The following is a 275,776-nucleotide window of genomic DNA, read 5'->3' as shown; positions in this document are numbered from 1 at the left end:
TCAGTATTAGTGCATGTCTGCTGCAACACAGGAGACAAGATCTGTAAGTCTGTTTTTATTTCCTAATGCAAAATGCATTCTGTTTTGGACACAGGAACAAAATACTTTAACAGCAGAACCCAAAAGCAACTTGGATAAAAGGCATAAAAGGGAATTTTATTACAAGTCACATTGTGGAGGAAAGCAATTGGCACATCCTTTAAGTGCACAGTCTGTAATTGCATGAACTATGCACTTGAAATACAATCAAGCTGGGGAAAAAAGGACTAAAGATGTACACATGCTGTGTTAAGTACACTACCTCCAAAGTTACTATTTAACTGGTCTTAACATCTGACTCTGTGAAGCTCCTATTGACTCAAAAGCAAAACCACCTAGAAGCATGAACTATTATTCTAGCATTATTTCAAATCATCAATTAAAACTTAATAGGAACAAACTGGTGGGCTTCCAGAGAAGCTTGTTAGCTCCCAGCTTAAAAGAAAGTATCACATACATGCCTACTTAAAAATCACTTCCCAAGCAGCAGAGAATGCACCTCCAACAGAGACAGCCCATACACACACAGACCTAAGATACTACAGTACAAATCACTGAAACTGCTAAGATATTCCCACAGAACACAGGGTATTTAGTTATTCTAAGGGTTTGAACAGGCATAGCCACTGCAAGCTGACAGCAGAGAAACAGGCTCTGGGCTCTGTTTAATGCACAAGCCCTAATTTGCCAGAACAGGTCCTCTGCAGCAGGTCCCTCTGGTAGAAGCAAAATGCTGCTGTGGAAGGTGCTCTGGGAGCATAAGGGTTTTACACTGTGAAGTTCTGCCTGACAACTGAGCCTCTCCACCAGCACGGGACACTAGGTTTTCCCCTCATCAGAAAAATAACCACAAAAAAGAAAAAAAATCTTTCCACTGTTAACTCTTCATCAGAACATCTCAGACACAATGCCAAGCTTCTCCATGCTGTCAACCACTCCACCTGAAAGAGTAGCAAGAATCTCTTGCAGCCCAAGTTTCAGAGAAGGTCTCACAGGATACAAACCATAAAAGGTTAAATTTAAAAATGTTACCCTCAAAACTGCACAAACACCTTCAGCTGCCTGAGGCAGACACCTTTACCCCCAAAATATGTATTTTGTCCATAAATACTGAATATTGGAAACCACAGGCAGACACAAAATAAGCCCCACGGATGCTGATTACACAGCAGCTTTGAGAAAATACAGAGCAAAATAATATAAATGCAGACCACTAGCTAAAAATCCCCTACAACCCTTTGCACTAGTTAAAGGGTCAGGAGAAAATCCCCACAGTAGTAACTAAAACAGAGTCAACACAGATATTCACAGTAGGCAGATGTAACAGTTAAGTAAGAAAATAGATGCTAGATGGTACTAAAGCCTTTTTTCTTTAAAAACTGTAATATTTTACCCATATCCAATAATTCAGAAAAGCCTATACCTAAAGATACTTATAGCTAGAAAATATCTTAAATAAGTAACAAGAAAAGAAATCATAAATGAAAATAGCAAGGAAATTACACTTAAACTAAATAAATAAAGTTTAATAAACTATTCTAGACTCAAAGTCTTATTGTTATAAATAAAAACTACTTCTCTTCTGGCAACACTACATATGGACTTCACTACAACACAGCTCCACCACCAGCCACCAAAGGACATACAAACCCCACAACTCCACCACATTACTAACCACTCCCTAGCCAGGGCCCTTTATATAAACCCACCCTGAGCACAGCTCTGGAGGCTGCTACTATAAATTTGGCAATGGCAAACAGCTGTTGATTCTATATAGTGGAGTACGTGAAGCAAGGAGTTGCTTCTGCCTGGTAAGTGGGGCAGTTTTGGGCCTTTTCTTGGTCTGGGGGGGCTTCTTTTTTGTGGTCATTGTTGGGTTTTTTTTCAGTTTTAGTATTTGATTTAGTAGTTTATGGTTACTGTAAAGCACAGAATGTAGATACATGCGTGGGAAAGTGGCTTTCATAGAAGCATCTAATATAATTAATTGTTTCTCTAAAGGGTACAGGACAGACTCTAATAGTTCTGTAAAGCTGCCTAATAACAACAGCTTGGAGGTATTAAGAGAAAAAACACAGTATTGCTGCAAGTACAGTGGGAGTATTAATGACTGCAGCAGATTGTGACTCACAGAACTGTTACTTATCCTCAAATGAGCTCACTGAGAACAAGAAAGTGATAGTAAAATAGGTGTGCAAGAGAACCTTGTTCTATCTGCCAGGATTTATAGAGAGGGTAGAATCCCATCAGTGGTAAGACTTATAGTGGATCAGAAGGGACACTCCTTGAGCAAGGACTGACCTCAGCCAAGGTTTGTGTCAATACTTGAATATAAAGCAAGCCACGAGCAAGATGCTTTGCAGCTTAGGCTATATCCTAACAGGTCCTCACTATGAGAATTGAGGTTCTCTTTGTCAAGCAGTTAAACTCCTTTTTGACATGTATGCTGATGCAGGGCATTATTCTATCCAGACAGCTGCTGGCTCCTCAGTAATGCTGTAACAAAGTTTGTGGCTCAACAGTAACATCAGTGAGTGGTAATGACTCCATGGGAGGCTTCTGAAACCATGAGGAGAGAAAGGCAGCTCAAGCAACAAATCAATTTTGTGTTCCACAGCATGACCTAACACAGCAATCTTGCAGCTGCTTTTACATGCTGAAAGGAGGGAAAATGCTGTTCTGTAGTAACTATAACTTTGAATAGAAATTAGACATGTGGTAGGAGCAAGCACTCCACAGTAAAGGTTTATCCCAGTGCAAAAATAATGGTATGTCTTAAAAGATAGTAAATAACCATTTTAAAAGCTAAATACTAATGGGTTTGTAGCAGGGCAATGGTAGTAAGTGGAACATAAGCTGTTTTATTGACAATGTAAATATGATTTTTTTTTTCTGGAAAAAACCCTACAAATATTGATCAGAAAATAACACAGAACACTGGTCAAGGGCTTTTCAATGCAGAGCAAGTGAAACCAGATCTACAGAATATCAGTGTTGCCCCATTCAGTAATTTATACCTACAATTTAACTTCCAGTAAAGTTAATTATCCCTATAAAGGAAATGGACTTACTAGAAAAACAGTTGTGCTACAATTAAAGTAGTTTAGTTCCTTTGTATAGATGTCCCAAAACACAAAGATATGCAGTTAAGATGCAAAATTGCATGAGAATACAGCCCGTGAGCATACCTTCTGCTGCATCTTCAATTTAATACTTAAGATTTGCCTTCAGTTTGTTGTTATGTGACTTCAGTTAAGTATGCAATGAGGCAATTAGGAAATGACAAATGATAAACATCTTCAAATGCTAAACTAGTTCAAGTTCCAAAAAGAAAGAGCTATATCCGAACAAAACCAAATATTTTGGTCCTTGAAATCATGAATGAAGCATAGCAGGCATGTCTTACAAGACAGATCTCCGACATAAATATCAGAATCTGATAACTATTTTTTTTTTAATGAAAGCAGGACTTGCCTGTTTGAATTATTTTTATTTTGGTTTTAGCTTCCAATATGACAGGGCACTGTGCCAAAAAAATTATTTCCTAACTGCATCTTGTAGCATAAAACTTACTGAGCATGTTAACTGTTGCTTATCCTGGCAAGAAAGACTTGGGGATGCTGGTGGATGAGAGGCTGGACATGACCCAGCCATGTGCACTCACAGCCCAGAAAGCCAAGTGTGTCCTGGGCTGCAGCAAAAGCCCTGTGGGCAGCAGGTGAGGGGGGATTCTGCCCCTCTGCTCCACTCTGGTGAGACCCCACCTGCAGTGCTGCCTCCAGCTCTGGGGTCCCAGCACAGGGAGGACATGGAACAAGTCCAGAGGAGGCCGCCAAGGTGACCATAGGAATGGAACATCTCTCCTATGATTAAAGGCTGAAAGAGTTGGGATTGTCCAGCCTGAAGAAAAGAAGGCTTCAAGGTGAGCTAACTGTGGCTCTCCAGTACCTGAAGGGAGCCCACAAGAAAGGTGGGAAAGGGACTTTTTGCAAGATCCTGGAGTGACAGGACAAGGGTGAACAGCTTCAGACTGAAAAACAGCAGATTTCAATTAGATGTCAGGAAGAAATTCTTCACTGTGAGGGTGGTGAGGCACTGGCAGATTGCCGAGAGAAGCTGTGGCTGCCCCATCCCTGGAAGAATTTGTCAGGTTGGGTGGGGCTCTGAGCAACCTGGTCGAGTGAAAGATGTCCCTGCCTGTGGCAGGGGAGTGAGAACTGGATGGGACTTTAAGGTACCTTCCAACTCAGGCCATTCTATGATCCTGTAATCTACTATAGTCTCGAAAAAGTCTGTGTTGTCTGCACCTTACTAAATGTATCTCCGTAAACCCCTGAGAGGTGTTTGATTTCTATGAAAACACTGGGGCTAAACACAGCACTGGTACAGTGGCCGACCTGAGATTTGCTGTTATTGTGCAGCTTGAACTCTTAACACTCTTTAGCATTTGATCCTCGGGGCTCCTATCACTGATCTCAATTACCACAGTTAATGATTAGCACTCCTGAAAATCTGCCCCATGCTATCTTCAAGTACTCAGGAAATTAAACCTTTAAGGACCACCCGTGAAAAGTTTGGGTCAAGTGATTTGCCTTGTATCATACAAACTCCATGATAAGAGCTGAAATAAGTACAGTCATCCACAGAGGTTTTTCTCAAGATGAATAGTACTCTCACAATCTGCATTCCTGATCTCCTTAACTAGTCCACTTCTGGAGGAAAAAAAAAAAATCTGATTCAAAGCTTGCTCACCACAGACTGTAACTCCTTATAAGCTTCTGGCCTTTAGGAACAAAATCATTGAGACTAATGCCATGATCATATACCCTCCCCTTAAGCAAGCAGTTTATCTTCTGATTAGTTCTTTCACACAATTTGTTAATGTGCCTAGGCAGAACAGTTTCAAAATGTAGTAAAATCTATATTACAGCAGATTAACAGCAAGCAGTGACTTTTAGACTCATGATAGAGAGATTTTTGCCTTGTTCCATCAGTTTATGTAGGTTGCTCCTAGCTGGGGTGGAAGCAGAGTTCGTGCCACTGGCTTTTAAAGTGTTGACAACAACACAGAAATGGTGATACTGAATTTTTGTTGTCTATTACAAGCTGAAAGAGTGTGAAAATTATTACAGAAACCTGTATTGCCTCCTCTTTTTCTTCGTGGTCTTGGGTCCTATCAGAGATTACATGAAGGGAAAACACTCCCTGAAACAGTCCAACTTAAAAGCAGTATTTCTTGTATATTGCATGCAGTATGGTGAAAAACAGAAACAATGGCTTGCTTTTTTTTTTCTGAACAGACTAGTCTGTTACCAGTTCAGTGGACAAACAGGAACCTAACAAGAAGCCATTAAGTCACATATGTTGAATACACCTTTTCTACTCCCCAAGTTAAAATTCTAGGGAGATAACTTCAACTGAACTGTAATATACCAACATTCCTGCTTACTTAGACCCTTCCTCTCCGTGTTTGTTTTTATTGCTTTGCCATAATCTAAATGAACACTCACAGATGCACCTTCACAAGTGAAGGCAGGACACAAACCCTACTTACAGCAATGCAGCACGGGATGTTGTGTGTGAGCTCATTCAACTGTGTTGACAGGAACACTATTTTCTGTCTTTTTCCCAACTAATTCTGGTGCTTCTGACTTTGTGGTGAGACAGGTAGAGCAAAACCAGCAGGATTATGCACTCTGGTTGTCAGCTTTAACTGTTCACCTGCGACTTGGCTCCTGGAGATCAGTGTGGGCTGGCAGGGCAGTGCATGTCGAGGACGCCCATTTATGTCAGTCTGATGGCCCCTGTGTCACACCCCTGGGCTCAGCCCTGTCCTATGTGTCACACCCCCGGGCTCAGGCCTGTCCTTTGGGTCACACCCCTGTGCAGTCAGCCCTGTTCTTTGGGTCACACCCCCAGGCTCAGCCCTGTCCTCAGGGTCACACCCCTGGGCTGGGGCCTGTCCTTTGGGTCACTCTCCTGGGCTCAGCCCTGTCCTTTGGGTCACTCCCGTGGGCTCAGGCCTGTCCTTAGGGTCACCCCGTGCTCCCAGCTCTGTCCTTTCGCAGTGACTCCGAGCCTCGGGCGCTCGCGAGGCGGCGGCAGCGCGGTGCGAGGGCGCCGTCTAGTGGCCACGCGGCGGCAGTGCAGCCCCGTGCCCGTAGATAGCACGGCCCCCGCCGCCCCACACGGCCCCCGCCGCCCCACACGGCCCCCGCCGCCCCACACGGCCCCCGCCGCCCCTCACGGCCCCCGCCGCCCCTCACGGCCCCCGCCCCTCACGGCCCGCTCAGCTGCCCTCGCTCAACAGGGCTGCCGCCCGCCGTCACGTGGCGGGGATTAGACAATGGCTTAGCGGCCCCACCGCCGCTGCCCGTCTCTAAGCACCGTGCCCGGCCGGGAGGGGCTGCGGGACAGCGCGCCCGTCTTTCCGGGTGGTCCCTGGGGATGGGGCTCCCTCCGCGGTGCCGGGCTGTAACAGCTTGGCCTCTCACACGGCCCCACCAAGAAATGGGCTCCTGCCCGGCACGGGCAGAGGGGGGCCAGTCCCCGGGAAGCTGCCTGTCCCACTGCTCTCTCTGGCCGGGGTGCCTCTTCCATCAGCTTCGCCCCACACCACTGAAATCCACACCTTTTGGATCTCCCAGAGCGCTGGTGCAACCTCCCCCCATCCAGTATCGCTTTGATCTCTTTATTCGTGCTCGGTTTTCCCCTAAACACTGCCTAAGATTTGTGGCTTAAGTGATCCTTCATCCCTCCTCAGTGTTCATTTCTGCATCTCCTTAAAACCTGCAATTCAATCCCTGACAGTGAATCTCCAACCCTATAAAATGGACCTTCTGCATCCCAGGGGCTTTCGTGGGGCACAGGTCCGCTGGGAAGGTTCATACCCACAGCTTTGCTCTCCTCTGTAGCAGCAGAGGTGCTCTGAGTCGGCAGAACATGTGGATGCAGGAGGTGAACCTCACTGTCAAAGTGCTCACAGCTGACAAAATCTGGGGTGCAGGGCTGCTTGCTTGTCTGAGAGGTGTTCCTGACCACTGCAATCCTTTCAGCTCACTCCTTTGGGTGCAGAGCAATGAGTGTTCCTGCACAAACCTTCCTGCAGGGCTCCAGACCCTTCACTGATAAGACCTTAATCAGCATATTTCATGGAGCTGTTCAATGAGTTGTGCCAAAGCTGTTAACAGTAGTGTGGAACAGGATCAGCTGAGGGCTGAGACTTCTGCCTAAATTGGCAGTTGCTATGTCACTGCAGAATGCCATCACCTCCCTATAAATCAGCTTTCTCAGGTCCTTTGCAAGTGGCAAAAGATCAGAGGGGTCCCCTGAGAGCACAGGCAATGATGGATCAATTCACTGACACAGAAAGGTCTGAGTGCATCCTGGCTCACCAGGAGCTGAGACCTGGAGCAGAGGGTGGGGGAATGCAGCTGTGCTGGGCCACAGGGAGGGAGGGGGGAGATGGAAGGCATCAGCCCATCCATCTTCAGGTGGGCATTGGGCCTGACTGGAGCCTCCTTTCATCTGCTACTTTAGAAAAGTTCAGATCCCTTGGTTTGGAAGCATTTGTCTTGGCTCAAGGCAAGAAACCACTTTTACTTCTGCTCTTCTGCCTTCAAAGCATGCCCCGGTGTGTCAGCTGGGCCAGCTGTGGTGACCTGGGATGTATCTGTCCGGGCTTCCTCTGCAAGGAAGGGAAAAGTCCCCTTTTGTCCGAGGGGCTCCCACAGCCTCTCGCTCAAAGGCGCGGCGATGTACGACGCTCTGCCTCCATCTCCCGGGAGCTCTCCCCGGAGTCTCCGTCTGCCTGGACGTGGGCTGCCTGCAAACTCCTTTGCGCTGCGACGCGTGACGGCCCGGGGCCCCTTCCCCCTCTCCCGCGGCTGCATCGGGGCCGGCGGGGCCCGCCCTGACCCCAGCCCGGCCCCCCGCTCCGCTCCTCTCCGCTCCGCTCCGCTCGCAGTGTGCCCGCCTCTGCCGGCCTGTGCGGACCTGCCGCGGCCGCCCCGCCGGGCCAGGGGCACACCCAGCAGGGTGTGAGCGCAGCGGGAGCCGAGTGCTGGCACGCATGGGCCCGGCGAGAGCCCAGCCCCGCGCTCACCTGGCCCAGCTGCGGGAGCCCGACATCCGCTGGAGCAGGTACTTTGTCTCGGGTCCCGGCCGTGGGGATGCTGTCCCGCGCCGCTGCGGGAGAGCTGGCAGGGAGGCACGGGGGGGTGATCGTCCTGGCTCTCCGGGGAGCTGGGAGGGGGAAGGAAGGGGGTTGCCCCTGCTGTTCTCACGCTCTGGAGAGCAGGAACGGGGAGCCCGGGGCTGGCTGCCCGGGCGTGAGAGCGAGAGTGGGAGATCTGGGCCAGGCTGTGCTGCTTTTGCTGTTTTGGGGTGACCCTGTGCCCCACGCTGAGCCCATGCTCTGGCCTCCCTCCTAGGAGGAAATGGAACAGCGGAGTTAGGCACCAGCTCCTGCTGATCTGCCCGGTGGCACACAGCCTGGGCTGGCTTGGCTACACCAGGGCAAGGGAATGCTGACCTGCACATGGCCTCCTGGTTGTTCAATGTGAGCACCCCTGGGGCACAGAGGTCCTTCGGGGCTACAGGCACACGCTGCCGTATCAGGGACTGTAGCAATGGGTTTGTCACCCTTCAGATTCCCTGTGTCTCCCACACTAGAGCTGTGGGGGTTATTTGGTGGGAGCTAAAGGAGGGGTCCTTCCAGCCCTAATGGACCCCTAGCTCCTGCTCTGCTACTCTCCCGTTGAAGCTGGAGCAGAAGCTGGGCAGGGTCTGGTGCAGGGCTAGCCCAGCTCTGTCTGGGACCTGTGCCCTGCACAGGGGTGCTGCACCACTGATGCTAATGCTGCAGTCTCACTCTGAGCTGGAGAACAGGGTGGCATTTTCCCTCCAAACCCTCCAGACAGCACCATTGGGGCCGATTTGTGACCAGTCCTGTGCCACTCTCTGCCAAGCTCCAGTCCTGGCAGCAACAGTCCCTTGGAGCAGCTGAGTGCTCAATTACAGCTGGTGCCCACAGCCACTCCTACTGTACTGTGTACCCTGCGTGGGAGCCAGCAGCAGCTGCTGACACCAGTGCTCTGCCCGTGTGAGCAGTGACAGGGGACAGGGTGACTCCAAGTGGAGGCTGGTTGAGCCCACTGGTCCCTGGTAGAAGTGGTGGCTTTGCTTCTGGTGACAGCAGGGGTATGAGCCTGCAGCCAGAGCCCCTAGGCATCAGGAAGGAGAAAATCTGGTCCCACATCTTCTTGTGTTAAAGCTGACTCCTTTAGTGCCATCATTGAGCAGGTCACTGCTGCTGGTCTGGTCCCTAGAAGGCAGAGGGGGCAGCAGATGTGGGACACTGCTTTGCTGCTCATCATCCTGTGTGCCTTGGCTTGCTGGACCTGCTGCTGGCAGCCCCCAGACATACCCCAGCCTGCAGAAGCTGCTTGGCGAGGGATGTGGTCCTGCTCTGGGGTTGGTACCTGCCTGTGCATGCCCCTGTGCTCTGTGTGGGTGCTGGGAAGACTCTGCCCCAGTCCTGGAGACCCCCATGCTGGTATTTGGGAGCAAGGTGACATGCTGGAGTGCTGCCCTGTTACAGGGGGAGACCAGGCTGACCGTGGCCACAACTAGAGCATGGCAGAGCCACTCTGGTCTGGCTGGCTGGGCCTCGGAGGACCTGGGCTAGCTCTGCTCCCTCTCTCCACGGCCCAGATTGGAATAGGATACAGCTTTAAAAGGCACACCGTTGCTTCCAACACTGGAGAGGATGTGGCTGGGAGGATGTGGTCAGCTGGCTCTCATGCCTGGCTCAGTAGTCACAGTGAAATGAGAGCCAGGCTTCATCTGCAGGGTGATAGTGTTGCACAGTGTGCCTGGCCTGTTGGGGAGGTTGGGGTGAGGAGGAGGAGCAGCTCCACAGCAGGACAAGCAATAGTAAACATGGGATTTCTCTGGGTAGATCAAGGGAGACCTCGTTTTGGGCTCCCTGCTTCTTTCAGCCAAACACCAGAAAGTGGGCATCTCATCATCCTGGTCTTCTCCCCCTCCTAGTGCTTGGGGAACTCAGTGGTAGCCCTGCACCCAGCCTGGGTCTCTGTGACTGTAGAAATGCATTCCCCCCATAACTGCCTCTCACCCAGATCCCCCCACTTGGACCAAAAAGCACTTGGACCAAAACCACCCATTGCCTGCTCAGCTGCCGCTCCTCCAGCCACATTTGGGATTCCTTGGGGTGCAGGTTGAGCTAGAGGGCTGCCAGGGTGGTGCTGTATCAGCGAGGACCTGGTTTTAAGGAGCAGAACGGGAACTTCCCAGGCTTTGCATGTACCCCCAGCTGCAAGCAGGAGCCCCGAGCTGTGGCATGGGGCTGGACAGGTGGGAAGCCTGGGTGCAAAGTTGCTGTCAAGCTGACGGGCAAGGCTGCCTTCCCCTGGAGCCTGCACAGTGGTCCTGGATCCCAGGCAGAGTGCTGAAGCCTGGGCTGGGGCGCAGGCCCTGCTCCCTGCCAGCTCCAGGCTTGCTCCAGCTTGTTGGGTGAAGGGTCCCAGCACAGCCTGCTGAACAGGTTGGGCTGCACCCTCTGCTGCTTCTCTCCCTGGCACCATGCCTTGCCTGGCGACACAGCAAGCAGTCCCACCGTGTCCCAGGACTCTGGGCCACTCGCCAGGGTACCTGGACACAAAATGCTTCAGTGCTCCATCCTCACAGGGTAGGGGCAGTGTGTGTCAGGGGGTCTGTGCCAACACACTGTGTGTATGCCCCACAGGACACCTGACCTTCGCTCTAGGACACTCTGCTGCTATGGCAGACTCCCCTGGCTGCTGCTCTACCTGTGCCACCTGCCTGCTCTGCCCCTACAGCTGCCAGTGGATCACTGCCAAGAAGGAGAAGAGGAAGGGCCTGAGAACCACCAAGGTGATACCATGGGTGATGCTGAGCTGGGGCTTGCCGGCCCCTGTGTGGGAGTCTCAGAGTGGTGGCTGGGCTGGGGAAGGGCTCTGTCTGGGATGCTCAGCCCAGACACTGAGCTGCTGACCCCTTGCCGCTACTCCTGCTTCCCAGGGCCGAGCTCCAGGAGAGCTGGGGTGCTGCCTGGCACCCTCGCTGTCCAGGGACTGCCCTAGCCTGGAGCAGTGAGAAGGTGAGAGGGTGAGCTGTGTTGCTGCTGGGTGACAAGAAGGGTAGAGCAGCATTAGTGTGCATCTGCAGCCCTCGCACGTGCCTGGAGCGGAGCAGAGCCCTAGGGCTGAGCGTGGCAGCAGGTCCCGGGGCACCTGGCCAGGCACGTGGGAGACACAGTTCCTGGGCTGGGTGTGGCCCCACAGAGAGGGTGTCCCCAGCAATTTGTAACCTGGGAGTGGTGAGGCCCTGGGATTCTCTGAGGTCTCTGACTCCCATGGGAGTGGCTCTGCTGCTGCTTGTCCTGTCTTGCCTGGAATGTACAAAAAAAGTCTGGGTTGCTAGGTGTCCCTCTGGCACCTGTGGCACCCCTCACCTCCCCCACACATGTGGCACTAGTGCCTGGGGACCATGTAGCTGAACCCAGTCTGCAGACTCTCAACTGCAGTGCCTGTTCTGAGGCACTGCACCCCTCTCTGCCCAGCCCATGGATCACCCAGCTAGGAGGGAATGGGACCTGACTCCCTGCCCCTTTTTATGTCCAAAGTCCCAGCCTGTTCCCAGGGAGTGCTGCATGGGAAAGGAGGCAGTCTTGCCACAGCGGCTATCCTCCCCAGCCTGGCATAGGCAGATTTTTAGTTTGTTGCAGGACATGCTGATCCATCTTTCTTTAGTGTGGGTCCAGCCAAAAGAACCAGCCAGGAGAGCTCTGGTCCCTCTCTGGGGGCAGCTCAGTGCCTGGACCCCTGGGCCAATGCCTGCTGTGACCCCCTGTGCTCCCCAGTACTGGCTGAGTGATACCCAGGGGTCTCAAGCCTGGCTAACTGCCCTGAAGATGTGTGTATAACTCTCATTTCTGGCTTTCAGTGTGACTGCTGCTGGTTCTTTTCCCTCTTCGGCGTCTTCCTCTTCACACTGGTGTGGCTCTACTTCGCTATCATCATCCTCAATGATTTCCACAACTTCAACGAGTGAGTAGGATCCCATATTCAGCCTTGTTCCCCATGTCATCCCTGCCTCTCTGACCATCCCCTTTGCTGGCAGATTCATCTTCAAGCAGAAGAAGCTGTGGCTAGACTGGTCCCTGGTCCTGCTCATAGCTACATCTGTGCTGATCAGCTACTCATCTGTGCTGCTGGTGAGCCCTGCTGACCCCACGGGGATGGGAGGAATGGATCTGTGCTGAGCACAGGCTGCTGTGCCCTGGGCAGAGCTGGGTCAGCCTGAGCACGGCCAGAGACCCTGCCTGTGCCTGGGGGCTTGAGCTTCTGGGGCTGAGTCCTGTGCCCTGTGAGGGCTGAGGTGTGGGCACAGCCCAGCTCTGACAGCTCCTTGTTCTTGCAGGTCCTTGCTTTGTGCTTGCAGCTCTGTGGCCAGCCCTTGAAGCTACACTGGGTGCACAAGGTGAGAGACTGGGGCTGCAGGGATGTGGTGCCTGCCCTGGCTGCCCTTGCACCTTCAGAAGCTGGGACCAGCCTACTGAGGCTGTGTAGGGCTGCTGTGACCCCACTAAGTGGCTGTGTGTCCCTGCTGAGCTGCGCTGCAGCTGTTAGTTCCTCAGCCATATGTCTCTGGGATGGGAATATTCCCAGTGCTCAAAGAGTGGAGTACAGAGCTCAGCTGCAAATCCAAATGGGGAAAGTGGGGTGTCAGGGGCTCATGATGAAGGGATGAGGAGGACTCTACCCTGGCCTGCAAGATGCTGTGTGCTCCCCTAACTGCCCTGTGCCATGCCCCACAGATCCTGCTGATCCTAACTGCCCTGGTGGTGGCTGCAGCCTTCATAGGGCTGGGAATAAAGTGGGCGGAGGAGTGGAAAAGTGCATGGATCTCCCTGCAGGTGAGTCACCTCAATATCAGGGACTCCCCCGCTGTACCCAGTGCCCAGCCTGTGGGGTTGAGCTGAAGGGTGCTGGCTGAAGCTCCCAGCATGGCTGTGTTCACTGGGGGTTAATTAATTCCCTGCCCTTGACTTCTGCTGCCTGACCAGGCAAGGTGCTCCGTCTGCTCTTGCAGTCCTGCCTAGAGCAGCCACCAGCAGGATGATGAATGGTGGCTGGAGCAGAGCAGGGTGTCTGTTCAGTTCCCCAGGAGCATTTCCTTCTCTTTCAGTCACTGTGGATCTTCCAGCACTATTGGCTGCAGTGGCAGATCCCTGACATTGGATTGTGTGTATTTTGGGGACAGGGGCTGGTGCTGGCTGACACTCTGTTGTTTTGCCTCCCCAGGCAACAGCTCCCTTTCTGCACATTGGAGCTGTGGGGGGAATGACACTCCTTGCCTGGCCCCTGGCCAGCTTCATCTACCGCACCCGCAGTACAGGTAAATCCCCCTCCAAGGGCTCCACTTTCCCTCTTGGCTGGTGCCCTGCTTCCTACCACCCAGCTGAGCAGCACCGTTGGCAGAGGGGTCGTCAGTGAGCATTGATGCAGTGGAAACAGGTCCTTAGTATGGGAGTAATGCCTGCTCTTGGTTGCTTCTCATAACCAGCCCTTGTTGCAGCTTCAGCCCTCAGTGCTTTGCAGCTGAAGGAGGGCTACAGATGGCAGAGTGCTGCAGAAGTGCTGAGTTGGGATTCAAGGAGATGTTGTGGGCCAAGAATAAATCTGCAGTGTTCCTGAGGCTGGGGATGCAATGTTTGACCTAGGGCAACCACAGGTTAATGCCAGGTGAAGCAGCCTTGGCTTATTCCTAGTGACCTGCAAAATACTTCCTCTGTACCTCATCCCCTCTAACTTCTGCGTCTGCCTGCAGGTATCAAGGTGTTTCTGCTGCTTGTGTACTGTGCAGTGATGATTGCACTGTACCTGGCTCCCTTGGCAATCACCTCCCCTTGCATCATGGAGGAGAATCAGCTGCCCCCCAAGCCAGCCCTGGTTGGCCATCGAGGAGCACCCATGGTGAGTGACCAGCTCCCTGGCAGTGGTCAGGGTGGATGGGGCAGGCTGCCCCACCAGGAAAAGCCAAGCTGTGCTTGGCTGTGGTGCACAGATCCTTGCTGCCACGTGAGCTCTGGGCCAGCCCAGCAGAGTGGGGTCCCCACAGCAGCCAGGGCAGCTCAGGCTTGGAGGATGGGTGAGCACAGGCTGAGGAGGGGGATACAGCAGCTTCAGGACAGAGCTGCTTCCCAAGACCTACTGGACCAGGACCATGCAGCTCTCAGCAGAAAGCTTGGCTGTGTAGTGTGAGCTGGGAAGCAGCGATGAGGCAGGCTCTGGCTGTCTATCCCCAGTCCTTTTCCATCCCCACCATGCCCAGGTCACCCCAGTTTCATTGTGGTTGCCTCAGAGCCCAGCCAAGCTGCTGGGTGCATGCAGGCAGGATGAGTGCCTGCCTCCTGCCCCATCCTGCCCATGCTCTCTGCACTAACACCATTCCTTCTTCCAGCTGGCCCCTGAGAACACCCTCATGTCACTGCAAAAGGCGGTGGAGTGTGAAGTGCAAGTCTTTGAGACAGACGTCAGAGTGAGGTAAAGGGGCTCAGAGGGAGGAAGAGGCCTGTGTATCCTGGGATGTCACATCCCACAGGGGGCATTCTGGAAGACACCTGGAGGCCTGATACAGCCTGCAATTGGAGGCAGCCCTGTTCAAAGGGCTCTGCCACTCCCACCTTCTCAGTATGGGCCTGGCTCCAGCTTGGTGTCCCAATGATCTGGGAGAGGTACTGAGTTGCTGTCCTCCCCATACAGATTGCCTTCCAGGGAGGGAGGCTCCATCAGGGGAGGGGTACTGCTTGGAAAACAGACCCTGGCTCCAGTTGATCTCGTGTAATCCAGCTGTGGAAACAGCTGTTTCAGAGAGCAAGGAGCTACTTGGTTCCTGGCTTGGTCTCTTGGTGCACATTTTTGTGTAAAGAGCCACAAGCAGAATAAGGGTGGGGGTACTCTAGCAGGTGGCTGGGAGGGGGTAAAAGTGCCAGGGCAAGGACAGGAAAGGAACAGCTTACAACATATGGCTTTCCTTTCTGCTCCTTTGCCAGTGCTGACGGGGTCCCATTCCTCATGCATGACGAGGATCTCACCAGGACCACCAATGTACAGGCTGTGTTCGCCAACAGGACTGCCGAGAACAGCACTGCCTTCAGCTGGACAGAGCTCCAGCAGCTGGATGCTGGCAGCTGGTTTCTGGAGGTCAGGAATGCCTTTAGGGCAGCTGGTCGGGAGTGGGTGCATTTTTGGGTGAAGCATTAGCCCTGCCCTGGGGCTCCAGAACCTTCCCTCCGGAGCACTGGTCCTGGCAGACACCTGGACACGGTGCAGAAGCCTGCACAAATCCCTTGGGTGCAGTTATGCCCCAAGCTGGGGTTTGTTCTGACTCCTCAGCTGAGTCATGGAGGAGGCTTTGAGGGGAGATGTCTCGTGTTTGCTCTGAGCTGCACAGCCTGCCTGGGCTTGAAGGCAGCTGTGGCAAGGCTCTTCCCAAAAGGTGACTAACTACTGCTGAGCAGCTTTGAATGCCCACAAGGTGTTGGGGCTTCTTGAACTCTCCTTTGAGTGGGGAGAAAGGTGAGGTGCCCTGTGCATGTGCATAGGGAGGATCCCTGTGCCTGTCTGCTCTGGAGATCATGTGGGGAGGCCAGTGCAGGAAACAGAGACAGGCACCAGTTTGGGATGTGGAAGCATCCAGGTGGTCTGCCTTTGGTGACTACGCCTCTTACCCTTGCAGAGGAAGCCATTCCCCACTGTGGAGCGTCTTTCTGCTGCTGATCGCAACGAGACAACTCAACAGAGGATCCCGTCCTTGGGACAGGCTCTAGAGGCAGTCAAGCAGAGCAACATCTCCATCATGTTTGACCTCCGGCCTGAGAACCACAGTGACTACGAGAACTTTGTCAATGTCACCCTGGGAGTGATTCTACAGTCAGGCATCCCGCTGCAGCAGGTGAGCTGGTCACCACCCCACCCCTGCCAGGCCCTGCTGTCACACCCCTGCCGTGGTGGGAGGTGCCCTGTCAGCCAAACTGAGCATCTCTGACGCCCCATACGCCACATCCCTTTGCGTGATCCCTGCTGGACAGCCCCACCCAGGTGTGGGGTTCTCTAGCTGGGAGAAGTTGCCAATAATTAGGGTTTAATGCCTACAGCTTCAGACCCCTCCAAATTCTTTGGTTTCCCAGCACTGGCCACCCTGGTGTGTAAACAATGACTCAGTCTAGGGAGGGAACCATCACTGCCAGCATGAGCAGGAATACAATGCTGAGGCTTCCACCTCCCCACACTCTACCACACCTCTCCCTGCAGCTCTTGAACTCCTGCACCCTCCTGTGTTTCCTTTATGCTTCAACCAAACCCTGCAGCACAGGATATGTGCTGCCCTTAGGGGATGAATCAGCACTCAAGTCACCTTTCTTGGCCTATTGGGAATGCAGAGCAGGAGGGGGCATAAAAAAGACTTTTACTATAGTGCTGATCCAAGGTGCATCCTTGCTGTAGAATGGGGGCTAAAACGGATTCACTTCTTCATCCATTCAAGGACCCAGAAAGGACATAACTGTTGCAGATTTCCTAGGCTGGAACTGCTTTCTCCCTTCAGTGGGACCTGTTGTGCTTACTTCTTGGCTGGGGCCAGCTCTCAGGAGACTGTCCTGGCTGAGATCCTCATGGAGGAGCTGAACATGGAGATGGGGGGCAGGAAGCAGCTGTCTAAGCAGGCCAAGTGTGCCTGGACCTGCAAGGAAATACGGGAAGAGAACAAACTCTCTGGAGCACCTCTCCTCTGCACGTGCTCTCTGGCTCTCGCGTAGGTCCTCTGGCTTCCAGATGGGTTCAGGGAGCAGGTCAAACAGCAGGCCCCAGGTGTCCAGCAGGTCTATGGCCGGAAGAGACTCGAGAATGAGAAGGAGCCACTACTGCGCGTCAATCTGCCTTACCAGGACATGAGCTCTGAGGAGATCAGGTGAGAACCCTTTGCCCAAGCACCTGTGTGATAGTGTCCCTGTCAGGCAGAGGATGGAGCTGGCTGCAGTCCTCTGCCTTGCCCAGCAAATGTGCCCTGGGTCTGGGTCTCTAGAAAGTTACTCCACATGGCTGCAAATGCTGGATTATATTCCAGATATACAGCCCTCTCTGGCTGTGCAGAGTGTGGTGGCAGCCTGCTGGCTGCTACTCTGATCACAGCTGTCCCCATGCAGGCAGTACCGCCAGGACAACATCTCTGTCAACTTGTATGTGGTGAACCAGCCCTGGCTCTTCTCTGTGCTGTGGTGCTCAGGGGTGAGCTCTGTCACCACCAACGCCTGCCAGGTGCTGAAGGAGATGAAACGCCCCATCTGGCTGCTTGTAAGTGACCCATTCATCCTGCCCCACAGCCCTGTGCCCCAGGCACTTGTGGGTCCCTTTCTGCAGCAGCCCTGTGCAGCTGTCTGGAAGGGTGAGTTCTGCTCACTGCTCTACTGGCATGGGAACATGTGACCCTGTAGAAGGGACTGGTGGCACATCAGGCAGGGCTGTGCTGCAGCACACCACCCCTAGCTGGTGTTCAACAGCCTCTCTCATTGCCTTGCAGCCCAGCAGCACATACCTCATGATCTGGATCGTTGTAGACTGCGTTTCCTTCCTTGTCATCCTCTGGGCTTTCTTCTTGCTGAAGTAGGTTTGATCCCTTTCCCCCTCCCAGGGCAGGTCTGTCAGGGGAGAGAGGTTGTAGTGTGCCCTGCGTGGCTGCTACAGACCCATACCTGGTTGTATCTGCTGCCACCCCTCTCTAGACTCACATCCTGGGGGGATCCTCTCTTGTCTGGCTAAGTAAGACAGGAGTGTGTGGAGGCAGCTTGATCACCAGGCTGCAGCTAAAAATGTGCCCTGCCCCTGCCTCAAGCTGCTGGATGCCTTAGTTCACCCTTCCTGACCCACTCTGCACCCCAGGGCTTGCTGGGCTGATGCTGGGGGACTCTGTTCCTGCTCCTTTATTACCCGTGCTGCAGGCACTGAGAGCAGTTCCCTCTGGGACTCTGGGGCCCCACAGCCTCCAGCTGGCAGCTCAGGGGAGGGAATGGTGAGACCAGACTTGCATGCTAACATCGATCCTATTCCATCTCCTAGGAAATGTTCCCACAGAAGACAGCCAGCGGGTGAGTGCGCATGGAGCGAGAGCTTCCCTCCCTTGGAGCCAGGCTCTGCCTGTGGGACTCTCCCTGACAGGCAGGCAGCTTTCTCTAGCCAAACGTGACAGAGTGGTTTGGGATGGCTGGGGGAGGGAAGGGAATCCCAGCCCAGGGAGTTCCTCCTGTCTTGCCCTGAACAAACAGCCCTGTGGGATAGCACTAGGGAATCCCACATTCCCCAAGCATCCTCAAACCTGCTTTTCAGGCTACTCCGCCTGTCGCTGCGGGATGGTGGCTGCCCGCAATGACTGCTTTTTCTCTGTCTCCTCAGAGTCTGAGACGGATGTGCTGCTCACAAAGATCAACAGCTTGATGCAAGAGTGACCCCTCTTGCCTGCGTCAGCCACGGGGAGGGGCAGCCAGAGCCCTGCACAGCTCAAGCAGGGAGCACTCCTCAGGCCAGCTTCGAGGCTCCTTTCCTTTTCAGACTCCTTCCTGAGCCTTCCTTCTCCCGTGGCCTTCCTGGCTCCTTTCGTGGTGCACAGCTGCCCTCAGCTGAAAAGACTTGGAACTGGGTTCTCATTTCCCACTGGCAGCAAGGAGCTAGAGCTTTGCAGGGGTTGCCTAGGGGCAGAATATTTATCCAGCAGTGCTGGAGCTGAGACTTCTCCCTTGGGGTTTGGACAGGAGCAGGGATTTGGGTTGCTGTTTGGTGCAGGGGAAGGGCTGTCTCTGCCTCTTGTCAGCAGCTCTGCAGCCAGTGACGGGACACCTGGTTTAAGGGCTGCTCGCCTGGCGGCTGCCTTGTCCCGTGACTTGAGGAATAGGAAGAGAGGTGAGGAGTGGCTTTTCACAAGACAAAGGGAAACCCGAGCTCTTCAACCTCCCATCCTGGACAGAAATCCTGTCCTACTGCTGCGGGCTTCATGTTTATGGGACGGGGTCCTGGGACTCCACGCAGCAGTTAATGCGTGTTGCACGGGGGAGATAAGGAGCAGGGCTGGGGGTGGTGGGTGTCAGGGGCTGGCAGGACCGTGCTCACGTTCCGGCTGCTGCTCCGAGGCTGCAGAGGGAGCGGTGGGACTCGGCATCGGTCACATTGCAGCAGGGCCTCGAACAGGGAGAGGGGTATCGTGTCAGTTTGACTTGTTGCTGTCTATTTATGTCAATAAAGCACAGGAGCGGCAGACAGACCCCGCAGGGGTGCGGCGGGCACGCCTGCGTCCTCCCTTCCGCACCTTTCCCTGCCGGCGGCGCTGCCGGCCCGGAGAAGCAGCCGGCGCAGCCCGGACGGTACCGGCCCGGGGCGGGCTCGTTCCGCGGCGCCTCCGTGCCACCTACTGCCGGCGCGGGGAAGCGGGGCGGGCGCCGGGCCCTCCGCAGCGGGCAGGGAGGGGAGGCCGGGCCGGGCGGGGCTCCCGGGGCGCGGGCCGAGCCTGCCCGCAGCCCGGCGGGCTCGCAGCGGCAGCGCCGCGGGGCAGAGCGGCGGTGGCGGGGCGCTCCCGGAGGCGGTGCCGGCGGGCGGGGGGCGGCTCCCGGCCGGGCCGGGCGGGGTGGGGCGGGCGGTGGCTCGGCCGCTCGCGGGCTGGCACGGAGCGGAGCGGCCGTCGGCCACGGCGGAGCGATGATCCGCCGGGAAGGTAAGGAGCGCACCGCCCGGCCCTGCCCGCCGCGCCGGGCACCGCGGCCCCGCGCTCAACAAGTGTGTGCCCCGCCGGGACCGCGCCCGGTGCTCCGCGCTCCTGCCGGGCAGCGCCCGCCTTCGCTCCCCGCCCGGCACGGCGGCCGTGCGACCCCGGGGGTTCAGAGCCGAGGACTGGGTGCCCTCGCTGCACGCCCCCCTCGGGCTGTGGACACGTCGTGCCGCCGTGGCTCAGAGTGGGTGGCCGTGGGATGCTGTGCTTGCAGCTCCCTTGCGTGCTGCGGGGAGGAGAGCGGGCATGGGGGTTTGGGCTGTGCGAGGAGGGGTTTCCTGTGAGTGGGACTTGCATGCACCTTAAAGCACGTGGAGATGGGCCTGGACACCGTGTGCTCTTTCTTGGGTGCTGTAGGAAGGGTCCTCGGGTCTCCCTGCCACGCGGAGTGCACAGCACTTCCCCAGGTCTGGAGCCAGCACTCCTCTGCTCCAGCTGGCTGTCACCCGGTGCGGGTGGCCAGCAGCACAGAGGTCAGCACAGGGTTCATGACACTCTTGCTGCGCAGTCTGGACTGTGGTGTGAAGTTTACACCAGGTTCGCAGTCTGTGTCCTGGTGTGGTGATCCCAGCTCTCCATCTGCTTCTTTAGCTTCTGCTGATAAGGTCAGGAATGAGCAGGCAAAGACATCTCAGCCCTGCTCATGGTATGCTCGGCAGTGTCTGAAGCCACTGTTTTTTCTTGCAGAGAAGGAGACTCTTAGTAATAGCACAAGGCTAGTACTGCCATAAAGCTCGGGGAAGTCCCTGCTTTTCCTGGAGCAAGTGTGGAGCCCAGCTCCGAGTCAGAGCCGTTCACACTTCCCCAGCCTCCTTTCCCCGTTCTGCTCCCACGATGAGTCAGTGTGGGCTGGTGACACAGGCGGGAGGACCCCCTTTCCCTTTCGGCTGAGAAGCTGGGAGGCTGGGCAAGCTGGGGCACCAGGTGGCACGTACCAAGCAGACACAGGCCCCCTTGTTTGATGACCTGAATTCTCAAGAGCCCTGTGATGAGCAGGGTCATCCTTTCTGCATGAGTTGCTGGCTTAAAAGATGAGTCTCCAGCAGTGGCGGGACAGCTTCCCTGCCTCTTCACACAGATGCTTTTTGTCTGCAGTCTGCCTGGGTGACAAAGGGAAATATCCACTGGTAGGCAGGGATGGTCTCAAGGTCCACAGGAGCTCACCACCTGCCTGAGATATGGGTCACGTCTGAGGTCGGGGCTGTGCTGGCAGCTCTGGCTGTCTGCCCAGAGAAGTATGGAGGTGTCCAAGCAGAGAGATCACAGCTTCACTATTCTAGGTCCGGGGTTTTCTCATATCTATGGTGAGCCCAGTCATTAACCAAAACATTGCTCCATGGCAGCCTCCAGCTCCCCTGCTCACCAGCATCTCCTCTGACCCCAAGGCATTGTGTTCCTTTCCCACTTGTCTCCTGATGACCCACAGCCGCTTGCTGCATTGAGCAATTCTTATGCTTCACCCTGTAGAAACCCAAGTTTTGCCACTCCTGTAGCTGAGCTGTTTGCACTACGTGAATGGGCCTACGCTCAGCTTTGCTGCAGCCATCTGGCCCTGTGTGGGAGACTGCAGCTCCTGCAGTAGTATTCATAGCCCTGTGCAACCAGAATGCGTCCAGCTCCTGAACGGATTCTCTGCCTGGGAGGTGGCAGAGGTGTTCAGGCTGCCCAGTGCCACGGGGTTCAGAGGTGAGTCAATCTGATTTTAGTTCCTGATTTTCAGGGTTGGTGGCAGAGCCACCTCCCCTCCAGTCCCTGCCCAGGTCTCCGCCGTGGGCCCTCAGTGCCTCTCAGCAGGGTTAGCTTTCCCAGGTGTGTGTAAGGAGGCTGCTTTTGTGGCTGTCTGACTTTTAAAAATCCAAACTGGAAGGCAGCTTGAGGCATTATCCAAGGCTGCACTCGAGCCTTCCCTTAACATCCTTCAATGTTAATGCCTTGTTACTCCTGTGTCGTCTCTGCAGACACTGAACGGGCAGTGGAAATTCTGACCAGATACCAAAGCACCCTGCGGTCCCCGGAGGAGCAGGAGTTAAAAGCTTCCATTGGAAAAGTCTCGCACATCTTCCAAAGTGAACTCTTCCAGGCTCTGCTGGGTAAGCCCCTGCTTTGCAGTCCCTTACAACACCTGCAGGCTTGTGTTCAGTGGGGTTTCCCGGGAGCCTGATCCTGCACTGGTGCCTGGCACTGACCAGTGCATTCTGTGGAAATTTCACATGGCATGTAATTCCTGGCAGCTGGGCTGGCTTTCGCCTCCAGGGCTTGGGCAGGAGATACCAGGGCTGCAATCACTGGGTGTTTGTAATGTGAACAGGATTCCTGAGTCTGATTGAGGACAAGGGGTAACGCCTTCTTCATCAGGCCATGCCAGATCTATCCAGCACCTGCTTAGGGATCCTGCCATGCTGTGAGCACTCTGTGCAGTGCAGGCCTCCTGTGTCCAGGAAGGAAAACTAAATTTTTCTGTCTTTAAGAGAAAACCCACATGTACCCAAGCTCATTTGGGGTATTCTGGCCTTTCTTGTGCTTAGACCCTCCGGCACTTGTAACACACAGTTCCAGCAGCTCCATTTTACACAAGAAACAGACATAACAACAAGGCTTATACTGAGGCGGGACACCAGAAAATGGCATTTTGAGCACTGTATGAAGTTCTCCATGTGGATTTAGACAAGTGCAGCTGGAGCCTTGCTGGACTATGCAGCTTCTCCATGCAAGACATACAGCTACCTTACTATTCTCCTTAAGTTCTGTTCACTGTGGGCCTGGGAAACGCCTGCAGCCCTGGTGGTTTCTGTTCCTGGGTCTCCTGGGAGAGAAGCTGAGTTTCTCTGGTGGAAAGGAAAGCACCCCAGAGGCTCTGCACTCTCAGAGGAAGATCCAGGCCCCAGGGTGCAGGGCTCCACATGTTGTCTGTGGCTCACTCTCAGTGGATTTTGACCCATGGCTGTCTCAGCACTGGTGCTTCCCCTCACTGTTTCTATTCTCTTGGCAGCTCTCACCTTCACACCTCTGCAGTCAGAGTTCCGCTTCTGTGCCTGCAGAGATGAGTTGCCAGCAGCTCCTCTGTGCTTCAGGTTTTCCATTGAAAATGAGGTTGAGTGCTGTGTCTTGAGCAATTTTATGCTTTTCTTTTTTCTTTTTTGCTGTTGGAGCATCACCTGGAGGTTTCAGTCCCAGCAAGTCCTTTGAAAGGCCTTATGCTGGAATGTCTTTGCCAGCAGCAGCAGAGCCAGGTGACAAGGGTGGACTCCCCAGGGCAGGTGGGCCTCCACACTGAAGGGGCCAGTGTACATCTCCTTTCTTGTCTCTTGATTTGTACAACCCTCTCTCTAAATGATCCTCAGCCTGGAGGCACTGATCCCAAGCAGGGCTGTGACCTTGACCAACCTGACATTAGCCCAACACCCCTGGCTGCTTTTGTGTGCTGGCCAGTCCTCCCTGGGGCTGTGTGAAGGTGATGAAGCAGCTTTCCCAAGACACAGGGCTGTTGCTATCAGGGCAGGAGTGCTGTGGAGAGTGTGGCTGCGGAGAACACGTCTGCACACACTGAGCTGGCTGCAGCTGCATGCTGGCAGGCAGATGCTGTACAGTCCCCAGCTCCCTGCTCTCAGCCGTTTGTCTTGGTGTCCTATCAGCCTTGGCACGAGGGAGTGTTGGGAGTGTCGCTTGTTTACTGGTGACCTTTTCAACTGGTTTAACAGGATATTAATTCCCCGTGCCAGAGCGAGCCTTTCTCTAGATGTGTTTACCTAAACTAGGAATTTGCATTAATTACTTCCGCCCCCCCCCCCCGCCCCCCCTTCTCTCTGCTTCCCCTTGGAGTGTAGGTTTGTGAATTCCTCTGTGCCAGCATGGACACTGTGTCTGGCTGTGTGCTCACTGTGACCACACACAGCTGGCACGCACTGGGTTGCCTTGTGTCCACGGTCCAGACCCACTGGAGCACAGTGGCAACTCTGCAAGGGTGATAGAACATTACCATTTTACTTATTTTCACCCTTCCTTTCCCCAGTGGGACACTGTGCCTCTGTCTGAAGTCTGCTCCGAGTCCCAGAGCCAGCTCAGTGTGGGAGGAGGATTTGTGGGAGAGCACAGACACACTGCTCAGTGCAGAACTCCTGTCTCACTGCCCCACGCCATGCCAGATGCTTTTGGCTCTGGAGAGGCCTTAGCCTGCACAGCTGCCTCCTCTTGCAGCCTTTCAGCAACACAGCCCTGCTGTTTTTCAGCCCCTGGGGAAGATGAATGCATGAGCATGGTCCATCCCTGTCCTCATGTCACCTGCTCCTGCAGGTAATGCTCTCCTAGGGCATGCATTGGCTGATTGGAGTTTGAACATCAAAATGCATCAGGCAATAGTAGAGCTACCAGAAGTGACAAACATCATGGAGTTTGCCAAGTTGGTCCACGTGAAAAATGCCAGGGGTATGACTTTCCATATGCTTTTTTTTTTTTTTTAAAGAATAAGCTGTTTTGGTGTCTCCGGAAGCCCCAACCTATGTTGTGTCCAGGATGCGTCAGTGTTGTGCTGGATGTGTCAGTCACTGTGACCGTGCCCAGCACTGCTCTGCACATGCACCGTGTTCTGCCAGACTCCTCGGAGCTCGGCACAGCCCTTTAAATCCTTGTGACCACCTCCCTGTCCCTGGAGCTGCCTGTGCCGGGGGCACGCTGCTCTGCCAGGACAGCTCCTGTCCCGGCGGGTGCCGCGGCTGGCTCGGCACGGCACAGCGGTGCGGGAGCTGCTCTGCACTGGAATGTGCCAAACCCTGCTCCGCACAAAAGAAATTCCTTGGCTGTGCAGAGGGAAAACAGGCTGTGCTGGCTCCCTTCTCCTGGCCCCTCTCTCCCTGTGTCTGAGGCTGTGCAGCCAAGTGCGTGACTTGCAAGGAAACAGCCCAGCAAAAGGGTGCTCCAGGAGCCTGGGGTTTGAGGTGGTGCTGGCCCCGCTTTCCCTTTGCTCCGTGGAGCCCCTCAGGGAGATGCTTGGTCTGTTGTGCTGCCGGGGAGGATGGGGCTTGCACACAAAAGCAGCTCCCTGACCTTTCCTTCCCAGAGCCAGGGCTGAAAGGAGCTGTTGTGCCCTTTGCAGCGGGAGAAGCTGGTGGACAGGCAGGGTTTGTGCTTGTCCAGCTCTCCCAGCTGCCAGCAGCCCAAGGGGCTGAGCTCATCCCAAAAATCCTCTGGGACACAGCTCCCTTCCTGCTGGTGCCGACCTCTGTAGGTCCTGTCAGCTGCTTGGGCCCCCAGTCCTCCCCTGCAGCTCCTCTTACCCCACAAAAGATTTCTCCCAGAGCACCCTGATGGGTGAAGGCAGAAGGAGAGGCAGGTAGTGCTTCCCTGGGTGCAAAACTGCAGCAAGACCAGCTGGCCAGCAACACAGCTGGGGATGGTGGTAGTGACTTCACCCGGTGGCTGCAGGAGCCAGGGTGGAAAATTAGAGGAATCTGGAGGATTCCCAGCCCTTAGGACTCCTCCTCTTGCAGATTTGCCCATAGCAAGGATGGAAACTTGCAGCTTGCTTGAAAAAGATCTGCTGCGGCAGCCATGGGTGTGAATGGCAGTGGGGCCATGGCTGGGGGTCTGGTGCAAGGCTGGGGTTTCTGCTTGGGGTAAATCTTTACTGCAGCTTGGGGTAAATCTGTACTGCAGCTGGTGAAAGTGCATGCATTGGGGAAGAAATGTCATTTTCTGGCAGTGCATGAGCTGGCTGGCACAAGGGCACTGCATTAGTGCTCGGATGCTGGTTGTGTGGAAATATTTAATGACATTTATTTGATGTGTTAACCCCAGGAAAAAATTGTTAGAAAAATTTTAATCTCTGTAAATCTTGAGTTACTTTTCCTCATTAGATCCAAAACGGATTTACATGTCATCACACAGAAATGGGGCTGTAAGGCAGAATATGCAGCTTCATCTTTTGCTACCACAACGTCCTCTTATGGAGGCTTCTCAGATAGAGCTGCTCTTAAAGTGCACAGGTGAGGCAGACTTGTGTGCAGTTTGTGGCACTTCTAAGATATGAGGGAAACCAGCATATATTTAAATTATCTTTAATGCCACGTGCATTTGTCCTAAAATGTACCTCAGTCACGGCCATGTCCTTTGCTGCCTGAACCGTGTCCACCAATCCTGAAACTCCTCTAATCCCTGGTGCCAGCAACAATTCTCTCTTCTGGCAAGCACCTAAACTGGGCTGAGGGTTTTGGAGGTGGAGAGCAGCTGCTTCAGGGGACAAGTTTCCTGCCCTTCAGGTGCCTTGCCAGCTTGGCTGCCCAGGGCTGTGTTCCTGCAGCAGATGGGTGACAAACGGGGATGCCGGCAGCAGTGCACCCCCACAATGGGGCTGTTCAAATCCTGTTTTCATTCTTGCAAAGTTTTGTGTGTTCCAAACATAATCCATGCAGCCAGAAGCCGCTGCTATCCTGTTACGCAATTATTATTTTTATAACCAGAGGGAGAGATGTTTTAGCACGAAAACAACGTCCAGTTTCTCTGGCTGTGAAGTGAGTGCTTGCTGTGACCTCGTGTCTGATTTGGGAGGGTTTCAGGGGCTGCCAGCAGTGTGTTTGGCAGCCTGGGGAGTGTAGAGGGGGTGCCCCAGGTGTGGTGGGTACATCTGGGGACTCCCACTCCTCCCATCATTGCCAGCTGCCAAGTGTCTCCCAGGGCACAGGACAGAGCCTGGCAGCACAAAACAGCAGCTCCAAAAGTGGCACTGATGCCAGGCAGTGGCACAGTGCTCCCTGCTCTTGGGCAGCTACAGAGCCTGGCTGGGCTGCCCTTGAGCACCCAGCTGGTCTGCCAGCAACTGAGATTTATAGCAGCTTTCCCTCTACAGCTGGGAGGTCACCAGAGGCAGCCCCTGGGAGCTGGAATATGGGGGTTGATGCTGCTCTCGTCCCATCTGCAACGTGGATGTGCTGCTGCAGTGCCTGGGCACGTGGTTAAACACAGGAAGAGACGATGGGGAATTGTGTCTGGGCGTGCAGCCCTGCTTTGTGAAAGCATCCCTGGTGTCACGGGCAGAGTGGGAGCTTCAGACAAAGTTTATTATAGAAGCTCTCCTGTTGAGTCATGAGGTGAAGGAAGGACGCCCTTCCTTTTGAAACTCATGCTCAGAGAGGAGCCTGGGTGCAGCTGGGTCCAGTCTTAGCCTGGACTCTGTCAATGGTGTATGTCTAAAGGTGTAATTGAGCCTTTATACAACTTTGTCCTACAGGATTAAAGATAATTAACCTAATGTATTTGTATAAATATTTTAAATTATTTGTTTAAATTGAATACAATAATGACAAGGATTAGGGGAAAAAAAAGAGCTTAATCAGAATTATTTACTAAACTATATGGATAGCTATAACTACTAGTGTACAGCACTGTTTCTGAAGCAATATTAAAGCAATTATCTTAAAGCTAGTTAAGCAGTTATTAAGTAAATATTGATGTTACTCACCCCTACCAATCAGAATGGGCAATTCTCTTTCACTCAGCCCTGAAAAGTGACTTTGAGGGGCATCCCCCCTCAAGGGAAGGATCTTCACACACCTTAGGGAGCTTTGATAGAAGTCCTCACTGTGCAAAAGTGTGACTGGCCTTTTATAGTATAAAGTGATTGCCTGTCAGTCATATGCATTTTTTAGATTATGTGTTATCAGACTTAATCAGCAAAATCTGCTTTGTGCTGAAAAAGGTGTGAGCAGTTCTTTAGTTTCTTCTTCTGACCTTCACTTCCATATCAGACTGTGCACATTCTTGCTGCACCCAGCTTCAGTCAGGGAGCATTTCTTGTGGTGGTGCCTGAGAGTTGGGTCAAGCAGGACTCAGCATTCTTCAGCACTAAGAACAGCAGACCCTCCTCACTTCATCTTACCACTGATCAGCAGACCCTCAGGCCTTCATGAACTTGCAAGACAAGTTTCCAGCTGCTGTATTCCTGCTTAGGCAGAGCATCCTGCTACACCTGGGAAACAGCCTTAGGCAGTGGTCAGCATGTCCCTGCTTACACTGCCAAACATTTACCAGATTTCCTGTTGAAATCTCTATGGCATGGGCATTTAACACCTCGTGGTACCTTGGTGTGGCATAGTTTCAGGTGAAAAATCACAGACGGGAGGGCAAGTGCAGATGCTTGAGCCATGAGCTCCCAGGGAGTGCCATGGGAATGGCCACATTCCCCTCAAGCTCAGACACATGGCTTGCCCCTCAAGGCACTCACAGAAGAGGAGCTCTCCAGCTTACTCCACAGCAGATGCATGTACAGAAAATGAACTCAGGTTCCTGCTGTGTCTTTTCCTGCTTCAAGTGCTCATTTATGCTGCCGTGACTTTTTGGCCCTGCCGACTCCACCAGGCTTCCTGTTTCCCAGGTGCTTGAAGGGATTTATTACTTTTTTTATAGCTTTTGGAAGGCGTTTACCAAACTCTTTTGGCCGACCTCTTGGAGCTTTACCTTTAACCTGTCAGCATTTACCATCCATTCTGGTTTTCTCATTTAGATGCAGCTTCAGCAGTTTAGATGAATGTCTTCTCATTTTCAATAGCCTCTTTTCCTCTGCAGTCAAGCCTTGCTTTCCTCCCTTTTGCCTTTACAGTATCCTCCAGCCAAACACTGCATGTCTGCTCTGATGTCCCAGTGGGTCTCTCTAAATAGGCTCAGAGCCTCCCACAAGCTTTTGTTACCCCTTTAAGTTTATTCATAAAAACAGGTTCTCACATTTGATGTAGTTTCCCTTTTTGAAATTAAACACTTCTGCAATGGTTGTATTGACCACTCTGTAGGTGCTGGCTCTGGAAATGAACTGGGGGCTGCCAGGGGCCAGCAGCTGCCTGAGTGTATGCAGCAGTGGGGGTTTCCTTAGGGAGGACTGAAGCCCCTGCAGTCCTTCTGCTCCCTGGAATCCTCTGACCAGGAGAGGGTAAAATCCTCCTGGCAGGGCTAGGAGAGGGTCTGGGCTCCCAGAGCCTCTCTGGAGTTATACCTGGGCAGCTGCTCTCAGGTCCCACTCTCACCCCGTAGCTGTCTCTGGAGCAGCAAGGGCTAGGACACTACATTTCCGTGCCTTTCTCTGGAGCCACTATGGTTTACAGCAGCAAACTCAGGTCCTTGGAGCCCAGAATGAGGGTGTTTGATATCTGTTTGTGGCAGTGTGCAGTTAGCATCATGCTAGGTGGGAAGAGGAGATATATCAGGGAGGGAGCTGGGGACAACAGAGCTGTATTCGTCAGCTTTAGAGCTTCTATGCTGAGTGCCCTGTGCCCTCTCTGCCTGTCCGCCTGGAAAGGGAGCCCCTCCACAGGCCAGGGATGCTGGGGAGCAGTGCTGGGGAGGGAAAAGCCCCTCAGCATCAGGGCAGGCATGCGGGGACTGCCTGGTGCAGGAGGCTTTTCAGAACAGAAGGGACATGGGACCATGCCTGAGGCTGGCACAGCCTGGGGGAGAGCAGGATGGGGTGGAGTTTGGATTGACCTTGCTGAGCACAGTTTGCTCTTAGTCCCTGTGGACCGTGTGGTCACTGCTCTGTGGACATTCCCATGCCTTCCAGAGCCATGGGCACTGCACGGTGAGCCAGGCACCCCACTACACCTCTTGTGGTGGGCAACACAGCAAGCACAGGGAGCCAGCAGAGCCCTCTCCCAGGGTGCCAGCCTCTCACAGGGGGCTCAGACCCTGGGGTCAGAGTGGGAGGTCACAGGTGCTGCACCCCACAGAAGCTGCAATCAGGCATCAGGCTGCCTCCCAATGCTGAGCATGTTTCTCCTGCTGTTTTGCAGATATCCATGAATTCTATGATTTCACGCTGCGCTCTGCGCCCCTGCAGTCTCCAAGCCTGGATGCACGTCATGGCACAGCCAGGCAGCAGCTTGGGGCCAGTGAGCCCAGCTCCACAGTCACACCCAGAGAGCCCCAGAACCTCCCTGAGGTAAGAGCCACTCTCACGGTGCTGCAGAGCCAGACCCTGCACACCGCTGTGCTGAGAGGGATCCACGGGGCACAGCAGGCTGCTGGCCACCACAGCCTGCCCAGCTCTCATCCAGGCTGCTCCCACACAATCTCTGTGATAGCTTGTCTCATTAATGAGGCAACTTCTCTGGTTCACAAGTGTTAATTGAACTACTCGTAATGCGAACAGCTCCAGCTCCAGCTCTGGCTGCTGCTCTGCAGTTGCAGCTGGATTAGTTGCTCCCGTCTGACGCTGTCTCCCATGGAGGCGTTTCAGCTCTCTGATCCAGCCACTTTTGATAAGTGAAGTAGGTTGAGTCTTTCAAGTTTCCCTTTTCAGGATTTCTTCCCAGCTCTCAGATAACTTGTGTCTCTCTTATTTGCATTCCCTTCAATTTTCAACAGCCTTCTGAAAGATACAGCACCAGGTGGAGAGACAGAAATTGAGCAGTAGGGTCTCAGTTATGTCAAAGGCACCAAGGTAAATAAAATTGCCTCGTGTCTTCACAGGTCTTCTTTCCATCCCCCACTCACTGCCTCATGCCCTGCCATGGGATGCTGTGGGACCCCACTAATCTAAGTATACACTTGTGCAAAAATGCAAAAATTCAGGGATTCCTCCTTTTGGTGAAATAACCCTATCAGATAAACAGCATTTTCTGCCTCACAGACTGAACTGACTTCCCATCATATACCTGGGGGGACGCCAAATTTGAGTGTCACACAGGGAAGATAGAGCTGAATGATGCCATCTAAGGAAAAACAGGAATTTAAAGGAGTTTAGGGGTCAAAAACAGGGGGGACAAAACTGCCCACACTCAGCGCAGGAGACATTTGTGTCTCTCTGACTCAGGAATCACTTTAGTCCCATCTTTTCTTGAGCCTCTTCACATTGCCAGTCCCTCTAGTTAAAGTCAAACCTGCAAATCTAGTATGTGTTTATGAACAAATTTTAGTGATGCTATACAATAGGCAGTGGGATCCTGATTTGGTTTTTTTGGGTGTTCTGTAATCGTAATCCACCTAGCAGTGAATTCTTCTGGCAATAAATAAAAAAAACCTCACCCATCTGTGGCCAGGCCAGTCCATGAGTCCCCAAGGAGATGTGACATTCAATAAGGACATTTAAAAATCAATGTGGAAACAAGCAGGGAAGCAGCGGTGGGCCTTGCACAGGTATGAGGGATGCCCTGCTCTCTCTACCATGCCCTGTTTGTAGAGGGGATGAAAAAAGCACCCAGTCTCAGAGCTTCCTTGCACTGAGCACAGCCCAAGCACTGACATCGTCAAATCCCTCCTTTTTTCTCAAAAATAATGTGTTTGAGGTGCCTTGTGTTGCTGAAACATGAAATGCAACCCAGCAGGGGCACAGCCCGAGTCCCTGGCCAGCAAACCTCCACCATGGCCTGCAGTCACCCTGCTGGCCCTGGGGCCAGTGCCCGGCAGGCTGACATGAGATGTGGGATGGTCATCAAAGGCACTATTCGCCTTGCATGGTGAAAAGCTCATTTTGGCCATTCCAGAAGCAGTGCAGAGCCTGGAGGCAGCTGGCCTGCCCTACCCACATGTCCCCCCGTGTCTCATTTCAGGATTCCTCCTGGGACCGTGAGCAGAGGCTCCCCACGGGAGCTGGGGACAGCGCTCCAGGGACACCGCCACGGCTGGTGAGGGTGACGGCGCGGCGGACGGAGGCACCGGCCAGCGTCTGCAGCCTGGTGCTCAGCTCCCACAGCAGCCTGCCCCAGGTGAGCCTCCGTGCACCCCACGCCACATCCCACCCCGCCAGTGGCTGGCACTGAGGGGACAGCCGGGGCCGAGTGCTCTCAGCACTGCGGGGACAGCATTTCCCTCCCCTGGGGCTGGCAGCGTGTCCTCCTGGCTGTCCTGCTGCTGCTCACACCAGAAAATCGAGCGGTCACCTGCACCAGGGGCTGGACAGCACCGAAATCATCCCCTTGCATTAGCACTTGCCATGGCCCCGTGTCAGCCTCAGGGCTCGGAGGGCAGGTGGATGTGGCGCAGGAATAAAGAGGCTGCGTGGAGCTGGAAATCCTCCCAGGCCCGTCCCTCTCGCCCCCAGCGCTGGCACTCTCCCACGTTGCAGATTTCTGTATTTTTTTCTCTGAGCTCTTAAATGGCAGGTCCGTTCCTCAGCTTCCCGGGAGCTTTTCTCTGCTGTCTTATTTACTTGGAAACACCATTTATTTGGATGTGGATCGTAAAGCTCAGCTTCCACCTGGTGCAAGAGCATCGTTTGGGCTACGCATTTGAGGGGAGTTTTATAGGGATGAGCAAAGGGCAAAATGCACTTTTGGGAAGGATGAAGTGGCCAGGAAGAATGGAGCTCACCACAGATTTAAAATTATATGAAAATGTCATTTTTCTTGGCAAAGTTTGAAATAATGCTTGTTTGCTAAGTCTTCTTCCAAAGTATTTTAAATACAAAAATTGCACTGCCTCTTTTCTGTCCTTTTTTCAAATGTTTCCCTTCTTTTTCTCGACTGCAATAAAATGGGTAACACCCCATTTTTTTCTCTCACTGTTTAATTTCTCCTTTTCCTCTTGTTTCTCTCTCTGTTTTCAATCATTCACCGTATCTTTAGCAGTTTTTGAAGGGCGAGACAGTGGTTTTCTGAATATAAGAAGATGAGTTCGGCTGCTGATTTCCATTTGCCAGTGGGTGGGAACCGCCACCACAGGGGAGTCACAGGGCAAAACCCATGAGGGGGTGAGAGCCTGAGCAACTGGGAACAGTCAGATTTTAAGGGATTTTCTTCCCAACTGTCCCAGGCCGTGGAGTAGAGCAGCTCTTGCATCCAGCCCTAAATGTCTGGCTGAGTTGCAATGTCTCCTTTAGCAGCAGACACCCAGCTTTGATTTTAAGGCTTTATGCAATGGGGAATCTGCTCTGTCCCTGGCCTGGCTGGCTTGATGGTTATTTATCCTTCACATTAAAAATCTGTATTTTACTGTTAGCCTGGATTTCTCTTGCTATAGCTCCCAGCACCAGAAAATTTTGCTGCCTTTGTTTGCTAGGATAAAGGACCTTGGCAATCAGAAATGTTCCCAACATGTAGGTATTTATAGATGTGTTTAAGTTCCCTCTTAACTTTCCCTTAGATAAACTAAACAGATTGGCTTCTTCACTCGCTCGCTGTTGAGGCAGGTTGTTCCAGACCTGAAATAATTCCTGTCATTCTTTCCAGCCTCCTTCTTTCCTAGCCCGTGTCAGCATGGGGCTGGTCCCTGGTGCCAGGTGCTGGTGCTTTTGTGGTCACCTCTTTGCAGGGCCTGCAGCTACCAGCCCCGAGCAGGGGTCACTGCCCTGAGAAGGAGGAACACTTGGGGGTCTGGGTGGGCACACTGGGACTCTGGGAGGACTGTGCCTTGGCAGGGCTCTCATCTGCAACCTAATTCATCCCAGAGGATGATCATTTCACAGTGTGGCTGCAGGCAGAGCAGGGAGCTGAAGGTGAAAAGCTGTGAGGATGGTAGTTTTCAGTGCCAGGCTTAGCCATGCCTATAGTCCTGCCTGAAACTTGGCTTTCTGTGGAAACCCAGCAGCTTTCCTGAAAACTGGAGCCAAGCAGTGTTGGAGAGCTGCAAACTCAAGCATTGCTCCTCTGCAGCAGCCCCTGTGCTGGGATGCAGAGTCCTTTGTCACAGTGCTGAGCGTTTCCCCAAGAGGTCACCTTCACTGCTGAGCACAGGCCTTGCCCTGACAGAGGGGGAGCATTTCCAGCCATCCCCATGTCAGTGATTTGGATCATGAGCCAGGATCAGATGCCTGGGACAGGCTGTGCTGATGGACCACAGCACAGGCCCTGTTTCTCATCCTTCACTCCTGCATGAAGGCACTGAGGACACCTCAGCTCCTGCCAGCATCACATCCCATGTCAGTTCTCAACACTCCCAGCATGCAGGACAGCACCAGGGCTGGACAACAGGACAACACCTACACACCCAGCTCCTGCTCCACTCCATGGGGACTTCTTGCTTTCCAGCCTTCAGTGCATGCAGCTTTTGCTACAGGCATTTCCAAAGTGGGTTTCAGGAAAATACTTGAGATGGCAAATTGTATTTGGAAAAACCAGGAAAGCTTTTACAACAGGTGATATTTAGTTTAAGGGCAGAGGAGCACCAGCTGCAGGACAAAGCAGCTGCCACCCTGGTGCCACCAGCCCAGGAACAGGGGCTCCAGTGGACACCCTGCCCCTGATAAAAGGCAAGATGATGGACTGGTTTTTCCTACCTGAAGTAAGTGCAATTCTCTTACTGCATCCATCAATGTAAATGAGTTTTCTGTTGTCCTGGCTTTGTCCTCTCCCCTGCCCACAGCTCTCCACGGCATTGTGAACAGAGCAAAAGCTACCATGACCTGCTTTAGTCAGGAAGATACATGACAAATATATTGCCTCTCCACACAAATGCTTCCAGGAACGGGAAATTTCTGCCTGCTGGTGAGGATATGGGTGTGCTCTGAATAGCCCTGCAGCGTGCAAATGGCTGCTACAAAGGAAGAGGTGCTGGTAAATACAGCAACAACATGTGCTGGTGAGGCTTAGTGGGCAGAAACCACCCCTCCACGAGAAAGTGGATGTTCAGCCCTCAGCAAGGCAAGAGTAAAGTGACTTTGCCAGATAAAATGCCCTGTTGAGGCCAACAGAGGCGGAATCCTGCCTGCTTTCTGAGGCTTGTGGGGTTTTATTTGCTGAATCCTTCATTCCAACCTCTTCCCGAGCCCTGTGGTTGCCTTAGCAGGGCTGCTCAGGGCTTATGTGTGTCCGCAGCGGGAAGAGCCACGAGGATGCTCCTGTGGCCACTGTCACTCGCCTGCACTCCCGGCTGCCAAGGAGGCTGCTGCTCTCAGTAAACGCCGTTTTCATCCTCTGTGCAGGGAGCAGCCAGCTGTAAAGATAAATGAAAGAGGAACAATGCCGCTGATGAGCAGAGCTGCGCGCCTGCGAGGAAGCGCTGCTCTTCTGCTTCGCTCTGACTTCATCCCTGTCACCGCGCCGCTGCGGGGCCACCCCTCGCCCCCGCCTGCCCCTGCATCCCTCCCGTCTGCCTCGGCGTTCCTCGCTGCGCTGCCCGACGCCAGCGCCACGGCCCTGTCCTTGCTCAGCCTGACAGCTGACACGGAGCAGCAGCAGGTCCTGATATGATGGAGAGCGCGGGCAAGGCTGCTGCGGAGGACAGGCATTCCATGCGTGCTCTGACAGCACCGGTGAATAAGAAAGCTCGCTGGCAGGGGTCACTGCTGCTCCTGCAGGCTCTGCGGGTGCGGGATGCCTCTGAGCATCGTGAGAGGTGCAGTCTGTGCTTTAGCCCGGCGGGGCTGGGGCCAGAAATGTCACAATGTCCCACTTGTTTTTTGGGGGTTTTTTTTGAGTCCCAGGGAGGACACAGCTCTGGCAGAAATGCCCTGTCAGGGTGTTAGGAACCCTGTGTGCTGCACCTGCTGCTGAAGAAGATGCATACGTCTGCTCCATAACCCACGGCTCAAGTGCCAAACAGGTCCACGGAGCTCCCTGAGGAATTCGGCAGAGAAAGGCAAGCTGTGCCGCCAGCGTGGCGACCGGCTGTCTGCTTCTCCCGTCCTTCTCTCAAGTGTTTTTTCCTCTTTCCCAGTATGCCTTTGGCCAAGGAGAAGGGCGTGCCCGTGCTGAGCACCTTAGCCGGGCAGGAGCAGCGGGTCAGGATAAGATGGGCGTGCGGCAGATGCTGCAGAGATGCCGGCTGTGAACTCCCTGCCTTGGCTGCAGCCCCACCGCTCTCCATTTCCTCTGTCAGATACATGAGAGGGGAAGCACCAAGGAGCTGTTTGCTGTTGCATGGAGCATCGGGGAAATGAAGCAGATCTCTGATGCAGGCGAATGTCTGACAATGAATGCAGCACCAGCAAGAAGCCCCTGTAAGGCTGCATGCCCTGCTGTCCCCACCACCCTGTGCCCTCTCTGTGGGCAGGCTGGGCAGGCAGCTGAAGCCATTGCTGCAGGCCAGACTGCACCAAGCCACTGCTTTATCTCAACCTGACTCCATCAGCATCAGCCCTGCAACGCCAAAACCCTGGGAAGTGGCTAAAGTGCGAGCAGTGGGAGCACAGAAGCAACCAGCTGCTGAGGGAACTCCCCCCTCCCCACCGCATCCCCATGCAAGATTGAGAGCATGTTTATTTTAGGAGAAGCAGAGAAGAAAAGCAGCAACCCACAGCCCAGAGGCCCAGAGGCTGCTGCCCAGTGTTACTTGAGCCACTTTGTGCCTAGAGGTCACTTCGGGGCATTCAGAGGCTCTCCAGCAATTTTGTGTTTTGACATTGCAGACACAGGCTCAAAAGCCAAAGTGCTGGACTCAAGAGGGTGTCTGTGTGTAGTAACACACACAGATTGAACCACACATCAGCCCTGCACAGCAGGGACACCCAGCTGGGCAGCTGGCTGCCTGTGTCCCAGGGATGCTGCTGCTCAAAGGAGGGGTCAGCAAGGGCTGTGTCAGTAAGAGCTGTCACATCAGTGGACATTTTGGGGTTGAATGGTCTCAGCTTTACTAAAGGCTCTTGCTATTCCTGCTGCAGAGATGAACATGCTTAGACTTCAGTTCTCCCAGCTCAATATCCAGCATCATCAAAGGATGAAGACGTCATTAGAGCCACCAGGCTGTCAAACCAAAATTTCATGCATGGTCACCTATTCCTACTGTACTTGGGGACTTTTTGTCTAAAACCAGCAGCAAAAGGAAGACCCTTGCAGACACAAAGGTATTTCTGGCTGTACAGCAAAGAAAAATCATGATGGATATGGAGCTGTTGGTGTCTCCATCCACCCAAGTCATTGTCACTGTTTTGAAATTATGTTGATGGTGAGTGTATGCAGCACTCCCCATGCAGTGGTGGAAAGGGGACAGTGAGGGGGAGGCTCTGCAGAGTGTCTAACAGAGAGCCATGCTCCAGAACCACCTAGACAGGCTTGGAGTCCATTCATCCTTCCTCCAGATTAATGTTTCAGCTTTGTTTGCCTCCATGTGGTGTCTGTGTCTGCCTGTCCCCAAGGCAGCACAGCTACTGGAACAACTTGGACATGGAGATTCACCCTGATGGGTTTCATGCCTAGCTTGGAAATCAAGAACCAAGGCCATTCACAAGCATCTCCAGCAGGATGGGCACTGATCAGAGGCTAAGCCCATCAACGCCTGGGCCAGGAGCTCAGTGAGCTGCTGCAGTGTCCCTGCTGGATCTCTGTCTGCTCTGCTCATCAAGTTTCCCAAATGTGCTGGTGCAGGGTCCACACAGCAGCACCCAGGTTCCTCCTTTCCTGCCTTGCCTTGTCAGGCAATTGACCATATTCCTGCTGCAGCCAAAGTGAAGCACTGGAGCCTGTCTCTTGTAGCTCAGACCTACCAGGGGCTCTCAAAGTGTGAGCCTCCATGCCCAGAGCATGAGATGTGCCATGTGCCACTCTCTCCTCCACCCATCCATGTTCCACTCCCCCTCACAGCCACCCCAGCATCTCTGGAGGGTGAGGACAAATCCCCCGGGTGCATTTCTGCAAACAAACCGGCTCTCCTTGCCATTTTTAAAGAAACAAACCAAGCTTGAAGGCAGAGCCTGGCAGGCCAGCTGCTTTCTATCTGGAGTGCTGGAGCTGGGGGAACGTCACTGCATCTTAATGGCATCAGGCTGGACAGAGATCAGGATTCTGATGGCAGAGGCAGTACTGGCACTGTTATAAATAGAGCAGCCACGATAACTGTTCATGAAGGTTTATAGTCTTTAGGATTTGGAGGATCAGTATCAAGCTACGCTGAGAGATGTATTATCCTCGGCATTGGGAGGGAAGTGCAGGGGGAGGACAGTAAATGATCGTGGGTTTGGAAATCATCCCTCTTGTGAATCCGAGCATGAGCCCTTGGAAAGGTGCTCTCTGCTGTGTGCTGGCTCCTCTTGCCTTGCTCTGCCTGCTCTGGGAGGGTCAAACTATGCATGGCTGCAGCAGTGGCAGCATTTCAAGCCAATCTCTGCCCTGTTGCAGGAAGCAAGGATTTACCCCAGGGCAGCACCTGCCAGAGCCCTGCAGCCTGCAGGTACAAAGCACCTTGTAGGAGTCTCACTGACTTCGCACCTAAAAATTATTCCAAGTATTGAGACTCAGGAAAAGGCTCCTGCTGTCTGTGGCCTGGATAGCTGTAGGGGCTGGCACTGCTCAGGTACACCAGTGCCTGTGCCCAAAGCACTGGCATGGAAACCATTCTGCCTGGCCAACATCACTTCCTCAGTCTCACAATCAGCTTCCCACCTGCACGTGTCCAGGAAACATGGCAATGTCCTGCTAGGCTGTCCCCCCCTTTTTGGGGTATTTTTAGACCAGATCATTTCACAGCCTGGGCAACAGCAGACTGAGGGAGGAGCTGAGGCTGAGCAGGGAAGGGGGCACTGCACTGCAGTGCAGGGGGAGATCAGGCTGGACCTGGAGCTGGGTTTATTGCTGAAGCCAGGGGCAAGCTCTGCCCACTGCTTCATGTGTGTATTGCAATCCCATTGTGACACTGTTCATTCCCTCTCCCTTGGCATGTACTGCACAGCTATTTCCCCTCGGTGCAGTGGTAGATTTTGCACAGCTGAGTCTCATGGGGTGTTTCTGCAGGAAGATTTCATAAGCTTTAGGGCTCCACTGCTGTGGGTACACTCCTGTGTTCCTGATCTGCCCTAGATCAAGAGTAGGGTGATGAAACAGCTCTCCCAGCTGCCTGCTCTCCCTCATACCATGGCTTGGCAGCTCCTGGCCTTTGGGGGAAACAGCCCAGCTGTGTGCTCTGGCCAGTGTGGATGTCCAGTCCCTGCGACCTAACCATCCCGTGTCCAAGCCCTGAAGTCAGGGTGAGGGAAACTGGTGCATCATCCCTCAACATCATCCATCCTCCGTGGCTCGTGTGGCTAGCGTGTCACTCTTGAGGAAGGCACGGGTGTGCCTGTGCCTCGGGAACGGCTCCTCACCCCGCGGCTGGGACCCGCCTTGAAGGTCACCTCGGGCCTTCCGGAGGGGCCGCACGGCAGCGGGGCAGGGCGGGCTGCGGCACTGCGCCTTTAAGAGAGTCCCGTGCGCCGGCTGCGGCCCCGCGGCACGCTCGCTGATTGGCTGGGCCGGCGGCGCGCGCGGCGGGGGCGGGGCCAGCCATTCAGAAATTTGCGAGCAGCTCTGGCTCCCTTAAACGGGCAGGGCCGGCCCAGCCAGGCGCCCGTCTCCATTCACCGCGGGTGCCCGCGGCCCCAAGGGACACCAGCTTTCGTTTTTCTGCCCGCGGCTGGGCAGGTTTCCCTGCCAGAAAGTGTGTTCTGGGGCAGCACTGCCCGGATGAGGCACCAGCATCCCCTGTGAGTCACTGGCTGTGGGCGGTGGGAGTTGCAGAATGGGCTTTGCTCCGTCTGGAAAGGGCAGATTGGAGCAGGGCTGGCCAGGGGAAAGAGAGGATATGTGTGCACCACAGAATTTCCCTTCTTGTTCCACATGCAGGGTGGGAATAATTGAGGAAGGGACGTCCCTGGGCCCTATATGTGGGTAAGGTTCCTCAAGGCAGGTGTGTGCTGCCCCAGGTGTGGGCAGGGTGGTGCTGTGCCCTCTCCTCACTTTCAGAGCCACGTTGACCCACTCTGAGGAGGGTGGCTGTCCCTGCAGGGTGGGTCCTGGGGAGGAGCCCGTGAGGGTCAGCCTGGGGGGCTTTGTTGCCCCAAGGTCACTTCGGCTTAGGCAGAGCCAGGAGATCTCCAACAGCCTTGTGCAGCCCAAGCAGGGTGTGTTTGGCTCCCACTGAGTCTTAAGTATGTAAGCACACCCAGGGGCAGCTTGGCTGGTGAAGGATGCCGGGAAACATGATTTCTGGTGGCATCACACTAGGCACAAGCCACACATCAAGGTACAGGACCAAAAATATAGCAACTGATTCTCATAAAAACAATGAGATTTCCAAATACCTTGCTGTGACTCCGGTTTGGAGTGGTGAAGCTGTGCCCTGGTCACGCTGTCAAACCTTCCCTCTGCTCCATCATTTTCTAAAGGCAATGAGGCACACACGAGGAGTGGGCACCCACAGACCACGGGACACGTCAGTGCTGTAATTGCCATGCCCATGCGGCAGCAAAGCTCCCCCATACTGGGGAGGCAGCCCACAGCCAGCCCTGCTCCAGCACAACGCAGGAGCATCCCTGCCAGGGGATGGGGAGAGCAGCTGTGGGCATTTTGAGGCTGTCAAGAATTCTATAAAGCCTGCTGCATTTGATTGCTATTAAATAACGCCTCCAGGCTCTGCTTTACAGGCAGGGAGCCTGAGCCCTGCTGTAAGGACCTGCTTCAGGTCTCCATCACTCCTCTCTCCCTCAGCACAGCCATGAAAGACATTTAGTTGTCCATGATGTGAGTTGCAGAAACCAGACAGTGGTGGTTTTTGAAGACTCTCGTGCCATTTCTGCCACAAGCAAGGATACAGCAACTGGGCAATGTATCAGGGATCATTAACAGAATAAAAATGGTTTTGCCCTGGAGGAAAATAATTTGTTGGGCATCTGCCCTGAGAGTGCTGAGAGCTATTGGTCCCTTGGTATGTCTGGTTATTATTATCCCAGCTGCACATGAATGGCTGCTGGTGTCAGGAAGAAACAGCCATGGAGTGAGGTGTTTCTTATCCTGCCCCATCCCACTCACCTGTGACTGTGCAAACCCTCCAGGAACCTCCAGCCCCATTTGCCCAGTAGCTGTGCAGCCAGGTCTGTAAAGCACCTCTTCAAGTTCCAGTTGGCAATCCCCAGACACAGCAAATTGCAAATCCCTGCTGGATGGGGTCTGTGGTAGTGCTAAGGAACTGCCAGACTGAGCCTAATTGGTTCCTCTCTTTGCTGCTCATCTCCCCACAGCCCCACCCGATCAGTTACATTTCCCTGCTGCCTCCTTGGGCTGCCTGTGTTGGGTGTCTTTTTGCAGGTGATTGTGATGGAAAAAGGTACCTCCCCCATGCAAAACTGTGCTCCACTTCCCCCTGAGTGTTATAAGTATTCCCTGTCTGGACCCAGGCTCAGAGCTAACTCGTGGCTTCGGTTCCCCTGGCAGGATCCAGATCCTCTTGGGTGAAAGTCAAGCACTCGTGTAACTGCTGTTCCTGTAGGGAACTGGCTGCCTTCAGCCTGCCCCATCTTCTCATCCCCTGTTCCTGGAAGGGCTGTAGGTACAACAAACCCGCAGTGCCTGGTCCCTCACACTTGCCTTCCTCTTCCCGCAGGACTTGATGCGAGAGGAAGGAAGCGGCAGCAGGGGCTGAAATGCCGGTGACACCAGATAAAACCTAGCTCTGTGCCATCTTCGTGCCTTGTAAATAGCATCATCTCCGGGGATTTCTCGATACTTTGCTGAAATTAGCACCTGTAAAAAGAGCAGCTGCCAAAGCTGAATTTAAATAAGGTGGGGAGAGTACCGGTAGGAAGAGGGTAGAGAATGAGGGAACTCTTGAATCACTTCCCTCCATGAAGGCACCTGCCTGGAAATCAGCTCCCATTTCCTTTAGCTCTGCTCAATGCTCACATTACTGCAGCAAGATGCCCACAGATGCCTGAAAGTGCTGGGCACTGTGCCTGCCCTGTCAGACCCAGGTATGGGCACCCCAGTGCAGGTGCCCACATTGCTTGCTCTCCCAGCAAAGCCACCCCCAGCTGCCAAAATGACACTACTTACTAAAACAAGCTGGAGAATTACAGAATGTGGATGCCCCTGGCCAGCCAGCCCTGGCCTCCTCTTAGGCTTGGTAAGGTATCTCAAGTCCCGTGCAGCATTAGGCAATGTCGCAAGCAGGCAGCAGCAACCACAGCTTACTTTTTTTGCCTTTTAATTGGGGCTAGCAGGTGGCATATGCAGTTCATTAGAAATGAGTAGGAATTAAGCAACTCTCATGGCAGCTAAAATGGGAAATGTGGGGGTTCTGGAGGGGAGATGCAACCAGGTGGGGAAGGGCTCTAAAAAGCTGCAGGAGCTGAGGCTCAAGGCCTCTCTGTTTGCAGGTGGCAATGAGGCAATAGCAGATAAGGGAGCTGGGGGAAGCAGCAGAAGGGTGGAGCCATCCCTGAGTTTTCAAGCTGATGAGTGGGGTGGAGGCCCACTGGCACTGCAGGGCTGGCAGTGAGGCTGTTTCTCATGTGGGGATGCTGATTGCATGAATGGCTGCCCCATCTATGCAGGCTGCCAGAGACTGAGCATAGAGAGGATCAGACACCTTCCTTGTGGAGGATGCACAAAGAAAAAAAATGGGAGGGGAAAAAAAAATCAAATGCTTCTCTTTATTGTTCACTCAGCTCCTTATTAAAGCATTTTTCCCTAACAGCTCTTGTCCTTTGCTTCTGCACTTCCTCCCTGAGTGAATGCCTATGTCCTTGCCTGCCCCCACCCCAGGACAGAGCAAAAGGAGATGTGTCCAGAGCAGGGCAGGTGTGAGCAGTCAAGGTTACAGACTCAGCTTGTGCAGTTCTCTGGTGCTTTCCTACCACCCAAGTCAGCCTCTTCCAGACATGGGTCTCCTGACTGACCTGGGCCCCGAAGTGGCTTTGGAGAAGGCCCATGGCAGTGGAGAGGGCCTCACTGGGTGGCCACTGCATGATCCCTGCAACCTGACCATGCCATTGCAGGGTGGGAACTGCAATGGAAAGGGGATTTGCAGCTGGGATGGAGCAGTAATTAATTATTCCCAGGTACAGGGCACATCTCATTGATGAAGCGATCTCAGAGATGCTGCAGGGTGGGTAGCCAAGACAGAATTCGTGTCCTTTTGTGGGACACACTGGCCACCTGCCCTTTTTTACAAGGCTTTTTGCTCCACTTTGGTTCAACAGTACCCTATCTCAGCTTCAGTCTTGCCCCACTCCCTCCTCTCATTCCCCTCTGATGGCACAAGGAGCAGTAGAAGATGTGGAGATGATCCTAATTTCTTAAAACCTGAAGTGCAAAGTCCTCTCTTAAAGCCAACACTGCATGCTTTCCTGTCATGCACACAAACACAGTTTTTCATTGATTAATTCTGAATGAGCTAACTTTGCATGTACCCATCCTGCCCTGCCCTAATGGGTTCCTGGGGTCTGCAATGTCCTGTGGCACTGAGCTCTGCAGGGTGGAAACACTTTCTTGTGTGCAGCCATTGGCTTCATCTCGCTGTATCCCTGGGTCTTTGGGTCAGTGCCACAGTGCCCCTGGGTCCCATAACTGACCATCCATCAGTGAGAGCCCAAGGGAGCAGCAGGGTGAGCCTCACCTGTGGAGCTGTTTCTGAGGGCTCAGCAGCAGTGAGTGCTCAAGGCCACTATAGTGAGGACAGGTGCTCTAGACGTGCTTGTCCAGGAACATTGTGACTGTCCTAAGCTTGCAGCTGGGAAATTTCGATGTCTGAGCCACTCTACCACTCCATGGCATTAAGCCACCTTGTGATGGAGGTAACCTGAGCAGGCTAGAAACAGTGAAGTGCAGACAGTGCTGGAGAGGACAGGTTCTGCACTGTCCAGGGGGGAACATGGTGCTTGGGGGCAACGCCGATCCTGATTATGGGGTGTTTTCTGCCCCCTCCCCTTCACCCAGAAGCAACCATTTCACTTGACTGCCTGGGAGAAAACACTGCAGGAAAACTTCTCTCTGTGGAGGTGAAGTGCAGAGGAAATTTTGTACAGCAATTTAAAGAGCTAAAGGAGCAAGGAGTGGGCAGGGGCATTTATCTGACCAGCCATCATGCACTTCCTCCTCCCACAGCCCTGCTTGTGCCCAGGGCCAAATTACACCAGCTGTAGGAGGCCAGCAGAAGCCTTGCAGACTGTGCAACCTGAATTGGGGTGTTGCACCACCACGTCTTGTGGCTCAGCTTGTGGCCACCCCCTGCTTCTGTCTTTTAGCCATATCCTGTGGGAGCCCCCGTGCACATTTCTTTGCTCTTCTACATATTTATGTACCATTTCTTGAAATAGTTTTTCGCCCACCCCAGTGTTTTTTACACATTTTAAGCATTAGGAAGCCGGATTCAGGTTCTAAACAGTCAGATGTGGATTTTTATAATGGGTTTTCTTGCTCTCCTTATCAATTTGTCTGGATGACTCTTCTGAACTTCTTCCAGTCCTGCACTTCTATACAAGAGGTGAAGGACTGCCTGAGCTGCACTGGGAGCAGCACCCTTGCCCTGCTGCACCAGCAGGCATTTCTGCTCTGCTTTTACCATCCCCTGATGGCAGTAGGTGGAAGGCCCAGCAAAGGCTCCTGGGCTTTCTACACCCCTAAGGCACCTGTGGCTCATGGGGCAGTGGCAGCATCCCCAGGGTGTTGTTCTGGATGGAGCACGTGTGGTAACATTTCCAAAAAAGCAGGATGAGAGCCGATACAGAGATGCAACAGAGGCGCTGCTGCCAGCCTAGCAACCAGTTCAGATCTGGAAAAATTATTTCATGCTCCAGCGCGGACCACAGCTGAAGCACAGTGAACCCCTCTTGGCGTCGGTCACAAAGCTGTCAGGGCTGCCGCCGCCGCGCTGGGGCTGGAGGAGCTGCGCTGCACAAGGGCTGCCCGGCGCGCCGGGAAACGGGCTGAGTGCAGCCGCAAGGTGATGCGTGAGGCAGCGCAGCGCAGGATTTCTGCTCCTTCTGGATGCCGCCTGCGCGGGGGGCAGCGGGGGCGGCGCGGCGGGGACTGCCCGGTGCGGCGGGGATGAGCCGGGGAGCTGCACCCCCGCCGCCGGGGCGGGGCGCGGAGGTTCCGCCGGCGCGGATTGGCCGCTGCGGGGGAGGGGGGGCGAGGGATGCTCCGCGCCGCCTCAGGTGCCACGATCCCGCACCGAGCCGAGCCGGACCGGGCTGAGCCGCACCGGGCTGAGCCGCCCCATGCAGCGGAGCGGGTCGGAGCTGCTGCCCCGCGCCCCGCGCCGGGAGCGGCCCCGGGACTGAGTGGCGTTGCGGACGATGCCGCGGCGCGCCCCCGCGGAGATCACCGCGCTGTAACACCATCCCCCTCCCTTCCTCTTCCTCCTCCTCCTCCTCCCACGGGGCCGGGGGCGCCGAGCGGGCGAAGAGGCGGCAGGCGCGCCTTGCGCGGGGCGGGGGCCGCTGCCGCCCCCTGAGCATCCCTCCCTCCCTCCCTCCATACCTCCCTCCGCCCCTCCGCGCCGCCTCCCTCCCTCCCTCCCTGCCGGCTCTATGGTGTGAGGGCAGCGATGCACAAGCACCACCACTGCTGCAAGTGCCCCGAGTGCTACGAGGTAACGCGGATGGCGGCCCTGCGGCGCATGGACCCCCCCTCGTACGGCGAGTGGCAGCACGAGCAGTACGGCTACGGCGGCTACGGCTCGCAGACCCTGCCCGCACCCGGGGGGGCCGCGCCCGCCGCCCGCGGCAAGGCCAAGCTGGGGCCCCCCGCCCGCGACCCCGCCGCGCTGAAGCCGCCGCCGCCGGCGCCGGGGAAGAGCGCGGCCAAGGTGAACGGGAGCGGCCCGGGCTGGTGGCCCGAGTGCACGTGTTCGAGCCGCGACTGGTACGAGCAGGTACGGGCCAGCCCCGGGCAGCGGCTCCCCGGTGCGGGACGCGACGGGGCGGGCGGCTGTCGGGGGAGCCCTGGGGTCGTGGCGGGTTTCTGGCACGGTGCAGCATCGCTCCGGGGGCGTCGCGGGCAGCCGGGGTGGATGCCGGTGCTGCCGCGGCTGGATGCCGGCGTTGTTGCGGTTGGCCGTCGTCGTCGCTCGGGCTGGCCGTCGGAGTCGGTGGGTTGGCGTTGCCGTTGCTCGGGCTGGCTGCTGCGGTCCTGCCCGGCGTAGGAGCTCGGCATCGGAGCAGCCTCGCCAGGGCCGAACGGGGCCAAATGGATCTTGCTTGGCACAAGGTGGTCGTCGGGCGTGATGTATTTTGGACACCCCACCTTAGGTGCTCGCTGCTTACGGTGCCGTTGCCTGAAGCCCTGGCAGTATCAAGGGCATCCCATCATCCTGTGTTTAGCAGGCATGGTGCGTGCTGCCCGCTGGGCAGCCTCGTGGGTTCGCCGTGTTGCTTGCCAGCGCTCCCAAACTGTCACCCACTCTCCATTGAGTTGTGGTTTCCTCGCTCTGCTGCTACGTCCCTGCTCCCCGAGATTATTACGTAACCCTGCTCTGGTCGCTGGCGTGCTGTGTGCATTCTGCCCCATTTCACTGCCTCCATTTCTTCCCACACACATTAATTTTATTAGTGTTCTCCAGGACCCATTCTCCGGCTATGTCTCTCTTTCTCCCCTAAATGGAGAGACCAGTCTTGTTTTGAACCCACAAGCCAGCTTAGAAAATGGTTGGATCTGTTTGCAAAGCATTAAAATGGAGGCTAGACCCTGCCTGAAAAACAATTTACCCTGCTTGAGAGAAAGGCATTTCAGTTTGCTTCTTCTGCTTCTTTCATTCATTATCTTCAAACCTCACATGATTTCTTATTGATCCTTCTAATTATTATTTCAAGATGCTGTAGCAGGCAGACACACGGGAATCAATGGGAATTCTCTCCTCCTCTGCTCTCGGCAAACACAACCCTCTTCTTCCCTTCCTCTATTTTTTCTTCATTACTGTCTCAGTCTGTAGCTCTGGTTGAAATAATTAGATTCATAGCTGATAGCTCAGATGATATTTACAGAAGGCACCAAAAACCCCAGCCACCTTCCTATGAGGCTGGTCCTGCTTTCTGTCTCTTTCTCTGCCACTCTTTGCATCAAAATCAGCCTCAGCCCTCCCTCGCCTGCTGATTCCTGGCAAGCATTCTTCCATCTTCCCTTCACTATCTCTTTCCTTCCCTCCATCCAAAGCAGCAAGCTCGGGGAGCAGAAAATCAAAGCACGTTTTCTCCCTCCTTCCTACTCCTGCTTGCATGAAAGGTCCGGCCCAGTATTCCTGGTAAGACGATTGCAAGCAGTGTGAGAAGGAAGTGATGCCAGCTGCATTGCTGCCGTGGCAGGCTGGGCAGGGGAGCCTTTCATGTTTTTGCAATGGTGGAAGAGAAATCATTGTCTCTTTGTGGTGCTGCCATGGAGCTTGGGCTGCTCGGAAAGTCCGCGTTGGGAATCTCTGCTCTGCCTTTGCCTTTCTGAACATGAGGAAAAAAAAAAAAGGAAAATCAAAAGCTCCTCGCAGCATCCCAAGCAACAGAGGATGCCAGTGTTTGAGGCTGTGTGAGCATAGTGGGATCTGCATGTAGAATATGACATGTGTGGTATGTGCACTGCCTGTATCAGAGCAGGCAGCATTGCTCCCTGGTGTGGAGCAAATGTATGCCATGAGTAAAGCTTTGCAGCAATACCTCGGCAACACTCTCCTCCTGATCCAAGGGTGCAAAGTGCCTGAGCCCTGAGGAATCCATGTCCTTCCCAGTCCAGCAGTGGGCAGAGGGACAAAAGGTGGCGACATGGAAACATCTAGGCATGGCCTGTGCCCAGGCAAGCAGGTCCAGTTGGCTCTACGAGGCTGGGAGATGTTGGGCTCTGGGTAGATTTGGCTGGATGTTGCGGATGCGAAGCGATCTCCTTCACAGGCTGCCTCCGTGTCCAGGAGAGCCTTGGCTGGAGGCAGGGCTGCCATTTTTCAGGGCTGTCCCTTTAAATGAGCTCGCTGTCCCTGAAAGCACTCCCAGCAGCTGAGGTGGGAAGGGGTGCACAGGCCAGCAGGCTTTCCCGTGTCAGCAGGGATCTGTTCACCTCCTAGGGAGCTTCACCACCTCCCATTTAAGCCTTTTTTCTCCCCTTGCTTCTTCACGCAAGCAGAGAAGTGTGTGCTAGTGCTCCGACACCAGAAACGTGCTCACGGTTGCATATGGTGGTGCATGTTCTCTGACATCATGGCATACTCACATACCCTGTGTGCAGCTCCACGGCATGTCAGACGTGCCCACACGTGCTGCCCAGCACACAGCACGGTCCCAACGCCAACCTGCACCTCCTCCCACTTCCAACCCCCGTCTGTTCTCTCCTCTTGCCTCTCCCCTTCTCTAGGACACATATTAGCTTGCTCAGGCAATGCCAGTAACTGAGAACCCCTAATCCTCACCGGAGGGAGGGAGGAAATATCTGAGCTCTAGGTATCTCATATCTTTCTTGCTTTGTTTTTTTTCTCCCCTCTGAGATCTCTTCCATTTCTTTCCACTTATCTATCCATGTTCCCTGTTCATTTGTTCCCGGTCCCTGCACTTGATGTCGTCGCTGTCCTCCATTGTTTCCATCACCATCCCTCCTGTTGGCCCTGTGCCCTCCTTGTCCCCCTTTGCTTGCTGGTGGGGGACTCAATTCCTCCTCTGCCAGACTGGGGTGACAGGAGGACTCCTGGCTTTGCAGAAGGAATGACAGTGTGATCCAGGGAAGCATCCCTCATGTGCAGCACTAGAGGAGCAGACTGCTCAAACCCCTCCTCTCCCCTGCACAGTGACGCCCACGGCCTCTCAGGAGCGGGGTGCTCAGCTGCCTGGCCATGCCCAAGCCCCTTCTCCAGCACCACTCCAAGCGCTGAGGGTCTGGAAGTCACACCTTTCCCTTCCACAGGGAACGCCCAGCCCTGAGTCTCAGTTCACTCTAAGGACCCCAGTGCCGGGCTCAGTGACGAGAGCGAGACCCCCCCAGGAGGGTCCCAAGGGTGTCACCAGCATTTCCGTGTGCATTTGGGGTGTCTGGTGCATGGACTGGGGAAGTGGCCCAGGGCAATGCAGTTCTCTGTGGTGAGGAAGTGCCCTCCACCCCCGGGGCTGCCCCAGGTATGCTGGCCCTGCTTGGCCAGGAATGCCAAGTCCTACTGGCCCCTCTTTCTGTGCTCTTTTTCTTCCTCTTGGGGTGGTCACCAGGATGCAGAAGGGAGTTGGAGCAGAATTGCAACAAGTACTTGACCACTTGCAAATGCCTGGAGCACGCTGGGCTTATGTGGCCTCCACCCAGCAGAAGTGTTTCATAGCCAGGCAGGTGGAGGAGTGGGAGAGGTCTTCCCTGCCCGCCTTCAGCAGTGAGTGTTTCACTGATGTTCAGGCGTGGTTTTTGATGCACAAACGTTGCTTGCTGAGTTCCTCCCATGCCTGGGCAGTTAACTGCAGTGGGTAGGCACAGGACAGCACATCTTGGCAGAAGTAGCAGCCTTTGCTGAGCCTTCAAATGATGTTGGACTGGGGACTCCTGTCTCTCAGGGCATGGGTGGCAGGGGGAGGAAAGAGCCTTGGAGAAACCATGGGGGTTCAGACTGGGTTTCTGGGCGATGAGCAGGTATGGCTGGAAGGAAGCAAGGAGAGCACCAAGGGGGCAGGCAGGAAGCCAAATACAGGTTGCTTTGTGGGCAATGGCTGAAGCCCCAGATGTTCCCTGGGGAGGTGCGAGGGAGGGTGAGAGGAACAGGGTGCCGGGGACACGGAGGCAGTGGAGGTGGTGAGGTTGGCAGGGTGATGTTGCTATGGCTACTCCCGTGCTATTCATAGAAGAAATTAGCTAAATCTTTGCACTGAAACGTGGAGGAGGAGAGAGGAGGAAGGCATTCTCCGTGTTTGGAGGGAAGGAGAGAAGCCAAAACAGGAAGGGGGTGAAGTTTTCCTTCTTTGCTCTGTGCCTGCACTGTGGAGGGGCATTTCAGGGAAGCACCGCTGCCTGAGCTGCCCAGCGCTGGCAGGATGTGGAAGGATGCAGGCAAAGAGGAGCTGTCCCATGGGAAAGCTCCCCCCGCAGAGCTTCCACACAGAGCCCCGCATGGCAGGATGAGTTCTGTATTGTGCCAGGAGCGCAGGAGACATCCTTTTAATTAAAGACAGCCAATCTGTGAAAGGTATTTTTGGCAACCTAAATGTAGATGCAACTGTAGTGAAACTTGTCCGCTGCGTCTGGCTTCATTGCTGAGCACAGGGCTTGTCTGTTCCTGGCCCCATCTATCTGCTCAGCCCCTGCTCTGTGGTCACTAGTGGTCCCCCTGTCCTCCCTCCACCTCCAGCATCTCTTCCAGCATCTCCTCCTGCCAGCCGGAGTCCCAGAGAGTCTTCCCTCTCCCTCACTCCTCATCACACTCCACTCCCTCGTGAGAGTTTGATTCCCCTTCCACAGACCTGTTTGTCACCTCCTCACTCACGATGTGTAAATCTGCGTGTCTGTTCCTAATATATCCCCCTCCATCTGATCTCACCTCTCAGCTTGTTTCTTGGGCATCTCCATCTGGTGATCCTGCCGTCATCACCCAGTTGAGTTGCTATAACCAGGTATTGAGCTGCTCTCCTTCCTCCAAGCCTAGCCTCACACCCAGCCTCGCACCCACCCTCAGCCCCTTGCCCCATGGGCCCGGGAAGAAGCTGATTTTTCTGATGCTCCTTTCCTGCCCTTCAGATGAAATCAAGGCCCAGATAATGCTCTTTAAAGTTATCCCCCTTCCCTGTGCCTCTCCTGGGAAAACCTTAACACACAGATGCTGAGTGAGCTGGTTCTCCTCACCTGCCCTGGGGCATCCCATGTCCTGCTGTCACCCATCCCCTGGATTGAGGGGGGTCAGATGTTCTCAGTGCTCCTTCACAAAACATGTTGAGTTCCTTTAGGAGTGGACAGCTGAGGACATTTGTCTCCTCAGTTTATTTATTCACCTGTGAGTCTTTCCCCCCTTTCTTTGAGCACGTGAATCCCTTGGACAAGGGCTGTACACTTGTGCTTGTTGGCTTTTCTGACTCATCCCTTTAATACAGTAAGGGATAACGCTGGAATTAGAGAAGTGAGTTGAAGGACTGAGCTTAGCTCCTCTCCAGCTGGATTACCAACTGCTGCCTGCCAGCCAGCCCAGATGCGCAGACCACAGCCCTAGAGCTGTGCCTAGCTGCTGGCTTTGAGGTCTTGAGCTGCTGGAGGGCCTCCTGGAGCAGCACAGGGAGAGCTGTTGGAGCTGGTGTCCGAACTGCTGTAAAGGCAGTGTCTGAAGCCACACGGGTGAGAGAGACGCCATCAATGACAAGTGGAAGAGGTGCAAAGTACCTGCCAAAAACGGGAGGGTGTGGCCCTGCCACACTGGAGGAGAAGAAGGAGGAGGAGGAGGAGGAGGAGGAGGAGGAGAATGCTTTGGTGAGGCATGCAGGGCGGAGCACGGGCATGTTTCAGCAGGGGTGTGGGCAATGTGGAGGAAGTTACTCCTCGTGAAGAACCTGGGGGCAGCAGGAAGCCCATCAGCCTCCACTGTGACAGCACCTGCTGTCATCCCTGTTGGAGGGATGCCCTGTGACCCCATGACTGCGTTTTTTACCAACTCTTCCACCACGACTGGGACCTGCCCGAGACCAGTGCTGACCAGTGCCAGGCATTCAGCAGGGATCTGCTGGCCGTCCTCAGGGTGTACGGTCCCACTGGGAGCTGCATGAGAGGGAAACCCAGGGGACAGCTGTACCAGAGGCCCAATCCGGGTACCTTGGGTGCAGAGGAGGGTGGGAGGAGGAAGCGAAGCAGAAGCTGTCACTGTTCCTGGAGAGTTGCCTTGTTCGGGTAAGCCCCTCGGCACGTCGTGTGCTATTATGGGAGGAGAGAAGCTTCCGTTCCTTCCAGAGCTGTGAATGCTCATTTAGAGAGGGGAAGTCATTAAGACTAATCAGGACGTAATCAGGGCTGTGGTTATGTGCCGGGCGCCCGCTGCGCACAGCGCGGTGCAGGATGCTCCCCAAGGGGACCGTGGTCTCGGGGTGCCAGGGGAGAGCAGGTCCGTGCTGGGGCACGAGGAGCTCAGTGTGGGGTGTGCCTGCCGCCCCAAACCCCTCGTGCTGGAGGGAGGGACAGTGAGCCTGGGGCTCAGCCTGGCAGCTGCGATGGAGGGATGGGTGTAACCCTTGCTGTGAGGTTGTGCCAGCACTGTGGGTGCAGTGGGCTGTGTTAATGCTCACAGCTGGTTTTAACACATGCAAAGATGGGATGGTGTAGGGAGTCCTCAAGGGCCCTCGTTGCAAATCCAGCAATATGCTGTGAGCGTGTATCAGGGACTTAGAGATGAAAACTTTTAATACAGCGTTTAACAAGTTCAGAATACCTGAATTTGGAATGAACTTCACCGTTTAGCTTGCAGAGCTCGCTTGATGGGGCTTGCGGAAGAGCTTCTCCAAGGGTGTAATTATTTTTGGGAACATGTAGTGCTTCAGAGCACCCTGGACCAGGCCCTAGACACCTTCTTGTCACCTTTGTATTAACCAGAATTTAGCTTGAAGCTCTGTTGATGGATCTTGGTTTGCTTTTTTTCCCACAGAAACAGGTTTCTTAACACTTGTTAACTGGGTGTGCACTAGAACTAACTGAAAAGAAGAACTTAGGATATTTGAATCCCAGGAATCAAAGAAATCTTTATTTTGACACTGTTCCTTATTAACTTCTTTTCCCCCATACATATGTATTTGTCTGAGAGGAAGATAAAAGCGTGTGACTCTTTCAGATAATAACAACTCTTCCTGTGAAAAAAGGAATCAAGTCAATTTTATTTGGTACCACCAGGTCAAAAAGAAGCTACTGAAGCCCAGCACCTCTGCAAATTGGGTCACTTATTTTAGTGGGCTGAGCCTGGAACAGGATGTCTAACTTTCAAGTTTGAACACCCTGGCCTTAATGGTTTCTAAATGGAAACTTAGATTCCACAGAGCTTCTGTTTGGGAAGCTTTCTTCCTTCCCTACTGAGTGAAGGCTTTTTCCAGTCCCTATTTAAGCGACTCTTTAAAAAAAAAAAAAAAAAAAAGGCACCAAAACAAAGATTAAACCTTCAGTAGCTGCTTGTGTTCACATTACACTTTGGGCACTTCAGTGGCTTTGCCAAAGATCCTTGTGACCAGGGACCTTTCAAGTCCCGTGTTCCCTGTTTCCGGATGGCCGCGGTGCTTTGAGCCAGTGCCGAGGTGCAGCCATGGGGCAGGGGCTCTGCTCATGCCACCAAAACAGCCCAGCTCGGATGATTCCCAGAGGCAGCCTGGAGACAAGGGCTGCTCTTGCTTGCTGGTCACCAGGCTGGCTAGGAGCCGAGCACAGGGACACAGGCAGCAGCTGGCACCTGGCTAGATGGCACTGACACAGTGGGTCTGGGCACCTGCAAGCTCCATCGTCAGCCCCAGCATCATTTCCTACATCATTGATGCCACATTTTGAGCCATGCAGGAGTGCAGGGACCAGACTCAGCCTATCATCCTCCCTTAATGCAGGCATGCTGTGGGGTCATGCCCTTTCTCTGCCCAAACCGTGTCAGCCAACAGGTTGCTCTTGCAGGAGGTGAGAAAAAGTGCAGAGAGAATTACTTTATCCAGCCTAGTTAAAGGGACGGGCGATTCATCTCTAGCTAAGAACTTGTTCAGCCTCCACAAGTTTCCACCCTCTGTTTCCTTTTGCTCCCTTTCCCTGTCCCAACCTGTGGGAAACTTGAGGGATCTGTGGCTCTGCAGCCCTTGTCATGTTCCCAAGCACCTTCGGCTCTGGCCACCACATAAAGCCCATGAGAGCAAAGAGGGATGAACACAGGAATCTGTGAGAATGGGACCAGCCCTGGCAGCAATACATCTCTCGCCTTGAGAAGGGAGGGGATAGAAAGGTCAAAGCATGGATTTGGTCTTGAGATGTCAGAACAGCCCTACATCTCACAGGCCAGGTGGGAGACAGGCTTCAGTCTGGGAAAGGATATGCCATGAATTGCTTCCTAACAGGAGGTCTGTGAGGTGGCTTCCCTGGGCACAGCCAGGTGAAAGCCAAGAGGGTCTCTGGGGGGCCAGGAGCAACCTGGAGGGAAGATGCCAGTACCTCTCTGCTCCACACACCTGCTCTCCAGCAGGGGCAGAGCCACGGCTCATCCCCTCCTTGCCTCAGGGAACCTCAGGAGTGGGTTTTTGTCTGGCCTCAGCCTCAGAAGTACCCACAGGTTGTTCTGGAGGAGCTGTGCCATCTCAGGTGCATTGGGAGCTATGTGTTGGGCTCTGGCTTGGTGCAAGAGGTGGCCCTAGCATTGGCAGAAGCAGCATCTGGGCGAAGGGCAGGCGAGTCTGGCACAAAGCAGATGAGTGTGTCAGTGCTCATCAGGGTGAGTGGCGCTGAGCACGGGCTCCTCGTGCGTGCTGTGCAGCCAGGACCTGAGCTTGTTCCTGTGAAATTAATTCATCAACTTGGTGCAAACCCGCTCCCCACAGCAGCAGGAGCCTGGTGCTGCCTGGGTGTCCTGCAGCTGACCCCAGCACTGCAGCACCCTTGGTGTCCCCGAGTCCATACCTGCATGTTCACAGCCAGCACCCGGCACGGTGGGGTCCTGCGACAGGGCAGCTACTTTCAGAGCTGTAAATGCACAGCTTTCTCCATGGTTTAACACCCTTTTAAAAAAAGAATCAAAGCAGATGGAGCTGGACTACAAGCAGCTCAGTGTCGGCCCTGATTAGATAATTCTGTTGGGCATTTCCCCACTTGTGGCCTCTGCCCCTGAGAGCTTTTAAAAGGATGTAAAGGCTGAATTTCACTTATCTCCAGAGCCATTTCCTTCTGAGAGCTACTATTATACCTCAGATGGTATGAAACAAAGGATATTAAAAGACAGATCGAGTTTTCACTCTGATCCAGTCTGGGGAGTTTGCAGAAATAAAGGAATTAAGTGAGTACTTTGCTTCTCATGCACTAGCCCAGTGTCACAAGTAGTCACTCTGTCCTGCACGTTCCTTCCTGTATGGCACATGGGGCACACCAGCTCCCTGCAGAGACCAGCTCTGTGTCATGAAGAGGCCTGGTATTTGCCAGCTCTGGAAGCTCCTGTTAGCCCTGTTGCTAGTTAAGATGGAAATGACTGTATATGTGGGCACAATCCAGTTGCCCTTGTCCTGGGACATCCTCAGTGTATGTATTTTGCGCGGAGGATGTACGTAACTCCTGACCTCTGTGAGCTGCCCCCATGCCAGTTCTGTGGAGAATGTAAAGCTATGGCAAAGCTTTTGAGATCTCAGTTCTGGAGACATTATCTCGAACTTCGGTTCAAATTCTCCCTGATCAGCTCCTGTGTGCCAGCCCTGAGAGCAGTCCTCAGGGAAATGGCACAGGGCAGGACTCAATCCTCACCATCAGTCTGGTGAACCTCCTCCATTTGCATGTAATTGCAGCTTTTCCTTTGCTTGGAAGTTTTGGAAAATCACCATGTTTTGCAATTCCTACCTTTGTGCCGGCAGACAATAACCGTAGAAACCGAGGGGAAGGATGATACCTATAGATGTTTGGGGTTTGGGTGCTTCCAGGTGACTGTGTTAGTGTCTCCGGGCTGCCTGGGGCAGGTTGCTGCTCCCTCCATCCCACCTGGGCTGTGGCTGCTACTAGGACTGTTGTGCAGAGAATGCACAACTCTGCTTCTCTCAGCCCCTGTGAGACCAGAGAGCTCTTGAATCCTGACCTTCAAACTTCATCCCCCTTCACCACAGTTCCCTTTGACTCCTGTTGCTGCCCAGATTTTCCCAACAGCTGTCCTCTGCCTCACTGGCTTTGTGCCCAGATCAATCTCTCTGCATCTGTGCAGTGCCCTCCTCACTCCCCAGGGTCCTCCTTGAGTCCCCACAGTCCCCATCCCCTGAGACCAGCTGCAGTCCCTTGAGCCTCTGCCTGATGGAGGAAGCTCAGGGCAGGTCCAGCTCCACTGGACTTTGGTGGTCCTTCTGCCATAGAGTGAGCACTGTAGGACTTGGACCTCTTCTGTTTCCATTTGTAAACCCACCCAAGTACAAACAGGGCTTGGTGAATAATAGAGTGATGAAGGCATTTAGATGGAAGAGATCTGACAGCCCCCATTGAATGTGATCGGAATGCACAGTCCTGTTCCCTCTCCTCCCTGCATGCAGCAACCCCCTGCTCCTTAGGGCATAAATTACTTTCCGTTCCCTATGGAATTGAGGGCATGGTTAATTCACCAGCACCAGCACGTTCCTGCTGCCCAGCAAAAAATTATGACATTCTCTCTCCTCCCCTGGCTAGCAGAGCTGCTCGGTACCTCTGCCTGACTGATGAAGGGAGGCAAAAGCTTTTTATTTTCGTGTCCTGTGCTTATTTCTGAGTCTTAGGTGTTGTCTGACTCTTCAGTAGGACAGGCAAAGTGCAAACATTGAAATATTTGCAAGTGGAAGTCAGAACTAATGCCCAAACACCTTTCTTGCAGTAATGGGAATAGCTGCCCACAGGAGGCAAGTGGGGATTTCCTGGTCTGAGTTCCTCCTGACCATGTGTGACTTTGTTTTAGAGCAGCCACTCACATTCAGTATCTCCTGGGTCCCATCTGGAGCCTGAGTGGGAAATTGTGCTCCTAGCAGTATTTTGAGATGTAAAAACCACTAGTGTGGAATGGCTGCGAAGGATGCTCAGTGCACAGGGAGCAGGCTAAACAAAATATGTCCTTAGGGCTCACCACTGTGTGAGCAAGGCAATGTGATGTGTGATTTTTGGGCTATTATTAATTCAACAAAGAGTGCAGTGGGGCTCAGTGGAGGACTCAGGCTGGACCTGCAAAAGCCTCTATAACATTATTATATGGAGCACTTCTCCCTGGGAGGGATCCAAAGCATCGTTTGTGGAGTTGAATTCTTTTTATAAATCATGGAGCACGTGATGGGCTACATTCACTTAGGCTGCCTCTTCTGCATCCTTCCTGGAAACTCATCTAATAAGAGCTGGCCTCTGGATGTTCAAAGCTTGATGTGCTACCGGTTGTTAATTGCTGGCAGTAGAAGTGCTTCTTTTTTGCCTTGAAATGTGGAATCCCTTCCTAGAATTGCACTGGGGACTAATAAAAGCCACTGCCAGGTTTAATATATTCTATCTCTCAAATTATCTGGATTAAATACAAGGACTCTGTACTGCCAGGGAGGGGGTATTCCCAGTTTAACATTGCTTCTGGGCCTTGGAGATCCCAAGACACCGGACCTGAAATTGTGATTCCCTTTTGTGTGGGTGAGGGGGTTGGCAGGCATACATGGAAGTGGTCATATTTGCCTGAGTTAGAGAATTAATTGCCATAAAAACTATGGGTTTGTAACCAATAGTTACAGCTGCAGGAAAGATCAGAAAGCATCTGAATAAATCAAATTAACTACCTCCTGTTCCATCCATATGAGAGCAGAACCTTCCAGGGCAGGATTTAAACCACAGTCCAGTTGACCCTTAACTCTCTTATCCACTAATTGAGGAGTGTGACTAGTCTAGAAATAGGGTCAACTAGAACAGGGCATAGTGGGGTTGCCGTGCTGGGTTATGGGAGGAAGCTGGAGGAGGCTGGTTTACTCAGAGATGGGTAAGCCCAGACAAGGGAAGGAAGGAGGTAGCTAGCTCCTGTGAAAATATCAGAGATTCACAGAGGCTGCTGGGCTGTGTGGTCCAACACCCCTGTTAATGGACAGACAGTGGTCCCTGGTAATGGCTTCACTAGCCCACACCTCGATTCTCTGGCTCCTGACTCTGATGTTCGTGATGGCCTGAGGCAGACGGTTCACTTCACCTCCCCCGGTAGCTCATGTCTCTTCTTTCTGGCTGCTGTTCTCCTCACGAGCCTCGGGATGATGAAGCGAATCCCAACTCACCGCTGACCTTCCACGCTTGGCACTACTCTCCGTGGTGTGCCGGCGAGGAACGTCAGCCTCGGGATTTTGCTCGTCGTTTTTAGCCGCTCGTCCCCGCCGCCCCCTCCCAGAGCCCCGGGCGGCTCCGCCGAGCCCCGCGCCTTCAGCAGCCGGCGGCGCTGGACAGCTCCGGCGGGCGGGACCCGCGGGCGGCGAGCGGAGCCCGGCCGCCCCTCCAGCCGCCCCCGGCCCCTGACCCACCGGCCTGGCCCTCCTCCTCCGGCCTCCCGCTCCATCCCGTCCCTCCAGACACCCTTGGTTGTCCTCCGACAGCCCTCGTCCCTGATCGCCGGCCGTCCCATCCCGGTTCCTCCGGCCGCTCCGACCGTCCCGTCCCGTCCCGTGCCCTCTCTCCTCCGGCCGCCCCATCCCTCCGGCCGTTCCGGCCATCCTGTCCCGTCCTGCCTTCGGCTGCCCCTGATCTCCAGCCGTCCCGTCCCGTCTTGTCCCGTCCCAACCCTCCTCTGAACTCACCCACCCCTCCAGCCACTGGCGCTGCATCTTCCCCCGTCCTCTTCTCCTGGGAGACCCGCTCCCCCTTCCTCTGTCCCTGCTCCCTGCCCTTGTGCCCGAGCTGCCCTCTGCACGTGTGTCTGCTCTGCCGTGAACCACGAGCCGAGGGGCAGAGGGCAGCCCAGGAGGAAGGACCCGCAGAGAGGTTCCTGGGGAGCCCTTCGGGACAGGAGGATGCATGTGGTGCTGTGGAGGATGAGCCGGGGCCACCAAGCAGGGGATTTACCCTAGGGTTAATGAGGATAAGGGACCAAATGCTGTCACCTCTGCCAGGGCATGGTGGCTCTATGCCTAGAAGGTACACCAGCTGTTGGAAGGTGCTTGAAGGCCTGGTCCACTGGCAGTATATTCCTCCCTCAGAATTACTTCTTTCCCTACTTCTCCTATTTTCTAACCCCTCACTAGTGTAAATTTCACGTAAATTTTTGTGCTGGTGGGAGTCTGACAGAAGGCTGGGGGAGTTTCCAGTCTTCCCTATCTCCTTCCCAGCAGCCAAGGCCATGGGATGTTTGGGACACACCAGGTCTGAGGAGGGAACTGATGCCCAGAGCTGTGGCCCTGCTCCTGTCCCAGTGCTGTTGGACACCTGGAGGAGGGACAAGCAGAGCCCTTCCTGAATTGTTCTCTGCAACCTGGCCTGGAGAGCCTGTGATGGCATGGCCAGGGGAGAGGCAGTGCACCACGAAGGGCTGGCTTCATCGCTCAGCTTGGTGACATCCCACTTTTGTCTCCTCACAGGCCAACCCCGCTCCCATTATCGTGAATACAGACTCGCTGGAACAAGGGCTCTCTGTAAGTCTCCCAGTTTCGTTTTGCTTCCTTTGATCAAGTGGTGCATTTTCCCTGCTCAGCAATGCAGGAAAGACTTTTTCAACTCAAGGAGGCCCTGGTAAGGCAGCAGAGGAGCCTGATACCCACACCATGTCCCCGCAGCTCATCCCACCCCCTAACCTCGCTGGGGCTGAGGGACACTGCACAGAACCAAGGCCAGCAGCAAGTGATGCTGGGGACTCCAGCACAGGGTGGTACAAGGCAAAAGGGCTCAGCGGATGAGCTGGGTTCAGGGCTGGCTGTGTTCAGCGTTGATCACACAACCATTTCCTCTGCTTCCCATTCAGGGGGGCTGGGAGGCTCTGCTGGGGCATACCTTGCCTTCCTGCACTGCCTCAGCCTCCTTAGGGAGCGCTGGCCTGTCAGGGGGGAGACAGGGCTCTCTGGGTGTTTGCTGGCATTGCACTCACCGTTCCTCAGGGCAGCAGGACCCATCAGATGCTGCTCCTCTCCCATTGAAGGCTGCCAGAAGCTGAGCAGTACTTGGTGAGCGTGTTTGCAGCCACAGTGCATTTGGCACTCCTGGTATAGTATAATCGTCCTCGGTTTGTTGCAGACAGGGTTTGCAGGGTGCTTCATCCATCCCCAGAACATTTGTAAATCACTCCTGCTGGGGGGATTAAGGGAGGAGGGTGGCCAGCATGGGCTTCTGGCCAGCAGCACTGGCTCTATGCTTGTGGGGTGCTTCCCTTTTTTGCCCAAAGGAGCCCAGTTAACAGCTTGCCAGGGCTGGGTGCTTTGCATCTGGTTTACTTCTGATGCATCAAACTTCACTGCCTTCCACAGGAGTCAAGTAGCACCAGGACTCAGAGCTGGGGTGGGTTTGTCTTTGGAATCATGATAGAGGGCTGCAGGTGACTTTTGGGGGGGTGAATCTCCCTTGTAAAAAACTGCAGATCTCAGCCTGTGGTGTGCACACATCAGAGCTGGGCTGGGCTGGTTGAGCAGGGCTACAGAAAGGAAGGGAAGCCTGGCTGAAACCTCTCCAACCCTGCCTGTATGGTTTAATTAATTAATGCCAGTCCCTTCTCCCTACCTGTTGCCCAGAGGCAGTGAGAGGTGAGCCCAAGGGCCAAGGACAGGCTCTGTCACCCCAGGCAGGTTCCTGAGTGCTGCAGAAGACAGCAGCAGGGAGCCCTCATGTGGGGCCAGCAACCACCTCATTCCACTGCAGTGCTTTCCACTTTTCTGCCCTCCTGGCTGCCTCCCTTTGCTCCAGCTATTAACTTCATATCCTTCCCTCTCCCTCCACCTCCATATCCCTGTCCACCCCTTCTCCCTGCGCTTTGGCTGCAGGTCCTTCTTGCTGTTCTGGATGGGAGCTTCCTCCTTGCAGCCCCTGGGGTGGGTTTGGCTGGGTTTCAGGTTTCAGGCTGGGTTTCAGCTCTGCACCCCAGATAGGCTTCAGCATCACCCTGGCAGTGGCAGTCACTGATCCCATCCATCCAACCTCAGCAGCACATGCTGACAGCGACTGTCCTGCAGGGGTCAAAAGGAGCACCAGGTTGTGGCTGTGATCTGCTGGCTGTGGTCTGATGTGTGCCACCACTGGATGCCTGGAAGAGCTTGTGCTCAGAGCAGGGCAGACACCTCGCTTTGATTCCTCTCAGCATCCAGCCTGGAAACCCTCTTGCCTTCTACTTCATGTTATACTGGGAGAGAAACAGGCCTTGCTCCATCTTTTCCTTCTCGGGGGTGCTGGATTCCTCAGGCTTCAGAGAAAACACCCCCCAAAACCTCAGCACTTTACCAGGTCAGCAGAGGAGCCACACCAGGAGCTTGCTGCAAACACCAAAATCTAAAGTCTAGAAGCATGGTTTTTTAACAAACCCAAAAGCTGAAGGCTGTTGGTACAGTATGTATTTGGAGGGGTTAAAGTCACATCTTCCAGTCTTTAATTACTTAACTATTCAGTGCTTTCCTTAATGATAAACAGATGGATGTAGTCTAGTTCCTTCCTGTTCTAGTTCCATTGATTGCATTGGACTAGCTGCTGGGCTGGATCTGGCCCTGACTGTTTATCAAGAAGTCTGTTCTGCATTTCAATGTCCCTGTCCACCCACTTCCATCCGCAGGAGCATGTAGCACCAGCAGCACCCTAAGGTAGGAACTGCAGCACTGGGTGGCTGGGGGTCAGCTTGTGGCTTGAGCAGAGCCCAGAATCCCCAGGGTGTAAAAACCCAAATAACTCATTATAAAATGCTTGCAGAAGTAAAAGTATCTCTTGAAGGATAAGGAGGGTGCTGGAGGGCATCACCATGCCAGCTCCAGGTCATTGCTCACAGTTTCACATCTTGGTGTATTTTGCCCAGCACATCCATAGCAGGTACACAGAGAATCAGAAATGGAGTTCCCATGGCAGATGGGGTCTCTGCATTTCAGAGCTGCCTCCCTGAAGGTAAAACAACTTCTTGGTGCCAGGCAGTCCCAAAATAAGCAGGGAAAGTCACTCCAAAGCCCTTGAGAAGTTCAAGGTTTCAGAGTCTGGGTCCTTGGAGACTGATTTGGTGCCTCATTGCCCAGCAGCGAGGTGCAATCAACCTCTTCAGTCACTTAAAAGCCAGGTGTGATGAAGACAAGTGCTTTCCAGGCCTGATCTCAGCCAGTGAGTCCCTCACACTTTGGTCCCAAGTGCTGGCTGGGACACATCCCACTGCCAGTTCCTGCAGGCAGAATGGCTGTGATGTCTTCCCAGCTGTCGCTAGGGCTGTCAGGCTGCAAACCCCTTCACTCTGCCCGAGCTCAGCAGGTTGGTGCCCGTGGCCCTCTGACCAGAAATAGGGCATTTATGCATTCTGTGCACAAGGCCAGCACCGTGGGCAATGCACACAAGGGGGTTGAGGCCAGGAGATAGCTGGAAGCGAGTCAGTCGGTCTCAGTGCTGCGGCAGGACGCGTGGACACAGGGAGGTGAGGGGAGGCAGCTCTTGACCTATTTTCCTTGGGCCCCCTGCCTTGTGCAGGCGGGGAGAGCTCTCCCTTGCCAGCACTGACAGTGCCTGTGCCAGCGGGGAGGTACCCACTGCACCCGCTGCCCTGGCACGGGACTGATCCCCTTTCCCTTTGCTGGGGGATGCGTGGGACATCGCTAGGTGGCCTCCACCCCCAGGGCTGGCTGGCAGCACCAAGGACTGGCTGTCCAGCCTTCAGGTCTCAGTGTTTGTCCTCATCGCATCCTAAGCACAGGATACAGGCAGGATCTTGCTCCAGAAGGGGCTGCTGTGAGCAGTATTAGCCTTCCTGCAGGTTATTTCCTCTGGCAGCCTGGTTGGCTGTTTGGGTTGCATTTGAGGAACCTCATCTTTGTCTCTAAATTTGGCCTTCTTTTTTATTTAAAAAACCAAGCAAATAAGCAAAAGCACAAAACAAAAAGCCAACACCTTCCTCCTCCAAAATCCCACCTCAAATCCTTACCCTCTAGCAAATTGCAAGGGATGTTCCACGTGCGTTGTTGCAGTGTTGGCCGGCAGAGCCTGCAGACAGCTTGCAGTAGCTCTAGAAGGTGTGTGCTTTTCTGTTTATCAAATGAGTGTTAACTCTGCAACCTTCTGTTGATGATGTAAATGCTGTCATGGGTAACTATTTCCCTGCTGCTCAAAACAGGAGAGAGTCAGTAAAGGTGCCTCTTCCTGAGCCTTCAGGTGAATTTGTTGCATAGGAAGGGCCTGGGAAAAAATACACTTACTCTTTTCCATGAGAAACCAGATGATGGTTAGGATCAGGATATGCTGAGAACAGCTAATTAGCCCCTGACACTCCTGTCATCTCTGCAGGTGCTACACAAGGAGAGGAGAGCACGGTGGGGTGTGCTCTTGCTGCCTGGAGGTGATGGAGCCAGGCATCTTTCCACCAGAGATGGCCCCAAACAGGGGCTGGGGAGGAGCACAGGGCACTGGCAAAAGACAGGGGGAGCAGCCTGTGGCAGAGCTGTTCTGGTGGGTATCGTGGGGAGGTTTTTGCCATCCATGAGTGACTGGTATTTGATTTTCCGATGCTGGAACGCTTGCTTTGTTGGCTTGTTCCCTTGGTTACGTGGTATATATTAAGTTCTTCGTTTGGCTTCCTTATACAATTAACTGGCATTCCATTGCATGAATTTTGGAAACACAATCAGAGCTAAAACTTCGTGGTCCGGCCTAGCTGACCCCAGCATGCCTGACCAGCACAGGCCGCTCCCAGCAGACACTGCATCGAGCAAGCACTAACACCGCCGGTTTTCCGGGAGCAGTGCAAAACATTGTTGAGCATTAGCAGCCAGGAGATTTGGGGAGCAGGCATATCCCAGCCTCACGTGCCTGGCAGCAGCAGGGTGTCTGACGGGGTCTGTGCTGGGCTGTGGGTGCACCCCGGGTGCCGCTGGCAGCGGCTGCTCCCTCAGCGAAGCCCGCACGCTGGCTCTCACCACGGCTCACAGATTGTCACAGTTTTCTGCAGATCCCCATCCTGGAGGGATGTGTACGCTGTTCCTCTGCGGCCGTGGGTGTGCATATGGCTGGCTGTGTGGCAACTGTGTTGAATGCCAAAGCAGAGAGGACAATGTGCGTAGTAGCAAAGGGTGCCAGGAACGCGAGTTGCTGGAAAGGCGGGGAGAGGCGACGCCGCCCCACGCACCGGGATACCAACTGCGGAGAGGAGATGGGCCTAGAGGCTGAGGGGAGGGGGCTGTCAGGGGGCACGGCCAGCGAGCTGGCTGCACTTAGGTTTAGTCAGTACACCAGGATGAGAGGAGGGAAAGGTAACCCATGCCACAGGGGAAACCTGTGGCAAGGGAAGCGATGCCCCTCTGCCCACAGGAGCACAGCCCAGGGGGGCACGGTGGCAGAAGGTGGCACTGACCACGTGTCCATGTCCCTCTGAGGCTTTCAGGCATCCTGCTGTGGGTTAATCCCGCTACTTCCGGTGATTTTCTGCCAGGAGATCCTTCTGTAAGAGCTGGCCAAAACCTTTCGCAGTGTGTTGTGAGAATCCAAGCATCCTACTGTTGGAGTATCTGGATGTCCCAACCCCAAACTGTCCCCTGAAATCTTCCTGTGGCTGAGAGGTGCCAGGCACAGAGCACATCCAAGGAGGGACAACATTCTCAGGCTGTGTTCCCTGAAGCCTCCTTCCCATTTCTTTGCTCTGGACTGTCCCCAACCTCATCCTTGAAGTGTAGTATCCACAACAGGGTGTGGGCTTGCTTTGGCCTCCCAGGGCAGGGGATGAGGGTGTGTGTCACAGGTGGCACAGCTCTGTCCCAGATCCTGTCCTGCAGAACTGCTCCTCTACCTGGGCCCCTGATTATTGCCACCTAGAAAAACTCCTGTTTCCTCTTCCCGCCTATCAATAGAGCCTCACTGTTGCCTCGCTGTTTTCTTCTCTGGTGTTAGATCATGGCTTTAGCATAAGCAATGGTTGCTGTCCCTCCATGGAATGACCCAGCACTGTGGGGGTGTGCAGGACGGCAGGGCTGTGCCTCTGCAGGGGCAGAGAGCAAGGAGCTAGGAAATCAGGACACAGCCAGCGTGCCGGTGCCGCATGAGGAAAACTGTGTCCAAACAAAGGCATGTCAGCTCCAGTTTGGGATACAGAGCATAGGCAGAAAGTGGCTCCATATGATCTGTGAGCTTTCAGTTAATGGTGGATGTAAAATCCAGACGAGGAACCGTGCACATTGTCCAGAGGCCACAGGCAGAGGCAGGACTGCACAATAGGAGAGGTGTTTGCCTGCTGAGTGCAGGGTTCCACTGCCTTTGGCCTGCCATAGAGAACTACCCTTGTCCCATCCCTTGTTGCCCCGAGTGACTCAAATGATGAGGTTGGGTTCAATCCCCTCCAAAAAAAAGTGAGTCAACAGTGTGCCCTGGTAACCAAAAAGGCCAGCCTTGTCCTGGGGTGCATCAGGCACAGAATCACCTGTTGGCCAAGGGAGGGGATTGTCCTGCTCTGCTCTCACTGGGACAGCCTCACTTCGAGTCCTGGGGCCACAATATAAAGATATAAAGCTATTAGAGAGTGTCCAAAGGAGGCTACAAAGGTAGCGAAGGATCTAGAGGACACCATATGAGGAAAGGGTGAGGTCACTTGTCTTATTCAGCCTGGAGAAGAGGAGACTGAAGACAGACCTCACCACAATCTGCAGCTTCCTCGTGTGAGGAATCAGACAAGCAGACACTGATCTCTTCTCTGTGGTGCCCAGTGACAGGACCTGAGGGAAGGGCGTAAAGCTGTGTCAGGGGAGGTTTAGGTTGGACATTAGGAGAAGGTTTTTCACACAGAGGGTGGTTGGGCACTGACCAGGCTCCCCAGGGAATGGTCTTGGCCCCAAGGCTGCCAGAATTCAAGGAGTATGTGGACAACACTCTCAGACACATGGTGGGATTGTTGTGGGGGACTGTACAGTGCCAGGAGTTGAATCTGATGCTCTTTGGGCTCCCTTACAACTCAGTTTTCTGCAAAAACTGTTGCTGTTAAGTGTTGGGTGTTTCAGTAGCCAATTGCATTGCAAATCTTGCTAAATTTTAGACCCTGGCAACTGTTTCTGGCCTGATCCTGAAGACCTGGAGTGAAACTGCTGCCTTGTTTTCCTGTGCATTGTTGATTATGAGGAAAATTTGCTTTTTTCTTTTCTTTCTTTTTTTATTTTTTTGACTCTACATTTACCATTTCACAGCCCACAGTTGCATCCCTCATGTTTCTGTTCATTATGTTTCCAAGAGCTCTGCTTTGGTACTTTGGGTATGGGAGACCTTTAAGCGTGGGGATCAGTGTGGTGCACAGCACTGAGACAGGCTACACCATTTTTGTACATAAGGGCATCAAAATGTTTTCACCTCTTACTGTGCCCCACTCTCTCACACTTTGTTTCCTTTGCACCCAACTAATTCTGGAGAATAAATTATTCTGAATTTTCTGTTAATACAGTCATGCTACGAAAAGATTTAAAAAATATAAGCTGCTAAAGGTGTTTATTATGTTATTATGTACAGACTTTTTTTTCCTTTAAATGGATCGACCCCCTCTCTTCCCTTCCTCAAGCAGTGAATTCCTGAGGTTAATTATATGCTGCGTAACAAAGGTGTTATTTCTTTTTGTGCCTTTGGTTGTGTTCCTTTTCATGGCTGGAGAAATGAGCTGGGAGAATAAAGGCTTTGCACAGAAGTGCATTAAAGTCAGTGGGCTTTGGCTCATGCCCAGAAAGAAAAGCAGCACAAGGTTTAATTCCAGGGCAGGCTCAAGTGGCTGCATTTAAGGTTTTTTCAGCGGTGATGGTGCAGCTTTTGGTCGGATTCTTCATGTTCAGCTATCGGAGGGGAAAAACAAATTCCCCCAGGACCAGCACAGAGTCGTAACACGCTGTCTCCCTCTCTCCAGATGAATGGCAGTGATGGGATGTTCAAATACGAGGAGATCGTCTTGGAAAGGGTAAGTAGTCTCTACTCACCCACCAGCAGCCTCTTCCCACTCACCCACCCCCCGGCACAGCCGTTCCCCCACGCATCCCTGCTGATGGGAAGGGGTTGGTCTCTTCTCCTCGCTCTCTCTGGAGGCTTTCGCGGGTGTCGCACCTGCTTTCCCGGCCTGGCTCCCACCAGGGTGGGCTTGCTGCTTCCCTCTCCCCCTGCAGATCCCTCCAGAAGGGAGGGAGGAGGGCTTCTCCCCTGCCTCCCTCTTTCACACCCTCACCCCCACAAACCCATCAGTGCAGAGCATGGAGGGAGGCTCTTTGTCATTGCCTTTTTGAAAAAAACAGGTGTGGGGAGCTCTGTTTGTGCAGGCACAGGTGGGTGCATCCCACAACTGGGCACAGAGGCTGAAGCCACCCTGCCACCAGGCTCCTCATCCCTCTAGGATACACAGTCTTGAGATGCTAAGCTGCAAGAATGGGTTATTTAGTAAAACAAACCACAATGGGGGAAGTTCCTGCTCAAGCCCTTTCTTTGTTGGCAACACAGAGGTGATGGCATGCACCACACTGGCCGTGGCTAAAATTATCTCCCCCCGTGTATGGTGTTTATCCAGAGGCAATCCAGCACCACACAGGCAAGAAGGGCTGTCTTGTTGCCCAGAAAGCAGCAGGGCTGGAGGCATGGAGAGGGAGCGGGAAAAGCCTGCCCAGGGTTGATCCAAGAAACAGGCACAGCCCTGCTGGCTGGGAATGGCTGTGGTGGGAGGCTGCCCGTGGCTCTCCACAGCACACCTTGCCTCCCCCTCACTGCCGTGCCAGGCGGCTCAGCCTCGCCGCGTGGCCGGCATTGCAGGGGAAGACGCATCGCTCATTATTCTGTTCCTCTCTGCCTTTAGTCATCTCCCTCCTTCCCTTGGCTCTGCATCACGGAGGTGGGTGGACGGAAGGTTATCTGGGGCTGCCGCCTCACCCACCGCTTCCCCGGCGTGCCTGACGAAACCAGCCCAGGGGATCCTTCCTTTTTGGGCTAAGTGCTTTTTGCTCCGGGCCTAAGTCACAGGCAAAAGCCTTGTTTTCAGGGATTCTTCAGAGCTTCTTCTGTCTTCAGCCTATAATGGGAACAGGGGAAGAGCTGGCAGGACCACACAGAGAGCAACACTCACTGATGCCCCCATTTCAAGCCCCAGGCAGCAATTCCTCCTCCAAGAACAAGAAACCATGAGGGAGTCTCAGTGCTTAGCAGCCTGGGCTAGCATGGACCATACCCAGGTCCTTCCCCCTCACCTGGTCCCCAGTGGTATCCAATGATCCTCTCTTAATGTAGGAGAAGTACCCTGGTGCCTGCATGTGAGGCTGTCCCCTTGCTGGGGTGTTTGGCTTCCAGAACTGACCTCAGTGTACCCCAAAATTGCTTGTCATTATTATTAATCCTTGTCTTTGTTGTAGACAAGGGTAAATACAGCAGCATTTTGGAGACAATAGTAGTGGAAACACAATCTGCAGAGGGGCATGGCTTTGTGCTTACCCACCATACATGTATCCACAGCAGGAGCTGCCCTGGCATCAACCCTGGTGTCAGCTAAGAAATCCCTTTAAATCCTTTTTGAGGTTTATCAAAATAAAAATTAACACCTCCCAGATCATTTCCAGGTTTTTTAGCTAACAAAGGACCTTCCATAGACAGGCACAATGAATGGCTGGAGATCATTTTGCAATCTCACCTGTCTTGCTGTGGCCAGGCTGGGTCTCTGTGACAGTAAGGAGCTTTTTTGAGCTGGGCACAGTGTAATCAGAATCCAGCTTAGAGGAAAGAGAGCAGGCTCAGAGCCTTTACTGTTGAATGCCTCCGTGTCACATGCCAGCCAAATCCCAGCTGGCCAGAGAGCATCCGGGAGCGTTGCTTAGTGAGAGGCATTGGTGGCTCCTGGTGCTGTGTCATGAGCGTCATAAAGTCAGCTCTGCATCGCTGCAGGAGCTGATGGTGGGGCAAATTGCTGGCGAGAAGTGCAAATCCCAGCTGGCTGTTGGTGCTAAATTATCCCAGGGAGCACGAGTTCCAGTGTGGCCCTGCTGGCCACAGGTCCCCTGAAAAGCAGAGCACCCCATCATCTCCCCCTGAGCACTGGGGCCATGGGCAGCCAGGAGAATGCTTGGCCCCAGCCCACTTGTGTACGAGAGAGGCAGCCACAATAGTATGTGACTAAGTGTCAGCTCTTCCACATGAAGAAGCAAGGCGAGGAGCCATCTGATTTTCAAGGCAGAGCAAAAAAGGCAGGAATTGTCCACTTGCATCAAGCATGGATCTGGAAGCAGCGCCTGTGAGTGTGTCACTAATGAGGATCCTGCAAGTGGGAGAGGCGGCACAGGGTCACAGCCACTCAATCCTGAGATGCTGTGGGAATGGCCTGGAGACAGCTGTGGTCCCTGCATTTCCCCCAGGCATAATTCAGCTGGAGAAGCTCAAGTGATGCTCCAAGCATGTCTGTGAGGAAAAGGAGGGAGAACTGGAGAGCCCACTCCATCCTGCCTCATGGCCACCTCCACCCGATCCTACAAATTCTGGTATCAGCGTTGCTAGTCCCAGCTTGGCTCTGTGCCAGGGCAACATCCCAGGGTGCAGAGGGGCAGGAGTGGGATGCTGGTGACTGGCACAATCCCCGCTGGTCTGTGCAGGCTGCAGCATCGGTGTCTCCTCCTGGGGAGCAGCCAGCAAGGGGAGGTTTTCTCCGCCAAGGACCACCTCCTCTTCCCCCAGCTCCCTGCCTGCCTTAGAGTCTCTCCGTGGAGACGCGGTGGTGAGGGAGGTCCTCGGCAGCTCCCACTCTCCCACTCCATCTGTTCCATGCTCCACGCTGCTGCGCCGAGCACTCCGCTGAGGAGCCCTGGCCTCTCCTCTGGCCAGCATCCCTCTGCCCCTGAGCCGGGCACCCCGGGATGTGACAGATGCTGTAAGGGCTCCTGCTCCCCAGGCAGTCCCGTGGCTGGGGGGAACCATTTAAGGAGGGCTGGCAGCAAGCAGTTGCCCATGGGGGAAAGACGCAGTGTTTGATTTCCCACAGGGTAACTCCGGCCTCGGCTTCAGCATAGCGGGAGGCATCGACAACCCCCATGTTCCAGATGACCCGGGTATCTTCATCACCAAGATCATCCCCGGGGGAGCAGCAGCCATGGATGGTCGTCTAGGGTGAGTACAGGGCTGGGGGAGCACCCAGGGTGTCACCCAGGATTTCTGCATGGACCCTTTAGGCCTACCCACCTTTCTTTCCATGGGCTCTGACCCCCTAACATTTCTTCCCCACAGCTAGATCCCCTCAGGACAGGGAAGCCCACCATCCCTGGCCACCAGCCCCCTGTCCACAGCCACCCCTTCTCCCCTTCCTGTATTGGGCTTCTGCTCCCATCCATCCCACTGCAGCCCAGGGCAGGGATCCAGCCTCTGTTCTCATCTCCCATCTCCACTAAGGTTGCACTGTGGGGCACAGCTCTGCTTCCTCCCACTTTGGGAGGGACCCCTCTCTCACCCCAGCAGGGCAGGGTATGGCCACCTTGAGCAATTCTCCTTTGTGTGGCTGGACGAGGGTGGCAGAGGTAACCAGAGGAGGGTGGCATGGGCTGGTGGTTCCCCAGGGATGCTCAGGACCATCCTGTGCCCACAGGGTGAACGACTGCGTGCTGCGGGTGAACGACGTGGATGTCTCTGAGGTTGTGCACAGCAAAGCTGTGGAGGCCCTGAAGGAAGCAGGCCCCGTAGTGCGGCTCGTGGTGCGGCGCCGGCAGCCCCCACCAGAGACCATCATGGAGGTTAACCTGATGAAGGGCCCCAAAGGTGAGCCACTCACTCTGCTCGCTTGGCCAGGGTGCCCCACTGCCCCACAGTGTGGGGTGACCCCTCGGTGTGAAGTGTCATGAGCTGCAGGGCAGCCTCACAGGGGATGTGGGATGCAAGGTGGCACTGCCACAGTGCAGGGTGCTGCAGGGTGGCCCAGTAGCGTGGAATGCTGTGGGGCACAGGTTATGAGACAGACCCCCAGTGCAGCGCATGGTGACCAGGCTGGCCCCAGGCAGCAGCAGGGTAGCCCATTGCCTGCTGGGTTTGGGCAGGATGGGAAGCCCAGTGAGGCACAGGGGCTGGTGCCAGCCCAGAACTCTGTCTGTCTGACCCTCACCTGCGCTCTCACTCTCCCTCAGGCCTGGGGTTCAGCATTGCAGGGGGCATCGGGAACCAGCACATCCCTGGGGACAACAGCATCTACATCACCAAGATCATCGAGGGAGGTGCTGCCCAAAAGGATGGGCGCCTGCAGATCGGGGACCGGCTGCTTGCGGTAAGCCCTGTGGCCACAGCCAGCTGTGAGGTGAAGCTGAACAGGTTCCACTGTGACACAGTGTTGATGCTGAGCCCCAACACCCCTTCTGTCAGCAGCCTCACACCCCTTCCCTGGGGCTCCTGCTGGGATGTTGCTATGTGAGGGCAGGCACAGTAATGGCTGCAGGCAGGGGGTCCAAACCCAAGGCGATGAGACCCTGTCTCTGGAGCTACTGTGGCACTTCCCCTATGGAAAACCCCTCCCACAGGGTCCCTTCACTGGTCCCTGCCCTCCTGCTCAGCTGTGTCACCCAGCCCTTTCCCTCCGGCAGGTGAATAACACAAACCTGCAGGACGTGCGGCATGAGGAGGCAGTGGCCGCCCTGAAGAACACCTCTGACATGGTGTACCTGAAAGTGGCCAAGCCCGGCAACATCCACCTCAACGACATGTACGCGCCCCCCGACTACGCCAGCAGTACGTACGCCGCTGGCCGCTGGCCTCTGGCCGGGCATGCGGGGCTGTGGGGCACTGAGTGTGTTGGGGTGGGGAGCAGGGCTGGGCTGGTCTCCATGTCCTCATTGCGGGTGGATTTCTGCTCCTGATGACCTTCTCCTCCCCTGCAGCCTTCTCAGCCTTGGCTGACAACCACTTAAGCCATAACTCCAGTCTGGGCTACCTGGGCAGCGTTGAGAGCAAGCCTGCCTATCCCATCCCTCCCCAGGTGACCCCGTCCCGGTACTCGCCTATCCCTCGGCATATGATTGGAGACGATGACTTCACTAGGTGAGTACCAGGCATGAGCATCCCTAACCCCTACTCCTTCTCATTCCCTCACTTTCCCTCTGTGGTGACGTGACCTCATCCCCACTGCCAGTGCAGAGCCTCAAAAGACCATTTGTAGGTGCATGGTGCAGTGCTTGAAGTGCTCATAATGAGCTCTGTCCTCACCCACCCTGATTTCAGCTGTGCTGTGTCAATCCCTGCCTCGCTGTATCCACTTCTTTGCCATCCCCTCTCCTATTTTTTCACAAGCTTTACACAGCTGCATTTCAGCTTCGTTCTCTTTCTTGTTTTACAATACCTGGAATACAAGTTCCAGGGGGAGCACAGCCTTGCAAATAAGTGGGGCTGCTCCCACACTCCCCAGGACCAGCATCCCAAACCACCTGCACTCAGGTGCCATTTCAATGACTGCCAGCCCATGGCCTGACAGCCTGCTGCCCAGCTCTGGCACAGCCCCCTTTGCCCCAGCAGAATAATTTAAGCTGCATGAACAGGTTTGTTTCCTGAACCCAGGAAATAAAGAGGAGCACAAAGAAAACATTGCTCTGAGCCTAAATGCATTATAAAACTTCTCCAAAGCCTCAAGCCGAGGCTGGGACAGTGAGACCTGGCAGCTCCTGCTCTGCTTGCCAACTCTTACAGCTTTCCCTCTTCTTGTCACAGCCTTGAGCCAGTGCTGAACCTGCTCTGAATGTGGCATCCCCAGGGCCAGGACTATGGGGCTTAGGTTGTATTCTGAGGACCGACAATTGAGTTAGGCTTTGGGCTGGCTCTGCTGTTTGGAACAAGGTTGCAGGCTGGGTTTGGGGATGTGTTTACAGTGGATGATGCAGTAGCTTGGTCTGGGATTCTCCCATTCTGTAGGTCAGTGGTATTTGCTGGAGTGGGAGACCCTGACTTGCCATCTGCTGTCAGGTCTGCCATCCTCCTGGAGAGTGTCTGCATTCATCTTTGTCACGTGGATTTCTTGCTTCTTGGTGCTTGGCCACATCTGGGTGCCTCTGCGTGCTGTGACCTGTGCAGCTTTACCTTCCACCTGCACCCCACCTCTCCCACTGGTCTCAGCACCAATGATGCCAGTTCTAGAGCCTGTTTATGGCCCTGCATCTTCACCAGGGGTAGCAACTTCTGTGCTCTCAGGGCACTGGGGGATGATGCCACAGGCAGGAGCAGTGCTGTCTGCCATTACAGTGCACCACATAAGGGACTGAGTCCCAGTCCTTGGAAAACACACCAGGGACACCAGTCCCACCAGGGTGCCTCTTCTCACTTGTGCCAACATTCCCATTTGTGGGCTAGAGAGCAGAAAGAGCAACCCAGCCTAGGCTGGACACAGTCAGTGGCAATGGCACAGGTGAGGGCTCACCAGTGGCTTGGCAGTGGCTTGGCAGTTGCAGTGGCAGTGGCATGGTGATGGCTCTGCAGTGGCTCAGTGGTGGCTCTGCAGTGGCAGTGGTGCGGTCAGGGCTTGCCAGTGGCTCAGTAGTGGCTTGCCAGTGACAATGGCACAGTGATGCCTTGGCAGTAGCTCAACAGTGGCTTGGCAGTGGCAATGGCACAGCAATGGCTCGGCAGGGGCCCTGGTGCAGCACGTGCTGGTGGCCACTAGAGGATGGTGCTGCCTTGTGGAGGGCCCTGCTGCATACAGGCTGGCACCACTGGCCCACTGTGCCCAGACGCAGCCCCCTGTGGGCTCAGCACCTCCCTCATCCTACCCAGGACAGTGCTGAAAGCCTCATGTGCATCACTGAACCCCCAGGACAGCTTCATTGCTGCAGGTCTGTTGGCGCCAAGATTGTGTGCTGTGACCAGTGTCCAAGTACAGCTTACTGGTGTGGAGAAAGGCAGCAGTTGCCCTAAAAAAGCAGCTGTCTCCCATGAGGCTCCTGCCAGCCATTCCCAAGAAAAGCCAGAAGTCCAGCATCCAGCCTCTCCCCATCCCATGGGCACAAGTGCTGCTTAGATGTGGATGTGGCTCCAGTGACCCTCACGTCCTGCAGTACCTAGGCCTGGGAACCAAAGAATCTGTTTTCCAGTGGGCTCCACCACTGCAACCCAAACCCAGCACAGCCCCACAGGATCCCCTCAGCCACTCTGTGATGAGGTCCCAGTGTTAATACTGTGATGTTCAGCCTGGGACCTGCCTGGATGATCCCTGTCCTGACTCCTGGGAGGAGGATGGAAGCCAAGAGTGCATGTCATGACTGAGACCTGTGATGTACCTGTCTGGGTCTTCATTTCCTCTCCTCATTCCTGTAGTGTCTTTCTACCTTCCACCAAACTGTCCAGTCCTTGTGGGTGCTGGGGATGCTTCCCCCCACACTGAGTTGGGGTAGTGCTTCCTGCACACTGCTTGAACAGAGCAAGTTCATCTCCTGGTTGGAGGCAGGGTTTGCAGACCCAGAAACCTGACCTATTTCTTCCCCTGGGAGAATTCTAGCCCTAGGCACAGCTTTGCTGCAGAGGGACTGATGGCTGCAGCCCTCCCTGCCCACTCACTGCTGCCCCTTAGCCAAGCACTGGTGACATCTTGAGGACTTGGTGTTGAGCATCTTTTGACTGAGCATTTCCATGGTTTTCCTGATCTCCTCCTGGCCCTGGTGTATTCCAGCCCCCCACCCCAGTGCCCCAGGGTCCTCTTAGCACAAGTCTGCCAGTATTTTAGGGTCTACCGTGGCTGCCCTCACTCACTGCCATGCCTGGGCTTCAGCATCTCTCCTAACACATCCCAGAGATTTCCCTCTGACACCTGGCAGGTTTATCAGGCTGCTGAGATCAATGTCAGGCCCTTGGTCCTCATGGTACCCGAGGAAGTGTGCAGGATCCAGCCACAGTGGATGCACTGATGATCCCCAGTATCATGCTGACTGACAATCACCATTAGCCTGTGCTAATTGTCTGCCATCATTTATTCCTTCTTATTTCAATCCCCAGCTTGAGCTGGGAGCTGCCATTGTTCCTATCACATTGGGTTTTTCTCCCAGATGAAAATTGATGCAGGAGTTTTGCAATGCCAGGCAGACTTCCTGCTTTTGCCTGCCTATTGTTAGAGCTGTGAAAGAATTAAGTAATCATTGAAAAATTTAGGATTTGAGCTGTGCAGGGTCTGTGGCATGGGAGGGTGGTGGGGAGTGCATGGGGTTGTAGGCACACTTGTCACACTGTGGAGGGGCTTGATCCCACTCTCCTGGCTCATGGCATCTGATGCCACCATGCAGTTCTGTGTTTCTGTGTGTGATTTCACGGTGAATGCTCTGTTTCTGTCCGTGCTGTGCCTCATGTCACACTGCCTGCACCTCTTCTGGCTTATCAGTCTCCACAGTGCTGAGGGCTGAGTCACACCAGGCTGCACTTGGGTGACTCCAGCTCCACCAATGTGCCACAAAGCCTTGGCACAGAAAAACCTGTCACCAGCTTTGCTGCTCCTCACCCTGATGTCTCCTTGTCCCTTATGTGTCCTTCCAGGGAGCCCCGGAAAATCATCCTGCACAAAGGCTCCACCGGCCTGGGCTTCAACATTGTTGGAGGGGAAGATGGCGAGGGGATCTTTGTGTCCTTCATCCTGGCTGGAGGCCCTGCTGACCTCAGTGGGGAGCTGCGGAGGGGAGACCGTATCCTTTCGGTGAGTTGGTGGGGCACCCACTGCCCCTTCATGGCCTCCCACGGCACACCTATCCCCTGCCACCCAAAGCACAGTCCTGTGGGACGCATCCCGAGTGCTGGTGTGCTGACACGGCCCCGGGGTGCCTGCGGTGGGGGCAGCCCTGATGCCTGGGCCAGCCGGGGGCAGGTACTGGGGATGCCAGGACAAGAAGTGCCGGTACCAGGCATGCTACTGGGGGCACAGCGGCAGAGTGATGAGGCTCTGAGAGTGTGGGTACCGTGGGTACCGTGGGTACCCTGCGTACCGGTACAGAGGCGGGGCAGCGGGGCCGAGGCGCAGGGCAGACCCCCTCGATTCGTGCCCGAGTGGGTCCGGTCCAGCGGAGCCGTTCTGTCCTGGCAGGTGAACGGCGTGAACCTTCGCAACGCCACCCACGAGCAGGCGGCGGCGGCGCTGAAGCGGGCGGGGCAGACGGTGACCATCATCGCGCAGTACCGGCCCGAAGGTACCGCCACGGGTGGCCGGGACCGCATTGGGACCGGGACGGGGTCGGAGGCGGGCGGGGCATGCAGATGAGAGGTGCGACATGCAAATGAGGTGGGCGGGGATATGCAGACGAGGGGTGCCGGCATGCAGATCGCGTGTATGCAGATGAGGTGGGCGGGGATATGCAGATGCCGTGGCTGGCGCGCGGGGCTGGGGCCGGGGCGGGGGGCGGCGGGCGAGGCGCCGCCGGGCTGGGGGCGTGGTCCGGGGGCGGGGCGGGCGCCGATTGGCAGGCGCGGCATAGGGGCGGGGCCGCAGCGTCCCGCCGGCCGTGCCTGCGCGGCTTTGTGTGCGGGCCGGGCGGGTGCGGGGCAGGGGCGGCCCCGCCTGCAGGTGAGCGCCCACCGCCGCACGCGGGCCGGGCAGCCCGGCCGGGACCGCACCAGGACCGGGGCCGCGGGGGGACTCGACGGGACGCGGTCGTCCTCGGGGGAGGGGGAAGAACTCTGCTTGCTGGAGGGCGTCGCCGCGAGGCCCAGCTCCGTGGGGTCCCGCGGGCCTTGCTGGAGGACCCTGGGGTCGGGAGGGCTCATGAGCCCTGGAGGGTGACCACGGCGCGGGCGGGGCTGGAACCTGGGCGTCGGTGCTGGGCTGGGGCTCGTCTCCACCTCTGAGCATCCCACCTGCGGCGCCAGCCCGAGCCTTTCGTTGTCGCTGGGCTCTGATTCCCTCGGCAGCGGTGGGGGCTGGTGGTCCCGGGGTGGGCAGGCAGGGCTAGCGGGAAGGGACCTGGCAGCTGCCTGCACAAAGCTCCCCTGGGCGGCAGCGCTGGAGCGTCGCCCGTGGGCTGGGAGGGCGAGCGCGGGGAGGCTGTCCCGCCAGCCCGCGAGGGGCCGGGGCTGCTCCCGGGGCTGCGGCCGTGTCCGGAGCGGCACCGTGCACGTGCTGGGATGCTGCCATTCCCATTCCCATTCCCTGGAAGAGGTGTCTCTGCTGGGCCGCACTGGCTTTCTCCACCAGCAGTTCTGGTCCTCTCCGAGGAGGCTAATGTCCCGCCGCACGCGTGCCCTTCGTGTTGTGCCTCTTCTGTGGCATCGCTGGGCAACGTCCTGCTGGTCCCTGTCTCCACTGTTCCTCCTCCATCCCCATGGCACAAGAGGCCATCGGGGCACCGAGTCATTGCTGCTGCTCAGGGCTGTGCTGTGGGTGTGGGGTTTGTTTGTTTTGGCTTTTTTTTTTCTTTCTTTCCAGGAAGCACTTAATGTTCTCGTATTTCTGGCTCCCTTTGCCACTTGAGATTTGGCAAAGACACCAACCAAGAGTGGTTCTTAAATGTCAGACTGGACAAGATGTTTTGAGTCCCCCTTAGACCGAGGCGGAAATGTCAATGTCTTGTAGCTGGTGGCTTTCCATGTCTGTGATGGCTCTTGGCACGGGTGGGCTGCAGCACCCAGCACAAGGGCTGCAGCCATCCTGGGAAGCAGCATTGTGGCTTTGAAATACAGACTGTTGTATCTTGGAAGTTGCCCTCAGTGCTCCAGAGGCTTGGAGGGCTGGGAGTCATGGAGAAAGATCTTCCTGGTGTGAGCCCTGGGTATGGGTGAGGCTGGGCCCCCTCAATGGGGTCCTCAAATGTTTGCTATGGAAAGAGGAGGAGAGCTAGGTTGTAGGATGCCCAGAGGAGGAGATGCTGGTGGAAAGGGGATTTGAGAAGTTCCTTCCCGCTAGCAGAGGCGGAGGATGGCACCTGTCTCTCGTACCTGAGCGTGGGCAGGGCTTGCCTTGGGGTGCTGGAAGAGTGCAGTGTGCTCTGTGTCTGACCTCGCTGGGGCTTCACAGGGGCAGAGAGGCTGCTTGTGCAGCTCTCAGGGGATCAGGGGCCCTCCCTGTGATGTCCTGTCAGGCATTAGGAGGGAAGAAAAGCAAAGACCAAACTAAGGAAGGCTAGAATGAGGAGTACTGTTCTGCCTTTCTTCTGAGCACTAGCGTAACACCTTTGACCACTGCTGCACACTGTAGAGGAGGAGGAGTGATGGTTCCTCAGAGTTTTTGGGAGGTCCCTTTCCTCTGAGCACTTCTCTCCCTGACCTTTACCTGCTGCTATCACCAGCGCTTGGATTTGGCAATTCCCCTTCCTCACACCCCATACAACAAAGCTGTGATAGTCCTCACCTGAAAATACAAAAACTTGTGTTATGGCATTTCTCTGAGCCAGTCTGTTCAAAAGGAAATGCCGGGGCTGTGCCATGAGTTCTAAAAGCTTCTGAAACTTCCATGTGGCTGTGCTCCCTTCTGCTCTCCTGGGCCTGCGGAGGGAGGTGTCTGTGCAGAGGGAAGGTGTCTGGGGTCAGGATGCTAAAATGCCGGGCTGAAGCTGTGGGTAGTTTTTGCAAGTGGCGGGCTGAAGCCTGTGGCTGAGCATTTCTGGGCTCTGCTGAGGGCCCCATCTGGGTCTGGGCAGAAGGGTTTGGATGCAGGGCTTTATGTGTACTCAGGAGCTGCTTTCCAATACAGCTCCCCTCCCTGCCAACTGCCAACACCTTCTCCTTTGTGCTGTCTCCTGGTGCCCAGATGCAGACCCACCGCTTTGTTGGCTCTGCTGGGCACGTTTGCAGGTGTGTCACACCCATGTGCTGTTCTGGGGATCCTTGGGGCAGGTAGGGCATCCCTGCCTGTTGATCATGGTCTGCAGTCTGTGCACGCTCAGGGCTGTATTCTGCTCCCAGCACAGACCTCAGCCCATGGGACAGAATCAGGCCCAGCTCTGGGAACACCCACACCCTGGAAAGGCAAAAGCAGTGGGAGGGTACAGTGGTGTTTTTATCGAGTTGCTGAGTGAGGAGAGCAAACATCCTGGCACATGGTGCAGCGCCGCGATGGCACTCACAGCAAGAGGTGCCGGCTCACCTGTTACATACTTTTCAGTCTTGATAAGCATGTCCTGAACGTGTTGAACACTGTGTAGAATCAGCCCTGGCTCACCTCCCCGCTGCACCCTGGGCAAGCTTCCTGGGAGAGTTTCAGCTGCACGGGAGATCTCCTTACAGAGAGTCAAGGTGGAAAGTCGAGGGAGCCCTAAGTTAGGGAGCAAAGACAGGAGCACTGCTTGCAGGGCTGACACCCTGGCTGGGTGCTTTCTGGAGGAAATAGTTTTTCTGTGCCAAAGAGGGTTTATGAAGAAGCTGTACCCACTTCTGACAGATGCTCCTCTGGGATACCTTATGGGTATTCCAGGGCAGAATGAGCTGTATGGAATAAGAGATGTGGAGCAGGATGAAGCTCACTTCCCTCTGCTGAGAGCTCCATAAAACCCTGGTGCTGCTTTGGTGTCAGAATTCAGTTTTTGTATAGAATAAGCATTGTCCATGCCTCACTGCATCTGTGTTTTCCTCTGCCAGCAGGAAGGCACGTGAAGCCAAGGGTGCCCCTTGGCACGGGACTGCCAGGGGTTCTCATGATCTCCACATTAAGCAACTGACCCTGCCCAGTGTTGCAGCAACTCTGGATGCTGCATGGCAGGAGAAGGGGCTTTGTGTGGAGTTTCTGTGTGCCACTTGGCAGTTTTTGTGTGTATTGCCTTTTTTGTTTTCTCATCCTTAAAAATGTATCTTTGGCAAGTGGTTGTAGCAGAGTGATGCCCAGGCTGCAGAGTGAAGGGCTGGAGAGTCAGGAAGTGCCGAGCTGCAGCTGCATCATCCCATAACCCCAACCCTGCATTTGTCTGCACTGAGAGTCCATGGGCGAGGGCCTGGCTTCCAAACACAGCCCACAGAGCATTTCTGAGCAGTGTTGCTGCTCCCCCCATGCAATGTGGCTCCGCAGGCCCAGCAGCAGCCGACACAGTCCCAGCACAGCTGTGGCTCTGCTCTGCAGTGAGCGCTTGTCTTCCACAGCTGAGCTGCTGTGCTCCCCTCCCCAGAATTAAAAGCCAAGCTGCGTCTAAACCACTAGGTTGTGAACAAGGCTTTCTAGGCAAGTCTTACAGCACAGATGAGGCTGTTCCTCTCTCACCTGGAACTGCAGGATGTGCCCAAGGGACAAAATCAAGGGTGTGAGGTGAGATCTGGCGGTGTGGGCTGTGGCAGTGCTGACGGCTTTCCTGGAGCCGCAGTTGCACTTTTCTCATTCGGCCCTGGGTAGGGAGGCCTGGTGCCTCCACCCTCTGTGTGTCAGCCCGACCTTTACACCCGGCTGAAGGTCGGGCTGGTGCAGCGGCGGGTGCTGGGGTGGTGGCTGCTCCTGCCCTGCTGCCTGGCAGGAAGGTGCTGGTGTCTTCTGGAGGGTTCCCCAGCTATTCCTGCATGTCTCTGCTGCTGGGATGTAGAAGCAAAAGGTGAATTCCTCCTCCCTGCTCCTCTTCTAAGGGCAGGGACTTTGTGGTTTGTCTTCCCCCTTCCTGCTGGTGAGAAGGTGTTTGCTGCCAGCAGGGTGGTAGCTGGGGACTCTGCTAGTGGCTGCGGTTGTGTCTTGCTGCTCCAGCTGGTGGGCAATGGTCTCCTGGAGAGGCTCTCATTCTCTCTGCATGTTTTGAACTGCTCTGTAGGTCAGCAGTTTGCCAAGTCCTGCCCAGCCATTCCCTCGTGGAGCTGCAGCTCAGTAGCAGTGGAGGTCACAGCAGCCCTTGCCGGAGCTGCTGTGTGGGAAGTTGTGGTGGGGTTGGGAGCAGCTGGAATCCTGCCTGCTCCAGATGCCCTGCCTGGACTCCTGCAGAGCTCTGTAACCTCTTTAGCTTTGCGCTCCCTCGTGTGCGGGGACAGACAGGCTGGTGGGCGAGACGCCTTGTGGACAGACTCGGCTGGACACTCACCAGCTGTGCCCTGCTGGGTGTGGGATCGGCCCAGGGGCAGCTGTGCCTGCACTGACCACCCCTGTCCCCACAGAGTACAGCCGCTTCGAGTCCAAGATCCACGACCTGCGGGAGCAGATGATGAACAGCAGCATGAGCTCTGGCTCCGGCTCGCTCCGGACGAGTGAGAAGAGATCGCTCTATGTCCGGTAAGGCTCCGCAGCCCCGCCCGCTCCCGTGCTCCCGGCAGGGCATGGCATGGGCATTTCCCCACAGTATGGGGTGCAGGGAGGGATGGTTCAGAGCCTGGGCTGTGCAGCACCTCTGAGGACAGTGTTTTGGGGGCCAGGGAGTGAGTGCCAGGGATGCATCACAAAGCCCAGAGGGTGCAGCAGGGAGAGCGGGGCTTTTGCACTGGCCTGCCAAGGCTGGGTGCTCTGCACTCAAATGCCTCTTTCAAGGACTGCTCTAGCTTGAAAAGCACTGGTCTCTACAGAGCCCTGGTGGCTTCTGGCCAGGCCAACACACTGAGGACCTCTGGAAAACAGGGAAATGGTGGGCATTCAGGCCTGCTTCTGCCCGAGGCAGCTCATGGCAGCTTTCAGGGCATTCTCCTCAAACCAGCTAACAGGCTTCTCCTTGTGTCCTCCTGCCATTCCTGTGGCAGGATCTGGCTGGACGGGAGATGAGCTCTTAGGAGGATTACTGCTCTGAGCCCTCGATGCACTTTTGGTCTGGAGCCAGGTGCAGCACAGGCAGGCAGGGGTTAAACAGCCATGCAGCTCTAACTGCTGCAAGTCCTGTGTGGACAGGACAGCCCCTGCCTGCCTCCTGCCACCTTCTGCCTGCCACAGCGCCAGTGGGATGAGAGCTAATGAGTAATTTTAACTTGGTAATTAAAATAATCCTGTAAATCCTCACCCTGCACAGCCTGTTGCAGGTGAGGCTGGCAGGAGCAAGGGATGCTGCTTCTCCTTCCCTGTGAGGAGGATGGCAAGGGCTGAGGCTGCATGAGCCTCAGCCTGCATCTCCCACTGCATGGCTGCTCCATGCAGAGGGACTTCAGGCTTGGTGGATATGTTGCAAGCTTGGCATGGCAGGAAGGGAGAGCTGCAGCTCAGGGTTCCTCCAATTCACACCTTTCCACAAGTCTCTGCAGGCATCTTGCTTGATTTAGCATCTCAGGGCTTCCTGGAGGTGTGCGACAAGCTGGGCACAGTGCTGAATAAACATCATCTTGTTAGTCCTGCCGTCACTCTTGTGCTGTCCTGCGGACACCCTCATGTGTGGAGGAGGGTTTAGGCTGGGTCCAGCTTGAGTTGAGCCTGTTCCCTGCCTGGAAAGGTGCTGCATTTATTGAAGTATTCCTGTGAACCAGAGAGTTCTCTGTTGCCTCCACATTACTTGTAGCATTTCTTATCTCTTGGTGCATCCCCCCATAGGGCTTTGGAGGACTCCACAGTACTGTGTGCCCTCACACATACCCAGGTGGAGCTGGGCTGTGCCTGGCTGAGAGGGTGATCCCAGGGGAGATGGGATCCCCAGCACGGCCCTTCACAGCACTCTGCTCCACACACACCCTGTAAACATGCTTGCAAGAGCTGCTGGGTGCCCGGGCTGCCCCAGCCCTTCTGGGCGGGGTAGTTTCAAGCACAGTTTACCCGAAACCAGCTGTGCTACTGCATGTGGACAGGACATCAATTACAGGACTTGCTACCCAACTGCTTGAGTCAGCCCTGTGTGGCTGCATTGCATCCTGTGTGTTGTTGAAGGGCTGGAGCTGGGCACCCAAGTACCTGCTGGAGCTGATTTGGGGGTGCTGGAGTTGCAGCTGTGCAGCACAGGCAAGGGGGGGCAAGGCAGGTTCATGTCCTGCCTGTCACCTTGCTGCTCTGCCGCAGGGCAAAGTCTGCCAGCACTGGGGCTCTGCCGGGTGGGGATGGAGGTCAGGCGGGCCTTGTGCCTGGGCACCAGGAGGAAGCCATGGGAGTCCTTGGCACTGCTTCCCTGCCCTCCAGCCAGACCATCTGCTCTCCTGGCTGTTAGTGCTGTGAGCTGGCCTGGGGGCAGAGCGGAGCTGCCGTCTGGCCCCTGGACCTGCAGGAGCATCCAGCCCCGGTGGGTCCTGCATGTCAGCACAGCCAGGGGCTGCTCTCCAGGAGCATCATGCCCTGGGGAAGCGAATGCCTCAGGTGCTGGCTTTGCAGGTGTCCAGCCCTTGCACAGATCTTGCTGTGCCTGTCCTGGGATGCCAGTGGCCGCTGCGAGAGGAGCCTTGAGCTCAGCGCTGCTCTGCAGGGCAGGGTGCATGTAGTGGGCAGGGCTCCTCACAGCCTGCTTGGGTTTGGGAACCGGCCTGACCAGTTCCCCAGGGCCTTGGCCAGCGGCACTGGCCTCACAGCGGCCTGTCAGCCACATGCTGTCTTATCTTTTGGCCAGGAGCTGCCTGCAAGGCTTGATTACCTCCAGCCAAAGCACCCATTGGTGCTCTGCTGCCGGCTCCAGTCATGCTGCTGTGCAGAGGGAACAAGAACAAGAGCTGCCCCAGCCCTGAGCAGGCTGAGGAAGGAGAATGGATCTGATGGCTGAATGTATCTGGATGCATAGGGCAGATTGGGTCTTCTCCAAAAAGCCCTCCCCAAACCATGGAGCAGCCCTTCTTCTCCCCATTCAAGACCCAGTCCCAAGTGTCCTGAAAGGTTTCACTGCCCAGCACTCCCCTGGCAGAAATGCCCTCCCAGCTCTGCTGCTCCACAGGGACCTGCCATTTGATCCGTCAGCTCTTCCACTTACAGTGTGCTTTTAGATCTACTTCAGAGTCGCCACAGAGGAAGGGGGCAATGAGCAGCGCATCTAGTGCTGCTCATTTAGTGCATCTATGGCTCATGTGTGTCCTGCAGCTGAGGTCAACAGTGGGTTCTTTCGGTCCAGCACTGTTGTTCCTGCACTGCACTCTTCAGGGCTTGTGCTGAGCCTGCCAGACCAGGGTTGTGCTGGTGGCTGGCAGCACTGCTTACCTTGGCAGGGTTTGGGTTTAAATCCTTTAACATATGAAGATGATAGTGCCCCAGTAGGTTGGCAGTGCTGCTGCCCTCACTGCCTGGCTGTGCTCAGAGAAGGCATCACTCATCTCTGCTCCTCCCCAGAGCCCTGTTTGACTATGACCGGACCCGGGACAGCTGCTTGCCCAGCCAGGGACTCAGCTTCTCCTACGGGGATATCCTGCACGTCATCAATGCCTCTGATGATGAGTGGTGGCAAGCCAGGCTCGTCACACCCCACGGCGAGAGCGAGCAGATCGGAGTCATCCCCAGCAAGAAGAGGTGAGTGTCCATCAGCAGGTGTCACACATGGTGACCTCTGGATTCCCCCAGCCTCCAAAAGCTCTGCAGCCGTCGGGGCTCTGCTCAGGCTGGGATATCCTTGTGGTCCCAGTCCACCTGCCCCTGTGCAGCATGCAGGGCACCTCAGTTGCAAGCTGGTGCTGTGTGCATGTGTCCCTAGGAAGGTGTTCTCCAAAGCTGGGTGAGACTCCAGGAGACAAGGGGAGTGGTCAGCCCTCTGACCACTGATACAGAGTTGGTGTTAGCAAGGCTGTGTCTCCACATGAGACCAGAGTCACAGCAGTGACTGTGGGCTGTCCCCTGTGTCCTCTGTCAATCTGCCCAGCTCTGCAGCCAGGTCCCACTGCGAGGTGGGAAGTCACAGGAAGCAGAGGAGCTGGCTGCTGCTGCCTTCAGGTCTGCAAAGCCAGCCTCTAGTCTGTCCTCTATCCATGTTGGGAAGACTGGTTTGCCTCCTCTCCTGCTCCTGCAGACACCGGCCTGGGCCAGACCCTGGGTAGGCAGCTCCACATCTGTCTCTTTCTGGGAAGGAGCTGCCTTTTGCCAATAGGGCCACCACCAAAGGGTGCCTGGAGCTGCCTGAGGAGACATGTGGGTAGCATGGAGGGCATGTGCATGAGACTAGCAACTCTTTCTCTCCTTCTGACCAGGGTGGAAAAGAAAGAGAGAGCACGGTTGAAAACAGTGAAGTTCCATGCCAGGACTGGCATGATTGAGTCCAACAGGGTAAGTGCTGATCTGGAGCTCAGTGGGGCACCTGGAGCTGGTAACTGGTGAGGGCAGGATGAGTCCCAGCAGCAAAAGCTTCTCATGGGGCAGCTCAGACAATCCCAAGGCAAAGAGCTGTGTGACTGGACCTGCGTCAGGCTGACATCTGCTTGGCACAAGCCCTCCATGAATATGCAGTGATTGAGCTGAGGAGCCCAGGATGGTGTGCAATTGCTGGGGAAGAACCCCTGGTTGGAGTGGTGGGGTAGCAGAGCCCATGGCTAGGAGCTGGGAGCTGCCTGCAGGTGAAGGTAGCTGCCCTCACACCACATGAGCAGTGCTTAACATGCCAACAAGGAAGGAAGAACGGCCTGGCTACCCCTGCAGAGCTGCTGACTGCCCCATCAGCTTCCCAGCGTCCCTACCACGTTTTTCTCCATGCTTAATTTTTTTCCTACATTACAGTTCTCATGTAATCTCCATGATTTCATTTGAGGGTGACTGCCCTGACACAGCTCCTCATTGTCTCTTCATTTTAATTTCCCCCACGTGTGTTAAACACCATTGTTTTTTCTGTCCTCCCTTCCATCTCCATGTTCTTCAGTCGATCAAAACGAAACGTAAAAAGAGTTTCCGCCTCTCTCGAAAGTTTCCATTTTACAAGAGCAAAGAGAACCTGGCCCAGGAGAGCAGCGGACAGGAACGTAAGTAGCAGCTGGCCAGAGAGGGCAAGCCTGTGACCCTCAGGTCCCCTGCCATGAGGGGAGAGATTCAGCACATTTCCATAGCCAGGGGTCCTGGCACCTGCCTGTATTCAGGTCTGTGCTCCACAGTCGTGCCAGCAGCTAGGGAGAAACTGGAGCTTGAACTGGAAGCAACAGCTGCAGGCTGGCACTCTTCCTTTCTCTCATGTTCAGTGTCTTCATCTTTTCATCCAACTTTACACCCACCTGACTCCCTGCTCTGCCTCCCCCCGCTCTCCCCCTTTGCTGCTCTGCTCCCTCCCTTTGCCTGCTTCCCTCCAAGTGAGGGGCTGGCTGCCTCCTGCAGAGCTTCTCCTGTCCCTCTCAGGGCTGAGAGCCTGGGGAGGTCCCAGCTCCATCTTCCCTGGAAGTGACTTACAGCTGCATAGTCCCTCTGGAGAGTCCTTCCAGCAGATTAAACCCTGTGGACACAGGGAACCATGACCCTGCTGCCCACCCATGACTGAGGCACATCTTTGGTAGTTGGCTGCAGATTGTAGGGGTCCACAGCTCTCACCACCCTGAGACTCCCAGCAAAGGCAGGGCATTCAGCTTGTTGCCCCAAATCCTGATGAGTGGAGCACTGGAGCTGCTTGCCAAACCCAGCCCTTCCTCTGAGGGGTGAACTGCATCCAGTCCTTTGGCAAACATCCAGTCTGGCTGTGCTCACACCTCTGGAAAGGGGCAGTGGACAAGGCAGAGCTGTGTCTGTGCCCCAGTGCCAGCACAGCAAACACATCCCCTCCCCTCTGGGGCTGTCTTGGGTGTCATACAGAGGCAGGAGGTTGCTGCTGGGCTGCTCCAATGGCTGCCTGTATCCCTCTGCTGCCTGTGCCAGGCTGGTGCCAGCTTCCAGTGATTTTAGCAGACAGCACAAGCCTCTGGCCCATGCTGAAGGTTGTCTGTGTGTCTGCCTGTCTCTGTTAGTGCCTGGACATGGCTCGGCTACTGTCAGCTCCATGCTGAAGCTGGGGCCTCACTTTTGGCGAGTCCTGCAGTGAGGTGACCCAGCATGAGGATGGGGCAGGCTCCACTCTTTACCAGCCTGTGTTACAGCCAGCTCCCTCCCTGTGCTCTGCCAGCTTGCAGTGGGGAGGTCTCTGCCTCAGTTCCACAGCCTGTGCAAGCATTGGGGTGTGGGGCAGCTGACACAGAGTGGGAAAAACACATCCTCCTGCCACATTATAGAACTGTCTGTGCTGTGCCTGGCTCCAGAGTGGCCAGGCTGTGCAGGGGAAGCAGAGCCACTGTGCCCTGCCAGTGCACTCCACAGTGCACTCCACTTCAGCCCCTGTGCCAGCAGCTCAGGGCTGCAACTGCTTGGTGCCAGCTGATGCTGCTGTGGCTGCCCTGCCCTCCCCAGACCCAGGGTGGCTCTTGGGGGCTCTGCGGCAGAGGGTGTGCTCGGGAGGCGGAGGGGGTCCAGCTGCACAAGGCAAGACGTTTTCAGCTCTGAGAACATTTAACCTCACTTGCAGTTGCAGCTCTGGGCCATTCTGCACTCCTGTCACTAATGCTGGTCTGGCTCTGTCTCCCCCATCCCTCTGACTCCCCTTTCCTGCGCTGTCTTCTCTCCCCCTCTCCCCCTTCTTGCTGTCTATGAAATCAGGACTTCCCTGGGTTAAGTGACGATTATTATGGAGCAAAGAACCTGAGTAAGTTAAATTCCAATGCACATTGTTCCCTTTCTGTGGCTGGTGGTGCCTGGGGAATGGCTGGGCTCTGGCCGGGGCAGCTGTGCTTCCCTGGGTGTGGGGCAGGAGGAGCCCCCAGTGCTGCTCCACTGCTGGGGGCCCCACGTGTGCCAGCGGAGGCTGCGGGGCTTGAGGTGCCACTGCTGCACGTGGGACGGGATGGGGGAGCTTGTGTGGGGGTGTCGGCCATGCACAAAGTGCCTGCTGCACCCAGGGTGAGCTGTACCTCCTCATCTTCTTCCTGCTCCTGTCTGGGTTGGTTGTTGCTTTAGCACTTGGAGCCACTGCCAGTGTGGGTGGGAAGTGGCTATGATGGGCCTGCTCTGAATGGGTTGGGTGACAACATTTTGAGGTGTTGCCACCTTTCTCTGGGTTGCCACGTACTCAGAACTGCAGAATAATGCCAGGGGCCCCATGGTCTTCTCAGCTGGGGCAGGAGTTCCCTGCCAATCTCCACGCCCCCTACCAGTGCAGAGGCTGACTGGGGCAGGCAGCAGCCAGCAAGCCTCTGTGGGGTGGTCGCAGCACTAGGATCAGCCTGAGCAAGCAAAGCCCCAAACTTTGTCCCATCCTGTCACTGTCTTGTCTCTGTGCATCCCAGCCCAGAGGTAGGCTCCCCCATCGCTGTGCCGGCACAGCCGTGCCCTGCCCTGCCTGCTGTGTGCATGCTGCACCTGCTCCCCTGCCAGCACTCTCCTCCCTGTGCGCTCCACCTTCCCTCGGCCTGGGAAGCCTGGTGCCTTCACGTCTGCCGGGCAGGCCCTCCTGGCATCCCTGTCTTCTCCTGGAAGCATCCCCCTGCATGTCCCCGGGTTCCCAGCAAAGGGTGAAAGGTGCCGCCCTTGCCCACGTGGCACAGACTCATCCCGGTGGGTGCTGGGCTGCAGGTTTTTCGGGAGGCCAGTGCTGTCATACCCTTGGTCAGTAGTGCTGGGTGACTGCCCTGGTGCCCCCTTGCCTCCTGCCCATGCTCCTTCTGAAGGGGATCTCTCTGGTTGCTTTGCAGAGGGCGTGACATCAAACACCAGTGACAGCGAGAGCAGTTCCAGTAAGTGTGTGTCCACCTGCTCTCCCACCCCGTGTACGTGTGCGTGTCCCTGTGTGAGTGTGCATGTTTTGGCACTTCCATCTTGTCTTGTCCCAGTGGTGGTTCTGTTCGGGGGCTGGTCCTTCCTGCTGGTGACACTGAGATGCTGCAGCCAGCTCCCACCTCGGAGCCAGGGAGAGCAGGGGCTGGGGAGCAGGAATGAACCTGCCTGCTTCACTGCTCTCTCCTGGCTGCAGGGCTCTGCTCCAAGGTGGGGTGGTGGGTTCCCAGTCCATGGTGATCCCCCATCCTCAGTGCCTGCTACAGGAGGGGATGGCCAGAGGCCAGGTCTGTAGCATAGGAGGCTCTGGGAGCCCAGGCCTGTACAAGAGCATGGGATCCAGCTGCAACAGATGCTCCCTTTGTGCCCAGAAAGTCCTCTAAATACCTGCAGGGAGGACATTACATCCCAACGGGCTGGGAGCCTGCAGCGGTGGGGGAGGGAAAGAGGAGGCTTGACCCAGAGCTGGGACATGAATAATTAAAATGGCTCAAGGGCTCGTAACTGCATGCCCATCATGCTTCATATCCGTGGGTGGAGTGATGAGGACAGCTTGGAGTGTCCCCAGAGCTGTGGGAGGCTGGACAGGCAGGAGCCAGCTCCTCACAGCTGCAGAGGGGCTGGAGAGCTGCTGCAAGTGCTCACCTACATCCCTCTGGCTCTGTTGCAGAAGGACAAGAGGACACCATCCTGTCATACGAGCCGGTGACGCGGCAAGAAAGTAAGTCCTGAACTGAGGTGCCCCATGCCAGCTCCAGTGTGGCCACCTGTGTCCCCAGCACAGCCAGGGTGTCCAGTGCACCCTCCCCTCCTGCCCTACCAGCACGGCGCTGGGTGGATGCAAGTGGAGCCTCATGTGTTGTGTGCAGCAGGGGAGCCAGGTGTGCATGGCTTTCCCTGGCCTCGACTGCCCTGTTTTAATGAACAGAAAAGATTTGTGTCGTGGTCTGCAAGACCAGGGTGAGATCCAGAGCTAAAACTGAGCTGGGCTTTAGTCCTCAGCTGAGGACAAGATTATCTCTTCCTGCCTGAGACTAGGTCCCTGCTGCAGAGCAACCTCCCCCTGCCCCTCAGCCTTTAACCCTGCTTGATATGCAATCCCCACAGACCCTTTTGCAGGCTGAATAGTCCCAGCTTCGGTGGTCTGTCCTTGCCAGAAGCTGGATCTGACTCTTAGGCTCCCGTCACTCCCCCAGGTCCATGGCATCCTAGCCCAGCTGTCCTGGTTGCCTGGCTCCTGCCCCAAGCAAGGGAGCAGCTTTGCTGATCCGCGACCCTGGAGACCTGCAGAACCTTCCCCGGGGCCATGCAGATGGTTTGGGTCAGATGGGAAGGACATGTTGACCGTGACCAGAAGGAGATAAACTCACATGGAGGAGGCACCTTTGGGTGCCCATATGAGCAAGAGCACCCACTGCCAGCAGGGAGAGGGCAGGTCGATGCCAAAAGTGGCAGTAGGGTCAGCTGCCTGCAGCACAAGTGGGGCCTCAGGTTGTGGCTCTTGTTCGCAGTTCACTATGCGAGGCCAGTGATCATCCTGGGGCCGACAAAGGACCGAGTTAATGATGACCTCATCTCCGAATTCCCGCACAAGTTTGGTTCCTGCGTGCCCCGTAAGTCCCAGCCTGCTCCCAGTGCCCTTGCTGGAGGGAGGGGAGAGTGGTGGCCCTGCTCCTTGCGGGGTCTGGCACATGGCATGGGGAGGGGGCCGGGAGCACAGGTGGGTTTTCTCCGTCCCAGTTTGTTGTGCATCACTCTGGGCTCACTTGATTTCCACTCTCCTCCAGACACTACCAGGCCTCGGCGCGATAATGAGGTGGACGGACAGGACTACCACTTTGTTGTATCCCGGGAACAGATGGAGAAAGACATCCAGGACAACAAGTTCATAGAGGCTGGGCAGTTCAATGACAATCTCTATGGGACCAGCATTCAGTCAGTGCGAGCGGTGGCAGAGAGGGTGAGTGTCAGGTGGCATTCCTGGGACCAGGATGCATCCAGCCTGAACCCACACGCATTCAGCAGTTCCTCTTTCCTGTGTTGTTAATGAAGGGCTGTAACCACATTAAGCAAGCACGACACGAGCCTCTCTTCCCTCCACAGTCCTGCCAAGCCATGTGGCTGCTTTTCTCAGCTGTGTTACTCTACCTCAGCCAGGTACCTCTGTCATCCAAGCTCCACCCAAAAGCCCAGCACTGGTGGCCCTGCCTTGTGCTCGGGAGCTCATAAGACAAAGGTACCCAAGTGCCCTCAAAGCAGCAGCATTGCTCTGGAGGAGTCCTGGAGTTATCCAGGGCATGTAAATAGTTTCACATGTCCAGACAATGGTTCAGTCCCTTTGCATTGCTGCTGTCCTGCCCTAAGCAAGCAGGATTGTGAGGCCACTGGGAGCTGGCTTTTGTCTGAGGACTGGGATTTTGCGTCTGTGGCTCCTCCCTTTTTAAGCACATCTGTGTGAGCAAGCTGTTTCCCACACGGAGTAGACTGTGTGGGTTGGTCTGATCCTGATTGTGTCCTTTCCAGGGGAAGCACTGCATCCTGGATGTGTCTGGCAATGCTATCAAGAGGTTGCGACAAGCACAACTTTATCCCATTGCCATTTTCATCAAACCAAAATCCATTGAAGCCCTCATGTAAGTGCAGCACTGTGTTCTGTGCCTCTCCAGCTGCTTGTTCTGCTGCTCCTGGCCCTGGGTAGTGCAGGCTGGAAAGGATGTGAGAGCTGAGCTTGCAACTCTTCTGAGCAGCAGCAGCAGAGAATATTATCTGTGAGGAGATTCAACAGCTTGAGACTGACCCTGAGATCACAAGAAATTCTGCTGGCACCAAGGGGCCTTGGAAAACCTCTTGTTGAGCCAGAAGGGGTCAAATTTCTTATTTCTGTTTTATGAAGATGAGAAAAGCTAGGCAAGGAGGGTGGTGACAGGCTTTGGAAAAGCTTGGGAGACTTCTGCAGTGGTCTTGCAAATTTAGGGAGTTGTCTGAATTTGAATTAATTTCTGTGCTATTGTGAAGTGGGGTGGAGTAAATGGCAATGGGAAGAACTGCTGGAAGTTGAGATGAAGTGTCAAGGCAGCCTGGAGCCTGTGGGGAAGGGCCCTGCTATTGAGAGCTGGGTCCTGCACAGCTTCCACTCCTGCGAGCAGAGGATTCCCAGGCACCCTGGCTCTGTGGGCTATTTTTGCTTCTGTTCACTGCTAAGAAAAAGAGCTAAAAAGTTTCTGGTTTTCGTGTGTGGCAGGGAGATGAACCGGAGACAGACGTATGAACAGGCCAACAAGGTCTTTGACAAAGCCATGAAACTTGAGCAAGAGTTTGGAGAATATTTTACAGGTGAGTGTCCTGAGCAGGCTTGTATCTGATTTACTTCATTTTTCCATCCCACAGCTGTGACCTCTCTACCAGCACTGTCTTACTGCAGGGTCATGGGAAAACGTCCAGCTTCATCAAAGGAAAAAAGAAATGGCCCTTTGCCAGGAGGGCTCTGCAAGGGGACTGCTCCAAGATCAGGGGATAGGAGTAAACCAGCTGGAGAGGAGGAGACAAGTTGTCAGGCAGGATTTTCTGAGTTTGTAAAAATTTATTGCCAACTTGAGCAATAATAAAAAATCTAAAAATCCCCAGACAGGGGAAGCACAGGGTTTCAGGGTGCTACAAGTCTACAGGAAGGAAACTCCCTGCATGGGAGAAAAGGGTAGCATTTTCAAAATGAGAAGTTTCTAAAGAGGGAAGATAAAAAATTAGTGACCTAAGTGGTGGAGACAGTCCTGAGTTATTACAAAACATTACCGAAAAAGACTGGAAGTTTGGCTGGCTTCCTAAGTAGTCTTTGCTGAAGAGCCAGTCAGGGGTTGCTGACACTTTGTGCCTGCTGAGATGAGCTGCTCATGGCACAGGCATCCTTGTGCATTAAGGAACTGATGTTTGTAACATGATTAATTCTGGAAAACCACAGGCAGGTGAAGAGGCAGAGGAACTGGTCTTCCATCTTTTCTCCAGTGCAGTAGCTGTTTCTTCTTAAGTTGAGGAGTGATAATGTTGCCAAACTATTACCCACCTAACAGCCACTGGGAAAAACCCCAAGCAGGATGTTTTCCAAAAATTGATTTCAGCTAGGCAAATATTTGGGTACAACCAGGGTGAGCTTTCCCCAGACCTCCTGTCCTGGGCAGCAGCTCCAGAGCTGCTGGCTGTTCTGGTGTTCTTCCAGGAAGACAGTTTTGCAGGCACTGTGCACTTTCAACATGGCACTGTGCACTTGGAGGGTGAGTTTGATGTTGAACTGGGAAAGGAATGCTGTTGGCTGAAATGTGTTGAAACAACTGGGTAAGGGGCAGAGAGACGATCACTGTTGCAGGTTTTGTGCAGCAGCTTGGAATGAGGGAACAGAGATGCTGGAGGATGGTCCTGGCTGGGTTACAGAGGCAGGCTGGATTACCAGAAAGCTTTGGCCCTTCATGTGCGTCTTCCTGTTACGTAGGAAGCACAGTGAAGTGCCTGGTCTGTGTCTGTGCTTAGGAGCAGAGCTGGGCAGGAGTTGCTGCTGGGAGCAGCAGCCGTGCACAGGCCTTTCCCAGCCTGACAGCGTTCCCACCCCGCAGCTGAGGCAGCAGCAAACATGAGGAGCCCTCAGCAGCTGGCCAGCAGGAAAACCAGAGGGAAGGGGCAAAGCTGGCACCCTGGGGCAGGTGCTCGGTGTACCCCAGCTGAGCTGCCCCGGCCCTGCCTTCCCTCAGTCGGGCGCAGCACAGCCGTGGCGGTGCCAGGCCCGGCCGCAGCCCCAGCGCGGTGCCTGACACAGTTTGCAAAGCTGATTAGCAGCCTGGTGTGGAGAGCCCAGCCGGCCCTGCACACACCCAGGAGCTCTGCCAGCTGGGATCAGCACTGGCTAATCCCTGCCGAGGTGCTGCTTTAACCCTGTGTGGCACCGGGCCTGCTGCAGCTCCTCTGGCACTGCGTGGTTCAGTCTCTGCTGGCTGTGCCCTCCGCCCTTTGGGGCAGCAGGAAGGCTCTCCCATGACTCGTGGCAGTGCTGCCTGGTGCTCAAGTTCTTGCTTGTTTTCTCCTCTTCCAGCCATTGTACAAGGAGACTCTCTTGAAGAAATTTACAGCAAAATCAAACAGATCATTGAGGACCAGTCTGGGCACTACATCTGGGTCCCATCCCCAGAGAAACTCTGAAGATGTCCCCCACCTGCTTCCCTGTGAGCAGAAGATCTCCGAAGTCCCACCCATCCAAGCCCTCTGCCCCGAGGGGGAGGGATATGAAAACTATTCCTGCTCCCTTTTTTAGATCGTCGCAAAATTGAGTTTTCTAGTCCTGTTTCTTTTGTTGGGATGAACTCATATCATTCATCACGTGACTGTTCCCACCATTCCTGCATGGACCTTCCCACTGCTCCATTAGAGACAGATGAGAACCCATTCAAGGTCGTTTTTTTATTATTATTATTATTATTATATTATTATTATTAACTAAACAAAGAATCAAGATGGGAGGAGGCGGCTAAGGACTAATGTAAGAAAACAAGTGAAACAGCAGACTCTGAACACATGAGCTGGTATCAGAGCTCCAGGGGCATTTTCCCAAGTGTGACTGTCTAGCAGCTCTGAACAGTGCGACAGACGGGCAGCAGAAAGCATTTTATTTATCTGTATATGTAATTTATATATAATATAGAGAGAGATATTATATATATATTATATATATATATGTATGTGGACTAGGAAATCTGAGGGACCTCTCTGAAAAGGTGTTGTATTATTGCAAGGTTCTTTCAGTTCCTCTGTCCCAACCACTCAGCTTAGGGAGTCCACTTGGGCAGGAAGAGCTCAAAACGGTACCAGGTGCTTTGGAAACGTCTCCCGTCCAGGCCAGTTCCCTGCAGACACCCTGGGTCTGAGACAGGGCAGAGACTGGTACTGCCTGTGCAGGAGGGACCAGAGCAAGGAGCAGCTGGCCTGAGAGAGGCTGGGAGACAGAGACTGAGCAGGAGGCTGCGGAGCAAGAGAATGGATGATACTACATATTAAATTGCACATTGTTTTACACACCACCTTATGTGTTTGCATGAGAGGTTTCCTTTTGGTTCTATTTTTTTAAGCTGATTTTAAACCAAAACCATATTGTGTTGTTGTGTTGGCTTTTTTAATTATTATTATTATTATTACTATTATTATTACTATTACTATTATTATTATTTCATTTTTCTCTTGTTAATGATGAACTGAATGGGTATAAAATCCAGTTTTTTAACTTATTTTTTAAGCTGGCTCTATTGTAAATAGAATCTAGATCTGTGGTGTTTAGTTAAGAAATACTTTACTGGCCACATGGAACAAATGTACTCACTGTCCTGTGTTGCTGTGAAAAACCTGGGATGTTGGACTGGCTCTGTACCTGTGGGTGCAGGTGGAATGACCCATTCTGGCTTGTGGCAGCACACTGGCATTCCTTTCTGCATTAGCCACTGGCAGGAAAAGCCCCCAGCTGTGCCTTGGATGGACACTCACATTTTCCAGATCAGTAACAGAATTGAAAAACTTCTTCTCTTCCCTGCTCCATGCCCAATTCCCAGCTCTGCTGTGCGCAGGTGCCACGGGTGGCTCTCCCAGTGGAAGAGCCGTCCTTCCAGCACAGCAGGACCTCGCCTGTCGTGCCAGGAGCTGAGGCTTGGCAGGTGACTGCGTGGCTGCCTCTGTGTGAATCCTGTTGCTGAAGCTCTGCTCCCTCCCTCAGTGCCGCCCCAGAGCCCCAAAGTGGTGCCACAGCTCGCAGGCTCAGGGGCAGGAGCTGCAGAGCTGCTCCATCCACTGGGCGCTGGTGTTTTTCAAGAGAGGAGACTGTTGGCACCAAGACACTTGGCCCTAAGCTGAGACTTGTCTGTCTTTGAGGACACTTTGGCTTCCATGCTTGAGTGGGGCTCCAGCGTGGGAGTAGACCCTTGTGTGAAGCTGGGGGGACACTCGTGTGGCCTTTGAGGAGTGTGTGCTGGGTACTCATAGTTGAGGTGCAAGTGCTCCTACCCTACAAAGAGCTGGTGAATGCTGTTCCTCAGACAGTGCCACGCAGCACAACACAGGAGGTCACTACCCAAGCACAGGCAGGTAAGTCTTCTCCTCCCCCGTCTGGCAGGGACAAGCTGTGGTCCCCTCTCCCCAAGGCGGTGGTTCTCAGTGTGTCAGTCAGTGCCCAGCGCCAAGGCACGGCTGGCAGTGTGAGCAAGAACTGCTGTAAGACTGTCCCTGTGCTGCCTGGGGAGAAGCTTGCTTTGCTCGTGCTGCATCCCAAGGAGCCCTGCAGGGACCGAGCAGCTCCTGGGGACAGGACACAGTGCTGCAGGAGAGACACAGCCGTGAGCATGGTGGAGGGCAGAAGGATTCTGCCGTCGGTGGGACCGACCCTAAAGGAGCACACAGAACTTTGGCAATGGATTCCTGTCGGGCATCCAGCCCCCTGCCCTGCTGGTCCTGCTCCAGCTGCTATAAATGTCGGTCCCTGAAGAAGTGGAGTAAGTGAAACAAAAGTCCTTAAGGTGCTAGTCACACATTCCTATCTTTTTTGTCTTTTTTTTTTTCTTTTTTTTTTTTTCCTAATAGCCTGTCTCCCTCTATCGAGTCACGTGGAGAAAAAGCTGATGTACTCCATGGCATAGCTGACAGTATCAAATCAATCATGACAACAGTAGTTGGTTAACAGTGTTTCTTCCAAGGAGACATATATTTTTAATAAACAGAGAGTTGCAAAGAACTCTTGTCTTTGAGACCTTCTTGTAGAGTCTTTCATTGTGTACCAGATCTGGTTTTTTTGGTGCTGATCTTACCAACTCTTGATATGTTCTCTCCATGGCAAACTGAAGTGCAGTGGTTTAGGGGGGGAAAAAAATTGCCTTTTTTAGTATAAAAGGTGGTGCCTGAGAGCTTGCCTAGTGCAAAAAGGAAACACAAAAAAGAAAATAAAAGAGAAAATAAAAGAAAGGAAGTGGGCTTATTTAGAGCTGTAACCCAGCCACTAAAAAGTGCTTCTGGTTGGGTTGTTTTCATACAAGTTAAGTCTGGCCTGATGACACAACACTGTAAATGTATTTTGGGTCATGGCTCGAATTGTGGGGAGACTGCTTTACAATTAATAGGTTTTATGTGCTTCTACATAATTGTTCCTGTATTGGATATAAAGACAGCAAAGTAAATACATAGTTCAGCTAATATAGAGCTTCTTTTTACAGTTTTGACATGCTGTTTAAATGTCAGAAGTTGTAAAGATAACTAGTATAATTTTTAGTACCTTCAAGTGCAGAGAAAAGGAGTGTTCACTGGAAGACAAATGTGGTTAAAGGAGTGCCACAGGACTTTTGTGCCTGAATCTGCTTTGTCATTTAGCTGAGCTGACAGAAAGGTGAAGGGGTTTGTTTTTTAAATACTAAATTTCTTTTTTACTTTCAAACTGCACAGAAGAGAAGCCAATTGAGATTTCAGGGGACCAAGGATGTACCAACTGAGCCTGGGCACACAGTTTGCTGACTGTTGAGTTTGTGAAGCTCACTGGACAAATTAACTACCATTTAGAAACTCCTTTAACTGATCAGATCAACAGCCTCGTGGTGGTTGTCCACAAAACACCAGAAGATTAATCATTTGCTAAGCAGATCTGATGCTAGAATTACCACTCTCAAAAATCAAACTGTTTGCTTGCATAATGATGGATTTGGAGTGATGAAGAAGCACAGAAACCTTGTCTGTTGCTGGCTGCCCCAGCAGCTGCCAGGCTGTCCTGCCCAGTCTGTGGTTAGTTCCAGGAACACGGAGCTGCAGCGTGTGGGGCTGCAGACACTCCTCCCATGGCAAACCAGGATGTGTCCTGAGCTCATGTGTCACCTTGATCTGCTGTGACAGGGAAACATTCAGGTTCCAGTGGGGAGAGGAACACGGGTTATGTTCTCAAATAAACCCTGCCACTCCTGTAAGGCAGAACAACCCCTGGAAGAGAAGCCAGCATGGGAAGAGAAAGAGGGTGGCATGAAGAAGGAACTTGCTCTGTTAAAGCTGTAACAGCCTATTTTTCTGGCTAAGGACAAATTGCTCTGCCTGCATTAACAAAGTCCTGGCCCAGACAACAGCAGAACATTGCCCTGATAATGGTCCTGTCTACTTGTGAAATGTAGGAGCTGGTTCTTTTCTCTCCCAAGATGTCCTCCTACAGCTGCCTGCAACAGGCATGCAACTAATCTGCCCTAAGACACTTCTAGAAAATTAGAATGTAAGCTGCTTGTGCTATAGAGAAACATGTCTGTGCTTCTGTGTGCAGCTCTGGATAATTAACTGTCTCAGTTAAGCAGAGTAGCACAGGATCTGTGAGGCTACGGGAAGCAGGGCTTTAAAGGAATTTAATTATAATTTTCTCAAAAATTTTCTCTCCATTGGAGCTGTCTTAGATATGCCCCTTGTTGCTAATGATGCTTGGCAGCACAGTCTTCAAAAACTGCTGTTCTCTGCTTTCCTCAGGCTGTCACAGCAGGATTCATGGCACTGAAGCATCTCCTGTGAAGCAGGTAAAGTTATCATCATGTCAAAGGTGTCTCTTAGGTGTCTCTCTCCTTCAAGAATCCTTAGGTACACCCTGACCTTCAGTGTTTATTTATATACCTTGCCTCCAAAATGAGGGTCACTTGTTTACCTTTAGGGTTTTTAACCCTAAGGAAAAACATTACACATTGTTTGGGTCAGTCAGTGCAGCATCTCTTAATGGTACAAGCACATGGGAGCACTTATGGGACTTGCAATACCTGGTTGGGGCCACACTTGACTCAGCATGGGGTGACTGTGGTATTTCCTCCCCTAGCTCCAGTGCACTACTTGACAAAAGCTTCTGCCCAATCCTCTAATGAGCTTCAGCCCTCTTCCAATTACCTTGATTTCTGATTACTGTGACCACTTCAATCCTAAGTGTTAGCAGCCAGGCCAGCCCCTCTTTCTTCCCTGCCTCTCCCAAATGCTCAATGCAGCCACAACAGCGGGAGCAAAGCTCTTCCCACACTGTCTGGTGGAGGTGCACCCTCAATGGAAAGCTGCTGGAGAGGCACTGCAGGTGCCTCTGGGTGAGAGATGGTAGAAGGAGCTCTGGGGCTCAGCAGCTGAGCTGGTATGTTCCCTACCCTGCCCCATTCCCAGATTCTTCACAGCAAGGACTTTTATTCCTGGGCAGACTCCCTGCAGGCACAATCCCATCATGGTCCGTTTAGAAACGCCCACTCCCTGGACCCATTCTTCAATTCACACTGCAATTGCCTCTGCACTGTTGCTCCTCCCCAAACAGTTAAATTATGAGAAGCATCATGGTGCTAGGATTTCTGAGTTTCCCCAGGTTGTGCCCCACGTTGGGCGCCAAAATATGTATTGGTTTGAAAACAAACCAGTGGTAGATCACAAGTCAAGATTGAAATTAAAAATAAGTGAAATAATACAAGGAAAAGCACTGACAAAGTCAGATACAACCTAACACCCTGTTAGGGTGGTAGTAGCAGTCCAACTGAAGTAGTCCAGTTGAAGTGGTGATCCTGTGACGGTCTAGTCTCCAGCTGAAGATCCAGTGGTAGCTCTGGTCCTCTGGGAACCCAGTAGACAGGGCTAGCTCAGGCAGTTCCAAGGCCAGGTTATATCCAGGTGGGAACACCTGGTTCCTCCCTCCTGGGCAGAGCATCTCACAATGGGATGAGATAAGTCCATGAGTCACACGGTGGGTCCCTGATGGCCCATTGCCTGTCATGCGGGGTGGGTCGTTAGCAAGTGATAATAGCTAACGGATGGCCCATTGCTGGTGGTAATAGAATACTTAACTACATCAATATTGCAACCTAGGACAGGGGGAGAAAAGACAGGCTGGGGGAAAGGGGGGAAATTTATCACCTGCCCTAGAGGGTCCATTTGTGTTCTCAGAAGCAGAGAGGACTCTGCAGTTAGAGAACCAGGGTCCAGCACACCGTGTCGCTTCCACAATGTGTAAATAGGAAACTACTGCTGCAATGCCACCCTCTGGAGCCATCCAAGGATGAGCACACAGGCTCTCTCAGCTGAAAGGAAATAAGGATCGGTGAAAACATAAAGACTGAGGGAGGAATAAACAGCACTATTTTTTCTTTACAGGTCAGCTGTTGCTAGTTTAAAAATATTTATAACCCAAGTCACCCTGGATGGGCTACTGAACTTTAAAGCAGTATTTAGCCTAGTAAAATCACCCAGACCAGCAAACACCTGCAAAGGTGTGATTGCACACAACTACCTACCGGGAACAGCCCCTGGAAATGCAACTAATTACAGTCTGATTCAACTAGGATAGGAATTCTTGCCCTACTTAAACCCTTTGGTAAATACTAAGCCTGAAATAAAATGCACTGCGTAAAATGTGCAGGAAAAGATGAGTATTATCAGCAGAGTCTGTAACTTATCTGATCTGGGCTCTTCAGTGCTGTCTGTAGCATAAAAGAAATCAAACTGAGTATCTCTGAGGAAAAAATTCAAACCATTCTGGCTGTAGGCAAACCCACATTTAACGCTTGCTGCCTTCTATGGCTGTATGTAATTACCTCCTTACACTTGTTGGGCAAACGTGACCTTTCTCATCAGGTACAGTGTGACACCTTTACCTGTTTATGTGTGTGTGCAAGTCAGAAATGAGAGCAGTAATTAAAGCCAGCCTGGCAGGCTCCAAGGAGACACTGCAGCCAGGAGGATACCTTTGAGTTTGTGGCATCATTTACAGTCCCCCACTGGTGTGATGCAGCATGGATCTCCAAAACTGCAACTCCAGAAGAATTTTCTGTGGTACTTGAGACGTGGATTTTATGGATTCAAAGGTATTTCTTAGTTAAACAGGCAGCACATTGTGCATTAGAGATCTGAAAGCAGTGTCTCATAGAGACCCAAACTACATCTGGTGACCTGATTAAGTTCACCATTAAATGGAGAATTTACACTAAACAGATCCATCTTCCTGTTAAAGAACTCTATGTGACCCTTCAGGTGCCCCTCCTGGGGTCACACCTCACCCCACTGTCCCTGCTGGGACCAAAGCCTGTTTGCAGTGGCAGCTCCAGTGACCCAGCAGGTCCCTGCTTGTCTCCCTGCACACCCCACACTCTCACACACACAGGATTCTTCCCTGGCTCAATCCCAGGTTTCCCACAGCCAAGTTCCAGATGCATGGTCAGGCTGACTTGCTGAGCACCTGCCTGGCTCAGCAAGCAGGAAGGGAGGAGTGCAACCTCCACAGCAATGCTAGTGAGAGCTTCAGCTTTTTCCCTGAGCTCAGTAGTGCTGTTTTTTTCTATTCCAACTGACTGTGAAAGGGACAAACGGTTCTGAATTCTTGTCCATGCTGAAATGGACTGGAAACTAAACAATCTGATAAATATTTATGCAGCAAGGCAGCTATGACAACTAGAGGAGATGGAATACTTTTTAAAGACTTTTATCATGCTCATTGCCATTTACTAGTGAAGTCAGATATTTAAACCAACCAGTTACACAACAGCAGAGGCATCTCATGAAGAAGTTAAATATTTAACTCGAACTGTTAAATAGCTCCAGAGAATGAAAATTATTCCCTAGAGGAAAACAATTACATTTATTGAATAACACTTCCTAAAAAGTACATAACTTCTTTGCCAACAAGAAGGAAATCCTGGTTTCTTTGCCACTGCTCCCATGACCCTGTGCCTCCACAGAGCTAATGGTCTCTTCCATTCAGCAGAATGTTTCTAAGAGAGACTGCTTTCCTTTTCTTGTGGTTGTGGCTGTCACTATTCTTCATTTGGAATAAACCCTTTTGCTCTGTCCAGTTTGTCCAGAACCTCGCTATAAAGGCCAGTCATCTGGAGAATACAAGCAGCACAGTTTCAGTTGTCAACAAGGATGGATAAAAATGTATCATTCAACTAAGTGACAGGGAACAGAACCAAGGGAATGGGTGGGAGACTACCACCAACTTCTAAACCTCAAATTTCAGATTGATGTAAAGATTTTTGGCACAGGTTTAAATACAATGGTTTAGAAAAATATAGATTGGTGCAACCTAACAAAAGTGATTTTATTTACACATTCATCAAGCTTGGTTTATATCTGAGTCTTACATCAGTGCATAAACCTATTCCCCAAATCACAGAAGTTGGGAGTTGATGTTGAGGTTGGAAAGGACTTGCTATTGTCACCTCTTATTGTCTTAACTGATGCATTTTAAATGGTGTAAGAGTTCCAGCCAACCCCTTGATTGCTCAGTTTGTGCACAAGAGAATGAATGATGACACCAGCCAGGCTGCAGTGTGCTGCAATCCAGACAGAGCACCAGCCAAAAGCTGTAGAAAGCAGCTTACTTGTGACACAGTAAGAAAAAGTGTCATTGCAGTGTCATCTACAAAGGTGCTAACCTGGAAATTTCTCCCTCACAGGAAGGCGCTAAGCTACACCTGAGTAGATGAGCTTTAGTGATTTTCTTCACACCAACTTAAACCCTACTTATAAGACATTAGATTATACTAGAAACCAAGCTTGAAAGTATTCATATAATAGCTGATTTAAGTAAACTGGTGCAGCACCTTGACTTTAGTTAAAGCAGGCAAAGGTACAAGGTTCTCCCATGGCCACAAACAGACAGAAGTTTATTTCCAGACACCCATTTACATCATCCTTCCAGTAAAACAATGCTACATTATTCTTTCTATTGCCTATGAAAACTTTTCTGGCCTCACTTTGAAAAAATCTTTTAGCATCAGGCTCCCCCAAAATATTTAGGTACTGTGATTTTCCTGAAACTCTAAAGATCATCATCAGTGGTTTCTTCACCCAGATCCACATCCCAAACTCAGGCCAGACATCTGATCCCTTATCCTCAAATTCCCCTGTGCACACTTACATGGCCTTCATAGCTTTTCTTCAGAGATCCTAAGTGATTGAGGAAACGCATTCCCAATCCACACCACTGCTCAGCCTCCTTGTATTTACCAACAGTATACTGAAATATTCCTGTATTCCAGGCTCTTGTCATCAACCAAAGGATCTCCATCTCTGGGTAACCATCCTGAGGTAGCAAACAAGCAGCAGCAGCTCATCAGAAAATAGAATCTTCACTTTGAAACTGACAAGTCGAGAGTGTGTGAGAGTTTAATTTTAGAGTAAGAAAACAGTTGGGTTTTTTTCCTCCTAAGCCAAGGGAGAAAAAGCCCTTACAAAATCCAAGGCAATTTCTAATGCCGTCCTAAATATCCAAGAGACATTTCTTTTGAGGTAATTTCAGTCTATCTTTTACTGAAGAAGTCTTAGCAGCTGCACATATAACACTATATAATGCTCCTTTTACTAATGATTCTCAGTCTAATGAGATTTTTTTTTAAATGTGCTCAGGATCATCTCCCAACCTCTTGGCTTCCTGTTCAACTTACTGTGCTGCTGACTACACTCAGAGCATCTTCAAAGTAATCCCACACCTCCTGCAGTATACAGGGATCCAAGTCTGTTAATCCAGTCGGCAAAGAAATGTTAATCAAACTATGTAAGCATTTGCTGAGAATTGAAAGAGAGCAAAAGAGGAAATATTAAATATTATGTGCACAAACAGTTTCTGTTTAGTATCAGTAACACACTGAGTTATGTCTCTATGATTGCCAGACAGACATGTCTACCTTGGTGCTTAGTACACTCACATTCTTGTAGCAGAAACATACATTTTCCTAGTATCAGATCTTTTTCATATTAACTATGAAACAAACAGAGCCAAGAGCAATTAGTACTTAATTATTTTTGTTGCTGGTCTCTACAGTAACACAGAAGGAAAACCTCAGTATTTCCTAGGGTGCTACACATGACAGCAAGAAAAAAGTATCTTTTCTAACTTCACCAACAAGAGCTATGTAGGCAGCATCCTCAGAAAATCAGTAACAAATACAGAGTTCTGAAAACAGCTCTGTCTTTCTCAGTGTGAAGTGAGAAAGGCAATATTAACAGTTGCCTTTGCCAAGTGCTTACTTCAAGGAACTTGGAAAGAATAAGTAACACATAAATATGCTAAATAAATCACATATGTACTATGGCATCAGATCTTACAGATGTCACAACTCACAGCTTTATCCTCAACCGTTAATTTCTCTTCACTGTCTTTGAAACACCTAGCTCACCACTGCAGAGTAACATTTGAAATGAATACCTTTCTCACAAGAAACAACCAGAGACCTCTTCTGGATCCAATTTTCATTTCCCTTCCTCAATAGATTAATTTATTAGAAGTAAGACTGTGCCAGAAAATATGCCAAATAAACAAACTGCAGTTAAAACATCTATTCGACAGTCATCCTTCAAAGGTACATTGGTTGGCCAGCAAGAAGTGGAACCTTGCATATAAACTAAAACCCACTTTTTTCTTTTTCAAATTGCAGGCTTTATTTTCTGTCAGCATTTCCAGTCACAGGCTCATGGCAAAGCTATATGGTAACACTAACCTAAATTTCACAGCATCAATGACAGCCTGCTTTCTGTGAAGGTTTAGTGCACTCTTGAGAGCTTTCTTACACAGTACAGGATACCGAGCTGGAGATTCCATTGCTAATGCTTCAAAGTAAAAAGAAATAGAGAATAAGAAAAGATAAATTACTGAAGTCAGACTTTCAATCTCACAGGTCACTAAAATAAACTACAGCCTGTTGCCAAACCCCTTGTGAAAAACAACTGAAAAGAGATTTGCTTAATGCCTGGGCTGGTCACAAGCTCATGCTTCTCTCCCTCTTTCTCACTAAGCACATTATCAATGAGGACAAGGTAGAAGCACAGAAAGTTTCATAATTCACTGTTGTTTCCTTCCAATGCAGTAATCCAAGAATATTGTGGCAGAGGGCACTGTCGAAAGACTTTTGTTTGCCTTCTTGAACATGAAAATCCAGACGGGAAACTTAGGCAGGAGCAGGATGTCAGCTTGGTGTCTCCAGGCCCAGGAGTGTACTGCCTCAGGACAAGGAGATCAGAAGGAGTTTATGCAATCCTACAGCACACCCTCCAAAGTTTTGCCATGGTAGTTCTAAATGCTCCTCATCTCTCTTGGATCCTGCTCTAGATTCTCAAGGAGGTTTTCACGACTAGGACTTTGTGATGAAAGTATGGCATAGTGTAGAGAAGTGCTGTTTACAAATTGACTATAAAAACTTTAAGTTGAAACTTGATGTTACCTTAGTGGCTTAAGTAAGTGGCAAAATCCAAACACACCAAAACTTCTGTATTGTGGCATGAATCAGCAAGGCTCATTCTCTGGTCTTTGCCAGTTTGGAGCTTGTAAGAATTTATGTGAAAAATCCTTTCCAGACTCACAACCTATAAGTGTCTCAGAGTCTAGAAATGGAAGGATATGGCAACTTTCTGGTTCATCAGCCACATCATATGAACCACATTTATGGTTCAAAACACAGCTTTCCTAATGTTGTTGAGATCCTCAGCACCTTTGCTTCAGGACAAAATAACATATGGTTAGATCCATTTTCTGCATGTTGTGCAATACATGATAATCTTTGTCACCTCAAAAGAACAGGAAAGAGAAATGAAAGTTTTTGTTCCTTTTTTTTTGTGACTTGAAGATCTATAAAAGTCCTTACATGCAATGATTTCAAGTGTCTTGATCTCTATTTGTGGCTGCTCCCAAACTGACTCCATAAGATTGTGAAGTGTTGGATCATTCAGTTTGGATCTTGCTTCAAATTCGTAAAGCAGCAACAATGTGTCTGTTGGGTCTTTAGCAAAATCTCCTACAAAAGAGACAGGATCACCTGTATGTAATGATGAATTCTCTCAAAGCCACAGGGTGTACTATAAGGTATTTTGCTTCCAACAGGCAGGAAACCCATTAAGCTACTCAGATTTAACAGTAGAGGAAGTGGAACTTGCCATTCAAGGAATACCTAATGGAATTTTTCTACCAATAACCTACCAAATAAAGCGAACTATGCATCTGCTAGGCTAACAGTCACTTAACATACCAGCTTTTATCATATTGCCATCTATCTGCTCCAATAATATCCATCTGAGACAGCAATTCAACATGCTATGTATTTTTCATTAATATTGTGACTAAGTCTCAGAGTTACATATGTTGAACAGACAAAGGTAGCTCACCTGTTAATTTCAGCACCTTCCATATTTCCTTGCATGTCTGAAGGTGTTGAAGGGCCTGACTAAAAAGCTCCGTCTATTTCACAAAATTTAAGAGGTTATTTTCATCATAGTTTTAAAAGCAAAAGGAATAATTATGTCAGAACTAACTATAAAATAAATTAACAATCAGCCTAGTTAGTAAATCCCCTACACCAGTTACTGGGTTTTTTGTTGTTTTTTTCTCTTTTTCAAAGACCTCCACATGTCAGACAAAGCCACTTCACACTGAACATTTCACTGGCCCAGAAAGAGCCATATATGTTCCTATAGGACATAACTGTTTTAGCTCCCAAGCATAAAATAGTGCTATTGAGACTGACAAAACACTAAATGCCACAACACAAGCTGCTGTGCATTGCCCTCCACAGAAATAAGTTTCTGCAATCACTCCATACCAGACTTCCGTACCTCCTTCACAACCACTGTACTTTTTTCTTAATCTTCTTACCACAGTAAGCACTCTGCCCTCTTCCTCCCCGCCCCCCACCCAAAAAAGAATGATGTATGCATAAAAACAAAACAAAAAAATTGTGACCTTTATCACAACCACAGTGGTAACTACTTTCAACAACAGCAGTAATTGTCTTTCCGACTAACCCACATTTAGCAGCAGACTCCTTACAATATATATATATTGTAGACTGAAATTCCTCTAAGAGAAGATACTGCCATGACCCTTTACTGATACAAACCCATTCAAATACACTGAACTAATTTACAGAAATCCAACCTTTACAATTGTTGGGAAAGGTACATCAATTCTAATTAACTACTAAATATTCCCTTGCTTACATTCTCAATAACCCGTTCTAAATGCAAAAACTAAGACTTTGAAATCAAAAGGAAACAAATGCTACACTAGTCCATAGAGAAACAGTTAACAGGTTTTGCCCTACCTGTTCTGAAGGTGTTTCTCGTTGTCTCCCCATCTCCAGATCAATTGCAGCTGCCATCAATAGGCATGTCTTCTGAGCAATTAGAACAGCTTTGTCAGAGGGACAAAACTGGGACAACTGACACCAAAAATAGGAAAAGGTAATGAGAATTTTACCCATATAGAGCAATTTGCTTGTGAACAGATGATTGCTGACCCTCCTCTATGACATTTGCAGGAATCAGTCATGAGTAGTATATATTCATGTTGCAATTTCACTTGTACAATTATACAAAAAGATTTTTAAAATATAAAGTGTAAAGCAGATTTGGAGTCCCCTCTCTACAAATACATACAAAACTGAGTGTTGGTAGAAGTTCTGCATAAAGATTAGAACTCAAGTACTTCACATGTTTGTATTAACAATACAGTTTACAAACATCAAAATCCATTTATTTTAGAAACTTCTCATTGAAGTTTTAAATTTATTACATTCTTAAGAAACAGAATGTTAACTATGACAATAATGCACACATTTTGTATTACAAGTCAATCTCCTTGTGACAAAAATGCTCCATCTTCAGAGCAAACAAGCATGTCTCCATGGAGATACTCAAATCATGGATGTGACTTCTAAAAGAACTAGACAAATGAAAATATGCCTCAACTAGAAACACTATGAGCAAAAGTAAGTACCTTGAACGACAGTACAAAAAAATCCCGCATCTTTTCAGGGCTGTCCTTGAACTGTACAGCTAAATTCCAAGCTAACAAAGACATAAAAAGTAGAGACTAGAATAAAAATCTGCACTGCTACATGTGTGCCCATCTAATCTCTAGCCACAAGCAGTTCACGTTTTACAATTCTATTTCTGAACCAATATGTCATCAACAGCTCATTTAACAACAGCAAGAAATACTGGTGATTTGGTAAAACAGCTTATTCCTGCTTTCAAATTTTGCCTTGATAATTTCATCACAACCAAGCGTCCATTTTATGACACGCCCTATTCACAAAAGCATGCTGGGACAAGCATTTTCTTATATTATTTAACAAAGATAGCATGAGTGAAAGTATTGAACAATACTCCCAAGACAAATAACAAAGAAAAAGGAAAAAAACCACAACATCTTGAACCATTCTTCATTTTAACCCAGCAAGGTCAAGTACGGGGCAATTAAGCACACAGTTCGGAGTAGTACATGGAGCATCTAAAGGCAATCAAATTATTTATGTATGAGAACTTGACCCAATTAAATATTTAGATTCTACAGCAACTTCCACATTAATTTATTCCATAGGACGTGTTTTGTAGTCTCTGAATTGTTTATCCTGTGAATGAGAATGCTGCCTTAGAAAGGTCATGGTCACTATAGATTCCATTCATGTCACTCATGTCACTGCATTTGACCTCTGCTGCTTCTCCCTGTCCCATGCTACTCTTTATTGGAGCACAGTTACATTGTGAGGAGGTGTGCAAAAGCAGATGTCTTCTGATATTGATTGCAACTGGTTTCTCTCCTGTATGCTCGGACAGAAGCAAGGATCTGAAAAATTGGTTCAACCTGTTACCGTACACTCCTATTTTTATTTATAGACAGCAAATGCACTAATCCTTTACCAAAACACTGTAACAAAGACTACAAAATGAGGACCCAGAGACAACACTATGCACAATGCTTAGGGCAGCTCCATGGCAGCTGCATGTGCCACTAGAAACCACTTTATCTGTGATAATATTTGCTGTTAAGATTTCACAGTCTGCAGTTCAAAGCAAACTGCAGGGCTGCTGATTTAAAGGACCAATAAAGAGAGGAGATTGAATTTAGGTTTTGAGAGTGCAACCTACCAACTTTTCTAAACCAGTGAGCTTCAAGGATCCTCATGTCCCCTGTAAATTTCTCTTCTGTGAAAGACTCAGCAAGTTTCTTGTGAGCTGCAGAAAACATATAATTCAATATAAAAGTGCCACTTTCTAAGCAGAATAAAAACATTTCAGGTCTAACCCCTACACTACAAAACAAAGGTTTCCAAAACTCCCATGTAATTCCTAATGCAGGCTTACTCTCACAACTTAAATCTAATATTCTTCACCAGAAAGCCCTATTAAAAAAAAAACCAAAAGGTGTCTCTAACAGCATTTTAGAGAAGATGCCAACAAGTACTGCCTCTTCTAAGTTTACTGACACTGAAGTCTAATGCAGAGGTGTTTTACTTAATTTCATAAGAAGTTAAGGGGGTTTAAATTTAATTACAGATTTGAGGCCTTTCTTCTAGGAACCTTTTATTAATTGAATTCTAGTCTTCAATCTCTTCTACTTGCAGTGGTACTGCAAGCTTTTGATAGCAAAAACCTGTAGCACTGAGATCTAACTTCACAACACTATTGAATCACTAGCTTTAATTTTCATTGATTTCACTGGGAAGCTGGGAGCCTGGACTGAAATAAGGAGTCTAAATATTTCATTGGTATGGACCTAATCATATCATAAAATGTTCACATATGGAAAAACTTCAGAAAATGCAACTAAAACAAAAACATACCCAAGTTCAAGTAGGTCATTATTGAGTTGATATCTTCATCTCTAAAATGGAGGAAAAATTTAGGTATAGAAAATTAATTAATTTTTTTTTCAACAGAACACACTATTTTTGTTGGAATATATTTCCCCAGCTATGGATGTATCCATTCTTGTCACTTGGAACTACTGAAAGATATCCCACTAGTGTCAAAGTTACAGAGATTGCTTAGTTCACATCCTTCATTAAAAATACCTGACAGGCATATGTGTTAACCAAAGAGGAAGGCAAAGAGCAAATACTTTAAAAAAAGTTTATACAAGTAGAAAATATGTTCCTGTGTGATGTCATTAGGTCAAGGTGGAAACACATCTGGGTGGACTTCTACTAGCACAAAAAATAATCTCTTCATTACTCTGCAGGAAAAAAGCCCAGAAAGAAAACATGACACAATTTTAGCAACATAACCATCATAAGAAAATGGTTTTTCAAACACACCCACCTTTTCTCTTCATTTTCTGCCGTGACTTTTGATAACATCAGACGAACCAAACATCTAAATATGAAAAAAACAAGCAATGAAGAAACAAGATTTTTTTTTCAACAGTGTACTTTGCCCTAGTTTTCCAGAAAGGATCCCACTTTTCTTCCTTATGCTTATCCTTGTAACTATATTGAATTCTTACTTTAAGGCTGCAAATAATTGTCGGCAGTCTTGTAAATGTTCAGACAAATACTCCAAAGCTTTGATAGCCACAATTTGCTGGTCATTCTGAAAAGAATTAGAACATGTTTTGTATATACTGCACTACCTCAGTTACCACAAAAAAACCCAAACCAAAACAACAACAAAAACCCAAACAAAAACAAACCCCAAAGCAACAACATATTCCAAGTCTGTGCAGTCTACTAGCAGGAAAAAGAACAAAGGACTATGCACAGAATTGCCTGAGAGTGCAGAGAAAACTATAAGGAGAGATCATATGATTCCCTGCACAAACAGCCTGTGGCAAGAGCAGGACTAGTAGAGGTTGGTAAGGCTTTCATGCCTCACAGGGCTATGAACAAAGCCCTAATAGCCTGAAATGCAATCAGCCAGTTCAGACATCACTCAGGCCACCAACCAAGAGGCAAACAGGAGGGACAAAGGACTTTCATTATTGATTTATGTGTATTTTATACACAGGTTCCTCCTCTCACATCAAAGATCAAATCCCAGAGGCAGAAGAAGACGCAACTTTTTGCTAAGGAGAATTTTACAGAAATACATCGTGTAATATCCAAATGACAACATTTATAACTCAGAATTCTTAATTTTCCTGTCAAAATTTTAAAAGATACCACTTCTTTCTACATTAAATTCATTTCTGCTTTGGATTACACAACACATTTGAGCAAGACCTTTGTTGTGGAAGCATGAAATACTAAGAAATCCAAGAAAAACAGAGGAATATTAAAACTAGGCCAGGTTAAAGAGGTTACAGCTGTCCTACTTATATCAATAAAGCAAAGTAAAGACAACATTATCTGCTCTACCTCTAAAGCAATTTGGGCAGCTAAACTCAAGAGGTTACTGCCTGTATTTTTATCCACTCTCAGCTTGTCTTCATGTGCTGATGGCTTTTCTGCTAGCTTCCCCATTTCAATAACTGCTTCCACAGCTGAAAGATACAGAGGGAAAAAGCACCATTTTTATAAAAGCAATTGGAAGGTGTAAAGTTCTACTGTTTTAATCATTTATGAAAGGCTATTTTTTTTTTTTAATGAAAAGCCAAGACAAGAAAACCTGACCATACCAGCATTTCTCCACAAATATGCATTTCTTCCTAGGGAGGTGCCAAAAAGCTTTCCAAGCTACTAATCTAAGGAAACAAAGATGCCATACAAATGATACTCATCTCACATACTTAATTTTGTTCTGCTAAGTAACTGTTTGTTACCAAAGACAGAAGACTTTCTCTAATACATTTTCTGGGCATCATTCCAAGCTCCCACATCTTGGCTTATGCTAAGGGTGCCACTGCTTTTATGCTCATACTGTGCTGTGTTTCCCACTCTATATTATGTGAACAAATTATACTGTCAATAAAAGACGTATGGAGAATAATTAAATGGCAAAGAACTCATTGGAAAATAAGCTCTGCACATTATTCTGTATTCTAAGTAACTATAGACTGTATTTCTCAATTTTCATTACTTGAGCAAAGATCCTCATTAAAATATGAAAGAGCAGAACTCATTATAAAGGAGAAAGAGGCTACAGAGATACAACATTCTGTAAGTCATCTCAATAATTCATGTATTTTTTGGTAACTTTAGGCTCCATTTGTCCAGAGAAATTAAAAGCATCAATAATGGTTCCCTTAAGGTTCATACTGTATATGCATACAAAAAGTACACAGTGATTCTCACCCTGGGATGCCACTATTGCTTCTGCCCATGGGAAGATTATACTCCCTAGGCAGAGGCTCCATCCAAACAATATCAAATATAGGAATGGACTCTGCATCTTACATACTGTGTGCACAAAAAAATCCCGCTTTTACAACTTAAATCTACAGCCTGACATTTTCAATAACTTTAGACACCCTTCTTCTAGCTACCCTCCACTGTGTTTTGCTCAAGATGAACAGTCCAAAGCTGACTAGTATTTTTTAATATATTTGGCACTTCTGCTCCTTGTAGTGGAGCCTTTGACTTTCACATTCTACCTGTATCAGTATCGTTCTCCATCACTGCAATCTTATAGACACTGAACTTAGTAAAGATGCTGTTTGGATCACACCTCTCTGCTTGTTTAACTGCCTCTTTAGCCTATTCACAGGAGAGATTAAAGGCAATCAGTACAACATCACCTTAAATTAGTGTATCATTTGCAATAAAAGAGATAAAAAAGATAGAAAAATGGTCACATGGCTGATATTTATAGAATTACTCAAGGTGTTTCATTGGGCAATATCTGCCCTTGAAAAAAAAGTGATGAGAGCAGATCGCACCAAAGGCTGGCCAGAAAGGAAAGAGCCAATTCCTCAAAAATAAAAGCAATGCAAACAAATACAATAACTATTCTACATATGTATGTAATATACCTTGTCAAGTTGTTTCAGATGAAGATAGCAAGAAGCCATGTTCCTCTGCAGCTTAGCCAAGTTCTGATCTATCTGCCCAGGTGTATAGAAGCTGACAGAATAATTGTACCAGTGAAGGGCTTCAGAATAGTTTTTCTCCTAGAAAATATAAAAACAAAATAAAACCCAAACAAACATGACTATATTTGCATGATTAAACTACCTATATCTTCCCTTTTTTTTTTTTTTTTAAAGGTCATAGCAATTGAGAGATTTAGATAGTCAAGGATATTCTAGTGTGACCTGTTTCAGGTGTTCAGGCTGTTTCAGGTACAGAATCCAGCACATGCCTATGCTAGATTTTGTACAGTTGGTGAGTGCCCAGCCCTCTAATTTGTCTAGACACTGTGAGAGACAGTATCCAAAGCTTTACTGAAATCCAAAGAGATGACATCAGCTGGCTTCAGCTGATCAACAAGGTGGATGACCTTGTCCTAAAAGGAAATCAAGTTTGACAAGCAGGACTTCCCCCTCATGGACTAGTGCTGGCTGTGACCAATGACTGCATTGTCCTTGAGGTGTTTTTCAACAACTCCCAGAATAATCTCCATAATTTCACCAGGCACTGAAGTGAGACTGACAGGTCTGTAGTTTCCAGGGTTGTCCTTCTTGCCCTTCTTGAAAATTGGGATAACTTTTGCCAGATTGCAGCCAACTGGGACCTCTCCAGATTCCCAAGACCATTCAAAAATCACTGAGAGGCCTCACAATGATACCAGCCAGTTCTTTGAGTACTCCTGGATGAATCCCTTCAGGCCCCATAGCCATATAGGAACCAGCTGGAGCAGGAATTCTGGCCATAACTGTTCCCGTGCAGAAACCTTAAGATGAGGCTACCTGAAACTTGATTTTGTAATTGAAAACAGCACCCAGATGGATGAAAATAAAACTAGTGCCAGCTGGAACAAGGCTCTTAGTAACAGTTTGCACTCTAACCAAAAATAGACATATCAAAGAGGTCAGAAAAAGATTTTCATTTTCACAGATATAAATAAGAACACTACTGTTTCGTCCCAAACCTCATAATATTTGGCAGCTCTGTCCCACAAGATGATGTGCAGCTGATTCAAGACTTCAGGCAACAGCTGTTTCCCAGTATAATGACCTGAAAAGATACTGCAAATCATCACTTTACAAGAACTTTACAAAGCCCACTGAGAAGCATCTAAGAACTATCCCACAGCCTGCAACAAAAAACAGGGACACAGCAATCGTTTCACCTAGCAGCCAGTTCTTTGTATCCTTTTTATGACAAAAAAAACCCCAACAACAACAAAAAACCCAAACCAACCAAAACTCAAAAAAAACCCAATGGGTAAGAGAAAAATATTTTCATGCTTGAACAATGTAAATGTACCTCTTGCTCCTATCTAGATGCAACATAAAATAGGATTTGTTTTATAGCCAATCTGACAGTCAAAAAGTACTACAGTGCTACAGGTGCAACAGACCTGAAAAATAAACTCTTATCCAGCTGCTCAAACAAGGATAAGCAACCTGTCTTATACTGACAAACAAAAATAAATTGGGCTGGATGCACAAAGTATTAACATTACACAGAACTCCTGGTTACTGTTTCTAATCCCACATGTATCAGTCACACACAGTCTACAATAAGAAGGAGGAATTGCTCTAGCAAATGAATTTAACCCTGAGCTTGATCATGACTGTCATTCAATATGGAAGTTGAGAGTTGCCAAGTAAAAAAAACATAATGGAAAACAGACACAAAGAAAGAAAGATGAAAATAAGCAAAAAAAGTGAAAATCAGAATGCAAGACCTTAGCCAACTACATCCAGCTTTCAGCAAACAGCAGTAAAAGATGGATACAGACCTATAATAATTTCTTCAATCTTTTGCTTAGCAAGCAGCTCCCTCTTATTCTGCAACAGGAACTTGATGTGGAGCAGGGTAATTTTTCCAAGGTCAGGTGAAGATTCAAATCGTTCAGGAACAGATTTCAGAAAATCAAAACCAACTGATTCCCTATTCACAGAGATGCATTTTTAAGAGGCTGCACCAGAAGAGCTGTTAATTTTCCATTCTAGAGATTAACATATTCACACCATACAGCATGTTTGTCATTCAATCACACCGACAGAATGAATCAAGGTATGAATTTGTTAGTTCATCTATTCAATGGCAGCTTCCTCTTACCACATGCTTGTTCCACTGTATTCACAAGAGTTTATTCCTCACATTTGCTTCAAGATAGAACCATATACATGTGTAATCATCATGGAGCATTCAAAAGGGTAAAATTTTACGTCCCAGTTCATTTTGCAAGAACTTGTTATCCTTTTACTGTTTTTCCCAAGAATGGTTCTAGGACGTCAAACTCATTCTGAGGGTTAGTTAGAAGAAAGATGTCAGTCTGATGATTCCAGACATACATTAAATCTACATAAGGGTTATGTTTAATTAATCATTCCAAAGTAAGGCTACAGCACTGGCAATTGCCACTACATTTATTTCACACTCTGTTCCATTGCTGCCATAATCAGTATCACCTTGCTATAGAAGAGACAGGCTCCCTCTCAAAACTGTTTAGCTTACCTCTGTGAGCTTTTAATCAAAACAAAGCATCATTGTATAATAGATGTTCTTTGCTTATAAAGAAACACCTAAAAACTCCAAACATTGTGTTTACCCGACTTAGTGATGCTTTCATACCTTCCATGCTCCAGCAGCAGTTTAGCAGTATTCAAACAGGAGTCAAAAGACATCTCAAGGTGTGTGAATTCTGCAAGAGCTAGACAGAACACAAAGCACTTGAGATTATATAATCAACTTAGACACTTAATTGCTCAATTTACCACTTACCCCTTACAGCTTCTTTGAAAGACAGAAACAAAACAGAAAAAAACCCAGCAACCATGTAATAGATCTACAACACAAAGAAGAATAATGTCTATTGTGTTTTGACTTTCCTTTCACTGCAGAGTTAATGCAGTACTACAGAAAGGTGACAGACTGATAGCACTGGAATTCTAGTCCTCTGTCTCTTTAAACAGGAACAGCATAGGCATTAGTAGAACAACCTTTTCCCTCAAACTGCCTTCCATCAAAATGTCTCATCCTTATCCAGCACCAACAACCTAACACCGAGGTTAGTGCTCAGGCTGTGTGGTATCATATTGCAATGGGAACTACTTCAGCATAATGCCCTTAGCATCAGCTGTTGGATTGACTGCTGCTGATAAGCAGGTATCAGTTTTACACCACTCAGATGAAGTTTTAAAATTGTTAGTCTGGCTGAATGGTTAGTTACAAGATGGATACATTTGTAGCTTGGATTGAGATCAGAGAAGAAATACACAGGGACATGACTGTAACAATTGTTAAAAGAAGCATTTCTAAGGCAGCTGATACAAGAGCACAGTACAACATTTTAGTCAAATGCCTAAACCTTAGTAGCAATCTTCACTCAAAAGACAGAGAAGTTGCAGTGCTTGGACATCACACTTTTCTGACAGCTACACAAGAAAAGAGACATCCACTTATTAATAAACTTGCTTGAAAAACCGACTAGAGGCTTAGTGTTACTAAACAATAGCTGAGTGTGTTTTGATAGACAACTATGGTTTCACAATTCAAACTGCAGAACACAAGTCAGCTACTGTATGTTTATTTGAAACTATTTGAAAAACTAAGTTTCAAATAACTGGCTGCTTGAAATTTGGCTGAAACTCCCCAGGAGCAATCTGAAGTGAAGCAGAGTAACCATTTCTGCTAGTCTGGCAGCATTCAAACCACTCAGCTCTCTGCAAGAAATTCCTCATCACATCCTACATTTCTCAGATTATTCATTACACATCTGATGCTTTCCAACCATGAAGAGTACAAAGCCTCTCTTCCATAAGATTTCATTATTTATGAAAATAAATTTCTCTGACACATTCATTATCCTTTCCATATTAAAGTCTCGGCAAAAACTTTCTCATCCTCTCATTTCATAGCAAAATCAGTTCTGTTCAAGTGGTAAAATTGAAAAATAAGGAGAAGAGGGTTTATTTGACTTAAATAAACTAAATAAACTCTTGTAATACAGGTTTATAACAACACACTGATCAGCACTTGATGTCTCTTGGCCAGAATCTGCAAAATCCCACACAGAGAACAGTGATGTTTCACAAGCCCTTCTTCTATGCTGACTGTGTAAGAGTCAATGCACCTTCACCCTTCTGAGTAACCACAGCCATATGTCTAAAATAAAGTGCAGCTTTACAGGGCTATATTTTCACTGTCTTCATTCTAACAGCCTTCAGAGTCTTCCCCCTTTTCAATTTTCAGCAAGGCTATTTAAATCCGCATCTGGATAACTCCTCTATGAACACTGACTACTATGTCTCACACTCCAAAACCAGAATGACATTTAACTAATGAAGATTCTGCCGAAAACACAAGAAAAGGATTTTTTTTCTATGTACAACACAGGCAGTCTCCTTGGATATGGAGTAATATGACCTTACTGTGGAACCCAGAGAGAGCTGTGATACCTGAGTTGATATCTTCATCTGATGCTCCACTTTTAAGAAGAAATTTAAGTTTCAAAAAAACCCCTGCTGGATGCAAATTCTCCTGCACAATGAAAAACAATACATTACTTGGACAGCTCTTTGTAGAACACAGATCCTGTGAGAGTACAGCACATTCATAATACAAATATTTAGAAATCACATACTCCCCACTGTGATCTTCAGTTCCATTTTAATGACTGAAGCAAGTGGTAGGCAACTAATGTAATAATTTCTTCCTAAATGCAACATGCATCTTTATTATTTATTCTTATACTGTGAAAATACCACAGGGATAACGAAAGCAAAAGACGTAAAATTCTCGTTTTGCTGTGGCTCATTTTTGATATTTTTAAAATAGAAGATGAACAATACTGAATGATAGAAATATTTCCTGCTTTTCCATGTGTGAATTGGCTGGATTATTCTAGGATTAATATGAGCAGAATTCAAAGTAGTTTATAAAAAGAAGAAACGTAAGGGGCAACAAGAATGGGAGCAATCGGAAATAATGAAGACTGTATATTAAAGCTCTCACTAAAACAATGCACATTTCAGGCTCTAGAATAAACATTTTCTTCTGGATTTCCATACCCTCACAAAATATCAAAATGTACATTATCAAAAATTATGATAAAAACACTTTCTGCCTCAAAAAGCTTTGCAAAAGTAAACAATAAAGAGGACAAAAGGCTTAGATACTGTATTAGCACATTATTTGCATGACAAAAATGCATTGCCTTTTATCCTGATCTCATGAGCATATGCATCATGATCTGTCTGAAAATTCAAGCAGCATGCAGAAAACTGAAATTCAGCTTTCACTTGAAACAAAATTTTATACTTAAAACTTGTTTTGTACAAAACAGATCATGAAAGTTTTTAAATTATCAACCGAAGACAAATAGGAATTTCTCAGATTTCATCTACTCCACACCAACCTGAAAAGATTGAAGCACAAAATTAATTCAAGTCTTTGTATGGGAAACAGAATTTGTACAGGATCAAGAGACCTCACTGTAATGACTGCTTAGAGACATATGAACTTCCTTCAGGGTAGCTGGTATGTTTATACACCTCATTTTTCAGGTCTGCTGGTGTGCCTCTGCCTGGGTGTTGCTCTGGGGATCCCCCAGATAATGAGGTAAAGGAAATAAATTTTACTCTCTGTGTTTTAGCTGTGGGTTTGTGGTTGTCCCGCCTGCCTGCCTGTATCAACTCACACGTCAGAGAAATTTTTGTCATGCCATCATCAAAGGACCTCACTATCAACAGACAGGACCTAGTAAGAGAGCTCTACTTCTACAAGTAAAGTATTTCTCTACACAAGAAAAAAAAAGCTGGGAACACCAAAACATACTTAGGAGTATGAAAAAGTAAACACACCTCCATCTGTTGTCAAGGATAACACACCAGTGATTAATGTTGTACATATTATCATGTATAAATGCCTGAGTTTCTGCAGTCTATAAGTAGAGTAAAGCATTGCTACCTGATTTGCCAAGCTTATGGCTTTCAATGCCTTGTCCAGGTGCAGACTGCAATTCCACTCGAAATAGGTCGTGGCTAACAATCGCAGCACTTTAGCCTGGAAACAAAAAACTAGCCACATATGAACATGCATATGAACACAAAAGACTTAAGTTCTAAGGGCATGAAGAATAAAAGCTCTTTGAGTCAAAAAAATGCCTGGCTGGTATCAGAAATATCAAGTGATTGCTCATTTCTGAAACATATCCAGTCTTGAAGCACTGCAGTACACACAGGACACGAATCAACTAGAATTCAGAGAAAAATAGAAGGCTAGCAAGGAAAATTAGATAACTGGAAAAAACAGAATGAAAGAAGAAATTGAAATAACAGGAGATACACACTTCACAGAGGAAAATAAACAAACAAAAAAACAGGACAAAGACCTACATGATGATGGACTCTAAATATACAAATTATTTACATAAAGAGGAAGAGATTAAAATCTTCATATCCGCAGTCGGAAGTAAAAGAATAAATAGACTTCTGAAGGAGACAGAGAGTCTTCTACCAAAAATGACACAGCTATAACTGATGATGTATTGAAAGAGAAGGGGAATGGAAGAAGAGATGGCCTTTCAGGATCTACTTCAGCCTTACTTTCTACACTTTGATTTCTGTGAAATAGTAGAATCAAATGTGATTTAAAGGCACTCATCAGTGACTGTTGCTCATAAGAACTGAACTTGAAACTCAGCCAAATTCATAGCAGACTACTAAAAAGGACTTTACAAGACATTACTGGGCAGGTTTGGCACTGAAGAGGCAGACAATACACTGGAGTCAGTTTAACAAAATCCTCCTATTTATAAAGAAGAAATTTCTCTATTTCTTACCCGCATTTCTTTGCCAACAGAATATTTCATGTCCATCTTCCCAATGTCATAACTCTGGCTATCAATAGTAAGTGAAAGTTAGAATTAAACAAGATGACAGAAATCAATTTAGCCCTCTGGTATGTGCAAAATTCCTATCCTTTCCCACTTCCTAAAGTTAGAAACCACATATATCACACAAACTAATCTCAGTAGTCACTTTTACTAGAGAACAGAAAATTTTGGTTTCTTTCTACCCTTAAAAAATTGTATCAAACCACTGTCTTCAATCTGTTGCAACACATTCTGTAACGTTTTTATTCCAACATTTCAGTAGGTTTTATCAATTTTAACCACGGAGATTTGGAAGAAGCAAGTGTTTTCACTCTCACCTAACATATAATATAGTAATACACAAAATCTATACATGATTGGTCTCTGCTCTTGATGTACTGATCCCAGTACATCAATAGCAGAGACAGAACCTGGAACTCAAGATTCCCCATTCTTCTTCTAAAAGTTAAATTGCAGCACAAAGGAGCACTCAAGAGAAAAAACAGTGATAATTCCACAAACCCATTGATTACAAATGCTGTGAATGAAGAACTGTTAGAAAGGAAAAAAAAAAACCTGGGTTTTTGTTTTCTAATATAATACATTCTCAGACCAGGGAAATTTTAACCCACTAGATGGAGCCACACTCTTTCTCCAGATTATTATTTGCACTTTGCAACGCTTTGTTTCCTCTTCAAATTTTGTCATCAGGATTCAGTATTTAATTTTCCACAAGAATAAAATATAAAATAATCTCCAAAGTACCAGCTGTAACTAATTCTAAGCATTTCTACAAATCCTCTTTGACAACATATATGACCACAATGATTTTGAATTTGATATGCTGCCCTTCATTTTCTTCTACGTATTTAAAAGAAAAAGAACTAGAAGACATAAACCCAAATTTTCTGCACTGAGGCTGAGGCGATGGCATGAGGATACTCTTTCTGGCAGCCTGCATTTTCTCAGCCTTAAAACTACCACAATAATTATTTGGATCCTACCCAAACCATCTCTAACCATTCCTTTTTCACCTTGATGTTTGTGCCTTTCATCAGTCAAGGACTCTTCAGAAAACTAATCTCTTTGGAGGAAGTGTTAGGAAGAGAATTGGCAAGAACCATTGGAAGATTACTTTCATTCTAAAGGCATGAAAATACATGTGGAAAACAGACATAGATTTTAGGCAATAGAGGACAACCATCACAAAATATCTGCTCAGATAATTTGGTTCAGCTAAAATCTTGTATTCTCACATTTTAAATTAGGCCTCTACTTTCCCTTGCCCTCCCTCCCCTCCTTCACACACATTTTGACATCTCAAAAGCTGAGTTTTGTTTTGTTTTATTTTATTTTTTTGCACATTACCTGAGCCAGAAGGAGCTCTGTTCATACCTCTTGCATTCATAGGTTTCCACTCCAAAATTGTAACAGAGAACTGACAGGTAACAGGTCTGTAATAAAAGACTCCTGCTTCTATAATGTTCTTCTAAAACATCATTAGATCTATAACACTCCAGTATCAGATTCTTTAAAATGAATTTTTCTTTAAAGATACATCCACTGTTACCACTTCTAGCCTTTTACAAGGGGATATTGTACATGACTAAAATGGAATCATCAATTGTGTGGGAAAGTGAAGTATCATTAAGCAGTCCAGGACATACAAAACAGCAGGATTCTTGAAACACACGAGGAACCCAGAGTGTCTTAAGAAATCACACTGAAAATGCTAGAACGGTGAAAAATAAACAATAAAAATTAAAACTTGAGAGGAAAAACTGGAATACTATAACCTCATCTTTTTTAAATGTTTTACATAATTAAGTGAAGAGGGGTCTACCTCTTCCATGTTAGGCTTCTTCCCAGCATGTCTCTTTGGGGTTAAAAAAGGATTACAAGTTTTAGGAGAAAGCTGCTTTTGAATGCTTGGTTATTCAGAGCTCTATCAGTCAGCCCTGACAACATCTGTTCGTAACAACTTGCTTTTCCTTTGAAATGATTTGCAGCTGTCATATGTCATCCAAAGAAGAGACAAAAAAGGCATTTTATATGCTAGCAGGCTGCCAATATTTACATCCATTTTGCCTCTGCAGTATCTTTTGTTCCCAAATATAAATGATGCTTTTTGCAAGTGACTGCAGATTTCAAATTCTCAGACAAAAATGAAAAAGGTAGCACGACATCTTGCTCCAAATTTACTATTTCTTTGCAATCCAAAGGCAAAAGCACAGACTAGGTATAAGCATGAACACAAAAAAGATCACTCTCAGATGTGAAACCTTATTTTTCACAGGTTCACTTGTGAATGTTTTCTTTCCAGAAGAGAAAGTTTACTGTATTGAGCACTGGTTCATAGACTATTGACGACCCACAATGCTCTCCAGCTAATCTCTGGCATCCCACAACACAACAATATCCTAGTGATATTCTCCAGGGACTCTCTGGTACAATGGGAGCCTGGAAGAATTCAGGATTGAGAGCTATCCAGCAGTCCAAAAGTTTTGAATTCACCCAGCCAACACTAGCTCTTTCCTTTTTTCTCGTTTTTTAAATATCATTCTTTAAAACAGAAGTAAATTTCCTCTCTCTCTCATGATCAGGAAGCTTCTCCTTGTCTGCATCAGTGCTCCTGGTTTGTGAAGAGCTTTCATCACGAGAAATTTAATATTATTTAATGAAGGAGTTCAAGTGGAAAGAATGAAATTAAATTAGAATTAAATGAGGAACAGGAATGCACAGATCCTGGCAAGCATTTTCAACAGTAAGAAGCTCTGCTCTTATAATTCCAATCAAAGCTAGACCTCTGCAACTGACTTAGTCACTCAGACCCACTTGAATAAGGCCCAAAGATCACAAAAAGCAAGGCAAAATCAGTTGGAGTTTAATTGGTTAAAAACCCAAATAAACTCCAACTGTATTTCCCATATTTTCCTTTCAGAATTTGCATCTGCCCCTTTGAATTTTATTACCTGTACCAGAGAGACAGGAACAAAATGTTTCCTAAATATTGGGAAAATATGTAAGCAAATGAAAATAAATGTTGGGAAGTTTATTCTAATATAAACATAATAGACTTTTATCTTTGCAAACAAAAAGCTAGTTTGCATATGATAGTTTGTTTTCTCTGTGACACAAGAGCTACAAAAACACAGTTTAGTGCAATGGGAGGCCTCACTTCATAGCTCTACAGCTTCATGAAGATTAGTACTGATGGTAGTGATAGCCTTGCACATCAAAAACTTTGTAACTCAGCTCTTCTCTTGTCCCATCTGTCCCCACACAAATGTTCACATGGGTACAAGATGCAATACACAAGATCAAGATGTAAAATGGAGTCGGCTCTGTAGAGAGTAGGTGGTACATGCAATTTAGAAATCTTTTTGCCTTGCTTGCTGATTTGTCTTCTCATTGTTTTGGAAGGGTTTATCATTCTATTTCAAATTCTAATCTAAGAGAAGTAAAAGAAAATGCACTTTGAAAAAAACTCTGCTGTTTCCATGCAAAAATTTTAGTAAGAAAATCTCAAAGAGACAAGTAACCACAGAAGAGATCTTCAATTCAGAGTACTTTTCAAAAATTTATATGGCACATGTCATCCTTCAACATATAGACAGGAAAGTAGGTTCTCAAAGTTTGGAATGATAGAGAAGAGATGATTTCACTTACTTCTTTTGGCAATTTCATCAACATATCTTTGCAGCGCTGCATGCACATCACTGCTTTCTGAAAATCCCCTTGAGCAACTGCCTAAGAAAGAAGCAGAGCATGCCAACAAACTGTTAGCGTGCAACTGGTCTTTAAAATTCACTAAAAAATTTGATTCTTTAAAATAGAACTTGGGTTTTTCATATGCAATAAAGCTAGGTTTGGGAATAGAGATCTGTCCTTTCAGTGCTGCAATAATTCTGTATATTTCTACATGCTACCAGATGGTAAAGACATCCAGAAAATCACTGCAGTCCTTAAGTAGTGTGGAAAGGCCAGAGACATGGGACAAGATCATTCAGATGTTAAGATGATACAAAACAGTTCAGCAAAATTTATACCATCTCTACTTTTGTCTCCATGATCACATTAAAATTTTGGCCATTGTTCTGTCCTGTTTAGGGTAACTCCTGAGAGTTTTGGAGATAGCACTTCCCTTCTCGATACTGAGGTCAGTGGTATGATCAACAAATGCAGGAAACTCATTCTTTGTATTTGCACTCCTATGCTTATAATACTCTGTAATATTGATGGAGTTCTCAGACACTTCAGTCAGGCAAAACAACTCCTCTCAAAACTTAGAATTTCCAAATTGTATACTTTAAATTACATTTATTTGTCTTGTTCTCCAGTCAAGCACAGGACACTGTTGGAACTGACCCATTTCTGATTCATAGAGGCAGCTGTTTATTTTATAAACAGCCATGCTAGCCAAATCATAAAGCAACAAATCTGAACTAGAAGATATGAACACCACAGCAAAAATTATTGAGATAAAGAAGGAAATTAAAAATCATTAAATGATTGCAACACTGAATGCAAACACAAGATCTGCTATCTCTCATCTAAGTGAAGGAAATATATCCCTCAGCAAGTCCTCAATGCCAAGCATTCAGGTATCCATTCAGGTATCTAATAACTGGGTTAGAGTTTCCCTCTATACCTCTAGTGACTTATATGGAAAGCTGAGAAGAACACATACTGATTCAGCTTGGTAAGACAGTACTTTGAAAAGGCTCTTCTCCACGTCAGCTCTGTGCACTTGAATATCTGCTTCACCCTCACTCCCCTTCCGCAGCTTCACATACAGCTTTTCTATACTCTGCAAAACAAAAGGCAGGCATCACCCATGGAACTTACAAATAGGTGTGTATGTAAGAAATTAGAACTGGAAAAGAACTTACACTCACGGCATTCTCTAGAAACCCATCTGCAAGACCAGCTTTTCCAATATCTATCCATCCTTTCCCAGTTTTCATAGACATCTGAAGGGGAAAACAGTAAGTCTTTTGTGAAAATGAGGCAATGTAAGATCTCATCTTGCTAGTGCACAGGACAGAGGTATTTCAGTTCTGCAATTTCTGACCAGAAACTCTCACTTCTGAATGAAGTCCTGAACACTTAGATGCAGCATAAGACTTATGGTGGCCTACTATACTCTAAGATACAGAAATGTACTGCTCAAAACACATTTTACCCTAGAAAGTTTGTGAGTGATGCTAACCACGCTGTCCAGACATTCCTAACTCCAGTGGTTCAGTAAGGTATCCCTGTAAAATACAGGTCCCATTTCAGCATGTACTTTATTTTCTTAAAAGAGAAAAAAATGGGATCATCAATCTTATCTTTCCTTAAGTGATGAGAAGAGAGAGTCAGCAATACTCCTGCCAAAACACCAGTTATCCTTCCAGAACTAGATATATATTTCACTCCCATTCCAAAGCAAATGTAATAAGATTTGAAGACATCCCTGGGGGTTCAACTGTATTTCATTACTCACCCACAATTAGCCTTACCAAAATTTGTCTTCGAATAGTTCCCTCCAGAGGATCGCTGCCTTCACAAAGGCAAATCAGTCTGCAAGCAACAGACCGTACTGGAAGAAAACAGTGCAGGCATTCAAAACTTTCCTTTTCTCTACTTCATTTTTTTTACAGAAAGTCAGGCCCTGCCATATCTGAGAGACTATTTGGCATTTTAAACCACAAGAGAGAAAAGTCTGAAAGCTTCAGGAGTCAAAGCAATCTGAATTTTAGCCAAGATGCTTAAAATTGCTTTTCAGGCAGTAAGGAAAAAAATATATTCTCATTAAAATATCTATTAAACAATTTAGAGCACGTTTAAGTTAAATACATGGTATTCAAAGACTTAATTACATTGCATGTGCTTACAGTAACATGTCTTGAAAGCCCCAAAATAGCCTTGAGCAAAATAAGAAAATGAAATTTAATAATCTTTACAGTTTCAAAGTAAAACGCAAAAATATTTTGAGGCCTTACTTAGACATCAGGGTGGAAAAGACACTACTTAATGTATTTAAAACAGCCTCTCCCTGGCCCTTCAGCTGTGATCTGAGAACATCACGCTCTATTTTGTGTACATTTACCCTTTTCCCTTTACCTGATATAATTTATGTGACGCAGATTATACATAATTTTGACTATAATTCCTCAAGACAAGAATGTAGGCCTGACACTGCAATTCCACAGAACCACAGAAAGAACACATTGAGGGAAAAGACCAAATGCTCAGTTCTGCTTTCCCCCAGCCCTGCTCCTGGCCTAAGAGAAACCACCAGCTGTGCACCTGGTTAAAGCAGGTCAGTAAAATGAGGACTTAGAATTTTTCTGTACGTAAACACGGATTAGATGATCACATTAAAAAAACAATCTCACTTGACATAAATTAAGCAACCAACAGTCTAAAATTCACATCTATGTTATTTCTATACATTTTTAGATTAGAGCCACAGTATCAAAAGGTAAATTACAGCTTCCTTTGGTCATATCACCTCTTTACTGATGCTCTGGCATGGACAGGGGGAGTGATAAGAATGCCTACACTGATTCTGTGTCACAAGAAGGTAGCTATTACACCAGGATGCTTCCTCTTGAATTGTTTATACAAGCCCAACTATACATTTTTTTCTTTCTACACTTTATCTGCAAAGACCCAAACAAATTTGCAGCACTATTTATGTGCCTATCAGCAGAGAGTGTTTAATTTCCATGCTACAGTACATGGAACACATTTAGGAGGGTTCAGAACATACATACATTTGGCTCTTTGCTCATCACTGATGACAGCACCCGTGTGTTTGGTCACAGTCCAGTTCCACAAGCTGATTGCACTCTCTTCAACCTAAATAGGAGAATTTCATTCAATTTAATTTTATTCTGGATGTGGATCCCATTGAAATTTACTGCTGGAAAAGGAAGCATCTTTCACGTGTTTCACAGGAATGGCCTTTCCACACATTTATGCAACTCCCTTTTACACTGGAGTTTAGATGTGAGTTTTCCATAAAACTGTCACAAGATCCCACAGGGACATCTTGGACAGTGCCCTGAAAACAGGCATGCTGAATGGACCACGTAGCATTTCTTCACCTAAAATGTGGGGAGATTGGAAATTAACTCTTAGAATCTTATCATGTTTGAGAATGTAGCTGTAGCAAAGCTTCATGTCTTTTGCACATCAAAAAGAAAACTAAGTAGTTTAATTACTTTAAATGCTACATTGGGAAACTTTTGGTATTAGCAAACAAAGAACAAAGGCTACTGACTATACACTCTTGTTAAAAAGATACAGTACTACACAAAGGCAATAAGCTGCTTTAGCAACCCACCCTGAGGGGCTGCATTTTCCATCACTTTATCCTAATTTCCATGATAGATCTTGCCTACAAATACACTCTTGCCTATCTAGGAGACAGTTCATAGGCCCTCTTATTGAAGTGGCCAGATTACAAACTAATGATTTCTCCTTTCCTCAAAAATAATTTAGCCCAACTGAATCGGGAAGAACTGAAGGATACCAGTTTTATGTTCTTGTATTTCTTTACACAGTGCACTAATCACACTTTCTGTTATGACACTTGCTAACTTATCTTGCTCCTTGTATATTTACGACTTTCAAAATCAGTCTTCCTGAGCTGATAATTGCTATGAATTAAATCTCTCTTTAAAACATAATTTTGGAGGGAAAAGTTAGACAATATCTCAGCTGGTCTTTTTTTTAATTTCAGGTTCATATATTACTCACCAGATTTCTCTTTGAAAAGGACTTTTAAAGTAGATGTTTACTACTTTCTAAGTACTCTTCTAAGATAAATACAGAGAGGGGAAAAAACAAGAAGATTATAAACAACCACTTGATAAACTTTCATAAGCACTCAAAATGAGCACTTCTCACTCTTAACGCATCGGTGCTCTCTGCTTGCATTTTTAAATGAAATTACAACTAGAGACTACTAGTAATTTGAAATCATAAAAACCTTAACATCACCAGTAACTTTTCCCGATATCATTGCAGAATGGTTTGGGTTGGAAGTGACCTTAAAGACCATCCAGTTCCAAACCCCTGCCATGGGCAGGGACACCTTCCACTGTCCCAGGTTGCTTCAAGCCCTGTCCAACCTGACCTTGAACACTCCCAGGGATGGGGCAGCCACAGCTTCTCTGGGCAATCCGTGCCAAGGCCTCACCACCTTCACTGTATCTCACTAATACCTAATCTAAATGAACCTTCTTTCAGCATGAAGCCATCCCCCCTTTTCCTGTCACTTCATGCTCTTGTCCTAAGTCCCTCTCCAGCTCTCCTGGAACCACTTTAAGCACTGGAAGGTGCTGTAAGGTCTCCCCAGAGCCTTCTCTTCTGGCTGAACTGAGGCGAGCTGCTCCAGCCCTTCAATCAATTCCACAGCTTCCTGCAGCAGATCCCTATCTTTGACACGTCTGTGACCCCAGACCTGGACACAGGTGGGGATCTCCCGAGAGCAGAGACAATGACACACACGCTTTTACATTTAGGGCAATTATTTCACTGACTTAAAAAAATAACATTTCCCACTTTATTTTGGACTTTCACGCTATTAGGGTAAACGACGAGGAAATGAACTCTTCTGTTGACATTTCAGTAGCGCTACACGTGCAGCTTCACCGCAGAGGATGGGAAGCAGCAGGTATTCAGGTATTTACAGAGCTGCAGCACCAACCTGGGCCAGGGCTGTGGGGTGTGAAGCACAAGCACCCCCCGTTTCATCAGGCGGGCAGGGAGCGGGGAGCTCTCCCTCCGCCGCCTTTACATCCTCCTCAGAGATGCTCTCCGCCGCCTGAAACAACTCCTCGGTGAGGGCGGCAATGCGGGACGGTGCCTCGTCCCTCAGCAGCTCCTGCACCAGCGCTGTAAGACAGAAGGACAGGGGGGCGTGATATACAGCCCAACAACAGCCGGTGGCGGCGCTTATCAGGAAGGGAGAGCCCGCGACCCGCAGCACCTTCCAGGGCCGGCAGCGGCAGCGGCAGCCCCGCCATGGCCCTCAGCGGCAGCTCCGCCAGGGGCGCCCAGCCGCGGAGCCCGCGTCCCCGCACTGCGCGTGCGCGCCGCGCATCACTCACCGCAGAGCCTGCGCGCGCCCCGACACAGAGCTCCCGACGGGCTCCCGCACCTTCGATTGGCTGACCGGGGCTTCCACCCCGCCCCTCCGCCCCGAGTGACAGCCGCGGCAGCCAATCGCGCGGCGCGGCGGAGCGGCTTCCCCCGCTTGCCGCTCGGCGCGTCCGGTGCGCGGCGCTTCTGGAAGGATCCCGGCAGCGGGGCCCGGCGAGCGGGACCCGGCAAGCGGGCGCGATGTCGGGGCTGCTGCACACCACGCTGAGCGGGCTCAACAGCGACTCGTACTGCGAGATCAGCCAGTACCGCGACCAGCACTTCCGGGTGCGCCCGGCGCGGCGGGAGGCGCGGCTCCGCCGGGGCGGGGAGGGCTGCGGCCGGGGCAAGGCCGTGCGAGGAGCCGGGCGGCGGGAGGGCGCGGGGCGGCGGGAGCGGGACGGCGAGCGCGCTGACCCCGCGGCGTGCGCCTCTGTGCCCGCAGGGTAGCAGGCAGCTGCAGGAGAAATCCCTGAAGATTTCCTCCACGCTGTATGTCGGCAACCTGTCCTTCTACACCACCGAGGAGCAGATCCAGGAGCTGTTCTCCAAGTGTGGAGATGTCAAGAGGATTGTCATGGGTCTGGACAAGATCAAGAAAACCCCCTGTGGCTTCTGCTTTGTAGAGTATCCTTTCTGTTTCCCTTCTGTCAGCCGGTGTGTGTGGTTGGCAGCTGTAGTTCCTCTGCACAGCAAGTGCATCTGTGCTGCTGCTGGAAGGAGTGACAGCCACATCCTACCAGCCACATCCCGTCCGTCCTTACACCTTCCTTTCCACACCCTGAAGCACTGATTGCACAGTGGTGCCATATGTGACAAGTGCCACCAGAACTGTACTTTCTGGAGGTGGCAAAGAACCCCTTTAATTAGCTAATTTCTTTAATAATTTTATGGCCAAAATGAAACTGTTGCAGTCATCAATCTGACGTCTTCAGCGTCCAGAGCACATTTACTTTCTCACCTCAACTGCACACCTGAAGGAAGTAGCAGGATAAGCCAGGGGGGCATTTTCAAGCAGAGGGTACATGCTCATACAGGTTGTGCCAGGAGCTGTCTGTGCAAAGCTCTTCTGTGACGCCTGCTCCTTTTGTTCTGTTTCAGTCAAGTTTTACATAGTGCAAAAAGGCATATTACTGATTTCTTGCCTTTAGCAAGACTTTAATGTCTTTGTTCTATCGTCTTGCCTGTGCAGGTACTAACATTAAAGTACAGAATCCTTTCTGAGCATTAGCTGCTTTTAGCTTGGATTTACCTGAGCAGAGTTTTTGATCCCATAGAGAAGAGCAGGAAGAGTAAAAAAGGCTGGAAGGCAGGGGAGGGAGTTCTGCTTCTCAAATACAAAATTTCCCTTCTTTTTATTTTCCCTGTACCCAACAAAACAGCACACTTAGTTGTCCTTACAGAGTGCCTCAGGTACTACACGAGGGCAGATGCTGAGCACGCCATGCGGTTTATCAACGGCACGCGGCTGGATGACCGCATCATCCGCACAGACTGGGATGCAGGGTTCAAGGAGGGGAGACAGTATGGAAGAGGAAAGACTGGAGGACAGGTAAAGGCAATGCCAGTTCATCCCCCAGATTTGATTCCCGTAAGACTCTACTTCTGGGCTGGTTTTGTCTCATGGAGAACAATGTGCAGACTGGAAAGACCTGGTAATGAAGTTCAGTCATTCCCAGGTTATTTTGGTAATTGATACCTGATGTTAAAAGCTGGAAATAGAACTTAAGGCCATTTCCCTCTAGGGCTCCAAACTTCTTGCAATGCAAGCAGAATGTTCCCTTATCCAAGCTAATACCCTTGAAATGATCCAGAATTTGAGTAGAGGGAACAGTGTGGCTGCCAGGCCAATCTCATAACACAGCAGTTTCCCCAAGGGCAAAGATGAGTTTTAGATGGGATAAAATGTTCTGGAGGCCAAGCCTGGCAATTCAGAAAGATGGACTGAAAACCTGAATGAAAATATTTTGGGGTCTTATCTGAAAAGATCTCAACCATCTGATACATTGTTATTTGTCATTTTCATCACTGTTACCGCCTTTTTGGTGGATTATTTGAAGAGATCTCAGATGAGTTGAAGTGCTTCTAATCTGAACTTCAGTTTCCCACCGACTGAAGAAGGAGGGGATAATGATTCTGAAGTCTAGTAAGAGACAGGCAGTGCAGGCTACTAATATGTGTGTTGTTGCTGTGCCCCAGGTGCGAGATGAATACCGGACAGACTACGATGTGGGAAGAGGTGGCTTTGGCAAGATCATTCAGATGCAGAAGGCAAATCATCAGCCTGCAATCTATTAACTCTGCCTCATGGGTCCCAGCTCGTAGAGAGCTCTGTCCTTCCAGAGCTAGCCCTGTTCTTGCATTTGGGATCAGGGTTTGGAGTGAGATCCAAGTTCCAGCAAAAGGTGACCCTCCTTAGACTGTGGATATACATGTGTTCATTCTCCCTTCTTTCTGAGCTAGAGAGGATGTTCTGTGCTGATACAGGGCAACAAGGGAAAAAGATGGACAGCTCTGTAGGATTCTGGGCAAGAAGAAATGCAGCATGTCACACACACCTTATGCTATGGCACACTCTTCATGTTGCACTTAAGCAGGTGGCTTCCTCCAAGCTGCAACTGCAGCCATGGCTGCTTTCAAACAGAACTTTTTTTAAAAGCTTACCACCACTGGAGCCCTCCAAGTGCCTGAGCACCTTGTGGGGATGCACAAGAGATTCAGGTTTCTAATTTACAACCTCACCTGTTCAATAAACAGTATCACTGTTTGAATGAGAGAAGTGGACAAGATCTTATCATCCACTTGGAGGTGCTTGTCTGCACATCTAGCCCTTGGGTTGGTCAGGGCCTGCAGAGCATTTCTTTATGATGCCCCCAGTGCTGCCTGGCTTTTCAGATCCTCGCTGTTCGGTGTGATATTGTTAAAAGTTTCTGTCAATTTTTTTAAATAAACAGTTGTATTTGGTCTGACTGAGATGAAGGTCATTTTACCCCTAGCAGCCCTCATAGAGCTGTGTTTTGTATTGGTAGCTAGGAGGGTGTTGATAACACACCAGTGTTTTGGCTGTTGCTGAACAATGTTCCCACAGCATCAGGGCTGTCTCCAACATTCCCACCTCACCAGCAGACTGGGGTGGGGACAAGATCCTGGGATATTCCAGACCAAATGACATCTACTCAGCAACAACAGCTAAGAGGAAGGAGGGGGACATTCCTTATTCCAACATCTGTCTTCTGGAGCAGCTGCAGTGTGTACTGAAGCCCTGCTTCCCAGGAAGAGTCTGGCCATCTCCTGCTGGTCAGAAATATAGAATAAATATTTAGTTTTCTTTTGCTTCCGCATGCAGCCTTCCTTTTGCTTTATTAAACTTGCCTTTATCTTGGCCCACAAATTCCATTCCCATCTTCCTTGCTCCCTGCCCCCTCCTGCTGAGGAGGAGAGTGAGAGAGCAGCTTGGTGGGTACCTGGTGTCCAGGCAGGGTCAGCCCACCACAGTTCTGTTTGGGGCCTGAGACAATGGCAGTTCCATGCTAAGTAGTTTGTAAGTAGGCAGCTCCTGTTGGGTCACAGTGTTTGTTGGCTGCACTGCTTATCTCTTTACTTTGCTGGGCTTTGGGAACATGTTAGTACAAACCATGGCTCTGTGCTTTGCCCAGGCACTGATGGCCTTGCTCTGCTGAGGAAGCTGCCTTGTGGAGAGGATCACATTTCCCACTCCCACCTGATGTGGGTGGCTTTATTGTTCCTGCTCACGAGGTCCCTGCTCACCCTTATGTGAGCTGTTTAATACTACTAATTAACACTGTTGGCATACCCTGGGGTTTGTGTAATCTGGTGTCATCCTGGTGTAAGAGAATACAATTTTTGGGCGAGTCAATACTAAAATGTGCCCTGAGGCAGCTGGTCCGTGGGTGGCAGAGTGTGTGGAAGGATTTGGGCAAGTATTTGGGCTGGTTATCACCTCATATATCCTGGGACTACACCTGAACAGGCAAGCAACCCTGGCAAACTGATGTGCCAACTGACAGGAGGTGCCTACCCCAGTGAAAACCAGCAGCTTCTGGCACGGCACTGCACTGCAGCTTGGCATGTGCCTGCTGAGCCACAGTTCAGGCCTGTCAGAGGGCTGTGGTTAACTCAGTAACCAAGCCACCTCTGAGAAGAAGTTGACTGAGATTGGGGCACTAACTCCATTTGAGGTGATAGTAGAGATGGGGACCCATACAACAACAACTATAATTGCCACAGTTGTGAAAAACCCTAGTGGACATGGAAGTCAATGGCTCTGTGTCATCAATTATCGAGGGAGGAAGGAGAAGGGTTCAATCAAGAAGCTGGTCTTTAAGAAAATGTAGGAAGGAGTAAGAGAATTCAGGCAGGAAGCAGAAACCACCCAGTCTGACCTCATCAGAACTTTGAGACATGGAAAGATTACAGCCACCAGGTATTTAGAATCCTGACTGGCTGCTGCACCAGTGTTGGGATAATGAGACCCAAAGTCAGCAGGAAGATAGGGAAGCCCAACAGGTATTTAGTTCTTGGGAACGAAATAAGATGAATGTCAACGTGTGCCTATGGATGTGATCAAGATACCAACTATGTCTGCATTCTTACTAAAGGAGGAGACAGTAGCTTTCCTAGGCTTTGTAGAAAGTGCATATTCCAAGCTATTGCTAGCTTGTGAGCTCTCCCCATCAGGTAACCTGAATGAACCACAGAATCACAGAATGGTTTGGGTTGGAAGGGGCCTTAAAGATGAGATAGTTCCAAGCACCCTGCCATGGACAGGGACACTCCTGAGGAAGAGAGTGACATGAGTGGCTTGGTGGGCACCTGGTATCCAGCCAAGGTCCACCCACTCCAACAGGGAGTCCCATACCTGTTGCAGTTTGTGTGCCAGAGCCACTTTCCCTATGATACAAATGGGGACACATATCCTGTTGGTGTCTTAAAGCTGCTGCCACTTGCAAACACGAAGATGGACACTAGAAGGCTGCACAAGTCTCACCATGCTTCTCTGCACTTCTTAGTGCTGGCTTTTCCTCTTCTGCTGTGCTGTAGCTCATGGCTGATGTCAGAAGTAAGTTGCTTATGCTCTCAGTAAGACCAGTCCTTATGTCTCACATCAGCAGTTCTAGGAGAACTTTCCTTGTCCTGTCACCTGTCCCACAATTGGAGTAGCCTATAAAACAGAAATGATCAGTGGCTACTTCAGAGCAGAAGGAACCAAGAACTCCCTTCTATGTGTTTTTCCTGTTTTAGGAAGACACTGGCATGCACTCTCTAGCCTGTTCTTAGGTCCAAACAAGAGACCAGAAGAGATGTAAACCCTTTTTGATCTGTCCCCAGGAATCTCTCAGCTAGGGCAGATCATTCCATTGAACAAGTTAAATTCTGTCTGTAAATTTGGGTTGTATTATGTATACAATAGCAGCTGCTGCCTGCCCAGTAATGTGTCATGATTTTTCATGCATTATCTCATCTGAGATGATAGAAACTGTTGCACACCCATCTGCAGGCCAGGCAGTTAAATTAGTTTAACACATTATAACCAAGTCTTGATAACTGAGCTAGGAGGGGTGTTACATTTAGTTTGTCAAAATGTCTCCTACCTGTTTGTTTTGCAAATCAGGTTGCTGTGCCCGTGCAACTGTCACAGGTCCTGAGGAACTGCATGTTTATTCTTCAGCAGGTTTTAGCAATGACAGCATTGACCAGCCTGTGATGGAGGCTGCCCCTGAGATGCAGTGAAATGGAACAGGACATTGACTTAAGAATGAAAAATACAAGCAGTCATCTGTCCAGCCTTGCAAAGCACCATCAGTGTGAGATCCAATGTGGAGAATATGAATTACAGATGGAATAATTGCCTGGGTAAACACAGATAGAAAATGGGAAATCTTAAGGAAGAGGGGGAGAGGTAACAGGCATAAAACTCTAGGACTAGCAAAGAAATCTCTTGTGCATGAGGCAGGGAAACCAGCACATGTGGAAATCCTAATGGCAGAGAAGGGGTTTGTCAGGAAGTGGCTACACTGAAAGCAAACTACCCGTCTGCACCATAAATGTTCCACTTGCACTGCTTGTGCTGCCTCTGCCATCTCCTCTCCGCACCACTCGCTCAAGGGCTCACTTCAACAGTAGTGAGGGTGTGGGTGCCCTTGGGATACAACAGTCTCATTAAAGAGGTACTCCTGGAAACCCTGAGGCACCAGGGTGATGTCCTAGTGGGTGCAGGCATCATCACAGCACGTTGTCAGCTCCAGGACAGACTGTGACAGGAGCCACCCTTTGGCTAGTTGCTGTGTGGACTGGGGAACAAAAGCAGGAACCAGCTGCAGCACTGGGAAGAAAGAAGAGCAAGAGAAGAGCAACCACCTGGCAGCAAGTCATCATGCCAGACCTGCAAAGGCAAAGCGAGGCAAGCATTAAGCCTGTGTGATTAGAGAGCTGGCCAGCTGCCACAGCTCAGGGCCAAGAGGATTACTGGATTCACATAGCCTCCTCACAGCTACTGGGTCATGTGTGCTTCAGCTTACCACAGAGAACAGAAGGGTTGGGACCTGCCTGGAGCCAGGTGAGTAAGGAGTGATAAGAATCGCACCCATCACTGGCTTTGATCTCCTGGAGCTCTTCTGGACTGTGAGGGCTTACGGCACAACCCAGTGCTGCTGCAGAAATATCAGGAACTGATATTAGATTGCTCTGTTACACCATGGACCCCATCTGCCCAGAGTCATTTCCCTAGACTCCAGGACGTGAGCCCTGCTGATGGATTTGTCCCACTCAGCAGCTCTACTCCACCAGCAGGGAAGGGGATCTGACAGTACCTGCTTGCTTGTTTTACAGGGAAGAAGGTGGCACATTAACTCCTCACACTGAAGTATTTGGTGTCACAGAGCAGAGCAGACTTATCAGCCTATTTTAATTCCCAAGCAGATCAAAATTTAATCTGCTGCTACATCTCTGCCTGCCAGGGCCTGTTCTGGCCAGGGAGCAGTACAGGGGCAGGCACTGCAGCTGCAGCTCTCCCTCCAGAGGCTCAGCAGCACAGCCCCCCATCTCCAACCTGTCCCCCGCCTGTATGGCCACACTCCTTGCCTCTCGGCAGCCTCCCTGGAAGTGGCAAGCAGCTGGTGTCCAGAGAGCTGCTCAGAAGCCTCCATCAGGAAAGCCCCATGTCCCCCAAAGGCAGCTGGCTATGAATTCCATGGGATATGGTGGAGCCAGATGGGGAGGGAGGCTCAGAGTCACCCCCTCTCTGCACCCCCAAGACCCCAACCCACCAGCACTGCATCCCTGGCATGACTCCAGAGCACATTGTCACTAGCCAGTGGCCACAGCCAGGCCTCCACTGCAATGCCACCCCAACCACCTGCCTGCTCAGCATGGCTTGGGCCAAACTCAGCAGGAGTCAACAGCTCTCCAAATCCCCTTTCAATCCAGGGGGAATGGCAACAAGGAAATCACAAATCAAGCCTTGGTAGGAAATGCCCCAGCTGTCAAGGCCAACCGCATGCAGCTGTGCTGGGCCTGGGTGCTTCCTTCCCCACAAGGGAGGCCTATCACAGGCCTCAATGGCTAAGCCAGGCTCTGCTTTTGCCTGATTTTCTCAAACCACAAAATGGCCCCTTCCAGACTGGTACAGGAGGGGAAGCCCACCCTGCAGCCCCCAGCACTGACAACCTTAACCAGGAGCATGCTTCTCTCCCAGCCCCTCTGCAGGATGGAGCCCTGGGCTGCTATCAGGGCAGGCTGCTGGGGCACCAGGCACAGCAGTGGGAGCAGGTGGTTTGTGTAGACAACACACACACTGCGGCTCTGGCTGGGTCTTGTTCACCCACCAACAGATGCACCAAGATATGCAGTAACACCAGCACAGCCTGGGGAAGGCAGAGGTACTGCCCAGCAAATAGTGTGGTGCCATCCCTGGCAGCTCTCCTAGCCTGCATGGAGAGAGAGGCAGGGTGGGTGTGCAGAGCTGGGGCAGCCTCCCCAGGCTGGTAGCCAAGGGCTGGCCCAGGCCCTGGGGGTGAACAGGGCTGCTGCACCCATGGCAGAGTGGCACTGACCCACCAGCCCACCATACCACCATGGACTGGTGGCTGCCACACAGCTGCTTGCCCTGCTGAGCTGCCATGGCAGGAACTGTCTGGAGCTTCCAGAGCCCTGTTTCCTGTCCAGAGCTCTGCCAGTCCCAATGGATGCCCGAGATGAGACGGCAGAGCTCAGTGGGATGGCATGTAACCAGGCATGGACACACGCCCATGGACACAAACAGACCCACAAACAGCCACGGGCATGGCTGTGCACACACGTATGGGGGACACAGGCACAAACAAAGGCACAGGAGGCTGCAGCAGTGCCAAGCCAGGGGGTGCTGGCTGCAGCAGTATCACAAACCCATTGCCCTCTAACCTTGGGTAACAGCACCCGAAACTGGGTGCACAGGGAGACTGCAGGCTCAGGGCTCAGCAGGGACCCACGTGCTGCCCCTGGCCAGAAGATACCCACGAGGTGGGGTGGTGAAACCAACGTGGCACACTGAGGCACCACCTTGACTAGGAGGGCTGGGAGCACCTGAGGAGTCATCTGCAGTTGAGGGCTGGAGCCTGAGGCTCTGGCAGGGCACTCCAGCCCAGGGCACTGGGGCAGTGAGTGCCTGGCCTGGATCCAGAGCAGGAGGAGCAGGAGCCACAGTCCCTTTTACTGCAGGCACAGCCCTGGGGCAGGGCTCAAAGCTCCAGCCCAGGGGCCAAGCAGAGCTGATGGTGCAGGTCCCTCGCTGCTGACCATGCAGTGACCCTGCACAACTGCCAATAAACAGCAAGAGATGCCAAAACCAAGCACAGACCATCTGCCTTGAATTAGTTTATTTTGGATAATAATGTCAGGTCTGATTTAGACCAGAACAAAATCTGAAAAATCACCTTCTCTCATGGATGCAGCCCAGCTCTTGGTCAGGCTTCCTCTGCAGGCCATTGCTGGTGCCTCCAGGAGGAATCATTTCCAAGGCCTTTACTGCATCCACTGCTCTGGGACCTGGTGACACAACCCCTTGCAGCACAGGGCTGCAAGGCAGGGCCATGACAGGCTGCTGTCCTGCCCTCCCAGGTACCAGCAGCACTGGTTAGAGCTGGTCTGATGCACTGCTCCACAGCTCCTGGCTCACAGACTCACTATCCCAGAGGACTGCATGAGGGCTGGTGACCAGCTGGCAGATTTTGGGCAAGGACCTCACCCAGCACAGCTGGCTGGGACCAAGCACCCTTCTGCACTGGCACCCAGCCCAGTGGTATGGAGAGTCCGGCCCAGGGGCCTGTGACCAGAGGGTATTAACATGAGATGCAGAAAGACCAACAGAGAAAAGCACTTAAAAAAAACATTTAATTTAACAGATTTAAAAAATGGCTTTAAAATAGTAGAAATGGAGATGAGGTTGGACACAAGTACTGCTACACTGACTTCTCACAGACACTTGAGCAAGATATTTACACCAAACAGCATGGTCGGGGCAGCACTGCCATGAGTACCAGAACTAGTCACACTGAGGCTTTCTGCAGAGCTCCAGCCATGGCTGCCATGTACATTTCTGGCACTTGGAAAGCAGAGAGAAGGTGGTGAACACAGCCACAGGACAGATGGAATGAGTACAGCTGCACCATCATGTGGGGCCTCCTGTGTATGGGGAAAGCAACTTTCAGGGCAGGAGGGCTGTGTAGTATCACTGCTCCTCTGTGGAGGAGGGGCAGAGACCAGCCCTGGGCCACCAGAGGTCCCATCCAGCCAGGGAACTTCCCTGTGAGGGGAAGGAACAGCACATGACCCAGCTCTGCAGAACTGACTCTGTGTTTTGCCAGTGGGCAGGGTCAGAGACACAGACACCAACTTAAGGAACACTGTAACACATACCCTATAATTTCCATAGTGTTATAAATCCTGTTAAGATGCTAATATAACTCCTCCATTTCCTCTAATTGTACCCCCAGTTACCTGTCCACAGGGTTCCCAGTCATTTTCCCACATAATCTATCCTGTGACTATAGTCACTCAAGCTTCACAAGATCCAAATAGATCGAGAACATTTTATGCTTTGGTACCGCATGGATTGTCTGCTATCAGTGGAGGTAGCTGGTAAGCTAATTGTTTCATAATCATCCAAACCTTAACATACAATGCAATTATCAGAACAAAAAGCAAAAGGATTAGCATCAATGAAATAACAGGGTGAAGTTGAGAATTCTGGTAGCTGTAAGCACCCATTCAAAAGGAGTGTCCCACCATCAGTGTTCTCCACCTTTCTCTTCACCTGCTCCACCACATGATGTATTTCTGCCACACCATGATGGGCAGCAATCAAAGTCTTTGATTCATTGGTCCATTTCATTTGGTCCATTCTCTTGGGCTTGTTTCAGCAAGCACCTCCTGTCTGCGCGTTGTAACAGTTCCTATAGCGGTGTGAGGTTCATACCAATGGCAGTAAGCTGCAAGTCTTGAATGAAGGTATAGATAGATTCCAAGAATTGGTAGGACATAACAGGAGCTAAAAAACTAAAAAATATAAACTAAAAATATCCTTAAAATGTAGTTAAAAAATAAAAACTAAAAATAAATAACTAAAGTCCCATACCCGTGATACAGTTACAAGCACAAATATTGGAGTGGCTTCTTGTACCTACAGTAATGTTATCTACAAATACAAAATCACAACAGGTTCTCATGCAAACACATCCTTTGCCAATATACACAAGTACTGTTTGCAGGTTTTTGTTTGGATAAATCTCAAAATGACAAACATTTTGCTCACTGTCAAGACAAATATTTTAGGCTCTGATGGTATTATTTTCACAAATGAATCCTTGTTGCTCCTGCACAATGTGTGCATTGATACAGACAGTTTGCCATTTATTTCCATCTTGTTAGGCCCATACTCTATGCTCCAGAGGATACAGCCCCACTGGGATTTAAACATAATGCAATGATTGGGTATCTTTCATATACCCAGCCACTGCATATTGGTAACACAAAAGCTGTGGCTGTGCTGCTGATGGGATTGATTAGGTAACACCAGGACTGGATTTTTTTTTTTTTTAATTCAATCATATTATTCCAAATTTCACTTTTGGCTTTTAATGGGTAAGGTATTTTCACCTTCCCTTACGACTGCAGTTGTATCAATTGATAGTCTTTTCAATTAATTACCACTCACTGAGATATAACATATTTCTTAAAAGCCATTGATTAGTTAAACAAGGGTTGTGTAAAAGTGAAATTGTACCAACAATATGATTCTGATGTCTGGTAAACTAATTTAAGTTTCCAGATAATTATGTATAGCAGAAATAGCATTAGAGCCAAAACTACTAACAGTATTTCTTACATACATTCAAGTTTGGTGTAGCCTAATCCATCCATCCATATACAGTTCATTCAGGGTTCCTGTGAAGCAGAAAAGAAATATGCTTGTTTGCAAATGCTAATTTAATGTGAATTAAAAAGGTTCAGATGGAGTCTCAACTTCTCCTTCACCAAGTGCTTGCCTCATGACTGTTGCAGCTTCCCCTATGGTTTCGGGGTGGGGAGGTGTCTCTGTATCTGGAGGGAGTGAGACTGTTGCCTGAGCTGTTCCTGGATTGTTTGCCTCAGAATTTTGCACTTTCCTACTATGTTTATCCAACCCTCTCTGTTTATCAATATGCCACAGTTCATGGGTTGAAATTCCATCAAATTTTTTCCAAAAATAAAGCTGCCAACATTTTTTAATAAAGCTACCAACATTTCTTTAACAAGGAATTCTGTTTTCACTCCCCTCAGAGCTGTCTCGAGTATGTTGGTTCCCTGCACTACTGTGCAGGCCCCATTCACCAGCATCACCCAGCTGCTGTATTTTCTCAATTACTTCATCTGGAAGATTGATTCCCTGTCTCGTTAATCAAGAGAGTCATGATTACCTTTTTATCTGCTGGTGGAGTAGTCCTAATTAGCTGTCACAGAAACATACAAAGCATTTTGCATCAAAGAGTCAGGGCCTCTGGTAAAGGTCGTCACTCTCATACCTTCCTGCTTTATTCCTTAATCTTGCAAAGTATACCTCTGACTTTCAGATTCTGGCCAATCATTTTCTGTAGGGTATTTAGTGATACATTTAAGGCACCCAAAGCTAACAAATTAGTATCGTGAATGTTATTCCGAAACTCACCCTCTATAGAAGAATCCTAGCTCAAAACTAAAAACTTCTTAAGACTCCCCTGAGTCTAGGGTTATCCCTGATGCTCCCTGGTCATGCAAACACAAACACACCATCCAAGAGAAGATGGGCTTCCCCAGTCTTCGCTTAAACTGTTTGATTATTTCATTTACTTCATGCTGAGTATAATCCTCTCTGCGTATCCCTCCTGACTGACCATTAGCAACTAATTCCAAATTAATTTGGGAGACCTTTCATCTCCCAAACCAGTCTCACATCTACAAATTCATCTGGGAAACCAACCTTATGAGAATCCAAAAACCCCCAAATATCTCCATCCCATTTTTTGGGATCCCACTGCACACCTGACTCTGCAGTCACTGCATGATCTTTCCTGTGATTCACTTCTCCCCCTCCTTTTCTTATACTGAGCTGCTCTAACTGCAGCCTTCTGGCTACAGTCTGGTAAGTGTGCAACTTATCAGCAAGCAGCTTATTTTGGCACTGTAGCATTACAATTTGATTCTGCAACTCACACATCCATCACTCCATGTTAGAGAATTTCAACAACTGTTCCTTTTGTTGGTGTTTTGTTTGATACACAGCTAACAAAATCCATCCTTGCCTTCCCAAACCCACGAGTTCTTTTCCTTTTTTAGTATATGATTTTTGGATGCATTTCAATATATCCAGCAGTTCAGCTTCTTTTAACTGACCTCCCCATTGCTCACACATTCCTCCAACCATAGCCCACTCGAGAGCCAGTGAACTATAGGGAAGGTTTTCCCATCCAGGAATTTCAGACAGGACTGATTCCTTACATTTAGATTTAAAAAGTAACAGCTCGTTCTGACCTGGCCAACTACACCAGTTTTGTTTTGCTGGTGGGTAGTGTCAGAGACACAGACACCAACTTAAGGAACAGTGGCATTTACTACAATGTAAAACTGCAGAGAATCACAAAAGGATAAGCTAAGCAATGCACCTAATTGTTAGCAAAGAATTACAAAGGCGTAAGTTAAGCAATGTTAATCATTACTACAAAAGAAAGCCTATAGTGATTAAGAAAGATACATCACCAGTTACCCCAACAAAGATACATCATCCAAGTCCCAGAGACATCAGCTGTGGGGGGAAGCTGTCATGGCCAAGGACTGGAGAACCATGCCTGGGAACTGGGAACTCCTGCAGTGCCTCCACCTTTGCAGGTCACGATGCTCCCCCACTTTGCTGTGACAGTAGCCCAGCTTTTGTACTGTTAAACAAGCAAGATGACATAATTTATAATTTCATTTTCCTGCTGGCCTTCTCCCAAAGTCTGGCCAGGGCTCAAGCCAGACATGGCCTTATCCAGTGTCTAGATATGGAAAGGTGAACACATTTTGCCAATAAATAAACACTTATAACAATACTTTGTTAAGGAGTGGATGCATGTAACATTTGGTTGAAATGTTCATTGTAGGTCAACTTTGGCTCAGGGCCTGTTGTTCAGACCTTAGTACTTCACTCTGGGACTCACTCTCTGCAGGAGAGGGGATGGATGTACTGTGTGGATCATGATCTTGTCCCATGTGAGAATACTGGCAGAAGTCCATGGAGCACTGGTGCCCAGCCTCTCCGACTGCAGCAGCGCCAGGGCTGAGGTCCAGTCCAGGATGTTGCAGAGGTTTTTCTACTGTGGCACAGGCTTTTTCTGCATTTTTGCCTTCCACACTGTTCCGAATCCCATAGCCGAAGTAAATCACAAAACCTGCAGGACAGTTTCCATAATGAAATGTGCAATAGTAGGCTGTCAGTGCTAACAGACCCCCAGGAGAGACCTGTGGGCACTACACTCCCTACTGCAGGACACTTACCCAAAACCATCCAGACAGCAAACTGCAGCCAGGTGTTGGCACTCAGCTGTACCATCAGCAGGATGTTAACGAAGACGCTGAAGACTGGCAGGAATGGGAGGAAAGGTACCTGCAAAGGACAAGAAGTGCTGTGTCAGCTGTGCCTTGAGAGGCCAGGCTAGGTTCGAGGATGATACTGGCCAACAGAGGGACCTCATCCCTGCCAGCCCAGAGAGCACCCAGGCACTTCCATGCTGGGCATTGCACCTCAGAAAGATGTCCCGGGCTTTCCTGGTGACTTCCTGGCAGCAAGCCCTGGCAAACCCTGCAATGCCCAGATCCTGTTGGAGTCCCTGGGGCTGCAGATACCAAGCTGCAGGGGGGTGCACTCACTTTGAAGTTTAACCGTGTGTTGCTCTGTGGCTGCCTCCAAATGATGACGGTGAGAATGAGCAGAGCCACGAGGAGCAGCACCAGAACCACGACATAGCCCACGTTAGCATCCTTCAGAGCGGCCACATTGAGGGTCAGGACCACGCAGATGACTGTGATCAGTGTGGCTGCAAAAGAGGGGGTAGTCAGGAGGCTGCATGGCACTCAGCCTCCCTGGAACCCTGAGCCTCACCAACAGATGGGCTGGGCTGAGGCACCCACTCCCCTTGGTCACGCAAGGGTCTAGCACACACTGTCTCTAACACCCACCCCAAAGCCTGAGGAAAGTGCTTTGCTGCAGGCACTTCCCAGACCAGAAAGCTGCAGGGAGCCTGCACTCAGCTGGGCTTGGACTCAGCTCTGACGCTTACCCAGACCTGGCTGAGCCACCCCATTCTGGCTGTACAATGGAAACATTGATAGATCAAACCTCGCTGGCCAAGCCCAAGCACTCTCAAGGGGCTGGGGACTGCCCTTGCCACTGGGCCACATGGGCCAGGCTCACCACAGGGATATCTCCCATGACCACCTGTACATCCTTGGCTTAGCACCCGTGTCCCCCACAACCTCCATGCACCCCAAACCACAGCAGTACCCTGCACCTGGCACCCTGCTCAGGGTTCAGCGCCTGCTGGCACTGCCAACAGCAGCTGGCAACCTGTGCTGCCTGGCTGCTCTCCTCTGCCTGGCATGCCTTCCATCCCCTCCCAGCTCTGTAGAGACAAGCCAAAACACTCCAGCTCCTGGCAGGAGGGAGTACCAGCCGCCCATTTCCACTTACTCACCAATGACCGCAACACAGACATAGACAATGCGCCCCGAGAGTGCAGTGGGGGTGTCCCCAGGCGGGTTGAAGAGCATCACCAGGGACAACGTCTCTTTGTGCTGGGCACTGGCAGCAGTGATGGTGGGGTTCATTATCACTCTCTCCTCGTCGTTCCCATTCAGCTCCAGCATTTCCATGGCCTGCGGGGAGTTCAGCTGTCTGGGCTGGTACCTGAGCACGTAAGACAAGCTTGCAACAAAGCCCAAGGAACTTCCTAGCCCAAAGGAACAGTGGGCAGCACCCTCATATCCCTGCTGCTCCGGCAGCAGCCCCACGACAGCCACTCCATGGATATGCCCAGAGACACACACAGGCTCTGGTCAGCAGCCTCCATCTTGGGGCTTGACACTTCCCCAGGCTGCCTGCCCCTGGAGAAAAGCTGTGGCTGCAAGCCCTCAGGATGAGGTAAGGAACATCCACCCTTGGCACTGCCAACCACGAGGAGTCACCCACCGGAGGATGAGCACGCACACCGCCACCAGGGAGTAGGCCAGCAGAGTGCCGATCGACATGAGGTCCACCAGGTCCTTCAGGTCAAGCAGGAAGGCCAACACCGCTGCAATGATGACACACAATGTGAGCATGGCTCCAGACCAATGTGGGGCTGAGCATGAGGAAGTGGCTGGGAGCCTTACCTGCGAAGAACCCCGAGACGATGGTGGCTGTCACAGGCGTCTTTGTGCGACTGTGGATCCTGGAGAGGACCTTGAAGAGCAGTCCATCCTCTGCCATGGCATGGACCACTCGGGGCATGGGAAACATGGAGCCCAGCAAGCTGCCATGGAGAGAGATTAGAGAAAGTGTCCACACCTACCACCCAGAAGGGGAAGGGATCGGCTCTGTGCCAGGAGCAGGATAGCAGCTGGACAGAACAAATCCCCAGGCCAGCTGGGATGAATGCTGCCAGTCCCTGTGCTGTGCCAGGCACTGCCAGAAATAGAGCCAGTCCTACCTGGTGGAGAGGGCACAGAGTGAGCCAACAGCAACGGCGTAGCGAGCAGGCTCCCAGCCGACCGCTTTGAAAGCCTCAGGCAGAGGGCTGTTCTTGTTCAGGCAGAAGTATGGTACCATGAGAGTCAGGGACGCGGAGACCCCGAAATAAGCCACAAAGCAGATGAAGAGGGACGCAATGATGCCAATGGGGATCGAGCGCTGTGGGTTCCTGGCTTCCTCGCCTGTGCAGACAAAAGGGGCCACATGTGCCTCACTCCACCACACAGCATGGGGCAAGTACCCTCAGGGGATGAGCCAGAGGAGCTACTTTCCATAGCAGCACAGGACTGGGGAGCAGCAAGCAGGGACTGCTGGAGATGAAGGGTCCCTCACCATGCTGCTGCACTAACAGAAGGGATGCAGCTGCCTGGCAGCCTGGACTTGCAGCCCCCCTGGCCATGCCAGCCCTCCTCCCCCACCAGCAGCTCCCTCTCCCTACAGAGCCTGTTGAATGGAAGTCCTCCATGCACCTCAGCTTTGCAAAGGTGTGCTGCACCATGCTCACAGCAAGGGGCTCGGCAGGAGGAAAGGAGGAGGCTGCTGGGCAGCCCCTGGGGGGAGCGTGGCACAGGCAGGGAGGTCAGGCAGAACAGCCTGTACCAGCCACCCACTAAGTAGATTTCTGGGGTAATGAGAGGAAATTAAGAGAGCTGCCTGTGTGCCAGGAAGCAGCAGTTTTGCATGAACCCAGTCATTTAGAAAAAGGCTGCTTAAGGCTGGGAAATAACTAGGAGGCACCAGCAATTCCCAGCACTGTCACAGCCTCAGCTCAGCAGTCAAAAGGCTCCCCACTGCTCTGGGAGCTCCCTGCGCAGGCAGGGTGCAGCCCTGCTCCCACCATGTGGTGTAATGAGCCACTTTTCCTGCAGCAGGGCAGGCACTGAGCTCTCTTGTCTGGCCCAGCTGAAGACACAGACTCCACAGGGAAACCTCCCACGAGCAGTGAGACCAGCTGTTTTCCCACACCACGGAGCATCCTCCCCATCAGCTCCCAGCCAGCTGCTGGCTGTGCAGGGGAAATACCCACACCACCCTCACTCACCTGTGGTGGCAATGCAGTCAAAGCCCACGAAGGCGTAGAAACAGGTGGCAGCGCCAGTCAGGATCCCTTCCAGTCCAAAAGGGACAAACCCACCAGAGCCAAAAGCTTTTTTCCTAGAAAAAAGGGAGGAAAGTAGCTGCCATGGGGTGCTAGGACAGCAGGGCCTATGCCTGCCCTGTGCCAGACCCTGGCCCGGCATGATTGGTCTCCTTACATGTCATCTGGTGAGTCTGACTGTGAGCAGTTGACATGGTCCTTCTCTGAAAGCTGCCAGTTCTTGATATCTCCCTTGATGAAGCCAGCGATGATGATGAAGCTCAGCACCAACAAGTTCACCGCCGTGAAGATTTTGTTCACAAGGGCAGATTCACTGGCACCAAAGGCCAGCAGTACTGTGGGGACAGAAGAGGTGAGTGAGGACCCATCAGGCTCCCATGCCATCACCCATGGTACCATGGAGGCGCTCCTACACACTCACCAGTAAGCAAGATAATCAGGATTAAAGCAAAAAAGTCTGGACGCTCAGCCAGCACTCCCGGCAGGTGCATTGTGGTCTTGTTGGCGAAGAAGGTGGAGATGTGGCTGCCAATGATGTTGTCAAATGTTGCACTCCAGGCTCGAGCCACACTGGCCGTACCTGGTCAATGGCAAATCTGTGCATTAGTCCAAGCCCAGGGCAGACTGGCACCAACCACCCACACCTGGGCACCCACCTCCCTGCTCATCCCACCCTACACCCTGCCCCCACAGCACCACACACTTCCCTCACAAGCCCCCCAAGCTGTCAGCATGGTGCTGGAAGGAGCCCAGGCACACATGCCAGCATTTTGCCTGGCCTCATACCTATCACATAGGAGAGAATGAGGTTCCATCCGGTTATAAAAGCCCAGATCTCACCAACAGTGACGTAGCTGTAGAGGTAGGCAGAGCCGGCCTTGGGGACACGGGCCCCAAACTCTGCATAGCAGAGACCAGCCAGTACCGACGAGAAAGCAGCCACCAAGAAGCAGATGACAATTGAAGGGCCAGCCATCTCCTTAGCTACCTCTCCAGCCAGCACATACACACCAGCCCCTAGGGTGCTGCCCACTCCAAGGGATACAAGGTCCAGTGTTGAGAGGCAGCGAGCAAAATGTGTGTTTTCGGAGCCCAGATCCACAAGGCGCCGGCGAATCAGCTTCTTCCCTACACTGGCTATTTTTTCCCCCAACATCTTGTCCCCTCCTTGGTGATGCTCAGCTGCTCAAAAGCCCTGCAAGAGAAGGAAAGTGTGAAGCTCAGTGTACTTAAGGCAGCATGACTGACACTGCAAAGGGCAAGGCAGGCAATGATGCCCACAGGAGCCTGCTCCCAGCACACCCATTGGCACCATGCCCCTGCCACACTGGTTGGCCAGAGACCATGGTGGTGGCACCCTCCAAGGCACTGTGAGGCTGCACACACTCCTGAACCCAGTGAGTCCATGTTGGGAAACAACCTCATTGCTCAAGTCCTATGCGGTCTCAACCACTGAGCCCCTAGGCATGTCCCAGAGTTTGACTACTCTTTCCCAGGCTTGGCAGTCTGGAGATCCTTCAGCCCAAACTTGAGTGCTAGCACATCCCTCCAGCCTGGCACATGGGTGTGCACAGCAGTAATGGTGTGGAGACAAAGATCTCCTCCAGCAGAGGGCTGGCAGGCTGGGCTGATTCATTGGATGCAGCCATTCGTCTTTCGCTTTCGGCATCTGCAGCACATTCTCTACATGGATGCATATCCAGACAGACACATGGCACAGGCCCCGGCTGCAACCCCCTTGCCTGCTAGCAGTACTTGCTGAGCAGTCTGCAGGCTATGCAGGCCGTAATCACCCTGAACCCGTGACATCCCCTCTCCTCTTGCTCACAGCAGCCACCCATCCCCAAAAAGTTCTGAAAATAAGCAATCTGTGAAGGAGGCATCAAGCATAGGGGAGCTGCAATTAAAGCGGCTCCCAGCACCTATGGCCACAGCTGGCACCTCTGCCCAGCACTGAACAACCCACTCACCAGTGCCTTCTCCCTGCTGGCTTCTCCCTTCATTGGGAAAGGGAACACGCTCCATCCAGGTGCTCAAGACAGCACACCACACTGCATGGATCAGTGTAAGTTCACAAGGATAACTTTGTGACCCTTTTCCATAGAGAAGGATTATCAGGATTACAGTGGCAGCCACCAACTCGGCTGCTTCTCCTTAACCAGCAAACCATCCTGCTTCTTGATAAACCTCCTCCCAAGCTGGCGAGTGTCACATTCAGCCTTGGCCCCCAGGAGCTGTCCCAGCCCAAGTAGCCTCTGGTCCAGGTTTCAATGGGAAAAATGCCCCAGCACTGGGACCCTCCTCAGTCACTACCTGGACAATTCTAGCTGCCTTCCCCAGTGCTGCTCAGTTGTTCCACGGATTTCCAATACCCGACTCGAGCTCCGCAAGGGTAGAGGAGAGGAGAAGCAAGGTGTCGGGCGGTAGCAGGAGCCTCCCGCTGCATGCCGGTGCTGAGTGCAATCCTGCCGCGACTTGGGGTAGGTGACGGGGGCCGTTAGCTCGGAACCACCACCACCACAGCCCCCGCGGGTCAGCCTTCGTCCCGCCGGGGAGTCCGGTACGGCCGAACCCGAACAGGAGGCGGCGGGATCGCCCACGTGCGCCAGGCGGCAGCTGATGCAACAGAGGCACCGGTTGCGCCAAGCCTCTCCCGGTCCCACTCACCCGCGGCGCGGCTCGGTACAGCCTCGTGTCGGTAGGGCTCGGCTCGCTCCGGTGCAATCCCCTTCAGGTGAACTCAGTTCAGTTCGCCGCCGCCGCCGCCGAGAGCTTAAGGGCCGATCGCTTCCGCCCGCGTGGAGCAGCACCTATAGAGCAAGCAGCCTCCACGGAGGTGGGGCAAGAAGCGGGAGAGCGCGAACTGACGAGCGCCCGCCCCCTCCAAGGCCACACCCGCAGCTTCCCGAATTCAAGTTAACAACGGCTCGGCGGCAGCGGGGGTGCGGCTGCTGCGGCCGGCAGCTCCGGGAACAGGGCAAAGCAGTGTGCTCCCTTGGGAAAGGCCATGGAGGGGGCGGCTGGGGGTCCCCCGAGTCCAGATGTGCAATGAGAACAGAGCCTGCCCCGGCCTTCCCCCGCCGGGGCTGGGGGCGAGGCGATGAAGCCAGCCCTGCTATAGGGGCTGGAAGCAGAGCTCAGCCCGAGGCCTGTAGGGCGACTCTACCCCGACCTCTGTACGCTCTGCTACAGCCTCTTCAGTTCTGGGAGCAACAGGCAGCCCTAAGTGATGGGAAACGTCAGTCTTGGGAGAACTGTTGGGCAACCAGGAGAGAGGCAGGAAGCCAGCGCCATCCTCCAGCACGCAGTCGTGAGCACCCATTCAAAGTGGCAGCTCACTGGGAGGTGAGCCAGCCTCTCGCCGGAATCATGGGCAATGCTCTGCTCAATACAATGCCGCTCTCGAGGCAAAAGGCTTTCCAGTCACTTGCAGAGCAGAGCAGGCAGGAGCGCTAGGCAGCTGCCTTCCCCGCCTCCTCCGGAGGCACATAGGCCTGGAAAACACAGCGAAGGAAACACACAGCACGCCGCGGTGACCTCACGGTGATGGAAACACCAGTTCATGCTTTTTACAGGCAGTGATGCAGGCTCTGCCCCCGCTTCCCAGCATCGACGAACTGCAACGCCCCTTCCACCCCCTGGTCCCCAGCAGGAAGTAAGATCAAGCTCAAGAGGCATGGCTGATAGGACTCAGCTGGGCAGCACCATCGCCGTGGGTGTTCTCAGTCAGGGCACAGCAGGACTCCAAGCAAGGTCCCAGACAAGCAGACACTGGGTGCCCAGAACAGTGAGGGGGCAGATGACATCATGATCTGCCTATTCCCAAAAACCTTCTTGCAACATCAGGTGTTGGAAACCAAATGCTGCAGAAGCCTAATGTGCTATGAGCCAGCATTGGCTTTTCCCACGTCCTGTGTGAAGGTGGTCTAAGGAAGAAGCCTGCCTATACAGCTGCCCACCACCACCATACATTCAAGCATCCCACCTGGAAGCATCAGGTTTGTCCAGGAACACTTCCCCAGAGCTACACTATACCTCCATCCACCAGCACCCAACTCCCTGCAACAGACCTCAAGTCTCTGGTTGAGCAAAACCAGCCACAGCCCAGCACAGACCTGCCCTGCTTGCCCAGTACTTTTGGGATCAGTGGGCAGCACTGCGCATTGCCTCTACCCAAGCAGACAGCAAGCACGACTGCAAAAGACACCTTTATTTTAAATACAAGGAGTTAGAAAATTAATTAATTCAAGAGCTCTACATGTATCACTGGCCCAGAGGCTCATGCAGCTGGACAATGGCTGTTGTCTGTTCCCATGTCCAAGCTGTCAGTCTCTCCCCAGGTCATCACTATCAAACACTGCTGCATCTTTCAGACAGATTCCTGGGAAGCAACAGCAACATCAAAGCAGTAGTGCTTCTGGCACTCAGCATCCGACCCCTGGAAAAAGCCACAAGCTGTGTCCCTTCCACCTGGCAGCCTTCAGTTATACCAAGGGATCACTGGAGCATCCCTGCAGCCTGCCCAGAGGCGAGGGCTCACCACAGTGAGGGAACATACCTGCTGCTCTGAGCTGAGCCTGCAAGGAGGAGATTGTCTGCTGATAGGCTTCACACTGGGCAGTCTTGTCAGCTGCAGACAGGAGGCAAGAAGGTGTGTGCTCAGCCCATCCTAAACACCTCACCCCTACTCTCTAGAGCAGCAGCTGAGATCCTGTTCTACCCCCTGCTCATTCCCACAGAACTGCAGGCCCTGGGCTCCAGGTACAAGCACAGGGGATGTCACCTGGATTGCAAGTGTCCTGCAGTGCTCAGAACAGCCAGCTCCACATACCAAGCTCGCCCTTCACTCGCTCCAGCTCTTTCTTGACACGATCCAGTTCCTGGGACAGCTGATCACCTGCAGACTGGCAAGATCAGGGTGTAAGTGTGATGCAGGGAGTTGTCACCCCCACTGCAGCACAGCCACAGCACAGCTCATCCTCTGGAGGAGTACTGCAGCCCATCCAACACTCCTAGCTCAGCACCCTAGGGACCACTGCCAGGGCACCTCCATCACAGGAGCAGCGCCTGGCAAAGGAGACACTGTAGTGAGCATCTGCCAGCACCCACAGGTAACAAGAATGCCTTTGGCCGGCTGCAGCCAGAGAGTGAAGAGTCCTAAAACTGATGGAAAATGCACAAACCCTGTGCAGTAAGGTTTGCAGGTAGGAGATTTCCTAACTTGGAGCTTCATCTTGCTGCAGACTCTACTCACCCCATCCTGGGGCCATGTCCTGCATGTCAGCACATATAAAAGTGACAACACAAGCCACAGGAGGTTTGCATGTTTCAAAAGGAGCTTAGAAAATATGGCTGGACAGAAGCTTGCAGTCCCCTGAGCACTGGAGAGGTGGTAAAGCCACGCAAAAAATGCACATGATCTTGTGTAAACCACAGGGAAAGGCTAAAACAGCTCAGGTGCCAGCCAGGAAATTATGAGACCTGGGGCTGCCAATCTCCCACCTCTTGCATACCTGGCCTGAGCCAGAGGTAGAACAGTGCTCCATGGTGCCAGGACACAGCTGACTCTTACCTGCTGAGCAGGAACTGCATCTTCACACCTTGAAGTCAGGCCAGGGGCCAACTCACTGGACAAAGAGGACTCCTCACACACCCATGTCTGGTTAGCCTTGCCTGTGAAGAGAGGTGTCACACTAGAAACCTGTCATCCTTGGCCCCTCTTCAACCTGGCCACAGAGCTGCTCCAGACCAGGGAAAGGCAGAACCTTTCCAAGAGAGTCAGAGGTCTCCCAGCACCTCCAGCACAACAGCTGCTGCTGGCTTAGCTTGTATGGGTGCTGCTGGGAGAAAGTGCTCCTGCATGGCCTTGCTCCTGGCAGCTCTGGGCTCCTGGTAGGAGTCTGCTCTCACAGGGAGGGCAGGCAGCTGCCCCAGGCAGGCTAGGACAGGGCTGTCCCAGCAGAGTGGGGACAGCCTCCTCACTTCCCCTCCCTCTGCAGGGCTCAAGACTGCAGGCTGCCCAGCTGCAGTTCCTTCGAAGGCAGCACCCCCTGCCTGCAGCACAGGCTGGAGCACCCTCAGCACACCTGGTCAGCCAGGACCCAGCTAGGGAGCAGCACTGCCCAGGAAGCAGCTGCCCATGTTACTCCACACTCTCCCCAACATAAGGCAAGAATCTACACCTCCATACTGCTCACCTGCTCCCAAGGCAATTCCTGCTGCAATCAACCTTTCTTTCCTCTCACCATTTTCCTTCAGCTCTTGGGTCCTATTGCACACCAGCTCCTGTGTAGTTGATCCTAAAGTGAGGCCCAGGAAATGAAAACAAAGAGCATCAATCCCTGTAAGAGAGTGCCCTGACTGACCATGGCCACTCCCTCTCCTATGAATGAGCTCAAGCATCAGATTTGTTCAGGCTCTTTGCTGGGTGCCTCTCCAGCAGAAGAGGGAAGGCACTTCACCCAGCCTTGCTTACTCTGCTCTTCACCTCCCCTCGTGTGAGCATCAGCTCTAGTCCTTTCCCCAGGATCAGCTTTGACCCTGCAGCCAAGACCTGAGTGTTCTTCCCAAGGCAGCAGCTCCCCTCTCCCACAACTCTACAGCCTCTGAGGCTGCTGCCAAGACTCACCCTTACTGAGGCAAAAACGCTTCGATAAAGCCGCTTTTCCCGGAGGCCGCAGTGAAGAGCGGGAAGTGAGAGTAGGAATTGCTGTAGAGAGCCTTGAGGAGGGCTGTTTACGACTCCCAGCCTTGACAGCAGCTGTGGTGGACAATAAGCACACAGGCTGCTATTCCAAAGCAGCTCCATCGCACCCTCTTCAGGCAGCCCGGGGCCCAGCCAGACTGCCTGTTTTAGGCCCACGGGCACCAACACCCCGTGACCCCACACCATCACGGGGGGATGGCTCCAAAACCAACAGGCTGCCAGCCCACATTGGCAGGAGGCCAGACAGTGGTACCGCATCCCTTGGGGTAGGAGGATATTTCCTAGGCTCCTACCTGTGCCACTCCCATGGACTCCCCACTCTCCATGCTCTGACCCCGGCCAGCCTGCAGCCCAAGCCCTCCCACTTCTCCCTTCAAGATGCAGCATCGTAACTCACATGCTTCCCTGCTACGCGTGAGGCAGCTGGCAGGTGCAGAATTACTTTTCACCTCTCTGTCCCGGGGGGCGGGTTTGGGACGGGTGGAAGCCTGTGCCTGCTGCGAAGCCCCGCTGACATGCTGAAGCCTGGACCTGGCAGGCGACGGCCGCTTCAGTCTGGTACCTGCGGGAAAGACGGTTCTGCAGCGCCGGGCAGGCGATGGCTGTGCCAGGGCTCCCCACAGGGGCCCCGCTTACCTGGGGGCTGGAGGAGCCGCGTTTCCCAGGCGCCTCGCCCCGTGCCGACGGCGGGGAGCTGCAGCCCCAGCGAGGCCCGTGTGCGGGCGAGAGAGAGCCTGGTGCGGCCGCGGCCCGAGGAGCAGGCAGGGCTGCTGGGGCGGCCGCCGGAGGGCTGTCCGGCACCGGGCCGCACCCGCCGGGACGGGGCGGACGGACGAGCGAGGCGGGCGCCGGAGCCACCGCCGGCCGCGGGCTGTGGGAGGCATCCGGGCTCCCTTCGGGCCTCGCCCGGGCCCGGGGCACCCGGGGCCTCGCAACCGCCCACGCTCAGCTCCGGGGCCGAGCCCGGGGCAGCAGGGACCTCGCAATCGCCCACGCTCAGCTCCGGGGCCGAGCCCGGGGCAGCAGTGGCCTCGCAATCGCCAACGCCCGACTCCGAGAGCCGCCCGTGGCTCGGGACAAGCAGCGGCGTGGAGGTGACGGGCCTGGCCGCCTCAGGGTACAGCGCGCTGAGCTCCCCCGGGCCCGGCGAGGACTCCGCGCCGAGGCGCAGGCGGGCGGCGATGGCGCGGCACTCTTCCTCGAAGAAGCTGAGGTAAAGCGGGGAAGGCGGCGAACGCAGCGTTTGAACGTGCAGCAGCAGATCAGGGCAGCCCGGCGAGCCGGAGCCGGCCCGCGGCTCCGGCCGCCACATCGCACCTCGGCACCGCCGAGAACCAGGGAGAACCGGGGAGCCCCGCCCGCCTCCGCGCTGGGCCCGCCCCGCAGGTACCCGCTCTGTTCCGGCCGTTCTCCCGCCCCGCCCGTGTCCGCCCTCTCCAGGCGCTTCCCCTGCCCCGCCCCGCCGGTGCCCGCTGTGTCCCGGCACCGTTCCCGCTCCCCTCGCCGGTGCCCCCTCTCTCCCGGCGGTTCCCCCAGGACCAGGCAGACAAGTGGCTTCACAGTGGTTTAATGCGAACGGCACCGGGACGTTACACTGGACAGGGTGCAGACAGCTGGATGGATGGCAGCCCCGCGCAGAGCAGAGGAAGGGGCCGCCCCGAGCGCTACCGGCGGCGGCGGCAGGAGGCGGGAACCGAACCCTTCCGTGGCCACGGCCGCCTCCACCAGCACCAGGCTCCGCGCTGCCCCATGGCCTTTTCCGGGCCGAGCCAGCCCCCGGAGCGGTTCCCTGGCACTTTCAGCGACTTCTCCCCAAGAGCCACCTCTCGCCCAGCAATGCCAGTTCCTCACCAGAAAACAGAGACGTTGGGAAGGACTCAGGGAACGTGCCTGGCAGGAACAGGAGGGCATCCACTGCAGGCCTATGATCCAAGAAAGACTCAACCGTGCCACAACAGTGACCAAGGGCTTACAAACCAGGCAGCCTTGACCTGAGGAGCCCCCAAGCTGAGGCTCAACCTCACTCATCACAGCTGTGGCAGCTGGGGGGAGCCTCCAAAGAGCATTTCTGCTTGCAGCAAGTCACAGCCTCATTGTCCCCTCAAGCCCTGAACACTTCCCTGATGTGTTCTTACTTCCACACAAGTGACTGCCTAACTCACTGCAGAACAGGGGAGAACACACAAAGAGCCACTGCTACTTCTCCTGGTTTTTAAGCAAATGTCTAACCTAGGACCGATTGACTGTTTTCTGCTGTCCTTTTCTGGAGAGGTGGCCTCACTCCGGGCCCCACTGCTGGGCTCCTCCTGTGGCAGCCATCACAAATGCATCCTACAACTGCTCCCACCAGCCTTCTCTTGCTCCTCCTCAGCCAGACTGTCTGCTCCTCCCTGTAGCTGGGGCGCAAGATAAGGTCACCACACTCAGCCAAGCAGGGTGCTGCAGGGAAGAGCAGCACAGCAGCCCCATGGCACAGCACACTGTGGTGTTTCTTAAACTCTGGGCCAACGCGTCACAGCACACATGGCTACAGCCCAGACTTTCCCATCTTCCACGTGCCAAATGGCCCACACAGAGCATCATGAGAGCACACGGGATGGAAACCCCTCAAGCTGCCAGCAGCACCTTAGAAAGGAGGGGGCACAAATACACCAAACAGGTCTGTAATGCAGGAGGCTGATAGCGGGGTTTGAGTAGGTGTTGGGTCTCAGCACTTCCAGACAGTGAAGAATGGGGGTTTCATGCAGGGTGAATGGGGTGGATGACAGACCGACACACCCAGGCACCTACTCACTGGTTTGGATAAACCTTACTAAAACTCTAATACCTGATATAATCACTGACCAACATGACAACTGCTATTCTTCAAAGTCTCCTGCAGAGATGCTTGGGGCTGCACAGACAAGGGAGTGAAGGTCATCTCATACCTTCCTGTACAGGGAGAGGCAGCTCCTACATCAGAACGCCATTAGCAAGTTCCTGCTCCACACCTATCCACATCTGCCCCTGAATGCGGGACAACATGCTCACTTGCATAAATCTTCATACCTTTAGGCCACGACCACAGCCCAGTAGAACAAACTGCTGCCAGTTACAAAAGAGGAAAATACTGAACAAACTGGGAGGTTCAAGAGAGGAAAAGCTGGTTCAGAGAAGACAGATTTAGTGTAAAAATAAATGTCATTTTTGCAGGAGGGAGGGTGGAATGGAGGAAGACAGTGCCAGGTGCTCCTACTGGCGCACTTTCCCTGGGACGTAATTCCTATCAATAGTCTCCTCTTGCAGGAACATATGTAAGCAGCGCTCGTTCTGTGCCAGTGGGTGTCCAGCAATTCTGGAAGAAAATCAGATGTGGAGGTTAGCACAGCTGCCTCCAAGACCCCCACGCCTCTGTTGTCTGTAGGGGGGAGTCAGGCAGCCAGCTCAGCACACCTGGACCATGCTCAGCCCAAGGTCATGCGTCAGTCTGCAACAAGACCAGTAAGAGGTGCTTGGGCACAGGCTGTTCCCTTCCATGCCGTGCCCTCAACCAACAGTGCTGTTCTGCTAATACTACACTCTCAGGAGAGAGCACAAAACACAACCCCCACTCGGGGCAAGACTTGCTCCAGTTCCAGTTTCACTACGTGGCTACTGGCACCACCCTTCAGCACTGGCATCTGCCAGCAGCAGGTCAAGACTCAAGACTCTCTCACAGTCAGCCCACAGCAAACAGCAAACCCAGGACATCAAGCTTACTTGTTAATAAACTGTTCTAGGCCCTGTCTCCGCTCCTCAATGAAAGACTCCTCAAAGATGCCTTCATCTCCTCGGAAGGGAAGCTGTCGTTTCAAAGCTTTTCCAGGCAGCGGTGGCACTACAATCTGAAAGCACAGAATCATGCTGTGAGCAGAACAGCCACCTGCAAGCAGGTATTCTTTACTGTTTGATGCTCATCTCCAGTGCCATCACATGGACAGAACCCCAGAAGGTGCCCAATGTCAAGAGACTGGGTAAGTTTCATGTCTTGAAACATTTTGGGATGCTTGGCAAATGCCTGTGCTTGGTGGGAGGAGCAGATCAGGTCTTGGGAAGGCAAGACAGTGAAATGCCCCAGCCTCAGCCCAGAGCCAGCATCCCAGCCCTGGCAGAGCTGTCCATCAATCACACACCGTGGGAAGTGCTAACCCAGCCCCTGAGTGCCCAAGCAACCAGAAGCCTCACCTTGAGGGGGTGGGGGCCATGGAGTCTTAAAAGCCCCCATGAGGGACCTACTTGTTGTCTGGACTTTGCCTTCTCCTGGAGTTTTCATCTCACCCATGCTGGAATCCTAGGATTTGGGAGCTATAGGTGTGTTTTTGTGTACCTTTTCTGTCTTTCTCTCTCTTTCTTCTAATCCTATTTTCATGGAACTTTATGGGCAACATAGCATCTTAAGGTTCTAAAGGTTTCTAGGTAAATGGGTTAAGTTTTTGCTAAGTTAACACTAAATTAATGCTAAGTAATGTTATAACAAGTGTTTTATAAGTTTATTTAATCCTTTGCCAAAGTTCCTTATTTTTCTATATTTTTACCAGTGAACTTTTGTGTATTTGTAACCTCTTGAGAGTATCTGGTTGGGACTTCTCCTTGTTTCACCCTAGATTTAAGTATCTGGTGTGCAACACCCACCACTATGGCCTCACTTCTGGGCAGCTCAAGATTATTGCTGCAACTGTTCCCGTGTCCTGGCTTAAGGAATACAGAGGTCTGCATCAGGCCTGACCTTACTGTCTCGTTCCAGCTCATTCTTCAGCCACTCAAAGTCGCTGTATCGTCTCCTCACACATGACTCTTTCAATTTGAAGATGGGGAGGTTTGTCTGTAAGGAAGCAAAGCAGTTAATTTCCAGGTTGCTCTGGAAGCCACACAGTATTTCAACATGTAACTGAAACCTGAAGCTGCAGAGAGAAAATCAACCCCCCTGAGAAGGAAGCATGATGGGAACACTCAGCTTTTATTCAGGACAGCACAGACACCAAAACCCTTCACATCCAAGCAAGCCAGTCTACTCAGTGCCAGCCATTCCCTCTCCCTCGAATGACTATTTCAGGAACACACCCCCTTCCCAGGGACACATACTGGAACCAGTGCTGACAATATCATTGTTAGGAGAATGATTTTTTTTTTCCTGCCTAAGTTTACTCCATTTTGAAGTGATCTACAAGAGAGCTTCAGAGCAACCTGCAGAGCAGAAGAACATCTGCCTTGACATTGGCATCTCCATGGAAGAACTAACAGAGAAAATCTTGCCCCAGCAACTGTTCAAGGCCAGACCTTATCTACAGTGTTCTCCCAGAACAGACCACCTATCCCAGCAGGCTTTTCATGTCCCTCTAGTGTCACTGGAGAAATGTACAACAATTCCTCACCTTTCTCCCCTGCCACTGGAGTCCAACAACTGACAGCTACATTAACTTCACCTTTACACCATCAACACAGCCTGAATCATTCCAGGAACTGAGATAGCAAAACCTTCTGATGGGCAGCACTCAGACATTACTGCCAACAGGATTAACTGTTCTAATGAGGTCTGTGAAATAAACCCAGATGCTTTCAGAGCATCTCCGCTGGTTTCAGTGGGACTAAGCGGTTCCCATTGCCACCTGCAGGTTGATGGGAGTTAAGCACTGGAGCAGAAAAAAGCAAACACCAATTTTTCTGAAAGGCAGGGGAGACTCAGCAGTTAAATCACACTATAAGCAGAAGTCAAACTAGGACCACAACACATGGTAAATGGAGCTTGCTTTAGAGGAAGCTCAATTTTACTTTGTCCAGCTATCAGATGCAGACATGAAGGGGTCCCCAGTTCAGCGCAGTTAAGGCCCATTGACAAGAACCCTGCTCAACCTGCTATGCACACTGCTGGCTCATGGGCTCTTGGTAAAGCAGCTAGCCCAAGATAATGCTACCCAGCTCTCCTCCCCTGCTTGAGATAACCAGCTACGTGCAGCCCTGCCCTGCTCAGCAACCACCCAGCGGGGCTCTACAGAGGGGACGGGCGCAGGAGCCTGCTGAGGCAGCACCTCCCTGTCCCTGTGCGCACCAGCCCCCGCTGGACGCTGAACGGCCCCGGCGAACCCATCAGCTCTGACCTTGAGCCCCGGAACACCGCAGCCGCGCTGCTCGCCCCAGCCCGGCGCTGCCCGGGGTTTCGCCTCCTCTGCCCCCCGCTGCTGACCGGCGGCACCACCCCGGCCCTACCCGGCCGCCTTCCCTCGGCCACCGCGTCCCGAGCGCTGCCGCCCCTCCCCGGGCCGCACACCCGCACACCGGGCAGCCCAGCCCCGCAGGCCCAACGGGGGCCGCACCCGCATGCGGAGCTCGTAGCTGGTGTATCTGGCGCGGCCCATGCCCACAGTCTGCGGGTTGAAGATGTCGATCTCGAGGAAGTTGCTGGGCGGCCCGTACGCGTCCGTGAGGTCCTGCGGCTTCGCGTTGAGGCGCCGGGTGTCCGCCACCGCCGCCTCCGACATGGTGGTACCGCCACCGCCCCGCCCGGCCTGCCCCGCCCGCTGCCGCAGCCCGCCCCGCCCGCGCATAGCCGCATGGCGCTCGCCCGCAGCCTACATAAAACGACAGCTATCCAGGGTTTGGGGCCCCAAGGACACCACCCCTCCCGCGCATCGCAGCATGGTGCGGGCCCAGTGCCTGCATAAAGCGACAGTTATTCAGGGTTCGGGGCGGCTCAGCCACGGCTCTGACAGCGCCGCCGTGCGGCCATCCCCCTGCATAAGCACAGCGGGTATTCAGCCCACGGGGCCTGATCGGCCCACCCTGGAACCTGCATGGCAGGTTCGGGCCCGGTGTTGCTCCGCGTCGCCAGAGCTGCCCCGGCTGAGGCGGCCGCACTGAGTGCCCAGATGGGAACTGGGCACTGGGGCCAAGAAACCTGCACAGGGACTGCGCCATACAGTGTCTGGGATGTAGGCATTCCCGGGTGCTGTACAGCACGGGGAGCGCGGGGCCCCGGACCCTGGTTGCCGCGGCTCTGACGGGCAGACCGGGACGCGAACCCATCACGTCTTACGCCAGGGCGTGTCCCGGAAACGGGCTCCCATCCATGACGGTATGGCGGAGGGAGCGGTGCCCCCGGCTCACCCCGGCGCGCTCTGAGGTGGACGGAGGAGCTGTGACCACCTCAGGGCTGCCGACATCACCCTGCCATTACCGCTCCGCCATCGCGGGGGCCCTAGGCCCGCACTGGGCCCAGCGGGTTATGTAAGCGCAGCCGCCGCGATGCCCACTGGGAGCTGTAGTCACATTGATGCACCACCTGCCACGCTCGCCCGTCGTGGGGCACGCCCCGCCTTCCGCCGCGGGGGACGCTGGGTATTGTAGTCCGCTGGCCGTACTGGGCTGCCCGCTACCGCCCCGGCGGGACTACCGCTCCCGGCGCGGCCCGCGCGCGCAGGCGCGGAGAGCGGCGCTGCTCCCTGGTAAACAGAGCGGCGCGGCAGCGGCGGGCCCGGGGTGCACAAAGGGGTGGCGGGCCCGGCACTCCCGGCGGGGTTAAGGCGGCGCCCATGGCGGAGCCGGGTGGGGCCGCGGCGTCGCCGGACATCGACCCTGACTTTGAGCCGCAGAGCCGCCCGCGCTCCTGTACTTGGCCGCTGCCGCGGCCCGAGGCGGAGACGGGCGGCGCGGCTGGCGCGGCGGAGGAGGGCGCAGGCGGCGTGGCGGCGGGACCCGGCCGGGCCGAGGGGGCGCGGGCGGGCGGCGCGGCGGCGCGGAAGGGCGGCTCCCGGCGCAATGCCTGGGGCAACCAGTCCTACGCCGAGCTCATCAGCCAGGCTATCGAGAGCGCCCCCGAGAAGCGGCTCACGCTGGCGCAGATCTACGAGTGGATGGTGCGCTCCGTCCCCTACTTCAAGGACAAGGGTGACAGCAACAGCTCCGCTGGCTGGAAGGTGCGTGACGGGCCGGAGCGGGAGGGACAGGCCTCGTGTGGCGGGGCCGGGCCGGGCGAGGAGCGGAGCGGAGCGCCTCCCCGGTGCCCCGGCCCGCCCCGCTGCGTGCTCACCTGTTGCTGCTGCTCGCTGCAGGCGCGGCTAGCGCGTGGTGCGGAGCCTGGGTTTCAGCTCCGCCGAAAGCTCCCGGATCGTCTCAGAGCCAGCCCAAGCTTCGGCTCTGTGCAGCCGGAGCAGCTGCGGTGGGTGGCTATGGCATGGCTCTGTGAGGCTACTCCTTGCGGTCTTTGCGTTTAGAAACTTTTCCAGGCGAGGAGGGAGAGTCACTTGACAGGCTGTATCTAAGTTTCCGTGCAGGGCAAAGCCTCGGTTGAAGAGTTTTTAATCACCAGGCCGCAGATCTCTGTCACGTGACTGTGTAAAGCTCAGTATAAATAACTGTGTCATAGCAGGCAGGCTTGGCTTTCAAGGGACTCCCTTAAAAAAGGGTCCTGAGTCCCGACACCGTCCTGGGGGCCTCTGCTGGAGTTTTGTAAAGGGAAAGCAATATTTTGCTCTAAAGGCTCAGCTATGTCTTCTCCTCTCACTCTGGAAATAGGCGTGTACAGAGCCCTGTTAAAAGAGCTCAAGACTGTTTCAGTCCTCTGCATGTGGTGGCCTGGTGTTCTCTTATCTTTAAAGAGCTCTGACAAAGAGAAAGGGAAATGTGAGAGCTCGCTTGTGAAATAGCCCCTCGGCCTGTCCTGATGTATTGGGGTGGATGCCATGGAGACTGGACTCTAAAGAGTGTGATCTATTGCTCTCACTACAGACTGGAATTACACTCTTGTTTGCAGTATTTATTAGCAGTTCATCCGTGCTGCAGTTCTCTAGGAGGTTCAGCCAGCACGGTTTGGGGCTTCCATGACTCCTGTTCCTTTGCTTGTGTGATTGAGCAGTAAGTGAGGATAGAGAGTTAATCTCAGACAATAAATAAATAAATAAATAAACGTCTGTTTCTGGTAGGTTGGCTTTCAGCTGGCTCAGCTCTCTGAAGTGGCACACCACGTGGTGATGTGAGTGCAAACGTTTGCTCCAGAGGGCAGAAACATGGTGAGAGGAATGCAGCTGTCACAGCTTAAGCTGGCACATGTCAATACAAAACTTTTCACCTTTACCATTTATTAGCCTCGCTGACAGTTCCTAGAGAGTAAAATCTAGTTTAACTAATAGGGATTATTTTCTTTTGCTCCTATGTGTAGGTTGAATCCTGCCTACTAAGTTCTGATTTGGGACTTGGTGTTCTTACTGGAAGAAAATTCTTGTTTCCTCAGGCTAGGGCTACTCTCTTGGTCCTGCTGCTCCTGCTTGTAGTCATGTTAATTTGACAGAACTGCTGCATTTTCTTGTCAGGAGTATGTCTCTATCTGTTTGGCAGTAGTGCCTGAGATTAAAGTTCAGTGTGGCTTCTGAAAAGCTCCCCAGATACCATGGTGAAGGTGGAATAGAGTGAAATGTCCTGCTGGACTGGATTCTGGAATAAGGACACTTCTGGCTTGATTCAGTATGGCTGATATTTTTTATATCCATTCACGTGTAGTGGGACCATCTGTCCTTGGTTTTACTCCGTGTTTTAATCATGTGTCATTTTTGAGACAGGTACAGGTAGATTTAAGTTCCCGAAGTTGGCTATGAGAATTTGTGCACATACGAGAGTGAGGTTCCTGCTCAGATGCTGTTATAGCTGCTCTGTGATTGACTTTTCAGTGTGAAGTTTGTTTCCGTATTTTCAGCCTGGGAACAGACTAGTTCTGGCTTTAGGAGAAGAAGAGAAAGAAACTTCTTGCCAGGAAAGATGAGGGCAGGCAGAACAACAACAACTGTGGTGGGAATCAGCCTGTCTTATGATTAGGGCAGTTTAAAGCTCTTGACTCTAACAGCAAACAGAAAACCATGATAGAAATACAATACATTTTCTTTCCTGTTCACTCTCAAAATCCTGTTGGCAGAGTTTGGCAGGATGTGTGACCATGGAACTTACTTCTAGTCTTTCTTTCTGTTAACACACAGTTACATAGGTTTGCAAGAGGTTTTGTTTGTTTTACTGACCTTGGTCTGTTTGCATTAAAGTGCCTTAGGTGAAGGGAGGTCGGACATTTACAGTTTAACAGTTGTGGACTCAGTCAAGTCAGTTCAATTTTACTTTTGTGACTTAGAGTAAAATTAATAGGTGCATATTTAAGACAAACTGGATAAGCAGAAGACATGTCTTCACTTGAGAAATGGACCTGCCAGATTTTTTTATTTTTTATTTTTCCTTGTTATTCTTAGAACTGTGAAGCTCTGTTTGGTGAAGCTCTGTTTGCGTTTTTGGGGTGGGTTTTTTTGGGGTTTTTTTTTTTGCTTGGTTGGTTTTTTGGTTTTGTGGTTGTTTTTTGTTGTTGTGTGTTAGTTTGTCGTTTTGGGTTTTTTGTTGTTTTTTTTTTAATCTTTAAAATAAAATAAATGCTACCTAAGATGTCTTAGCTTTTTAGTAATTTCTCGGGTTTTGGGTGAGTGATTCTGGAAAAAGGAAATTAATGTGAAGCTCCTGCTAAAAGTAGTTGTAGCATTTTGATGTGTGTTAAGATGGTGGTGCAGCTCTACAGTTGTGGCATTTTTGTCTCGCTTGGACAGAGCCAAATTGATAATACATTCTGTTTGTATGTAGTGCAGTTTAATACAGAATTTGAATAAGTAATTAAAAGCAACATTTAAAAACTCTTAATCTACTCTAGTAGATCTACAATGTAGATCTACAATGCCCATAAACGCATTGTTGTTTCATAATTAATTTAGGGCTCTCCTACTCCACTATACAATTGGGGGAAGTGCAGCTGTTACAGACTGCCAGGGTGTAACCTCCATGAATTCCGGAAGAATCTGTGTTTTCGAGGAAGATGGTGTTTGCTGTTCTTGAAGTGCTTCAGGCACCTTGTAAAGGACAGATTTGCTGTGTGTGCATTCTGTAACTTCCCTGCAGGAATTCAGCTGAAGTTAAGAATTAACCAGCCTGCAAGGCAGAAGTGTCCTTGCAGGGGTGTGTTGTGGGGCTTCTTTGTAATCCTCCCCTTGGTGCTGTGCAGGATAGTCTGTGGGTATCTATGGATAAGAGGATAATTCCTTTTGGTTTTGAGATTATTAGCGAGAGGAAGGTGTTGAGAGTTTTGAATAAAGAGGTGCATGAACCCTGCAGAAGCCGTTTGCACTGGTTCTTACATCCATGAGTATGAGCCAATTTGCCACAGTGAGGAACAGTATTAAGGACTCGTCTTTCTTGGTGAAACAAGCTGTGTATTCTCCCAAAGCTCCTTTCCTGTGTAGGAACAGAATAGAATAAAGCCATCCTTTTCCCCCTCCAGAAGTATGTCACTGAAACAAAAATCAGATGTCTCCTATGGGTGCAACATAAAGCACAAATGATTCTGCATTACTGCATTAATTAGGAGAAGCTGATGTCACACCTCTGCATCCTGGTACTCCCCATTCACTTCAAATGTCTGCATGAATATACACATACCCAACGTATGTACCCTCATACATAAGTATATGTATGTCTGTATATATGTGCAACAGCTCAAGGAGCTGTATTGCAAATTAAAAATTACCAAGTGTTCTGTTTGTCTGAAATAGAAGGTGTCACCCATCTGGAAACTTGTCTAGCTCTTAATCTTTGTTAGAGTGGGCAGCGTTTTCTTGAAAAGCCTTCCATTCCAGCCTTGTGTTATGTGCATGTTACGTGTAGCTGATACTAACTGTTGACCAGATGGATCAGGAGACCTGGCTGAGGGCTCAGTTATAGTCACTTCACTGGCTTTCAGTGCCTAAGTGCTGGCTCTGAAGGTCTCCAGCTCTCCCAGAGCTGTGGATATCTGATCTCCTGACAGAGCATGTGCCTTCAGGTTGGAGCAGCTGCTCATTCTGTGGCACTCTGAAGCTCCTCCATGAAAGAGAATAGGCCAGCAGACAAAAGCAAGCCTGTCCATCTTCTGGACTATTTTTGCTGTGCTGCAGCTGGTAGATTCTGCCAGGCTATCTTTATGCCTTGCAAATAAATTCCAGTTCAATGGATACGAAATTATGTGAACACTTGTTTTGGTGAAGTTGAGAAGTTTATTGTTTATTGGTGTGCTGACTACCAGACAGACGACTTTTTGGGGTTTTTTTTGTAGTCAGCTCTGCAAATAAGCACCGATAAGTTCCTAAAATAGGCACATTAGCTGTTTCTTTACAGCTACTGCAGTGTCCCTGTATCCTTTAAGATTTTTATTTGGCTCAGATTTGTCAAAACCTTAGCTTTTTAACTTGAACAGGTAAGGGCTCAAATCACTATCAGGAGAACTTTCTTTAATTTCACTAAGAAACCCTTTACTTGGACAGGAGCATCTGGTGGCAGTGCTGGGTTTACTTTGACTTTTGGTAATTTGATAATTTTGAGATAGAGAATTGCAGAATGGTTTGGGCTGGAAGAGACCATAAAAATCATCTCATTCTAGCTCCCTGCTATGGGCAGTGACGCCTTGCAATAGATCAGGTTTGCTCCAAGCCACATCCAGCCTGGCCTTGGACACTTCCAGGGATGGGACAGCCACAGCTTCTCTGGGCAGCCTGTGCCAGTGCCTCACCACCCTCACAGCCAAGAATTTCTTAATATCCCGTCCAAACATATTCTCAATTTGATGCCATTCCCCTTTGTCCAATCACCCTATGCCCTTGTAAACAGTTCCTCTCCTGATTTCTTGTAGTTCCCCTTTGGGTTCCGTTCCCAACTGAACGGCTGCAGTTGTTTGAGAAGACTTTCAGAGGGAGGGTCTGCCTGTTTGAATCCAGTGTAGCTGAGGGTGGGTAGAAACTGCTGGACTCTTGCCATTACCTCATATGGCCTCAAATGCATTCATGTGGTATTAGTGATGTGCTTAGTCCTGGCTGCAGGGAGATATTCTGTGTCTCAGCTGCTGACAGTCTAACTGGTTTTCCTAGGGAGGAAATAATGAACAGAAGCTGAGTGAGGGCTGTTCAGATGCTGTATTGAGGAGTCTAGCACGGAAACCTGGCAAACACATGTGGATGTTGGCCATCATCTTTCTCTTTACAGAGTATTTTACCTTTTAATCCCATTAATCCTTCAATGGTCTGGCCACAGTATGTAGTCTGGCCTAGGTGAAGAGGGAGGAAGGCAGCTGGGCATGGCAGGGTGTTGTGGATGGGAGAATGGCAGAGTGCTGGGTATGGAAAATGGGGCTGGTGGCAGTGCAGAGAAGTAGGACAGTGGTGCAAGTGTGGAGTCACCAGGTGTCCTATATTTTAGGTGGAAGAAAACGGATTGATGAGTATGCAGCTGTGGAGATGGCCCACCATCACAATGTAGCAACATACACTTAGCCCTCCTTAAAATGAAGCTAACAGGCCCTTTTTCTTGTAATGCCCTGGAAAAGTATGAAGTAGAAGTTTTTTGTGGGTTTTTTTTTCTTTTTTCATTTGAAGCCTTGTTGGGTGTGGTTGTTCCCCTTAAAAGTGGGGGAAAGCTCGTCTTTTGGTGAAAATTCATCAGCTTCATGCCAGTCAAATTACTTGAAGATTTTGCTGCTACTCTTTCCTGCTCCCTGCTAGTTTTTTTTCTGGAAAGCTGCTTTGCTGAATGATTATTCTTTGCAGCACAGCTCAATTTTCCAGGCACTCTTCAGAGAAGGCTGTTCCGGGGCTGCTGGTATTACTTGTTCCAACAAGTTTCTTCTGCTCTATCTAATGCTGAACAGCTTTTGTTGGGTATGCCTGCCTGTCTTGTAAATCGCCTCAATCTTTGCTTTTTAGAGAGCTATGATCTTCTTCTTCTGGCCTCCCACTGAAAGATTACAGAAAGGAAAATGCTCTTCCTAAGATAGAGATCCCCGTCTGCTGAGCTTGAAGTCTGTGCTCGTGTGTGCCTTCTGGAAGGGGATTGCTGGGGAAGTGTTTCAACTCCCTGGCTCTGGAGCAGTTGTTTACTTGCTGGTGCAAAATCTCTAACGAAGACTTTTTCCTGAAGCCTGTGGAGCCAAGTGGCTGGGTGAGTGCCTGAGACAGGCACTGACAAATACAGCAGGCGGAGCATTCTCCCCTTGCAGCCTCCCAAGAATGCCATGGCAAATGATAATTCGGCACAATTATAGGCCTGGCAGTGAAACACGTGGAACATGGCCCTGCACTGGGATGAGACCAAGTTCTTTGTATGCCTCCAAGGCAGTGAGAGTGTATTACAGGCAGCTGCAGTGATTGCATATATTTTCTTCTTTCTTTTTTTTTTTTGTGTCACTCATTCTTGAGAGAGACTTTTTGTTAAGAAATCTGGTGCCTCTGTGGTTTTTAGTTTAAACTCAATGTTCCTGGGAGAATGGCCAGGAAAGGAAGGAAGCCACTGTGTCTCCTGGAAGGAAAGCTGCTGTGTCTTGTCTTTCTGAGCATAGCTTGTGCTTGGCCCTGAGTGCTCTTCTGGCACAGGCCATGCACCACTGCTGCATGGATGGGCTCTGCTGGGCAGGGCACAAGAGCCTCCTTCTGCTCATGAAAATTTCACTTTCATGGTAGTAACCTCAGCTATACCTACAAAGCTGTATAGTCCCCTGGAAAGGTTGTCACTGTCCTTCAGTCTTCTGTATTCCCTTCACCTGAGCATTTTCCATGGTATCTGTGGCAGTTGTCCAGAAGGCTGACTGGGCAGCAGAATGGCTTGGTTGTGCTACCAGCTCCATTAGCTAATTCTGTCATGAGACCAAAGCACTATTTGGTGTTGGGCAGGATCCACAGCAACACAGATGTCAGTGTAGGGGCCGGCCTGATGGTGAGAAGTGTTGCTGTCCTTTAAATGTGGCTGGGTGATTTTATCAAAGAAGAAGACTTAATGTTCTGATAACAAAGATTTAGAGAATAGTTTGCATAAGTTGCTGGCCACACTTCTGTGGCTAGTTCATGTGTCCTGGTTTGTGCACAGAGTGGCTGGGACCTAGTGTATGGTCCACCCTTCAATGTACAATAAATGTCTCTAGCCAAACTAGAATTTTTTGCATACTATGTGTCCTTAATTTCATACTGATTTTGTCTGAATGTGGTTTGCAGGACTCGTCTTTGATCTGTGATGGATTTAGAGGCACAGGCTGGCAGTTTTTTATGGCAATGCTTAACATACAGCCATAAGTACCACCATAAGATACCTAAATGAATAGCAGCCCTAACCTAACAACCTCCCCTAACAAGTGGTTGAAGATATTCCTAAGGATTTGAAGGATTCCAGCCTGCACCTCTTAATTCAGGTCATGCTTCTTTATGATCTAAGAGTTGCAGAGTCAAGACCTTGTGTGTTTTGCAGATGCTTAGACCAACTGGGAGCCTCCCACACTGCTGAAGTTGAGCATCTAAGAAGTTGATGTCATCTGTATGTTTCTGGTGTGGGTTGCTTAACATTGAGAAAGGAAATATGTCAGGGTTGCCTGGGTGACTGAACTCTGTAATTTCCTCTTCTGTCAGGTCTGACTTGCAGTTCTGTGATTATTTTAGCATAATTGGTCTGTCCCTGACTTTCTCAGTGAGATTTGAGTGTGCCCTCCGTGTGTTAGGTATACTGAATCACTCTAGCAGGTGCATTTTGGTGCTGTCCCACAGCACCCAGGCTGGTGGGTGTGTGGATTCAGTTGGAGTTTGGGACACTCCGGGCTCAGGCCTGCAGCTTGCAGGCAAGCTCAGTGCTGCAGGTGAGTTAGGGCTTGGGGCACTGCGGTGCAGTGGTGAGCTGCCTCCCACAGTCTGCAGGAGAGGTGCAAAAGTGATAACATTGCACTATAGATAACAGTTTAACCCTGCTGAACGAAATATTTAGGTTTTTTTCCTCTGCCTCCAACTACACATTCTGTTCTCTTTAGTTTTCAGTGCTTGATCCCCACTGTGATTAAAAAACAGAGATAAAAGAGACAGGAAAAGTAGTTTTCAAGGAATGATAAGGCTGCTTTTCAGTGTGGTCTGCTCTCTGAACTGGCTTACAGAGTCACAGATGCTTGTGTTACGGAAGGATGAGAGTTTGAAGATGAGGAAGGAGGGAGTGCTGCATCAATTATCTGTTCCTACAGCTTAGCCATTATGTCAGTTCAGCAGTAACATGTAAAATCACTTTAAGACTGTTCATAAAAGGTACCAGGCTTCACTGTGCTCATATGAATCCTAGTCTTATTCCAAGATGTCTTATTTCAAGCTGCTTTTCAGCCAAAAATTACTTACTGAAATTGTCTCTTACGATACCCAAGATGCCATCATGAGTTCACGGGTTACTTTCAGGACAATAAATGAAGAATTAGTGACAGCCTAGTGGTTCTTGTTGCTGCAGCAGTGTGCATTCAAAGTTATGCACATTTACCTGGGAAAAGGGGTGGAATTCTTTGGAAATGAAAGCATCAGCCTTGCAGGAGACAGTGCACCAGTCTAAATTTCTTTTTTCAACACTTGAAGGAAAGCTTTGTTTAAAGAAGATGCCAGGCAGGAATATTGTACAGCTATTACTGTGAATGGCTCAAATGATAAAACTGTGTAAGAGCATTGACTGACACATGTTCCATCAGGCTCTGGCTTTGCAGTTACTCTCCAGTTAAGAACATGTATTCTTTGATACCAGTTGCAACAAGCAGCCAGTCTTCTCCAAATCCTCAAGAGCCAAAGGTTAAAATGAAAGCTAAGCCAGGATGATTCTCACATCTCTTTCCCCCTCCATGAAAACTTTCCACTTTGCCTGTATTGTTTATCTATGACTGCTTTTTTTCTAGGATAGTACTTTTCATGAGGTGGCCAAAATTAGCATGGTGAGGACTTTTCCGAGAGGAAAAGGGTGGGGAGAGGGAAAGCAGCAGACAGGAAAGAACTGTGTTGAGAATTGGTGGAAAAAGATGATAAACGCATGGTTAATTTGTTCAGAATTAAGAGAGTATGCATGAAAGCTGAAGGTTGTTATATAGCTTTTAGTTTATATGAAAAAGATGTTGCTCTTGGACCACCGTTGTGCTTTCAGTGCAGCACCTTTTAATGATCTGTAATTTGGCCATCTGAACAAATTAAGTTCAGGTATCAAATAAATGTACAGGCCTCAAGGGGAGTTTATGGAGGAGCTGTTCAAACAGTGAAGATTGTTGCTTCCTGATTCTCAAATACTGGGGAGTTTATCAGTTATAGAATGAAAACTCAGTTTGATGATGGTGTACAGGCATGCTAGTTTACACTTTACAGCAAATCTAAACCAAAAGGAGGGAGCAGGGAGAGGCAAGGAGCGTGTGTCTTACCAAGCAGAAAGATGAGAGAGGCTAAAACTGGCATGTACTGTGTGGGTGTGCAGTATCCACTGAACATCTTACCCTGTCAGAAACAGGCACCGAGGAAAGCACACAGCCCCCTTGCACAGGGAGCCTGGCAGTCTGAAGGATTCTAGGACTGTTGTTCCTCAGAGTTTCTCTCTTGTTTCTCTGTTTTTGGGGTGGAGATGTTAACGGGTGCACTGAAGAGGCATTTTGCCATTTCTCTTCACCCAGTCTGTTGGATTCACTGTTACACTCTGCTTAAATCCAACTGAAAACTGGCCATATTAGCATTAAAAAATTTAGCCAGGCTTATGCTGGTTAAAGGGGGTGACAAAAGGGTGGGAATAGCAATAGCTCAAATTCAGGTAGGCTCATGTTGAACTTGGTTACTTGCTCTGTGATATGCCTAATTTTTTGCAGATTCTGTATGGTCTTTAAAGTTCTTTTGTGATAGTATTTTGCTACCTCAAAGCTGCTAGTTGTCATGGTAGTTTCACCCTTGATATTGCAGTGAGACATGGCACTGCTTGCTAGTGCTGCTAAGCATGTTCAGACAGAAATAGCAGGTTTTTATGGGTAGGTTTTTGTTATAACTTCTTCTGTGGATACTGTCTGAATGCATTTAAGCCTCTGAGGTTTCTAGGTGGGAGGTGTGTCAACTGTCAGGTCCTCACATTTTGTGGTTTTTCTTTCTTTTTTTTTCAGAACTCTATTCGACATAACCTGTCTCTGCACAGCAAGTTTATTAAAGTCCATAATGAAGCCACAGGGAAGAGCTCTTGGTGGATGCTCAATCCTGAGGGTGGCAAAAGTGGAAAAGCACCAAGAAGAAGAGCTGCCTCCATGGACAACAGCAGCAAGCTTGCAAAAGTCAGAGGTAAAGCATCCAGGAAGAAGCCTCCTCTCCAGTCTGCACAAGAATCCTCTGCTGACAGTCCTGGCTCCCAATTCCCTAAATGGCCTGGGAGCCCATCTTCAAGAAGCAATGAGGACTCTGACGTGTGGAACACCTTCCGGCCTCGAACCAGTTCCAATGCAAGCACCATTAGTGCCAGGCTTTCTCCTATCCTGACAGAGCAGGATGACCTCCATGATGAAGAGCTGCTTCCTTCTCTCGTGTACTCCAGTGCATCCAGCAATGTTCCACCAACTGTGACTGAGGAGCTTGAGCTCATCGATGGGTTAAATTTGATGTCTCCCAGCTCATCTGTGCTATCCACCCAGCAATCTGCCTCGAGTGGTCAGATCCAGAGAGATTCCAGCTTTTCCTTGCAGAGCCCAAATGCAGCTGGTCAGACTTTTGGCAACTCCCTGTTTAATCCTGTTGATATTTCACTGCAAAGTTCTGTCAGCCATTTCTCTGCCCCTCAGACCTTGGAAGCTCTTCTGACACCCAGCTCTCCGCCTCCAAGGGATGTTATGATGACTCAGGTGGATCCAGTTCTCCCACAGACTGGTAACAGGATGAGCAGCCGAACTCTTCTGCTTCTGGGTGGACAAACTGCCCAGAGTAAGATGAGCTCAGGCAATCCACGAGGAAAGCCTGCAGAGCAGCAGGCAGAACCAGTCGGTGCCAGTGTTTTGCCATCAACACTTCCCATAGTGACATCTCCTCAAAACACTGCCAGCATCACCAGTTTGAAGGCTCCAGTTTCTGCAACAACTGCCCAGTCAGTCCAGCTGGGCAGTCCAGTGCTCCTTTCATCTGCTAGCCCTGCTCCCTTGGGATTGAACCAGGACAGGCTGCCCACTGACCTGGACATTGACATGTACATGGAGAACCTCGAATGTGATATGGATTACATAATCAACAGTGAACTCATGGATGGAGGACTGGACTTTAATTTTGAACCCATTCTGCCTACTCCCAGCTATCCCAGCACCTCACAGGCCTCCAACCATACCTGGGTACCAAGTTAACTTCAGGAGCACAAAAAGGTAGGTGTAGTAATGTAAAATGTTGCAGCTCAGTAGTGGAAACAGCCCTGTCTGGGATGGGTCCTGTGCCCAGCTATGCAGCAGTTAAAAGAACCTCTTTGAAAATGTAGTCAAAAGGTTTTGGAAGAGTTGTGTTCCCTTTTAGAAGGAAAAAAAGCTGTGTAAAGGTAGGTGGATTTAACTTACCAGGTAGTCAGGTCCTTTATGAAGTAGAACGGCAACCTGAATGGAACTCCTGTTGTCTCCTGTCACCCAAGATGACTCCATCACAGGACATCAGGCAGTGCCTACAGCTCTACAGTTGACATGAGAGCATGTGCTGATTCCATAAATAAAGACATCCACCAATATGTATAGAATGGTTGAACTGAGCTAAGCACATGCTGTGTTTCTATCCAGGTTATTATTATCCTTGCAGTATTCTCTAGTATGTGTAGTAGCAAAGCATGTCCGTGTCATGGCTGTCTGCTTTGGTCTGTGTGTAGCAGGACACAGTCACTCTTTTCACACCTTCTGCGCTGCCCTTATCTGGGTCAGTGTCTGTAAAGTCAGGTAAGCTGGTTCACCAGCATTAACTACTGAATAGCTTCCCATTACTAGAGCGGGAAACACGAGTTTGCAGTGTGGATGGAGGTGGAAGGAAGGACAGTGTTAGTGCTGTGCCATGCACAGCCCAGCTGCCTCATCACCAATTTGTCTGTCATATTTGCACAAATAAAGTCAGTTTGGCAAATAGTGTATATGACAACAGGAGTTAAAAATCTTTTATGAGGGTGTGACACTGATTCAAAACCCTTAAACCAGAAGCGGTATAAGAGTTAGGGAACTGGAACTGAAGGCCTGCTTCACACTTGGAGCTTAGTTGGATGATGGAAAATGGACAAACAGGAGCATAGGCTGGTGGAAAGTGGAAGCCTTGCCAAGAATATTTCCTTTTTAGGAGGCAGATACGGTATTTGTTAGTGTTGCAAATTCACTGCTAATATTGTCCAGCTGAGCAGGCAGAAGTAAGGGTAAATTGCAGATACTGCTTCAGTTGTGGGAAGCCCTTGAGCTTCAAAATCATGGAGACTGAAATTATCATCTACCTGACCTTAATACTCTTTCCTAGGCACTTGAGTAACTTGGAGGTGGTTTGGACTCAGTGACCTGTGTCAGTACAGCCATTCTAGACAAGTGTACCCAACAGATCTCTTCATAGTAGAGAGAGGAGGATCAGTCAAGCTTTTCTGTTTCCTTATGGGGCTTTTTATAGTTATGTGTATTTGTTAACTGCATTTGCTGAGTTACTGAGTGTCTTATATTGAATATCTTCAGGTGAAATACAGAAACTCAGTTTCAATTTCAAAGACAAATTTGGTTGACAAAACAATGGTATCCTTCATCTGTGTTAGGACTGTTTGCAAGTTAGTGACAGAGGCTGTGGCTTTTTGAGCAGTATTTCCACTGGATAATATTCTGAGCTTTTGTGTTGTGGGGTTTGTTTGTTAGGGTTTGGTTTTTTTTGTTTTATGCCATGCTAGGGCAGGCCATTATATTTGTGGACTTTCCAGGGATGAAATGTTTTTCACTGAAGTGTTCTCAAAACATGCAAGCTGTCCTGCACGCTTGGGCCAGGTAGACAAGACCTCTCTTCACAGAATACCAGTTATAGTTTATTTTTTTAAGAATGTAAAGCAGAGAAGCTGAGGGACTATTTATCAAAGGATAGCATCTAGTACTGTTGATGTGGATATAATCAAATGCTTAAGAGGGAGAATGTCAGCTCTTAAGATCATGGTTATTGTTCTTGTTCTATATATTCTATGTGAGTTGCTTGATCAAAACAGAGATGCTACTGATGTTAAAACCCCTGGGTTTGCTTTGTTCCACACGTGAAGTTGAGGTGATACTTTCTGGGAATCGTGCTGGACACGAAGGAGTGAGATCTGGAACAAATTCTGAGCAACTATTGTATTTGAGCAGAAAGCGTAGCTCTCACATGCTTCTCTGTGCTCTGGTCACAGCAATGCTGCCCGGGGAGGAGAGGCCACACCCTGTCAGTGTGCTTAGATTATGTTTGCCTTTTCTGAGTTTTGCAAAGCTTTTCTGGTTTGCCTGTATGCTGGAATCCATGGAGTTGGATGAGGGGGAACTTTTTTCCCAAAGGAGAGCAAGTATTGTGCAAAAGGCTGCCAAGACAGAGAGGTGGATCAGGTTTCTAGCAAAGGGGGAGCAGGGCACATGTGGTGAGAAATATGAGTGTTCCTGGGAAAAGAAGACAGAACGTTTTCTCAAATTAACGGGTTCCAAACCCAAGTGAGCTGCAGACATCAGTGTCTGTGAGGAGGTCAGGACCGTGTCAATTCTTCCTTGCTACAGGGAGTTCCTAGGGTCCCTGTTTGGAAGTCACTGTTCAGGGAAAGCTATGTATTGCTCTGGTGTGGCAGGCCTTTTTCCTTTCATAACCTTTCTATTACTATGTTTTTCTCCATGTTAAATTGACATTAGCAAAAGCTACTCTTAAGTGATCACTAACATAAAGTTGCCCTGAGTAGTTCCTCTGGACTTAACTTGTAGCCTTCTGGGTCAGTTGTGGGTATAATGTTGGGCAAAAGCTGTTTATCAGTTAATCACAGTGGTCACATTCTGATTTAAGTAGCCAGAACGAAATTGAACTGGGGAAATATTTCTCTTTGTAGACAAGAGAAGATCTTTAGGAAAGAGTACTTAGTCTTATCTGCAGCACTTAGGAAGATCTGAGCTAATTGGTGTTACCCATGGTGCTCAAAGCTCCCATGATTTTATCCTCTTCTTGCAAGTTAAATGCCAAAGAGCTTGTCCACAGCTTCACGAGGAGTCTGTTTGAACCCTGCTTGTGCTTCTTTGCATGGAGATTAGAGATCAAACATTGAAACTTTGTCTCTGCCCAGCAGCGATGCAGCACCCACAAACTGAGCTATTAGCCACACAGGAAGAGTCAGCATAGAAATAGAATTGCCTTTTTTTGTAAAGCGCTACAATTTGTGTCTCATTGGTGAGTGTGAAACCCATTCACTCTTTTGGTGGATATTAGTTAATTATTGTTAGTTGTTCAGTTAGATTCCCTATAGCTTCGGAGTCTGGAGAACTCTTTATCCTTTGCCCAGTTTGCTCTGGATTCATGCTTTTCTTGTTCTAATTCCCTTTGCTCCAAACATTGGATTTTTGTCTGCCAGAACATAAATAAATAAAACCCTCATAAACTTGTAATTTCCCAAAGCAGCTTGTTGCTCTGGCTTCTGTTTTAACTTACTGTCTTTTCTTGTTTGGGGCTGATTCCCTCTTGTGTTTTTTTTTTCCTTTTCACAAGTTTATTTCATGCTTTCTGTTACTGAATGTAGCTGATGGGATGCGCTACATTTATCTATTTTGCCTTTCAAAGTGGATCTTAGACCTACAGTGGTGGTTTTATGTCAATGTCTTAAGTCTGCTTAGACTTATTCCAGGGCTTGTTGGAACGAGTTGTGACAGCTTTATTGAGGTGAGGCAGAAGACCTGAGATCTTTAGACTTTTGGAAGATTGAGATATCTAAAAATGTTTAATTAGTTGGAAAGTAGAGACAGGATTTCTTTAAGTGGGTGAGCATAAACAATTTGTATGTGATCTCTAAAAATCTCTTTTTCAGTCTTTCCCCTACCAATTGATACTTGGGGTTGTTTAAGGTGAAGAGTAATTTTCCTCTTCCTTGCTGCTTTCCTGCAATGCCTCTGGTGTTAGCCAAGTCCTTTAAACTTCCTTATCTTGTTGTCAGAGCCTTGTTGGTGCTGTCAGCTTATAGGAAGAATGCTTACTTTTGATCTTCGTGATTTTGTTCTGTCTTTCTGTCTCATTCATACTCTGAAGCTTGGAGCTGAGCAATTGCATCCTCTGCTTGACTCTCTGTTGATCAAGGTCTCTTACTGTCTGTGTTTGTTCTGTAGGGGCAGATGGTAGTAACTCCTTCTCTATGTATCCAGGATTCCCACTGAAGCTGAGCTCTAACCAGTCACTCTATTTTTCTTCTTCCTAGTGTCCTTCAGGTTTTGAACATTGGGTTCTGACTTCACTTCCCACCCCAGCAGAGAAGAGAATGGAGCATGTTGGATTCAGTTTCCCTGCACATCATGCCTTGGGCAGAAGGGGCTGCCCATCTGGGAAGAAGGGGCAACCTGCATCTGGCTGCAACAGGAAGAGTTTAAAAATAATAATCCTGTTATGTGCCATGGCTCTTCCTACAAACCTGACCCTGCCTTGGACCATCTGGAGAAACCCATGTCCAAAGAGGAGCCCTGGTAAAAACCTCGGCCAGAAGACTCTGTGCCAGGCAGTAGTGTTTTCCTGTGTGATGAGTTGGATTTGCTGGAGGAATCTCTCACTGGCTGTCCTCTCTCTGCTATGGCAGAAAGTCTCCCAGTGCCTCGGACTGGTGGAAGGCTGGCTGTGCTCTCGCTTGGCTTGCCTCATGGGGCAAAGTAGTTGGACTTTCTGATTAAGCCACCAGATGTGCACTTGGTATCCCACAGACTCACAGAGGAATTGGAGGGAGCTGGTTGGTGGAAGCCCTGTGGGAGGAGAGTGTGCTGTTTCAGGGGTTGGTTTCAGTGTGCCCATCACTGGACATCCATCATCTTTCTGCAGGGAAGGGTGGTTGTTGTGGTATAGGAAGCTTCCTGTTGTCCCCCTGGGTGGAACAGGAGGACACTGAGTTTTTCACTGTGCCAACTGAGCCCCATTGAATCAGAAGCATGTTTTGAGAAGTCCCTATGCTGTTCTCAGCACTTTCCTGATACACCAGGCTGCTGTAAAATAAGCACAGGTGCTAGTAGCTGCTTTCTGGGACATGAAAACATTGTTTTGGGTTTGTTTTTGATCTGTCTTGCTACAGCAGCAAAATGGAAAGCCTGGGTGTGGCCTTAACAGAGCCCTGGTTGCTTTTCAGAAGGGCATTTTCTATAGATGAAATATTTTTTTACTAATCTGGGAACTTTCTACAGTGAATATGAAGCCAATATAATGTGTGTCCCTATTACGCATCTCTCTGTCTGAGAAGGCAACAGTGACAGACTCTTTTTCAGAGCTGTATTAGGAATAAACACATTTGATGTTTGATAATGTATATGATTGAGGGGAAAGAATTGGCAGGTCCCCGTGGTTTCAAACCACTGTGGGGAAGAGTTGTACATTATTGTAATCTATATGTAAAAGTAGGTGCAAATTACATAGAAGCTTTTCTAAACCTTTTAAAATATATATTATATATTTTAATTGAAAAACGAGATTATTGGATAAAAAGAAACAAAACACACTTGCTGCATTTGTCCCCTTGATGCCAGATAACACTACAGTATGGGAGGGGGCAGGCCTAAGGCATTTTGGGCCAAGAAGCTGAAAATGTTGTTGGAAAAGTGGGGAGGACACTGCAGTGTACATGGGGAGTGGCTGCTTTCCCCAGAAGAGGCAGAGGGAAAGTGCCTGGCAGGGCATTTAGCCACAGCTGCTCAGGCTGGGGACTCCTGCCAAGCCAAAAGCACAATGGAGGGAATGCTAATCATTAACAGCACTCGTTCTCAGCTAATCCAGTAAGTAGCTGGCCTGCAGCTGATCCACAGGACAGATTCCCTAGTCTGCTAAAGAGGTGGTGTGGACTGAATCATGCTAGATCTGCTGACACTCTACATAGCCCATATGGAAGGCATGATCCAGTTGTATTTGGTAGCTCAGTTTTTGGTTTCTGAGGGTTTTTGTTTTCGTGCTGAAGTTTCTGCTACTGCTGGGGAACTTGAAGCCTGTAGGCTCACCCTCGGGGGCCCGCCTGGGATCCTGCTCTGTCTCTATGTTCTTGCAGGACAGAAGTTAAGGGTCAGAAGATAAGTTCAGAGCATTAGTGGCATGTTCCTGTCGCTGTTTTGGTGTTTGCAGTGGCAGGATCTGTGGGCGACATGGTGCTTTCATGGTGTTCTGGTAGGCTTGGTCTGGCAGACACTCCAGTAGTTTCTGAAGGTGGCTTCAGTTCAGAAAGTTTGTATCATGCAGTGCAATGAGCCATACTGTTCTACCAGCTTGTCTGCTCTGTTTTCATTTTCATTGGAGTGGAGATTGAAACAGGAGTGATTGCCTGGTTACCTCCAACAAGGACTCTTCAAAAGTCTTATCTACAGCATGCTGTGCCATCAAAGCCTTTGAATAGTTTGATAACCTTTGCTTTGAAGGCTGACTTCATGGCAGACCTCCAGGTGATGTTTCAAATTTACCCACAATCTACATGTCTGGCCACACCTCACTGTAACAAATAAACAAAAAGGCAGCTCCTAAGCTGGGATCCCAGGGTTTGCAGACTTGAGGCATGGATGAGCATTCTCACTGGAGTTAGTTCATTACACAAGTGGATAAGATACCCTTTCCACAAACACCTTATGGCGCTGCAGAGAACACACTTGGAAGGATTTATGTTATTTGCATATAATATGCTACCTTGTCAGCTTGGGTCCTGAAGGGGGCTTGATCCAATGATGTACAGAGCACAACATCATCTTACATGGCCCATGATTCACAGCAGTGTATCAAAGGATGAGACACTAGTACATGTGGTCATGTTAAATCAGAGTCTCTGGCTCATTTCCCATGAAAAGGGAACCCAAAGCAATAGAAAGCAACCAGTGCTTCAGACCAGAAATCCATGTGGAACTATTTCTGGCTGGGTTGGTCTGTGGGAAAGAAGTGCTGTCTTCAGGCAGTTACATAGTGTCCCTTAACTGTGACAGTGCAGGGGAGCTGGCCGTGACCACTGAGGTAGCACCCCAGGGAGATCTGACCTAATTTCAGCTGGTATATGTCCTTGACCTGTTCAGCTGAAGGAGGTGCAGCACCAGGGCTCACCCAGAGTGTGAGTTCAGAAAAGACCCTGTCATTTGAGTAAGGAATAGAGTGCATACCTATTTTTTTTTCCATATTCCCAGGCCATACTTCTGGAGACAGCACAGGAGATAGGAGCACCTCTGGCTGGAGTCCTGCTGTACTAGGTTCCTGGCAGTGACATTTCTGCCTTGCAGCAGTCTGTACAGGTGCTTTCTGTCTCCTCAACACAGCAGGAGCTGTCAGTGGTTGAGGAAGCTTGAGAGTGCACTAGTGCTAAGAATGGTGTTCAGAAGACTTGTGGAGCACTCAATAAATCATGAATGTAATGTTGCAGGCTCAAGCAAGCAACTTCTCTTTTGTATGTTTAGCAGGATAGCTTGTATTGTGGGCAGAGAGGGCAGGGATGCAGAGAATTTGGGAGTTCTACAGACACTTCATTTTCATAAACCTTGAGCTTTTTTAGCCTGGGATATTTCCTCATAGGACACAGGAGACTCTAAAATTCCTAAACTGCTGCTTGCTGAAAGGCTGTACTTGGCAGGAGGTTGCTCAATATTTGCCTGGTTTTTTGTATTCTTGCCCAAAGCATTTGCTACTTGCTGCTACTGGAGTCTGGATAATGTCTTGGTGGCTCTTCATGTTGCATTGGCACCACAGACCACATACTTTGGGCTAGTTTTTGCTCTAATGAAGGATTGGGCTGGGATTTTGAGAGCAACTACCAGTGGGCTGAGGAAGGAAGGGGCCAGTGACATGGAGTGATGCCCCTGGATACGTGTCTGAGGGGAGTGGGCAGGGGACTTTGGGCATAAAGCATTACTTTATGCTGTGTGCCTTGTCCTCAGTGAGCTCAGGCAACAAGTTTCTCCATCTTCAGAGGATCAAATGCCATTTTACACAGCATTGAAGCCACCATGCAGCTCAGGGCCACAAAGGATTCAGGTAATTAGGTCCATGGAGCTTAGCAGGAGGCAGATGTGTTGCTTTTATTTACACTTGGGTTTAGCAAATTGCTTGAACTTTCTTTATAATTTAAGCATATTTTACTATACTTCCAGCTTCATGTGAGAGCTTGGAAAACTGAAAGCTTATTGGAGCCCTGAATTTTCCTTGCTGGTATGTCTAAAAACATGTCATCCCTATCCTGTGCTGCTTTAAAAACAGCAGTCAAATCATCCTGATCAGAGGAATGAAGCATTCCAGAGCCTGGGTGTATTCATAAACAAGAGTCATAATAGAAGCAAGTAGCACTAATCAGCTTTTCCAAAGGAAATGCCTAGAAAGCTTTTATGTAGATCATAATTTGTTAATTTTCTTACTTAGTTGCTTATTTTTAGTCACACTCAAATGCTTCAGGGCTAGCCTTGCTCCAGGATTGAGAAACATGTGTCTGGTGCCATGGGTGGTAGGAGTGCCATGCCTTGGGAGTGGTGTCCTGGACTGTCACCAAAATGTGAAAGTTTGAATCCATTATTAAAAAAAAAAAAAAAAACCAACAAAAACCCCAGAGCAAATCAATCAACTTTGGGACATGAGCATGAGCTGGGAATAGCTCAGGGCTTGCCTCAGTTGCATGTCTCATGGAAAACTTGTTTTAATTAAAGTGGGGGAAAGCAAGCAAGAGGTGACTTCTGAAGCCTGAAAGATCTGTCCATGTGAAAGCTCAGAGCATATGCTAACCCATCACCACACTTGCTCGACCTTCAGGAAAGGGATCCCCTCTTTTCACTAGCCTTCTTTCCCTGCACCCTGATGTGTCTGTAGCTGATGGAAAGCAGTACCTGATGGAATCAAAATCACTCCTAATGCTGTGGTGTAGAGCAGGGAGAAGAGGCAGCAGAATCTGAAGATGAAAAAGCTGACAGTGTAGCATTTATGGTTCTCTGGCTGAGGCAGTGTTATGGGGTGTGGTAGGAGGGGATGTTCTGGGACACAAAAACAGAGCCCTGGTTGCTTTTCAGAAGGGCAGTGGTGTGGGGCTCCCCAGGGTGTCTTGAGAGGTTTGGCTACATAGAAGATAGGTTACTTCTCCTGAAAGGAGCTGCCTTCATACACCAGTGGGGGTGGTTCTGGGAAATGGTGCTTCCAGCACAGTGAAGTCTTCACCTGGTGCAATCCCAGGAAAGGTTTCTGCATTGCTAGCACAGATGTCTGCTGCACACAGGGCAGGCACCACTACCTGACATAGTTTCCACCACATCCCTTGTGCACTCTTTCACCCATTTCTCACAATAATTTTTTTTTTTTTTAGAAAGTAATCCTCTGCTTTTGTTTGCTCTCTGTAGCAGTGTAACTTCTGAACCGTTACAGGCTTTGTTACCATCTGTGCTAGCAAGACTGTAGAATGTGCTAGACTAGGGGGGAATGTTTGAAAAATAAAAACCTGTAATCCTCTGCTCTGTGTCTCATCCAGTTTGTTCTGTTCTCATGGCAAGGGCCAGCTATTTTTCCTTGCCCTTGTCTTCTTTCCTCTGCCATCCTCACTTTTTTGGGCACCCCCTCAGTGGAATGTCCCTTAGTTGGCCAGAACTGGAAAGGTTGCAGTGTGACCACCCACAAAGGCTCTGCTATGCTCTGCAGTGTGTAGAGTCCCTTGTTGTAACTTGCTGGCAGTACGTCGGGATCTATGGGGTGCCAAGCCCTAAAACTGACCCTGGGGAGTTTTAAATCCTGCAGGACTAGTCCAGAGTTGTTTTAGCCCCTTTGTTCCTTGTCTTTCTAGACCTGAGTGCTGAAGGTGACTCTGTTTTGTATAGCTACATTCTAATATCTTTGTGTGTCAGCAGCAGTGGTGGCAGGTAAAGAGATGAGAGAGAAAGGAGAGAAGGAGTATAGAGCATGGATTCTACTGGCCTGGTTAGACACACAGAGGGCAGGTTGGGGATGTTCTAACACTGCTGAGGATAAAGACTCATTTTTGAAATTGCACAATATGTGTGCAGCCAGAAAACTTGCATTCAAACCCTTGGATACTCAGTATATTATTTTTGAATTCTATTCTTCACTACAGCTAATGCAAATAACTCTCAGGGTGTGTTAAGGGTCCTGCTTCAAGATTTAACCCAATTTTCAAAAGTTGGGAATGGGGAGGAGATCCTTAAGGGAACTCATCTGTTCCTTGGGTACTTAGGGCTTCCTGCAGGCACGTAATGAGGGTGCTGTTGGAAATACAAAATGCTGAAGATTTTGTAGGTGATTGGATCAAAGTGGATGTGTTCAAAACTTGCCACACAGCAGGGGACCAAGCATTTGCCCAGCACTTCTTACATCTATTTGAGCTTTGGCCGGTACCATTTAAGCATTGCCAAGAACAAAATGGGACCTGAATGCCTCGGCTCAGCGTTGCTTTTGATTTGTGTGACACTGTCTTCAGTAGTCACCAAGAGTCCTGCTGTGTCTGTGGGTTCAGTGCACGTTTGCACCTTTCTTGCAGTCTTGGAGAACTTGTAGCGCTCCCAAGTTGTCACCATAAGTATTTTGGCCTGTGGAGTAGTTACCTGCAGAGCAGCAGTACATGAAGCCAGTGCAAAAACAGCTTTTCTGCTCAGCTTGTCTTCTGGCCAGAGTCCTGCTTTGCCTCCAACCCCTGCTGGTTGATGAACACCTTTGTGCCACCAGTGATGGGCCCTCATGTGAAAGGACAGCTGGGAAGGCTGATGTGTCCTTTGTGGTGGAGCTGGTGTGTAAGGAAGGAGGGCTGGGGCACAGGGAGATAGTGGGTGCACACTGCCTGCTCCCAAACTGTCCTGTGTGCTATTATTTCACATTCATGACTGTGGCAAGAGCAGCAGCCATGAGCCTGGCTTTGAATGGGTGGGTTGTAGGAGCTGTGGCAGTACCATTGCCACACTGTGACTTGGTGTTCTTTGTGGGCTAGGACACACCATTCCTCCCACCATGCAGCTTGGGGATGGCTCAGCTGTTAAAAATGCAGTCCTGTCTGCCCCTGTGTGCACTTCTTTCTGCTAAAGGCTGTGCAAGAAACTCAGTTACTGCTTTGGGCATGTGCCTGCATCCTACTCTCGGTAATCCCAGGTACAGTCAGTGTCCCAGAACCCACGTGAGTGTGCAGGATGTCCTGGAGGGTTCCTGCAGAGGTGATGTACCCTTTACTCTGGTGGTTCTCCTTCCAGCCACAGACGAAATAGAAATATCCTGGCCCAAGCACCTGAAAGATGCAGGGGGCACCAGGATAGGGACCCAAGCACTGAAGTTGCCAGACTCGTGGCGTGCTGCATGTAACTGCCAGGGACTGGCAGTCTCTCCCGGCCTTGCCAGCTTGTTTCTGGTCAGGGATGACAGAGCATGGAGCCCTTCTTACTGGTGTGACTGGTGTTTGTGAGCCAGAGTGTGTGGCAGCTGCCCCAGCCCCTGCAAGGCCAGCCCTTAGTGCAGGTGTAGAGATGAGGTAAAAGGGACACAGCCTCACACCACCTGGGACAGGCAGCCCTTCACCCACAGCCAGAGCCATGCTGTCACTGCCTTGTCCCTTCCGTGGCCAGCACAGGGTGGCGGTGGGAGGTGATGGTGCTGCTGCTGGCAGCAGGCTGGGAGCCAGCCCTGGGCTGCCCAGTGCTGCCAGTGCACTGCAGGCTTCAGGAGCAGTGAGCCCTCTGGGGAACTGGCTGCTGTGGCTCATCCCAGTGCTGCAGGGGACAGAGCTGCTATTGCAGGGACAGTGGGGAGGCTGGCTGGCGGGCAGCTAGGCTGCTGTGGTTAACCAGTGTTACCCCTGACAGCGAACAGTACATCCAGGCCCAATCTCTGCCCAGTCCTAGCTGGGGTTAAATGATAGTATAGCAGTGCCAGTCCCAGCACTGTCTAGCCAAGCCTGGTGGCAGCTGTCCCAGCACCAGTCATCCTTGCACTGGTGCCACTGTTTCAGCACCAGTATTGACTCAGCTGGTACTGCCCAGCACCAGTTGTCCTGGCATTTTACTGCCCAGGCACCAGCTTGGCCCAGTACAAGCTGGCCAAGCCCCAGCAGAGGGAAAGCACCAGCAGCATGGATCAGGAAAGAGTTGGTCCTGGTTCCTGGCCTTGCTCATCAAGCATCTGCTTGGGACTGTGAGCAAAATGCTTCTTCCTCAGCTGCAGAAGCAGCACCCACATCTTGGCCACGTCTCACAAGGTACCAGCCAGCTCTTTCTTTTGGTACATTCCATTCCTCCTTGCTGGAGTGTCACAGCCCCTTGAAAAACTTCCCTCTTTGCCTATCAAACACAATGCTGCAGCAGCTGCTCATCTGAGCATGGCAAGGGGACATAGCTGAGCTGAACAGGACAGGTGTAGCCTCAATGACCAGCTGCTGGTCATGGACCAGAGCTGTCAGTGCATGACCCCAGCATGGCTGAGAATGTTGGGCTTCCTGGCAACTGGGCCATGTCAAGGCTGTGGTCAGCCAGGCTGTGCTGTCCTACCTTCAGAGGAGCCATGCAAGTGGATTCCCTTCCCACCATCTGGCAGAAATAAAGCACACATCCATGTCAAACATAATATATTTATAGCAAAAATAGGCTTTTTCTTTAGCTTCCATACACAAGGTTTTCTCCCCATACATTTACGCAGTAAACAGGTCGACTGAAGCAGCGTGCACTGCCTGACTCGACAGCTGCCCTTGCTTCAGGCTCCCACTTAAAACGGGTGGCTTCATTCCCCTTTTGTGGCCGCTCTCTGGAGCCCGCACTGGTGCCCTTGTACCTCTCCAGCCAGGGGTTGTGGCACAGGCAGGGAGCAGCCCAGGGAGATGGGGGAAATGGTGGTGCAGCTTCTGCCCCCCAGGCAGAAGGCAAGGCTGGTGGACAGGCTGCCTCTGTTCGAATGGGACAGTCTCCAGAGTGCCCCCAACCCAGGTTCAAGGAGAAGCTTCCTGTAGCTTACCTGTGCTGACCCCAGGCTCCTCCACCATGCTGTTAAGCAAGTGACTGGGCACAGGACCTCAGCCCTCTCATGGTGTTTAGAAGATAAAACCACATTAACTCAAACACATAAACAAGCTTCCCTTGTTCCTCCTGCCTCTCTGCTGATGGGAAGCAGAGAAGGGGCTTAAGACTGTTAAAGTCCCCTGCAGAAACCTCCAGTGCCTGAACATTCTCAAAGACCTTCTCACCCCACTGTTGGAGAAGGCAAAGCACAAGGATGCTCTGCCAGCAAGAGCTTCACAGTTTGGAATGCGCTGGGTCATCTCTTGTCCATCCCAGAGGGGTTTGGCACATAGACAGCAAGTGCATCCCCCTGCTGTCCTGGGCTGGGGAAGGGCCCTTGCTAGGAGCCAGTGCTTCTTTCTGCCTAACCCTGCAACTCAGAACATTGCAACTCACCCACGCACTGCCCACACTGTTCCCAAGTGAGAGACACCATCCCAATGAGGACAGGTGCCCAAGGGTGGCTTTGCAAGCCGAGCAGCCACTGCAGCACAGGGAAGGAAGCCAGCTCTCCCCTCTGCCCTCCCTGTGCCACTGGGGCTCCCACAGCACCCAGGCAAGGAGCATCCCTCTGATCTGGCCCCAGTACCCTCCCACTTCCCTCTCCCCCCATATTTTTGGCAGTCCTCCTTGGACATGTTCAAGTCTCCAGCATCTCAGCAGCATGGACTTGCCTCACAGTTTGGTAATTGCACGTAACAGGGCCACTCAGTGACCCCCACAAGGCGGGGGGGGGAACCAACAGAAAGGAACAAGACAGTCAAGTAAACTAAATCAAGAAATCCCTCGCCATCGGTCCCAGCATGACGGGTCCCACACGAGTTCAGGGAGAGAGGAGGCTGCCCGGCCCTGCCGCAGTGCAGCTTTCCCCCATCTAGGAGACCATGTACTGGGTGATGGCCTGCAACGCATACAGCAGCTCTGCCTGCATCCGGGCTTCCAGGATGAGCAGGTTCACGTGGACCTGAGGGAACAGCAAGAGAGGCTCAGGCAGCTGAAGTGTGCTGTGCTCAGCAGAGCAAGCAACTGCCCACCTGGGTAAGTGAGTCTTTTGTCATCAAAATGCCACCAATTTTTTCCAGCTCAGGCAGCTCCCTTCTCCCCCTCCTCCCAGTCCTGTAGGCTGTGGCTGCTTCCCAGAGCAGTGTGCCAGGGAGTCCCCTGCAAACTTGGCACCAGCATTGCAGGCTGGCAGCAGCACAGTTGCTGACACCCACAGCAGCCACTCCTGTGAGTTACAGCTCGACAGAGGGCTCATCAGGAAGCACTCACCACTGGGGTAATGACCTTGGAGATGCATATGCTGCTGGTGCCCCAGGTTCATCACAGTGGGCAGCCACATGCCACACTAAGCCCAACTCCTTACAAACAGCCAGTTTCCATTCCCCCCAACCTGCTTCAGACTGGTTTGGTGGTTCAAAGATCTCCCACACACCCCCCAAAGCATCCCAGCCTGCAGCCCCTGCCCACTCCCAGCCCCACTGCAGCCAGTCAGAGCCAGGGGCCAGCTATCCCACCTTTTCACTGTGCTTGAACTGCTTCCAGAACCTGTCAAACATTTCTGAGTTTGTCTTCTCTGGGTAGCAGGTTACAGTTTTAATGTAAACTTTGAGCATTCGCTCCAGGAGCTGATTCACTTCTGCATAGTCATAATCATCGTACCTGTGGGGAGCACAGGGGCAAGTTACAGCCAGCACCTTGCCTGTGGTCTGCCAGGGGCAGGGCACAGCCACAGGCCAGGGGGACACATGGCAACAGCCACCAGGCACTGAAGCCCTGTCCCCAAAGCTACCTCCCCTGGCCAGAGAAGCTGAGCAGCTCTTTCCTGCCTGTCCCAACATCCAGGCAAGTGATTCACCTCTGTCCCTTTTCCATGCTCATCTGCATGACAGACCAAGTGCCCTACCCTCCTCCCGCCTGGGTCAGCTCAGTTTTCTCCTCTGGACCATGAGGTTGGTTTCCCTACCTAATGCCAAACATGCAGTGTATGTAGTTCCAGATGCCCCGCTTGAAAACAGAGGGTTCACAGCCCTGCCGCTTGGCCATGGCACTGCTTTGCAGACCATCCACCATCCTAAACTTCTCATCCAGGAGATGCCCAATGTCAGAGTAGAGCCGGTTGACCAGTGAGAAGCCATGGTCTTCCCAGGAGTAATCCTGTTGAGCACAGCAAGAGGCTTTTACAACTGCAAAAAGGAGCTTGGAGTATATTTCCAGGAAGAAGGGGTGGAGACCTTGGGAAGCAGTAGAATTCAGGGAGTATGCTCTGGGGGTGGCTCTGCCCAAACCACAACATCCCTTATCAGGCAGCTTTTGAATGATTTTGACCTTTGCCTCCATGAGGGCCATGGGAAAAAATCATCAGCCTTTGGAGACAGAAGTCACCTCCCTCTTCCCAACCTTAGTGGGGCACATCCAGTCTGCATGGGCAACTCTGCCACTATTTACTGCCCATGAGGAACAGAAAGGAGAGAAGTAGAGAGGCAGCAGTTTGGGCTGCTGCCCATCAAGAAAGCAGGAGTCTTACCTGGACTCTGAATACCTGTGTCTGATCCTCATCACGCCGGGCAAAATCCTGGTATCCAAAGTCAGGGTCCTGCATGTAGCATGCAAGGTTGGTGGCACCAGTGACCTCCCCGTCAGTATCTGCAAGAGGGGAGAGCCCTGCAGACAGGTCAGAGCAGTGCTCCGCTGCCCTGTTCCAGCCACAGCAGGCATCAAAATCCAGCCCTTGCTGTGCCCCACATGCATCCCATGAGCCACTCTGAACCATACATCATGGAAAATGTAAGGCATGGAGGAGCAACAAACACCCAGGTGTGCCACATGAACTCCCACCCTGCACACCCACCTCTGCTCCCTGCCCCTCACCTTCCTCTCGGTCCTGCAGCCTCATCTCGTCCCTGCCCTCAGTCTCCACGTGGATCCGCTGCATGCGTTCCCGGAGGGAATCCAGCTCCATGCAGGAATCCAGGGACTGCACAGACACAGGCTTGGGGGTGAGGGCAATGGTCCCAGTGGCACCCCACATCCCCTGCAAACCCACCCTCAGGTGCTTACCCGCTTGCGGTTGATGCGCAGCAGCTCCTGGCTGCAGTTGTTGCTGGCGGTGGGCTCGCAGAAGCACTGGTTCCCGAGTGACAATGGCTTCAGTGAGCCTCGGCCCCCCAACCCCTCATCCTGCTCACAGCCACAGCCAAAGACAAAGCTGGCGAGTGCGTGGCAGTGTGCCAGGAGGACAACAGCGTGCACCAGCTCCGCCAGCGACCAGCTCCACTCGCTGATCTTCAGCAGCTTCTGTGGAACACAAACAGACCAGCAATGTGACATAGGCAGGTGGGCAGGGTGCTGGCAGCCCCTGGGGACATTGCTGTCCCCACCACCCCTTGCTGACAGCCCCTCCCAGTACCTCAATGTGCTCCTTGGTGATGAGCCACGGCCGGTGTGCCAGGATCTTGTTGATCTCGTTGAGGTTGCGGAGTTTGGGAGGGATGAATTCGAGGCCACGCAGCCACTGGGGGTCACCCCCTGCTCGCAGGAACTGCAGCACATGCAGGTTCACCAGGTACCGGCACTGGTGCCGGGCAGCTGCCTGCAAGAGCAGCACATCAGCATCCAAGCACTGCCCCAGCAGGACAGCTATCTCATGTTCATCTCTTGCTCAGCCTCCAGGACATCATGATTTTGGCCCTGATGAGAAGCCCACTGCATAGGCTGTCTCCTGGAGGTTGAGGAGAGCCTCGCAGGGCTGAGCAGAGCCCCCCATCCCCTCTGGCAGCTCCCAGCAGGGCTCACCATGATGGCAATGTAGTGCCGGCAGTCAAAGGGCAGTGGGCCATCCATGTGCATCAGGTAGTGCTGTGTCTTGAGGAAGCTGTCAAGGTACTGTGGGTGGTAGCCCATCTGCTGGGTCACCGCCTCCAGCCGCCCCCGGCTTGCCAGCACCTTCACAAAGAGGAACTGGGGGCACTCAGGATCGCTGCTGGACATCTTCACTACCTGCAGGAAACATGTTCTGCTTAGGTCTCCTCAGAGCAGCCCCCACCTCAGCAGCACGTCCCAGCCAAGCCCAGGCTCTGCAGGGCTTGGTGCTCCCGGAGGGACACTCATGGCTATTAGGCAGAGCACTGCTCACTGCCACAGGTAGCAGGAGGACAGATAGCAAGACACACAGTCTTTGTCTGTGTCTGGGAGAAGGCATCGTGTGGTGAGTGGAAGCAAAGGGCAAACTAGGAATGATGTTTCCTGTAGTGGTGCAAGGCTGGATCAGGAGAAACATGACACAAAATACATTCCAGAATGGAGCAGCCCATCTGCCTTACCACCAGCATGGAGCCCTCCTGCCCAGTACCAAGATGGGAGAGAGCTGTGGAGACAGCAGAGGGGCTCCCAGGCTCCTGCCCTGGCAAGCCAAGAGGCAAACGATGTCCTGGCATCTTCCACGTGGTCAGGAGCACACAGAAGAGCTCCCCACTTGTTGCCCAGACAGCATGGGACTGGGTCCTCCCACTGTGACAGCTGTTACTTGGTGTGCCCACCAGTGAAAATACAGATGGGCAACTCGGCAAGGGGGGCCCAGACACCCCCAGCAATGCCCACCTCAGCCTTGCACCAGGGCCCCAGTTGAGCACAGCTCCAGCCCCTCCTGAGACGGTGGTGGGAACAGAGGGCAGGGATGTTGGAAAGGTGCCCAGGCAGCTGCTGTTGCTCCAACGACTGTGTTGCCACAATTCGCACCCGACAGCAGGGTATGCACCTGCAGTCTGCTCACCCCAAGGTACAGGTACAGCAGGTGCTAACCCTTGTCACACAGAAAGTCACAGCCCCTGCTTGCATGTGGGAGCCCAGGCAGCATCCTTGGATGCAAAGGATGCATCTCTTCTCCCAGGCTTGAACTGAAATCTCTCCTGGGGAAGTCTGGCCCTGCTGACACCACTGTCATGTTCCTTCCACCTGTCTTTCCAGTGCAGTCACCCAAAGGCTGGTGACTGGAGCATGGCAACAATGCTGGCATAGCAGAAAAGCAGGAGCTCTTCTGCAAAGTGCACAGGGTGTGTGTTAGAGCACCCTGGGGTGAGGGGGAGACAGAGCAGGGATGAGCTGTGTGGCAGCAGAGAGCAGTTGCACCCACACAGGCAGTGCAGGAAGCAGCTCTAGCTATTTTCCACCATCCTGCACTTCTGGTGAAAACACCATTGCTTGGGTGTCAGATTTACTTGATGACATTTGGAGTGTCCTCTTCACTTCCTCTGGTCTAAGGGGTCCACAAAAACCCAAAACTCAAAATGAAATGGAAAAATGAAGAGCAACAGCTTCTCTGTCCCACAGGAGAAGATTAAAGCCAGAAGTGACTTGTGAAAGCCCCCTACAAAGTCACCCTGTCCAGGGAAATGAGATGCCATGAGGACACCCAAGGGGTTACAGCCACTGGTATTCTCTTCCTGGTGGGCTGAGGTAGAGGAGTCAGGTGCTGTTCCATTTCCCCTGGGGAAAGGTGGTCCCCAGTAAGGAGCTGTGCAACTAGCCCATGGCTCAGCCTTTGGTGCTGCCAGCTCTCCTCACTCTGCTTGTCTGAGTGATGATGGAGCAAGCAACCAGCAGGTATGTCTTGGAAGGAGAGGATGAAGGAAGGAGGGGATGAAGGCAGGTGCAGAACAGCCACCACCTTGGCTCTCAGCCCCCTGGCCAGGCTATCCTGCCCACTCCCATAGGCACCAGCTCAGCCCAGGGTGTCTCCTACCAGCACCACCTGCCACATTCCCCCAGTTCTGCATCCCCAGCTTCTCGCATTGCCCCCAGTGCCACCTTCCTCACCCTCCTCGGCCACATCCCTCCTCCTCCCCTGCATCCACTTGCCCTCTCGGGCTGTGGGAGCATCGCCTCCTTCCCCAGGGGAATTTTCGTGTCCGAGCCCCCTGAACTCTAACAGGCACCTCGACTGCGTACCCACCACCAACCTCGCCCCCTCCCCACCCGGCAGAGCTGCCGGGGGAACGGTGCCCCGGCGCTCCCGGCCGGCAGCCGTGAGCACATAAAGAAGACAGGAGGCTGAATGAGCCCGGACAGCGCCGGGATGCGCGGGAGAGGGACCGGCGGACCCCGCCGTGCTCCCCGCCCGGCCGGGACTCCGTCCCTTCGTCCGGCGAGACCGCAGCTCCATCGGCACCGGTGGCTCCTCCGGTAACGTTCGCTGGAGACGGTGCCACGGCGGCACCTCTCACCCGACCCCTTCGCCCCGGTATTCGAGAGGACGGGGGAAGTACGAGTGCCCGCGACAGGGATCCCTACGGCGGTGCCGGCGGCCGGTACCCGGGGCCGGTACCCGGGGCCCCATTGTGCGGGCGGCGGCGGCGGCAGCGCCCCCGGTGAGCGGCGCGGGCAGTGCAGGCGGAGAGAGAAAAACAAGTTTGATTGGCAGTGATGGAGCCACGGCACCTCCCGCATCCCGCACAAAGGGGACGGGGACGGTGCCGCTGCACCGGGACCGGCACTGGCACCGGCAGCGGGACCAAGACCAAGACCAAGCCGCCGGGCGCGGCATCGTGAGAGCGCAGCCTTGCCGGCCCCGCGCACCGCCAGCGGGAATGCCCTGGCCTGCTGGTGCCGCAGCCGTGCCGGCCCGCCGGCGGCGAGCAGGGCGAAGCCCGGTGCTCCGGTACGGGCTCCGGTGGTGGCGGCGGGGCGGGTCCTACCTGCCCCGGCAGCCGCTGGCATCGGCTTCCTCGGGGGTGCTCCACGCTCTGGGGACACACGATCATGGTGAGCCCGTGCCGTGCCGTGCCGTGCCGTGCCGTGCCGTGCCGTGCCGTGCCGTGCCGTGCCGTGCCGAGCGCAGTCCCGGTGCCCAGCGCCGGTGCCCCCGCCCGGTGCGGCCGCCGGCAGCGCAGAGCCGGCACCGCGGCAGGCACGGGGGGCGGGCCCGCCTGCGCCAATCGCCGCCGCCAGGGGGCGGCCGCAGCCGCACCACGTGGGCAGGGCTGGAAAGTTACCGGTGTCAGCCGAGGAGGCCCCGCCCCTGCCCGGGGTGGGCGGGGCCAGGTGCCCTCCGCCGCTGGGGGGCGCTGCCGCCTCTCCTGCGCACCGCGGGACGCTGGGGGGCAGCACGGTAAGGGACCCTCAGCCCGGGCCCGGCTGTGCCAGAGCCCGGCTGTGCCTGATCCCGGCTGTCCCAGGGCCCGGCTGTGCCAGAGCCCGGCTGTGCCAGAGCCCGGCTGTCCCAGAGCCCGGCTGTGCCAGAGCCCGGCTGTGCCTGATCCCGGCTGTGCCAGGGCCCGGCTGTGCCTGATCCCGGCTGTCCCAGAGCCCGGCTGTGCCAGGGCCCGGCTGTGCCTGATCCCGGCTGTGCCAGGGCCCGGCTGTGCCTGATCCCGGCTGTGCCAGAGCCCGGCTGTGCCAGAGCCCGGCTGTCCCAGGGCCCGGCTGTGCCAGGGCCCGGCTGTCCCAGGGCCCGGCTGTGCCAGGGCCCGGCTGTCCCAGGGCCCGGCTGTGCCAGAGCCCGGCTGTGCCAGGGCCCGGCTGTGCCAGAGCCCGGCTGTGCCAGGGCCCGGCTGTGCCAGAGCCCGGCTGTGCCAGAGCCCGGCTGTGCCAGAGCCTGGCTGGAGGTCCACTCTTCTCCAGGCAAGCAGCGATAGGATGGGAGGGTGCAGTCTGATGCTACTCTGCCAGGAGAGGTTGAGGTTGGGTATCAGGAGGAATTTCTTCCCAGAAAAGGTGATTAGACATTGGATTATACTGCCCAGGTAGGTGGTGGAATCACCATTCCTGGAGGTATTTAAGGAAAAACTGGAGGTGGCACTCAGTGCCATGGTCTGGTTGTTGTGTTGGTGTTGGGACAGAGGTTGGACTCGATGATCTCCAACGTCTTCTCCAACATAATTGAATCTGTGATTCTGTAAGAGCAACTGCAGAACGCTGCAGTCAGTATTGGCCAGAAAGGTCTGGTCATCTGCAGGGACAGTGGCAGTGGCTGGGGGCTGCAGGTGGCCCTGGAGGAAGTCGTTGGAAAGCCCAGAGCCAAGCCCACTGCCTGATGAGGCCAAAGCACATCACCCTGGTGTGCAGAGAGCACTGTGGGACAGCCAGGAGGGTACACATCCATGTGCTTGATGTTGATTAATGAACACGCTGCCACTGTGAGCCTGGGACTGTGTTCAGGAGTTGGGGCTCCACTGGTGCTTCCTCCTGACCCCGCAGGACAAGCCTGGCCAAGCCCCTGGTAGATCTTTATTGCCATGGGAAATCAGGAGCGCAGGCAAAGGAGCAACGAGGCCTTGGGGGAACTGCCAGGCTTGCCGGTGTGACACAGTGGCTTGCCGTCTGAGCCAGGCAGGACACAGGAACAACCACAAAACCACGGATGAAAGGCAAAGAGGAAATTTATTTTCATTACATCACCAACTGGAGGATCCCCAAAGCAGCACCCAGGCAGAGGGACACAGCAGGGATGCAGGCACTGTTGAGCTTGGTTCACCTTAGGTGATCGCTGAACCTGCTGTTTTTGCCTGTTTATCAAGGATTTGTGCAGTTGTGGTTTACCACTGTGATTTGATCTTTCCTACAGCAGGACAGGAATCTCAAGCATGTTAAATAAGGTGCCACTAAGTCTGTCACAGGCCTGTGTTATCTAAACACAGAAGTTCTACTTACTGAACACACAAGGCTAAACAACTATGACTATGGTGTGTTTTTCTACATTAGCTGCAAGGCACTTGAGCATGTTTACAATCTTCCTTGCCTATCTTCCATTACTTTTCCACACTTGGCTCCCCTGGGACTCCTCACCCCTGTGTCCCTACCAGTTGGCCAGTGGCCCCTGCCTGTTCATCGCCAGGACACATCCCTGGGTGTGCTTGTGGGCACCTCGGAGCAGGGAGGGGGACTTGGCAGGAAGCAAAACCAGGTATCCAGGACATTTGGCAGAGACATGGCAGGAGCAGGGAGCGGGAGCAGGGCCTGCAGAGCAGTAAGGTTTGGGCAGCAAAGCTGTGGAGCAGGGTGGGTGCAGGGGTGCAGGAGTGTGTCACACCCTCCCATAGCTGTTCTTGTAGGGGCTGTGCTCACTGGGGGCAGCTGGGGGCCCAGGCATCGGAGGTGGTGGCTGGTTGCTGCTGTCCCAGAGGGGCTCATGGCTGTCCTTGGGTGGCAGCTCAGTCACATAGCAGATGTTCTCGCTGTAGTTGGGCTTGAAGCTCTCCACGACATCTTTGGGGACTCCAGCCCATTCCTCCAGGGAGCAGAGGAGGGTGAGAAGAGCCACCACCCCGCCCAGCCCCAGCCCTGCACAGCAGGTGTGAGCCCAGGGCAGGGCTGCCTGCACCGCCTTACCTGGAAGTTGCCATTGTGGGTGATGAACAGCTCATCAAAATTCTTGCTGGGGTTGGGAATTCGGGGCATCAGGATGACCCATACCCTGTGCAGGAGAGGTATGTCAGAGGGGAAGTGCCCTGCTGCTGCTGCCCCCAGTCAGGTCCCCACACTCACCTTTCCATGCGCACCAGCAGGATGACAAGGACCAGCAGGAGCAGGCAGGAGGCAATGGGGACCATGACTGTGTGGATCCCAAGCCAGTGCAGCTGTTCCTCCACCATGCCTGGAAAGAGCAAGGGTGACATTGACCCCAAGACACCACCATGACAGTGGGGTGGGTCTGCAGGTGGCCCTTCATTGATGGCCATGGCATTGCTTATGGCAGGGCTCAGCTGGGAACAGAGGATGGAGAAGGGGCCTGTTCTCAGGCCCTGCCATCCTATCATGATAGCTGGTGACCCTGTCCTGGCCCAGCCATGCCTTCCAGTTCTAAGAAACCCCCTAGCAAAAGTCAGCAGGTCCCACTCATAGGGTGTGTTTTGCTTCCAGAAGTACAAAGGATGCTGCTGCCTGCGCCCCTTCTACCCAGATGGGTCTTGCCCCTACAGCTGTTGCCTCTGGCCATTCTCTACTTTCTTGACCATCCTTCACCTGGTGAGCCCTGCCATGTTCCATCCCATCCCATCCCATCCCATCCCATCCCATCCCATCCCATCCCATCCCACTGCAGCCCTCAGAACATACCCTTGCTGGTGGAGTTGCTGCCCCAGACGACAGGAACACTCCACTCACTCCAGAGCTCGGTGTTGCCACAGTATTTGTTGACCTTGCTGCGCACATAGAAGGTATAGTACTTCTCATAGTCCACGCTGGGTAAGGAGAAGACATCTCCATTCACTGACAGCTCCTGCAGAGACATGAGCCATATGCTAAAGGCTGGGACCACCATGAAGCCTGGGGCACAGCTCACCTCCAGGCACAGCCACAATGGTGCCATGCCCAGGGCTCTCACCGTCCAGCTGGTGTCCTTGTTGCTCTTGTACTTGACGGCGTGCTCCAGGCACTTGGCGTTGGGGTACGGGGTGGCCCAGGTGAGCTGCAGCTGATTGTTGCTCATGTTGCGGATGGTCAGGTTGACAGGTGCCTCTGGTTTCACTGCAAGGGACAGGTGATGCCCAGTGAGGGCTGGTCCCATGCCCCAGTGGCCCTGCAGCCAGCTGGGAGCTGATGGGGCAGCCCTGAGGACCTTCAGCCCTGCAGAGGAAAGGGGGTTCCCCCCACTACTCTGTACCCAGGTCCTCCAGCTTCATGCGCTTGCTGGGAATCTCTATGGTCTTGCCACCAACGCTGGCATTAACAAGGACGTAGAAAGGCTGGAACTGGATGAGCTCGCTCTGGTTGAAGTGGCAGCCGATCCTGACACCCTGGTCATGCAGGTAGTGCTTGCACTCCACCTTGTCAGACGTGCTGTTCTTGTACCTGTGCCGCAATGGGTTACCAGGATTCCCCAAGGTCCTGGTGGGGGCCCTCACCAGGACCCCTCTCCCCAGCACATCCCATTCTGCTTGCTCTGGAGACTGAGCCTGCCCCACCCTGGACTCAGGGAGAAGGAGCAGCCTGATGGTGGGACCAGCAATGCTGGCAGTAGCCCCCCTGTGCAAGGACCCACCACTGGACACTGCTGTAGGACTGGCCATGGGGCAGGGGCACCTACCAGTAGTAGAGGGAGTAGTTAACCGTGAACTTCTCTCTGCTCCCCCACATGCAGGTCATGTACTCCTCGTTGAAGAGGACACACTTCACCCCTGTAAGCAACAGACCCTGCTGGGCATCCCAGAGGCGTGTGGCTGTGCCAGGGCCCAGGGGTGCACCAGAGAGACGTGGCACATGTCAGGTCCCTGCATATCCCTATGAGCCTCCCTCCGGGTGAACCAAACAAACTCATCAGCCAGCACTTCAGGCGCAGGAGAAAGCCAGAGTTGAGCTTTCCTGGGCTGTAATGTAACACAATGGAGCAAACAGGCCGTTTCCACAGATGGAGATAGAGGGCACCTTCCCACCAGCCTGGGAGGTCCAGGGATACAGAGGGGCTGCATTTCCACAGAAAGATGTTTTACTGTCGATCAGCCAAGAGGTGGATTTTTTCTCAGAAAACAATGCCTGGCATGAGGGTGCTACATGGAAAGAGAAGCCTCTTTCCAAGAGAAGTCTCCCAATCCCTTCCTGTGCACAGCATTACTGAGGTGACCAGGAAGGAAAGGGCAGCTGGTGCAGATCCACTGACCTTTCCTTCCGGGCCAGCACCCACATATAGCACAGACCAGTAGGATCTGCCAGTAGAATGATGGGGCAGGAACGTTGCAGGACTAGTAGTCAGGAGGCTGGTGGGGTCAGAAATGCTCCAGCACTGCAATGGGAGCAAGGACACCCCCCAACAGAGCTCCCTGGTACAGCCTGACCCTCCTGGCCGCCCCACTGCAAGAGGCCATATGGGTGCCGCAGGTCCTGGGGCGCATCAGGGGGTCACAGGGTGTCTGGTGTGCGCCACAACAGCGCACCAGCCCACGCAGCCCCACATCCTGCCCTCCTCACCCGCCATCACTGGGGAGCTCCATCCCCAGCCCCATCCACAAAGGGGGCCCGTGGCCTTCCCGTGTGACCCCTTACCTGAGTCGCTGTGGGCAGCAGCAGGGCAGGGACCCGACCCACTGAGGAGGAGGAGGAGGAGGGCAGGCACGAGGAAGGTGCCAGGAACCGCCATGGGGGGAGTGACCAGAGACGCGTGCGAACAGCCTGGCGCAGGGCTGCCGGCTTCCGCACCACACTGCTTCCTGCCCCACGGCACCGCCTGCACCGGGGGGCCCACCCAACGTGCTGCCCCATGCGCCACTCTGATGGGGATCACGGCTCGCTCCAGTGAGGCCCCACGGCTTATCCCAGAGGGATCCCATGGCTCATTCCAGTGGGATCCGACAGCTCATCCCAGTGGGACCCCACAGCTCGTCCCACTGGGATGCCACAGCTCATCCCACTGGCACCCCACAGCTCATCCCTCTGGGATCCCATGGCTCATCCCGCTGGGACAGCGTCACCCTCCCTGCGCAGGTCCCATGGCTTACCCCTCTGGGACCCCCCAGTTCATCCTGGCGTATTTCCATGGCTCACCCTGCCAAGCTGCAGGGATCATCGCCACTAGGCTGCCCCCAGGACCATGGCTGGGATGGAGATCCCAAGGCCCAACCCGGCTGGATCCCTGAGAACTGAGCCGCACCGGGAGGCACTGGGGCAGTCGGAGGTGGCGGCTGCAGGTAGCGAGTAACAGCGGGGCTCTGTGTGTGTGACAGTACGGCCGGTGTACGCTGGGGCCCGTGCCGGTGCGGCGATGGCCGCAGCGGGGGTGTTGGTGGCCGGGGGTGCCCCAGTGTCGGGGCCGGGGGACAGCCGGGGCTGGCGGCGATGTGGGGTGGGGTGGGGTGACCCCGTCCGGACACTCCACCGGCACGGCGCATCCGCCGGGGGGCGCGCGCGCGCCCCTCGGGCTGCCGCGTCCCTCTTCGACACTTTCCGTCTCCGCTCGGCACTGCTCGGCCCTCTCCCGCGGCACTCGGGTCTTTTTGTCCTCCCTCGTCCCTGCTTCGGGCACGCTCGGCTCTCTCCGGTCTCGCTCGGAGCTCTTCGTCTTTCCTCGGTCCAGCCTTAGCAGTGCTCGGGTCTTTCCGGCTACTTTCGGGACTCTTCGGCAACAGTCGGTCCTTTCCGGCGACGCTCGGTACTCTCCGTTCTCCTTCGCCCGTCTTCGGCGGCGCCCACTTGCCCCGGCGCAGCGCGCAGCGCGCAGGCGCGGGCGGCCCCGGCGGCCCTTGTTGTGGCCCGGCCGCCCCCGCCCGGCCGGCCCGCCATGGCGGCCTTCGGCGTCCTCAGCTACGAGCACCGCCCGCTCAAGCGGCCGCGCCTCGGCCCGCCCGACGTGTACCCGCAGGACCCCAAGCAGAAGGAGGTGCGGGGGCCGGGCGTGCTGGGGGGACCCGCGGTGCGGGACCGCCGTGCCGGGGCCGGAACTGAGGAAGCACCGGGTTAGCGGCGCGGGGGTCGGGTCTGGGTGAAAGGGCCCCGTCCCGCGGGGTTCCCCGGGGCTGGGGGGCACTGGCCGGGCCGGGGGAGCCGCCGTCCCGCTGTCCCACCACTGCCCTGGGCGGTGCCTGGCAGCGAGGGCTGGGGAAGGTTGGGGGAGCAGCCGGGCCTCGCCTCGCTCAGCCCCCGCGGTGGGGACGGAGGCTGCGGCGGTGGGCGCGGAGGGGCCGTGCCGGGCCCTGCTGACCGTCCTTCCCCCGCAGGATGAGCTGACTGCGCTGAATGTCAAGCAAGGCTTCAATAACCAGCCGGCGGTCTCTGGGGACGAGCACGGCAGTGCCAAAAATGTCAATTTCAACCCGGCGAAGGTGAGAGAAGTCTCGACGGTCGAGGGGCGGGTTTGGCAGGGCAGGCTGCTGGGTCCTGGACAGTCCCGGGTCTCATTTCTTCCCTATGTTGAGAACTAGGAGATCTTTCCTTTTGTATGGGTGTTTTAAGACTTGACCTTCCATTTCTGTAGAACACAAGTTCTGCATTCGTTTAGAACTGTGTCCCACCTCTGAGAGAGAGGGTTCTTGTCTTGCTCAGTGCATCTTAGGGGCAGGTCTGTATCTGCAGTGTTCGTTAAACCAGCATGTAGGACTCCCTACATTCTGCAATTAAAATAGAATGCCATGATACTAGGAGAGGGAAACTTTTTATTGGTTTGGTTATGTGATTGCCATGGTAAAAGAAAAGTGCAATTTCTTGAAACATCTGGAAGTTTAAAAATGGGAGTTATATAACAAGCTTCAACTCCATTTTTCCAGTCTCTGAAATCAAGATGTTGACTTCCTGACAAAATGACTAGTAATGACCTGGGTTGGAATGCAATCAATAAGCACAGGATATTTGTTTTCCTTGGCTGACTTCTGTCCAAGAAGCCTTCTGTCTGGTTTGACAAGTATTTTTAAAGGGTTGTGTCCATCTCAACTTGAGTCCCTGCTTGGTTATTGTATGAGTTGTCAAGAAACATTTGTGTGTGCAAGTATAACAAAGGAGTTATTGGCAGATTTTTTGTGTTTCAAAAGTTGGTACTGATGAGACTTCTGGTGGGAGTGATAAATGAGATTTTAAGCACACTGAACAGGTCTTTGACCTCTGAAATGTAATTAATCCTTTTTTTCCTTCTGTTCCAGATCAGCTCAAATTTTAGCAGTATTATTGCAGAAAAGCTGCGGTGCAATACCCTGCCTGACACGGGGAGACGGAAACCCCAGGTCAATCAGAAGGATAACTTTTGGCTGGTGACAGCACGTTCTCAGAGTGCCATAAACAACTGGTTCACAGATCTGGCTGGAACTAAGCCCCTCACTCATCTTGCTAAGAAGGTATGTTACAGGAGAGGCGGCCTGGCAGGGCAGAGAATTTAATCTTTGCTTGTTTCTGAAGGGTTTCTGAAGGTTTTACTGTTTGGGCAAGTTTCTTGTCTGTACCTCTTTTCAAGGGTTCAGCTTGAAGAGCAGATTAAGGATTTGTAGTGCTCTGACTGTAGTCAGCCACACTTAGAGAACTGGTCTCATCTGTTATTTGGAGGTGTGTTCAGTTTTGCCTTTTGGCTTGTAGGATAAGACTTACTTATTTTACGGTTCGGTTGTTTTTCAGAAGAGCTGCAACTGTTGCCTTTGGTCTGTTGTTTAGATTAGGGCATTTCTTTTGTGGGGGGGTTTTCAAGTTCTCAGAAGTCATAATGAGAATTATTGACAGCAGTCGCCGAAGTGACTTCCAAGACTTCTGTTGTAGTGATGAGTTTCTGGTTCTCAGCTGAGGAGAGTATGTGTGCTATCACTTGGTTTCAACCAGGCTATAGTACTTTTGTGCCCTGGGGTCTAGGGGTAGATACTTTCCTTGTAGAATTCCACAGAGTATGAAAGAAGGGTCTTACTCTGGCATTTTATCAGGCTTGATAGCAAGAGAGATAACTCTGTCTCATGGGAGGCCTGTAAACCTGGAACTTGGGAATCTCATATGCATTGTGGAAAAACATAACTCCCAGTTGTGCAATGGTCTGAGTCACTCCTGGGGGAAAATAAAGTAATCAGATTTTCCCAGAATCTGAGTCTTAACAAACTCAGTCCTTCTTTGTGTTTTGGCTGTCAGTTTCCTGAGGTCATGGTGAAAGCTTGAGCCCTTCAAGGTTTGCCCCAGTTTTCCTGCAATGAGCTCCATCAAGTTTCACGAACTTAGATGTGAAAAAGAGGCTGTCAGTAACCAAGTAGTCTGTCTTTGAGGCATCAGAGAGTGATTGGGAAGAATGTAGAAAACATAGCTGGTAAATGAACCGTCAGTAGTTCAGCAACTTGAAGATACCTACCAAATGGGCTGCTTTTTTGTGAACTTTTTTCATTCCTCTGTGAAAACACACTTTTGCTCTCTAGAGTATTGTGTGGAAATGAGCCCCGCAGCTATACTTTTTCCCGTGATGTGTTATTGCTTTCTGGTTAATAGGCCTGCAGTCTGATGATTTCACTGGTATCCTCCTATGTTGTATCTTGGAGTAATGAATTCCTTCCTACTATGGTACTCAGTTCCCTGTTTCTCACAGTCTTCTGTTGGGTATTCATGATGTTACAAGACCTTTGTAGCCACTCTGTTTTGTATACAAGAAGAAGAGCCCTGTCTTCAGGAGATACTTTGTGTTTCTTTCTCAGTCTTTAGTCTGTATCTTTCATAGTTCTGTATGTGCTCTCTGGAGGACAACCAGGGCAAAATAATTCAGGTCGTGAATTTAGTGATGAAATTGTATTTTCTGTCTTCTTTCAGTTTGTTTTGTTTCTGTTTGTACTGAAATGGAGCTCTGGTACTGTTGCTTTCTGACTAGAAGTGAATTTTGGCAGTAGGTTTCTTTGAAGTAGGGGTACTGTGTTGCTTTGTTCCCTTTTTTAGCTTTTCCATGCCTGCAGCAGGTATATCTGCTTTAGCTGCTTCAGGTCCTATTCTAAGTGCTTGGTTCAGTTCTCCCTCTCCATTCCATTGCAGGTACCCATCTTTAGCAAGAAGGAGGAGGTCTTTGGTTATTTGGCAAAATACACGGTTCCAGTAATGAGAGCAGCGTGGCTCATCAAAATGACTTGTGCCTATTATGCTGCCATCACGGAAACGAAGGTGAAAAAGCGTCATGTCATTGATCCCTTCATTGGTAAGCACTTTGTGTGAAGCACTGAGTTTGTCCATTGCAGATGTTTCCTTCTTGGACTGCTCTTGATTAATGAGAGGTAGCCTGGAAATCTGTATAAACTCATTTCCTGCTGATAAGTCCTTGGGTTCTGACGTGTGTAACAACAGGCCCACCTGTGAGAGTACACTGAAAAATAAGTCTCAGCATCCATGAATACTTCCTGCGAGCCTGTGTCTTCTTTCTCCCTGTTAGGTTCTACTGTGCTCCTCTGCTGCATAACCTGGTTTTTTTCTTACCATAAAAAGACTGTAAATGTTGCGATTTAGTGATGTCTGATTAGCTGCTTCCCAAGTGAGCATGTGCATTTCCCAGAGAATTTTGGTATGTTGCTCCCTGTTAATTTCATTAAGCACTACTGGATCAAATATTCTTTGCATCCTGGCCTGCTTCAGATTGCTGTGGTCTAGGAGAGTTCATTGGCTGTGTTCTGGTTTATTTGGGTTTCCACCTATGCATCATCCTGGTTCTTTCCTGCTCCTGTTTGCCACAGTACTCACAGCTAACCTGTTTTCTCTTCTCCAGAATGGACGCAGATCATCACCAAGTACCTGTCAGAGCAGCTGCAGAAAATTGCAGAGTTCTACAGACAGCTCCCAGGGCAAGGCTGTGGTTCACCATCGGGTCCAATGCCCCAAGAGGTGGAACAGGCTTTGAAGCAGTGGGACTACAATGAGAAACTGGCTATGTTCATGTTCCAGGTGAGGGACTGGCAGGGGCTGCTGGGTGGGTGCTTAGCAGTGGAGGGCAAGGGAAGTTGGTGCCAAAGGATTTATTTCTGCAAAATGTTCTGTTTCTGTGAATAGAAAGGACTAGATTCAGTTTTGAGCTCAGTAATAGAACAGGGGTAGCACAGAACTAGAAAACTTCCAGAGTTATTTCCACTGTCAGAAGGCAAGCTGCTGCTGCTCTGCCTTACCTTAGTGTAGGTTACTTCAACTTTCATCCATTTGCTCTGCTTTTATCTGTGTGCAGGATGGCATGCTGGACCGGCATGAGTTTCTGACGTGGGTCCTCGAGTGCTTTGAGAAGATACGGTCAGGAGAAGATGAATTTCTGAAAATGCTCCTTCCTTTGCTGCTGCGGGTGAGAAATACACATTCAGCTTGCTTTAGGAGAGTGCTGACTTCTGCTTTGTCTGTCCCCTTCCTATTGCCTAAGGAGATGATCAGTTATTTTGCACCAAGAGCACCAGGGAATATCCCTCTGAGCATCTTTCTTAGCTCATGCAAGAATATCTTTTCAGTCGTGCTCTATTCTCGGAGTTTTTTTGTCCTTTAGCTTCTTTCCCTGCACTGGACTTGGTAACCCCTGCCTGTGTCATAACTGCGGTAGTTGTATTCATTGTGCACCAGTACCTGGAAGCTGCCTTTTTCTTTCTGTTGCAACAGACTCTGGGCAAACCTTTGAAGCCCTGAGAAGTCTGGGTGTGGGTACATTTTTATACATTAAGTCATTGCCAGAGAGCATTTCAAGGGTTTTTCTGATACTTAGTAGCCAGTGGGTGATCCATGATGCTAAGGAGCTCTCTGTGAAAAGGGACTGCCTCTTCAAGGCAGTGTCACACTGCAGTACTTCGGGAAGGTTGGGGTTTTTTTTCTTGTGTTTCTTGTGACAAGGATGTTTTCCCCTCCCTCCGTCTTCCCTGCAGTACTCTGGAGAGTTTGTGCAGTCTGCATACCTGTCCAGACGTCTGGCCTACTTCTGCACCCGCAGGCTTGCTATGCAGCTGGATGGTGCTGGTGGGCACCCACCACACATCCTGTCTGCACAGACAGGCAATGCTCTTCCTTCAACTCCCACCCCTCAGCCAGCTGCAGGGAATCCTCCTCCCAGCCCTTTCAGTGACTTATTACTGTGCCCCCAGCACCGGCCAGTGGTGTACGGGCTCAGCTGCATCCTTCAGGTAGGTTCAAGTGGTGGTGAGTCTGGGGTCAACAGGGACAATTTACATTATGTGCCATCACAGAAAAATCATTACAGTCTGAGTCAGCAGCTTCCTGAGTACAGAAATATCAAACTGTGATTATCTTTGCTGATGTGTTACAGAGTTTTTGTGTCAGACATCCGTGCTGTAGCACTGCCCTTGACTGACTTGCATAAGAAAAATGGGTTGCAATAGAGCATTTTGCTCTACTCACAGGTGCCTCACGTAGCTGGGAAAGCTTTACAAAAGAAGGGATGAGAAAGAAAGAAAGAAAGGGTTATTTCCCATTGCATATGTCAATAGCAGGTTGTCTTCCAGGAAAAGAAATTAGGCCAGCAATGAAAGTGCTTTGTAATTTTGTCAACTCTTAAAAACCAACATCCTCTCATCAGAAAAGAAGTTCCCACAGAACAAAAAAAAAATCTCACAATCAAACAGCACATGTAAGAAACAGCCCATCCCACTTTATAGAAGAATTAAATGGTTTAGGAGTGGTGGCTGGCTTTGAAAAGGAACTACTCTAAACTTGTAATCTTTATAGGTGGGATTGATTAAACCTTACACTGCAGTAAAGGGGCAAGGTTGCCAAAGCCTTATTGATAGATGTTTGAAGAACAGGTGCTGTTGTGACACTGTGGGATTCAGTCATTACTGTCCTTGTGTCAGAAGGAGATAGGTGAGTTGCGTTCAGTGTGTGCATTCATTCCTGACTGTGTTTTTCTTCTTCAAGAGGAGAGCAACTAGGTCAGGTGGGTCCATGCAGAAGGAGGGGAGATTATTCCTTCCAGGGGAAAAAAGAAGCTTGTTAAAGCAGAGGAGGTTCCAGAGAGTACAGGATGGAGCAGGAGTTGGAGAGGAAGAAGGCACAGAGCTTGGGAACCTGCTGCCCAAGAGAGAAACTTGAGATGAAGGAGCCCTGACAGAATCATGAAGCAGACAGCCAGCTCTCAGAGAAAAAGAGAAAGAAAATTCCTATAGTACAGTTGGCTAGAAGTAAGGATCTTTCTGCAAAGGTTAGAGAGCAATGTAGGGTTATTTATAACCCCTTTGCATTCTTACGAAGTCTTATTTGCTTTCTGTTGAAGAAGTTTAGGGTTTTTTTTTTCTATTTTCTATGTGATAAAACTTGTCTTTAATATAAAAAATCTTGTGTTTGGGGGGCTTACTTAAAGGAAGATAGGTGAGCATATACACCTCAAAGGTTTGGCTGATTTGGAGTTCGAACACAACCTGCTTAAAAAGTTGATGTTGGTTAGCAATAGTCTGATCTTTAGTATGTCTCAGTGGAAACAGGTGTATTTCTAAGAGTGTACATAATTAACCTGTGCTGAAATGTTCTCAAGATAAGGGGATTCTTTGGTTTGAGTGTCTAAAACAGCCTTGCGAGCCAGAGACTCTAGGGGAGTATCATAAGAATTGTTCAGTGAAGTTTTGTCTGTGTTTATGTGAGTGTACAAGATTATTAAATTGCATATAGCATGGTATTATTATAATAATCACACTTGTGATTATTAAACATTATGGTATAATTAGTTTGGGTCTGTTATCTCATATTCCTTCACAGACTTTACTCTTGATGAGAGCCATAAGTCACTAATGTAAATGCTGCTTCTGGACCATGAGGGTTGGATTGTGCATTGGAGGTGTGAGTTTGTATGATCCAAAAGGTCTTTCAGAGCTTAGAACCAAAAAAAACCAAACAGCCAAGTAGTAAATATGTTGTACAGAGGAAAATGAATGCCTGGGCAATAAGATAAAGTAGTGGTTAGTTCTGTAGAAAGTCATAGAACTTAATTGTTTTGACCTTAATTTGCTCAATGATACTGACTTTTCTATCTGTTGCAGAGTATAATTTTGTGTTGCCCGAGTGCCCTTGTGTGGCATTATTCCTTGACTGATAGTAGGATAAAGACTGGCTCTCCATTGGACCACCTGCCTATAGCCCCATCCAACTTGCCTATGCCAGGGGGGAATTCAGCCTTTACACAGCAGGTGAGCAGCCTTCCAAAAAGGGAGCTCTTGTGGTTTGGGATAATAGCTGTATCTTAGCTCTTTCAGAATTTTCTTTTCATGTTGTGTGATAAGCAGAGCTGGAGGTGCTGTCTCACTGCCAAAGAATTAAGTGCTCCCATTCTGCTATAAACCAGACAGTGATGTCCTTGGAAGATGAGCAAAATCTAACCTTTAAGTAGAATTGCTGTCAATATCTTTGTTTTCTGATAATTTTGTTCACAGGACTTCTAAGGCATCCTTTTGTTTGTTTACACAAGTCTATTGTTTCTAGGTCCGGGCAAAGCTGCGTGAAATTGAGCAGCAGATAAAGGAACGTGGCCAGGCTGTGGAGGTTCGCTGGTCATTTGACAAGTGCCAAGAAACCACAGCAGGTAACTTGCTGTATGTTAAACCTTCTCTGCCCCTGATCCATGTGCTGCTCTGACAAAATTCCTGTCTGGCTATTCTTTTTGATTTTTTTGAGTTTGCTACTATTCGTATTTACTGTCAGCAGTGAGACATGGCTGTTTTTCTTTCCAGTGCAAAATCTTACATGGATCCATTTCTCCAGGTATAGAGGGGGTTTCTGTTACTGGAAGCTGGAAAGATGTACCAGAGAGCTATACTCTTGTCTATGTGCCATGCTCTGGTGCTTTCCCCTAAAATCTGCTGTTGGCCACAGTCAGAGTCAGGATATTAAGCTATGTGGACCCTTGCCTGACTGGTACAGCTTTCCTTGGGCAATGAGCCCAAGCAAAGAGCTCGCAGAAATTTACAGAATCATAAAATGGTCTGGGTTGGAAGGGATATTAAAAATCAAGTAGTCTCAATTCCTCTGCCATGGGCAGAGACACTTTCCCCTAGACCTGGTTGCTCAGGGCCCATCCAGCCTGGTCTTGAACACTTCTAGGAATGGGGTATCCACAACTTCTCTGGGCAACCTGTCCCACTGCCTCACCACCTGCACTGGGAAGAACTTCTTCCTAATGTCTAGTCTGAATCTATCCTCTTTCACTTTAAAGCCATTCCCCTTTGTTCTGCCCTTGAAAAAGTTTCTCTTAAGCTTTCTTGTAAGGTCCCCTTAATGTGAAAGGTGGCAGGTCATCCTAGAGCCTTTTCTTCAGGCTGAACAATCCCAGCTCTTTTAGCCTTTCCTCGCAGGAGAGGTGTTCCATCACTCTAATCAACTTGGTGACTTCCTCTGGATTCGCTCCAGCAGCTCCATGTCCTTGCTGTGCTGGGACCCCAGAGCTGGAGGCAGCACTGCAGGTGGGGTCTCACCAGAGTGGAGCAGAGGGGCAGAATCCCCCCTCCCCTGCTGCCCACAGGGCTTTTGCTGCAGCCCAGGACACACTTGGCTTTGTGGGCTGTGAGTGCACATGGCTGGTCATGTCCAGCCTCTCATCCACCAGCATCCCCAAATCCTTCTCTGCAGGGCTGCTCTCCATCTGTTCACCTCCCATCCTGGATTGATACTGGGGGTTGCCCCAACCCAGGTGCAGCACCTTGTACTTGGCCTCGGTGAACCTCATGGGATTTCCATGGGCCACTGCTTGAGCTTGTCCAGGTCCCTCTGAATGGCATCCATCCTTCAGGAGTGTCAACCAAACCACTCAGCTTGGTATCATCTACAGACTTGCTGAGGGTGCACTTGGTCTTTGTCCATGTCACCACTTGTCACTGATGCCCATTGGGACTCTGAGCCTTTGACTACTACCCTCTAGATGTGACTGTCCAACCAGTTCCTCCTTCACTGAACAGTCCAGCATGCCTGGTGCTGTGTAGTCCATCCCTTTGTCAGAAAAGCCCAGTATTTTGGTGGTGACACCAGCCATGGAGTAGATAGACTATTGATAGACTACCTATATATAGGTAGACCAGCTATTAGATAGACTGGGCCCATCTGTTTCTTCCAATGTAATTGCCGGTAACTGGAAGGATAGAAGACAAAAACTGATCTGTGTTCCAGAATGCCTTGCTAGTGGTCCCAAGGTCCTGAAGTCCCTTTTGATCATCTTTGGACTACACTTGTGGCTTCATCTCCTCCTGTGTCAGAGACCGGTAATGGGTAATAGTCTGAGGGCTGTACCAAGCTAGGAAGTTTCCTGGTTTCATGTCCTTAACTTGGAGCCCAGAAATGCATCAGACTTCCCTTAGAAAAGGGTCCATCTGGCATTTGGATAAATGGTCCAAACCCTCTGTTCCACTTAGAAGAGAATCACTTACAGCTACAACCCATCTTTTCTTCCTTGTGGAGCTGGTCTTGATATGAGGTATAGGCCTTCCTGACCTTGGCAACACATCTGGTGTTGCTCTAGGGTCTGTTGTACCAGGTGCCAAATATGCATTTCTCTTCTCTGTTCTCTTCTAGGTTTCACTATTGGCCGTGTCTTGCATACCTTAGAAGTTCTGGACAGTCACAGCTTTGAAAGATCTGACTTCAGCAACTCTTTGGATTCCTTGTATAACAGGATATTTGGGCTGGGTCCGACCAAAGACAGTCATGAGGTGCTTTGGGACTTTGCTGTTGGGCCCTGGTCTTGGATGTGGCTGTGTTATTGTTTATATCCCAGTGTTATTGTCCTATGTCTGCAGAGGGCTGACTAGGTAATGGCCTTTGGCCAAGAGACATGATCTCCATTGAAGAGGATTTCATGCAGCCTTGTTAGGGAGATACTAAAGTGAGAAGAGGGGTTCTGTGCTCCAGAAATTCTAACAAATACATCTAAGGTTGAGAGAATTCACTGATGAAAGACAGTCCGGACACCAGATTGATGCTAAAGACTTGTAATGTTAATAATAGCATGGTCACATTCTGGGCTGGCTGCTGATTCCTGGGAGCTCACATTTCAGGTTCCTCTTAGTCTGGGAAGTGATGTATTTATGATGTCTAGGGGCATAGTGCATCCAGTACTGCACTGGTTCCTGGAAGTGAGCTGCAGGACTGGCTGTATGTATACTTTGGATGAGGATGTCAAGAAGTTGTGTTTTACTCAGTGCTATGATGAGCACTTTATAGATGTGCTGCTGGAAGAGAGATGATTTTCTGAAGCAGAGTCAGTCTGGAGATTTGTCAGAGACTGTGGACCTCATGTTGCAAAATGGAGTCAAAGCAGGAGGGCTGTAGCTTGACATCTATCCTCCCTGTTAGGAGGAGGTGATCATAGCAGTCTTCAGGCTGTGTGCTACTAGGAGTAGACTCACTGTTATATCTGCTCCCATCTTCTGTTCTCACTGGTGCTTCTATCTCCCCAGATCTCCCCAGACGATGATGCAGTGGTGGCCTTGCTGTGTGAGTGGGCTGTCAGCTACAAACGCTCTGGGCGCCACAGGGCCATGGTTGTGGCCAAACTCCTGGAGAAGCGTCAAGCAGAGATCGAGGCTGAGGTAGGTCCTTATTCTTGGAAAGCTGGGAGCAGCAAAGGAGAGCAGAGGTTACCTAACTCAGATTACACCAACAGGCAAAGGCTGATCAGCGCAGTGCCTCTTGTCACTGGTGCTGCTAATTATGGCATTTGCTCCATCTGACCCAATGTAGGTCGTAGATGAGCCTGTGGGATGGTGCATATCCCATTTCTTGGATACATTTGAGGACAGCTGATTGCAGTGCGGAAGTGCTGACATACTTGGAGACTGTGAAGTAGCTTACCGAAACCTGTATGATGACTTGCTTGTAAGAGCAAGATGGAAAGATTTTCTTGAAGACTTCTTTTTTTTTTTTGAGATTTATGTAGGATAGGAAGTTTCTCCTCTGTGTCAGCAATTGATATTTTTTCTGTTTCTGCAGAGATGTGGGGACTCTGAAGTCGTGGATGAGAAGGGCTCCATCTCCTCAGGCTCCCTCTCAGCAGCCAGCGCTCCTGTCTTTCAGGATGTCCTTATGCAGTTCCTTGACACTCAAGCTCCTATGCTAAGTATGAAAATAATAACTTGTGGTCTCCCAGTTTCTAGCTTTCTCTGTCTTGCAGACTTAGAATTTGTGTGCAGTTCTCTTGTGTGGAGGTATTGGATGCATGTAAACTCCCTCTCTTGCTTCCTCGCAATCCAGAGCTTATCTTGGAGAGGGAGGAAAAGCAACTTGCAGGGTCAGATGACAGAAAGATAATGCAGAAGCACTTCTGTTAAAAGAGCATTGATCAAGGATAAATGAGTTTAGCTTAATCAGGAATTATTTCAGGCTGAAAACTAGAGGGAGGTTTTTAGTGACAGAGCTCCAGTTCACAGGTTAAGGGGGATAGGATAACAGGCCTGAATGATGCAGGCAACTGTTTGTACATCCAGGAATAGCACTTCCAGGCTAAAGTTCTATGCCTCTGAGCCATGACACTGGAGTATTTTTGACTTACTTAATTGCTAATTTTTGAAACTGGACTTTCTGCTTTTAGCCCCTGCTGTAATCTCAGAACTGTCTATCAGTCACTGTGTTGACATCGCAGGAAATGCTTTCTTTGCCCTAGGTTAAGTGGCTGGTGCTGCTTATAGTGGTGCAGAACTACTCTAATAGCCCTGACAGTCTGTGTTGTCCTTTCAGCTGATCCCGGGAAGGAAAATGAGAAGGTGGAGTTCTTTAACCTGGTGCTGCTGTTCTGTGAGCTAATCCGACATGATGTCTTCTCTCACAACATCTATATGTGCACGCTCATCTCCCGGGGCGATCTTGCCATGGATTCTCATGGGCCTCGCCCTCCCTCACCCTTTGATGACCCTGCTGAAGAGCATGACAGGAAGGAGACAGAGGGAAGCAGTGGCATCAAGCTGGAGGTGAGAGCACAAGCATCATGGCCCTCCTGTACATCTGAGTGTTGTCCTTGCCCTTTTTACCAGTTTTGCAGTCTCCTTGCTGTTATCTGCTGGATAATGCAGGATGACTCCTGCTCTTCCTTCCCCCAACCTATTTCCTTAGTATTTCAGTTTAAAGGTTATGTTCTAAGTGACTGGAAAGGACCTGCAGATTGCAGAAGGGTAGATAGAGAAATCTTACATGCCTTGAAACAGAGCAGCATATCATGAGGTGCTGTGTGAGGTCTGACCATGATGTTTGAGGTGCATCAGGCTCCAGTTTGCCAGGCACTGTAGGTGTGGTGGCATATTGCTGTCACTGTCCAACATGGATGTCAATGCTGTAGTCAACAAATACTCTCTTGTTCCCTGATGCATCGCTGAGATGTAAAGCTGCTCTGTCTGTTCCCAGGACACAGGTCTTTCAGAGCCCATGGACATTGACCACAACCCCAGCATGCTCTTTGATGACATGGAAAAGACAGACTTTTCGGTATGTTCCAGCATTTCCTACCTGTTAGTAAGTAGGGTCAGTGTGTTGTAGTGGGCCCAGGAACAGCATGTGCCTTGCTTTTGTGTATCTCTGCTGGAAGTGGCTGGGTTGTAAGGCAGTTGACACTGTGAAAGGTTCATATAACCTATTTATGTAGGTTGGTGTTCATCAGAGTAGAGTGACTACCAGCCATTCCTTGGACCTCTTATGCTCTGGTCACTGCCAGCCCAGTGTTTGGGTCAGGTAATAAGCGGGCTGCTTGGAAGTGGCTGGGAAATGAGTGATCATGATGGCCCCAGATTGGGAGTGACCAGTTGCAGAGGTTTTCCTGCTGTGTGGCCTTCAGTACTTCTTCAGGTTTACAGTTCTTCATAATATTTGTGGGCATAGTGCATGGTAGCAGAACACTTTAAAGCACTTAGTAATAAAATTAATCCCTGAGTAGCTGCATTTATCCAGCCATTTCTGACCTTTCAAGGTACATGTCAGGCAAGTGTGATGTAAAGCTATGTGCTTTCCAAGAATCCTCACATTTTCTGTGGAAATGGTTGTTTCCAAAATTCTAAGCTATGAATTTTTTATTCCTGTTGTGTTTAACTCAATATACAACATGGACCAGAAGCAGAAATGGGAATAGTCTCTTAGCACGTTGCCTTGGTTGTTGCCCTAAGACCTGGATGTTTCTCCAACCCTCCCTTTCCCTGCTCCCTTTTAGGCCTTAGCAGTTGTACTTTCCTTCAGCAGTCTTTACTGTTCCCTGAGCCTGTTCTCTAACTACATTTTCTTGTTCTTATGTCTCCCCAGATGTTTTCTCCACCAATGCATTGTGAATCTAAAGCCAGCCCTTCCCCTGAGAAGCCAGATCCTGAAAAGGAAGCAAAGACTCTGCTGAAGGATAAGTCTGTGGAAGGAATGCTAGCATCCCTGTATGACCAGCCTCGGCACATCCAGTATGCAACACACTTCCCTATTCCTCAGGTATGAGACCTACTCATAGCTGCTCCCCTGTTGCTGCCCTGTGCACTGGTCATGAGGCTGCTGTGTGTCCCTGCTGGTTAAGGAGCTGTCCTGCTTTTTTGGATGGCTCCTTGCTTACTCCCAGAGAAGCTTCTGAGATGAAGCTTTCCTTTTTTTTCAGAGATCCAGATGTGAAGCAAGATTAAAGCATTCAGCCTTGTAGTTGTTAATGTAGTTGTCTCTTTTGGTTCCCCAGGAGGAGTCCTGCAGTCATGAGTGTAACCAAAGGCTGGTAGTTCTTTTTGGGGTTGGAAAACAACGGGACGATGCTCGGCATACAATCAAGAAAATAACCAAAGACATTCTGAAAGTCTTAAACAGAAAGAGTACTGCAGAGACAGGTTAGTGGAGCTTGAGGCACTCCTTTCTGAAGTAAGAGCATCTTTCCAGTTGTTTGATTCCCTTGTGTGGAGTCTCACAGTGAAGATTTTATATAATCTGCAATGTCTGGTAAGAGGTACTAGTGAGTGAGAGTCTGGAATGGTGCTCTGTTTTCAGAGCAGCAAGTAAGTAACCAGCAAGTAAGACAATTGGTTTCTCGCTGACAATATCTGTTTATTGCACTTGTCTTCAGAAGAGAATTGAGTCATACAAGGCTCAGAGTGAGTCCGTGGCCAAAACTTTAGCTTTTCAGATTTAATTTTATTTATCCTTTTATTTAGATCCTTGCACAAATAGCAAAAAATACTTTGCTAATGTATATTTGGCAGACTTTACTAAATGTGTCATGCTGTTACACTTCAGGCATGTGCTAAATGCATAGGATAGGAAGTTTGGATAGCTGGGTCAAAATCAACAGAAAGCCTTGGATGTCCAACAGCTGAGAATCTGGCTACAATTTTTCTTAGTCTGATGCCTGAAAGGCAACTTGAAATGTAGAAAGAAGATGCTTTAAAAGGTGGAGTGCTCTGACAAACTTTTGTGGCTGAACATCTCCAGTCCAGAATGCCTGTTCTCATCAGGGAATAAGTATATCTCTAAATCAAGACAGAAGGGTACTCCAAAGAGTACCTTTATTTGGAATAAGTTAGATGTTAGCCCTGCTGTCACTTTTAGGTTAGGGATTCCTTCCTCAATAGTTCGGGGTTTTTTTTTTAATTCAAGGTGGTCCATATCAACCTAACGTCTAAGACTCAAGCCTGTTGCCTATGCTGCATGACAGGGGCTGATCTTGCCAAGGGACTGGCAGAAGCTGATGGCTGATTTTGAATCCTCTGGTGAGGAAAGTAACCTAATACTGTTTTCTGATCTTTCCAACTTTGCTAGGTGGAGAGGAAGGCCAGAAGAGGAAAAAGAGCAAGCCAGAAGCATTCCCAACAGCTGAAGATATCTTTGCAAAGTTCCAGCACCTTTCTCACTTTGATCAGCACCAAGTCACATCTCAGGTATGAAAATTTCAAGGGCCGTCTTTCTTGGTCTCTGACCGTGTCCCTTTGTGTTACTGATGAGCCTGCTGAGGGACTTCTGGAACGGGAGATAGTACTGTGTGTTGTCTTGTACTTCCAGGTATCTCGTAATGTCTTGGAACAGATCACCAGCTTTGCTTTGGGAATGTCATACCACCTGCCTCTGGTACAGCATGTGCAGTTCATATTTGACTTGATGGAGTATTCACTCAATATCAGTGGTCTTATCGACTTTGCCATCCAGGTAAGGGCAGTATGCTCAGGTGTTTCCTGGGGAGGGATTAATCCACCTGAAAGGCAGCAGATCTGTGCTATGATAGTTGGCCTGCTCTGGTCATCACTGGTGACCCTCTGACCTGTGTCATGGAGGTGGTCAGACTAGATGGTCATTGTGATGCTTCTGGGCTGCAGTTGTTGGGAATAGGTTGTTTGTGGCAGATAATCTTGTGTGTTCTGTTCTGAGGATTATTCTTCCAAAGAAGGCTTTGGGCTTGCCTCCAAAGAACTTGCATTTCATCTCTGTCCCTGGTTGCAGCAGGGCCTTGTTCTGAGTGAGAAGGGGATTGCCTGTCCCTGGCACCTTGCCCACCTTGCTCCCCTGGAAAATTCCTTGGCACATGGCAGCTCAAGCTGCCTTCTGGATTCTGCTAAAATCCTGTTGCTGTTTCTGCAGCCTGTACCAGGTGGCTCTTGAAGCCTAGCTGATGGAATTGTGGCTGTTAGCCTGGGAAGGATATCAGAGTGAGATTTATGCAGGATAGAACTACCAAACAAGCTGCTTGATACTGCCTGTGGACATATCCCAGTCAGCCTTTGATACCCAAGCCCTGACTGAGACATTGTGCCAACTGTTCTGGGGTACCTCCCTAAGCACTTTCTGTGCCTGGCAGTGCCTTTCCTGGCAGGTCCTATAGGCTGTGGGTTTGCTGTGCCTTCTCCCTTTCTGACCATACCTTACCCCTGTGGCTGTTGAAGGGTTTTTCTGTCATTGGGTGCAGTTGCTGAATGAACTGAGCGTGGTGGAGGCAGAACTGCTGTTGAAATCCTCCGACCTTGTTGGCAGCTATACCACCAGCTTGTGCCTGTGCATCGTGGCTGTGCTGCGGCACTACCACTCCTGCCTTATACTGAACCAGGACCAGATGGCTCAGGTCTTTGAAGGGTAAGGGCATTTTCCCCTCATTGTGTGTAAGGAAGCAGTGTATATTCTGGGGGTTCATGAGGGGCAGGGACATCTGTGTCCGTCCTAAAAGGCAGATACTTGGTGCCTGAGGGTTCAGCTTGCTTTTTTATGTCTCTCTGCAGTTTGTGTGGGGTGGTGAAACATGGCATGAACCGCTCGGATGGCTCCTCAGCAGAGCGCTGTATCCTGGCCTATCTCTATGACCTGTATACCTCCTGCAGTCACCTCAAAAGTAAATTTGGGGAGCTCTTTAGGTGAGTCTGATGCAGCTGAGATGCAGTGGGTACTGCCCGCTGTAGCACCTTGACTAAAACTTTGCTTTTGATCTTGTTTTTATGTTCCTAATCTCTTTTCTGTCCTGTTCAGTGACTTCTGCTCCAAGGTGAAGAACACAATCTATTGCAATGTTGAGCCATCTGACTCCAATATGCTATGGGAACCAGAGTTCATGATTGACACTATTGAAAATCCATCTGCACATAACTTTACATACACCAACCTGGGCAAAAGCCTCAATGAAAACCCAGCCAACCGCTACAGCTTTGTCTGTAATGCGCTAATGCACGTGTGTGTGGGACACCACGATCCAGACAGGTGAGAGGCAGGTCTTTCATGGTTCTACTGAGCAAGTAAATTCTTTGGGTGAGGGTAAGGAAGCCAGTAACCATATATTGGCTGTCTTGGGGTGTGAAGAAGGAAGAGCCAAGGCTGGGGTCCCTTAGAAAATCGCTGACCTGATGGCATGCATGAGTAGCCAAGCTGACCCTCTGCTTTTTTTTCATTATTTATTTAACAGGGTGAACGACATTGCTATCCTGTGTGCTGAGCTAACTGGCTACTGCAAGTCTCTAAGTGCCGAGTGGCTGGGTGTGCTCAAAGCTTTGTGCTGTTCCTCCAATAATGGGACCTGTGGCTTCAATGATCTCCTCTGCAATGTTGATGCAAGTGCAAACATTCAAAAGGGGAAAAGGAATTGAAGCAGGAGTGGAGGGATCCCTTGGGAGAAGGCAAAAATGAACAAGGGATGGAAGCTTTGTCTTCTGAGGGCAGGGAAAAGGCTTTGAATACCGGGGGCTGCTGTTAGTGTTTGTGGCAGCCTGGGCAGACCATGGACATTGACATGGGGTTATGGGCCCTTCTGCCCCTCCCAGCTCCTAGGAATTGCTGACGGGGGGAATGAGGTAGAGGCTGTTTGGATCACTGACTGATCTCCTCTCTTTCAGGTCAGTGACTTATCTTTCCATGATTCTTTGGCCACCTTTGTTGCCATTCTCATTGCCCGGCAGTGCTTGCTGCTGGAGGACCTGATTCGCTGTGCTGCTATCCCCTCACTCCTCAATGCTGGTAAGTGCATCGCTGCACAAACCTGTCTTGAGTCTCAGTTCTGGCCCAAAGGCCTGTGCTTAATGGATACGTGGTGAAACCCATAGGTGTGAAACATGCCTTCAATACTTCTCTTAATAACTGAATGTATGCTTTAGAGAAATTCTGGCCTTTTGATTTCTACCAAAAACTGGTTGTGCTAAGATTTTTCACTGCCCTGCTCTCTCACGTTTGTGTGCAAGCTGAAATAAGCATGGAAAGGTGTTACCAGCCTTGCTTTGTGACCAGCATAGTCAGGTCTGAACTCCAGCAAGGCACCTCCCACTGATAATACTGTTCAGCTTAGCATTTTGGCTAGAGCAGCCAGCTGACCAACTGGGCCTATACCACCTGTGCCACTGCTTTGCTCTGCCACCAGCCTTCCTACCTGTGCTCGGGGAATTGCAGCATCCAGACTCTTGACAGGGTGAAGTTGGAAAGAAGGAGCAAGCAGAATGCAGTGCATGTCACTGGGGATAATACTGATGGGTTTGCTCGCTTGCATGTTAATTGCTGCACATGCTCCATATTTGTAAATACAATAAGGCTGCTGCAGCTTCTCGGCTGGCTGCTCCAGGGCAGTGCACTGTGAATAGCTTTTGGATTGAGAGTCAGCTGTCCTGGTGCTTAAGAAATCTCAGTTGTCTGTTTTCTTTACATAGCCTGCAGTGAACAGGACTCAGAACCAGGAGCACGTCTGACCTGCCGGATTTTACTCCATCTGTTTAAGACTCCACAGCTGAACCCATGCCAGCAAGACGGCAGTAAGTGAATGAACCTAGAGCCTTTCTTTATAGTGAAAGTACTGAGGCTCTTGCACCCCAAGAAGAGAGGTACAAGACCTTATGGTCAGAGATCATAACCTGCTTGCTTTGAATAAAGCAGGCAAAGCCTGATGTACTGCTTTCTTCATAGGAAAAAGCAGTATCCTTCCATTTTTGTCACTCCATGGTAGCCAGGCACTGGGGAGAAGGTTCTTGGAGGCAGGAAACCAGCCAGTAGAGGTGGCCTTGCTGTCACTAAGCCATTAGAGTAATGATCACTTCTTCTTTTATGTCTTGAGCTTTGTATAGCCTCTTAACTTGGTGCCAGAAGCTGCTGTTTTACAGCACTCCTTTCTTGTGTGATGATGGAAACATTCCAGGAAGCTCTGTTCTTGGCTTCTCACCAGTATCCTGATAGCTCAGAATTCTAAATCCAGCCTGTATTTTAGGTGTAGGGTACTGTTGGAGCTTGGAGTTCATGACACAGGCTCTGCACCGCATTTGGATTTCATGGTTCAGTTGTCACAATGTGATTGGCACTATGCTTCTTGAAACTTAATTAAATGGACTCCATGTTACAGTTAGGAAAGGAACTGGCCTCAGGATTCTCTGAGCTGGATTTTATGGTACTTGCTGGCACATAATTCAGGCAGCTCTGGAGCCCATGCCTTTCTGTCTTGCTGAGTATTGCCTTTCCTCTTTGTCCTCTTTACAGACAAACCCACTGTGGGAATCCGCTCTTCCTGTGACCGTCACTTACTAGCAGCTTCCCAGAACCGTATTGTGGATGGAGCAGTCTTTGCAGTGCTGAAGGCTGTCTTTGTTTTGGGTGTGTACCTGTGTTAGCCTGAACTGTGTTTTTCAGGGGAGTGGGAGAAAGGCACTATATTGTGTGTGTTGGATGTACAGAAGGGCAGAGGAGATCTGTTCTGGTGTGAATATGTGGCTTGTCTCTAGCTATCACGGTTTGAGTCTCTTGGCTGCAGAGAGGTTACTGATCCCAGGGAGAGTTTACAAAATCTCAAGATGTTTTTTGAGTCAGGCTTTGTGGTTAGAGTTGTTGATTATGTGACAGTTGTGCTTTCCTTTTAGGAGATGCAGAACTGAAAGGCTCTGGCTTTTCCCACCCTGGAGGTGTTGATGATCTCATGGATGATGAGCTGGGCACCAGGAAGGCCGGTGGTCGGGTAGTAACTGTAGAAACAGCTAGCTTGGATATTTATGCCAAGTATGTACTGAGGAGTATATGTCAACAGGTGAGTGTGTCCCATCTCTAGGTTTGTCCTTATCCCTTCTGCAGACAGATATATCCCATATGCCTTTCTTCAGGTTGGGTTTGGCAGGTATTTCTTTGACAGATCGGTGAAGAACCTGCAGTGTTTCTGTCATGTGACAGTACTGAGGATTGCTCACCGTTAGCAAAACACAGAGACAAACAGTGCTCAAGAACTGGGTGCTGCAGTATGCAGGGACTGCATCCCCTTTCCTTTGGCAACAGCACAGGGCTCATGGCCAAGGAGGGGAGTGCTGGGAGTGGTATGCTGAGCTGTGTGCTAGAGGCAAAGATCAGCACGAGAAAGGCAGACAGTTTGTTGAAATGATAAATGGTGTCTTTCAGAATGCAGCTTAAGTGTTGCTTGCAGCTAGGCTGTTAATGTGTCCCTGGGCTTTGCATTGCCCTGTTTAGTTAATTAAAACAGCAACAACAAAAGCCTTTTGCTTAGCCTAATCTGACAGTACCAGTATTTCCGTTCCTTTGTGGAAAATTGAAAATTGAGGAGCTGAAACTTGGCTAATATGCTTGCAGAGTGGAATGGATGTTACCATGCTGTATGAAAATGGATGTTGATGGGTGTCCTTAGCCTTGGTTATAAGTTTATTCTCTCAGCAGGAAAGATGTGGTGTTACCATCTGAAACCTGTATTTTATATTACTAATGTCTAAACCCAGCATTAGTGCTGTATTGTCCTCATGCTATTGTTTATTAATTGGCTCACTACACAGCAATGTTACCAGCCTACTAAAAAAGAATTGGAACCACCTATTTTCAAATATAAATTCAACATTCTTGATCTTTCTGAAACCTGACTGTAGCATTTACAGAAGTAGATATTCCCTTGCTGATCAAAGTCTCTATAGCTAGGACTCTAAGTAAGTAAAAGTTTTGTGTCCAGCAGGGAGTAGCAGTGTCAGTTATCACTGCTTATACCAGTTGCTGGCAGCACTGGTTATGTAGGAGTGAGCATTCCAAGAGGCACCTGTAAGTTACCACCAAATTGTACCAGAGCTCCTGCGGGGTTCCTGCAGCTGTAAAGGGCTGGTAAAATGCTGTGTTTAGTATTAGCACCTCCAGTGTGAGCAGTGGATGCTGCAGAACTTGCACTATCAATGCCTCAGATGATAGGTTGTGATTTCTCAGTCTCGGGTTCAAGTCTATATTTTATAATAGGCTTCATGGGGAAGGGATGGGGAAAAGGAGCAGATTATAATTAATTTTAAAGTTTCTTCATAGACTCATTGAATAGTTTGGGTTGGAAGGGACCTTAATGGTCATGGGCAGGGACAACTTCACTATACCAGGTTGCTCAGGGCCACATCCAACTTGGCCTTAAACACTGCCAGGGATGGTGCATCCACAGGTTCTCTGGGCAACCTGTTTGAGTGCCTACCTCTCAAGCCTGTCCAGGTCCCTCTGCATGGCATCCCTTCCGTCCAGCATGTCTTTCTTACTTGTTTGTGCCAATAAAGTGGATTGGAGATGAAGTCTGAGTTCTTGTAGGAAGCTGAGCAGGTGATAAAAAGAGTCTTCCCGAGGATATGTGTATTACCTAGGGCAGGAAGAGAAGATTATAATCAAGAGATTATGATGTAGCAACACTGAAGGGGGGAAGTGCAATTGGCATTGGAGAAGTCACCAAATCACATGCATTGGCAAAGTGCAAACTTCAGCTGGAACGAAGATGATGACCTAGGCTGTGGTTTCATGAGGATTTTGAACCAGAGATTAAACCTTTTCAATCTTTGTGTTTCAGTGTTTAGAGTTTTGTCCACTGCTGAAGGGCCTTTCCAGCTTTCTAGGCTTATCATCAGCACCTGTGCATAATGAGCTGGATCCTCATCTCTTCTTTTGTTGTCACTTCTCAGTGGAACAATTCTCTGATCAGGCTTGCTCTGCAGATGCAGAAGTGCTTATATAGCAGTCCTCTGTTGATTTTAATTTAATGAATTTGCCTAATTTTAAATATGAAAAATTTCTGCACTAACAAGTGCTGCAGGGTTAACTGTAAATTGAGTGAAGTACCTACCTCATGTTTGGAAACTGCTGCCCTTATTATTATCATGCATTTAGGGAGCATCAACTGAAATTGAGAGGCTGACAGTAATAGTCGTCTGTCTACCTTCTCATGATATGTGACTTTATTAGTGGCTTGCATCCAGTCAGTTATTTTCCTTCCCAGAGTTTGAGAAGTAAAGTAATTGGTTTTTACTAAGTATGGTAGCATGTTTTCCTTCAGTGTTTGAGAATTAAGGGGTGTGCTTTTCCCCAAGATGTGTCCTGGTCTAGTGCTAGCTGCAACACGCTGAGTTACCTAATTTAGGACAGCTCCAGAGCTTTGTTGTGCTGGAAATATACCAAACAATTTTAAGTGATCCCTTCTGATCTTCTGAGCCCAAGTGGCAGTGTTGATGGACCCTGGACATGGTAGTGACTGTGCACTGCTAAATCACACCAATATTTTCTCAAAAGAAAGAGCAACAACTGTGTTTCATTACTGCTGACATGCCAAAGTTTGTTTCCTCTGTTCTGATTGCTGTGCAGTGCCTGACGCCTGCTGAATCAGGATAGTACAGTTCATGAAGAGAAATGATTATCAGGCATAACTGCATACTAATAAGGCTTTTATGATTTTGATGTGTTCCATGCATCTCTCTGAGACTGAAAGCAGGGGCGTTGGTTTGGAATCAGACATCAGTTTGACTGTGCTGACTCTGCCTTCGTCTTGCAGGAGTGGGTAGGAGAACGATGTCTGAAGTCCCTCTGTGAAGACAGCAATGACTTGCAGGATCCTGTCCTGAGCAGCACACAGGCCCAGAGGCTGATGCAGCTGATTTGTTATCCACACCGGCTGCTGGACAATGAGGAGGGAGAAAATCCTCAGCGGCAGAGGATTAAACGCATCTTGCAGGTGCAGGCTCCTGGCAGAATCTGCATGTCCTTGTAATTGCCTCATGTAAATGCAGCCCTCTGAGGGGTCTGACACTCGTTATGGTGTGAGCTGGGGGTGTGGATTGGTGTAGTCTGAACTGAGATAAGGGATTACATGAAGTACGTGTGTGTGCATTACAGAATTTGGACCAGTGGACCATGAGGCAGTCCTCGCTGGAGCTGCAGCTCATGATTAAACAGACAGCAAGCAATGTGAGTTTCTGCTCAGAGGCGATCACCCGGGGAGGGTGAAGTGGCTGCTTGTGAGTTGGTGGGGAGGTGGAGTGGGAATAGGGAGAAGGTAAACAATGAGGGAGTCAGACCTGGGAAAGCCAAGCAGGAGAAGGTAGCAATGAGTCTGAGACCCCAAGAGCAGCAGCCTTGGGGAAGTTGGCAAACCAAACCGGGTTTATACTGAAATGTGCAAGCAATGGGTGCTCTCAGAGAAGGACTTGACTGTCTTTTTCTTCACTCTCTAGGAGATGAACTCCTTGTTAGAAAATATAGCTAAGGCCACCATTGAGGTATTCCAGCAGTCAGCAGAGACCAGCTCTGCTAGCAGTGCTGGTAATGGAGTCAACAATATCAGTAGCTCAACAAGTGCTACCCCTGCCAGCAACAAATCCAAACCCATCCTCAGGTAGGTGCAGAGCCAGCATGCGGCTCCCTTGAAGACAAGTCTGAATCATAAGTTGAATTGCAAACAGCTTTCCTCTCCTGTGTTGTCACAGCTCCCTGGAGAGATCAGGAGTGTGGCTGGTGGCCCCTCTGATAGCCAAGCTTCCAACATCAGTGCAGGGCCATGTGCTGAAAGCTGCTGGAGAAGAGCTCGAAAAAGGACAACATTTAGGGTCATCATCCCGCAAAGAACGGGACCGCCAGAAGCAGAAGAGGTGAGTCCAGGGGAGGGGGCAGGCAGTATTTGCTGTGCTGATGCCCCAGCCTGGCAGTATAGCTCCTTCTCTGTTCTCTCACAGTATGTCCCTCCTGAGCCAGCAGCCATTTCTGTCACTGGTACTGACATGCTTGAAAGGACAGGATGAGCAGCGGGAAGGCCTCCTCACCTCTCTGTACAGTCAGGTCCAGCAGGTAGGGTTTCTCTGTAGGTGTCTCGTTTCTCCCCTCACTTTCCTCAGGAGCTCACCCCTCCAGCAGACAGGCTCTTGAGCATGGCCTCAGGATATTGCCTGTCTTACCCTCTTCAGTATAGGGAGCTTGAGCTGACCATTTATGAGCCACTAGACAGTGAGTGGTATAAGCTGCTCTCTCTAAGCTTCAGCATACAGCTGGTGAGGTCTGTCCTCTCTTCTGTATTTCTTAGATTGTTACAAATTGGCGAGAAGATCAGTACCAAGATGACTGCAAAGCCAAGCAGCTGATGCACGAGGCCTTGAAACTGCGGCTGAATTTGGTGAGCAGTTGCAGAAAAAGAGCTTAACCATCTGGGGTGAAGAGTTGTCTGCCTGGTTTTTTCCTTTGAAATGAGCACACAGTGGAGGGGCTATATATGTCCTGAGGCAAGGAAGTAGGAGAGACACTTGAGCTGCTTCTAGGTCTTGAGCCCTGAGTGGGACAGAGTGCATGGATAAACTTCCTTGCTCAGATCATCAGGGTGCAATCCAAAGACTTGGTCTCTTTTGTTGATGTGCCTTCCTCTTTGAATGCTTTTGTAGGCCACAACACTGCTGCTTGCTTCTGAAGTTTGACTGCTGACAGCAGTCTCCTTCAGCTCTCAGTAGGAGTTAAGCTCCTTTAAGCTCTGGTTTAAGCTCTCTTTTTTCACTTCTAAATCTCAGTGTTTCTTGGTGTCCTTGTGACTAAACTCCCTTTCTCTGCCAGGTGGGAGGAATGTTCGACACAGTCCAGCGCAGTACACAACAGACAACTGAATGGGCTGTGCTTCTCCTGGACATCATCAGCAGTGGCACTGTGGACATGCAGTCAAACAAGTAACTTTATGGCTGATTTCTGATCTATACACTTTGCAAGGGAGGCAGTTGTTAGTGTGGCCCTGTTTCTCATGTGAGCTGGCTGTCTCTCTAGATGGTCTGTCAGAAGTGACAGCTGAAAGAGACTTTGGAGTAATAGCAGGCTACAGCTTAGGTCCTGATAGCCAAGTGCACTCTGCCATTCAGAGCAAACTTGGCTTTCCAGATGCAGAGAGATATGTAGGGGAGAGCTGAGTCTGCCTTTTAGAGATGCTGAATGGATAGAGTCCAGTCTTAATCTGTGATACTGCACCTAACTCAAGTGGGAGTAAAACTCAAGTGTGATGTATAAGGAAACAGAGGATTAGTGTGGGAGGTTATTCTGAAGACTGGCACTTCTAAATGTGGGCAGAACTCTTGACAGTATAATAGTGTTTGTTGTTGCAATAATGGCAGAGGCTTTTTATCAGCTTTTCAGGTGACTGATCTTTGTGCTCTGACCAACAGTGAGCTCTTCACCACCGTGCTGGACATGCTGAGTGTTCTCATCAATGGCACCCTGGCTGCTGATATGTCCAGCATCTCTCAGGGCAGCATGGAGGAGAACAAGCGAGCATACATGAATCTTGTCAAGAAACTCAGGGTGAGGGACACCAGGCCCTGTGTGGGGACCAGAGCGTGATGTGTTGTGGTTGTCCAGCTATGCAGATTTACCTGTGTCTCATGACCAGTAGCTGTCCTGTCACTGCTTTTGTAAGTGGTCTCTATTCCTCTTGTGCAGAAAGAGCTGGGGGACCGTCAGTCTGACAGCCTGGAGAAGGTGCGACAGCTACTGCCACTTCCCAAGCAGACCCGAGATGTCATCACCTGTGAACCTCAGGGATCCCTCATTGACACTAAAGGCAATAAAATAGCCGGCTTTGATTCCATCTTCAAGAAGGAGGTTAGTGAAGCATTTTTGTCTGTATCACAGCTCCTGAGTGCAGGTGTCACCTTGTCCTCTGATGCCTTAAGTCTGCACAGCTTGGGAGTCATCTGTATGCAGTGCCTCACTCCCTGACGAGCTTGAAGTGGCTGGCTGCACGCAGACAAGCTGGCACATAACCATGTCCAGAAAGGGCAGAGCTGAGGTGTTAATGCTTGGTGATAGCATGCTGCTGTGGCCTGAGATGTTAACTGAATTTGGGGGTGGTATTTATGGTTATAGAAAGCATAAAAAGAAACACATAATCCCTGTCACATAAGTTACTGGGCAGAGCCAGACTGGCAGAGATGGTATGAAGGGGACTAGACAGTTGTTGATGAAGGTCTTTAGAAATTACTGCTTTGCCACCCAGATGAGCAAGGACCTTTAGCAAGGGCTCAGACTGTTTACTTTGAGATCTGGAGTAGAGCCTGAAGAAAGCACAGAGTTTCCTGTACCCCCATAGGAGCAACAATAGGGACCTGAAGGTTCTTATCTCTTTCGCTTTAAAGGGTTTGCAAGTCTCTACGAAGCAGAAGATTTCCCCTTGGGATCTTTTTGAGGGCTTAAAGCACTCAGCTCCACTCTCCTGGGGATGGTTTGGCACAGTCCGGGTGGATCGCAAGGTATCCAGGTTTGAGGAGCAGCAGAGGCTTCTTCTGTATCACACACACCTGAAACCCAAGCCCCGCAGTTACTACCTGGAGCCATTGCCACTGCCCCCTGAAGAGGAAGAGCCTCCTACACCTGTGGCTTTAGAACCAGAGAAGAAAACTGCAGAACCAGCCAAGGCTGATAAAACAAGCTCCAATCCTGCCGCCTCCACTGAGGAACGCAAGAAGAAACAGAGCAAAACCAAGAAACGCAACCAATCTGCCAGCAAAACTGAGGTAATGGAGTGTCTAGCAGTTGTGGATGTCCCATGTCCACTACTCCTAGTCACAGAACACTCCCTAGAGTCTTCCTGAGGAGTGTGACAGTGGTGTTATGGTGAAGATGTGATGTGTATCCTCTCGGCTGGGAGTACTGGAGCTTTATCCTGCTCTCTCTAGCTTGGGGAAAGGCAAATATTTTCTTAATCCCTGATGGGAGGAAAGGAGCCTGTCCGGCTTAGATAAGATCCTTGGCTTCCTCCTGTGGATTTTTCAACCGTTTAATACTCTTTCCATTCATGAATTCCCAGTGCACACTGATCTTTCTTACTGCTTTGTCTTTGCAGGACTTTGTGTTGGGCCCTAGTCGGGGGGTTTCCTATGGAGTTGGTATGCCTACAGATCTCTTGCATCACCAGTCAGGAAACGCCATGTCAAGGCTAGCATATGGGCAATCACCTGTGGGTCTCTATGCCCAGAATCAGCCTCTTCCAGCAGGTAGGTGCACAGGAGAGCTGAACATATTATACCTCTTTGGGAACCTTTTCTGTGAGATGGTCCTCTGCAGGTCCCTGCACTTTCTCCTTTTTCCTGCCATGTCTAGGCAGTGATGAACAGTCATTCTGGAGCTATGAGGTCCAGCAGTGGGCTGTGACTAGTCTGCCTATTTCTGTTCCTCTTGCAGGTGGCCCTCGCCTGGATACATCCTACAGGCCAGTACGCATGCCACTGGGAAAACTGGTTCAGAGCCGTCCTCCCTATAGTGGTGTGCTTCCTCCAGGGATGGGGAGCATGATGGGCATTGACCCCTCCTACAAGCCAGCAGTGTACAGGCAGCAGCCTCCAGTGTCCCAGGGACAGATACTGAGGCAGCAGCTGCAAGCAAAGTTGGTAAGTCAGAGCTGTGCTCTTGCTGCTGCTGACTCCACAGTATAGCATGGCCAGGCTGTTCGGGGCTGCCCCATTTAGCCAGAACTGCCCAACCCTGTCTCTCTATTTGCTCTGGAACGATGTTTCTTGTGTCTTTTTGTCTGGTGTCCCCTGCTTTGTGGGCCCATGTCACTAGCAGTTGGGCAGGCTATCTGTGGGGTGGCCACTGGGTAATGAGAGGTGCATGTTGTGGCTGCAGGGGCAGCAGGTTTTTTAGCGTCCTGTTTGTCCAAGGTCAGGGTGAGGCAGAAGTCATGAGCATGTGCCTTCTGTGCAGCAACCTCATAGGTCAAGCAGTGAAGTCACTTGTCTGGTTTAGCTGGAGCTGCTGGGAAGAGAGCAGCAGTGTTCCTGCATTTTGGAGATGTTGGAAACTGTGTTTGTGTGTTGTCTTTCAGCAGGGCCAGGGCATAATGGGCCAGCAGCCTGTGCGCCAAATGGCTCCAACTCCATCTTATGGAGCACTGCAGCCCTCCCAGGTAAGTGGCAGCAACTGCAGGTAGGGCTGGAATCTGGCTCCAGCACAGGGCAGCAGCTTTGTTCTTGCTGCTAAACCTTGAAAGCTCTTGGCTGTTCTCCTTAATGAGCTTCCCTGTAACAGTATTTACAGGAGGCTGATGTCCTGTGTTCTGTGTTCTCTTTTTCACCCCATGACTAAAAAAGGCCTTTTTGTTTCATTTCAGGGTTACACTCCTTACGTCTCCCACATAGGCCTTCAGCAGCACCCCTCCCAGTCAGGCACGATGGTACCTCCTACCTATTCTGGTCAGCCCTATCAGAATTCCCACCCCAGCTCTAATCCTGCTCTAGTGGATCCTGTTAGACAGATGCAGCAGAGACCAAGTGGCTACGTGCACCAGCAGGCCCCTGGCTATGGGCACACCTTAGGCAACACACAGAGGTACTTCCTGCCCTGTGGGATCTTAATAAGCTATTGTATTTCATTGCATTCTGATTGTATTGTATATCTGTATTGTATTTCATATTGTGTTCTGTATTTCATTAAGGGTTTCCCTGCTCTGCTCGCACAACTCTTAACAGCAAGCTCTGCAAACCCTCTTCTCCTTTCTGTCCTTCGCTTCTTCAGAGAAACATCTTTATCCAGTTTTCAGTCCAGGGAAGAAACAGAGAGATAGGGTGAAACTTGGAAATGCTAGTTGTAGGCAGGAAACAGTGTTACTAGCCAGAGGAAGATGAAATAGAAAAGTATGAGGAAAAATTACCTAGGAAAGTCATAGTTTTGGTTTCAAATCTAACCATCAAAGGTCTAGATCTGAGATTTCCATTGCTCCTTAGTAGGCATAAATCTAGCAGAAAAACCATGCAGAGTAATGGGATTATGACTGTTACTTAGGGCTTATAGAAAAATTAGTTGAACTAAACCCTTGAGAAGCCCTTGTGTCCCTCACCTTTCTGCTGAGACAGCATGGATTGCAGGGGGCTGTTTGGCCTGTCTTATTGATGGCAGAAGTTGTGTTTGGATTAAGGAGGCTGGCTGCCTGTGAATCCTTCACTCCATGAGCTTGTCCTTTTCTCTTGCAGGTTTCCTCATCAGTCAATACAGCAGACCCCCATAATGAGTGGGATGAACCATTTGGGTCCACAGGGAGTCCCCTCAGGAATTCGACCCAGCCAGATACTTCCTGACCAACAGCAGCAGCAGTACCTGAGGCAGCAGCAGCAACAACAGATGCTGAGGGTGAGTGGTTGCTGACAGGAAGGCTGTTGGAGCTGGAGGAGGCTTGCCCAGTGCTGCTTACTTCTGCCCCTCTGTGTCAGGAAGGATGTCACTCTGTTGGGGGCAGTCTGTGGTAATTTGCTAGGCAGCTCTCCCTTCCTTAGAGCTGGCCACTCCTGATGAAGATTCCTGCTGCACTGCCATGTACCAGTCACCCAGCATGAGCTAGAAGTCTGTTCAGTCCTCTGGCCTGTATCCCACCTCTTCCTGCTCCAGCTGAGCCAGTAGATTGTGCAGAAAGGTAGCTGTTGTACAAGTGTGACAGGAGCTAGAAACAAAGTGAAAAGCCCCCCTGTCCACAAAAGAGCAGGAAAGTTGTTCAATATCATCTTTAGGGGCATATCTGCATTTCTCAAGATCAAAATAAGTATTGGTTACAGTTTCCAATGGCAGAAAATCTGGCATGAATCAGTCCATATACTCCATTTCTTACAGCAGATGGTGAAAAACTGATCCAAAGCCAACTGTTAGACCCAGCTCTCTAGGTTCAAAGAAGATCACAGGCATGAGTCAACAGACATGAGTATTCCATGGATTTGCATTATGGTCTTATGAATATTAAATACTTACATGAAATACAGATACATTTCTAGGAATTATAGAAACGTATTGAATGGACAGAGAAACAAAAGTAGTTTAATTGGTGAATACAGTACTTTATGACAAGGCCTAGCAAACCTGTGGAATGTAGGGAGACTTTACATGGCACAGAGTGCTGATTCTTTGTGTTCAGAGAGTGGCCTAAGTGAGACAGTGGTTCCTGCAGAGAGCTGCAGTCAGCAGTATCTGAGAATTGCTGCCTTGCACTGGACAAGAGAACTGCCTCTGGCATGGTCAGCAGCTTTTAGTCCTTTTGATAAGTAGCACCCCCTGACTATTCACTTCAGTTTCTTTTAGCATTCTCCATCACTCATATTCAGAAGAACATGCCTCAGACAAATTGCTAACACTTCTCCTAGCTCAGTAACTTCATGTATACCTTCAGCTTTTAGCTGACTTTGCTTGGTTGCTAAAAAAACCCACAATGCGGGAGTGCCCAAGATATCCCATTGGTGTGACTCCTGCTGTGTTACCAGAGATGGGCCAGATGTAGAACAGACTCCTGGTGCTGGAGCTGACTTTCATGGTGCAGTGGCATGTGGAAAGGATGGGTGTCCTTTTGGTTTGTCTTTGTGGGTTGGTAGATAGCAAGAAGGTAGGACATGAAATTGCAATCCTGGCTCATTTAGTCAATCATCTGCCTTCTTGTGTACCCAGGTCGTAGTGTCCATGTCAGGAACCTGTGACCAAACGAGTTTAAGTTGGAAGATTTTTCTAGAAACTTGCTCCCTTTCGCTTTAATCCTTGATCCAAGCTTCTATGTGTTCTTGACTGGTTCTTGTATGAATTATTATTGTCCACTGTGTCATGTTCACTGGCTGTTCTTTCTTGATGTTCTTTGCCCAATGTACATGCCTAGGGAGCACTTGCAGCTTCCAAAGGTCAGGTTTTTCTAACCTTCTTTCATAAGATACTGTTCATTCTCCTGGTTATATTTTTGTTTGTTTTCTGAGTCTGTTCAAGGTTTGAACCTTGTCCTTTTGAGCAAGTGATTGGAACTGTACCTACCATCAGCATGTTGGGTTTGTTATGATAGCAGTAGTATTTTTCTGTTTCTGCCAGGAATTCTTTTTTTTGATCTGGAGAGTTAAAAACTGCATTGACAGATGGGAGAATTGTCTGAAAATTAGGAGAAATGAAAAAACCTTGAGATTTCTGGGTATGTTCTGACTCCCAACACACTGAATATTCTTCTCAGCGTAACTAGATCTGTAAACATTTGGTTTTGAGCACTGAATCCAGTTTTATCCACATCCTTTTATTGAAGTGTAACACCAGCTGTTGTGAGTGGCAGGGAAGGACAGCAAGATAGATTGAAGAGTTGGGGGACATGACTGAGAGGGAAAGTCTGAAACAGCTAGGCATGTTGCATTAGAGAGACAAAGACAACAGGAGAGATAAGTCTCCAAATTTTTTGTCTTAAAAAGAAGGCTGAAAAGCCTTTATCTCTTCTTATCCTTAGGCTGCAGGACCAGAAATAGCCTTAAAACACAGCATATGAGATACAGGGTAGAGATTAGGGAAAACTCCTAGTAGGAGGAGTAACTGTGACCCGGAGAGGACTGTGTACAGAGAATATAGGAGCTCTGTTGCTACCTCTGGAAAGAATCTGAGAATGAGTCAGGCAAATACTAATTACTCATTTTTGCTGATCTTAACTAGAAGACACGAGATGAACCAGCCAACCTCTTGAGTTTACTTTTCTATTCTTGCACCTTATTTGCTTCTATTAATTCCCTAATAATGACCAGTAGACTCGGACTTCTCTTCCCGTCATCTGTCAATATGTCAGCTTGTAGAAAACTTTGTTGCTGTCCCTGTATTTCTTGCCATTTCTCAGCTTGGGTGGAGTCCTGGTGAAATCAGTGATTTAGGTACCTGTAAGGAAAATGGTGTAAGAGAGTGTTTTACTGCATGGAACATCATTCCTCCTTAAGCCCTTCCCGTGTCCTGGTGCTGTGTGCCTTGCCCTGACAGTTCCCTGATGGTCCCTTCTCTTTTGTCTTCACAGCAGCAGCAGCAACAGCAGCAGCAACAACAACAGCAGCAGCAACAGCAGCAGCAGCAGCCCCAGCCACCACAGCCCCAGCCCCAGCAGCAGCCCCAGGTGTCCACAGTGCCTCAGCCACAGGCGCAGGGCCAGCCCCCGGGGCTGGGGATGCAGGCTCTTCCCCCCCAGCAGCCCATTGTGAGTGTTCCCTCGGAGGCACAGGGACGTGACAGTCTGGCACAAATCCAGCAGTGCTCCACCTGCGTCCCCCCCTTCCTCCCTCCCTGAGCTTCCCAGGGCCTGTGTGAATGCTGAGGCTGCCAGCCAGGTGGTGTGGCTCTAACTGTGTTTCTCTCTTCACAGTTCCAGCGCCAGGGCCTTCAGCAGACACAGCAGCAGCAGCAAACAGCTGCTCTGGTTCGACAGCTTCAACAGCAGCTTTCCAGTAAGCCTGAGTGTTCTTGATCCTGTTGCTAGTCTCCTCCCTGCTGTTTTCTATTGCAGGTACTCTGGTGTAGAGAAGCAAGGCCAAGCCAGACTGTCTGTCTGAGGACATAAATTATGCTGGCAGGGAGGTGGCATGAGGACTAAGAGCTACCAGCCCATGGGGGCACAGCAGCAGGGAGGGCAATGCTTGCCAGCTTGTGAGCAACCTTCCAGACCTTCCTCCTGCTGCCTGCAGAGGGACAAGGGAGCTGAGCCTATGTAGGGACTGCCACACAGCTTTCCTGAAAGGATCCAGTGTGCAGCTTTAAAATCATTTTGGGGGTATTTTCTCTGCTGCAGGTGACCTCTGAGGGGCACAGGGAGGCTGTAATCCTGGAGCACTTGGTGGATGACCAGAGACTGTGGTTGTATTGTGAGCCAGACAAGACTTCTTGGAGGCAGGAGGGGTACTCTGGAAAGTGTAGCTGAACATTTGCTGTGTTTGTGGTGGTCTATGGGCTTCTGTGGCTGCTGTCACAGACAGGGTAATGGCATAGATGTTGTTCAGTCCAGCACTGTTATTCCTATAATGTGTATTGAATTAGGGGCTGGAGGATCACAATACAGAATCCAGGGTCTGTACTGTTCCCTTCTGAATTGCCTGCTGTCTTGTCTTCTGTCACCTGACTGACTTTTCTGCTGTAAAAATGGCAGAAATATTATGAAAATGCTCAGAAATGGACAGCATAATTGATTTCTTTTTTAATTTTGCACTGAGTGTGATACTGTGCCAGATGTGGTAATGTGTGGAGTGGGGGGACTTGGAAACTGTGTTTATACTTGTTCCCTGATGGAAAATTCTTAGTCCTTGTGACCAAAGAACTCCCCCAACCAGAAGTTTTAATGTGCTAAGCTTCCTACTAACCTCATTCATAAGTAATAAGTGTATGTCAAAGGATCCAAGCCAGGACATTCAAGTATAGGAAGACCTTGTACAAGAACCTGCATATAGCAGAACAGCCATATTTTTGTAGCCTTTTTGTACAGCAAATGGAGCTGTTGTGTCTGGAGCAGATGTGTGGGTCCAGTGCAGCCTTGTGTCAACATTCAGCTTCCATGCTGCCTCCTTGGGTTTGCATCAGCTCCCCCTGGAAGCATCTGGAGTTCTCATTTGTAGTGTCAGGGATGGAGTGGAAAGCAAGAGGTAAATCAATACCAGCCTACAGGAGTGGGACAGAGGTATTTTGGGCCTGGGATAGGTTGCCTTAGGAGGCTCCAGGGTATCCCTGAATGTCCAGAAGAGTTGAGAAGGCAGCAGGCCAGCCAGGTTACACTTGTCTCCTTTTACTTAATGGTTTAGGGTCAGACATGCTGATGTTGTTTGAGGAAAGAAAACTTGCAGAATTTTAGCTATCAGAAAGTACTCAAATATACTGTGAGCACTATAAATCACAGAACATCAGTCCCAGCAGTTTGGAAGTTCATGAGATTCTTGAATGTAACTTTATCATGTTTCCTGCCTTTGTGCCCTCTGGAAGTCCTTTGGGCCTGTATGGAGATACTGACAGGAATCCAGGGAAATTTTCTCTGAAACCTTCACTAACTTTGGTTTCTGGGAGTGCCTTAGGATGAGTGACACTAGCTAGCTTAGCAGCTTGTATGGCTGCATAGTTGTGTAATTTTATAGGGCTGATTTTCTTTCAAAATCAGAAATAATTAGTCCATCCTCTCACCTACTTTTAACCTCTCAGGACTTTATGGTCCTCCACTTCCACTGTGGGGGATGGAGGGATTTTCCCTGGGAAACTTCAGGATCAGGACTGGCACATACCTCTCTCTTCCTGAAAGAATGTGGGATCCTGGCTGTGCTGCTGCCCAAAGGCTCAGGCAGATCCACAGCACAGGGAGTACCATAATGGTTATATTTTCCTTCTCATGGCCTGTTACACTCCTCATACTGCACTGGTGATGTGGGGAGGGGGATCTCTTTTCTGAACTAGACCTTGTGACTGTCTAACTCTGTCTTGACCTCAACAGATACACAGACACAGCAGAACAACAACCCATTTGGACGCTACTGACCTGTGGCACTTCAGCCTGATTCAGGAGGGAGACATCACTGTGGATGGATACAGCCTCTTCAGCCTGACCCACACTCTGGGACAGCCCCAAGCCTCTGTCCTTGTGCCCCCAGTGCTGCTGCTGTCTGTCTCACAGGGAGATGCCAAGGAGGAGTGTTTTATTGTACAGAGAAAGTGTTTTTACTATCCAATTTCTACAAATGTTTATGGAGATCCCTTGTGGCTGATAGTCTCCCTTCCCACTTTGGTTTCAGTTTTTACTCAGTTTTTAGTATTTTTGTTAAAATAATGATTAAGACATTGTAAAATTTTGTACTTTATTTATACCAGATGAACTCCATACTGCAGACATTCTCGGATGAAATACAGAGAGCTTACTTTGCAAACTGAGTGTGTATTCAGAGCCTGCCTTTCCTCCTCAGCATTTCTCCCAGTACAGCCCACTGGCACCTTGTACACGTGGTCTTCATCTCTTCCTTAATAGAACTAATGTCTGCATTTTCAGCTTTTGTGAAGGCTAAAAAATTTGTTTTGGGAAGGAGAGCTCTTCTTCCCTGTTTATTTCATAAGCTGGTGTTCACATACTTGCAAGGGTTTGTGCAGGCTTTGTAGGATTTATATGTTGATTAAGAGCTTTAGTGGTAGTTTGTTGCATGTTCCACCAGGACACAAGTATAAAGCAAAGAGGGACTTCTATTGCAGGGTAATTCTGAGCTCTAACAAGCCCAGCTTCCCCACCACAGCAGTTACAGAGATGCTCAAGCTCCTTACTTCTGCAGTCTAGGAGGAGCTGCAGCCTGAGTGCACTCAAAGTGCTGCTTCTTGTGCTTCTCATCACAGCAAGGTTTGGCTGATAAGCACCAACTCCTGTTAACTCCTTCCTGACAGCCAGGGTGCTTTCTGTGCACGGGTACTGTGCAATCTTAAGTTCTGCCCTGGCTAGTGCAGCCTGCTGGAGTGAGGTCTGGTCTTGGTGCCTGCTGCTCCTGATGTCTGCTGAACCTGGAAGCCACCAGCATCTTTCTTCTCTCTTGGGTTCTTCTTCAGGAGTTTGACCTTGGTCCCTGTGGTAGCTTTTCCTGACCCGTGTCTTCCTTCTGTCCCACCTGTGTGGGGTAGGGTGAGGTTCACAAGGACTCAGCAACGAGCTGCACCTGATCTTCAGCTGAGGGCAAAGAAACAGTTGTGGAGGGTGGGCCACAACACCAAGGCAAGCTCGGGGAACTGTGAGGGATGGCAGTGACCCAGGGCAGTGCCTCTTGTCCTGGTTGATGGGCCTGTGGCTGCTGTCCCAAGAACTGGAGCTGAGCCCTTTCCTCCTTGGTGGAGCTGTTCTCTGAGAGGCAGCTGTGGGGCTTGCCTGGCACTACACCCTCCTCTGCCTCCTTGTCCCCAAACACCTGCACCTGTGCCAGGCACTTGCCTTGTGGCTGCAGAACCATTGGAAGGTGTTGCTGGCCATGCCTGATGGAGGGAATTGTTTGTGAGGACAGATGTGTGGATGCACAGGGCTGCTCCCTCTGTGTATCCCTGCTTGTCCCCTTCCATGAGGATCAGGCTGGAGCACAGCCCTGAGCTGGCTGTTGCCTTTCCCATCTCCTCTTGCCCCCAGTGTGCTCTGTGCCAGGGGCTGTGCTTGCCGGCAGCCTGTGCTCGCTGATCCCAGAGGTGGAAGCCCTGGTGCTGCCCATGGCTGTGTCAGGCAGCCCCTGCTCGGAGGGACCAGTGGCTGCGGCAGGAGGACTCAGTCCCCTGCTCGTGCCGGGGGTGCGGGCAGGGAGGGGCCACTGCCCCGGCATCCTGGGCACTGTCTCTGCCCAGAACATGCCCCTCTTCCTGGTGTGTGCGGTCATGGCCGACAGCCCTCTCCCCTGCCGGCCCTGCGAGGCAGCTGAGCCTGCGCCAAGCGGCATCTTGGATGCTCCTTCTGCATCGCTGCCGCGCCGGAGGTGGGAGGGGGGCGGCTCTGCAGCAGTGGCGCTGGAGCGGGGTGGCAGGAGGCAGCACGGCCGAGGTGGCCGGGCAGGGGTGTGTAGGGTGTCCCTTGCACGGCAGCTGTGGCGAGGGGGGAATGCTGCAGTGGGACAACACTAAACACTCCTGAGGTGTGCTCTTGCTGGGGGGATCTGGTGAAAGCACCCCAGGAGCCACCTTGCCTTCCTGGGAGAAAGGGGATGACTTGTCCCTGCCTGTGGCCAGGTGCCTGCTGCCACGGGACCCTTTATTGCATGGCCCAGCAACAGGGCTGGCCCTGCTCCTCCTCTGGCAAAAGGCTTCCTGCAGCTGTGTCAGCTGCTTGGCAGGCCAGGTCTGTGTGGGATGAGCAGCACTCCAGAGCTCTCTTGTGGTGACAGACGCGGGGCTGCCACTGTGTTCAAGATCCCACACAACCCTCGGTGGCTGCCCAGAGGTTTCCAGTAAGTGCAGGAGGTTGCAGGGGGATGTGGGGACCATGCAAGACGTGGTCATAGCACAGGGCTGTCGGGGGAGCTGTGCTCTGCCTGGCCTGGCTGCGTGCCTTGCAGCTGCTGTGCTGCACATTAGCACTGAGCCGCGGCCGTTTTAAGCAGGTCTGACAGCTTCCAGCCCTTCTGCTCCTTCTCCGAGTCGTGGCTAAACGCTGCTTGTGACAGAGCCAGAGGCAACCAGAGGCATTTTAATACCCACTGCCCATTGAGTAATGCACACAACTGCCCTGCTGTGGCCACCAGTCCAGGGAGGGAGTGGTGTGGGTGTGTGTCTGTTTGATGGTGGGCTCCCTTGAAGGCGATGCTGCACGGGCTGTGCCCAGCAGCTGAGGAGAAGCCCGAGGTTGCACAAATCTTGATGCTTTGGGGTGATGGATGGGCTGAAGCAGGCTCTGCTCTGCACACCCACCCCACCCAGCAGCCTGGCATAGAGGGTCTCCATGGACCATACCCTGGGCAAAGGTGACTTGTCAGACACTGTCAGAACTGGTGTTGTGCAAGAAAATCGATCACTGCTCAGTCAAGCAACTGAAGCTGGGTGTGGAGCAGCTGTGTGAGAACCCAACCCTCCCTCAGTGCTCGTGCTGGGGAGTGGGCCACAAGGCACCACTGCAGTCATGCACTGTGACCCAGTCCTGGACTGGTTTTGTTGGGCAGCAGGACACAGGGACCTATGTCTGAAACCCTGCCTGCTGCAGGGCAGCTCAGCATTGGCAAAGGGCCTTTTCAAGATGCTTCTTGGAGCTGATGAATCGTGGTGGGCAAAGGGCAGGGTTGTGCATCCATCCCAGGCAGTGCTGGACCATGTTGCCTGCTCAACAGCATACTGGGTGGCAGCTTGCAGTTCACCCCATATAGGTATGTATGTCTATACATATATATATATGTATAAAAATAGGGTGAGCTATATTGGTATACCCTATATACACCCTGTGTATAACAGGCCAGCAACACAATCAGTCAAGCTGCTGCCCACCCATCAGCAGTCCCTGGGAGAGGTAGCAGGGCAGGAGAAGCAGGAAAGCTCTGACCTGCTCTGCATCAGCAGCTGGAAGGCTGGGGGGTGGGTGAAGCCCAACCTGCGCTGGGGTGCAGGGATCTCCCTGCCACTGCACGTTTCAGTGCACAGATTCAGTGCAGGTGCCAGGGGTGTGTGGGAGACTCGAAATAAATTGCTGCCCTTCAGATGCTGCCATGCAAACATCTTTAACAGGAAACGGAGCCTGCTCTGTGGAGGCATTGCAGCTGATGCTACCTTGGCAATGGCAGAGGGAGGCAGCAATCAGATACATCTATCAAGACCCAAATCCATGCCCTGTTTCAAATGATTTCTGTAATCCCATCAGGCAAGACTGAAACATTGCTATGGGCAGCGGCAGGCTGTAGGAGAGGCGGCTCCTGCCAGGAGGCCATGAGTGGGAGGAGAAAATACCCCCATGCTGGGAAGGGGAATGACAGAGGTGCTGGGTCTTGCTGCACGGTGCTGCTGGGAGCCTGTGGGGCTGTGGCTGCTGGCTCTGCAGCCCGGTGCGTGGCAGGGCTGGGCCGGGCCCCAGGGCTGAGGCTGGGATGGGGCACCCCATACTGAGTACCTGCTGAATGCTCCCTAGACCTGCCGGGCACTGCGGAGCAGTACGAGAGGCGGGGTCTGCTCCCCTGGCCGTGGGGAAACATGCCGGGGCTGAAGGGTGCTCCAGCTGCTGTGGGCTGTGCGGCGGCAGCACGGCCCAGGGCTATGCGAGGGTGGAAAGGGACCCATGCAGAGTGACCGGGGCAGGCACGGGCTGCAGTGGGACAGGATTCTCTATGCCTAGGACGGTGCAGGATGCCCGCGGCCGTGCCGGGATGCCCCCACAGATGGGGTCGTTTGCTGGGGTGGTGCGGGGTGCCTCAGGCTGTGCAGGTGTCCCGGTCGGGACGGTGGGGGTGACACCGCCCAGGACCGGTAGCAGGGCAGTGCCGGCGCCGTGCACAGGTCAGGGCTCGGGCGCCTGGGGGATACCGGGGGTGCAGGTGCGGCCGGTGCCGGTACCCGGAGGGCGCGGTACCGGACTGCGCGGCGCTCGGCGGGTGCGGCATCCCCTCGGCGCAGCGACCGGGGTGGTGCGGGTGCCGGGGCGTGCGGAACCGGGCCCGGCCGGCGCAGCGGCGGGGCCGTGAGATGTCCGATCAGGGCGGCCCCGGTCCCGGTGCCGGTGCCGGGCGGCGCGGCGGCAGCGAAGGGGTGCCGCGGAACGGCCCCTCCCCATCCCGCCTCCGCCGTGCACACGCCGCGCGCTCCCGGTGCGGGGTCGGGCCGGACTGAGCGGAGCGCGGGGCAGCCGCCGCCGCCACCGGCATGGCCCAGCCGCGCCGCCGCCCCCGACGGTGAGTGCGCCCGCCCCGCCCCGCCCCGCACGGACCGGCACGGCCCGGCCCGCGGCGGCTCGTGATGGGGAGGGCGGCCGGACGGGACCGGACCGGCCCCAGGGCGCGGGGCTGGGGGCGGCCGCCGCGCCAGCGGTGGGGCTCTCGGGGCGGGGGGTGCTCCCGGTTCGGGTCGCTGTCCCGGAGTCGGGCGTCGGAGCGGGGCGAGGCGGGGCGGGGGTTAACGGGTGGGGCCGAGCGCGGCGGCGGCGGGTAACGGCGAGGGTTAACGGGGCCGGATGAGCGGCCGCGGCGAGCCGGCGGGTTACCATGGCGACGTGCTGAAAGGGGGATTGTGCGCCCGCCTCAGCTGCGCGGCCCGCATCCCGGCCCCCGCCCCGCATCCCGGCCCCCGCCCCGCATCCGCCGGGCCGCCCGGTCCCGCTCGGCTCGGCCCGTCAGACTCAGCGCAGAGCGAGGAGCAGGGGCTCTCCGGGCTGGAGCGCTCCCGCTCCAGGGATTGGGATACTCCCCTGGGCTGTGTGGTGTCTGTGGTGTGCAGGTCTTGGCGGTACTCGTGTGGGTCCCGCAGGGTAGTTATTTGGGGTGCAAAGATGTTCCTGGTGCTGACAGGCGTGAGGCTGCTGGTGTGAGCATCGCTGGGTCAAGGGCAGGCAGGAGATCCCCTTGGCTCTGTTTATTTGGCATAGTATGGGGAGTGACATTAGCCATTGGGCTCCTGGAGTGAAAGGACATTCCCTGTTTCTCTCTCGGGCCGGGGACTGAGTTAGAGGCAGGCTCACTGTCAAACAGCTGGCCGTGCTCATCCCTGAGCAGGGCGCCCGGCCAGATATCCATTCATCCAGCTATCCATCCATCCCTGAGTGGGGTGCTGCGTGCAGGGGTTGCTGGTGGCTCCAACGATGCGTGCTGTGGCTGGAGTTGGCACCGTTCACCTGAGCTTGACTCCATCGTGCTCAAAGCCACAGAGCAGGACAGGTGTGGTGGGTGATAGTCAGTGCTGGGGTCTGTCTGCAGCCAGTGCTGTCAGCAGCACATGGAGAGAAATGATGGGGGACCTGAGGCTTTTGTCCAGCCAGTCAGTTTCTGGACCGTGCTCTCCCAAATGGTGACATCTCCTTATGCCTTTACTGGCAGCCCTTCCCAAGGCCACAGACCTCCCTTGGGGAGGTGGCTCTGACATGACATCCCTGAAAGGCTGGGATTTTCCTTCCATCCTTTGAGAGTGCCTCATCTGATGCTGCTGCTGGCTCAGCCCCAGGTGATGGGAGAGCCAGCTCCCCACGGGCCCCTGTGCTAGCCATGCTTTGTGTCAGCCTGGTGGGACCTTCCTTCCTCTGCAAACCAGGGTGCTCTGTGGAATTTGGATCATCTGCCAGCTGCGTATGGAGTGGATGTGTCCTCAGAGAGGGAGCTGCTGGTTGCCAAGGCAGGAGTCACTCTTAGCTCTGGGAAATGCCTGTGCCAGGGGTGCACACACCCAAGCACCCATGCCAACACCTGGCTCAGGGCTGGGCACTCACAGGTCCCCACTGGAACCAGATCTCTTCCTGCTCCGCAGGCTGCAGGTGGCCAGCACCAGAGCTAGTGTCTGCAAAATGGTTAAAGGCTGACATTTAGAGGTCACACTTTTAGCACTGTGCATGTGTTTGCTTCATTTGCATTTGCAGTTAGCCGGGCTCGAGGCTTTGCCACTCGCATGTGCAGTTGCCATGGTTACATGTGCAGTCGGGATGTGGAGTTTGGTTGGACACCTGCAAACATGCAGCTCTCAACCTCCAGAGCACAAGCAGAAGCTGGCAAGGTGCAGGACAGCCCTCGGACATGGGCATGAGGGCCCTGCACAGTGCTGTGCTGAGGAAATGGGAGCTGCAGTGCCCATCTTGGCAGGGTCTGCCTGGTGCTGCCTTGCACAGCCTCCAACTGCCCACACTCAACAGCACTGAGCATCTAGGGCAGCCTTGTTGGAGAGGAAGGTTGAACCCATGCCAAGGGGGATGCCCTGCACTTTTCATCTGGGGCTGTCTCTTTTCCAGACCCTGCGTAGAGGTTTTTGTCCCAAAGGGCTGGAGTGAAGGTGCTTGAGAGCAGGGTGGTGAGGGCAGCCAGAACCTGGGAGTCATGAGTGGAGCTACTGTGCAAGCTGCCCAGGGCAGGGGCCTGCCAAAGCTTCAGAAGGCAGCGTGAGAATTGGCAGAGCACTGTGCTGAGGCTCCAGATGTGGTGGCTGTGTCTGTCCTGGCTCTCCGTGGGGTCTGCTCTGGGTGCTCACGTCCAACGCAGACAGGGATTCATTCCAGGTGTCTTTTGATCAAGATCACATTGAGTCCGCGAGCAACAGCAAGGAGACAGTGACTGCCAAAATCCTCTGGCAGGTCCATGTCGGCCTTTGTGTCAAGGGAGGAGCCGTTTTAGGACAGCTGATAAGGAAGGGACCTCGAGGTCATCAAGTCTCTAAGCTCCATCTGAACAATTCCCAAGCAGCATCAGCTCAGCCAGCTCCGAACCCCCCCAGCCACAGTGATTCTGCTGCCTCCCAAGCAATTTGCTGCCATCTTCCTGTATCCTTCCTTCTAGAAGCTATTTCTTTGCAGCAGGCAGGGGAGAAAGGAAGCTCTCTTGGCTGTCCGTGAGCAACTGTGGCCTTAGAGCGGTGTGGAAGTGTCCATGCTGCACTGATGGCAGCTGGAGGGATCCAGTAACAGTAGGAGTGTGGAAGGATGGTGGGCAGTGGTGGGGATGGGGACATGGAGTGTGTGCCTATGCAACAAGTTGAGGAGCTGCAGAGGAGCCTGTAGAATCTCAGAGCAGAGCAGAGAGGGGCTGTGTGTCTACCATCCTGGGGCTGTGCACCAAGTGCAGAAGGATGGGGCAGAGACACCTTGGCTCTGTCCTTAGAACTTCCAGTGCCATTGGGATGGAAGTTATTGGCTCCCTGTGGGATCCCAGAGAGAGATTTCTCCCTGGTGGTCTGTGGTTATTGGCTGGCACTGGCAGTGCTTTGAAAGGCAGCCAAGGGCATTGTGGCTCCTGGGTCGGCACGGAGGGGAGGTGGTCACAGCCAGCACAGGGCACATCAGCAGGAGGAGGCAGGTTGGATCCTGGGGCCAGGGCACTCGAGGAGAGCTGGGTCTGAGGACTGAGCTGAGCTGAGTGGTGCTGGATGGGGCACGGAATGCTCTGGTGGTCTCCTACCACGATACTCCCTGGAGCTGGGGGCAGGGAGGAGGCTGTGACCAGCACTGTGTGCTGCTGGCCTCAGCAGGATTCTGCTGTGGGTGTGAGGGGAATGAATAAATGGTCCTGCAATTGCCAGAGCTGCCAGTTTGAACCCACATCATTCAGACCCTGGAGCGAGTCTGACTGAGAGGAAATGGCGATGAAGAGGAGCAGTGGAAAGACATGGGTGCTTCTGGCTGCAGCTGCCGGGTCCTGTCTGGTTTGTGTAGCTCCTGGAAGTTTTCCCTGGATGGGAGGTTATGTGCAGTTTGGAGGCTTGTCTAGGCTAAGTAGTCATGTGGTATTGCAGTCTGTGATGAATCCTGTGTTCTTGCTAAATCTTGAAGTTGTGTGGGGAAACTCTGCTCTTGCAATATATTCCTTTTGCCATGTTGTCTGCCTGGCAGCAGGGACAGCACGTGGCAGGGGCTGTCTGTGAGCAAGATTTTGTGCTGGGGAGCGCTGTTTGGGATGAGACCGCCTTGGCAAGGAGCTCAGAGGATTGTTGGTAAAGAAGCCTTGTTCCTGACACTGCAAAATGCAGAACAGTGGAGTAACATCTGTTATTTTCGAACTGCATCTCAGTGCGAGCATATCCTGTAAGGTGCCTGGCAAGCAGAGCTGAAACTTTGCCTGGTGGCCAGATGCTCTGGCCGTGCCAGCAGAGCAGGTGGCAAAGTTTGGGACAGGTTGCAGACAGAGCATGTTACAGGGCTTGTACAGTGCAGAACCTTGTCTGGGTCTGGGCCTGGGCTGCTGAGGGCAGCAGCGGCTGGGAAAAGTTTGGTCAGGAGGCTTTTGAGATGGGCTTGGGGAGGCTACTGCTGAGAATGCCCTTTAGTGGTGATCAGGGGCTGCAGGAACCTGGCCTTCATCAAGTATTTGTTAGATGCTGCTCTAAAGGAGTGAGAGAAGAAGCACAACTCTGTGGTGTGGCCAAAATGTCTGCGTGGCACTCACCATGGAGGTGGCCCTGTCCATGACCTGGTGCTGGCACCCAGTGCTAAAGGAGTTGTGAAGGGGATTGTGTGCATCCAACTATATTCATGCCTTTCCCCTGCCCTCCCATAAGTCCAGGCACCACTGAGCAACTTGAGGACTCACTTGAGGGACAGTGATGGAGGAGAAGGGGACAGGGGTTGCTCTGTGTCTTTGTCTCTAGAGCTGCCCATGGGGAGCTCAGGAGAGACATGTGGGTGTTGAGATCATTGTGGAGTCAAATGCCTGGAAGTTGCAGCAGAGCTGGTCAGAGGTCTGATGGCCTCTCTGAAAAAAAATGGCTAAATAAGGCAGGTTTCTTCAGACTGGAAAAGAAACAACAGAAGATGGATAAGATATGTCTACAGGAGGCCAGGAGAGAAGTAATAGAGGTTAACTGTTCATTGTTTATTTCCATACAAGTACAAGGTCACATCAAATTAAGCTATCAGGAGGTACCAAATAGGAGGAGGGGCATTGCCTCTTGCAGATGTGCTATCAAATCACAGAAGTCCTCAGGACAAGGTGTCATGAAGAGCAAAACCTTACATTAGTTTCAGGAGAAATGGGGTGATTTCAAGAAGGACAAGAGGTTCCCCCAGAACCAATAAATACACTGAGATCTACCTCTGACTTGAGCAGCTGCTGAGCTGTGAATTGCTTGTGCTTCTGACTGCTTACAAGTACACAGAGCAAGGTGGACCTCTGGTCTGCTCTGTTATTTTCATAACATTGTGCCCACCAGAGAGTGTGGAGCTTGGATGGAGCACTGGGCTTTGGTAAAGAAGGATGGGTTTATCCCCATCCAGGTCTATGTTACTTAGCTTGGCATGGGGTGACAGATGCATGCTCAGTTCTGCTTCCTCACTGAGACTGTGGGATGCTCTCCCCACATCCTGGAGGTGCAGCTGGTGGGAGACACAGGACCTGTGTTAAGCACCAGGCCTTGCCTTCACAGCACCCTTTGCTGGAGAGCTCTGACAGGCTTTTGTCTACTAATCAGGTACTAATTCAGTTGGTTTGAAAGGGAATGGCAATATCCCTTCCTGCTGTGTTCCCTGACAGCTCTGCTTCCTCTGTTCCCTGGGCACAGGGACACCTGGCAGCAGAGCTGGAGTCTCATCTTAGAGTTGTCCCAATTCCCTGGTACTTGCTGCACGTGATAGGCACTGTGGGATCACCAGGGATCTGATCTTCATCTCCCCCTCCTCCAGTCCCCTGTCTCTGCCTGTTCTCATACACATCAGGAGACATCAGTGTCAGTTTTGCTCCTGGTTCCATCCTCAAATGAGAAAAGACTCATGTCCTGCTACCCGTGAGGGTCCAATTCAGCCTTACCTCGGCATTTGAGGGATGGGAGAGACGTGCAAGGACAACAGGGAGATGACAGCCTTGGCTTGGGAGTGGTTGGCAGCTTCTTGTGGGAGAAGTGGACTTGGAGAGGAGGATGCAGGGATGAGCTGGGGATCCAGCAGTCCCCAGTGGGCTTTGGTTGGCAGGCAGTAGGATAAGGTCAAGTGAGGTTGTTACTCATGAAGAGGATGCTGTTTCTCATCCTTATGAGTTCCAGGAGGACTGAGGGAAGTGTCCAACCAGCACAAGGTTGTCCTTGCAACCACAAACTGAAATCTCCCTTGGACAGCAACTGTCCTGTGCCTCAAGAGAGAAACTATCTCTGTTTCTGTCTTCTTGTCTTTTCAGTCTCTGTTGCCACTGGGGTCTCTGGATGGGAATCTGAGGTTGCAGATTTGGGCAGGGAGCTGCTGTACTTCGATGCTCGCGACTTTAAGAGGAGCCAATTGGTTGCCTACTCTTTGTAACAAAAACCTCCTCCCGTGTCTGCCGGGAGTGATTCTTGCAAGTGGGCATCTGCTGAGGCAGAGCTGTGCTCAGGGACCTCTGAGGAGCAGCAGGGAGCATGAGAGCCGTCTTGGCACTTGAACTTGACTTTCCTTGGCATTGTTGGTCCTTGCAGCATGCCTGTACATCCTGCTTCATTCTGGTCTGCTCCCTCTGGATAGACAGGGCATCCCCAGGCTGTCTGATTTGCTCTGGTCCAGCTTATTTCTTAACACGAGGTGGTATTTGCAGTAAAACACATTAAAGGATTTTTTGGCAGAGGTTTTAGACTTTCTGCTGTTTTTGTGCTTGAAGATAGAAAATATGGGAGGATAAATTTACAAGGGAAAATAGAAAATACATTTTGGATTAAATTTGAATGGGTTTCCTTTCTAGCTGCTGGCTTGCCTGACCTACAGTCCCTAGTGAGCCCTGGCTGCACAAAGAGGAAGACTTTGTGGAGCTGCCGTGGCTGCAGGCTGACTCTCCAGTCCAGGGTGCTTCCATGGTCTTCTGCTTAGTCACGCCAGCTTAGGTTTTGGTTTGGGAAGGTGAGCAGCTGAGGGCCTTGCTGAGGGCAGGCTCCTCTGCTTAAGGAAGCTGCTCCTCTTAGTTGGGTAGAGGCTGCTGTGGGCTTGGGCTGCACCATGGGCTGCACCATACCCTTGGGCTGTCTGAGGCCCTTCTGAGGTGGCTGCCACCACATCTGTCTGGGCTGCCAGCTGTGCACACAGCCTGTGCTAATGGTGGTCTCTGGCTGTGACAACTCTATCAGCTCTAGGCTGCTTACATACCAAATCTGTGCGTTTCCAGAATTCCTGGGAAAGCCTGTAGGGTTTCTGGGGAAACCACTAACACTGGGATGGGCCTTTATCTCATTCAGCTGCAGATGGGCGGTTTTGGGCGCCGTGTCGTGCCAGCAGCACACGTGGGTGGCCCTTGTGCCAGGGGCCCGGGGCTCCCCTCGCCCTGCTGTGGCCCCGAGCGCGGCAGCTCCGCCGTGAGCCGATCCGCCCGTGGCTGCCGGGGCTTTGCCCAGGAGCTCCTGCACGGCCGCCAGCCATCATCCCGGCGCTCGGCAGCGGGGTGGGGCGAGGGGAAGGCAGATGTGCAGGGGGAGGGTGGCTTCTCCAGCACCTGTGCCTTATTCTGGAGCGTGCAAGTGTGAAATTCAATTTGTAGCTGAGTCGTGGCTGGTGAGGAACACAGGCCACAGTGTGTGCCGGAGCCAGGCGGTGTCTGGGAGCAGCGCGGCCGGCATGCACAGCATGTCCTGCCTGCCAGCTCTTGCGGAGGCTGACGTCACCCTGGAGGAGCGGTGGCTGCTGCAGGATGTGGCTGCTTGACGCTGTGTCATGTTGGCTCTGGGTGTGCGGTCCCGGCTCCCGCAGGAGCCCTGCCAGGAGGGGCTGCCCTGGGACGGTGTCCCCTGCCCTGCGGGGGCGAGGAGCGCACTGCTGGGAGGGGAAGGGACCTGCCGCTCTCTGCCGCCAGCAGCCCGCAGGGTGGTGGTGTGGATGGAGGAGTCCATGGTGCTTCCAGCAACAATGGGATTTTCCCACCCCCACATCTGGATCTGTCTGAGGTTTGCAGTGGAGCCCACTCGCTGGTGGGAGCAGATGGAATGTGCATTACAGCATCAGCAAATGCAGCTTGCACTGACCTGTGCTCTGTCCTACCTGTGCATTCCTACCAGTGGTCACTGCTCCCTGTCTCCTGCCCCAGTCCAGGTCTGGGTATCCCATTCCCTGCTTTGCAGAGAGCAGCCCTCTGTTGTACATGAAGAGTCCAGTGCTGTGAGGAGGGGAGAGTGGTCTCCCAGGCCAGCCACGGCAGAGCTGGGACTAATTGCACCCCCAGGCAAGCTGCAGTGTCGTGGAGCAGCAGGTCACTGCTGATGCCATTAGGCTCAAAGAGGCATTTGCAATATGGCCAGAAAATCACATCTGGTCTTTGGTCAGGGCCTCTCGCCCTCACATAAAACTCAGCATCTTGAGTTGGATGGGATGTGCTGGGGCACCCACCTCTCCCAGTAGGATGATGGGCTGGAGTTCAGCTGGGGCATCTCTCTGGCACAGGAGAGGTTGTACAGCTCTCCCAGCTGTGGGAAACTGGGGAGGCATGGGATAGCACAGCCCTGCATCCCAGGCTCTGGGCACGTGGGTCTGTGCAGAGCCTGTCTGGTGTTTCACCTGGCAGTAGCGACTTGTAACAAGGTGGAGGTGCTGTGGACAGTGAGCTCAAGCATCTCCTGGGACAGCTTTCCTGAGCAAAGACCCTGCAGTGAGGAAACAGTTTAGTGCTGGACTGCAATGCCTGGGATTTCTTGCACCTTGAGGGAGCACACATGGCTCTGCTGCCTGCACTGTGACCCTGGAGGGGTGGCTCTGTCAGGATGACCCACACCCCCTTTGCACAGGGATGTGCTCTCCCCATAGAGCCACCTTGCCATGGGCTTGATGTCTCATGGTACAAGACAAGGTGGTACCACATGGTGCAAAAAGAGGATGCCTGTACACTGCCAGATAACTTGTAACCTTGTCTCTGCACAGGAAAACTTACTGTGTCATGTTTCAGCTTCTTTGCAAAAGTTAGCTCCTGCTTGTCTCCAGCTATTTTCTTCATCTCTGTTCTTTGTCCTGGGTTTTATTACCTTTAGCCCAGATTACTTCCTGACCTGTTTTACAATTCTGCATTGCAAAACCTTTCTGAGCTGATGAAGAGTGGAGTGATGTTAGGCAGAAATAGGTGGTTGGGGAAAATGTTGGTAAAAGAAACAATTTTTTACTGGCTCTGCTGCTCAAACCAGAGGCTCCAAAGCCACCATCTGGATTTCAATCCTTGATTAAGTGTTTTTGGCTTCCTGCTTTGAGTCAGTAGAAGTGAAACATTGACAACTTATTTCGGGTGTAGCTGTTCCCATTCAGAACACTCTTGGATTTTGTTGCCCACCCTCCCTAGTCACAGGAAGTCCATGTATTTTAAGCTGCAGTCGGTTCCTCTCTGCCCAGCCCACCTCCTTACATTTATAGAGCCTCCCCCAGTCCACGCTAGTCCATGGAAAGCATTGGCTGTGCACACATTCGCCCTGCCTGCAGCCACTGATGCTTTCTCAGCTTTCCTTGGAGCTTGTGTGAGATGTCTTGAGCTGTTCTTAGCACAGGTGGTGGTATGGGTAGGACAGAGCTTAGTGCAAATTGCCTGTGGCCCATTGGATGTGAGAGCTGCATGTCCTTTGCATGGCTGGGTGCCCAGAAAGGAGCCTGAGAGGCTGAGGTTTGAGAGAGTTTTGGGGAAGGACATTGCATCAGCAACTGGGTTTCATACTTGCCTCTTTGTTTGAGGCATTTCAGAAACAGGGGTGTCATTGAGCCAGCCTCTTTGGGTCACCCAAAGTCTCCTTTCTTTATCAGATTTCAAACCTGCTTTTGCTCATGTAAGAATTATGAATGTGTTTGGACTTAGACTTTGAAAAGTTTATTGATAAGAGCCTTGTGGTTATGTAATTGCTCCCTACCACAGTTCAGTCAAAATAACCCATGTGAACTTTAAAAATGGCCCCTAGTTTAGCCATGGTAGTTTCCAGGGCAGTCATTTGGGAGAGGACACAGGAGGCTTCGCTCTGGCAGATGTGAGGGGGATGGTGGTGAGCAGGTGGAATAATCTCAGTGTGTGGCTTCCTGAAGCTGGAGAAGGAAGTGAGGGGAATGCTGCTGGTGGAATCAGCTCTCTCTTCGCTGGGTGAGATTTGCACTTGGGCTGCTAGCTGTGGAGTGTTGATCACAGATTTGAGGGAGATTATATTGCCTTAGAGTAGGTGCCTGGTGCTTGTTTGTGATGTGTGGGAGAGTGAGCAAGTTGTCTTGGCATGAACTTTGTGCTGGTGCCAAGGGCTTGCTGAAAGCAGATTGTCTGTCAGCTCTCTCCTGAGTACTCGTCTGGAAATTCCAGTGTTCTGTGGATGCACTTTTGCATTGTCAGTCACCTGCCTGCACAAAGCCAGAGGTGGAGGAATTCTGCCATTTATTTGTGAATAGAATAGAATAGAATAGAATAGAACAGAATAAATAGAATAGGATAATTTCAGTTGGAAGGGACCTACAATGATCATCCAGTCCAACTGCCTGACCCATTTAGGGCTGACCTAAAATTAAGGTATGTGGTTAAGGGCGTTGTCCAAATGCCTCTTAAACACTTACAGGCTTGAGGAATCGACCACCTCTCTAGAAAGCCTGTTCCAGTGCTTGACCACCCTCTGGCTAGACAAATGCTTCCTAACGCCCGGTGTAAACCTCTCCTGGCACAGCTTTGAACCATTCCCTCATGTCCCATCGCTGGGTAGCAGGGAGAAGAGCTCAGCACCTCCCTCTCCCCTTCCCTCCTGAGGAAGCTGCCGAGAGCCTCGAGGTGTGCCCTGGGCTGGTCCCGGACATGCTGTTTGCTGCTTGCCGGGCGCTCGGAGGTGCTGACGGGACAGCTCCCGCGGGATGGGGGAAGTCTCACCCTCGCACGGGGCTCCGGGAACCACCACGCCGTCCCTCCTGGCAGGGACAGAGTGGTGCCACATCCAGATGTTGCCGGTGGCGGGGAATCCCCGGGCTTTGAGATCCTCTGAGTCAGGCGCTTCCTTCGGTGCGGGCTGGGGAGCGAGTGTGGGTTCAGCTGGGTTCGGACAGTGCCTCTCGTTAACCTCTGTCCCTGCAGGCCAGTGTTTGTACCATGAAAGTACAAATAGCAAGGTGAGGGAGAGAAAAGCTGCCACTGCAGGGGTCAGGAAAGCCATAATGTGAGATAATCCAGATTATTTCTATCCAGAACGTGGCAATAAATAGCCTACTTCCAGCAGCTGTCCCTGAGCCATGTGGGAACCCTCCAGTCCACTGAGAGGCTGCTGTCACTGCCCTCTTCGTGTCCTGGCAGAGCCTTCTGCTCACACAGCAGCTGCTGGCTGTGCCACGTGGCCCTGTCTCAGCTTTCCACCAGGCTCCTGGGAAGCAGTGAGTGGGAAGGTCAGTCAAAATCTGGACTAACTCAAGGTGAGCATGTAGCCCACTCCAAAAGATTCCAAGCTTTCAAGCACAGTTGTCCTTGGATCCTCTATTGTGGTCACCCTCTTCTTGCATCAGCAGTATTGGGTGCTGACCCCAATGCTGTCCCTGCTGCAGTGCTCGCTGGCTGTCCTTCAGCAGTATCACCAGTCACAACTCAGTGACACTGAGAAACCTCCTGCATTTTTGGAGCTCTTGATGCTAAACAAGAGTTGGCAATGATCCAGGCTGTCTCACCTGCTAGGTAGCATGTCTTCTGGAGCCGGGCATCGAACAGTGTGCTGGCATTCAACACCAAAAATGTCTGGAAAGGCTGAAATGTGGGCAAGGGAATGGTCTGCTTTGCCCCTGATATCCTTCCCAAGGTGGGCTTAGTTTCTTCATGAAGAACTCATTAAAGGCCATGGAGCAAATGGTGACAGGCCATATTGCAGCAGGAAGCCTTTGGCACCACAGCAAAAGTGGCTCTTGAAGTTGTCGGTTTCTAGGGATTTTGAGTAACATTCTTCTGTTATGAATGGAAGCTCTCGAGGATCTTGGCATGTGTCTGGGAGTTGTCAAAGAGCTTCTGTCCCACATATGTTCTTGCAGCGTTGAGGAACTTAACTGACACTTCTCACGTGGTCCCTCATCCTCTCCCCAGGGCAAAGGATGTGCAGTGGAGTGTCTCATAGGCTTCTGACGTTCAGCTTGCTTTAAATATTGGTGGTACTGTGGGTAGGAGCCAGGAAAGGCAAGGCATAGGGATGTATCTTGCACTTGATGCAAATGGGGGTGAGGTTTGGAACTGTTTTCCTCCTGTCCTGTTAGAGTGACTGTGGTGCCTTGATAATGGGGGGCTGCAGATGTGCCTGAGGAGGAGAGTGAGGTGGGGAGCACTGGGCTCTGGGAGAGACCTCTGCAGAGGGGAGAACAAGTGTTTTGGCCTCCATGGTGCTGGGAAGCCTAAGTGCTCTGTTCTGTTCAGAGCACCTTAAATGCTCAAGGGTTCATGGCCAAGGTGGCTGTGTATACCCAAATATATGGTGACAAATGCTGAATGAATGAGGGCAGGGGCAGAGCAGCCAGTCAGGGTAATGAGAAGTGTGGGAGACTGGGCTGGAGGGGCTGCTGGGGGTCACTTGGTCCATCCATCTGCCATGTAGAACCCTTTGCTTTAACTTTTCCTGGTGTACACTTAATTTTCCTTTCTTAATATGAATGTGTCTCCTACCTAGCACAAAAGGGCAGAGTGTTCTGAACTTTTTTGCAGTGGCCTTTGCATGTTATAAAACTGTGCCCTGTGACTTGTCTTGTCTAGACTAATCCCAATCTTCCAGACTTTTCTCCAAGGCTTTATCTTGCTGGTCTCCCATGGCCTCTTTCAGTTAGTCCAAATCTTTTGGGGAATGAACTGGTTCTCTGGACAACAGTATAATTACTTGGTGTGACTTTATGAGCTGAAGGAGAGCAGAGTAATTACTTCATGTGTAAGCTGGCCCTTCACACATCCTCCTGTAGTAGCCTTTTTTGTGGCAATGATATGCTGGCTCACGTTCAGTTTGTACTCACCTGTACCCTCATGACCCTTGTGGCAGAACTGCTGCTGTCTTTTCTTTCGTGGCCTGTTTGTGCAATTTTTTAGCTCCCAATGACTTACAGTCCTGCCCATCATCTCTCAGCCCTTTTTCCGGTCTGTCAGGAGTATGTCAAATTCCCATCCTGGCCTCTAAAGTGCTGGGGTGTCATGTGCAGATTTTGAAACATACTCTGTTCTGTCATTTAGGTCATTCATGGAAAAGCAGAGCAGCAGCAGCAGCAGGGCAGACCTTTCTGAAACCCTACATGTCCCTTTTGGTGTAACTGTGAGCCATCTATCACTGTTCACCAGCTCTGTGATGGACCTGGGAATTGCCCCCACAGTGCTGTGGGACCAGGAAACATCTGCCTGTGGCATGGATGGGTAACCTGGGATGAGACCTGCAGGCACAGCAATGCTCTTGAGGGGCTGCTGGGACACAGAGGCACAAGGACATGAGTCCAGTTGTGCTGCAGCTTCTGTGCTCGCCAGGGTTTCCTGTGGGGTTTCTGCAGTGTTGTAGGCTGGGTGGGATGGGGCTGGGTGAGAGCTGGGATTACTGCCCAGTGGAGGAGAGAAGAGTGGGGTGTGGGTCTGGCAGGTGCTGCTGCCTGAGAGCTGAGCACCAGCCTGAGCTCCTGGTGCTGGGGGAAAGGTTTGGAGCTCACCTGGAGAAGGCAGAGGTTCCTCATGCTGCTTGCTGGGTGTGTTTGTTCTGGGGTGCATGGACTGGCCCTCAGCGAAGTACAGTGGGGTCAAATGGTGAGCAGAGCTGCACAAGGCACAGTGGCTGGAGGGTGCAGTGGGACATCCTGTCTGCTTGCTGTTGGAAGATCATCCATCCGTGCCAGCTGGGTGCTCTGAGGTCTCCATCTGTCCTGGCTCTGAACCTCATGGGACACAGAGCCACAGCACCATTGTGATGAGCTGGGGGTTGGTGCTCCAGGGCAGGAGGCTGGGCCCTGCTGAAGGGTCCAATGTGAGAGCAGGCTGTCTGCTCGCATCTCCTCGGCCGTCTGCCAGAGGAGGTGTGGATCCGGCTTGTCTGGCTGGTGTTGAGATGCCTGAATGTGCATCTGCGAGAGAGGCTTCCAGAGGATCCCACCCGCCCAGGTTTCCATGGAGAGCGTCTCTTTGTTGAGGAGGAAGCCGTCTGGCAGACAGTGTGGCCGTGGAAATACCTATAGAGCATTTGTTTTCCAAAGCACATGAATAACATCCCCAACAGCTAGCAGCCTCACTTCCTCTGCTCACCCACCAGCAGCCTGGCAGAGCGACCTGGGTTGCCTGCGGTGTCTTTATCCTCCCAGTTTCTCACTGCGTGCTCGTCTGAGCATTCCCAGTTTGGCTGTGCCTGCCCAGCCCAGCCTGGTTTCATTGCTAGTTGGCAGGCACGGCTCCTGGCGCAGGGCTGCAGGCAGGCAGCAGCCCATCTTCGCTGGGGGACACGTTTGGCATCCCTGCTGGAGGGAAGAGTGAGAGCGCTGTAGGCGGCAAAACTGGGAAAGTTTTGCTCCCACCTCCCATGGGCTGTGAAGGGAATTGCTTCCCTGAATGAAATGTCCTTTCTCGGGTCTCTCAGTTATTTTGCATGCTTTGAAAGACCAAGGAGAAGCTTAAGAGTTGTTGAGGCAGCAGGCAGCAAGGCGAGGCACATGCAACAATCCACAGTGAAAGGGATTAAGCTTGGGTTTTTATGGCAGTCTGTCAGCATTAAATTAAGGCTAAATTCCCATCCTAAATGTTATGTTAACATGAAGTTGCATCAGAAAGCGCAGAGCACAGAACAGCAATATGAGGGTATAAGATGTGTTACAGGGGTATTGTAATTATCCCAAATCAGACTTTTGAAACCCAGGGAATTTCAGATATAGGGTTTGCATCGTTTTTTGGGTTTGTAATTGAAAAAAATCCGAACATAAGAAGGCTTAGAAGCATGTCATTGGGATTGTTTGGGTGCCTTTATTCTGTGCCACGGGGACATGGGCAGATGGAGGCAAAGAGTCTTTAAAAAATGGTGGAACCAAATGTGGAATTACAAATGTTAAAATACTGTGAGCTGTATTTGAGTGTTAAGGCATTGTGGCTCTCCAGGGTAACATTAGGGCTGCTGGGCCTTGACTGTGCATCTCCATATCTGGACATATTTGGGTATCACTAACACAACTCACCTCTGTGCCTCGTGCTTTGTAAAGCTCATAATTGGAGACAGTTTTAAGTCCTGTAGCATCATTTTGTTTAAGTTAAGAATGTGTACTTAATTCTATCTTAGCTTGTGTTCTTTTGTCTTCAGATTTCCATGTTTTTTTCAGAGCTGGATGAGGATTAAACAAAAACCCAAAGGAATACCATCATAACGTAATTCTGAGGAGCTGTAGCAAGAAGCTGGTTTTTGGCTGTGTTTTGTAGAAAGAGATTCCTCATTGTGTCAGGACAGGATGGTTGCAGTGGGCGTGCGGAAGCTCCACGGATGCAAAGTGGGCTGTGAATTCAGCCCTGTGACTGGTGTGTGCAGCCCAGCTGGGCAGCTGTGTGGTGGCACTGCCTGGTGCTGTGAAATTGCTTGCCTGGAGGAGTTGGTGGAGCAGCAGTGCCCATGGCAGCTTGTGGCTGCAGCCACGAGGAAGCTCTGGAGTTGGGAAATCAGCTGGTGAACCACCGCTGGCAGGGCTGTGGTGTTCCTGCAGACAGAAAATGATGACGGATCAGTTGAAATGGCTCTGCAGGGAGCACTGTATGCACTGTCATAAAGACTGGAGGCTGCCTGTAGCTTCCAGTCATACAAATTAGATATGACAGTCATTAATAATTAGCTTTATCCCAACCTGCGGTACCTGAAGGAACCTGAGCAGAAGATTTGCACTGGGCAGTTTGCCTTCCAGCAATGTCAGGCAGAGCAGTGGGTCTGAAGCACCTTTGAGATCCTGCTTGGGAATACAGCTTTGGGGGGTCCCGGGCAAGCATTGCACCCCTGAGACATCGCTGTTAGGCAAAGGTCAGTTCTCTGCTGAAGGAGGAGCATTGCGGCAAGGAATATGAGATGAATGATGGTTTTCTTCCAGAGCTGCAGGCAGAACAGGGCAGCCAAGGCACTGTGCTGCAGAGGCAGCTCCAGCAGTGGTGGGCAGAGCTGAGCCTGGGGTCTCTGGGTGCCTCCGCTGTTTCCCTGGCCCTTGATACAGCTTTTATTTCTTAGGCTTCAGCATGTGTTGGGGGATAACACAGCAGTGTCGTGCTCTGGCTGGGTGTGTTTCAGTCACTGCCTGGTGGGGCAGGAGGAGGTGAAAGGGAGTGATGTACAGAGTGATGCCCTCCTTACCTGGCATTACCTGCATTCCCTTGGCAGGCTCTGGAGAGGTGCCTGCATGCCCAGCCCTGCGAGGCCTCGCTGCTTGGGTGGGCTGAGTGCAGGAACATGATTTTCTGGGTTGAGTATTTCTATTTACTGTGTTACCCTGATTTCTGAGTCTGCCAAGTTCTCTGGCCATATCAGGAGGGCAGGCACAGCATGGGCCCATTTCCTTAATGACCAGCAGTGAGTTGCCTGCACATGTGCAGTAAAGATTTGAGACACCCTCTGTGGGGTTTTTTTGTTGTATTTTGTTTGGGTGGAGGTTTTTTTGTGGGTTTCTGTTTGTCTGTCTGGGAGGGTATGGGGGGATTTTTTTGGTGGTGGTGGTGTTTTTTTTTTCCTGCGGATTTTCCTCATTGGATGAGGTGTTCTCTATTTGTGGAATCCCTGCCCAACTGAACCTCCACCAGAGCTGCAAACTCCCATCTGCATACAGCCCTTATTTTGTGCTCCAATAATTTCAAGGCAACTCTGCTCCCCTCTGAGCTTGGGAGAGATATACAGGGTGGGCATGTAAGGATGCCCTGGGGCAAAACGGAGGTGCCTCACCACGTCTCTCCCAGCGTGAGGACATGTGGCTGAGACAGGATGAGCGAGCATCCTCTGAGCCACCACCGCCTTTTAGCGGGGACCCGGCTGCAGATCCTCCCGCCGAGGAGCAGAGCCGGTCGGCGGCTGATGCTCGCCCGGCCGGGGTGAGGGAAGCACCGGGCGGGCGCAGCGCCCGCGGCTCCCCGTGCCCGGGTCCCCCGGGAGAAGCGGAGCTGGCGGGGGGAGCCGAGGCGGGGGGCACTTACATAAGCCCTAAATGCGACAGGCGGTGCGGGAAGGTGAAGGGCAGAGCACTGAGAATCCACACAGCCTCCAGCGAGGGCTCCCTGGCACAGGAACTCTGCTCGCTGACACACATCCGCGGGTCCCCATCTGCAGTGCCCTCCCTTCCCCACGGGGGCTGCCACAGCTGCTCCTCCTGATGCTGCCAGCCCGGGCGGGGACGTGGGAGCGCAGCTCTGCCTCCCCGGGCTTGCCGGGGCAGGGAGCGGGTGGGAGGGAAGGCAGATGCCCACAGGCGCTCTGGCTGCTCCCATCCTGCCCGCCCAGCACCCGGGTCCTGCCTGGGGTCTCACTGCTTTGGCCAGTGGAGGGGGAAAGCTGATGGGAACTGTGTTGGTGGGCGAGATGGGTGCCTGGCTAGGCATGTGGGTCTAGTTTGCTGGTGTATGAGGTGGGGTGGTGGCACCCAAACAGCGGAGCAATGCTGGGACGAAGGCCAGGCAAGGAGCACAGGCTGCATGGTGTGGGAACACGGGCACCTCTGGCTCAGCCACGAGAGGAGAGGTGCCAGTGGGGTCTTGTGCAGGGGCTGTGCTCGGCACCAGTGGTGTCCACCAGGCTCCTTATGGGGAGGAACATAGGACTGTCTGCTTATCTTGGCCCCCATAATTGAGTTACCCTCTGAGCGCTGGGGACAGGCTCTGCAGGCTCAGGCAGGCAGACAGTCTGTGTGTCTGCACAAGCTCTACTTGTGCTGCTCGCTTTTGCCTGCTCCCAGAGCCACCTGCCCTGTGGTGGCAGAGCCAATGAGCACCCATGGGTGGGAGGCTCAGCCAGGGATCCTGGCTCCTTTTGCACTGCAGGTCTTTGACTCTTCCCACAGCAAGTCTGCTGTTAATTCCCTCCATCTCTCCACAGTATCAGCAGTCACCTCCGGGCTGGGCCGCTGGCAGGCAGGCAGCAGCAGGCAGCTGGGAGGCTGTGAGGAGCTGGTGCCACATCTCCCTGCATCCGTGCTCCCGACTCACCCAGAGGAAGGTGTGGCTGGGCTGCGCACTCCTGACTCCTGTATCTTCTGTTCCATCTGTTCCTGGTGGGCAAATTGGAGGCTCGGTGTGATGGGGTTGCTCTGAGACCTCACCCCAGGAGCTTCAGGCCTGGATGTTGGTGCTGTTTCTTCCGGACAATGTGGCTGATACTCTGGAGAAGCCCTCTCTTCCCCCCTATTCTCCAAGTGCCTGAGCTGGTGGCCAGCTGGGACCTGCGTCTCACCCTCTGGGTCCTGAGCTTTGCCTCGATGGTTGTGCAGATGGAGGGCCAGGTCTACTCGCCCACTGTCAACACGCACTATGGGAAGTTACGAGGGGTGCGTGTGCCACTGCCCAGTGAGATCCTGGGGCCCGTGGACCAGTACCTGGGGGTTCCCTACGCCGCTCCCCCCGTTGGGGAGAAGAGATTCATGCCCCCCGAGCCACCACCGTCCTGGTCAGGCATCAGGAACGCTACCCACTTCTCACCAGTCTGCCCCCAGAACATCCACAACGCTGTTCCTGAGATCATGCTGCCCATCTGGTTTACCTCCAATTTGGATATCGTGGCCACGTACATCCAGGACCCCAACGAGGACTGTCTGTACCTCAACATCTACATCCCCACGGAGGATGGTGAGTCCCCACTGGGGTGACCGCAGGAGAGCGAGGGGGGGGTCACTCCACCCCTCCCCAGCAGTGGTTGGTCTCACCTGGGTGTTGTGTTTGAAGCATGTGGTTGTGGACCCTGCAGCATGCTGTCTGTTTGTGGAAAGCTTTCTCTGGCCACGCAGCTTGCCCTCTTGCCCTCAGCTGCCATCTCTGTCTCGCGTGCTCCTGCTCCTCCACGCCTCCTGGTCCCACCCCTCCACCTCCATGGCATCGTCACGGGTTCCTCTCTTGTATTGCTAAATCTGAATCCGACTCTCTGACCGCAGATCCACAGAGTGACAAGCTGGTTTGTGCTCCCCACAGGCGCCGAGTGCCAGGTTCTGTCTTGAGTTGGTTCGAGTTCGTCCTTCCTCCCTCCTTCCCACCCTCCCCAGGTCCATGCGCTAGTTGTGGGCGTGGGCTGCGGCTGGGAGGAACACTCTCTGCCTCTCCCTGGGAAGATGCTCCGGCAAGAAAGGGACCACAGAGCCCTTTTCCGGGCCCTGGTACGGCTGGGAGGTTGGGGTGCACCGGCAGACACATCGCTTGGCTGCTCCTCCGTCCGCCGGTGGGACAGCGGCAGAGCGATGAGCCTGGGGTGCTGGGGACGCACGGGGCACGGTCCCGTTGGGGTGAGGCTGAGCGGCACCGGGTGCCTCCTTGTCTAACCTTTTCCTTTGTAGGGGATCCCAGCTGAACTGTAAGTAGAGGGCAGAGGAGGCAGCGCCTGCCCGCCGCCCGCCCCAGCCTCACCGCAACGGGAGCCCCCAGGGATTTTCAGCGGGCCGGAAGGGACCCGCGGCGGGTCTGCTGCGCACAGCAGAGCAGCCTGCCGGGCCAGTGGCTTCTCCCAGGCTGGCTGGCTCCACTCCTCTGTCTCTGGGGCCCACGGAATGCATCATGCCTTCCTTCCCGCCCAGCACGGCTGGCCCAGAGTTTTCCTCCCATGGCGACGCTCCCTCCCCACCTCCCGCGGTCCCGGGGGCGGTGGGAGGGTAGCAGCGTGGTTGTGATTGCATGCCCACTCCCATCAGTGGAGCCTCCTGTTATTTTGTAGTCTTTTATTCATTTTACAGTAAAACGGATTTCCAAGGAATGCACCCGAAAGCCCAACAAGAAAATATGTAGGAAAGGAGGTATGTAGCAAGCCGACCGGCAGAGAGGCACAGAGAGGAAAGAGAGAGAGAGAGAGTGAGAGGGTGCCTGGCTGGCCCCTGGCCTGCAGCACTCCTCTGGCACCTCTCTGTGCTGCCACCCGGACCGTGGGCCCTCCAAGCAGCCCACCCTGCCACCCCCTGCTTCCCACTGGGAGGAGTCCCACGGATGCTCCAGCCAGCTGGGAGCACAGGTCTGGGGTCAGGTCATCAGGATGCTCATGTTGCTCCAGGCCTTTCAGAACAGCTTCTCCTGGGCTGAGCCTGCACTGTCACCTTCATCCCACTGGCATTGACAGCGTCCCAGCCCCTGGGTATGAGGGGTAGCCTCTGATGACAGGCAGCATTTAAATGCATCCATCCCTTAGGTTGGGGAACCCCACTGGGGGTGTACAGACCCCTTCAGGGAAGGATCTGTGTGATGGGGGACTGCAGTCCATCCTGGGCTGAGCTTTTCCCCCGTTGCATCCCTGATAATTTTGCATCCAGAGCTCCTTGGTTAAAAGCATAAAGCCTCTCCTGGCTGTGTAAATGCTGCAGATTCTGCCCTGACCCTTGTTCCTGCCAAGGCTGCTCCCCACTGCTCACATCCCCATGCCAGTGCCAACCCTGCCAGTAAGGATTTGGTCTCGAGCCCATGGCACAGCAGCCTTCCTGATCCCTAGCTGCCCCATGGACAGCCAAGCACCTCCAGTTCAGACACATCTCTACTTTGCCTTGCCTCCACTGACCCTCCCCCACTGCCCCTAAATGATCCTGTATTCCCAACCAGTGACGTGGACAAGGGAGCAGAGATGTGCAAATGGGAGCTGTCTTGGCCCCAAGTCAGACACACAGCTTCACCCATCCCTCCACACAGCCCCCTTGCAGGCAGGGAGAGCTGGCTGCTCGGTGCATCCCAAAGATGAACGTGTGGAGGGTCAGGCAGCCAAGCTCTTCTGAAAGGCTCAGTACAGGGCGTCTGGCCGGCATAGGCTGCTGTCCTGGGCATCCTGCAGCAGCAGGGTCCCTGCATCCCAGCCTCTGTCTTCCTGCACCCCTGGGTTTGGTGGGGCCAGTGCAGCTGGGCTTGGAGGTTTGGGGAGCGCTTTCCTTCCAGCCGTTTCCCCCAGTCCTGTTGTTTGGTTTCTTTGCTTTGCTTTTCCTGTTGCTGTCCTGGCTATTCACACGCCATCTCTCTGAGTGCCAAGGCTGCCCCTGAAAGGGCTGGCGCATTAGGGAGTCTCTGCACGCTGCCTCCGGAGCCGGCTGTGCCAGTGATCACCAGCCACTTCAAAGCGCTTCCTCTCCCGGCCCTCCCACCGGCTGCCAGGGCTGGCAGACCCCCGCCACCCCCAGCCCTATAGCCAGGGCCAGGGAAGCCGGCTCCAGGTTACTGCTGGAGAAAGGGATGATATAAGGCATGACAAAACACTTTGGGTGTGCTCATCTCCTGGGTTTCCCTTCCCACTGGCTCCGCTCACAGGCAGGGTTTCTTTGCAGCCCATCTGTGGTTGTCTCTGGTCACCTCCCGGGGAGCTGGGGACATTCCCTTTGCCCCCGCTGGGCTCTGTTGACTCATGGACCAGCAGGTCCCCATGCCAGCCATTTGGACATCCAGGTGTGGTGTGCCAGGAATTAAAGCACCCAGACACTGGCACTTCCCTCCAGCTCTGGCCAGGCTCTGGCAGCTGTTGGCTTGCATTAATTGAGTCACTTGTGATGAAACACAGAAGCTCTCCTATCCCTCATCATCTATCCTGGGTTAGTAATGCTTGGGGAGAGGGTAATGTACCTGCAGTGCTGATTTCCTCAGGTCGAATATTTGAACATTGACTCATTCTGGAATAATCATGGTTACTATTTCTAAGGCCACACACAAGCAGTGATAAGCTTTCCTCTCATAGAACAGTATTTTGGTGGTTGAAAATGCCTCAGCTCCCACCTTACTGGAGTTTTCATGACTTCTGCCACCCCTCAGCACAGTGTATTTCAGAGCAGACAAAGGACTGAGAATTTCTCAGTCATGCTTGTTTATCTCTGGGTCAGAAAAACATCCCTCTTTCCCTACCCAGTTGCCCACAGTAATTTCCTATATGGAAATTTTCTAAATGCCAGTCTCCTCCATACACATTGGTCCCTTCTCGGGGAGCAATACAGGGCAGCAGTTCTTTGAGATCAACTAGCTATGCATGGTGCCAGGGGAGCTGACAGCACTGAGGCTCAGTTGAGGCTCGGATTGTGCTGCAAAAATAGTGCTGCCCACCCAAAAGACCATGTACACACACACACAGTACAGTACCTATGTGCAAAATGCAGCTCTGCTCCATGCTTTCTGCTGCCAACACTTCCAGCCTGTTTTTGGCTGTGGTAGACAGTAGGATGACTTTTCCTTCCCATCACCAGCAGCCTGGGCAAGCCTTGCTGCAGGGCATGAGGAGGTGGATGTCATTTTTGGAGGGGAAAAATATGGCTGCCCTGCACTTAGCAGATCTTCCTGGTTTTCATTAGTGAATGCCCAGATCTCTCTGGCTGGGGCTGTGCAGAGTCTGCGATACTGCAGACAAATGTCCAGGTCCAGAGTCTTCCTCTGCCATGTGAGGGTGGCTGCAGCTCCCAGCAGCTCCTGGGCTCAGGACGTCCTTCAGCAGCTCTGCGGGAAAAGCGTTGTGGCTTCTCTGCTGCTCTCCAAGAAGCTGACTTGTCCAAGTAGCAGCTGAGGCTTCCCTACAGCTGCACCAATTCTGCAGTGTTCCCTTGCTGGAAGCTTCTTCCCAGCCCCCTCGAAGCCTGCTGCTTTGCAGAGCTGGCTGTGGGCAGACCACCGCCCTGGTGCTCCGCTTCCACTCCGGGGAGCGCTTTGCAAAGGTGAGGGTCGGTGTTTGCACTGCTGGAGGCAGCAGAGCGTGAGGAGATGCAGTGCTTTTACAGAGTCCACTCGGGGATGGAGATAACGCCTCTGCATCATTCCAGGACAGGGAGGGGCAGGGCAGCACCAAGGTGTGCTGCAGTCCTGGAGCAATGGCTGATGGCTGGAAGGGCGCTTGGACACAGGTCCCAGCTGAGCTGTCCCTGCCTGTGGGGTTGTGCAGCAGCAGGTTCAGCAGATGCACCGGTCTTGGTCCTGTTCCTTGTCAGTCCCAGAGAAGCAGTTGAGATGGTGTGGCCAGCAGCAGGTGTACCTTTGTATGCATGTAGCCATCAGAGGCTCCTGCTCCCTGCAGCATCGTGGCTGCTTTGCAGGAGTGGGTGCCCCAGGGAGCTCACACTGGGGAGAGGCTGCTGGAACTGCCTACAGGCCCCCTGAATGGACATTTGGTTCTGGAAAGCTGTCATCTCAGACTCCTGCTCCACTCTTATCCACACCATGCTGAGAACGAAGGCTCCAAGGACTGAGGCTCCTTACCCTCCTTTATCTCTGTTTGCACTGGTGTCAGTGCTGTTGGCATGGTTTACTTAAGATAGCATAAATCCAGCATGGATGCCCCTGTTTCAGTGATTTTTTTTTTTTTACTAAACTTGAACTTAAATCTTCCTACAGCCTTCAGATAAGAGCATATGCATCCTTCCTATCAGCCTGAACAATGTCACTTTGCAGTCAGCTTAAAGTGAAGTGGCACAACAGACAGTGGGTTAGTGGAGGGTGTTTTTGATGGGTAAGGGGAATAACAGCCATGAGCCCTTTTAGTTTTTCCAGCTGTGAATCCAGAGGCTTAAATCCATCCCCATGAGAGTGGGGGCTCTGTGTGGTGGCCTTTGTTAGTGCACAGGAAGATGTCCTGGGCTGGGTGTCCCTGAACACGGCTGTAGCCAGTGGAAAGTGTTACTGGGTGAGGGAAGTGAAGCTGTGATTGCTCTCATGAGCTGTGGGGCATTGTTGGGTTGTGCTGGAGGTGAACAATGCAGCAAAAGGCAAAAAGCCCACTTGGTCACAAGTCTGCGTTGGCCGTAACCACCCTGGCACCTTTCTGCTGATGGGTGAGGCTTGCATGTGAGATGCTTTGCATCTGCCACACACACATGCCACTGCTGTTCCCCTTCCCCCTGGCCTGCATCACTGCACTCCTGCTTTGCTTAGCTTCCCAAGTGCTGCTTTCTGCCATCTCTTCTGCAGTGCCTCAAGCTCAGGTTGCTTTAGGCTTGTCCCAGCCATCCCTAAGCTCTGCAGCAGGAGTCTCCAGCTGGATCCCTCCCTGTTCAGCCAGGACAGTTGCTCAGGTCACAGAGATGCTGCCCACTGCCCTCTTTTACAACCTGATAATCCTCATAGCTGATTCCTCCATTCTCATCTGTACAGAGACTTTTGTCCCCTGAAGGAGACCAGGCTGGAGGGCTGCAGCCTGGCCAGTCCCAGGTCTTTAACAGCACCAGGGCCTTTGGCAGTGGAAAATGATCTCCAGCTGCCTGTGGTCAGCTTCCCAACTCTGAAGCACGGTGTGGATGAAGGCTCGCTGGCTGTGATCTTCATTAGGGAAAAATCCCTATCCCTTAGAAGTACCAAGAGGTTGGTGCATAGCACTGGTTAGCAAATATTGCATGAGTACTTCATCATTTAAGTGCTTTCTGGGCTTGCAGCTCTTCCTGATGAAGACACAGTAGGTCAAGCTTGCAGCCTCCTGCAAAGAGGCTGAGTGGCTGCACACGCCTGGCCAAGTGTGTGGCTGGGAGGTGGGCTGGGGAGGGAGTGTGGGAAGGACACAGCAGGAAGGGGGAGATGCTGGGGCTGAGGTGCTGGGGCAAGAGATGACAGGGATGGGGGTGGTGCTAGGTGAAAAGAGGAGAATGATGTGAGATGCTCAGAGGATGGCTGGGTGGTGAAGCAGGAGGTGAGGAGGTGGGGGTAGGTCAAGAGGTAAATTCTGTGTTGGAGAAAATCAGGACAGCACAGGAGACAGCTGATCCATCCCTGCCCTCACCTCTTTCTGGCAGTGTGTCCCACCTGGTCTGAAACACTTCCCCAAGCCTCTTCGAGTGCTTTGCTGCCCTTTCTGCTAGGAAGGTTTTCTTCTCATCTTGCCTCCTGTAGCCCCAAGGCTGCCTGAGAGGGACTTGCTCTTCCACCTCACCACCTCACAGTAGCCTTTCATGTGTTGGGATGCTGCTGTAGCTCCCATCATGCCTCTGCTCCCAGGATTCGTGTGACCCAGCCCTCTGCAAACTTTTTATGCCTGCTGGATTTTTCCAGGTTTCTGGTCGCTGCTCCTCCAGACTTTCTCCAGCAGGTCATGGCTGCCTAAGGCATTCTGCAAGCCTCTTGCCCTGATGGAGCTGCCTCACAGCCATTTCAGAGCTCTTCCTCCCCGTCACAGATTCCTTTAAAATTCAAATCCTGTCCCACTCCATGCTGCCATCTCTGTCATCCACCTCCCATGTCACCTGCAGAATGCCACTCCCAGACTGACAGTGAACATGACTCCCCAATTTTGTCTTTCTGACCAGTTTTGTGCATTTAGTCCTGTAGTTCTGTGCAGCCACAGGGTTGCCCCTTGCTCATGGGAGCTTTGCTGGAGGCTGTCCAAAACCCTTGCTGTGGCAATGGGGCCCGTTGGGTGGCAGCAGGTTGGTGGCAGCAGGACCCTGGGATCAGGGTGTCTGGCAGGGTGTCAGAGCTCCTCGTCTCAGGGGAAAGTCACTGGGCAGCGCAGGCTCTGTGTGGATGAGTCCTGCCTGGGGGAAACCCTGCTGTCTCCCCAGAGGTCACCGTCACCTGGGGAGCTTTTTGTTGCAGGCATTAGGGAGCAGAGGATTGCAGGCACTGGTCTGCAGCTCTAAGGGGATGAGAGCAGTCAGCCTCTTCCTGAAACTGTGCCCTTGGGCACAGGGATGGCACCACTTGCCTTTGTGTCCACATTGACATGCAGTCCTTTGCAGGATCGGGGCTTTGCACAGGTTTTTCTACACCCCTGCTCCCTGCCAGCCCACAGGCCACCTCTCCTGTCTCCTGCTGGCTGCAGCTCAGGGAGTGCCAGGCTTGCTGCGCCCCATCCACAGCAGCATTCCACAGTGCCCAGCTGGGGCAGCTGGGCTGGCCCATGCCCCAGCACTGCGGGTTGGGAAGGGACACAGAACAACTGTAAGGCGTTCAGGATGTTACAGAAACCAATATGTTTAGGATTCTGCCTCGGTCAGGTCAAGCTGGTTGGTGCCTTCACAATCCTCAGTGAAACACGGAAGTAGTCTTGTAAGAAGGGAGTTGGTGCAGGATGGAGCCAGGCAGCTAAGGGGAGCACCTGTCTGGAGGGAGCCCTGTGTACTGCAGTGGTCTCGTGCAGTGACACCAGTGGTTTGTGGCCAGGCACAAGGGGCCATGCACCATGTGGGGGTGATGGGCAGGACCCTGCCTGCCAGTCAGTGGCCATGCAAGGCAACCCTTCATGTGAGCTCTGCAGAGGACAGTTGTCCCCAGGGGCAGCAGAGCTGGGAGCAGGGCTCCTGTTCACACTTGGGTGCTAGGAGAGGGAGCCTTGCCTGAAGCTGAGGGTGAGTGACCAGGTGGGGGCCAGCCTGGGATGCAGGAGAATCAGCGAATGCTTTGACTCATCCACCGGCAGTGCTGATGCTGCCACAGCCCCAATCACGTCTTCCCTGCCGCCCCAGCCCTCCCCAGGGAGGATCTGGGAAGGGGCCCAGGTGAAACAGCATCCTGGCACAACTCCTGGGGCAGTCCTGCCTGTGCCCTACACTGCCCTGGCTCTGGGAGAGGTGCAGTGTGAGTAGCCAGCAGTGCTGTGGGGCACAGGCCTGGCCCCACTGTCTCTGCTATCATGCTATTTTTGAATTCTCTTTTTTTTTGTGTTTTTTTTTCTTTCTTTCTTTCTTTCTTTTTTGTTGTTTCGTTTTTATTTCCTTTTGTTTTCCTTTCTGTTCTGTCTCCTCGTGTTTGGTCCCTAGGAGCCAGCGCTAAGAAACAGGGCGAGGACTTAGCGGATAATGACGGTGATGAAGACGAAGGTATTTCTGTGCTCGAGGCTGCCACTGCATGACACGCAAAGCAGCTCCGTTTGCCCGCCATCCGCTGCCACCCCCAGGGAGCCCTGTGTGTGTCTGTCTGCCGTGCCAGGCAGCTGCGCGGGGTGGGGGGCAGGCTGGCCGGCTGTGCAGGGCACCCAGGACCTTCCCCTCCTCCTGATGGGGGGGAAAGCTCATGGGGTTTTTCCGCTTTAGGAGAAGTTTGCTCCCGCTCAGTTTGAGCGAGGGCAGGGAGGAAGCATGGCAGCTTGGGAGGAGAGAAGCCCTCGGGCACCTGGGCCCATTTCACCCTGAGCCCGGTCACATCCCACCTCCAGCCTCATCCCTCCAGAGTCGGTGACATGCATCTGGGAGCCAGCAACCTCCCCATCCACCCTTGCCTGGCCCTGCTGTGGCTGTGCCAGCAGCCTGAACACTTGGCACCCAAAGGGTATCTGGCCATGCACAGGAGACCCAGGGTCCACTTGGTTTCTGTTAAGTTCTCTCCTTCCTCACCCGATGGAAGTGAGGTCTTGCTTGCAAGCACCGAGGCAGAGCAAGTGGGCTTTCAAGCCGATGTGATTCTAGATGTATGCCAGGGCTAAGCAAGCTGCAGAGTAGGCTATTTTTAGTAAAACAGGGTGGTTTGTCTGCAGGTTGTGGAATCGGTGTGTTTGGCTGCAGAGATGTGATAAGCAGGTAGGAGGAAGGGTTGGCCAGGGTGCAGCCCTAATGTGCTGAGGACAGTAAAACCTCATGGTGTGCAGAAGGCCCAGGGCAGCTCAAACAAGGCCTGTTAGATGGCATTTAGGATCTGGGAAAGAGATGAAAAACTTTTTCCTTGGCAGTACTAAAATCCTGTTTCTTTCTCCTGCTAACCTGTGCCCCAGGATCTCTCGTACCAGGGTGTTAACTGGCATTCAGCCTGACTCTACTACGCTAAACCCCCACACAACCAATCAGGAGCTGTTTATTTCTTGGTACATCTCTGTAAATTGTTGCCACTCTGCTGCGAGGAGGTCCCTTTGTATGTCAGTGAGCGTGTGCAGGATGGAGGAGACATGGGCACAGGCACTGATGCTCCTGCCCTTCACTTTTCAAGCAGGTGGCCCTGGAAAAAGTTGTCCTGATGTAGCTGTGCCACACAGGCGATGTCTGTCCTGGAGGAGCTGCAAGCACTTTTTGCTCTCCTGGTCTGTGCATTTGTCTGGCTATGTCCTGGCAATAGGAAAAGAGCCAGCACCGGTTTTGGGTTTGGCATGGCCTCATTCTCCTGGAGGGAAGAGGTTTTCTGTGTGGGAGGCCACCTTTAACCATGCCCTGGGCCACAACTGGAGGTGAGAATGGCCAAAGATACCCATCAGCCTGGCCTGCAGCCCCCTGCGATGGACAAGCCACAGGGAGGGGTGGCCGTGGGCAGGGGTTAGGTGGGTGTGAAGGGACTGTGAACAGCCCAGCTGAGCACTGAAGCTGGTGTGGCTGTGCCCCAGCAGTCCCAGCCCTGGTGGGCTGTAGCAGAGGCTGTCTGCCCAGGCGCTGTGCTGCACCGCTGAGGGAGGCAGGCAGGGAGCAGCAGCTGCCTGGGGCAGCTGAGGCCGAGCAGGCACTGCCAGCCCACCCGAGCAAGGTGCTGGGTGTGAGTGAGCACGAGGGAGGACAAAGTCCATCAGTGCTGGATCGCCAGCCCAGGCCTGGGCTGGGCTCGGCAGGCATGTGGGACCTGGCGATGTCTCCGTGACGGGTGCGACTGCCTCGTCTGTGTGACATGGGTGAGATGCACCTGGAGCCCAAGCATGGGCGTTATTCCCTTGTGGGTGGCCATGGCTCCATGAGGGATCACCTGCCAGTGGGGCAGAAGGGGCAGGATGTCCCCTGGACAGAAGTTGAGAGAGGGAGTGTGGCTGCTCCTTGTCCCCTAGGCTCCCACAGTCCTTCCTCCCCGGCCCTCGGGGTCCCATTCCCCATCCTCACTCCATGCCTCATGCCCTGTCCTCGTCCAGATGCCGTGCTCACCTTCCTGACACACACACGTGCATACACTGTCTGCCTCATCACCATGTCTGTGTCTGGGCACTGGGGTGCCATGGGTTCACATCCAGACAGGCAGGTCTCTGCCTTCCCAGGGGCATGGGAAGGGGGAGTGGGAGAGTAAGACACTGGAGCACACATCAGTGGCCCCCCCACCTTCTAGGTCCTGCACACCCCCATCCCTGCCCCCCTCCGCAATGCCAGCTTCCAGGATTCACGGAGTGCTTGGGTCCAGCCAAAGACAGGACATGGGGCTGCATTCCAGGGCTGGACTCCGCAACTCCCACCCTCAGCAGACCTGATCTGGCTCCCAAATGAAGCCAGAGCCCAGCTCTGGGGAAGAGCAGTGGGGTCCAGCCAGCATCCCTCCCTCATCTGCTCAGACCCCTAAGGGGGCAGCAGTGTGGGGATGGTGCAGCAATAGCCACCTCCACGTGAAGGGCTGGCAGGGTTGGTTCAGTGGTGTTTGACTTTAGAAGTCCATGCTCAGGACTTCTGAGGCCCTCAGGAGAGCTCTGGCTTTGGCTCCTAAGCCCCCTCCCCGGTCCTGGCAGCTGGCATTGCCCTTGTACTTGATCTGCCTGTCGGGCAGGGTGCTGTGGCCATCGGTGGGGTCCCGTGTTTAACCACCTCTCCTTCCAGACATCCGGGACAGCGGGGCCAAGCCGGTGATGGTGTACATCCACGGTGGCTCGTACATGGAGGGCACGGGGAACATGATAGACGGCAGCATCCTGGCCAGCTATGGGAACGTGATTGTCATCACCCTGAACTACCGCGTTGGAGTGCTCGGTATGAGCTGGCTGCCGTGGGCTGTGCCGTCAGCACGGCCGGGCACTGGGACAGCCCTTGTGTCTGACCGGACTTGGACCAGCTGGAAAGGGGGTGGAGGGGGGCGTAGGGCCGGGGGGATGCGCGGTGGGCACTGCCCCTGCCTTCCGCCCTGGCAGCCGGGCGGGTGCCACGTGGCAGAGCCCCCAGCACGCAGTTGCAGCCTAGTCTGGGTCCTGGCACCGGCCCCCCCCGGCTCATTTACACAGACTGGCTCAACTGAAAGCAAATATTGGTTTGTGGTTAAATGAATAATAAATGTGTTTACCCAGCATCTCCTCCTGAGAGGGCTCAGAGCAGTAAGGTGCCAGCGGGTACTGCCTGGCTGTCCTGGGGACCTGGCAGCTCTCCCTCCCTGGGCACAGGCTGCCTCCAAGCCAGTGACGCAGCTGGGACCCCTGAGCAACCCACCGTGACCTGGCTGTCTGCAGAGGGGACCACAGAAGGGTGTCAGGTGCCATGCAGAGGAGGGTGGCAGTCCCATTTCCACAAGCACTGGTGACTTAGAAAGGCAAAATGAATACAGAGGGTCAAAAGGCAGTGCAGTCCCCTGCCTGCAGCAGCAGAAACCTCCAGGGGCTGAGACACAGGAGGCTTGTGTGGAACACCAATGCTGCTTCCCTTAGCAGCATGAGAACAAGGGGTGTAGAGGTTTGGGAAAAGCTCCTTCCCAGCCAAGCCACTGGCAGGGCTGGCTCACTTCCTAGCCATCCAGAATAGCATGGTGTTCTCCCTAGGCAGCTGGGCTCCTGCCTGGTACCTGGGGCAGCACATCCCTCTAATGGCCTCCAGACCCCATGGTTTCTTGTGGAAGATGATAGTTATGTAAATATAAACCTGTTAAAGACCTTCTAATATTAAAAGTCGGGCCTTTAAGATGGATAGGTGCAAAGTTAAGACACATGAGTCACACTGACATTAGACTTAAGTGGTGCCTTCATCATTTCCAGTGAGGTGGTACACCACACCCAGCCAGACCGCCTCCAGGTGCCAGCACAGCCCTGGGGCCACTCCCTCTGTGCTGGGGTTACCTGCCTAGATTTTACCTCAGGCCAATATTTTTGGCTTCCTGCTTAAAGTCAAAGCAAACGAAACAGTGATAACTTATCTTGGGTGTTTCCTGTGCTATTGAAAGCATTTCTCACCTTCTTCCTCACTGAGAGCCTTTGTATTTTAAGCTGCAGTCGGTTCCTGTCTGCCCAGCCCACCTCCTTACATTTTTAGAGCCTCCCCCAGTCCACGCTAGTCCATGGAAAGCATTGGCTGTGCACACATTCGCCCTGCCTGCAGCCACTGATGCTTTCTCAGCTTTCCTTGGAGCTTGTGTGAGATGTCTTGAGCTGTTCTTAGCACAGATGGTGGTATGGGTAGGACAGAGCTTAGTGCCCTTTACCCTGTCACTGCTTGTTGTTGGCCAAAGAGGCTCCCAAAAGTTTGCAGCTGCACTCTCAGCCTTTCGCCCCTCTGTGCTGTGCACAGCTGGAGCTCGATGGTGTCCCTGCCCCAGCTCACAAAACTCTGTGGCAGTGGGGTCTCGTGGTGGGATAGGGTCCCACAGAAGCTCCCCTAGGTGTGGAGAAGGCGGGTGGGATATTCCCTGTTTCCTCATCCCTAACCGGGCTCCCCTTGGCCCCCAGGGTTCCTGAGCACGGGGGACCAGGCTGCCAAGGGCAATTACGGGCTGCTGGACCAGATCCAGGCGCTGCGCTGGGTCAGCGAGAACATCGCCTTCTTTGGGGGAGATCCCCTGCGGATCACGGTCTTCGGCTCCGGCATCGGTGCCTCCTGTGTCAGCCTGCTCACCCTCTCCCACCACTCTGAAGGTAGGTGTCAGCCGTGCCTGAGGATGCTGCAGCTGTGAGCAAACGCCCTGCTGGAGCTAACTCAGGGAAGGGAGCCCAGCCGGCCCAGCTGCCCAGCCTAAGGAAGTCAGGGCTGCTTCCTAATTAGTCACTGGTGGTTCTTATTAGTCACTGGTGGTTCTAATTAGCCATTGGCCCAGGACTAGGAAGCAAAGCTTTCTCTCACCTGGCAGTGAGAGGCCGTGAGAGCCAGGGATGGAGTAGGTGCTCCCAGTGCACAAGGCTGCAGCCCAGGGCTAGCTCCTTGGCATGGGAAGTGGGGACCCCTCCTGTGGTGTCCTGCCCTAGTGCTCAGGTGTCCCAGGTGCAGGTGTGGAGAGGGTGTGGGGCATCATGCAGGGCACTGGGAACAACGATCTGTTTCAGTGCTAGGAAAGGCATTTGTATTGGAATAGAGGGGAAGACAGACTTGAGCCTCGGGAGGGGTGGAGGGCTCTGTGTTGTGAGACTGGGGGAGCTAGAAGTGCTGCGACTAGAAAACACAGGTGGAAGTAATATGATTAATATCTGTAAATATAGTAGAGTGTTTACTCTAAATAAAGAAGGGAATTATTTATGCTAAAAGATTGTGTTGGAGTAAGAGCAAATGCATGTAAACCACCTGCAAAGACATTTACATCAAGCACTGAGGGGAAAAAATTAACTGTGAGCCTAGAAGTATTTTTGATAAACTTCCTAAAGGAAATTATAGGAGCAAAGCCTGAACTGGATATGGTCCAGAGGGGAGCAGCCTGCCAGACCTGCTCATGGGCTTTATATGAGGGTGCATCTCCCAGTGCTGTGTCCCCAAGTGTGATGCTAAGGAGAAAAGGATATATGTGAGCAGTAGACACGGGCATGAGTCTGCCCTTGAGAGACACACAGCAAATTGCACTCGAAGCTGATGTGAAGAGCTCAACAGCCTGGGAATCACACAGGAATGGACACCTCCAGAACCTCTGCAGGGCTGATGGCTCATGATGGGGAGTCTTTTACAGGCTGAAAGCTGCTGCAGAAAAAAAAGGTTTTGCCTGCCCATATTGAGTGTGAAAGGCTGTGGAGGGAACACTGTATGTAATGCATTCCAAATGCTTCTTAGGGCGCTCCTTTCCATCACAGGAGTGCAGGAGTGTGTGCTTGGCTGCCCAGGTGGCCCCAGTCTCTTGTAGGGGTCCAGAATGGAGAAGCATGGAGAGAAGCTGAAGGTGGATTGGAGGGACTGCTTTTTGTTATTTTTCAGCCACAAAATAGTCCTGCCAGTATAGTACTTTTCAGGTGATGCTACACTTTCTGCCACTAAGTCCTACACCTCCATGACGCATCCTTTGCTGCCCCATCCAGCCCCAGTGCCTCTGGCGTGGCTCTCCTTCTTCCCAGCGGTGTTAGGTGCCCAGCACCCTCACTGCTGCTGCAGGGGAGCTGCCATAAAATGACCTCAAAAAATTCCCTGTGCCAGAGCACCCATATACCCAGGGATGGGGTAGCTGGCTCTGGAACACGGCATGGGAACAGTGATAAGTTGCAGCCTGCAACAAGGTAGGTTTGTTTTTATTGCATCAAGATAAAACTTACAGTGATCACAAGCTATTAATGAAGCTGCTGATTTGTGCCTGCTCTGCCAGGTGCTGCAAGAGGCAGACACTGGAGGCTTGGTACAGCACATGTTGTGTCTGGCTGCTGGGGAGATCCACAGCTCCCTGCCAGTCTCAGTCCTTGCAGGCAGGGGGATTTCTCATCAGTGACCAAAGTGCTGTTTCTCTCTTCAGCCAGCCGAGGGGCAGGAGCAGTGTCTGCCAGGCAAACTTTATGTGCTTCCTTTGTCCCATCTCCTGCTCTGTGGGGGCTTCTGCCCTTTGCTGCCAGCCCTTGAGACCTCAGCTGGACAAGGTACCCAGCACCCTGCTTTGAGCATGGCTTGGCCCAGACAACCCTAGAAGTGTTTCCAGTCTCAGCTACTGTGCAAAGCCAAGGGGCAATCAGGAGCTGGCAGCAGCTGGTGGCAGCCTGCAGGACCAACCACCGTCTGGCAGAGCCCTGGCCCCACCACTTGATTCCACTATGCCATGGCAGCCAATCCTGCAGGAGGCAGGGCATGTTGGGATCCTCACCTTGGAGGGGAACAGGTTGGAAAGGCAGAGCTTCATCTTCTTGCCTGGGTCCCAGCAGGCTGGAGAGGTCCAGTGTGGAGTGCAGAGTGCTGATACCTCCCTGGGATGCTTGTCAGGCTTCAGTCGGGTGCTGGCATGGAGGGGGAGGACATGATGAGTTGGGGCTCTCATGGAGTCCTGGGTCCTCTTGGATCAGGACATGGCCATGCAGAGACATGGCAAAGGGGCTCCATCAGGGACATGACCAGCTGTTGGTGACATCAGCTGCCCCATACTTTCCCAGGCAGTGGTGGGCAGGGCCAGAGCCCAGCCTGGTGGGTCTGTCTGGGAAGGGATGCTGCTGGCAGGGCGCAATAGCTGCTGATGGGACAGCATCTCCAGGGAGCCAGGAAACCCCATCCTGGCTCCTTGGCACTTGGATGATGGTGCAAAGCAAGCAAACCCATGGCCAGTCTCCAGTCTGTAGGCTGGGTATGGCTTTCTAGGGCATCAGGAGGTGACAAACAGAGCTTGTGACTTCTCTTTGTCCCAGTGCATGGGACTGTACGTCAGGTACTTGGCAGAGTGAGGACTGTGCGTGCAGACAAGAGCTATGGACATGGTGGCCGGGAGCCAGGAGCCTCTGAACACTTCTGTTGCAGGAAGGTGCTACTCTGCTTCCCCACAGAGTGGTCCAGCACTGGTTGCACAGGGAGTCATTGGTTGCATTTCAGGGTGCCAGGGGCAGCCCCATGGCCACCACACTGCTGTGCCAGCACCATTCAGGGACCACCTGCAACAGTCCCTCGTGGCGAATGAGTGCTGGGGTCTGGCAGGGATGCAGGCAGCACTCAGGGTGCAAAGAGGGCTGGTCGGAGAGCAGGGACCCCTGGGTGCACCCTGGACTGGCTGCCTTTCATGGCCCAGAGGCTCTGCTTCCTCACCACCCTTTGTATTCTGAGCACAAGCACCATTGACATGGGACTGGAGCGAAGCCACGCATTTCTCTGCCTGGGCCAGGGCCTTTGTGGCCTCGTTTTCCAGGGCGAAAGTCCACTCCCTCTGTGTTCCTGGTGGCAGAAAGGCCCTCTTTGTGCATCTGGCAGCGTGCTCCTGCAGGGCCGGATTGGCACTGAGCAGCCCCAGCTGGGCAGGAAGCAGCAGGGAGGGGGTCGAGGGGGACTCTGACAAAGCGGTGGGGTGGGACACGGCAGGGTTAAGTGTCCCCAAGAGGCGTTAACCCTCCCACTGCTGCCAGCCTGCAGCCTGGCTGCTCAGGGAAGCAGGTGCCAACCTGGGCTGGAGGGTGGTGCTGAGCCAGGGGCAGCGTGTGCCCCTCGGGGGTCAGGTAACACATCCTTGGGGTGGCTGGGGCAGTGTGGGCTGTTCGGCAAGGCCAGGCTGTGATGCAGCCATGGCCTCTCTTCTCTCCATGCTGGGACAGAGGGATGCTGGGCCATCCCCTGCAATGGGATCCTCAGGGAGCACAGCAGCCCTTGGTTGCTTCCAGGAGCACCCACTTGCATGCCCAGCTGTCACCCTGCCATCCCCACAGCAGACCTGAGCTGAGCCCCTGTGTGAGTCCGGCTCAGCAGGCAGCACAGCCTGGGGACAAGGCAAGGTGTGGGCTGGAGTGCCAGGTCCTTGCAGGCATACAAAAGCATCAATGCCTTCTCCATGCTGCATCCTGCACTGCAGCACTGGGACGCTGGAACCCTGCTGAGAGCTTCCTCCACTCCTTGCCTCTATTGCAGGTCTCTTCCAGAGAGCCATCATCCAGAGTGGCTCTGCGCTCTCCAGCTGGGCAGTGAACTACCAGCCCGTGAAGTACACCAGCATGCTGGCTGACAAGGTGGGCTGCAATGTGCTGGACACCGTGGACATGGTGGACTGCCTGCGGCAGAAGAGTGCCAAGGAGCTGGTAGAGCAAGACATCCAGCCAGCTCGCTACCATGTGGCCTTCGGGCCAGTCATTGACGGGGATGTGATCCCGGATGATCCAGAGATCCTGATGGAGCAGGGCGAGTTCCTCAACTATGATATCATGCTGGGGGTCAACCAGGGTGAGGGGCTGAAGTTTGTGGAAGGTGTGGTGGATCCTGAGGACGGCGTCTCAGGCAGTGACTTCGACTACTCAGTCTCCAACTTTGTAGACAACCTGTATGGCTACCCTGAGGGCAAGGACACCTTGAGGGAGACCATCAAATTCATGTACACAGACTGGGCTGACCGGGACAACCCTGAGACACGTCGCAAGACTCTGGTGGCCCTCTTCACTGACCACCAGTGGGTAGAGCCATCAGTGGTGACAGCCGACCTGCATGCCCGCTATGGCTCCCCCACCTACTTCTACGCCTTCTACCACCACTGCCAGAGCCTGATGAAGCCTGCATGGTCCGATGCAGCCCACGGGGATGAGGTGCCTTACGTGTTTGGGATCCCCATGATTGGCCCCACAGACCTCTTTCCCTGCAACTTCTCCAAGAACGATGTCATGCTCAGCGCCGTGGTGATGACCTACTGGACCAACTTTGCCAAGACAGGGTGAGTGGGGATGCCATGCCGCAGGGGTCTGCACTCACTGCAGCTCTGCTCCCTGGGTCTGTGCTGGGGGTGGGCGTGGGGTGGTTGTCGTGCATGGTGTGGGACACTGAGCTTCCTGTGCCCAGAGATCCATGTGCTGCACCTTCAGTGGGGCCATGGCATCAACCACAAAGCAAGAAGCTTAGACCATGGCCAGTCCCTAGGACAGGACCTAGCCAAGCCATAGGGGTGGGACGGCTGGCTGGCCATGCTTATCATGGTTGAGATTTGGCCCAAGGTTGGGGTGCTGCCCAGTCACGCAGGACCTTTTGCCAGCCCACCCTGTGCCACCACTGGCAAAGGTCCCCTCAGTTTCCATCTGTACATCCAGCTCTCCCTCTTTGCTGCTTTGGCTTTTCTCAGTGCTATTTCTGCTCTGCCTGTGTTTCACAGGGATCCCAACAAGCCTGTGCCCCAGGACACCAAGTTCATCCACACCAAGGCCAACCGGTTTGAGGAGGTGGCCTGGTCCAAGTACAACCCCCGTGACCAGCTGTACCTGCACATCGGGCTGAAGCCACGGGTACGCGACCACTACCGGGCCACCAAGGTGGCTTTCTGGAAGCACCTGGTTCCCCACCTGTACAACCTGCACGATATGTTCCACTACACCTCCACCACCACCAAAGTGCCACCACCCGACACTACGCAGAACTCCCACATCACCCGCCGGCCCAACAGCAAGATCTGGACCACCAAGCGCCCTGCCATCTCGCCCGCCTACAACAGCGAGAACGGGAAGGAGAAGTGGAGCCCAGAGCAAGAGGCGGGCACGCTGCTCGAGAGCCCCCGTGACTACTCCACCGAACTGAGCGTCACCATCGCCGTGGGCGCCTCCCTCCTTTTCCTCAACGTGCTGGCCTTCGCCGCCCTCTACTACCGCAAGGACAAGCGCCGGCAGGACACACACCGGCAGCCCAGCCCCCAGCGCGGCGCCTCCAACGACATCGCCCACGCGCCTGATGAGGAGATGCCCTCCTTGCAGGTGAGCCAGGGGCACCACGAGTGCGAAGCTGTGCCATCCCACGACACCCTGCGCCTGGCCGCTCTGCCCGACTACACCCTCACCTTGCGCCGCTCTCCGGACGACATCCCGCTTATGACCCCCAACACCATCACCATGATCCCCAACTCGCTGGTGGGGCTGCAGACCCTGCACCCCTACAACACCTTCACCGCCGGCTTCAACAGCACGGGGCTCCCGCACTCACACTCCACCACCAGGGTATAGCTGCCCGCCGCCGGCGCACACGCATGCACGCACGCACACACACGCAGCAGACACTGGCAGAGGGACCGGCGGGGCCCACCGAGCCCCCGGATGGCGGGGCAGCGCCCACGGACGGTGCAGCTCCCAGCCCAGAGACCTGTGGGGTCCCAGAGCGGCCCCAGCGCTTTCTTTTGTTCCTATCTAACTTTTGAGAAGTGCTTTGACTCTCTTGGCCTCAAGGCCCCGCGGGTTGCCCCGGGACGCCAGTGGGGTGCAGGAGGGACATGGTGTATACCCTGCACAACCCACCCGTGCAGGTGGGCAGGGGTACCCCACTGTCAATGGCCACGGGGCTCCCGGTGCCGTGGCTGTGCCTCCCAGTGGGGCGATCACATCTCCAGTGCTGAGCCCACCGAGCACCCTGGGACTGATGAGGAGCAGGACTGGGCATCCCTCTCGGCCGGTGCCCAGACATCCCCAGGCAGCTTGGCAGTCCTGGTAAAGGCTCCTTCACTGTGCTGAGAAGTGGCCCCAGGCCATGGTGCTATAGGCAGAGGGAATGGGCAGGGTCCGGGGACCTGGCCTCGTGCTGGGTGCGGGCGCTGGGGCTGGTGCTGGGGCTCAGGGACCCTGGGAGTGGGGCCCTGGGCTGGAGACTTGGCACCTCTGCCCCTCTTCGCGCTGCAGAGAATCTCTTTTGTGTCAGTCATTTCTCTTTGCAGAGACGTTTTTTAAGCAGATCTTTAGTTCTTTACACACTAACGGAGTCGCCGCGTTTTGTCCTTTGTAAAGATTTTAAAACCAAGTGTTCTTGATATAAAATAAAAAGCCAGTTAGAAGCCAGCGTGTGCGCACGGTGCCGGCCCCCCATGGCGCCCGCCTGCCGTGGGTGGGCACCAGGCAGGGCAGTGCCTCCTGCACTGTGGGGCCGCGCTCTTTTGTATTTTTTGATATTCTCCCTCCTCTGTCACCCGTGCCCACGTATCTCAGCCAAAAAGCCTATCCAACGGCCTGCCTGCGAGCACCCCCGCCCCGGTCCCTCACTGCCACCACTGGCCAGTGCCACCCACCGCCCCATGTGGGGCATCACCTGCTCCAAGCACTGTCTGTTCACTCCCATGAACCCAGGACAGCCCCTCATGCTCCCCACCTTGCCCTGCTCCCCCAGGAGCATCCCACATCCCTTCACCACTGCCCCAGGGCCGTGCTGTGCCCTCCCTGCCCATGCCACTGCCTGAAAGCAGAGCCAGTGGATTGCAGCCTGCGGCAGGAGTGGGGTGACAGGAGCAGGGTGAGCTGCTCACCAACATCCACTCTGCCTCCTAGATTGCTTCCACTGGGGCTTTTAACTCCATCGTGGGGTGACCCCAGCTCCAGCATCCAGGACATGCAGCTGGAACAGGTGCCTGGGCAGGGACTCTGGGGGTGACGCAGCCTGCACGGGGCTGGGAGCACCTGTGCTGGGGCTAGGGCACCTGCTGAGCTGGTGTGGCCACCAAACCACATGTGGCTCAAGACGAGTGGCTTTGGTGTGGTCAGTCATGGAGAAGGAGCTGCAGGGGATCCCACGTGGGGCACCCCAGTCTCAGTCCCCCATGGTGAGCACTAGCACCTGGGGCCTGGGGAGGCAGGAGAAAGGGACAGGTCCTTGTGGGGACACTGTATCTCGTCCCTGTGCAAGACGGTCCGGCTGGCAGACGCTGCCCGTGCTGGCGGCCGTGACGCACCGGTGCCGGCTGGCCCTACTGCCTGGGGCCAGCGCATCGATGGCCCTGCTGGCCCTACTGCCCAGGGCCAGCATTACAACGGCCCTGCACCCTGCCCTGGCCCCCACCCCACGCAGGGCTGAGGGTGAGGATGCTCGTTGGAGAATGTATTTATACCCTGTCACCCGCGCAGAGTAACAAATTCCAAATAAAACAGAAGTGATATTTTTAATAGCAGTGTGTCTCGCCTCTTCTTGGAGCATGCAGGGTCGGGGGACTACCAGGCTGGGTGGAGTGCCCTGTGCTGGTCCTTGTGTCCCTGGCACCTATCCTACAGAGGCAGCAGGAGGATCCTGGTGTCACCCCACCATGTCAGGGTGCTGGACCCCCAGCGCAGCACACATGCAAGCTGGCACCATACCACCCAGGACTGCCAACTCCAAGTCCCACAGCGTGGGGTGTCCCCGCATCCCCCCAGCCCTGGTGCCCCCAGCACTAGGACCCCATGTGGGAATTCATCTGTCCCACGGCCCCCTCCCCTCCGAACTTCGAACCCCTTCCCCAGCCTTTCCCAGCTGAGCTCCCCTCCCCCTATTTGCCAAACAGAAAAGCTGCTGGTTTCATTTCTTTTTAATGTAATTTCAACTGGAGTTGCCATGGAAACCAGGCGCGGAGTGGGGGTGCTGAATTGCCTCCAGGCAGTGTGCAGACACTGGAGCCAGGGCCAAGGCCCCGAGCCAGGGGAGCCAGGGCAGGCAGGGGGACAGGCTGCGCAGGAGGCTGAGTGCGGGGCTCTGCCCTGCTCTCCTGGGGGACCTTTGCAGCTCCAGTGACAGGGGCACATGTCACCCTGTTCAGCACCGTGCTGCAGAACCTGTGCTGGATGCCCCTAAGAGCCATGGTGCTGCCCATAGTGGCATCCCACTGGGTGCCTAGTGCCCTCTTGAAGGGGGGATGCCTTTCTGCCCCAGATTAGGGGCTTGCCCTACCCTTCTGTCCCCTCTCCTCATTCCTGCATAGCCCCAGCTGCATGCTGCCACACGAGCCAGCATGGCCAGCCCAGCTAGGACACCAAGGCAAGCTGGTGACAGACAGCCCACTGCTTTTATGCTACTGCCTTTGCAAAGCTCCTGAGGCTGCCATCTGTCCAGGGTGTCCTTGACCATCAACAACTTTTCTTTGGAGACCTGGCAAAGCTCAAGGGACACTGTATCCCAGAGGGTATGAACAGTTAACATCTGCATGACAACTGTGGGACATCCTCTGCCTCAGGGGACATGTTCAGGGCTGTTGGCAAAGACAATCTCAAGGGAACTCAACTGCAAAGGTGTCCCTGGCACGGGAGGGACTGAATGACCTGAGGCTGCTCGAGGATTCACAGCCAGCAGGAGGG

General features: G+C 51.6%; 12 protein-coding genes across 42 annotated transcripts; 6 read left to right on the top strand and 6 right to left on the bottom strand.

Moving 5' to 3' along the window:
- The first annotated feature begins 1,801 nt into the window (after positions 1-1,801).
- On the top strand, positions 1,802-19,389 carry GDPD2 (glycerophosphodiester phosphodiesterase domain containing 2). Of its 4 annotated transcripts, none has more exons than XM_085060256.1 (16): positions 8,023-8,181; positions 10,808-10,956; positions 12,028-12,131; positions 12,205-12,298; positions 12,505-12,564; positions 12,902-13,000; positions 13,389-13,482; positions 13,915-14,060; positions 14,548-14,630; positions 15,140-15,290; positions 15,826-16,041; positions 16,904-17,055; positions 17,291-17,438; positions 17,665-17,747; positions 18,201-18,229; positions 18,534-19,389. In XM_085060256.1, the coding sequence occupies exons 2-16, from the start codon at positions 10,843-10,845 to the stop codon at positions 18,584-18,586; spliced, it is 1,626 nt and encodes a 541-aa protein (XP_084916382.1). In that variant the 5' UTR covers positions 8,023-8,181; positions 10,808-10,842; the 3' UTR covers positions 18,587-19,389. The 4 variants fall into 4 exon arrangements, with proteins under 4 accessions (XP_084916380.1, XP_084916383.1, XP_084916382.1 ...); XM_085060255.1 differs by having other exon boundaries at positions 18,201-18,299; XM_085060254.1 differs by lacking the exons at positions 8,023-8,181; positions 18,534-19,389 and adding an exon at positions 1,802-1,850 and having other exon boundaries at positions 18,201-18,503.
- Positions 19,390-19,730: 341 nt separating this feature from the next.
- On the top strand, positions 19,731-95,441 carry DLG3 (discs large MAGUK scaffold protein 3). 11 transcript variants are annotated; one of them, XM_085060244.1, is made up of 24 exons: positions 19,731-19,842; positions 21,855-21,986; positions 29,664-29,812; positions 31,422-31,577; positions 58,655-58,708; positions 66,100-66,150; positions 69,193-69,317; positions 69,790-69,959; positions 70,322-70,458; positions 70,772-70,916; positions 71,066-71,225; positions 74,691-74,847; positions 75,232-75,334; positions 80,196-80,310; positions 83,248-83,424; positions 84,096-84,171; positions 86,506-86,551; positions 87,597-87,638; positions 88,349-88,399; positions 89,190-89,291; positions 89,466-89,638; positions 90,202-90,311; positions 90,920-91,011; positions 92,753-95,441. In XM_085060244.1, the coding sequence occupies exons 1-24, from the start codon at positions 19,827-19,829 to the stop codon at positions 92,857-92,859; spliced, it is 2,646 nt and encodes an 881-aa protein (XP_084916370.1). In that variant the 5' UTR covers positions 19,731-19,826; the 3' UTR covers positions 92,860-95,441. The 11 variants fall into 11 exon arrangements, with proteins under 11 accessions (XP_084916370.1, XP_084916368.1, XP_084916369.1 ...); XM_085060242.1 differs by lacking the exon at positions 86,506-86,551 and adding an exon at positions 84,758-84,857; XM_085060243.1 differs by lacking the exons at positions 58,655-58,708; positions 86,506-86,551 and adding an exon at positions 84,758-84,857.
- A 4,784-nt stretch (positions 95,442-100,225) lies between these two features.
- TEX11 (testis expressed 11) lies at positions 100,226-127,421 on the bottom strand. Of its 5 annotated transcripts, none has more exons than XM_085060238.1 (29): positions 127,283-127,421; positions 127,001-127,188; positions 125,061-125,145; positions 123,801-123,880; positions 123,189-123,269; positions 122,987-123,106; positions 121,966-122,046; positions 119,665-119,750; positions 118,264-118,321; positions 117,390-117,485; positions 115,880-115,961; positions 114,054-114,132; positions 113,215-113,366; positions 112,399-112,484; positions 111,341-111,478; positions 110,963-111,065; positions 109,788-109,912; positions 108,938-109,023; positions 108,754-108,807; positions 108,276-108,316; positions 107,581-107,667; positions 106,427-106,497; positions 105,753-105,869; positions 104,818-104,890; positions 104,301-104,450; positions 103,161-103,269; positions 102,108-102,228; positions 101,582-101,746; positions 100,226-100,544 (listed from the first exon to the last, which is right to left on the bottom strand). In XM_085060238.1, exons 1-29 carry the CDS (start codon positions 127,317-127,319, stop codon positions 100,473-100,475), a joined length of 2,823 nt encoding a protein of 940 aa, XP_084916364.1. In that variant the 5' UTR covers positions 127,320-127,421; the 3' UTR covers positions 100,226-100,472. The 5 variants fall into 5 exon arrangements, 4 of the variants coding, with proteins under 4 accessions (XP_084916364.1, XP_084916365.1, XP_084916367.1 ...); XM_085060239.1 differs by having other exon boundaries at positions 119,692-119,750; XM_085060241.1 differs by lacking the exons at positions 109,788-109,912; positions 110,963-111,065.
- Positions 127,422-127,535: 114 nt separating this feature from the next.
- On the top strand, positions 127,536-130,407 carry LOC146437368 (nuclear cap-binding protein subunit 2). Its single transcript, XM_085060237.1, has 4 exons — positions 127,536-127,722; positions 127,880-128,061; positions 128,848-128,986; positions 129,634-130,407. The coding sequence occupies exons 1-4, from the start codon at positions 127,636-127,638 to the stop codon at positions 129,730-129,732; spliced, it is 507 nt and encodes a 168-aa protein (XP_084916363.1). The 5' UTR covers positions 127,536-127,635; the 3' UTR covers positions 129,733-130,407.
- Positions 130,408-136,802: 6,395 nt separating this feature from the next.
- Positions 136,803-147,614, bottom strand: SLC7A3 (solute carrier family 7 member 3). Of its 4 annotated transcripts, XR_014852190.1 has the most exons (13): positions 147,474-147,614; positions 145,593-146,001; positions 145,228-145,386; positions 144,964-145,141; positions 144,750-144,862; positions 143,667-143,889; positions 143,350-143,489; positions 143,168-143,270; positions 142,674-142,885; positions 141,850-142,016; positions 141,478-141,586; positions 140,708-141,371; positions 136,803-138,873 (listed from the first exon to the last, which is right to left on the bottom strand). XR_014852190.1 is itself a non-coding variant. In XM_085060225.1 (12 exons), the coding sequence occupies exons 2-12, from the start codon at positions 145,960-145,962 to the stop codon at positions 141,085-141,087; spliced, it is 2,061 nt and encodes a 686-aa protein (XP_084916351.1). In that variant the 5' UTR covers positions 145,963-146,001; positions 147,474-147,614; the 3' UTR covers positions 136,803-141,084. The 4 variants fall into 4 exon arrangements, 3 of the variants coding, with proteins under 3 accessions (XP_084916351.1, XP_084916353.1, XP_084916354.1); XM_085060225.1 differs by having other exon boundaries at positions 136,803-141,371; XM_085060227.1 differs by lacking the exon at positions 147,474-147,614 and adding an exon at positions 147,120-147,347 and having other exon boundaries at positions 136,803-141,371.
- LOC146437366 (uncharacterized) lies at positions 147,477-152,949 on the bottom strand. Of its 4 annotated transcripts, none has more exons than XM_085060230.1 (8): positions 152,149-152,940; positions 151,910-152,074; positions 151,435-151,566; positions 151,004-151,105; positions 150,379-150,479; positions 149,638-149,710; positions 149,365-149,436; positions 147,477-147,616 (listed from the first exon to the last, which is right to left on the bottom strand). In XM_085060230.1, the coding sequence occupies exons 1-8, from the start codon at positions 152,822-152,824 to the stop codon at positions 147,552-147,554; spliced, it is 1,386 nt and encodes a 461-aa protein (XP_084916356.1). In that variant the 5' UTR covers positions 152,825-152,940; the 3' UTR covers positions 147,477-147,551. The 4 variants fall into 4 exon arrangements, 3 of the variants coding, with proteins under 3 accessions (XP_084916356.1, XP_084916357.1, XP_084916358.1); XM_085060231.1 differs by lacking the exon at positions 147,477-147,616 and adding an exon at positions 149,002-149,187; XM_085060232.1 differs by lacking the exon at positions 147,477-147,616 and adding an exon at positions 149,002-149,244 and having other exon boundaries at positions 152,149-152,939.
- A 114-nt stretch (positions 152,950-153,063) lies between these two features.
- SNX12 (sorting nexin 12) lies at positions 153,064-158,053 on the bottom strand. The gene is made up of 4 exons (XM_085060236.1): positions 157,842-158,053; positions 156,257-156,352; positions 155,251-155,375; positions 153,064-154,846 (listed from the first exon to the last, which is right to left on the bottom strand). Exons 1-4 carry the CDS (start codon positions 158,004-158,006, stop codon positions 154,744-154,746), a joined length of 489 nt encoding a protein of 162 aa, XP_084916362.1. The 5' UTR covers positions 158,007-158,053; the 3' UTR covers positions 153,064-154,743.
- Positions 158,054-158,393: 340 nt separating this feature from the next.
- On the top strand, positions 158,394-179,954 carry FOXO4 (forkhead box O4). The gene is made up of 3 exons (XM_085060229.1): positions 158,394-159,440; positions 169,472-170,704; positions 174,736-179,954. Exons 1-2 carry the CDS (start codon positions 159,057-159,059, stop codon positions 170,684-170,686), a joined length of 1,599 nt encoding a protein of 532 aa, XP_084916355.1. The 5' UTR covers positions 158,394-159,056; the 3' UTR covers positions 170,687-170,704; positions 174,736-179,954.
- A 3,092-nt stretch (positions 179,955-183,046) lies between these two features.
- LOC146437363 (sestrin-3-like) lies at positions 183,047-190,413 on the bottom strand. Of its 2 annotated transcripts, none has more exons than XM_085060233.1 (9): positions 190,177-190,413; positions 187,280-187,483; positions 186,894-187,076; positions 186,545-186,781; positions 186,356-186,461; positions 186,012-186,148; positions 185,451-185,641; positions 185,002-185,146; positions 183,047-184,448 (listed from the first exon to the last, which is right to left on the bottom strand). In XM_085060233.1, exons 1-9 carry the CDS (start codon positions 190,240-190,242, stop codon positions 184,359-184,361), a joined length of 1,359 nt encoding a protein of 452 aa, XP_084916359.1. In that variant the 5' UTR covers positions 190,243-190,413; the 3' UTR covers positions 183,047-184,358. The 2 variants fall into 2 exon arrangements, with proteins under 2 accessions (XP_084916359.1, XP_084916361.1); XM_085060235.1 differs by having other exon boundaries at positions 186,012-186,130.
- A 1,428-nt stretch (positions 190,414-191,841) lies between these two features.
- Positions 191,842-195,990, bottom strand: IL2RG (interleukin 2 receptor subunit gamma). 2 transcript variants are annotated; one of them, XM_085060224.1, is made up of 8 exons: positions 195,458-195,644; positions 194,505-194,595; positions 194,082-194,269; positions 193,803-193,945; positions 193,535-193,697; positions 192,965-193,073; positions 192,809-192,893; positions 191,842-192,707 (listed from the first exon to the last, which is right to left on the bottom strand). In XM_085060224.1, the coding sequence occupies exons 1-8, from the start codon at positions 195,549-195,551 to the stop codon at positions 192,504-192,506; spliced, it is 1,077 nt and encodes a 358-aa protein (XP_084916350.1). In that variant the 5' UTR covers positions 195,552-195,644; the 3' UTR covers positions 191,842-192,503. The 2 variants fall into 2 exon arrangements, with proteins under 2 accessions (XP_084916350.1, XP_084916349.1); XM_085060223.1 differs by lacking the exon at positions 194,505-194,595 and having other exon boundaries at positions 195,458-195,990.
- A 628-nt stretch (positions 195,991-196,618) lies between these two features.
- MED12 (mediator complex subunit 12) lies at positions 196,619-231,120 on the top strand. 3 transcript variants are annotated; one of them, XM_085060222.1, is made up of 44 exons: positions 196,619-196,787; positions 197,125-197,229; positions 198,040-198,231; positions 199,880-200,039; positions 200,601-200,776; positions 201,051-201,161; positions 201,727-201,981; positions 203,848-203,994; positions 204,287-204,386; positions 206,366-206,502; positions 207,250-207,381; positions 207,782-207,908; positions 208,526-208,755; positions 209,186-209,266; positions 210,071-210,244; positions 210,480-210,624; positions 211,550-211,668; positions 211,790-211,933; positions 212,688-212,851; positions 212,995-213,126; positions 213,239-213,466; positions 213,669-213,813; positions 214,096-214,216; positions 214,897-214,998; positions 215,714-215,827; positions 216,091-216,254; positions 219,006-219,185; positions 219,347-219,418; positions 219,685-219,845; positions 219,937-220,098; positions 220,183-220,294; positions 220,527-220,616; positions 221,045-221,154; positions 221,641-221,776; positions 221,915-222,076; positions 222,610-222,987; positions 223,317-223,467; positions 223,655-223,860; positions 224,298-224,378; positions 224,583-224,800; positions 225,442-225,598; positions 228,252-228,425; positions 228,591-228,672; positions 230,691-231,120. In XM_085060222.1, the coding sequence occupies exons 1-44, from the start codon at positions 196,689-196,691 to the stop codon at positions 230,732-230,734; spliced, it is 6,480 nt and encodes a 2,159-aa protein (XP_084916348.1). In that variant the 5' UTR covers positions 196,619-196,688; the 3' UTR covers positions 230,735-231,120. The 3 variants fall into 3 exon arrangements, with proteins under 3 accessions (XP_084916348.1, XP_084916347.1, XP_084916346.1); XM_085060221.1 differs by having other exon boundaries at positions 228,249-228,425; XM_085060220.1 differs by having other exon boundaries at positions 228,246-228,425.
- Positions 231,121-235,450: 4,330 nt separating this feature from the next.
- On the top strand, positions 235,451-274,615 carry NLGN3 (neuroligin 3). Of its 4 annotated transcripts, XM_085060216.1 has the most exons (8): positions 235,451-235,569; positions 253,256-254,001; positions 255,093-255,152; positions 262,041-262,100; positions 264,768-264,917; positions 266,594-266,779; positions 270,639-271,428; positions 271,861-274,615. In XM_085060216.1, exons 2-8 carry the CDS (start codon positions 253,524-253,526, stop codon positions 272,696-272,698), a joined length of 2,562 nt encoding a protein of 853 aa, XP_084916342.1. In that variant the 5' UTR covers positions 235,451-235,569; positions 253,256-253,523; the 3' UTR covers positions 272,699-274,615. The 4 variants fall into 4 exon arrangements, with proteins under 4 accessions (XP_084916342.1, XP_084916343.1, XP_084916344.1 ...); XM_085060217.1 differs by lacking the exon at positions 255,093-255,152; XM_085060218.1 differs by lacking the exon at positions 262,041-262,100.
- Positions 274,616-275,776: the final 1,161 nt, after the last annotated feature.

Source organism: Lichenostomus cassidix, chromosome 4A (assembly GCF_008360975.1).
Source record: "Lichenostomus cassidix isolate B80296 chromosome 4A, HeHo_3.0, whole genome shotgun sequence".
In the NCBI taxonomy this organism is placed as follows: Eukaryota; Metazoa; Chordata; class Aves; order Passeriformes; family Meliphagidae; genus Lichenostomus; species Lichenostomus cassidix.
This window is presented reverse-complemented; position numbering and strand designations above follow the sequence as displayed.

What these genes read in the sequence shown, in the direction of transcription:
- GDPD2 (XM_085060254.1), top strand. Translation starts at nt 10,843, where the DNA reads ATGGCAGACTCCCCTGGCTGCTGCTCTACCTGTGCCACCTGCCTGCTC. An exon ending in GATTTCCACAACTTCAACGA is followed by an intron (nt 12,132 to 12,204) that starts GTGAGTAGGATC and finishes CTTTGCTGGCAG; the next exon opens with ATTCATCTTCAAGCAGAAGA. An exon ending in CAGGCATCCCGCTGCAGCAG is followed by an intron (nt 16,042 to 16,903) that starts GTGAGCTGGTCA and finishes GCTCTCGCGTAG; the next exon opens with GTCCTCTGGCTTCCAGATGG.
- DLG3 (XM_085060247.1), top strand. Translation starts at nt 21,818, where the DNA reads ATGTTAATGCCTTGTTACTCCTGTGTCGTCTCTGCAGACACTGAACGG. An exon ending in AGCCCCAGAACCTCCCTGAG is followed by an intron (nt 29,813 to 31,421) that starts GTAAGAGCCACT and finishes GTCTCATTTCAG; the next exon opens with GATTCCTCCTGGGACCGTGA. An exon ending in GCCGGTGACGCGGCAAGAAA is followed by an intron (nt 88,400 to 89,189) that starts GTAAGTCCTGAA and finishes TCTTGTTCGCAG; the next exon opens with TTCACTATGCGAGGCCAGTG.
- TEX11 (XM_085060238.1), bottom strand. Translation starts at nt 127,319, where the DNA reads ATGGCGGGGCTGCCGCTGCCGCTGCCGGCCCTGGAAG. An exon ending in CTATTCGAAGACAAATTTTG is followed by an intron (nt 123,270 to 123,800) that starts GTAAGGCTAATT and finishes TTTCCCCTTCAG; the next exon opens with ATGTCTATGAAAACTGGGAA. An exon ending in CAATTATTTGCAGCCTTAAA is followed by an intron (nt 108,808 to 108,937) that starts GTAAGAATTCAA and finishes TTTCATATTTAG; the next exon opens with ATGTTTGGTTCGTCTGATGT.
- LOC146437368 (XM_085060237.1), top strand. Translation starts at nt 127,636, where the DNA reads ATGTCGGGGCTGCTGCACACCACGCTGAGCGGGCTCAACAGCGACTCG. An exon ending in TGTGGCTTCTGCTTTGTAGA is followed by an intron (nt 128,062 to 128,847) that starts GTATCCTTTCTG and finishes AGAGTGCCTCAG; the next exon opens with GTACTACACGAGGGCAGATG. An exon ending in GAGGAAAGACTGGAGGACAG is followed by an intron (nt 128,987 to 129,633) that starts GTAAAGGCAATG and finishes GCTGTGCCCCAG; the next exon opens with GTGCGAGATGAATACCGGAC.
- SLC7A3 (XM_085060225.1), bottom strand. Translation starts at nt 145,962, where the DNA reads ATGTTGGGGGAAAAAATAGCCAGTGTAGGGAAGAAGCTGATTCGCCGG. An exon ending in TGTCTGTGTTGCGGTCATTG is followed by an intron (nt 142,017 to 142,673) that starts GTGAGTAAGTGG and finishes CCTCTTTTGCAG; the next exon opens with CCACACTGATCACAGTCATC. An exon ending in ACACACGGTTAAACTTCAAA is followed by an intron (nt 141,587 to 141,849) that starts GTGAGTGCACCC and finishes TGTCCTTTGCAG; the next exon opens with GTACCTTTCCTCCCATTCCT.
- LOC146437366 (XM_085060230.1), bottom strand. Translation starts at nt 152,824, where the DNA reads ATGTGGCGGCCGGAGCCGCGGGCCGGCTCCGGCTCGCCGGGCTGCCCT. An exon ending in GCGGCTCCTCCAGCCCCCAG is followed by an intron (nt 152,075 to 152,148) that starts GTAAGCGGGGCC and finishes TCTTTCCCGCAG; the next exon opens with GTACCAGACTGAAGCGGCCG. An exon ending in GCGTTTTTGCCTCAGTAAGG is followed by an intron (nt 151,106 to 151,434) that starts GTGAGTCTTGGC and finishes GCCTCACTTTAG; the next exon opens with GATCAACTACACAGGAGCTG.
- SNX12 (XM_085060236.1), bottom strand. Translation starts at nt 158,006, where the DNA reads ATGTCGGAGGCGGCGGTGGCGGACACCCGGCGCCTCAACGCGAAGCCG. An exon ending in GCTACGAGCTCCGCATGCGG is followed by an intron (nt 156,353 to 157,841) that starts GTGCGGCCCCCG and finishes GCTTCCTTACAG; the next exon opens with ACAAACCTCCCCATCTTCAA. An exon ending in CTAGAACAGTTTATTAACAA is followed by an intron (nt 154,847 to 155,250) that starts GTAAGCTTGATG and finishes ATTTTCTTCCAG; the next exon opens with AATTGCTGGACACCCACTGG.
- FOXO4 (XM_085060229.1), top strand. Translation starts at nt 159,057, where the DNA reads ATGGCGGAGCCGGGTGGGGCCGCGGCGTCGCCGGACATCGACCCTGAC. An exon ending in ACAGCTCCGCTGGCTGGAAG is followed by an intron (nt 159,441 to 169,471) that starts GTGCGTGACGGG and finishes TTTTTTTTTCAG; the next exon opens with AACTCTATTCGACATAACCT.
- LOC146437363 (XM_085060233.1), bottom strand. Translation starts at nt 190,242, where the DNA reads ATGATCGTGTGTCCCCAGAGCGTGGAGCACCCCCGAGGAAGCCGATGC. An exon ending in CACAGGTATTCAGAGTCCAG is followed by an intron (nt 185,642 to 186,011) that starts GTAAGACTCCTG and finishes TGTGCTCAACAG; the next exon opens with GATTACTCCTGGGAAGACCA. An exon ending in AGTTCAAGCACAGTGAAAAG is followed by an intron (nt 184,449 to 185,001) that starts GTGGGATAGCTG and finishes CTGTTCCCTCAG; the next exon opens with GTCCACGTGAACCTGCTCAT.
- IL2RG (XM_085060223.1), bottom strand. Translation starts at nt 195,741, where the DNA reads ATGGGATCCCTCTGGGATAAGCCGTGGGGCCTCACTGGAGCGAGCCGT. An exon ending in TGCTGCCCACAGCGACTCAG is followed by an intron (nt 194,270 to 195,457) that starts GTAAGGGGTCAC and finishes ATTGCGGCACAG; the next exon opens with GTACAAGAACAGCACGTCTG. An exon ending in ACAAGGACACCAGCTGGACG is followed by an intron (nt 193,698 to 193,802) that starts GTGAGAGCCCTG and finishes ATGTCTCTGCAG; the next exon opens with GAGCTGTCAGTGAATGGAGA.
- MED12 (XM_085060220.1), top strand. Translation starts at nt 196,689, where the DNA reads ATGGCGGCCTTCGGCGTCCTCAGCTACGAGCACCGCCCGCTCAAGCGG. An exon ending in ATCTTGTCAAGAAACTCAGG is followed by an intron (nt 221,777 to 221,914) that starts GTGAGGGACACC and finishes CCTCTTGTGCAG; the next exon opens with AAAGAGCTGGGGGACCGTCA. An exon ending in GAATCAGCCTCTTCCAGCAG is followed by an intron (nt 223,468 to 223,654) that starts GTAGGTGCACAG and finishes TTCCTCTTGCAG; the next exon opens with GTGGCCCTCGCCTGGATACA.
- NLGN3 (XM_085060216.1), top strand. Translation starts at nt 253,524, where the DNA reads ATGTGGCTGATACTCTGGAGAAGCCCTCTCTTCCCCCCTATTCTCCAA. An exon ending in GAAAATATGTAGGAAAGGAG is followed by an intron (nt 255,153 to 262,040) that starts GTATGTAGCAAG and finishes TTTGGTCCCTAG; the next exon opens with GAGCCAGCGCTAAGAAACAG. An exon ending in TGACGGTGATGAAGACGAAG is followed by an intron (nt 262,101 to 264,767) that starts GTATTTCTGTGC and finishes CTCTCCTTCCAG; the next exon opens with ACATCCGGGACAGCGGGGCC.